The sequence below is a fragment of the Xyrauchen texanus genome, chromosome 45 (assembly GCF_025860055.1).
Source record: "Xyrauchen texanus isolate HMW12.3.18 chromosome 45, RBS_HiC_50CHRs, whole genome shotgun sequence".
In the NCBI taxonomy this organism is placed as follows: Eukaryota; Metazoa; Chordata; class Actinopteri; order Cypriniformes; family Catostomidae; genus Xyrauchen; species Xyrauchen texanus.
Genome location: NC_068320.1, coordinates 8,991,097 through 9,279,454, shown reverse-complemented (window position 1 = coordinate 9,279,454; position 288,358 = coordinate 8,991,097). Strand labels below are relative to the sequence as shown.

The 288,358-nt window shown below is 39.2% G+C and overlaps 8 protein-coding genes across 10 annotated transcripts in view; 5 read left to right on the top strand and 3 right to left on the bottom strand.

Moving 5' to 3' along the window:
- Positions 1–5,393: 5,393 nt before the first annotated feature.
- LOC127637662 (protein LLP homolog) lies at positions 5,394–7,189 on the top strand. The gene is made up of 3 exons (XM_052118845.1): positions 5,394–5,445; positions 6,209–6,415; positions 6,492–7,189. Exons 2-3 carry the CDS (start codon positions 6,220–6,222, stop codon positions 6,659–6,661), a joined length of 366 nt encoding a protein of 121 aa, XP_051974805.1. The 5' UTR covers positions 5,394–5,445; positions 6,209–6,219; the 3' UTR covers positions 6,662–7,189.
- A 13,018-nt stretch (positions 7,190–20,207) lies between these two features.
- Positions 20,208–45,363, bottom strand: LOC127637304 (golgin subfamily B member 1-like). Its single transcript, XM_052118294.1, has 20 exons — positions 45,267–45,363; positions 43,115–43,202; positions 42,831–43,004; positions 42,020–42,142; positions 39,493–39,648; positions 39,099–39,218; positions 38,012–38,125; positions 36,337–37,870; positions 36,118–36,200; positions 35,199–35,268; positions 29,770–34,837; positions 29,223–29,646; positions 28,798–29,031; positions 27,863–28,690; positions 25,671–25,852; positions 25,367–25,520; positions 25,198–25,283; positions 22,624–22,695; positions 21,559–21,649; positions 20,208–21,465 (listed from the first exon to the last, which is right to left on the bottom strand). Exons 2-20 carry the CDS (start codon positions 43,193–43,195, stop codon positions 21,328–21,330), a joined length of 9,732 nt encoding a protein of 3,243 aa, XP_051974254.1. The 5' UTR covers positions 43,196–43,202; positions 45,267–45,363; the 3' UTR covers positions 20,208–21,327.
- Positions 45,364–50,067: 4,704 nt separating this feature from the next.
- Positions 50,068–57,738, top strand: LOC127637201 (guanylyl cyclase-activating protein 1-like). 2 transcript variants are annotated; one of them, XR_007969685.1, is made up of 5 exons: positions 50,068–50,392; positions 52,905–53,054; positions 53,141–53,234; positions 54,936–55,748; positions 56,639–56,776. XR_007969685.1 is itself a non-coding variant. In XM_052118150.1 (4 exons), the coding sequence occupies exons 1-4, from the start codon at positions 50,195–50,197 to the stop codon at positions 56,764–56,766; spliced, it is 570 nt and encodes a 189-aa protein (XP_051974110.1). In that variant the 5' UTR covers positions 50,069–50,194; the 3' UTR covers positions 56,767–57,738. The 2 variants fall into 2 exon arrangements, 1 of the variants encoding a protein (XP_051974110.1); XM_052118150.1 differs by lacking the exon at positions 54,936–55,748 and having other exon boundaries at positions 50,069–50,392; positions 56,639–57,738.
- Positions 57,739–77,187: 19,449 nt separating this feature from the next.
- LOC127637156 (LHFPL tetraspan subfamily member 3 protein) lies at positions 77,188–123,439 on the top strand. Its single transcript, XM_052118074.1, has 4 exons — positions 77,188–79,049; positions 116,432–116,662; positions 119,117–119,150; positions 122,083–123,439. Exons 1-3 carry the CDS (start codon positions 78,623–78,625, stop codon positions 119,131–119,133), a joined length of 675 nt encoding a protein of 224 aa, XP_051974034.1. The 5' UTR covers positions 77,188–78,622; the 3' UTR covers positions 119,134–119,150; positions 122,083–123,439.
- Positions 123,440–125,992: 2,553 nt separating this feature from the next.
- LOC127637776 (inactive histone-lysine N-methyltransferase 2E-like) lies at positions 125,993–186,372 on the bottom strand. Its single transcript, XM_052119038.1, is given in 25 exon segments — positions 125,993–128,215; positions 128,315–128,397; positions 129,530–129,612; positions 129,958–129,994; positions 129,997–130,186; positions 130,355–130,819; positions 130,912–130,968; positions 131,329–131,555; positions 131,655–131,811; positions 131,990–132,292; positions 132,423–132,749; positions 133,324–133,503; positions 133,949–134,017; positions 137,742–137,840; positions 138,683–138,935; positions 139,203–139,430; positions 139,526–139,656; positions 139,770–139,970; positions 140,079–140,117; positions 140,693–140,871; positions 141,544–141,683; positions 145,384–145,643; positions 145,837–145,948; positions 153,425–153,609; positions 186,080–186,372. Coding segments are annotated over 24 exon segments (4,926 nt in total). The 5' UTR covers positions 153,496–153,609; positions 186,080–186,372; the 3' UTR covers positions 125,993–127,180.
- A 6,463-nt stretch (positions 186,373–192,835) lies between these two features.
- On the top strand, positions 192,836–197,076 carry LOC127637780 (NADH dehydrogenase [ubiquinone] 1 beta subcomplex subunit 2, mitochondrial-like). The gene is made up of 4 exons (XM_052119043.1): positions 192,836–193,177; positions 195,481–195,625; positions 195,834–195,924; positions 196,938–197,076. The coding sequence occupies exons 1-3, from the start codon at positions 193,092–193,094 to the stop codon at positions 195,906–195,908; spliced, it is 306 nt and encodes a 101-aa protein (XP_051975003.1). The 5' UTR covers positions 192,836–193,091; the 3' UTR covers positions 195,909–195,924; positions 196,938–197,076.
- A 158-nt stretch (positions 197,077–197,234) lies between these two features.
- On the bottom strand, positions 197,235–229,880 carry LOC127637777 (lysine-specific demethylase 7A-like). Of its 2 annotated transcripts, none has more exons than XM_052119039.1 (18): positions 229,783–229,880; positions 217,872–217,957; positions 217,666–217,783; positions 216,419–216,579; positions 214,314–214,455; positions 212,339–212,525; positions 211,902–212,064; positions 211,046–211,133; positions 210,787–210,893; positions 210,080–210,171; positions 209,736–209,822; positions 208,039–208,269; positions 207,690–207,814; positions 207,168–207,346; positions 206,916–207,010; positions 206,665–206,786; positions 204,614–204,933; positions 197,235–199,814 (listed from the first exon to the last, which is right to left on the bottom strand). In XM_052119039.1, the coding sequence occupies exons 1-18, from the start codon at positions 229,878–229,880 to the stop codon at positions 199,726–199,728; spliced, it is 2,490 nt and encodes an 829-aa protein (XP_051974999.1). In that variant the 3' UTR covers positions 197,235–199,725. The 2 variants fall into 2 exon arrangements, with proteins under 2 accessions (XP_051974999.1, XP_051975000.1); XM_052119040.1 differs by having other exon boundaries at positions 208,039–208,239.
- A 36,081-nt stretch (positions 229,881–265,961) lies between these two features.
- LOC127637779 (semaphorin-3C-like) overlaps positions 265,962–288,358 on the top strand; it is a 72,635-nt gene continuing 50,238 nt past the window's right edge. Inside the window, exons 1-2 of the mRNA XM_052119042.1 lie at positions 265,962–266,212; positions 273,599–273,762. Coding sequence (XP_051975002.1) covers positions 273,630–273,762 — 133 coding nt within the window. The 5' untranslated portion in view covers positions 265,962–266,212; positions 273,599–273,629. The remainder of the gene's footprint in view (positions 266,213–273,598; positions 273,763–288,358) is intronic.

Genomic DNA, 288,358 nt, shown 5'->3' with positions numbered 1-288,358 from the left:
TGCGGAGGAATCAACTCTTCGCTCCACCCTTTCTCAGCAGAGAGCTTTACAAGGACGTCAGCAGAATCAGAATTCCGCTTTTAACCGGGCTCTGTAGATGATGGCGTCACAGCTCGCTGAGCTCACCTCTGTCATTCAACAACTCCGCCAGCCTCCCAATGACAGTCCCACCAAGAAAGCACCCTCTCCTGCCAACTCCGGCAGTTCCCCACGTTTCTGGAAGCTCTGAGCCTCATCTCAATCCTCCAGCCCCATTCTCAGGTGAGGCAGGTACTGCACCTTCCTTTCACAATGTTTCTTGTATTTCTTGGTGCAGCCCTCTGTTTTCCCATCGGAGACAATAAAGGTGGCATGCGTCATCACGCTCCTCACCGGAAGGCCCGGTGAATGGGGAACTGCCACATGGGACAACAGATATCCCTATTGCGCTTCATTCCAAGCATTCTCCACGGAGCTCCGCCATGTGTTCGATTGCTCGGCTCAAGGTCATGAGGGAGCAAGGGTTTTATCTGGATTGTCTCAGGGAAACCAGCAGGTCGCGGACTATGCCATCGAGTTCCACACCCTCACCACATCTTGTGAGTGGAATGATCGTGCGCTGTGGGGCCAGTTTCTGCATGGGCTATCTGACAACATCCAGGATGAAATCCATGCCTTGGACCTGCCTCCCCGCTTCGAAGACCTGGTGGACCAGGCCATCCGAATGGATCAGCGCCTGACACTGCATCACCACAGTCACCATCCTACCTCCCCGGGTGGCTGTCCGCCATACCCAGTCCACTGTTCCGCCCAGGCCATCAGATCCACGGTCCGAGGCAGAGCCCATGCAGATCGGGAGGACTAGTCTTTCTCCAGAGCAGAATCAGTGATGCCGCACCCAAGGGCTCTATTTATATTGTGCCCATTCTGGCCATGTCTGTGCCTCCAGTCCAGTAAAAGCCACCACTTGTCAGTAGGCAGGGTGTTACTGGCGAGCACAACACCCCTGAGCAAAACCTCAGGACTATGTAGTATGTACTCTTCTCCCGGCCCGTCTGCAGTACAGATCAACCAGTCACGCTGTTTCTGCATTGGTGGATTCTGGAGCCGAAGGGAACTTTCTGGACATTGACTTGGCTTCCAAGGGGCAAGTTCTGGCAGCCCAGTTGGACGAACATATCACAGCCCATACCATCAGTGGCACTCCCCTGACCATCATCACCCATTCCACAAATCCAGTTACCTTTATCTCTGGCAATCATTCAGAACAGTTATCCTTCTATCTGGTCCAATCTCCATCTGCGTCGGCAGTGTTGGGGCATCCTTGGTTGGTCACGCACAACCTACACATAGACTGGTCAACGTTTTGTTCCTTTCACAGGATGACTAAGTGGATTTATCTGGAGTACCATTGGCATACCATGATGTGAGGGCGGTGTTCAGCCAGTCCCAAACCACGACCCTTCCTCCTTATTGCCCGTACAGCTGTGCTATTTATTTGCTCACTGGCACTTCTCCTCCACAAGGACGGCTGTTTGCGCTGTCACAGTCCCGGTCCCGGTAAATTTGCTGGTTTGTTCTGTTAGTTTTGTTTTTCTCTCACTCATTTGTCTCAGGTGTTGCCGAACACTGTTTCCATGGGAACGCTGGTCGTGTCACTAATTAGCGTGCTAACCGTTCTCCATTGATTCTCTGCCGACTTAAACCCTTCGTTGTGTCATGATATTTGCTAGATTGTTGATGTGTGTTCAAGTAACTCATCTCGCTCTCTCTGCCTCAGTTGGTCCTGTCTCATGTATCTGTATTGGTTGCCCATCTTTGCCTGTGTGTCTGGAGTGCGGTTACCTTGCAGTTTGCTGCTGACCTTGTCCTTCTGCCCACACATTCTTCAAAGATTCGTCACGGATCTGTTCTCTACATGACAATGACGCACACACATCTACAACCACACTCACCACCTTCCTGCTGCAGTCAGTGCAGTGTTCTCCACGCTTTGCCAGACCTGCTGTGTTCTAATTTATTGTCAATAAATCCTGTGAACTGTTCCTCTGCTCTTGGGTCTCTTGCTTTCGAACAATTATCCCATCTTTCTTCTGCTGAACACAAATGAAGATTTTTAGAATAATAGTTCAGCTCTGTATGTCCATACAATAAAAAAGTGAATTGTGGCCTGAAATTTGAAGCTCCAAATAGTATGTAAATGCAGCATAAAAGTAATCCATATGACTACAGTAGTTTAATGTCATGTCAAGCGATGTGATAGGTGTGGGTGAGAAACAGATCAATATCTAAGCCCTTTTTTTAATAAAAAAATTCCTCCCTCCTCAATAGGTGGCAATATGCCCGAAAAATGGCTGAGAATAAATTCTCCAGAGGGGCGATGTGTATTAAGAAAGTTAATAGGGTCCATTTTGATTTCATGTTGATTTTAAAGTTTCATAGAGTAGGAGACCTGTGAACTCTCTGAAAATAATATTACACTTTTTAAAACTGAAGCTTGAACATTTAGTTTTCATGTAAGGACTTTTTTTTCACCTGGGCTCATGTTGCTGTTCAAATCAATGCCTGTGGTTACAATACAGCTCATTGGTGACCACATCTCCAAGCATTGCTCTTCTGCAGTATTTACACTAGGGCTGTATGACAGTGTTTTTGGCAATTTGTATTTTTTGGTAACCAATTGTCTCCGTTAGCTCCATTCCAAAACACAGTAAGCTCCATACCTTGACAGCATTTTAAGGTGTGTTCCAGAAGAAAAGGCTGTTACAAAACGTAGGCAGCATCAGATACATCAGTTTGCTCCAAATCTAAGGCAGCATCACAGAAAAGTTGATTCCAAAATAAACTGCGATGAGCCTAGTAAAAAAATTATATCCAAGATAGCAGATGAATCGAGAGAAATTATAACATAATAAATATAATTCATAAGGGTAAATCTAATCTAAATGGACTATTCTAACAAAAAAGGACTATTCTAACTAAAAATGTTGTATCTGTTTGTGTGAGTGTATACAGTATTTTAGAAAAATAAATAAGCTGCCTATGTAGACAAGAGTCACACTAAGGCAGCTTACTAGGTTTAGAAAGAGATCGATGTGCCTTTACAGCTGTTATTTTGTCATATCTACATAAAAGTCATGCAACCTAAATGCATGTGAGAGCCACAGACGGTGTGTTTGTGTGTGCGGCTCGCATCCTGATAATTTCAGAACACAGTGTCCTGGGACTTAATTATTATACACATAGCCACATCACACTCACTGAACGTACCCTAATTGAGGGATTCAAAACACACAACAACAAAACTCCCCCTGCTACAAAGAGATTCGGCTGACTGCCAAGGGCAATGTCACTTGAGCAGTCCAGCAGATGGGACAAGAGAACTTGCTGGTCTCATGGTGCGTTGGTTGCAGTTTGTCTTCAGTTTGTTTTTTGTTTTATTTGCCATGGTCTAATTCTATTGGTTCTACAAAAAGCTACTTACATGAGTTTTGGGGCTGCAGAGGGATAATGCGACTGTGGCTCATTTTTGGATATCTGGAAGGAGTCATCTTTGCATCATGTGCATCGGTTCATGGGCAACATCAGTACTGATAAACAAAACCTGGGAAAGGAAAAGAGAGGAGATTTTTAAAGCTAAAGTTCATTGTTAAAATACTTTCTTCTTTCCCCACTTAATATGCAGAGCCTTAAGATCTGTAAAGATGGCAATTGTTTAAAATAGTTTTAAAGGTGCAGTATGTAAGATTCAGAAACCCTTGTTATTAATGACACGTTAATTAAACTACCTCACATCCTTGGTGTCTAAAAACAGTAGGAAATTCGGACAGAAATGTTCTCACAGAAGGAGGAAAACAAACACTGACATTTCAGATTCGGACAGCAATAAAATCACAGACTACACTCAGTAAATGCTGGAAATACCTCACGTCCCCCCATTTAAAATAATATCTGAATAGGGCTTTTAGCACAACTATAAGTAAGCCATTCATAGGTAAAAACAATTTGAAAACCATAAACACGGTCTCTGTGGAGCTATAAAAATTCCCGTGTTTGTTTTGAGCAACTCTCTTTGACCCACCCCAACAACATTACTCAACCAATGGCGTGAGTTGGGGGCAAGAAAGTCTGACCATTTGAACAACTGAAGGCGAGGGGCATATTCAGAAATTCAGAAAGGTGAAAGGTCACCTGAGTATCTGGATAAACTGACAGCTAGCATACCAAGGATCTGCAAAGCTGTCACTGCTGCTCATGGAGGATTTTTTATAACACTTTGAACTAATTTAAGAAGATCTGAAGATTGATGAAGAATTTTTTCAAATTGTAATAGTAATTTTTCAAGTTTTCATGTCCTGACTAAACACTGTGATCAGTTGAATGGCACTTTTGTTTAAAAAGTACCAATTTCTTTTCATAAGAGAAAAATCTGTCCATAATTGGTCACCTGTGTGTGTGTGTGTGTGTGTGTGTGTGTGTGTGTGTGTGTGTGTGTGTGTATATATATATATATATATATATATATATATATATATATATATATATATATATATATTCAAAGGTTTTTTAACTTAACTGCCATGAGAATGTAGAGCTGTAAAAGCTCAAAAGGGAATAGGGGAGACCGGGGATAGTTTTCACACTACTTACTAAAATTTCAATATCGAAATGTTAATATCAGTCTTAAAGCTTTTTTGTTTCGTTTTTAGCCTTCAGGTACACAACAATTCAGAAAATGCATTCAAGGTGCATTTAAGCAATTTTTGCCTTTCTGAAACTTCCAGAGACTGAACCATTTAATTAAACATTCCTTTCAAAAACACCGCCCTTCAAAGATAGCTTTGAGACCTTAACCAAACATTAGAACAGCGTATTCTCACAATTGTCAAACACAACAGCAGCAAAATAGCACCATCAGCTAAAATCGTTATGAATCTGTGACATTAAATTTGTTTGGTCTGCTTCAACAGCTACACATCGTGCCAAATGATTGACAGGCACATTAAAGTTGTCTTAGCGGCTAATTAAAGATTTTTATTTGCTGTTTACAGTCTAGGTGCTGTCACAGAGACCGATGAGATATCTCAGGAAATTTCAGTGACATCTTTCAGAGAGAAAGAACATATTCTGCATACCTTTCCATACATAGAGCACAGGTATATTGCATGAGAATTACAACTAATAATTATGGCAATTACTGCTAACCTGGTGCTGTATACTTCTTTGAAACATACTTTTTTGTAGCCACCTCACATTTGAAAACTAAAGAGGATTGTGAGATCACTGCATTGTAATGTTAGTAATATCGCAGTTCTGTCTCCATCTACTGAACGAATGTGTTACTGCCGCGTTACCATACCCAACCGTCAACACACCCAACTGTCGCAAAAACAGAAACCACCTGACGCAAAAGTTTATGTTTTACGGCAGCTGTGTTTAGACCCTCGTGGACTTGTGCGCTTACACGTAAGTTTTCTATTGCGAATTTAACCGCTTTGAATATACGATGAAACAATACTGTCAACAAATATGCAAATAATAGTAGATGTTAAGTATGTATATGTTAGAGAAGAGACCTTTATGAATGTATGAAGTGGCTAACAATAATCATTTTATTTACTGATTATCTTCCACCGTTCTAATGATAGAACAGTATTGATTCTGAACATATGAGATGATCGCGGCACAAATACGAATGATTATGTATATTTAATATGCAACAATATGAAATATTATTAGTGTTTACTATGTAGTGTGATGTGTTTTTTCAAATCCAGCTCCTGCCGTCTTCCCGAGCACTAGTCATCTGATTAGATATAGGCCTATATTAAATTTAGTAACCGATACAATACAATTTTGTGTCTACAAATAATTAAACAAGTTTTATTTGCATTTATACTTGTGCAGAGCCCCTCACTTAATTAGGATTTAAAGTATTTTGTGCATAACTTATGCTGATACGTTATAAGTAAACCTTTAAGCAATTAAGTGTAAGTAAATATCGGTCTATCTCTGCATCTGACTGATAAGTTGAATCAGGTGTGTTAAATGAGGGAGACATCCAGGATCAGGACTGAAACAATACTGAACAGATCAAGCAAGTTGATCAGCACATTATTTTGCGGTTACATTTTCATTGTGTATTGTTTCAATAGTTCCTGATACTCTCACGTTATCTGTGTCTGTCAAAAATGTAAGCGCTTCACAATAACACATTTTCTCACTTAAGTCTCTATTAGGATGGCGAAAAGTTTACGCAGCAAGTGGAAGAGGAAGATGAGGGCAGAGAAGAGAAAGAAAAATGCCCCTAAAGAGCTGGCGAGACTCAAAGCAGTGCTGGGCCAGGGGGAGAAAGGCGAGATCACCATGAAAGATGTAGCTGAGGTTGCCACCGTAGTGCCAGCTGAGAAAGTGAAAGAGAAGCATCAAGATGATGGTGAGCTTAATTTTTATCAACTTGATTAAGTTGTTCTGCTTTACCTGGTTAGATGATCACTGTGGTTGTTTTTCAGGGGATGCTGGAAAGATGGATTTGGACATTAAGCGTAATAAAAAGTCAATGCTGGATGATCAAGGGCGGTATCCTGTCTGGATGAGTCAAAGGCAGGCAAAGAAGGTGAAAGCCAAACGTATGACTAAAAAGGGAAAACCTAACAGTAAGAAGAAAGGGATTGCATGGTAGATGAATGGATTTCCCTGTGTATGGCCTCCATTCCTGTAATAGTTGTAAAGGAGCCTTGCTGTGCATCGTTTGGATGTGCAAATTGGAAATGTCCATGATTTCCAACTGATTTTGCAGACAAATACTTTGCAGAGTTTGCTGTTGTCAAATGTAATGACGATCTAGTAGGCACTGTTTATGGCTTATCATTGAGAACGCGAGATGTGATCAGACTGGGATTTGTTGAATGAAGAGCATATTTAAAGATCTTTAATCTGCTGGATAATATGGGGGAAGAGTGTCTATTTATATACTCTTTAAGTACACTGGATTCAGCATGCTACCTGTCTGACTCTTTCAATAAAATAAAAAGTCTGTCTCTCTAAGGCTAAACAGGCTGGAGACTTTTATTATGATTACTATTATTTTTCTTTTTCACTTATTGGGTCTGCTTAATTTTTAAATGGTAAAGTATTAAGTGTTTTTCTATGCAGACAGAATGATTATGGATGTGCATAAGTTTTTATCTTAATAAATCCAATATATGTCATGGTGAAGTTTGTCTTTTGTGATTAAAACAGTCAATAAAGGCACACTACCTTGTAAACTTTAGTTGCAAGCATACACGATCAGTCACAACATTAAAACCACCTGCTTAATATCGTGTTGGTTCCCCTCGCACCACCAAAACAACACCAACCCGCATCTCTGAGATATTATTCTTCTCACCACAATTGAACAGAGCGGTTATCTGAGTTACTGTAGCCACAGAACTGCCACTCACTAGATGTTTTTGTTTTTGGCACCATTCTGAGTAAATTCTGGAGTGTGAAAATCCCAGGGGAAAATCTGGCATCAACAATCATGTCATGGCCCAAATCCATACAATGCAAGTAAATGGTGACTAAACATTAGAAGCAACAAAAAGTACATAAAGGCAGCATTAAAGTATTCCATACAACTCCAGTAGTTTTATCTATATCTTCAGAAGCGATATGATGGGTGTGGGTGAGAAACCGATCAATACTTAAGTCCTTTTTTACTATTTCCACTTACACATTCTTTCACGTGTTGAAAGTAAAAGTGGAGGTTGATAAAAAAAAATAAATACTTAAATATTGATGTATTTCTCACCCACATCTATCATTTAGCTTCTGAAGACATGGTTTTAACCACTGGAGTATGGAGTACTTTTATGTTGCCTTTATGTGATTTGTGGAGTGTCAAAGGTCTGGTCACCATTCACTTGAATTGTAAGGACCTCAAAGAAAGTCATACACATGGGATGGCATGAGGGTCAGTAAATGTTGAGAGAATTTTCATTTTTAGGTGAACTATCCCTTTAATACAGTTCCAGTCTCAATACTTTTTGATTGATATTTGCACATTTGGAAAAACCTTGAAATTCCTTGCATAAAGCAGCGCTGTTTAAGAATATACAGTAGTGTGTTGGTACTTGACATGCCAAGCAGTTAAAGCAGTATCCTGCATTGTGACATACTATATGCCATCTAAAACTTTTAAACAGCATTTTTCAAATCCTTTTATAATGATTTTGCATACATAAGGCACTATGTGAATCATTTGCAGAAATTTGTCACTTACAAAATGACTTCTAATCCATGTTACGTTCTACATATGTCATTATACATTCACATGTTAGCCTACAATCCTAATGTATAAAACCTTTGTGTTCATGTTATTTGGCAACTACCTTCAATAGACTATTTCTATTCAGCTAATGTAAATGGTCTGCACTTATAAGCCTTTTTAACCTTAGCGATATTCAAAGCGCTTTACACTGCTTCTCATTCACACTCACATTCACACACCAATGATGGCAGGGCTGCCATGCAAGCCGCTAGCCTGCCGTTGGGAGCAAATTTGGGTTCATGGTATGTGGAGTCGTGTGGGCTGGGAATCAAACCACCAACCCTGCGATTAGTGGTGAACCTGCTCTACCACCTGAGCCACAGCTGCCCCTGTATAATGTATAATTCAGTACATGTTTGTATATTGCACTTGCATTGTCTTAGAAAAATGCAATAGAATAAAATCATTTAAAGTTGCCAGTGATCATATATGATCATTAAAATTACATGAGCTGCACAAAGTTGGCGGAAATAGTCCTGTGCACCAATGACATGTTCCTTTCCACTAACCCTCATCCATCATCTCAATGTTAGTGATGATGTCATCTAGCATGAAGAAGATGTTACCACTGTCCACTGCAAAACTATTGTATATATTTAGGAAACAATTCTGTAAAATTTAATCCAAAGTCAATGAAACAATTCTTTTTCACAGATGACGGCACATTTCTCAGGTCATCCTTTCACTGCTATATACGTTTTTCCTGCTATGTTCCAAACCCAGAAATGTAAAATGGGTCAATAAATTGCTATGACTTAAGGTTGCACTTACCTCCTTGGTGTCATAAATGGCCATAGCTGACTGTCCTCCACTTAGATCTTCATAGTCAATTTCAACAACTGTTGGAAAAGCAAAATAAAGCAATTACAGCATTCAGAAACATTTGTAACAATTATAATTAAGCAATCTATTTTCTCTCCATGCGGCCTTAATAACACTTCAATAACTGTTAAATCAAACAGCCGCAGAGAAAATCTAGTAAGTGGGAATTTAATTGTAAACCAATGACCAATCCAATTACTTTGGTAGAAGGGAAAGTGCAGCCGACCACATGTATAGTTTGTTTATGAGGTTGTCAAACTTTGAGTGCATGAGCCAACGTCCTCGTAGTCTTCATCCTGTGGTATAGGAGGAGGAGCAGCACGACTAGCATCTGGCTCCTCCTCTTCCTCTTGGTGGTCAGCAGAGTGGGAAGGCAGAGATGGTGGCTCCTTATAGTTGGGCTGCTCCTCCACCTGTAAATTAGGCCTGCTTGTCTTAAAATGAGCATGTCTCAGTCGCATTGTTACAATCATCCTGTCACCGTAAGCTGACCTTTCATTCATCCTGTTACAGTTACCATTACATGCACGTTCCTCATTTCATTTTTACTATAATTCCTTCATTGTTCTTAATTGCATTAAATTACCAATACAGTACTTGAGAAGAAACAGTGCATCACTGAAGATCTGCCGTGGGGTGTTTTGTGTGGAGAACCACTGATGTTTAAATATAATGATTCATGAAGTAATGTTTTAGTTATTGCCAGTTATAATTAACAGTTATATTTAAAGTTACAGACGTGAGTTAATGATTCATCATCAACTAAATAAAAAATCTAAGATTATTTACTTTACATAAAGTGTTATGTCAAGTCGAAAAGACAGAACACTTAAATGACATTATGCTGGATCAATTTGAAAACATTTGGAGTTTTCTCCATATTTCTCCCCAATTTGTCATGCCCAATTCCCAATGTGCTCTAGGTCTCTATTCTACAAACAATACCCCATAATGACAACGTGAAATTAGTTTGTTTGAAATCTTTGAAAATGTATTAAAAATAAAAAAAAATTAAATCACATGTACATAAGTATTCACAGCCTTTGCTCAATACATTGTTGAAGTACATTTGGCACCAATTACAGCCTCAAATCATTTGTGTATGATGCTACAATTTTGGCACACCTATTTTTGGGCAGTTTCTCCCAAACTTAGTCACTTAGCCCAACTTTTACGGCACATGGACATCGGAGAATCCGGTGTTCATGTCTACCATTGCCAGACACTGCTAAAATATAAGATTCATGCAACTACCAAGCTGCATGATGATCTGCAGGAGAAGCTTTGCGAACTCGGCTTGTTGCGGAGACCAGGCCTCCAGTCCTCGGCGTCGCCTGATGCCGGTGGCCGGGGGAGGGTACATCGTAAGCAGTGTGTGAGGTAGCGAAAGCGCGGCAAAAGGAAGGGGGTCCATGCTAGGCTAAAAACAAACCCTAGCCGGCCGGCTCTCCCGTCTATCCTGCTCTCAAATGTTTGCTCCCTGGACAATAAACTGGACTACAACCGACCACGCAGCGTGAGCTTAGAGACTGCTGCGTCTTTGTTTTCACGGAGACGTGGCTCAGTGACAGAGTTCCGGATGCCGCCATTCAGCTAGACGGGCTCGCCTTGTTTCGTGCCGACAGAAATGCAGCTCTGTGCGGTAAGACTCGCGGTGGTGGCTTGTGTGTTTACATCGACACAGAATGGTGCAATAACTCTATGCTAGTCTATAGTTACTGCTCATCGCTGGTGGAGCTTGTGACTGTTAGATGCAGATCTTTTTATTTACCACGGGAATTCACCACTGTTATTATAACCGGAGTTTACATTCCCCCCAGCCCTAATGCTAAGGAAGCACTTGGTGAACTGTATGGGGCTACTAGTGAACTGCGGAATGCTCACCCTGACGGAATGTTTATTGTCGCCGGATATTTCAACCATGCGAATCTCAAGACAGTGCCCCCTAAATTCCATCAGTATGTGAACTTTGCAACGAGAGGGGCGAACATTCTTGATCTTGTTTACACAAACATCCCAGGCGCGTATCGGGTGGAGCCCCGCCCCCACCTCGGCAACTCAGACCACATCTCTGTTATGCTAATTCCAGCATACAGACACTCGTCAGACGCACAAAACCGCTCCAGAAGCAGGTGAAAACCTGGCCAGCAGGAGCCATCTCTGCTCTTCAGGACTTTTTTGAGTGTACTTACTGGCACATGTTCAGGGAGGCTGCAACATATGGGGACTCTACCAACTTGGAGGAATACACAGCATCAGCAAGTGCATTGATGATGTCACCTTCTCCAAGACCATAGCTACACTCCAATCAGAAGCCATGGATGACTGCGGAGGTGCGTGTGCTGCTGAGGACCCGAAACTCCGCCTTCAGAGCAAGTTACAAGGCTGCCCTAAGAACAGGAGGGCCAAACTGTCCCGAATCCAGAGTCACTTCCAGGACAGTGGCGACACGCGGCGCATGTGGCAGGGCATCCGGGCCATCACCAACTACAGGACAACATCAGTTGCCTGTGACAAAGATGCCTCCCTTCCAGATGTGCTGAATGACTTCTACGCTAGGTTTGAAGCACAGAACGACGTGGTGGCGAGGAAGACCACCTCTCGTCCCAACAACCAGGTGCTCTGTCTTACCACGGCTGATGTGAGGAAAACTCTACGTAGAGTCAACCCACGGAAGGCTGCTGGACCAGACAACATTCCTGGCAGAGTGCTCAAGAGGATGTGCAGACCAGCTGGCAGATGTTCTTACCGATATCTTCAACATCTCTCTGAGCAGCGGCATCGTTCAAACGTGCTTCAAGTCCACCACCATCATCCCCATGCCAAAGAAGTTTCAAGCCTCAACGACTACCGTCCCGTCGCACTCACACCCATCATCATGAAGTGCTTCAAGAGGCTCGTTATGAGGCACATTAAGACTCAGCTGCCCCCCTCACTAGACCCACTGCAGTTTGCATATCGTCCAAACCGTTCAACAGACGACGCATTTGCCACCACCCTCCATCTGGCCCTCACCCACCTAGATAAAAAGGACTCATACGTTCGAATTCTGTTCATAAACTTCAGCTCAGCATTCAACACAATCATTCCTCAGCACCTGATTGGAAAGCTGAACCTACTGGGCCTGGACACCTCCCTCTGCAACTGGATCCTGACTGGGAGACCTCAGTCAGTCCGGATCGGGAACAGCATCTCCACCACCATACTGAGCACTGAGGCCCCCCAGGGCTGTATGCTCAGTCCACTGCTGTTCACTTTGCTGACTCATGACTGTGCAGCAATGCAAAGCTTGAACCACATCTTCAAGTTCGCCGATGACACGACCGTGGGGGGTCTCATCAGCAAGAACGACGAGTCAGGTGCAGTGGCTAATGGACTGGTGTAGAGCCAACAACCTGTCTCTGAATGTGGACAAAACAAAAGAGATGGTTGTTGACTTTAGGAGAGCACAGAGTGACTGCTCTCCGCTGAACATCAACGGCTCCTCTGTGGAGATTGTCAAGAGCACCAAATTCCTTGGTGTTCACCTGGTGGAGAACCTCACCTGGTCCCTCAATACCAGCTCTTCCAAGATTACCAAGAAACCCCAGCAGTGTCTCTACTTTCTTCGAAGGCTGAGGAAAGCACATCTCCCACCCCCCATCCTCACTACATTCTATAGTGGGACTATTGAGAGCATCCTGAGCAGCTGCATCACTGCCTGGTTTGGGACTTGGACCGTTTCGGACCACAAAGCCCTGCAGAGGATAGTGAGGACAGCTGAGAAGATCATGCTCTCTGCTCTCTTCCCTCCATCAAAGACATTTACACAAAACACTGCATCCGCAAAGCAACCAGCATTGTGGATGACCCCACACACCCCCACACAAACTCTTCACCCTCCTGCCGTCTGGCAAGAGGTACCGAAGCATTCTGGCTCTCACGGCTAGACTGTGTAACAGCTTCTTCCCACAAGCCATTAGACTCCTCAATACTCAGAGACTGGACTGACACACACACGTGTCCTGAGTTGCACTTTAATTATTGTCACTTTATACCTGGCTGCTACCTCAATAACTGCTATGTCCATAGAACACTATATCATAGTATGTTATGTTTACATTTGGCATTTTTAGAAACTGTCATCTTTTTGCACTACTGTGTACTGGTCGGCGCTGCACTGTCTCTTACTGTGCCTATTGTCCTGTTCATTTTTAGTCATTGTATTGTACTGTTCCGTACTTTTTGCACACGTTTGCACGTGCACTTTATATAGGTATGTTATTTAGTCTGTGTAGTCTCATGTGGTTCTGTGTTTGCGATATGTTGTTTGATGTAGGACCATGGTCCTGGAGGAACGTTGTCTCGTTTCACTGTATACTGTACTAACTGTATATGGTTGAACGACAATAAAAACCACTTGACTTGACTTGGAAGATGAACCTTCGCCCCAGGTCCAGAGTGCTCTGGAGCAGGTTTTCATTAAGGATGTCTCTGTATATTGCTGCATTCATCTTTCCCTCGATCCTGACTAGTCTCACAGTTCCTGCTGCTGAAAAACATCCCCACAGCATGATGTTGTTACCAACATGTTTAACTGTAGGGATGGTATTGGCCAGGTGATGAGCGGTAACTGGTTTCCTCCAGACATGACGCTTGCCATTCAAGCCAAAGAGATCAATCTTTCTTTCATCAGACCAGAGAATTTTGTTTCTCATGGTCTGAGAGTCCTTCAGGTGCCTTTTGGCAAACTCCAGGTGGGCTGTCATGTGCCTTTTACTGAGGAGTGGCGTCCGTCTGGCCACTCTACCATACAGGCCTGATTGATGGAGTGCTGCAAAGATAGTTGTTTTTCTGGAAGGTTCTCCTCTCTCCACAGAGAAACTATGGAGCTCCTTCAGTGTGACCATCAGGTTCTTGGTCACCTCCCTGACTAAGGCCCTCCTCCCCCGATTGCTCAGTTTGGCTGGGCGGCCAGCTCTAGGAAGAGTCCTGGTGCTTCCGAACTTCTTCCATTTAAGGATGATGGAGGCCACTGTGGTCATTGGGACCTTCAATGCTGCAGAATTTTTTCTGTACCCTTCCCGAGATCTGTGCCTTGATACAATCCAGTCTCGGAGGTCTACAGACAATTCCTTGGACTTCATGGCTTGGTTTGTGTTCTGACATGCACTGTTAACTGTGGGACCTTATATAGACAGGTGTGTGCCTTTCCAAATCATGTCCAATCAACTGAATTTACCACAGGTGGACTCCAATCAAGTTGTAGAAACATCTCAAGGACGATCAGTGGAAACAGGATGCACCTGAGCTCAGATTTTGAGTGTAATGGCAAAGGCTGTGAATACTTACGTACATGTGATTTTTTTTGTTTTTTATTTTCAATAAATTTGCAAAGATTTCAAACAAACTTCTTTCACATTGTCAATATGGGGTATTGTTTGTAGAATTTTTAGGAAAAGAATTAATTTAATAAATTTTGGCATAAGGCTGTTACATAACAAAATGTGGAAAAAGTAAAGCGATGTGAATACTTTCCGGATGCACTGTATGTTGTAAAAACATGATGAACTGATGATGCGCTATCAGTTTTACTGCCATGTTTGTAGTTATTGTGGGCAATATTAGCCAATAGATTTCACAGATCAACCTGGCATCTTTAGAACACTAATTTCATCATACTATGATTTGAGGCACCCTAATTCTATTCTCGGATACTATTTAGAGAGAATTGGCTGTGAATTGGTATGCAGGGTCAGGCTTGCTTGGCATTGTGACAGCACAGGACAAAGAGTCAAACACAGCTGGACAGAGCGCAAATCTGAATGCATGATCTCAAGTTTAACTTGACACGGTGATCTAAAAACTCTGTATTTTTTACATAACACAACAAATGTGAGATGCTCCAAAAGCATCCATCTGATGCAGGTTTACATTGACTAGTCCTTAGAGAAGCCCTTATCCACCTTTTTCCTGGGGGTCTTACTGGGGAAACGAATGTGGGTGAGACTTCCACTGAAAGTTGTTCTACAGCATTCCCCAACTCTGGCTGCAGTCATTTTTGACCCTGTTTACAGCTAGTAATAAGACACATTTCAGATGATCGATCACAAAGGTCAGCGCTAAATATAGTTGTAAACGGGGTGCAAAATGTTTTGTGATTGGATCACAAAAAGCACATACAGAGGTAGTCAAAACCACATTGTATTTGAGGTTTAAAATGGCATCCTGATGCGTGATGGCAGCAAAGCGCAACCTCTCACCAGTCAATCACCCGCCAAACAAATGTGTAAACTTATGTGCGGATTTAAAAGGAAATAACCATCCGATCTGAAAACTTGAAAAAACAATTACATACCCAAGTATGAGAACTTCACTGCTCTTCCTTAGTATGTCAGTCTGATTTGAACATGCAGGGTGGCAAGATGACAAGCACACACATCTGAAGCTGAACTAACACAGGTACTCCACTAAAACATCCAATAATTTTGTTCGAAATGTTGCGTTTGTGCTTAAATTAAATCTCAACTGCATCTGGGAGAAACAGCGCAACGGTTTTGTTCACTCTTTCTTTGTCTTCATGACTTTTTTGCAGTTTATTAACATTCAGTAACACACTGATATAGTGATTGATGTATGTCCATACGAATGCATACATGCTCTTACCACACCACAACGAAAGAATGAATGTAAGTATGGCGCAACAACATCTGTGTTAACTTGACAACGGAAGTAACGCCCATATTTCTCACTAAGCATCACAGGTGGATAATAAATCTGTCTTGGACAGATTGACGAATTCAATTGCAAAATGGATCGCAGTGGACTGCAGGCCAATGATATTGACTTCTAAAGACACTTTTTTTTATTGTCTTATCAATGATTCACTTGTCTGCCACAATAATGTAATGCATTTGTAATTATCTGAATTATTATATTTATCATATATATTATATTTTTAATTATTTAAATCCAAATCCAACTATTTATAATTATACATTTAATTATTGTTTGAGCACATTTCTTAGTAAATATTTAGATTTGCAATTAATTGTGAATAATTAATCTGCATATCATGGTTTGATATTTAGTGATCTAATGCAATGACATTTAAGTGTATTAATATATTTTGGAATAACACAAAATATCCTACCCCAAAACCAGTCAGATCAAATGTAATATATTGTGTTAAAGACACTCACAGCTTGAGGTTTTCATATGATGATGTTGAAGACTATGTGATTGAATGAAGCTGCGCTCTATGGGAAAAACACTCAGTGCACATTCACTGGGAAATCATCAAACATTCGCTGCAAACCATCAAATAAATAATGAATTTTCTTAAATGTACCTTATATCCATGTGACCTGCCTTGACTCCATAATGTAGTCAAAAGCCCCTTTGCATAGTCTGAGAGACATTATGAGCCCTTAATGCTGCTAGAATTATACTTACACATTATGTAAAACAGATCAAAATGAGTTGCATTTTGAGCTTTGCCTGTCGAGTTTAGCACAGCACATTTTGTGATACAAACACGATTTATGTTCTGTGCTTGACATTTTGTCTTTGTATTCTTAAACCTCTCTTTGCCCTCAACCAACAATATATTTTACACCAACGCCCTTGACATAATCTGGGCAGTGAAAGACATATACAATGAATGTCAGTTGATTTGACACTAATAATGTCATTGTAATGCATGAGAGCAGGTTTAAAAGAGTTTCTCTTTGGATAAATTACCACGAAAAACTGTGTGGTACCTTTTTGTGACTGATGTTTCTTGGTAGTCATAACCCAAGGCAGCCTTGTCAACCTTCTCTTTTTCCACTCCATATTTTCCCCCAAATCCTTTTGTATGGTCTGTGAGAGGTAAACAGAATTATACTACTCTTCTTATTAGTGAATAACATCTAACATTTCAGTCTATTCCTCAAGCAAAACATTCGTATGGCTTCAGAACTCTTGGAATATAACATACAGGCTGTATGGGCTACTTTCAAGGTGCTGTTTTGGAGCTCAACAGCCCCTGGTCACTGTATATTTTGTTGCATGTAAAAAAGCATTCTAAATATCTTTTGTGTTATATGAATAAAAGAAAGGTATATGGAACAGATGGCTGAATTATTCTTTTTACATCAGAAAATTCATATGATTTCTACTATTCCATTGAATTAATTCAATTCTTCTTCAAAATTAGGCCAACAGGTTGTTACTAAATCATCTATTAGATAGGTTTCTTATCCAGTCAGGTCTCCTAAGCAGCCAATTGGCCCAGTTGCTAGGGTGGGTAGAGTCACATGGGGTAACCTCCTTGTGGTCGCTATAATGTGGTTCTTGCTCTTGGTGGGGCATGTGGTGAGTTGTGCGTTGATGCCGCAGAGAATATCGTGAAGCCTCCACACACGCTAGGTCTGTAAAGCTAAAAATAACTTCAGGTTTCAAAAAAGCATTTCGAGACTTTCTGTTTCATTCGTTGCGTTGCATCTAGATTGTTTTTAATGCAGGCGTCGCAAAGATTTAACGTTCTGAACAAGTTCAGGCTGCAAAAAGGTGACTGTTGCCATGTTTAACATTATTGCACCAAGCAAAGTTTTAGTTTCATCATTGTATTGTTGAAAAACATGCATAAATTCTGTTTGACTAGCCCTGGGTTGGTTGGGTGTTTGGGGCAGAAGAAATCGTAAGCCCGCCACTGTCACAAGGGGCGCTACAGCGGATTTACTTTTCAATCAACAACTGTCATGGTGGACTTTTTCACCCCAGTCCATTCAAACAAACTTGTTTTTTCTCTGTGTCTCTCCCCACTCTTCTATCGACTCATCTACCACATCCAGGCTGCATCCGAAAACGTAGGCAGCTGACTTGCTGCTTAATCAGTTAATAGCTTAACTGAAAGCTGTTTTGAATTAATGAAACTTTTAAGGAAACTGGTCTCTGAACATTTTGAAAAGCACCTTATTTTCATCCTGCCTCCATATACAGCCCCCGAAGGCAGCCTTTTCCTGGTTTCGGATGCAGCACTGGTTTCGTGGTCATGCCTAAAAAATCTATTGCTCTCTTTTGCCCTATTGTCTGATGTTTGTAACCACCAGAGCAACGCAAGAGCTCACGTAATGCATGTACAATGGGACCACACAATCCAGCCACTGACAAATTCAAACTGGCCTTGGGCCGCCAGTTGAATAGGCCTGCCTTAAACAAGCACCTGAACCTAACTGATAGTGTTTTAAAAGCACATTCGACATTAAAAGCACATTTACTGAAGCATCCGCGCCATCTCATGTCATTTCTACGGTACTTTCGCTTCACTTTCACTTCTTGTTGAGTGTGCTTGACTGGTCTCAAGCCGCTGTCTTCCGAGACCAAAGTCCAACGCTCTATCAGGTTAACTAGCACGCAAGCTAATCACATTGGAATAAGTGTGTAAATGTAGGTGGGTTTGTAATACAAGTGTTGAAATGTATATTTTTTCCAATGATGCGTTACAGCAAAAGTCTTTCATTATCTTAACATACAGTAGCAGTGTGAGAGTGAAAGAGCACAAAATAAGTGTTTATAAATTCATAATCAGCCGTTGCACTATTGGTTTGTGTGAAAATGAATAAAACGCACAGTTGTTGTAGCCCCTCTTGTGTTCATTTAACCACGAAACTGTGGTAAAACGAAGAAAGCGGCACGTAAAATTCTGTTTGCAAAAATGTAGTTATAGTAACATTAATTCTATGAGACTAGGTTGGATTCAAACTTAAGTCTATCCTTGTCCATTCAGTTTTTTTCCACTCCAAATTTCCCCCATAACCGTAAGAAGCTTTAGGGCCCTTCTCTGTCTCTTTCTTTTTAACCACCCGATGTTCCTGAGACCCCTTTTGCCTGAGATCTGCAATACTGCTTTTTCACAAACATGTTTACAGCAACTGGTAAAATATTAAGTGTGGAAATGGAAATGTTCCTGTCTGCTTACCTCAAAATTTGGATCCAACTCCCAGTCATCCCCCTCTGAATCCAACTTCACACTGACATCATGTCCTACCACAGATTTCCACATCAATAGAGATACTGAGAAAGAAAACATTTCATGACTCATATAACATTCCCTTATTATGCAAGCATTGGTTTAAAAAAACATAAAAATTAGACTTAAAAATGAAAAATATCCACAAATGTCTAATATGTATATTAATTTTGGGCAGAAAGTGACTTATAAACATGGTATAAGCAGTAAAATAATTATTTAAAAGGTAAGAAAATAGACAGTAGCCTATAGCTTTAGTGGTGTCAAGATAAAAATGTCAAATCCAGGGTGTGCTGAGTGACTCCAGCCAGGACTCCTAAGCAACCAAATTGGCCCAGTTGCTAGGGAGGGTAGATTCACATGGGGTAACCTCCTTGTGGTCGCGATTAGTGGTTCTCGCTCTCAGTGGGGCGCGTGGTAAGTTGTGCGTGAATCGCGGAGAGTAGCATGAACCTCCACATGCTGCAAGTCTTTACAGAGTCATACAAAACAAGCCACGTGATAAGATGCGTGGATTGACTGTCTTAGAATCAGAGGCAACTGAGACTTGTCTTCCGCCACCCGGATTGAGTTGAGTAACCGCGCCACCACCAGAACCTACGAAGTAGTGGAAATTGGGCATTCCAAATTGGGAGAAAAGGGGATTAAAAAACAATAATAATATATATATATATATATATATATATATATATAGGTTGCATGCTTATATAGTTTCCATTGTTATATGAAAATTGTTTTAATATTGCAGCTTTACATTATTATTTAACTTTAGTTTAATGTGAATATTACGAGTTAGTGTTGCTGCACTTTGCAAGTTCCTCATTTTTTACCAGAGTATCAGTGGAAAACCTCATGTCCACAGTTTAAAAGACCACTTTAAAATCATAAACACTGTGATACATGCACAGTAGCTATAATGTAATGAGATAAACAAATGTGACTTTCCTTAAAAATGAATAAAAAAAGTTCTGGCAACTCGCATCGTAGGCCTATCACCCAGCTGCGTGCCTGTGTATTGACGCACAGCTGAGATTACCCGTCAAAAATAATGTGCGAGACTCCATTTAACAAGAAACCACACAACACACCATTTACGTCTTCCCATAAATAGACTTTATTTCCAAAAAATAGCCCCTACAACAGGGTAGCAGGAGGTGAGGAAGGATAATTTACACAGTTAAAACACTCACTGGGCTGTGCTTAAAATCTCACTGTTAATAGAGACAATATTTGAACCACAATCTACTGCAGCCCTACACAGCCCTAACAGATCAGATTGAGAATAGAAGTCTTTCGGCTCTGAAAACTGCCATGAAAGCTGAGCATTAATGACTTAAAGAGGCATACAGTATCTTATAACAGAAACAAGAGTCAAAATATTTCAAACTAATAATAAAATGATCCATGTTTAAGCTATTTCATTTAAGCCACCAAGGGCGAATAAACGGAATAGTAGTCCAGAGATGGAATAAGCATGATGTGTAGTGTATTGAAGGAAACAAATACCAAAAAAGCAAACAAATCAACCAAATGAACACCAAAACGAACATATATACATGACAGTATTGCACCAAGATGGCAAACAAGTTTGCCATAAAATGGATAAACAGTTAGGACGCTGAAACCACTGCGAAGACTTTCGACATGCCTCGCCAAGCACAGACATACAGCATCCGCATCAGTTATGTTATTCAATTTTATGAATGCAAAAATAGGAAAATTGCAATTAAACAAATTACAGGAAGTTGGAATGTGTTTGAAACAGTCTTCATTTACTCAATCGTGTATAAAGACAAAATTAAAGATTCTGTCAGAGAGAAACATGATCCTATTATGTCAAGAAAAGAAATACAGTATATATAGACTCTGTACAGTGTCAACTCCATTTACAATTTCTAAATTAAATGTAAAAGTTGTGAGATAATTCTTAAAGGGTGTATTAATGTTTTCGAGAAGTGCACCTATTGCTCTAGTGTTACTGGTCTGGACAAGCCTCGTTAAAACAGGGCAGAGCTGATTTTGGCAAAAAGCATTCTGCTCAAAACAAACAGATGTTACTTTGGTAAATAAGCAAGAAAAACAATTGTAAATGGGTTAACCCTGTGTAAATTAAGGTGTCAATTTGATTGTATAATAAACCAATGATTATGTAACTCTCTTTCTCTCAGTATTGCATGCTGGGTCTCTCTCTGACTCAGTTATGCATTCTTTGTCTCTTTCACAGATATCCCCCTATGCATAACAGCAGCAGTACATGCACAGTTAGCAGGTACAGTGACAACAGCAAGGGGGTGCGCTGGCGAGAACAGAACGCGACTCGCAGCATCCGGATCAGCCCTGGTCCACCACTTCGAGTCTAAGGGTCAGGGAAACATTTGACATATTATGTAATATCATGACTGTATGTTTTATACAAACTGGCATGGCACTGCATTCAGGGTTTGTTTACCCTTATAATGGCGCCCTCTGGTGGCTCAATAAGGACAGCCGTCTCCGACATTGTCGCTTCAGATGCTGTCTGCCACTCTCCCTGTGCATAACTATAGGATAAAGGAAATATTCACATTTCAAATTGAATGGTATTAAACATTTCATGCTTATGTTTAAGAAAGGTACATGGATTTAAATGTAAACAGATATGAATAAAAAAAACTATTTAATTTCTTAATACATGTTTTCTTCATCATTATGTTGGACTGAGGCGAGTCACTACGCCACCACGAGGATTTAGAGCGCACTGGGAATAGGGCATTTCAAATCAGTTGCAAGTATATCACTGTTACCATCATGATTTACCCGAGAAGTTTCACAAATGATGCTGGCGATGCGCTGTGAGCTGAACCAAAGAAGATTAATGGTGGTGGACATCCTATTCCTGGCACGAACAGAACATCTTTTACACTAAAGCTTCATGTCAGACTATTTTTATTGACTTTTTTAACTGGCTGATTCACAAAAGAGCCTCCGATGACAGCAAAAACATGGGATGACAGTAAGTCTTCACTTTCTTTAAGACGCTATTGTACTTGCTATATTAAAATGTTACGATGGGAACGCACTTCATTCATAAAAACTATTTAATTTCAGTTCTGCATAGATGTTAACAGAATTTACTAGCAAGTCTGGTGCTTTCCTTGTATACCATTTTTATGGGTGTGGATTATGATAATTGTGAACAACCATGCACACGCTCCCTATTTATGAATGTTTGGAAATCACTTCCATACGATTTACTAACAAATCGGGTGATTACAAAGCGTTTGTACGGACCATTTTACGCACAAATTACTCCAAATATACTCACATATTTACGAAAGTTTCATGAATGAGTCCCATTGACTAAATCTGTATATATTTGTGTAAAAACTAAATTCGGTTCCTATTTATGCTATATTTCTATGTTTCACTGTTTAAGGTGGTCAATGGTCTCATCACACTGTGAACGTCCTGTCTATGGCAGTCTGTAGCAAAAATGGCCAGAGTCAAGAAGGGTAATCTGAGATTAGGGTCAAACCGCTTGAGGCGATCCTGTGCAGAAATGAGCTGCTCCTCTACCCCAAGTCTCTGTTCGGTCTCCTCATCGAGCCTGAGAGAAACACACACAGTGCAAAACTTACTGTAGAGCAAAGACAATGAGTGTTGGCACATGGAATATCATTAAAAAAGGGATAAATTATGCACTTTTATGATGCCTATATATGATGTACAGTTAAACTGCCAAACCAAGTAGTCTATATTTCACATTACAGGCAATTTAATGTTGATATCTGGACAATAAATTTCTAGGAGAGATGTTGTGATTAGAAAATGTTATCTATATTATATCATGTTCAGTACAATAGTGACTATGGAGTAAATGTGCACAACAGTGACCTTAATTAAGATAAATGCTAGGGCATCAATGTGAAATTGCATTACTTATTTAAATCAAACACAAAGTCAAAGACCCAATCATTAAGAAAAAGTGCATTCTAATACAAACAGAAGCTGGGTTTCCAGCTAAATCTTTCACATTTCTAAAAATGTGACATCCATAATGTCATGTTTCCATCCACAATGTCATGCACATCATCTTGGGGAGCCCGCCTTGTCTTGATGGAACAGCTAGATTACTTCCTTGCTTTGGGGAATGTTGTATTTGCAGTATTGGAGCAATTGTACATCGTTTTATTAAATGCTGCCAGGCGATGCCGCTGAATGGGAGTAATATCTCATAATGAGGGCTGAAATTGCTGTTATGCACATACACCGCCAGCTTATGTATTCCTGGGAGCACCTGGGCTCCAAAATGTTCTGGTGGATTATGAGGACCCACTTTAACTTTTGAATGTCAAGGGCTACGTTCAAAGAATTGTATGCTAAGGTCGGACCTTCTTGCACAAATAGACAAAACACTTCATTGTTTCACGAATAAACCTTAATGCAAGTTTTAACATATGTAAAACTCCAGAAAATCCACCAGTGCATAAACTTTTAAGCAAAATTTGAGAGTTTATGCACATATCAAGCGTTTCCATTAAGGTTTTCATAGACACAAATTTACAAAAATTCTAATTATAGTTAGATGGAAACCCAGCAATACTCAATTCCTTTCATATACATTACAAGTTGTTTCGCAGAACACTATTTTGAACACACCCAATGTAGATGTTTGGGTTATTTTCTGTTATTAGTTATCTGTTATCAATAAATATGTTTCCATCCAAGGGCTGTTGAAAACTGAAATTATAGCTAAAATTGTGTCGACATAATATTTTTCCATCTTGATGGCATATCTGCACAGATCCGATGCTGCAAACACATCTGCGTCATGAGTGCCAACAAAAATATCTCTCATGCACCTGTCATCGACAAGTCGACTCACGGAGAACAAATTAATGGCCACTGTGCGGTAACCATTCATTTATTTATTAAAGCTTCTTTTCCACACCATTCAAAATAATAGACAGCAGTCATGGAATTAGCCCACAATACAAAAAAACATATCTTTAAAACATATGTTTTAAATTAAAAATAAATACACATTACTAGGAGAAAAACATCAGTGTGCTTTTTTGCAACACTAACATATAGCCCAATTCTATATGTTTAGTTTACATTTGAAAAATGCTGGCAAAATTCCCTGTATTCAATAAATTTAATTAGCAAATGAGTAAAATTAACGAGTAAAATTTAAAAAAAAATATTCTCCCCATTTTACAAAGAATTAGGGACATCTAGGGAGGGAAAGATACACAGTTAGCGATATACACACATTTCTGTATGGAAACAGCTTAAGGGCAGATTTATTTTGCGATAAACCAAAACTGTTTAGTGCAGTGGGAACAGTGTAATTTGTTTACGGTACGTGTCCACTGGCACGTTTTGAGCGAAGTTGAGTGAGCATTTTCAATTATTTCCTATGGAAGTTGAGGGCCACTCTCCCGAGGTGCAATGTGGGAATGACAACAGTGCGGAGAAAGCGTTGAGGGCGGTCGAGAGCATTGAATAAGTTCAAATTCCTCTGCTTTATGCAAATGAGGAAAGAAAAAGTCAGGTGCCAGCCAATCACTGTGTGATGAAAGCAGTGTCGTCTGTCATGATAGCTTCAACACCTGATGATAATGATAGACTTTCTGATGGATTGAGTGCTTAAATCACATAATTTGTTGAACTGAACTCTTTTAACAGACTTAATATTGCACACATTAATATTCTGTGTACTGAAAACAATTATAATTCTTTCTGTGTATTGAAAGCATCATAGGTCATGTTTGAAGCTGCATACTATGCATACCACTCTTACTGTTTTTGCCATAAATCGATAAGGTAGAAACAGTAAGAGTAGTATGCATAGTATACCACTGAGAAACCGTAGACAATACAAATTTGCTGTACCACAGTCCAAAGCGGAAGCGTTGTAGTGTTGCGAGTGTCGTCCGTGAAATGTGCCGAATGGGCCGCGATAAGCTAAAATGAGCCGCCGCTTTATGCATAACGGAGAACAAAACAGCGTGCGGTCAATGTAGTTTGTGACACAGGTGTTAAAGATAGTGAGAACTTGGTTAATAAGCATAATTAATGATAAGACTAAACGTGGAAGCAGTACCTTCTCTGGAGTTCAATGCACTCAGCTTTATAGCCCTCATTGTGCTCGAGAGGGCCACCAGGGGCAGCATCTACTGCAAGGTTTCCCTAAAGAACATGAACATCTCAGCACTTCAGATCATGGACTTAATTTAGAGTTCTATATCTTCATTTGGAATTATTGCTTTCACCTGTCTTTGTGTGTACTCGTGCTGTAGTTTTGATGCCCGTGCGTCCTCCAGCATGGCAGTAAGCTGGCGCACCTGTTGGTCCCGGTCTGAGAGGGAGGTCAGGTTCTGCTGCTTCAGGAGCTCGGCCTGACCCTGCCAATCCATCCTCTCTAACCTACACATGCAAACAAATTTACAGAAGTTTAATTGATGTCTATGATACTTGGACATAGATGCTAAAACTATATTTTAATCAGTTATATAGCAGACACTACATAAGGTCATGTTTATCAATACATCTAAAAAATTGCTAACAAATTCTCACCTGAGCATCTCAAGTTCTTGCTTATCTCGCTCCATCTGGGCATCTTTGTACCTTATCTCTGCTATGATCTTCTCTCTCTCCCCTGCCCTTCTCCTCTCTTCCTCCAGAACCTGAGTAAGCCGGGCCAGTTCACCTGATCCGAGCCGGTCCATTTCAGACCTTTGCAACTGTAGCTGTTCCAGCTGAGGAAAAGATAACAATGTAATTAATAATACTACAAAATATTATTAATCATTACAATTAGGCAGATAACGATCATCGAAATTTGAACACAGTTATCATCCGATACCGATCCAATCACAACATTTCTTTTAAAAACGGCCTTTGCAATTGATATGCTGCAGTTAAACGTTAATGCCTCACACTGTAAAATTACATTAAATTTGCATTAACTGTGAAATGCTAACATTTATTTGAATTGAAATGTTATGAATATTTCTGTTGTCACTCTATAAGATCATTGTGACATACTGGCAACCAGTAAACACCATGAGAGCATCACACACATAGAGATACATTCAAAAATATGAAAGATATATCCATTGCAAGCTCCAAAACTGCTGCAGTGAGAAATCATTCATATCTATGACATGTTTACCATCTTTGGCGTTTTGATGAAACACAAATCACTAATTAATAAGCAACTGCAGGGCCGTTATTGAAGGTTAAACTGTTTTTAATTGCGGTTTTTAGTGGTACTGTGACAAACAAACACAGTAAATCTGATTAAAACCTGGATTCTGATGTGGATGATGAGAGATTGAGAGCGGTCATAGAAAAGGACCATTTCTATTGAAATGAATGGGAGAAATTGGAATGCCCAACGGATGTAGAAAAGGAAGTTTCGCCTTATTTGATCAAATTGTTGTCAGATTTTGCTGCTGATTTGATATATGTTCTTTGATTGTAATCTTGAAGAACCATTTTGGAGATTTCGGTCTTTCCCTATTTAAGTAGATAGAAGCTGTAATTTTATGCCAGTTGTTTGCATAGGAAATAGCTGACCAGTCTGCCCAGCAGCATTCCAAAGATGGCCTCCGAGTGGACTGACTTACCTTGAAAGTGACTGAGTCAGATTTTACTCAGATTTGCGTTTAACGAAATTAATGAATCACCTACATCTCGTGAACGAGGATCTGCTGAATGAATGAATGAGAGGAGGCAAGTCGTTCAGTAAGGCAAGCGAGTCATTCTTAGGCTTTTCTTGAACTTGATAAAAGTGAAGCCCAGCATTCGACAAAATGTAAGAAAAATAAGACCTGCTTTCTTGTCGTTTGTGGTAAAAACGATTATGGTTAGTGTATTTGTACATTTGTAGAGATGCAAATTCCATTTGTGTTGCGTTTTCCAGCTTTTTAAGACTTGACTACAGTGTGAGCCAATAGTATTTGAGTGCAGGCTAAGGAGGAGCATATCATTGGTTTGACTCAAATACACCCTTTACTGGACTAATAGTTATTCATTTGAGTCTGAACGAGACATCTCGTTTGTCAACTAACTGAATGAATAAGGCATATCGTGCATGAACTAGGATCTACTGACTGGCCGAATGAGAGGAGACGGCAAGTCGTTCGTTCAGTTCGGCAACTCACCCTCTAGTGGCCACAATGTCATGCTTTGAGGGCTGAAGTGATGTGTGATTTTGTGCATGCTGCAATTAAAAAATGATTGGCCCTGAATCTAGGCACGATTGGCCGATTACAGATTTAAGACGAAGACTGGCTGATTGATCACTGCATCCATAATTAGAATGCAAGAATATAAGGTGTCATTCACGACAAATGTGTGTTTTTTTTTTTTCAATTGATTTTCTATGTAAACATACACTAGACTGAATTCTTGACCACTGTGCCCACCTTTTCAGAGTTTCACGCAGTGCCACATTTTTTGACGGCATATTAAAAGAAGTTTATCTTTCAAATATGTCTCGAGACACCTGAATTCTGTTCTATTCATTGTGCTGCGTTTGGTACAAACGTATCATATCAAGTGTCCCATAAGATAGGTAAATTCATGTAAAAATAGAATTATGTTCTATTCATTGTGCTGCATTTAGTACATTTGGTCTGAACAGCCCCTATAGGACCTAGCGTTTCATATCAAGTGTCCCTTCTGATAATACGTAAATTCACGATCCCTTCTATTAAGGTTTAAAAAAAAGGATAAGGAATCAAGTAAGCAAGGTTACGTACCATTCTCTCCCTATCATTCTGCAGTGCTGATAAAGCATTTTTGAGACTCCACACTTCTCCTTTAGAGCCACTTGGGGGAGATGGTGAATGGCTTGTATTGTTAATTTCATCTAAACGTAGTCGCAGTTCCTTGGCCTCATTGACAGCCTGATCTCTCGAGCCCTGCAAAGAGGCCATGGCTTGACCGAAGGACTGGTTCTGAGCTCGAAGCATTGCAGCTGCCTCCCTCTCCGCTAGAAGCTGCTGCTCCATCACCAACAGGTCTCGTGCCAGCTCCGCCACTCTCTCCTCTGCTGTTTCAGCCTCAGTTCGCAGAACACCACCCTCCCAACGCAACTCCTTCAGCTCTTTGCTGTGAGCTGCCTGGGCTTCTCTCTCTAGCTCCAAGGTCTCTTCCAAGGTGCTGAAGCGCATTCTAGCAGCCTCGAGCTGCTCTCTCAGCTTCTCCACTTCGGCCCCTGGTGCATCACGATTATCGAACCAAACACTTCCATCACTGGCCTGGCTCAAGTTCTCCTTCTCCAGTGGAGAAATCTTTCTTTGTGCAACATCTGTTTCCAGAGTCTGAATATGGATCTTGATTTCTTCATTCTCTCTTTCAAGAACACTGATGCGCTCTACTTGGGCAGCAAGAATCTGCTTGTGTTGGGAGTCCTTCATGGCAAGAACCTGGTTTAGGTCATTTCTGTAGCCATGAAGCTGGGCAGCCAGCTTGGCATTCTCAGCATTGAGGTCATCCCGCTGTGACAAAAGGGCTCGAAGCTCCTCCTTCAGCCCGTTATTCTCACCTGCAGCCTCCTGGATAAGGTTATCCTTCTCCATCATAACCTGAGAGACCATAAGAGCAAAGATGAGTCAGAATGTATAAATGCTCTGAACATAAATAATACATTCATAATAGGATATGGCTATGTTTTTTTGACAAGCAACATTACCTGGAGGTGTCGTTCCTCTAGCTGTTTGTATTGGCTGAGCACCCTGTCTCTATCATCCTGCAAGGAACCCATAGCCTTGGTAAAGGACTGCAATTGAACTCTGCTCTGGAAGGCGTTCTCTTCAGCTTTACGAAGCCTCTCCTCTAAACCACGGAACTCCTCTCTCCTATCCTCCAGCTCTTTCTCTGCCATGTCTGCCCTTCCATCTGCATCTTTCCTCGCCTCCTCTACAGCCTAAAATATGAGCACGTATACAATTTTATTTGCATTTCACAAAATGTTGCATTTCACAAAAATCGCCTCTTGCGGCAATGATGAGAATGCAATTCCTAGCTAGAAGTTTCAGCTTTTAATGTTCATGCATTTCTTTCTAAAAGCCTTGTATTCTGTATTTGTGTTGTTTTTTTATTCTGTATTGTGAGTACCTGTGTCACAGCTTGCTCTTTCTCACCAAGGAGCTCTAATTCCCTTTTCTCCTTCTCATCCAATGCTGCCTGAAGTATATCTGTAAGGTTCTTTGAAGAGCCCAGGTCTGTCTCCAGTTGCTCCAATCTCAAGCATAGTCTCCTTTCCTCTGTCTCCCTTTCCTTGATTGCTGCACGTGCTTCATTTGTCTCACTCTGAAGCTTGTCCAATGCTTCTTCTAGAACTTTAGCATGGTGACGGAGTCCCTCTGCTTCTTTCTCCAGGGAGGTCAGCTGGGAGTGATTTTGGGCCAAGTTGAGCTCTAACTGAGCTTCCTTTTGTTGCAGGTCCCCTCTTTCTTTTTCAAGAGCTGCAAGGCTTTCACTATATTTATTTTCACCTTCAGAAAGCTGTAAATGTAGGTTCTCTTCTGATTTCTGCATCCTGAGGACATGCAATATATTGTTTATCTATTATTCATGATAAAAAAAATGAACAGTTGAAACATTATTACCTGAGTGAAAGTGAAAAATGAAAAGTGAAAAACAAGAAAAAAACAAAACAAACCTTTCCAATAAACTCTGCAGTTCCTCTTTTTGAGACATCTCTCTCTGCAGTTGTTCAACAAGTTCTTTAGCACGTGTCTCAGCCTTATGAACATCAGCCTCCTTTTCCTTCAGTTCACTATGAAAGCGACTCTCCCATTGTTTTGCTTCATCCAGCACACGATCACGATCGTCCTGCAGGGAGGACATGGAGCGTGAGAAGGCAGCCAACCGAGCCAGTGATTCATCTAGACGGGCCTTAATTTCCCGAGCATGCCTGTCCGCAGTCTCAGCAACACTCCTTGCCTCCAGAGTTGCCTCTTCCTCCCTCTCCCTTCCCCTGTATGCTTTTTCTAGTCTCAGTTCCATCTGCTTAAGCTCTGCTCCAAGCCGATACCTGACTTCATCCAGGGTACGCTCTGCATCTGCTTTCAAATTGACCTCGCGTTGTTGTGCCTTTTGTTCAGTGTCGAGTTTGTCTGCCTGGGCATGCTTTGCCTCCTCCAGGGCCATGTCCAGTTTCGCTTTACATATTGAAAGCTCAGATTCAACACTTGATCTTTCTTGCATAATCTTTGCGACTTCCAAGCGTGCTGCCCCAAGTTCACCCTGCACCTCATCTATACCCAACTGCAAGGACTTTACTTCTTTACCCAGTTCGCTGATTCTTTCCTGGTACTCAATGCAGTCTTTCTGCAGCTGACGGACTTCCAGCTGCTTCTCTCTTAACAGTTCCTCGAGTTGACGTGTTCTGTTTTGACTTCCTTCTTTAAACCTCTGTGCGGATTTTAACTTTTGCTCCAACTCTCTCTGTTTGCCTGCCTCAGCCTCTGCCTCTGCTCTCTCTCGTTGGGCCTGCCTCATGTCCTCTTCCATCCTGGCTGCCCTGTCCCTCTCGCTTGCCACCTCAGCCTCCAGTTCAGCTCGATCTCGTTCCAAATTCTCCAGTTTCCACTGCATGTCTGTGAGGCGATCACGACTGTCGGCTGCTTCTTGCTGGTAGCCTGCAATGCTGCCATTGAGCTGGGCCAGTTGGTTCATCAACCGTTCCTCCAAGTCATCCCTTTCAGCCTCTAGACTGGTGCGAAGTTCCTTAAGTTGGGTTTCTTTCTTGGAGCTCTCTTCTTTCTGAATCTCCTCACTTTCTAAAGACTCCTGAATTTGCTGCTTGAGAGAAGCCAATTCTGAGTTAAACATGGATTCTTGCTTGTTTCTGGATTCCTTCTGATCCTCAAGAGCAGCTTCAAGTTCCCTTATCATCCTCTCTGCTGTTTCCAGAGAGGTCTCCAGTTCCCTGAGCCTTTTCTCTGCTTTAGAATTAATTTCAATATGTGCTTGCACTTCCGTGACTTCATGATGAAGTACAGCAGCAATGGATTCCTCTGACTGCAGTTGTAGATTAGTGTCTGGGGAACTACTATTGCCCAGGTATTGTTGGTTTTCAATTAAATCAGGACTTCGCTGCTGTGTGATGACACTAACCTCAGTAACCGTCTCTGTGGAGCTTGCATAGTCTTTTATGTCAATTTCTTTAGCCAAACGCTTTCTTAACTCTTCAGCCGTCTGTTCCAATGAGATTTTCTCATCCATAGCAATATTATAATTTGCCTTTATTGTCTCAAGCTCTTCTTTGACTTTCTCCAGCTCTTGTTTCAACTCAGTTTTGGCATGTCTGGTCCCTTTCTTCTCCTCTTGCTCCCTAAGCCTTTCATTTTCCTCCTCTAGATCCATAATTTTCTGATGCTTGACCTTAGCAAACTTCCTCATTTTCTCTTTCACAACATCTACCTCCTTCTTAGCTTCCTCTGCCAATCTCTCTGCCTCCTGTCTGGCTGCCTCATGAGCTTGTGCCTTAGCTGCTATCCCTTGCCTCTCCTGTCGAGCAGCTTCAAGCACTCTTCTCACTCGTTCAGCCTCATCACTCACATTCTCATATGATTTGAGCAGGGTCTCATACTCCTCTTTCATGTTTTTCACTTTTTCTTCCAGCTGCCTGCACATTTGTTTGGCTTCCTCTTTGGCACTCTCAGCCTGATGTTTGCAAGCATCCTTCTCATTCAAAACACCCTCCATTGCAAGCTTAAGACTCTCACAGGAGGCACTCAGACTCTGGTTTTCCAATAAAGTTCGATCCACCTCCTCAATTAACTTCTCCCTTTCTTCTTTTGATTTGTTTAATTCCAATTCCAGAAATTCAAGCTTCTGTTGTAGCTCTAATTTGACCTTCTCAGCAGCAGTCTGTTCTTCCTTGAGGGCCTGGTTCTTTTTGAGAGCCTCCTTGCGTGACACAAGAGCGGCCTGCAGTTTGCGTTGAAGCTGCTCTAGTTTGGCACTGTTACCCCTCTCTTCTTCCTCTCGTTGTGGCATTTCTGCTTCGAGTTTTTGAATCCTATCTTGCTCAGCTTTAAGTCCTTCTTGTAAGCAAGCAATATGCTGATCTTTCTCCAATACAGTTTCCTGCATTTTAAATAGAAGAGAACTTTGTTCACTTAGCTGTTGACTTAGATCAATAATCTCATCATTCTTGTTTTTCAGAAACTGTTTAAATTCCTCCACTTCTGACTGAAGAGCTCTGATGCGGGACTCGGCATCCGAAATGCTTGTTTTAGCTGCTTTCCAAGCCTCATCCACCTCTGCTTTCAGTGTTTCTGGATGAGCTTCAGCTCTCCGACACTTCTCTCTAAGAGCCTCCATCTCCTCATTGAGAGCATCAATCTGCATATCCTTTTCTCTCAAAGCTTCAAGTTCCTTGCAAAGCTCTTGGAACTTGCTATCTACATGTGACTGGGAGGCCTGGCTTTCTTGTTGCCGCACCTCTAAGTCCACATGGGCAGCTTGCTCAGCTTTAATCTCTTCCTGAAGTGTATTTATAATTTCTTCATGAACTCTCATCTGTGGAAAATGCTCATCAGATTTGTGCTGTTTTTGTGTCTCAGTCTCAGCAAAATCCACCCAATCCTCTTGAGCCCAATCATTTGTCTCTGTTTTTTCAAGATTTTGTGAGGTAGACCCAACATTTCCCTCTACATTCACACTTACCATTTTATCTCCATCATTCATTGATTTTATCAGACCCTCCAGTTCCTTAATGTGATTCAACAACCTAGCTTTCTCTCCCTCTTCAGCTTGGAAGCGCTCAAGAAGGACACTGTACTCCTCTTTCTGCTGTTTCATTTGCTCAAGATGGTGGCAATCTTTCTCTTGAGCTTTCATAACAGCATCTTCATTAGCATCGGCGGCCTCCTGAAGCTTTTTCTGCAAAGTTTGAATATTGGATTCCATGGATGCTATCTGTGAAAAAAGTTTAATTTTTTCCTCATCTGCCTGCAACATTTGTTGTTCATTCATTTTAACATACTGCTCTGTCAGATGCTGTTTTTCTGCATGTGACTCATACAATGCTTGCTCTTGGTTGTTGATTTTTTGTTCCAAATGCACCAAGGTCTCCTCTTTTGTATTCAAGACATCCCTAGTTTCTTGCAACAATGTCTCAAGCCTTTGTATTTCCTGCTCTTTTTCCTTAACCCCATCTTTGAACTGAAGAGTAAATCCCTCATTATCATCTCTTTCCTTTTCTTCCCTGCTCTCGGTCTCTTTCTTAAACTCAGCAACTTTTTTCATCAATTCCTTCCGCTGTATCAGAGCTGCCTGCAGCTTTCTCTTGACCTGCTCTCCATCTTTCTTCAAAGCATCCATCTGAGCAACCATGTCTTCATTCTCCTTTCGTAAAGCAACAAGCTCCTCACTTTCTTCTGTTTTATCCTCTTTGCTTTTCTGCTGGTCATCCCAGGCCATCTTAAGTTCAGACATTTGCTCTTTTAGCTTTTTGACTTCATTGGATATGGCAAACTTTTCCTCTCCAGCCTGGAGTAGTTTGGCAGTCATGCTATCATTAAGCTCCATCATTTCCTGATCTTTTTGTGTAAGACACTTTTGTAGGACTTCCAGCTCTGCAGTCCTGTCAATGAGAGATGCTTTGGTCATGTCAGCCTCCTGAGAGATCTGCAGTAACCTTCCCTCCATATCTAAGAGCTTCTGTTCCAGTTCAGATGAGGTGAGCTCTCTGTCCTCCAGTTGAGCAGCCAGCATTCTAGCTTGTCCTTCTTGTTCTACAAGTCTTTGCTGGGCTTCATCTAGGTCTACCTGTAAGGCTTGCATCTTCTCATCTTTGTAGAGAACCTCTTCTTGTAAGTTCTCAAACTGCTGAGCAACACTTTGTGCCTCTTCTTTTTCTTGATGGATCAATGCCTTAGCTTCCATCAGTTCTCTATCATAGATGTTTTCCCTTGACTCAGCCTCTTGTTTATAAATTGTTAGTGACTTCAATTCCTCCTCCAGCTGGTTGACTTTCCCCTGGGATTGTAAGGATGATTCTCTTAGCCGCTGAAGCTCTCCCAAAAGTTCACTGTATCTTTTCTGAATCTCTTCTGCTAAGATCTGTGCAAAAGCCTGACTGGTGCCTGAATAAGTATTTAGCAGACTTCCCTCCTGCTGGCCAAGATGCACCTGTACAGTTTCATGGATAACTAAAGATGGTGAATCAATGTCAACTATACAGCTGGTTGATGTAACCTGCCCTTCACAGGTCTCCTCCCAAGATTGAGTGGATAAGCGTAATGAGGCAAAGTCGTTAACTTGTGGAGGCCACTCTTGAGGCCCGTCTTGGTTTACAGCTTCCAAAAGAGTCCAGCTGCTATGTGCTACCTCTGAATCACTGCTAGTCACCATTTCATCTGAGGAAGTACCTTTTGATTCTCCAGGGGACTCCGGCTGTTGTGCTAAAAGCTCAGTGCTACTCTCATTGTCAGCAGACACTAACAGAACAGATGTGTCCACTGCCACAAGTGTCGTCTCTTCCTCTGGTTTGTCCTCGAAAACCTCAGCTAGAGCTGTAGGATTGTCGGCTAACCCACCAATGAGTCCTGTGCTTTCAACATCTGCACTTTCCACATCTGGCATTTTCAGAGTTTGGTCTGTGGTGAGCGATAGTTTTTCTCTGAGATCAGCAAGCTCCCTTTCTCTGTATGCAAGTTGAGTCTCCAGAAACAGAGTCCGATCTGTCTTTGATGCAGATGCATCTCCACTGCCATCTGAAAGAGTAGAAAAACAATCATGAGATACCAAGTGTAAACATCAAATAATTACAAAAAACTATTTTAATCATGCAAAATGCTTAAAAGTATTACTTAATATATGTATTATTTAAATTACATACTGTTTCAATGTTTATTTTACATACTGTTTCAATGTTTATGTCTGTTTATTTTTTTGGTATTGTGACGGAGCCCGTTGGACTGTGATAAAAGGAGGAAACCTGTCTTTCAAGTTATCCTAACTGTTGAAGGTTGTGGACTCCATACTACAGAATAAGAAGCATGATAGAAGCGTTGCTGAAAGAAGGACTACAGTTCAAAGAACATTCCACTGTACAAAAGCAAACAATAAACTCACCCTGGTGTGCCAAGTCCAAATCCCTCACAGACAGGTCAGTCACATGATCACCTATTGACTCACCAGAAACCTAGGAAAGACAAGCCCCAGTTACAACTAACAGTATGCTTAGATTATTAAGATGTCATTACAAAAATCATACAATAGCACAATAGCACATTAAAGTTAATTAAGAAAAACATACATTAGAGTATGTTGAACCAAAATACTGAGAGAAAAGATGAGGTTTTATGTGAAATTTGAATGCAGATAGGGCATCATTTTATGGAGGCTAGGGGGAATGAGCTTCAGAGGACAAACTTAAGAGAGTGTCTTGTTGAATAGCACAACTGACCATACTTTTATAAATGCTTCATAATTATGATTGTATAATTACATTATATGTGGGCTACTTGGGCCAGCAATCAAATGGGTGATAAAACGTGGCAGGATTATGATATCTCTGACTTAATAAGCTGAGAGACAATCCGTCTAGGCATTAATGTCACCTTGTGTCTGTTGCACCAGACACAGTCTGGGCTATATACAGTAAATCCCACTGAGTTCACAACAGCAGACATACAGTCATGATGGCATAGACTGGAAAGTAAATTGCATGCTGTGCAAAAGAGGTATGTCCAGTGCATTAATACAAATTATATTTCTACATTTTCAAAAAAAACAAATGTGAGTGGGGCTTTCCCATGCAAACGTCCAATCATCTCGAGAGCATAAACTGTGCTGGGAGAGTTATATGCCAAATTTGAATACTCATATTTTTAAGTATGAGCAATAGTAATAGTGATGATCTCCTTGATTAATAATTGGATCCAAAAGATGGTTGAAAATATTGAAATGTTTATTGAAATAACAAATGTCCTGTCTTGAATTCCACAAAGCACTGTTTAAAACCTTTAACAAATTTTTGCAATACACCTACCTGTAGAGTGTGAAGTTGTTGTTCCAGTTCCTGTATCCTAGCACCAGCTTCCTCTCCTTCGGCTGTGCTTTTATCCAGTTGACCTAGAGCATCAGGTGCATTGAGACAATTACTTTTTGATCACAGCGCAGACAATTTGCTCTATTGAAAAAGTGCTTTCAAGGACAGTTTACTCAAACAACAAAACTGCTTTGAACTTTGATGTCCTGTGCTGTTTACCTTGCAAAGACTGAAGAGTTAGACTGATCTGAGACATTCGCATTTGACTTTCCTGCTGTTCGGCTCTAATGTTGCCCAGTCGGGCTTCCAAAGCAGGTAACACCTCTAAGATCTGTGCAGGGTCAGCAGGGATATATATATCCACCTCTTCCTCAACAGTCATCAAAGAATGAATTCCTCTCCACAGTTTCTCCAATGCATCCTTTGCTTGGAGTCCTGCTTCTTGTTCCTCTTTGGTGGCACCCAGTCTCTCTCTTAAGAACTCAAGCTCATTTTGCATCTGTGCTAACTGATCTCGTTCACTCTTAGATCCTTCCTCCCTCTCTCTCTCCACTTCATCAAGCTTCTCCTGGAGATGATGAAGCTCTTCCACACGACTTGCAACTTCCACCTCTAGTTTCTTTGTCATCTCCTCTTTCTGTTTCTCTGCGACTTGCAAACATGTTTGCAATTTGGCCAGCTCGGTCTCAAAGCTTGTTTGTCTTTCTTGTACTGTCTCAAGCCTTTCTCTTTCCTCGGCTGCAAGTGTTTCCCTTAATTCATCTAATTCTGTCATCTTTTTTAGTAGTTCTGCATTGATGGCAGTAATGGTCTGCTCTCTCTCACTCTCAGATGCCTCCAGTCTAGCTTCCATACCTGCTTGCATGTTGACCAGCTCTGTCTCTCTCTCTTTTAATTTCTCCAGCCCTTCATTCTTCTCTCTTTCTTCAGCTTCAAGTTTAGCTCTCATTTCATCCAGCTCTGTGGTCTTTTTCAGTAATTCAGAGTTGAGAACATCGATGGTCTGCTCTCTTTCACTTTCAGATGTCTCCAGTCTGGCTTCCGAACCCGCTCGCATGTTGACCAGCTCTGTCTCTCTCTCTTTTAATTTCTCCAGCCCTTCATTCTTCTCGCTTTCTTCAGCTTCAAGTTTAGCTCTCATTTCATCCAGCTCTGTAGTCTTTTTTATTAATTCAGAGTTGAGAACATCAATGGTCTGGTGTCTTTCACTCTCAGATGTCTCCAGTCTGGCTTCCAAACATGCTTGCATGTTGGCCAGATCTGTTTTAAAGCTAGTTTCACTCTCTCTTAATTTCTCCTGGCTTTCAACCTTTGCTCTTTCTTCAGCTTCAAGTTTAGCTCTCATTTCATCCAGCTCTGTTGTCTTTTTTTGTAATTCAGAGTTGAGAACATTGATGGTCTGGTTTCTTTCACTGTCAGATGTCTCCAGTCTGGTTTCCAAAGATGCTTGCATGTTAGCCAGGTCTGTTTTAAAGCTAGTCTCGCTCTCTCTTAATTTCTCCAGGCTTTCAACCTTTGCTCTTTCTTCAGCTTCAAGCTTCGCTCTTATTTCCTCAAGCTCTGTGGTCTTTTTCAGTAATTCAGAATTGAGAGCATTGAGGGTCTGGTCTTTCTCATTATCTGATGCATCCAGTCTGGTTCTAAGAGCCAGTAATTCCTCAGTTTGCATGGTCCAATGTTGCCTTTCCTCTTCTCTCAGTCTTTGGGCTTCAACTAACTCCAGTTCCATCTGCCTGAACTGAGCAGTCAGAATCTGCATGAACAGAATAGTATTTTTTTTGCCATGACATTTTAAAGGTTATATCACTTACACAGAAAGACTAACAAATATTTAGGCTTTGTTTACATCTCACTGAATAGACTGATGATTTTTGTCTTTTTGTGTTATACTGACCTGTTTCTGCTGGTCTGCACTGTTGAGCTCCTGTTGTAACATTTCTAAGACCTCTGAACGAGAGCGCAGGGATTCCTCCAGCTCTTCTATACGTTGCTGGGCTGTATGTAGAGCCTGTGAAATGTGCCAACAAATGTGAAAAAAACGAACAAGGCTGGCAATGCTGTTGTTCCCCATCTTATGTCTTTGTCAAGTCATGCCATTTTTATTTGTGTAGTGCTTTTCCCAACACGTTTCAAAGCAGCTTCAAATCATGCATTAACAGAAAATTAAACTGTAATATCTATAAAATCTTAGAGTGATCATTCTGTAGTGTATAAAAATTAAATAATTGTATTTAGAACCCCTGTTAACAAGCTGAAGGTGACTGTGGCAAGGAACACAAAACTCCATAAGATGTTGGTTAACCTTGTGAGAAACTAGATTCACTGTGTGGGCCAGTTCCCCTCTGGCTAAATAACATTAATATAATGCCAATATTAGTTATTTATGTGCAGTGCAAGACATGGTTTAAGATTAATAAACTAAGTGTTAAGGTCCAGTTTAAAAAAAAATTAATAATAATTAATGACTAATGTCTTTGAAGTCCATCCTGGATTAACTACAGAAGTTCACATAGATCCATTTTCCTTTGTTAGTTGTCTGATGAAGGCTTTTGTTGGCAGTAAAATGATAGTATATGTTTTCCATTTCAAGAGTGTAGTCCATCAATAGACAAAGTTGATGCAGGCAGAGATCAATGAGGTACATCACAGTTCAACCGGCAGGTCATTTTGGTGAGGTTCGGTGGAGTCCATCCTAAGTCCAAGGTTCAGGCAGTAGCATATAAGTATCCGATTTTTTCCCTTTGTTTATTCTTATTGGATCATATCAACCACAGTAATTATTTGCCAATTACATAATGGTACTGATATCTTATTGATCAAATGAGCAACATAGGCCCATGATCAACACTATAATTCATGTTGACTGCTCCGTCAAACACTTGGCCAATGAAATTAACTTACCCTTGTCCTAAATAATGTGCTTTAATGTACTGCTTTAATTCAAATATTGACAGCTTAAGACTTGAAAACATGAGAGATACCTGCTGTAAGTCACTGTTGTTTGAGGCCTGTGTGAGACTGAGAAGTTCCTCTTCATGTTTGAGAATTTGCTCCTGGAATCGTACATCTTTTTCCTTCACCACAGCCTGCAAGACTAGCACCTGGACAGCATTTCAGGGTTCAAAAATAAAATAGTGGATATTTATTTCATGCTTGCTAACTTAACATAGCCAGTGCTCATTATGAAAAAATAATTTACTAATAATTTAAAGGATTCTATTAATATAATAATAATTCAAATAATTTAAAGGATTAAATAAATGGTAAACTATGTGGATCATTTATCCTTTTAATTGTGCTTTATAATGCCTAATTGATTTATATATTATCTTTTATTAAACGCTCAAAAGCAGTAGTATGAGGGGTCAGGCACACCTGCTCTGCATGATCCTCTTCTCTAACATGCTGTTCGGCATCCCAGAGCTGCTGTTGAAGGGCCTTGTTGGATGATTCTGCCTGGCTAAGCTTCTCTTTGAGCTGCTGGAGTTCCTCCACCACTCCTGGAGTCATCACAAAGGAGTTCTCTGAATTCTGAAAAACATCCAGAGTTTTTCATCAATATTATACTGCAGTGATGTGATGTTGAATTGGTTGATCCCTGTTTGCATTTAAGGTTTCCACCTTTAATTCAAACAGGGATCAACCGCTTCAACATCACATGCAGTTTTGTCAACAAAATAAAAGACGATGTCGCAATTGTGCAAATCATTGATCAGATTTGGAACTGTATATTGACATCAGAAGAAGCAGAGCAGAAAGAGATAGCACAGAGATGGCACAAGCAGTTAATAAATGACAGTACTACAGTAATACACTAAGTGAATTAAGATAAAATCACCCCCAAGTCATTCCAACTTCATATTCAGATTCCTAGATATAGCTTGGGTTCATGTAAGTGAAGTCACTGCAAATTTGTATTCTTATTTTAATACTCGGCTTAGCAAGCACAACGGTAGCACTTTATATTAGGTGTCTTTAACTACCATGTACAAACATTAAAATTAATACAATCCAATGTACTTATTTTGTAACTTCAGCCGTGGCCAAAAGTATTGGCAGTGACATAAATTTTGCATTTTGCAAAGTTTGCTGCTTCAGTATTTGTAGATTTTTCACATGTTTCTATGGTATACTGGAAAACAATGATAAGCATTTCATGAGTTTTAAAGGCTTTTATTGGCAAAAACATTCAATACATGCAAGAGTCAATATTTACAGTGTTGACCCTTGTTCTTCATAGCCTCTGCAATTCGCTCTGGCATGCTGGATATCAGCTTCTGGGCCAAATCCTGACTGATGGCGATCCATTCTTGCATTATTAGTGCTCAGAGTTGATCACAATTTGTGGGCTTCTGCTTGTCCACTCGCCTTATGAGGATTGACCACAGGTTCTTTATGGGATTAAGATCCAGGGATTTGCCTGGCCATGGATCCAAAATTTCAATGTAATGATCTCCAAGCCACTTCATTATCACCCTTGCCTTGTGACATGGTGCTCCATCATGCTGTAAAATGTACGGATCATCACCAAATTGCTGCCGGATCGTTGGGAGAAGTTGCTCTTGCAGGACGTTTTGATACCATTCTTTATTCATGGCAGTGTTTTTGGGCAGAATTGTGAGAAGGCCTACTCCTTTGGATGAAAAGCACCCACACATGGATGGTCTCAGGATGTTTCACTGTTGGCACGACACAGGATTCATGGTATCGTTCACCTTTTCTTCTCCGGACTATCGATTTTCCAGATGTCCCAAACAGTCGGAAGGGGGCTTCATCAGAGAAAATACATTTGCACCAGTTTTCTGCTGTCCAATCCTTGTACTTCCTGCAGAATTTCAGTCTGTCCTTGATGTTTTTCTTGAAGAGAAGTGGCTTCTTTGCTGCCCTTCTTGACACCAGGCCATTGTCCAAAAGTCTTCACCTCACTGTGCTTACGGATGCACTCACACCAACCTGCTGCCAATATTGAGCAAGCTCTGCACTGGTGGTGACACATTTCTGTAGCTGACTCCTCAGGAGGAGATGGTCCTGGCGCTTGCTGGACACTCTGGGATGTCCTGAAGCCTTCTTCACTGCAGTTGAACCTCTCTCCTTGAAGTTCTTGATGATCCGGTAAATGGTTCTTTCAGGTGGAATATTCTTTACAGCAATATCCTTGCATGTGTGGCCATTTTGATGCAAAACGATGATGGCTGCACGTCATTCTTTAAAGGTAACCATTGCTAACAAGAACAATGATTGGAAGCACTTCTTCCCTCCTTTTTATAGCAATCAGTCTGCTGTTATAATCCAATCAGAATGATAGAGTGATTTCACCTGACTAGTACTCGTTCACACTTTCCCAGGTGCTGCTGATATGATTAGTGAAATTATGTTTGCTGGTTATTTTGTGCCAGGACCAAAAAAACAGTGAAATGTGGGTTTTTGTGATAAAGTTAATTTTTTTGGCCAGTGAAGCTTTTTGCAATTATTTAAAATGCATCTGATCACTCTGCACAATAATCTAGAAACAATGTGAATCAACACCACAACAATTGAAGCAGATGTCAATACCAATACTTTTGGCCACATCTGTACATGTTGCTCTGCAAAATTCTCACAAGATTCACATTTGCTGCTACCGAGGTTGAGATACGGGATACCCACAGAATTATATGGAGGTACTTTAAATGTAAGTACAATGCAATGTATATAATAATTAAATTGTATCAAATGATTTAGAAGTACAAAGTAGTTAAAGACACATAATATATCAAATGGGTACAGCACAATTTATAACAACTGCTAGAATTGTAATATATTAATTATATGAAGTAAAAAATTAGGCAGTTGCACTGTATAAAAGGTATCCAAGACCACTTCATGCTTAAAATGGCATTAATATGTAGGCTTGTCTGTTTACCTGACTGCTGTTCAACACTTCTTGTCCTTTCAGCTCAGAAATTTGTTTGTTTAGGGCAGCCATCTTGGCTTTGGCCTGTAGTTTAAGCTTCGTAAACTTGACCTCTGCCTGTTCTTTTTCCTCCTGTATGAAGACCAAAACAGTTTGTTTGTGAAGTGAAAAATCAAGCTTTAGATCGGTTAACATTCACAGTGTGGTTAAAGGCACCAGGAAACTTCCTCCTTCCTTATTCAGTATGTTTACATGCACAGTCGAGCTGCGTTTTTGAGTAGACCAGCACCAGTCTTCATCTGTCAGCTGAAGATGTGACATATACATTTCCCAGTTGCCTTTTAGTCATATTAGCACACACAACAAAACAAGTCAGCAACCTAGCTTCTCAACAGCGAGACTCCCACAACCAGCACAACATGGAAAACTTTACAGCGGTGTACATTACTTATGTTCTTTATGATTTCTTATGTCATCTCCTTATCAGTTTAAAAACGTCTGTTCCTAGTGTTCGCCATGCTACCTTATTTTTTTTGTGTTCAGCTTCTGGGTTATATCTATGCTCTGTATCACTTATGTTTTTCGGGGCATGCGCACAACTCCGATTCCAATTGTGGTTTGATTAAGGTGTGTATGTGCTGGACGAAGTCGAGCTACAATCGCATTATCTAGGTCTGTTAGTCTGACTTTACAAAAAACGGACAGGAACGATTTCGGTTGAACTACAGCGTTTACATGACATTGAAAAAGATGACTGTTGTTGTCTGATGGTAGATGCAAACAAATTGACTGTTCATGTTAAATAAAGGAGCAGTGTCACCTTAAGATGTCTCTCAGTGCTGGCGAGCTGGATGTCCTTCTCTCGAATCAACTCCTTCAGTTGAACCACCAGCTGCTCTGTCTGGGCCAGTCTCTCCAGGACTTCTTCTGAGGGCTCTGGGCCCTCCAGGGATGCTTCTGCATCAGGCTGGGGTTGAGGGACCAAACTATCCTGCTACAAAGCCAATGACAATGTTTAAAATATAGCCAGGGCTCTCTAAATGGTTCATCTACAGTAATCCCCTTCTACCCACATATTAAAAAATTAACATTTTGTTTACACACCTGGGAGTCTCCATCGGAGCGTTCCTCGCCGGAGAGCTCTTGGAGGACAGAGGTCACCCCCTGGGTCAGCCGGCTAAACATAGCTGACCTACATGCAAAAATACACAATGAATTGCTGGTTCTTTAAAGTATGCATTACTCAAAATGTTTGGACAGGTTTAGGACAAAAATAAAGTATTTGGATAAAAAACTGGAACAATCTTTTCCACACATTCACACATTTAAAGTAAAAATGCGCTTCACACCACATTACGCATTCTAATAAAAAACAGTTTTGGATGACACTGCTCCTTTATTTAACATTATACTCCAATTAAAACATATATATATATATATTAATGATAATAATCAATCAAATGTTTATGATCGGACATGCACTGATTAAATAAGATCATGGCATATCATATGCATTACTAAAAATATACACCGGCGGCCAAATGTTTGGAATAATGTACAGATTTTGCTGCTCCAGAAGGAAATTGGTACTTTAATTCACCAGTGTGGCATTTAACTGATCACAAAGTATAGTCAGGACATTACTGATGTAAAAAACACCACTATCACCATTTTAAAAAAGTCATTTTTGTTCAAATCTAGACAGATCCCATTTCCAGCAGCCATCACTCAAACACCTTATCCTTGAGAAATCATGTTAAATTGTTAATTTCGTACTAGAAAATCACTTGCCATTATATCAAACACAGTGGAAAGCTATTTGGTTCGTTAAATAAAGCTTAACATTGTCTTTGTGTTTGAATTGCCACATTATTAGGTCAAAAATGGCAAAAAACAGAAACAGCTTTCTCTAGAAACTCATCAGTCAATATTAGTTTTTGAGGAATGATGGCTATACAATGATTGAAATAGCCAAAAACAGAAGATTTCATACAAAAGGTGTACACTACATTCTTCAAAGACAAAGGACAACTGGCTCTAACAAGGACAGAAAGAGATGTGGAAGGACAGATGTACAACTAAACAAGAGGATAAGTACATCAGAGTCTCTAGTTTGAGAAATAGACGCCTCACATGTCCTCAGCTGACAGCTTCATTGAATTCTACCCGCTCAACACCAGTTTCATGTACAACAGTAAAGGGAAGACTCTGGGATACAGGCATTATTGGAAGAATTGCAAAGAAAAGGACACTTTTGAAACGTTTTGGACACTCAAAGAAAGATTTGAGTGAAAAGAAACAGACATTGGACAACAGATAATTGGAAAAGAGTGTTATGGATCTTAACCCCATTGAGCTTTTTTGGGATCAGCTAGACTGTAAGGTGTGTGAGAAGTGCCCGACAAGACAGTCACATCTATGGCAAGTGCTACAGGAAGCATGAGGTGAAATATCACCTGAGTATCTGGACAAACTGACAGCTAGAATGCCAAGGATCTGCAAAGGAGTTACTGCTGCTTGTGGGGGATTTTTTGAAGTAGAATTTCAAATTGTTGAAGAAGTTCAAATTGTAATAGTAGTTTTTCACATTATTAATGTCCTGACTATACACTGTGATCAGACAAATGCCACTTTGGTGAATACAAGTACCAATGTCTTTCCATAAAAGCAAAATCTGTAAATTATTCCAAACTTTTGGCCGCCAGTGTATGCATGCATAATATATTTCATATTGCATAACACGGGTATCTGATTAGCTCAAACGTGGCTCCTTTGCTGGGAACGTAATGGGCTTTAAAGTGTCGCCTTCACTGATCAAAGGAGGCGCTAACGAATGACACAGCTATTATTGTTACGCTTATCTCTATTTTCAGAAAATAAATAACCTGGTGTGGCAGGCCAATAAAGCGAAGATAAACGAACAGAACCGGTCAATACCGAAACACACAAGATTGACGACTGCGGCTGCGTTGCTTTCATTTTGTCTACACAACAGCCAAGATTATTGAGCGACTCATGTTGTCTCCGTTTTAGAATCGAGTAATTTCAGAACAAATGATCGAGACATATAAAGGTATGGCATTATTAAAGCACAAGATATTACTTTAATGTGCGCGAGCTGTAAGTGGGCTCGTGCTGATGACTCGTAAACAACTGTAAAAACATTTATACATTTACGTGTTTTTGTATATGCAGTGAATGTCAGCGGCTGAATACATTTAGGAGACTTGTTAATGTTATTAAGCATGAAACTAACCTGTTTAATCGGCGCAGGGAAAAGCTGCGTGTTTTATTTGATCAATTTCGTCTCCAGGATTTCAGTGCAGAGCCACATCACCAAACATCCCGGAAACAGAAACGAAGCTCTGTGATTGGACCGCACTAGGGTGCGTGTACAGTTGACTCTGTGACACGCAAAACTGTAGACTAAGGGACTGTTGACAAGTAAAAAAACGTACAATCGTACAAAAAAAAATCGAAACAAGGAATGCTTGTTTGAACAAGATAATAGGAACCAAGTGCAACTATAGTTTTCTTTTAGGAGTTCCATAAATGTCCAAAAAAGGATGGGAGGACATGATTTTAACAAGCTGGTTAATTGTGGAAAGCAACTTGGACGCAGTTTCCTTCTTTTGGCACACTACATTACAGTGTTTGTAAGCTTTGTTTCTCTCTCTGTAAACTTTTTTGTGGAAGTAATCAAGTGGATATCGCTGTTTGCCAGATACACAGTGGCGGTATTTGAATCAATTCACAGGAGCCTGGATTGGTGGACCAGAAGATGAAGTAGGGTGGCCATAGAGATGCTCTCCAGCAGTGACACTGAGACAGACTGAAGGACATCAAGTTGCTAAGCTAGATTTCCATAGCAAACAAAAATCCATCATGAAGATAAATATTTTTCATGGATCTTACATTGTGTTAAACTGTAGGTTCCAAGAGGAACACTACACTTCTGCAACACAAAGAGAACATGATATTTCTTTTAAAGGGGTCATGACATTTTCCTTCTTCTTTTGAGATTGTCATTGTACTATAAAAAAATACTGTAAGTTTCAGAACTCAAAACTTCCTCCTTACTGCAAAAAGAGTATTTATTATTGTGATGTCACACTGACTGTGGTAGACATTTGCATCTGACCGCCTCCACAGCAACACCTACTTTACCTTTAATCAGTTCCGTAGCCCACCGAACAGCAGTGAGATGTCAAGAAAAGAGCATGTCAGTCAAGAGCAGGGAGCCAATCAAAACAGTGGGTGTTTACTGTCGAGTCTTAAAGGAGAAGCAGCACCAAAACCGAGCGTTTCTGACAGATGGTCAGAATGAGGGTGGAATGGTTTAGAATAATGACTTTATTTTTGTGCAAAAAAAAAATTATATTATAAGTGAACCTCAGGGAACATTAAAATCATGAACAAAGTTATGTCATGAGCCCTTTAATGCACCAAGCTCACACCTGCAGAACTAGGTAATTAGGGACATCTGGGAGGTTTAAGATACACACATTTCTGTATGGAAACTGCATAAGGGCAGATTTCTTTTGCAATAAACCAAAACTTATGCAACTTTTTTAAGCATGATGTCATCATGCACACCATTTTTATCAATAATAGGCCAATTGAATGGAAACCGGTAGAAGACGGCACATTTTGCACACACTGTTTAGTGCATTTTCACTTTGTCGCTAACAAAACAGTATGAAAAGTGGATGGAAACTTGGCTGGTGATGCTTTTGCCAAACAAATTTTCTTTATATTATTCCATATCCATTGAACAAGGTTTAACTGCTCAGTACTGTTAAAAAGAGTAACATACATTTTGATTTCATGTATTTGAAGTCACCCGAGTTGACATTACTTGCACTGAACAAGTAAATGTTTGAAGCAAAATTTAGTTTAGTCAGAGTTTGAAAATATAGCATAATTCGAGTAGGAAGGGTAACTCTGGTACTCTTAAAAGGTTATGGCTTTGATAGGATTACCTGAGCTCTTTCAGCTTCAACATGTGATAACTAGATTAAAAGTGCCCTATATACTGTATTAAATGCTATCTTTGTTTATTGTCTATATTAGTAATTAACCTAAATATCTTCCTGACTGTTAAAATGTTTATTCTTGTATTGAAAGGTATAGAAAAGTGTTTCTAGAATTATAAAAGTTTTAAATGTTTTAAATCTATGCCAATCAAGATATTATATAATTGTGTTCTTTATAAAGCACTGTCTGATTCATGTTTTGTACTAAAAATGAACTCTTAAATCTCTGTCCAGTCAGTTTCAGCAACAGTTTGACTGATTTTTTTCCTTGAAAAGACAATCTTTATGGGAAACTCTGTTTCATGTGAACATGTTTAATTTAATGTGAGGTGTCAAACTGCATCTCATACAAAAGCTAGATAAAAGATAACTTTTTATTTCCATACTGAACCATTTTAAAGGAAAATTCCCAGTTCAACACAAGTTGATTACAATCGACAGCATTTGTGGCATAATGTTGATTACCACAAAAATGTATTTCGACTTGATATTAGAAGTAAATAAGGGGTTAATTTCTTGAAGGTTTAAATGCAGAAATGTGAAGCTTATAATTTCATAAAAGCAATTACATGAACTCTTCTGTTAAAACTTGTGTATTATATAAGCTGTAAAGTTGTTTAAATCATAATTTTTAGTAATTTTAGGGTTTTACGGTGTTGCATTGTAAGGGGGTCCACCTATTTGTTCAATGGCGGCTTCCAACAGCGTGGATGAAGGTCTCCTGCGTGTTCTGTCTTATCGTGCGCGTTCAGTTTAAGTTATTTAATTCCAATTACATAACTATATTATTCATTTTAAGATCCTCGTTTATTTTATCTGACTCCAATTATAAAAGTTTCTAAGGATATATTAATGTTCTAATCTTAGTTATTATTATTAAATTTGATTTTACATTGAATCCTCCTATTTAACTCTATTTTATATTGTGCTCGTTCATTGGGATTCCTGTCGCTTAGAGAGTCTTGCGCCGGCCGAGAACGCGGATTTCACGGTCACAAATATGCCAGTTTTGGTCAACAAAACAGTAATTGACTAAATACTAATTAGATGGCTGCTCCTGCTTGCCCTTTTATCTACAAGTACTTTGTTTAGTCCCCTTAGATAATAAACACTTACTTAGAGTAACATTTCTACCCAGAGGTCATGACCACTACATTTACAAAGATAGACCAACATACCCAAGTTAAAGTAGTTTTATATGATCATACCATAGTTTCCTATGTACACTTAGCTAGAAAATATTACAATAACCAGAGGTTTAGACTTCACCCTATTTAGGCTGTACACACTAAGTACACTAGAAATAATGCCTATTAGTTAGTGGGAGCTCTAAAGTCTCAGTCGGTGTGCCCCATGCTCCACTCAAAACCGGCTTTAGTCCGCTGCTAACCTGGTCAAAGATTTGCGGAAACAAGGACTTAACGTCATCTACTAAAGACAATAGTTTCAGAGTAAATCAGAATAAACTCAAATGTAACAATTTATTGACCAGGTAACATAATAAATTAATCAATTCCAATTAGACAGTAATAAGTCAAATTTAGACCTTTTATCAAAACCAAAACCTAAAATCAAATTGCCATTACCTGATATAAACTAGACACAGTAAACTACAGAGAACCATGAACAATGTGTCACATCTCCTTAAATACCCAAACCATGATCAAAGGGAATTTTGGGAGTGGTTAGGTTTGGAAGTCCTGGGGACATACCTCATTAACATACAGGCATACAGAATGGGGACAGACCTCCAGAATTATACAGCATTTGGCAAAGACTTTATAACTTTGTTACCAATAGAAAGAGACCATATACCAGTCACACTGATACATTTTAAATGATATGCCTAGTCACATTATTTGTATACATCAGTCATGATATTTTGATGCATGTGGATCTTAGGTGAGTTTGAAGTGATTCTGAGCTGAAGGGGAAGGAGGAGTAGAGGGGGGCAGATGTTTGTGAGTTTTAGGAGAATAGGCCTAAATTGGCCTGAGGTGAGATAGAGGTCAGATGTGAGATTTGTGTTTTATTGTGTTGACTCAGGTGAAAATGTTCTTATGTGTGAGAGTTTTTCTTACTTGGTTCTCGCAGAGTTCTTTGACTTTTACGACATCTTGATGACAGCCTTACAGTGTCATCACTCATCATTGCACAGAAGTTGTAAATTTGGATATAATGTCACACAGAAAAGGCTAGTAAGTGATTTTGCCACACTAGAATCATGTTAACATGCATATAAGAAGGGAAAAGTCTAAATACATTTTGTAGTAATCAACATTGTTCCAACAATGCTGTCGATTTACTTGTTTTGAACTGAATATTCCTATATATAGCACTATGGAACACATGGGATTCATAGAGAATTTGGAACCTGTTTCCTAATGACAATCAAATATTTATTTTCCTGTTTAGGATATTGAGGGTTCAGTGTTGAAACCCCTTATTTCTGGCAATGTAATGTGTGTTTCAAATTATCATTTTTTTATGAAAAGCAAAATTGAGTCCATGTATACATCAGTATTGTACAGAAATATCAGCTGAAGCTATTGTTAACATATGCACTATATGACAATGACTCACAAATGTGATATTCAAAAATAAACATTTCAGAATATAGAATCTGCATGTCTGAACTTGTAACACATGACCTCTTGTATCATAAACACAGTCACTACTAACATTGCATTAAAAAAAGACTTATGTCTCATTTGTTCTTTAAAATAAATTCAGAAACAACTAAAACACATTTACATCATAGTTGTCCTTTCGGGCAACAGCTTTGTCACTCAAACCTCTGTGAAATTTAAAAATGCTGATGCAGTTGGATCAGTGCATCTGTTGACAAGTGTCAGCATGTCCCCAAGCTCACATGCAATTACCAATGGACATCCCCAGTTCATCCCAGCCATGCACCACTTTAAGCCCCACATACAAGATTTGAGCTGGATTAGTCATCAATAAGGTGGAGTTGCTGGGGCGTGTCTGATCCCAGGCTGGTACAAAAGCCTCCTGGTGGTGCCAGGTGTTTTGTTGTCTGTGAGAAGCGAAACTTTCGCCTGCACAGCAGACCAATTGGGCTTCTAGAAAGATTTGTTTTAACAATCTCCAGTCTATAGATCTCTTTTCCAAAACAGTCAGCTGAGCAATGGGGAATTCTACGGGCTGCACTGTGGACGACCTGCAGGCCGTTGAAATGCATCTTTGGTATAAGAAGTTCATGACCGAGTGTCCATCGGGTCAGCTCACACTGCATGAGTTTAAACAGTTTTTTGGACTCAAATGTCTGGATCCAGAAGCTAATGCTTACATTGAGCAGATGTTCCGCACCTTTGACATGAACAAGGTGAGTGAAAGATATGTAAAAACAAGGCTGGATATTAAGAGTCCCGAGAGTTTTGAAAAATAATATTTGAGGAGAGACGGATTGTTTGATCTGTCAGTTTTTATTAAAATTCTGGCTATAATATGCAGGTTTTCAGGGTCATTACATTCTGTTACATCAGTCTTAAAACCTTGTTTTCTAGGATCATGTCAGACTGATATATCCTGATGTATCCCAAAAGTTTTACTTCAGAGAGTTTATTGGAGACGTATAAGTTTGAGTGGAAAATATTTCTGTTTGTTCCAAAAGTATACCATTATTTGCCATTATTCACTCACCGAGTACTTTATTATGAACACCTGTATATCTACTTATTCATGAGAGTATCAGTGTGATGCATAAAATCATGCAGATACAGGTCAGGAGCTTCAGTAAATGTTCACATCAACCATTAGAATGGGGGAAAAAAATGTGATTTCAGTTATTTCGATCGTGGCATGAGTGTTGGTGCCAGACAGGCTGGTTTGAGTATTTCTGTAACTGCATATCTCCTGGGATTTTCAAGCAAAAAGTCTCTAGAGTTTACTCAGAATGGTGCCAATATAAAAAAAAACATCCGGAAATGCCTTGTTGATGAGAGAGGTCAATAGAGAATGGCCAGACTGGTTCGAGCTGACAGAAAGGCTATGGTAACTCAGATAACCACTCTGTACAATTGAATTGAGCAGAATAGCATCTCAAAATGCACAACTCATCGAACCTTGAGGCGGATGGACTACAAAGACCATGCCAGGTTTTGTCGACCACAATTCAAAAGTGCACAATTCGGCATCCAAAGTACATTAATTTGTAGAATCAGATGAGTGCATATCTTGGAGTTTTCATACTGTGCTGCCTGGCTTAGTATTTATAGTGCTATATGTGGCACTTCCAATCTGCTTTCATATACAATGACTCATATCAACACAACACAACAAATAATGGGCTTATCTATCGGATTAAGATTTAGAGATTGTTAAGGACTGTATTATGGAGACTGATCCACATTTGCTGAGCATGCAGTAACAGCTGTATATTTTTTTTTAAAGTCAAAACTGTTCTCATAATAAGGTCCCAATGGGATTTTAGGCAGAAAAAACTATTATAAGACCAATGGTACTTCTTGATGTTAGTTCTCGTATCTTGATACGAGCGTTTGATACAAGAATTTCTGCATGTACCAATATGATTTCAAATATACTCATATCTTAATATGGTAGATATAGCGTCTGATGCTCTGACTGTTCACTGTTTTTATTTAGTTTTTCCACCCCTTTTTAACAATCTTTGCCTTCACAGTTAATTTAAAATGGCCCTGTAGTATGCCAAATTAATTTTAAAAACTACTCTCAATTAATATAAGTTCATAAAAGTTGCATGTATAATAATAAACTAATTAGAAAAATGATGTTTAAAATAGTTTTAATTGGAGTGCAGCATATAACACAATTTAATGTTAACTACCCATCATCACTTTATTATATACTGAAGCATTAAATGCATGTCTTATGGTTTAGTGGAGCAGGTCTTGTTTAAATTATTATGAAAATATCAAATATTATAGATATTTTATCTTGGAAAATAGATACAGCTTGACAAATTGCTCTAACTAATGCCAGAAAAAGTATTCTCCAAATTCCTTATCAATAACTCCATTTGCAACTAGAGAATCCATCACAAAATGAATAAGCCCAAATACTGATATTGTCCATGACCTTCTCTCTGAGACTGCCCTAATCAGTCTGGATTTGAATTAAACAAACAGAGGTAACACTCAGGAGAGAGTGTTGACCTGAGGATTACAGCTTTGACATGTGGCTATCTGTCTCACAGACGCACACCTGGGAATTGAAAGTAATCCTCCAGAGGGCAGACTTATCATCCTAATCATGATCCATCTCACCTCCATCATCTGAATCAAGGAGCTCTTAATCTAAATATGTGAACACAGGACCTCATGGGATAGCCTTTTTGATAATGCATCATAGCAACAAAAGAAAGGGAATCTGATGTTTGATGTCCAACACCTGTTCAGCTGTTGTGAACAGCTGAACAACTGTTGTGTCGTCACAAGGATGTAACCACATATTCAGGATTGGGGGACCAAACGTAATAATTAATAATCAACCTTGGAAAAACTCCATATAAGTAGACCAATGTTATGAATATTGGGGGGAACATGCCTCCCTCAATGTCTATGGTGGTTATTGCCCTGCGTCACAACTATTAATCTTAGTTTGCATGGCAGGGATAAAATCTTCAAGCGGAAGGATGCAACTTTAGGAATTTTCTTGAGAAAAAAACATTTTCATGTCTCTTTGCACCAGTATTTGTTTTATATAGTAACAATTTTATAAAAGCAATTAAGCACTAGCTGAAGAGGTTGTGTATTGTGCCTAAAATGGCCCTTTAGCCATGGCCTCACTCAAATATAGCATGCCTCGAGTTTCTTAATGTCATAATTTTACAGTTAATAAGTTTGTCTCTTTTGCAGGATGGATATATAGATTTCATTGAGTATGTGGCAGCTCTCAGTCTAGTAATGAGAGGCAAGATGGAGCACAAACTGAGGTGGTACTTCAGACTTTATGATGTGGATGGCAATGGCTGCATAGACAGACATGAGCTCCTAAATATCATCAAGGTTAGAAATATAACACAAGGCTACAGAATTTAATACTGATGGTATGCTGTATACATATTATAAACACTCTGTTCCTCTTGGGTTAGGCCATCCGCGCCATCAATGGCAGTGAGACGCAGGAATTGAGCGCCGAGGAGTTCACAAACCGTGTATTTGATAGGATTGACATCAATGGAGATGGTAAGTGCAATAAATCTTGGGAATTCTTCTTCAGGCATCGAAATGATAAAGCCTCGACATTTTGAATACGTTGGAACTATTTTAAGAAATTGACAAATTTAGATAAAATCTAAGTATTTGATTGTTTATTTATTTAAATGTTTTATCCCCAATTTGGAATGCCCGATCCCCAATGTGCTCTAAGTCCTCATGGTGGTGTAGTGCCTCAATCCGTGTGGCGGATGACGAATCTCAGTTGCCTCCGCGTCTGAGACCGTTAATCCACGCATTTTATCATATGGCTTGTTGAGCGCGTTACCGCAGAGACGTAGCACGTGTGGAGGCTCACGCTATTCTCCACGGCATCCAAGCACAACTCACCACACGCCCCACAGAGAGCAACGCACATTATAGCGACTACGAGGAGGTTACCCCATGTGATTCTACCCTACCTAGCAACCGGGCCAATTTGGTTGCTTAGGAGACTTGACTGGAGTCACTCAGCACGCCCTGGATTCAAACTCGTTACTCCAGGGGTTGTAGTCAGCGTCTTTACTTATTATTATTCCTATTATTTTTTTATACAAATTAATGTAGTAGTTTTAACTCAACTTTATTAGGTTCATTAAACTCTATCTACTAAGGTTTGTTTAATAAATGTTCTTAAGTTGGGCCAACTTGTTATTTTTGGAATCATTAGTATATGCCAGGTAAACACGTGTTGCTCAGTCAATTTAATAACAACTGCTTATAGAGCTAAGCAGCATTCAAATCAATTATCCCTTGAAGTCAAAGTCCATCCTTAAGCTAAGCACAAGCACCAATATTCACCATAGTGGTAACCTCCACAACATCAGCATAACAGACACTCTTTTTAAATATCAATATAAAATTAAACATTAACAAATGTCCTCCTATTCTCCTTTTGCTCAAAACACATAAAATGACACTTAATTTCAATACTTTTTCTTCATATCTACTCCCATGTAAAGCATACTAAGAAATGGAAATCTCCTGCCTAGTTTCAATGATACATTAACACCAAAAAAGTATACATGTAGTTTTAACTCAAACGGATTAAGTAAACTTCCATTTTAAAATGGATAGAACACAATAAAATTAAGTTGTGACAAAATGTTCTAGAAATGTTCATTTGTATCACTTTAGTTCATTTCATTACAGTGCATCAGTGCAGCGCTTCACTTTTCCCACATTTTGTTATGTTACAGCCTTATTTCAAAATGGATTCATATTCATTATTTTCCTCAAAATTCTACAAACAATACCCCATAATGACAATGTGAAAGAATTATGTTTGAAATTTTTCACATTTTAAAAAAATCACATGTACATAAATATTCACATCCTTTGCCATGACACTCAAAATTGAGCTCAGGTGCATCCTGTTTCCACTTCTTCTTCTTCTTGTTTCCGGCAGACTAGACATATCTATGGCGTATTGCTGCCCTCCACTGTTCATTATTCACATATTAATGGTTATTGCCTATATCCTTTTGTATAATCCAGTTTCATGTAGGTACTCGATCAGTTTCTTCATTTGGTTCCAACTATCCAAATTAAGTAGAGTGCGTAGGCTAAATATAGTTTCTCCAATTGCTCCCAGATCTCTGATCAATTCCCTCCTTTGACGAGAGAACTTTCTACAATGAACTAATACATACTTCACCGTTTCCTTGTCTCCACATTCACATTTTCCATCAGGATGTTTACCAATCAGAGCCAGCCCACTCCTCAGCCCACAATGCCCAAACCTCAATCTGGATAAGACTACTGCATCTCTTATCTTACTTCTAAATGCACATTTTCCTTTCTCTACAATTCTTTGTACTGAATAGTATGCCCTCCCCTTCCTTTCATTTAAGATGAAAGGAAGAAATGTGGTTTTTGCCACATTTCTTTTACTGACCTATTTATTATTTCTGTGTAATCTGGTGACCCATACTGTAAATTGATTTGAACTCTTTCCTCCTGCACCGCCTTCTTTGCCGCCTTCTTGCCACCTCGTCTGCCACCTCATCTGCCTCCTCATTATCCTCCACACCCATGTGCGCCGGAACCCACCTCATACCCTGCTTTGTGAATTCTATATAACACCTCCTGTTTCCACTGATCATCCTTGAGATGTTTCTACAACTTGACTGGAGTCCACCTGTGGTAAATTCAGTTGATTGGACATGATTTGGAAAGGCACACACCTGTCTATATAAGGTCCCACAGTTACCAGTGCTTGTTAGAACACAAACCAAGCCATGAAGTCCAAGGAATTGTCTGTAGAAGCATGGTGGTAGCAGCAGCATCATGCTGTGGGGATGTTTTTCAGCGGCAGGAACTGGGGGACTAGTCAGGATCAAGGGAAAGATGAATGCAGCAATGTACAGAGACATCTTTTATGAAAAGCTGCTCCAGAGAGCTCTGGACCTCAGACTGGAGCGAAGGTTCATCTTCCAAAAGGATAACGACCCTAAGCACACAGCCAAGATAACAAAGGAGTGGCTAAGGGACAACTCTGTGAATGTGAGTTGTGATGGAGCTTGAGAGGTCCTGCAAAGAAGAATGGGAGGAACTGCCCCAAAATAGGTGTACCAAACTTGTAGCATCATACACAAAAAGACTTGAGGCTGTAATTGGTGCCAAAGGTCCTTCAACAAAGTATTGAGCATAGGCTGTTAATACTTATGTACATGTGATTTTATTTTATTTTTTTATCAATTTGCAAAGATTTCAAACAAACTTCTTTCACGTTGTCATTATGGGGTATTGTTTGTAGAATTTTGAGGAAAATAATGAATTTAATCCATTTTGGAATAAGGCTGTAACAACAAAATGGGGAAAAAGTGAAGCACTGTAAATTCTTTCAGGATGCACTGTAAGTAAATTGAATGAGCAGCAAAAATCCAATTTTTGAGTGTACTGAATCTGCATTCTGTTTATAAACACTAACAGTGTGAAACGTTTTAAGAACACATGGTCTCATTTCACTCCCAAAATCAAAAAGAAAAAATAAATTTTGCATATAGGAAATGTCGCTTATTTTAGGGCCATTAAGGCCATCACAATTAGGCACATTTCCCCCTAAATTCTTATTACTGGAATGCAAAATCACTTTGCCACAACTGTTTTGCCAAAAAAATTCAGAAAAAATACACATTTGTATCACATTTATTAATGTATACATTAATAAAAACCAGACACAATTACTTTAAAAGCAAATTAAAATAAATTCAGTACAACAACCAGGATACGATATCATGAGAGTTGTCATGAAAATAATGTCACAATGCCAAAAAAAGAAAATATGTATAATTTTCTTTCTCCCCTATAAATGTTGGGGTGAAATATGACAATCCTTTTTGAGACTGACCCAACAGTTGTTAGCTCCTCATTCTGTCCCTTTAATTCAACAGGTGAGCTGTCTCTGGAGGAGTTTGTAGCGGGAGCACGCAGTGATGAAGACTTTATGGAGGTGATGATGAAGAGTTTAGACCTCACGCACATAATGGCCATGATACATAACAGGAGACACAGCGTATAAGAGCCTGTCCACATTCACACATCTGAACGGCCTGGTCTTACGGACTCTTCTCAAACTACACCATCCTTATTGATTGGGTGAATGAGACTTTCTAATTATACAACACTTTCAAGAACAAGCTACAGAGGCAAAGAGATGAAAATGGTGTGGGACGTCCCACATCTAATATACTGTTTATCAGGAAAACGCCATCTTGAAAGACACAGAGAGAGGCTTCATGAGAAAAATGTCAATCTAATGTGGACAAGTCCATTTGTAGGGTTTAATTATTATTTATTACTTTTGGCAAAAAAGAGGAAAACATTGTTTTCTCCTTTTATATATATATATATATTGCTCATACTAGATTGAAAAATAGCTGATTAATATTAGGTAAATGATAATATTCCCATGAACCATAAAGATTTTGGGTTAAAATGTATAAGAATGTATACATTTATATGAATGTACAAAATATATATTAGGTGGTGTGACTAGTCACCATTTGTTTTTTACCATCACTCCACATTTTCAACATTTGAATCACTTTTTAACTTGGAAGTTCACCTCAACAGCTACTGTAAGCAATGGGTCAACAGAACATTTAGAAAAAAAAGAAAAGCTAATGAGGTCATAAACTTCATTGCAAATATTATATTGTCAATAAATAATGCAATGTCTTTGGAGTATAGCATGTCACAGCAGAGATTTCAATGCTTGAAATTTCATGACACTACCCTAATACAACCTATACTAAGTCTGGAATTCTTACTTGTGTAATAGATATGCGCATAATGTGAATGTGGCTTGTTGTGTGTTTGCAAATCTGTTAAACAGTTTCTTTGAAGCCATAGTCACTTTCTAAAGGTGCCTTCTGTTGTAGGACTACAGTATCTATTTTTGTATTGCTCATAAACTGCTTGTGCTTCTATCTGTACATTAAAATGTAATAAATAACAGGTCTAAGTTCATGCATGAAATAATTATTTGCAGTCAGTGAAATTACCCTTTGCCCTTGTCTTTGTTTCAAACTACATCAGTCTGTGAGAATAATTGAGTCACATTTTGGAGCCTTCTTAACAATGGTCCCTCAGTTTCTATGACAACCGCAATCTATTACCATGGAGACCTGGCAAGTCAGATGCAGCTCACACCAGCTGCCTCGCAAAAGCTGAGATAAGAGACCGTTATACTAAAACAACCAACATTTCAATCACTTACACCTCAGTGAACGCACAAATCCTTTCTCCTCATTTTGCAGTTGTTTTGTTTGTCTTCCACTGAGAGAGCGATTGTTATTCAAGCTTGCTTTGCCATCTTGTTTCGAAGGATAAGTAGGTCATTTCTCAAAGCAGAGCTGTCCTTGGTGTTAAGTCTACAAAGGAGAGAAATATTTCATAGAGATACATCACTCAGTTTAAAAGTGGTTGAAAAAAAGATATTTAACTGTGAAACATACAGTATGCAAATGTGAGATTACCTTGAGGTTTGGGAGAAATGTGATGTCAGCCATTGACAAGAGAAATGCTGAAAAACCAATGCATCAGCATACATGAACATTAAGAGATAAGACTAAAACCTACAGTATACATGTAAATGATTGTTATTGAATAAAATCAATTATAAACAGAGCTTGTACCTTTCAATGGCTCTTGCCATAATACACTTTGAGCAAAGCACACATCAGAGCCCATCCCGTTCTGTTTGAATCCACATCTTACGGTATGTACCAAATCACGCTTAACGCATTACAGTACATTAAACAGTAATGTATAAATCTATAATTAAACAGAGATCTGAAAAACCAATGGCAAAAAAGTACAATCAGACACATACTCTCTTTCCCAGTGTTTGTCCCACGTAGGTGCAGGGTCCACTTCGTGATAGTCTGCATACATACTGTATATATACAGGTGTTGGTCATATAATTAGAATATCATCAAAAAGTTGATTTATTTCAGTAATTCCATTCAAAAAGTGAAACTTGGATAATGTATACATTCATTCCACACAGACTGATATATTTCAAGTGTTCATTCCTTTTAATTTTGATGATTATAACTGACAACTAATGAAAAACCCTAAAATCAGTATCTCAGAAAATTAGAATATTGTGAAAAGGTTCAATATTGAAGACACCGGGTGCCACACTCTAATCAGCTAATTAACTCAAAACACCTGCAAAGGCCTTTAAAGAGCAACATGCAGGTTGGACACCCCTATATAGCATAGTGTACTAGATTTTCTGAACTGGAGTAATATATATTTAGCCATTAACGATATTTTGAGATAAATTGTGATAAAATAACTTCAGCGTCTATAAAGCACTAACCGGAAGTGACGATGGCCGAGGGAGTCTGGTCAAGTTCAAGCTCAGGTTACAATGGATGCGAATGAAGAAACAGAGTTCTCCGGTGTGGACGAACATGCCTATGATGGCCCACAGGCCTATAATTATGAGCCTCCTAGGCGAGATAGAAGCCAGGGGGAGATCAGGGGGAGGAACAATGGGCAGAGGAGAGAAGTACGGTGGGAGAACAGTTTGAATTGAAATGCGGGGAAAACGGGAGAGTTGGGCTAGCTTCCTGCCAATAGCTATAGCATTGTGCAAACTACTAAATTCATTTCAGAAAGCAGACAATTACGTTACGACAACCTGTCCTAAAGCTCAGTCTCTCTCCTCTCTCTGTATTATTATACTAAATAAATATTAAATATTTAATATTATAAAAAATATATTATATAAAAATATTATACTATTATTATTACGAAATTACACAAATTAAGAGTTAAAATAATTAAAAGTAAGACTTACTCTGCTAAGTGCTCATTTTCGTTGCACAGAATGTCTGCTAACGTTAGCACTTGGTCCTCCAGTCCCGCCAGCGCCAAAATCCGTGTAAACTTTGACGGTGGACTTGATTCCATCGAGTGCACCGAGGGAACAGCATCAGTAATCAGCCTCACGTGGTCCTTACTCCGAAATCCCATCCGAGACTCCAACAAATCTCCAGGTCGATAATTCTCCAGAGTGAAATGTGCGCCACAAACGACCGAGTGTGTGGTAACAGACGCGGCAGTGAAGTCTGCTCTCTTCACCTGCACAAAACGCACCCAAGACCGAAAAGCCTTGTATTTCCTAGAAGGAAAATGATGGACACGATGTCCTGACAGGCTGGAATTCGTGCAACCAGCACAAACACAATAATTTACCATTATGGCTTCTCTAAAACTCGATCTAAAACTTTCTGTCTCTCACTACTGCTCTAACTACATTAACACCCAAAAATGAGAGAGCTGACCGCAAGCTCTTTTATTTGCCTCGCCCTACGTCATATGACGCGTTGCTATAGCGGGAAAGGCGTATTCCAGAGCCTAGCACATTTTCATCAAAATCTCTACATCAAATGAGATTTCATTTGTAATTTCTACATATGTGTTTTTAAAAGACCTCTGCAGACAATATAAAGTATTAATTCAGTTATAAATTCAACCTGCATGTTGCTCTTTAAATGGTCTCTCAGTCTAGTTCTGTAGGCTACACAATCATGGGGAAGACTGCTGACTTGACAGCTGTCCAAAAGACGACCATTGACACCTTGCACAATGAGGGCAAGACACAAAGGTCATTGCTAAAGAGGCTGGCTGTTCACAGAGCTCTGTGTCCAAGCACATTAATAGAGAGGCGAAGGGAAGGAAAAGATGTGGTAGAAAAAAAGTGTACAAGCAATAGAGATAACCGCACACTGGAGAGGATTGTGAAACAAAACCAGTGCTTCAAGAACCACCACGCACAGACGTATGCAAGACATGGGTTTCAGCTGTCGCATTCCTTGTGTCAAGCCACTCTTGAACAAGACACAGCGTCAGAAGCATCTCGTCTGGGCTAAAGACAAAAAGGACTGGACTGTTCTCCGAAGAAAGTAAATTTTGCATTTCCTTTGGAAATCAAGGTCCCAGAGTCTGGATGAAGAGAGGAGAGGCACAGAATCCATGTTGCTTGACGTCCAGTGTAAAGTTTCCACAGTCAGAGATGGTTTGGGGTGCCATGTCATCTGCTGGTGTTGGCCCACTGTGTTTTCTGAGGTCCACGGTCAACGCAGACGTCTACCAGGACGTTTTAGAGCACTTCATGCTTCCTGCTGCTGACCAACTTTATGGAGATACAGATTTCATTTTCCAACAGGACTTGGCACCTGCACACAGTGCCAAAGCTACCAGTACCTGGTTTAAGGACCATGGTATCCCTGTTCTTAATTGGCCAGCAAACTCACCTGACCTTAACCCTATAGAAAATCTATGGGGTATTGTGAAAAGGAAGATGCGATACGCCAGACCCAACAATGCAGAAGAGCTGAAGGGCACTATCAGAGCAACCTGGGCTCTCATAACACCCGAGCAGTGCCACAGACAGATCGACTCCATGCCATGCCACATTGCTGCAGTAATTCAGGCAAAAGGAGCCCCAACTAAGTATTGAGTGCTGTACATGCTCATACTTTTCATGTTCATACTTTTCAGTTGGCCAACATTTCTAAAAATCCTTTTTTTGTATTGGTCTTAAGTAATATTCTAATTTTCAGAGATAATGAATTTGGGATTTTCATTAGTTGTCAGTTTTAATCATCACAATTAAATGAAATAAAAATTTGAAATATATCAGTCTGTGTGTAATGAATGAATATAATATCCAAGTTTCACTTTTTGAATGGATTTACTGAAATAAATCAACTTTTTTGATGATATTCTAATTATATGACCAGCACCTGTATATATATATATATATATTTGATTTGGCACGAGTTTTATGCCGGATGCCCTTCCTGACACAACCCCAGTGGCTGGGGGGGCTATCAATCACACACGGGACAATTTAGAGTCTCCAATTCACTTAGGGGCGGCTGTGGCTCAGGTGGTAGAGAGGGTCAGCTGCTTGGTTCGATTCCTGGCCCACATGACTCCACATGCCGAAATGTCCTTGGGCAAGACACTGAACCCCAAGTTGCTCCCAATGGCAGGCTATTGCCTTGCATGTGTGTGAATGGGTGAATGGGACACGGTGTAAAGTGCTTTGCTAACCTCTAAGGTTAAAAAAGGCCCTACATAAGTGCAGACCATTTTAATCTGCATGTTTTGGACTTGTGGGGTAAACCGGAGCACCCGGAGGAAACCCACGCAAACACGGGGAGAACATGCAAATTCCACACAGAAAGGCCCTAATTGAGCCAGAACCCAGGACCATCTTGCTGCGAGGCGACAGTGCTAACCTCTGAGCCACCGTGTCATTATTTTTATTGAACAACTTTAAGTTATGTGACCCATCAACAAATCAAACCCACCATTTTCCATTTAAGAAAGGAGTCTCTTTTCCATGAACTGTATTTTCCCAAAGTATCACCTGATTGGACAAAAAAATGACAGATGAGTTGATCTTTGGTGTCTGGAACCTTGTTGCTTCTGCTGTCCATCGACGTAATTGCAAGTGCTTTGTGCATTCAGAGGCCTGCTTCATGTCCACAGGAAGTCATACTTATCCTTTACCTCTTCGAAACTTTCAGTTCTAGGATGAAGAAAACCCAAATGTCACCAAGCTGGTGCAAACTCTGAGATAAAATAGCAGCAAACAACCTGAGACCATCACATACACACACCTGGATATCGAAAGAATGAAGTCCAGATTTGTATTTGGGTGTGTCCAGCTGGTCATCGTGTCCCACCAGAGTGACAAGCTGAAGAGTAACTAGACACGTGATCTGCAAGACACATCAAACTAATGACGATTTCTGTTCAGGACGGAGCCCAAACCACACCTCGACTGCAAAAATGTTTCTCACTCTTTTGACCGATAAATTTTCATGACATTCTAAGGATTTTTTGAGTTGTTCGTGATTACTTGATAAGGATTTTACACATAATTTTATAAAGACTGCACTCAAACAGAAAACAACTTCTAGCTGATTAAATCAAATTTACATTTACTACAGGAATTTCCATGACTTTTAAAGGTTGCATTAATTTGAACTTTTTCAGGCCTGGAAATCACAACATTAAAATTCCCTGATATTTTTCAGCCAATTATTACACTTCTGTCTATCATACTTCATAAACTTGGATAAGGCTGATTTATGCCCTTCATTTATCCAAGAAAACTAACTGGAGGATCTTAACTTATCTTGACTCATCTTGAAAATTAAAGATGAAACACTGCCACCAAGTGTCCAATTTGAGTGAAAGTCTTGTTTTTGTTTCCACAATGTATCCTGTACAGTATAAACCATGTTTAATTACCCCATTTGAGCTAACTGATATTAATGGAATAGCCTATTTTTACCTGAAACATAACAATTTGCCAAAACACTCATTTTAAAAGAATATTTCACCCAAAAATGAAAATTCTCTCCTCATTTACTCACATTCATGCCATCTCAGATTCCTTTTTTTCTTCTACAGGACACAAAGATATTTAGAAGATGTTTCACCATTGAAGTCTCTAGGCACGATCATGATTTCAAGCTCGATTACACTTTCTTAGTGCTTGATGCATATGCAGAGCTAGGGCTGTCGCGATTCTGAAATTTGGCTTAAAAAAAAAAGTCAAACAAATAATTGCGATTATGATGATTAATTGTCTGTTTTAGAGCTTCAGTTTTTGTCACAGGGGTATGTGTGCTTCATAAAACTTTAAGAAGTAATTTATTGATATTCATTAATATTACATCATTTTGTTTAAGGATTTAAAAACTTATGAATGACATAAAAAATAATATTTAAAATATAAATATATTTAAAAATACTTAAAATAGCGGTTCTCTTTTTTTAGTCGACGGTATCAACAACATCGACAATAAATAATTGTAGACAAAAATTGTAATGGTTGAATAGTCGTATGATCTCATTTAATGCAACATGCATTGCACTGCAGCTCGCACTTGACTTAGGAGAGGAAGAAAACACAGCTCACAGTCCAGACGCACTCGAACCTTTCCAAACAGCTTCAGGTGATGTAGATCGCAAAGTATGAGGGAATTAAACAAAAATACAAAGTAAATTAATACAGAAGCACTATCGTTCTGGAATAAGTGGAGCCGGTGCTCCACTGAAGCAAAACTTATGTTTCGAGCATCTTTAAAGGAAACACCCCGGTATTACATCTTTAATGCATTTATATTTAATGCATTATAACTTTATAGAAGTTCAAATAATACAGAAGCATCTCATGTAAATAACTACAAACTCTGAGACTGGCATTTCTCTATGCAGTCAGCGATTCTTCTATGAGTTGCGTGAAGTGTCCTGATCTAAGGGGGAGATTGAAACTGCACCCGGCTGATGCACACTCTGTCGCGGGGACACTCATCCCTCGTGCGTGCATGCTTAATGCAGCTAGATTATAACATGATGGCTCACGACTTATTGAATCATAATATATGTCACTGTACATTTCTTATCGTGAAGTAAATTGGCAATATGCAGCTTTACTAATAAGAGAGAGTTAGTTTTTTTGTGAGTTAAAGATGGACTGAAGTGAACAGAAAGGTGAGAGATGGTAGTCTTCGCCCCATTATTCACTGCAACAAAATAAGTTTTATTTGTTTTTGTTTAGGCTTGTTTTCCAAAAATAATATCAAAAACTCCTTTAAAACAGCGTACATTTATTCTAGCAATCATATTGCAGAAGAAAACATTGTTATCTGAAAATGTTGAATATAATATTACAAATACAAATATTTTAAAATCCTTTAAAAAAAGATTAATTCACCTGAGAAGCAGCATATAAGATATTTAGACTTGCTTTTAGAGAATAGATCTTGAATAGAAGTATATTTTGAAAAGAAATACACTTTTATACAAAATACACTTACTGTATATTTTAGATACATTCTCTTAAAGTAAGTCTATATATCTTATGTTGCTTCTTAATTAAATGTATCTTGTTTTAAGGATGTTTAGACCATTTTGGAAAACAAGACAAAAACACTTGATAACAAAAGGGTTTTTTACAGTGAATTTCTTTACTGAATTAAACTTCATAAAAAAATGTGTTTTCCTTTATTTCAGTGAATGTCATTTAGAGGTATTTTTAAAATATGATATTGTCCTCTTTATTGCTAGCAAACATGTTTAATACAACCTTTTAAGCCGGGACACAAGCTGAATAATCGGTTAAGAGCTAATGATTAATCGTTGCAATAATCGACCGAATAGTCAAAATAATCGTTAGTTGCAGCCCTATTCATGAAGCATCTCAGAAAGCATCACAGTAGGCAATTTTATGAGTTTGTCATGCAAGGAATCAGGAGATGTAAAGAATAAACACTGAAAAGCATTTTTAGAAAATAAAAATATTGCAATTGCTTTAATTACAGAAAGTAATAAGAGGACATATCGTTTTATTGGTGAATGTCATAAATTACTGTAGTTCTATAACTGGAGTCTCTGGATACTCGTAAACATTAAGGTTTTAGAATAATAGTAAATTCAGAAAAACTATGGAATAACAATGGGAATTATGTTGTGACCAGGGCTGGACTGGTAATCTGGCATACTGGGCATTTTCCTGTTGGGCCAATGCACTTTTTGGGCTGATCAAGGGTGGACTGGCCATCGGGAGAACTGAGTGGGCTGGTGGGTTGGCCGCTAAACAGGCCGAATTGGCCACGATAAGCTAAAATGTGCCACTGCCTTATACAGAACGGACCACAAAACAGCGCCGCAATATGCAGAAAAGGCCCGCGAACCCAAGTGTCATATCTTGTTGCTGAACTCTCAAAGACGTAACTTGTGAGGTAAAAACATGTGTGAAAAATACTGCTGTTTAAAGTTGGAGCCGGGGTTGCGCTGACGCATCACTCCATTATGTATTCGGTAGTCATATGAAAGCCTTTATTGTGTATAAACATCACTCACGTTTACACATTAATAGCTCTACTTTCGCTTTTTCTCCTTGATGAATATGGTAGATTTACAGTGCATCCGGAAAGTATTCACAGCTCTTCACTTTTTACACATTTTGTTATGTTACAGCCTTATTCCAAAATGGATTAAATTCATTATTTTCCTCAAAATTCTACAAACAATACCCCTTAATAACAATGTGAAAAATAAAAAAAAAAAAAAATCACATGTACATAAGTATTCAGAGCATTTGCTCAATACTTTGTTGAAGGACCTTTGGCACCAATTACAGCCTCAAGTCTTTTTGTGTATGATGCTACAAGCATGGCACACCTATTTTGGGGCAGTTTCTCCCATTCTTCTTTACAGGACCTCTCAAGCTCCATCAGGTTGGATGGGGAGTGTCAGTGCACAGCCATTTTCAGATTTCTCCAGAGATGTTCAATTGGGTACAAGTCTGGGCTCTGGCTGGGCCACTCAAGGACATTCACAGAGTTGTCCCATAGCCACTCCTTTGTTATCTTGGCTGTATGCTTAGGGTCGTTGTCCTGTTGGAAAATTAACCTTCACCCCAGTCTGAGGTCCAATGTGCTCTGGAGCAGGTTTTCATCAAGGATGTCTCTGTACATTGCTGCATTCATCTTTCCCTCAATCCTGACTAGTCTCCCAGTTCCCCACAGCATGATGCTGCCACCACCATGCTTCACTGTAGGGATGGTATTGGCCAGGTGATGAGCAGTGCCTGGTTTCCTCCAGACATGACGCTTGCCATTAAGGCCAAAGAGTTTAATATTTGTTTCATCAGACCAGAGAATTTTGTTTCTCATTGTCTGAGTGTCCTTCAGGTGCCTTTTGGCAAACTCCAGGTGGGCTGTCATGTGCCTTTTATTGAGGAGTGGCTTCCGTCTGGCCACTCTTCCATACAGGCCTGACTGGTGGAGTGCTGCAGAGATGGTTGTTCTTCTAGAAGTTTCTCCTCTCTCCACAGAGAAATGCTGGAGCTCTGTCAGAGTGACCATCGGGTTCTTGTTCACCTACCTGACTAAGTCCCTTCTCCCCTGATTACTCAGTTTGGTCTGGCGGCCAGCTCTAGGAAGAGTCCTGGTGGTTCCAAACTTCTTCCATTTACAGATGATGGAGGCCACTGTGCTCATTGGGAACTTCAATGCTGCAGACATTTTTCTGTACCCTTCCCCAGATCTGTGCCTCGATACAATCCTGTCTCGGAGGTCTACAGACAATTCCTTGGACATAATGGCTTGGTTTGTGCTCTAACATGCACTGTTAACTGTGGGACCTTATATAGACAGGTATGTGCCTTTCCAAATCATGTCCAATCAACTGAATTTACCACAGGTGGACTCCAATCGAGTTGTAGAAACATCTCAAGGATGATCAGAGGAAACATGATGCACCTGAGCTCAATTTTGTGTGTCATGGCAAAGGCTGTGAATACTTATGTACATGTGATTTTATAGTTTTTTATTTTTAAGATTTCAAACAAACGTCTTTCATGTTGTCATTATGGGGTATTGTTTGTAGAATTTTGAGAAAAATAATTAATTTAATCCATTTTGGAATAAGGCTGTAACATAACAAAATGTGGAAAAAGTGAAGTGCTGTGAATACTTTCCGGATGCACTGTACATGCCGATGCCGAAGTAAATTAACAACTTGCCCCTTCAGTTTGTTTTTACCTTCAATATTCGCAAGTGCCGCTTCTTCAGAGCCCTTTATGCTCCACTCCTGTCAGATGCAGAATCACTGTGCATGCGCTGCTGTAGCTGTAATCCTATTTGCCTCGGTAAGACTGCTATTGCCAAGAATGCGATTGGCCGCTGCTGGAATCAATCAAGTGGGAGAATAACATTTGCCATTACATGATCGTTAAATTAAAGTGAAACTAGAGTGCTTTGCACTAACTAAGATACTCGTTTATATTTTCGTGAGTATTTCACAGGTGTCGCGTGTTTTGGCATCTCCGCAGATGACGCTTGCATCAAAGGCTTCAAGTCTGGTTCAGAAGCAATTCATCTTGACGCATTCTTCAGAAGCTGCACTCAGTGTGGTCCACGGTTCGACACAGTGAGTTTAATTGAATAAGACACTCAAACGCACCGTTCATTCACTTATTTGGACAGTAAAATTGGATTAGAATTTAAAGTGCACAATAATCGCAGTTACCTCAAATAATTGTGGTTAGATCAAACCAAATCAGATGATTAATTAATCGCGACAGTCCAACACAGAGTGCTAGATGGCCCTGGGCAGTGTAATCGAGCTTGAAATCATGATTGAAAAGGAGACTGCTGATGTCAAGGTTTATAGTGAAAATGTAGTTACATTTCGATCTGTTCTCACCCAAAACCAACTGGATCGCTTCTGAAAATATGTATTAAACCACTGTTCAAAGTTTTGGACCCCATTCACTTGCATTGTATGGACCTACAAAGCTGAAACATTCTTCCTAAAATCTCCATTTGTGTTCTGCAGAAGTAAGAAAGTCATACATACCTGGGATGGCAGGCAGGTGAAATATTGATTTAATGAATTAACTTACCTGTGAAAAGATACTGGCTGTAGGAGCAACTCTGCTGTCAACCACACTGTAGAATATGGCCAACAATGTGTCAAGTGGAAAAGGCTTCGGTCCTAATAGATAGTTACTGGTCTGCAGGAGACAAACATAAATTTTGAAAATAGAAACCAAGAGGCACAGAGAGAAAGATGGAGAGATAATGCATGAGGTCTAAGTAGCAATCCCTCACTTTCTCTTGTTTCATTAAGAAATTTGTCTTTTTTAGTTTCCCGTGACTCTGTGACAAACCGAAAATCCATTCCTTTGTGATCAGATTAGTTCATGGTGGTGCATTCAGATCCATTGAGATAAAAAAGACATACTTTAACAGAAATATCATGTTGGAATTAAAAGATGGGATCACTTTAGTCAGACCTTGACAAAAAAGCGTTGATATGTGCGGGCGGGATTATAGGATGCCAGGTAAGCAGAGATCAGAAGAAACTTGGAGTAATAAGGCAGCTCTATGTGAACATGGGATGATAAACCTATAAAGGCAGAGAGAGACTTTAAACTGGCCAAAAAGAAAATAATTAATTTCATGGTCTAAGTGTGAAGGAACAAATAACAAATTGTTTACAAATTAGGAAATTAGATTTCATTAATACATTTTTGAATCATGCAAGAAAATTTTGCAAGAAGTCCAATTTGCTGCCAGGCATAAATACGTTCACTTAGAAAACTTAGCGCACTTCTGCTTAACAAGATACACAATTTGAGTCATCATAGCACAAATGCTGCAGGACGAATTATGCACTAAAGTTTCAAAGGACTTGTCAGGACAGCCCATCAGCTAATGAGTGTTGAGAGGGCAGTTATAAGTAGAAATCCTGAAAAAGCACTGGACCCAGTTTTTATCAGGACCTGGCAGCGTTTGGCAGGGCCAGCATATGGCCTGTGTGTGTGTGACCTAGGGCTCTGCTGTCCCGTCTGATCATGCAGACAAGCGAGTTTGTGTGCATACTTCTCAGGGTCATGGCCTCCTTTTCGTCCATCTGCTGCTGCTCCCATTGGATGTTGATGGCAGTAAATGCAAACACAAACTCAGTGATTGAGATGACACATTGCTCAAGAGACAGCTCATGCACAGCCTCAACTGAACACTTGAACACTTACTGAAGAATCACACAGCACTAACAAACCTGGACACCTCTCGGAGGTAAACCGTCTGTATGGCTTTCTGCAGATGGGGTTCAATGTTTCTCCATAACTTGTGAATATCAATCTCTTTGTCTGAAGGAAAAAAACATAATTTTAACCTGTTGTTACGCACCCCTTTTCTGAGCACAAACCATGAAAATGACATACCTGAACTTAAATGGTTGGGTGTGTAGAATCCCAACCTGGCCCCGCCCTCCGCCCTGTCACAATCGGGTCATTAGTAATAATTGATTTTTTTTTTCTATATAAATTATATAGTCTTACTTGAGCCAGCACTAATGAACACATGTCCACCCCATATCTTCCCAAATTTTTCAGTTTCCTGAGGGAAAGATGCGTTTCTTGAAGAAACACTATATCATATTTTTTACGTTTAAGAAGAGAAATAACCTTCCTTCTTTTTTGGGGTACCCCAAACCCATTCACATTCCACATCAAGAGACTGCCATACTAACATTTGGCATTAGACATATTATAAAAAATAGATTGTCTGTCAATTATAAAATTATAACCATCACATTCCAACATTAGTGCAACAATCAAACCCCGAAGCAAACAAACAGAAAAATGTGCGCATTAACCCTGTGCACGACAGCGCTAACCAGCATCCATCATTCTAAACTCAAACGGTCCATGTACACCTACGAGAGACCCTGCAACAATTTTGCCATCAGATTGCTCAAGCCTGGTGTTCTATAAAAATCTTGTTAAACAGAATTACACAACAGAATATAATCTATAAAACAAACTCCAACCAATAGGAGGCATATGCACAAAGAACATGTAGATTCATCCAAAACACTGTCCCAAAAGATTTCTGCTACACAAAACAAACTCCAGCCACTAGGCAGAACCAGCACAAAAAGAAACAAAAGGTGCTCTGCTTCCTCGGACGATCAAGTGGATTTTAAGTGAGACGGTTCACTTGGCTGCAACGTGAGTACCACAACATAACTTACTCAGTCCACTGACTTTATGAAGGACATCGCTTGCTGGGGACATGTAAATACTTGATGGCCATCCTTAGCATCTGTTCTTAATTTTGCCGAGAACATCAGTGCAAAAGCGACATTCCATTGATGTAAGGGTTTCTTGCAATGATTCTCAGCTTATGGCCTGTTATGTCGAGCAGACTTGGAAAGAGCACGTCCGGGAATTTCACCATATCCCGACCTACTTCGTCCTCAGGAATTCCAACAATTCTGCCATTATTCCACCGGTTACGATTCTCAAAGTCTTCCAACCTCTCCCATATGGATCTTTCCAGTTGATCTATGGCCATAGATGAAAATTTAAGGATAAATGATCTGGCTGTTGACAGACAAAACAGCTATAGTTACTTTTTGGATTGGATGGAATAATAGGGTTCAAAACAGTGATCAAATCAAACTTTAATACAGTGAAAAAGACACTCTATTGTCATAACTTAAATATATATAAACAAATAAAAATGTCCAACATTCTTTTGAATGTCTATGTACTAAAATATTATATTTGATGCCATGAGTGTACCTTTATTTACTATTACTATTATTTTGAATGGCCATGGAAAATGAAGCAATGTGCTAATGTTACCTGGTCGTAAAAAGTAGTATTTACCTGATGAACTTTCACCTTTTGCTGATCCTTTATGCCACAGCCATATAAAGAGAGAGTTGCGACAACTGAAGTTCTAAACGCTTGATCGTCACGTGATTCACGTAGACTTCAGATAGTTCCAGGAATGCTTTTGCGGTCATTCCAAACTGTTAGAGTAGAGTGACAGAACTGCGATTTCTGGTAATTAGTAGTCAATAAATGCATTTATTTTATATATTTATGTAACACACCGACATATGTATGCAGCATGAGTATGTTGTTACAGCGATGTTGTTTTTAAAGATCAAATCAGCTAATATTTGAGGATTAGTGTTCGCTTACCGTTATTTGCCTCAACTTATTTCAGGCTAGGGTTTCTGTTGCCTTTTTATGTTACCTCATGTTCATTGTTTTCACTAATCTCATGGTAACTAATGTCATATTTATGACTTTTCAGATAGTACAGAGACAGGTGATTTCCAGCTCGCACCGCACAATGGGTCAATGAACTATTAACTATTAGCAGCAGTTACGTAAATGTAAAATTTAGTGAAATGAAGCTTATTGTTTACAATTCTTAAAATTCTATATATAGTAATATAATTATTTATGTATTATAAATATTATATATCTAATGTATAATTCTTACAATACTTATTCATATACACAATATATTCAGCTTTAAAACAACTTAAGCATACTCGTATATAAACTGCCATTCAAAAGTAATGAGGCTGAAAATTCAGCTTGGCATCACAGGAGTAAATTACATTTTAAAATACATTAAAATAGAAAACAGTTATTTTAAATTGTAATAATAAATTACGATAATACTTCTTTTGTATTTTTATTCAAATAAATGCAATAAATATTTACAGCAATTCATGAATACATTTCTAATACATTAAATAGCATGCCAAGCATTTTGTATGTGTCCTTTCTTTCATGTTGTCGTTGCATAGTCTTCACCATGGTTTGCTGTGCTGCATGGGATGCTCCAATCAGCTCAGAGAAAGGTGTGCTGAATGTATGGCTTCCCCACTGACATGGAGGAGAAAAAAATGGTTGGCTCAAGTCAGCAGGAGCAATCTAAATATAAATAAAAATTACAACAACAAAAAAATGTGTGAGGTATTTGCAAAGATTTTACAATTAATAGGGTGTTCAGTTACTAACTTTATCCAGCTCCAATCCTTGCCTAATCTGTTAGTTATCCGATAACATCCCTTATCTCCTAATTTAATGAGTAATACTCAACTATAAGGTTTTAATTTACAAGTTATTTTTATTTAGATGTACTAATAATATACAGAATAGGATAATATTATTCTTTAAACGTCTCACCTTTTAAAAGTGCGTCGCAAACGGTTTGTTCTGATGCATCTCTACGGCGCGGCATGTGTTTGCTGCTACTTCCGGGAACTATTGAGAGGCTCCACGAGCCGCCATTGCTGTAAAAAAAAACGTTCCATTGGAGTCAATGGAGTTGTCGCAACTCTCTCTTTATATGGCTCTGCTTTATGCTTCGCAGAGCTAATGTGTGCTTCTAAATCACTAGCACATATTCTTCTAAAGATTTAATTTATTATATTTTGTATGTTCAACTTGTTCTGTTAAACCTGTTGGATTTATCTCTTATATCTTTTAACGCTAGGGGGTTGCGTAATAATATTAAAAGAAAAGCATTATTTTTATTTGTTAGACAATACAGAGCTGATTTATGTTATATACAAGAAGCTCATTCGGTTAATGATGATGTTAAATTTTGGAATGGTCAATGGGGGTCTTCACTATGGTTTTCCCATGGTTCTGAACATTCAGCAGGGGTAATAACACTTAAGAATAGATTTAATGGTGAAGTTGTGCAGTCATTTTGTGATTCAGAAGGTCACTTTGTTTGTTTGCTACTTAATTGTAATGATGTGTATATTATTACAGCTAATATCTATGGGTACAATAGGAAGTCAGAAAATGACAATCTTTTAGGGGTCATAGAGAATACATTTAAAGGTTGGTTAGATAAATATCCAAATGCTTATATTATAATTGGAGGGGATTTTAACATTGTGCAGGATTATACTGTTGATAAATGGCCATCAGGACGTCCAATATCTACAAATACTAATCTCAAAAACTTCATGAATACATTTAATCTAATAGACATTTGGAGATCTAAATGCCCTAATAATATAGTCTTTACATGGAGTAACAAATCAGGTTCCAATCGGTCCAGAATAGATTATTGGTTAGTTTCTGAAAGTCTTGACAAAGATGGGATCGATGTAGATATTTTACCTACTCCATTAACAGATCACAGAGCTATTTATATAAAAGTGAAGCTGCTTCATGAAACACAATGTAAATTCTTCATATTGGAAACTTAATAATTCCCTTCTGCTGCATAAGGAGGTCCAAAAGAAAGTTAAAGATTTAATTTCTAGTCATTGGACTAAAGCCAAGATGGAAAATGCCTTCAGTACAAATTGGCTAACTTCTAAAATTTGAAATTGGCAAATATATGAGAAAATATGGTTCATTAGTGGCCAAAAGTAAAAGATCTGAAGAAACTAAAATAATAACGAGAATAACAAATTTGTCTCAGAAACATCCAAATTCTCTTCTAGAGGACGAAAAATTAGAAATGGTTGACTTAACAAGTAAATTAGATGACATGTATAAGAAAAAAGTAGAGGGTGCCTTTATTCGTTCTAAAAGAAAGTGGCTTGAGGAAGGGGAACAAAACTCACATTATTTTTTCAGTTTAGAAAAGCGGAATTTTGTTAGTAACACCATTAATAAGTTAAACATTAATGGGGTTACAACGGATGATCATACAGTAATTTCTCGTACTGTAGTGAATTTTATAAGAATCTGTATACCTCTAGTTAGTCTCAGGTGACTGCTGATGCCTTCTTGAATTCGTTACAAATTAAACCCATTGAAAAACATGAAAAGGACTCTTGTGATAAACTTATTACAATATCTGAATTGTCGGAAGCCATTAGTCATCTGAAAAATTCCAAATCACCAGGTACTGATGGTTTGACATCTGAATTATATAAATTATTTTCCAAAGAATTGGCTCCTTTTCTTGTAGAAGTATTTGCTGAAAGCATTGAGAGACAGTATCTTCCACCAACTCTAACACAAGGTTTAATTACATTGCTCCCTAAACCAAAAAAAGACAAGCTATATGTTGATAATTGGCGCCCTATCGGTTTATTAAACAAGGATTATAAATTGCTGGCCCTAATTTTAGCTAGAAGATTAAAAAATGTTTTGGATTCTGTAATTGATGAATCACAATCTTCATGAAAAATCGACATATAACGAATAATATAAGATTAGTGTTGGATGTCCTGGACTAATCAGAATTGATTAATGATAATGGGTTTATATTATTCTTAGATTTTTATAAAGCATTCGACTCGGTAGAGCATCAGTTCATCTTTGACACGCTTAAGAAATTTGATTTTGGTATTTTTTTTCTTCCGCAATTAAAACCCTTTATAAAAAAGGCAACTGTTCTATTAAATTATTAAATGGTACTTTCCCTAAATTCGATATTACTAGAGGAATTAGGCAATGGTGCCCTGTCTCTCCATACCTCTATTAGTGAGTCAACTTCTTTCTTCTCATATTAAATCAAGTCCAATGAAAGGCATCACTATCTTTGATAGAGAGATCAAAATAACCCAATTAACAGATGACACTACGCTCTTCATTCAAAACGAAGACCAGATCTCAGTGGCTACTGAATTAATCTGTGAATTTTCAAGGGCATCTGGTGTTTACTTAAATTTGGCTAAATGTGAGCTTATGGCCATCAAGGAATGTTCTGAAGCATCTTATAATGGTATTCCCTTAAAATCTGGGGTTCAGTATTTGGGAATAAGCATTACTAAAGATCAGCACAGAAGGTGCTTATTAAATTTGAATCCTATTGTTGAAAAAACTAAAAAGAACTTAAATCACTGGCTTATGAGAGATCTTTCTTTAAGGGGCAGAGTTTTACTTACAAAGGCTGAGGGTATTTCTAGACTGACTTATGCAGCAATGGCTTTGCATCTTAATAAAAAAATATGCAAAGAAATAGATAAAATACTGTTTGACTTTATCTGGAAAAACAAAATACATTACATAAAGAAAACATTTATAACTAATTCATATGAAAATGGTGGCCTAAATGCTTTGGATTTTGAAATGTTAAATAATACATTTAAAGTTAATTGGCTTCGTCAGATTGTCAGAAATCCTTACTCAGTTTGGTACTTTATACCCTCCCATATTCTTTCTAACTTTGGTAATATACATTTTCTTCTTAGTTGTAATTATAATATTGATAAAGTACCAATGAAACTTTCGGAATTTCATCGCCAGGCCTTTTTATCATGGTCATTGATTTTCAAGCATAATTTTTCACCACATAAGTATTATATATGGAACAATAGGGATATATTATATAAGCGCAAATCGATGTTTTTGAAACATTTGATAATGGCATCATATTGGTGGATCAGTTATTTAATTCAAAGGGTTTTCTTTTCACTTACAATGAGTTTTTGGCGCATTATAAGATTCCTGTAACACCAGGGGAATATGCAAAAGTTTTTGGAGCAATTTCTCCTGAAATCTGTATGCTGTTCAAACATCAAAAAGAATTAATACTCAACAATTGTCCCCACCTACTATAGTAAGTACTTATGTAGGTAATATCTGTTTTTCCCTTAACGCGAAGAACAGATCTATAAGAGAGTTATTTCAAAGAAATTATGTGTCTTTGCCTTATATTTACTCATATTGGAATCGTTTTACAGAAGATATTGTGTGGAAAAAGGTTTGGCTTATACCTAATCAATATTTGATTACAAACAAAGTTGAGGTATCATTCAAATTGATACATAGAATATACCCTGTAAAACATTACCTAATAAAATTTAAAAGTGATATTGATGTTAATTGTACCTTTTGTGACAGTTGCCCTGAAACTGTGGTTCATTTATTTTGGCATTGCCCAGTTGTAAGACCATTTTGGCAAAATGTCTGTGATTTTATCACAAGAAACATTGATGACCAATTTATGTTGTTTTGGAAACATATTTTATTTGGTATTTGGGAGAACAGTAGAATCAAGCATTGTCAGATTTATATAATCAATTTTATTCTTTTAATGGCAAAATTTTATGTTCATAAATGTAAATTCTCCTGTGAAAAACCTTATTTTACTTCATTTAAGAAAGAAATTGAGCTTTATATTGATTCACTTCGATTTTCTATGAAGCAAAAAGCAATTAAAACATTTACACAATTTGTAATTGCTTTAATATCTTCATATAAATTAGTAATAGCCCCCTAGTGTGAAAGTCTTTTGTTATATCTATGTTGTATGTCAATGATGTATACACAAGTGTTTGTACAAACTTTGGTGATAATAATAAAAAAAATTTTTTTAAAAAATCACTAGCACCTTTATTAGCAACTGAAACATAAACTGCCAGCTTTACATGTCATACTTATACATTCTACTTCCCACGGATCTCGACCTGGACGAAAGCATGGGAATTTTTTCTGCAAATCTTTTTTAAATTTGCACTTTCGTTTGGGCATTGTTTACACTCAGATGTAATTTACTGCTACCGTCAAGCGAATGTTTGATGCCGAAGACTTTTCGCGCTGGCGAGAGATTGACAGGCAGGAATTTGGCCAATAGTTGCTGCACGCCTCTTATAATCGACCAATTGGTGTGCGAAAAGGCGGGGCTTACAAAGAGTGGCTAAAGCAATGCAAATAAGAGCGCGCACACAATGAATTATTGAAATCCTGGCCAGACGCCGGTCAGGAAAAAAGTACATGTCCGGGAAAAAGAGGACGTATGGTGACCCTACATGGCAGTCTGAAAGTAAGAGAGCGCAGTGTGTCCTCAGGATAACTATCACACTGCAGCGTTAAACGCATTATCTGACCATAACAAAACATATATTCACATTAGTACGCAACTATTTGAAAATCCCACATAAAGTGACGTTTCACCTAACTGGCTTCGCCAAACTTCACACTTCTCTACAAATAAAACCGTTTTTAAAATATCAAAACATGCAATAAACCTTATATAATGCTGAAGCATTAATATTAATAAGAGTTTCGTAGCTTTATTTAAAGTTGCAGAGTGTCCACATCCAGCACTTAACTATACACAGATCTACTTAAGTCACGCATTTGCGTCACTTCCGGATAGGGCTGTGGGATATGTAAAGCCTCTAGAATTTAATTTTAAACGTTTAAAAATTATAATATAAATCGAAGGCGCAGATATACATTGATTAATGATTATAAAGAATGAGTGTACGTGTGAAGTGATGTCGGTGTCTCTCTCTTCTGCTCTGCGGACGGGAGTGACAGGCGCATATTGTGTATATTCGGGTGTGCCAGAAATCTGCGCTGGGCGCTCGAGCGCTGCTCTCCATCCTCACGAGCGCGTCACATTGAGATTTGCAGGTGCGGTATGAATCTTATCTCAGCATTTATTCTGTCAAACAAAATCACTGTGTATTTTGTTTCACTGCTTTGAGACGCGCGAATAGGATAAAGTAGGTTGGACCGCGGGTGCGCATTTAAGACAACCGAGAGGATAGAGACATTTTCTTGTTGCAACGTTCGGTGCGCGTGAATCCGAGATGAATGGACACGCATAATATGATGCTACCCAAGTGTCGTCGTCTGAATGTGAGAGATTTCTGTTAAATTTCGACAGCAGGGGAAGATGTTTATATCTTATATCTTATCTTGGCAACAACCGTTTGGATTGCATAAAATAGATTACTGTTTTTATTGACTATTTTTGTTTACATATAACCGTACACAGTCTTTTAAGGTTGGATTATTCTCAAATCATCTTATTTTTCATCATTAAGTATTAATACGGCAAATTCCTTTGGGCGTATTGTTGCTGATACAGTGCATGCTCTTCATATCAGTGTAGTAATTTATCTTGCTGTCCCAAGTGTGATTATTCACCTTAATGAGATTGGCTGGATGCATATAGACTGAATCAGAGGAGAGCTGGAACAGAACATCACTGGAGTCACCGACAGACTTCCACATCCACGCTGAACGAATCAATGTGACATCTGGCACTAAAAGTGCTTAGTCTGTCCTGACAACTGTGTGCTGTACTGTCTGTGGCTCGAGTTTAAGCAACATCATGGAGGACTGAATCCAGATTGACCATAAAGTGCATCAACAAAAGGAATATATAAGAAATCTTAACTGAATCCAAATTGTCAGACTGAATCTAGATAGAATCTAAATCCAGAGAGTACAGAGTCCAGATTAAATTTGACGAGGATCTCTGTCCGAGACTGACTGAATCCAGATTAGACCTGAATCCAGAGAGCATCTGTGTCCTGACTGAATCCAGATTGGACCTGAATCCAGACAACATCTGAGTCTAGACTGAATCCAGATTGGACCCTGAATCCAGACAACATCTGAGTCCAGACTGAATCAAGATTGGACGTGAATCCAGAGAGCATCTGAGTCCAAATCGAATCAATATTTGACCTGAATTCAGAAAGTATTTGAGTCAAGACTGAATCCAGATTGGATCTGAATCCAGAGAGGTCCAAGTCCAAACCAAGTCCATTTCATATTGGACTGATTCTCTCTATGATCCCTGGCACATCTGCAACAATGCTCCCAGCCACGGAGGCAGCCAAGATCTATCAGACCAACTATGTGAGGAACTCTCGTGCCATCGGGGTCCTGTGGGCCATCTTCACAATCCTTTTCGCCATTGTGAACGTGGTATGTTTCGTTCAGCCCTACTGGATCGGGGACGGCATGGACACGCCGCAGGCCGGCTACTTTGGCCTCTTTCACTACTGTATAGGGAGCGGTACGTCCCGGGACCTGACGTGTCAGGGTAGCTTCACCGAGTTTAGCTCCATCCCGTCAGGCGCCTTTAAAGCAGCATCCTTCTTCATCGGGATGTCCATGGTGCTGGTGCTATCCTGCATTGGCTGCTTTGCCCTCTTCTTCTTCTGCAGTACAGCCACTGTGTATAAGATCTGCGGATGGATGCAGCTGGCAGCAGGTGAGTGACTGATTGCACATTAGTTGGAGGTTTTCCCATGTCTGCTGATGTATGAGTAGCAAAGAGAAATGTAAGAGACAAGGATGTATATGTTTAATGTATTTGTATTCTTACAGTTTTTAGTGAGTACCCTTAAAATCTTGGTTTCAGTCACATTTCATCCACAAAATTAAATAAAAAAAAATTCAAATTGTATTTGAATGCCACCAAAAATGACAAAAAATGCCCCTGAGATTCAAAATGTAGGGAGAAAAAAAAATATTTCAGAATTATTCTGTTTTTTATTTGTAAACATCTGATACAGTTTTGAATATTCTTTAATTACCCTAGAGATACATATCCATCCATCCATCCATCCATCCATCGTCAACCGCTTATCCTGTGTACAGGGTCGCGGGAGAGATACATATTATGTCACAAAATATGAATGGATTTTTATTAAATCTTTAGGCCCAAAGTACACTTCGGTTTTGAAACTAAGCCATAATCCTATAACTTTATTGTAGTTTGCTGGCAAAGTTATTATTTGCTCCTAATTATAAAGTACACTGTGAAGTTGCAATGTTGCAAATGAGTTACATTGTTATTCTCTGGATGTGCAATTACACTTCAGAGATTTCAACTACTGTGCAGTGAATTAAAAATACCGTGTTTGATAACCACCAGGTTCATCTCCCACATGGAATGCTTATAGAATAAACTTTACATAAATCTGTGGGTTATCAGATTCACGTTATGTTCAATAAATACAAAGTGGCAGAGATAAATACAGTTCATAACAAAACCATCTGCACCACTCTGTTATCCTTAAAAGAAACAGAAGCAGTAATGAGCATGTTGAGATAATGAGCTCAAACAGTGAATGTGTGCGTGACTTTTTTCTCTCTAAAGAGGCAAACACCCACAGATAGGCCTTTTCAGTTTATATAAAAAATTATAGTTATCAAACTGCCATTTATTTTATACCTGAATGAACTGTCACTAGATTGAAAAATGTTTTCACCCAAACTGGTTCAGGTGTCATGTTGTTTAATGACCTCTCAGGACTGTGCTGTTATACAGTAATTGCTTTTAAGACATGCATGTAATACGGTGGTTGATTGCATGAAATGAGCATCACTGAACTAGAGAGCACAAGATGTGTAAGCTGCATTTGTCTCCAAAATTCTCCAAATCACTTGTTTCATGCCTGTTATTATTTGCTTCACTTTTTTTTTTTGCACCTCTCTTTCGGTCATTTGTATTCTTGACAGCCCTTCTTGTATTTGGAAGTTAAAAAGCTTCAGGGTTCCATTTAGTTTGATGTATTTTCAGGATTGACTGACCACCCTCATTAAATGTGTGTGAGTGTGCTCACCTCACAGGAATCACAAGAGGAAATGTTCTAAACATACCCAGTGAAATATCGCGAAATGTCTGGTGCCTGTGAACGTTTTAAAAACATTGTCTATTTTAGTGCCTGACCTCAAATGCCTCGAGGTGAGTTTTCAAAACATTTGTGAGTTCATGGACAAATTACTTTTATATGCGACGTTTTTCGCTGTCAGAGCAAAATTACGTTTTTGCTATTCTCCACTCTGCTTCCCTTGGAGGTTTATATAGTCTCTCTCCTAATGGCTTTTTTTTTCTCCCCTTTTCTCCCCAATTTGTCATGCCCAATTCCCAATGTGCACCAAGTCCACATGGTGGTGTAGTGACTGGCCTCAATCTGGGTGGTGGAGGACGAATCTCATTTGCCTCCGCGTCTGAGACCGGCAGTCCTCACATCTTATCACGTGGCTTGTTGAGCGCGTTACCGTGGAGATCTAGCGCGTGTGGAGGCTTCACGCTATTCTCCACGGCATCCACGCACAACTCACCACACTGCCCCACTGAGAGCAAGAACCACATTATAGCGACTATGAGGAGGTTACCCTAATGTGACTCTACACACCCTAGCAACTGGGCCAATTGGTTACTTGGGAAGCCTGACTGGAATCACTCAGCACACCCTGGATTTGACCTTGTGACTCCAGGTGTGGTTGTCAGCGTCTTTAATTGCTTTAATTGAGACACCCAGGCCCCCCTTCAGGCTTTTTCAATCATTCCATGTTGTGTTAGTTAAAGGAATATTCTGGGTTCAATACAAGTTAAGCTTAATCAACATTATTTGTGGCATAATGTTGATTACCACAGAAAATAATTTTGCGTGCTTCATTTTGAGTTGGTAAAACGGATTGCTTGTATAAAGGGTGATTATTGTTGTTCGACATGTGCACCAACACCACAGATGTTGCACTTGTTTTAATAACAAGCTTCTCTTCATTTTCTTGACTGGTTTGGGAGTTCTCCTGTTCTGTGGAGATGTCTTTCTTCAGGGTTTTTGTCAGGGTAAAAAAAATTATTGAGTAGCATGAGTGACCCCTCTCTGCACTCCTGTCTCAAGAACACAAATATCGGGGAGCCAGCTGCACTCACGCGCACTTGCGTGCTCCAAAGGTAGCACCGTGCCCATGAATCACAAAATGCGTGTGTCAGATGAGAAGCATATTTAGCACTTTTGAAGAGCCAAACGTGAGCTGAATGTTATTAAATTTGCTTGGGCGACTAAAGAAAACATTTTAATGCCAAAAAAACCTGTCCATGTTTCTTTAATTCTCTCAGTCTCACGTGAAGCCCTGCCCACTGATCGATAAGCCTACGCTGTGCATATTGATATTTACATATCGCGATATAGCAAAATCTTGATTGACACTTTATATCATCGCCACAATTTATATATATTGTCATATCGCCAAGCCCTAGTGTGATAAAATCACTTAATAACCCTTTTTCTCATTTGTGTAAAATTAAATACAATTTTACAACTTTGTTGCCATAACGGTGTAACGCATACACACACAAATAGCGCAACACTCCCACTGATGCCCACTCGCACTGTGCTGGCACAAAAATTGCACTTAGAATTAGCGCTCTCATGCAAATAGGATAAGACGTAGTGCATGGACGTTGTGCGTAGTGCTGCGCTTAGCGTGGTCATGAAAATAGAGCCCATTGTTTCAATTCAAAGAATACATTTTTCCAAGCTTCTTAAAGCTTTAAAATGTTTTATTGTTGCAAGAATATGAGACGGCATATTTGAAAATGTATATAAAGTATTTGTTATTTGTGATGCATTATTTCCTAAAACCAGAAGCCTTTAGACTATGATCTGTACTGACAGATGGGTTTGGCTTAACTATGCTTGGATTCATAGAAAACATTTTTTAATCACATGTGGCTGGACAATCAAACAACTTTGAAGAAATTTTTAGTTTCAGTGTTGCCGTAATTACAGTGTTTTGTCTTTATAGGGCATATTTGTTTATTAAAGTTACCTTTACGGGTCAAATCAGGTAGAAATATCTCCTTAAGGTAATAGCTCTATGTTTTCACTTTTTACAGTGGACAAAGCAAGCATTAGCCGTTGAAGGCTATTATAAACTCCACAAGGGCACTAATGGAAGTTAGAGCAGGACAGTTGAAAACACTCTGTACTTCATACTCAATATCTGACTCAATCAGTCCACTCACTGCCTCCATTAAAACGCACACTCCTCTATCCATCTCCACACTCGTTCTGTACATTCACTTATCTGATGTATTCTGGTGCGGCATCACATGCTTTACTCAGTTGCATCTCTACAATATTTTCTGTAAAATTGCTAATGATTGCTATACAAGAAAATGTACTTGACTAACAAAAAGTACTATGGTACTACATGGCTTTTGGAAATTAACCATGATAATACCATTTATTTACTATCACATTTACAATGGTAGCACCATTGTATTTATTGACATATCTTGGAGTATCATGTAAATAGCATGCCTCATGAAAATGGTAATTATTTAGTACTATGGTATTACCATCTGACACAATTACTGTACCATGGTACTATCATAGTATTTTCTTGCTGTAAGGATTATCCCTATGGACAATACAGTATGTACAAGGAGCACAACTGCATACATTTGAATAAATATTATTTTTTAATTTTTTTAATTTTTTTATTTCCATTAGACTCAGCACTATATCAACATAAAGGGCCCCTAACCAAATAGGCCATGGTTATTTCATGGTTTCATGGAAAATGTAATCTTTATTTAGTATATATGCGAGTCATTTCTTAGCAGACAAATCTCATACTCACACAGTGGGAGTGAGAAATTATTTCTTCTATTTTTTTTGTTTTTTATGTTGAGAGATGGCTGGTAATATATGGTTAAAGTACATCAATGTGTAAATACACTGTATAAAATATAGCCAGCATTAGTTACACTTCAATGATTGACAGTTACTTTAAAATATAATGCAAAATGTAGTTCAAATCAAAGTCAGCTGAATATTGGTGTAATGGCACAAGTGGTAAATGTAATGTTTCTCAATGCACCATACAGCATATAGTAAAGTTTCAGGTGGATTCTGTTGTTTCTTTTTCGACAAACAAGCCAGAAATTTATTACAGCATAGAATCAGGGCAGAGAATTCTTATAGTTCATGAAATCTATTCTTCTCTGTGCATTATATGCAATGATTAGTTGTGCTTTGCTTAGGGTATTGCTCACACTAGGATTAAGGATTTAAATAAACCCCTAACCGTAAGCATTATACTTCAGCACAACTCATCCCACAACGTTTGCGCTACAGGCATGAATGATACCTCAAATTGTGCAGCTTATTGAGGAGAGGTGGACTCCAGCCAGCAACCACCAAAAACACCCTCGCTACCACCTAACAACGTCACAGTAACCACCTTGGACACTCTAGGAACCGCATAGTTATATGTTATTAACACTCTGAGCACCCTAGCATCATACACGTTTTGCACGGGCAAGCACCACTCGAATTGTCATAATAAAATGTAAGAATCTAGTTAATGGTTTGTAAAGTATAACAAGACTATGGTATGGAGAATGTTTGACCGCTATAATTAATAGGATGATATAATTAAAAGTGCCACTTTAGGGTTTAGTGTGCGCTAAGTTTAGCCACCTCAACCGAGGACAGAAAGAAATGGAGAAGAAATATAACTTGTATGACACCTTGCCACATTTAACTGTCATTTAAAGATTAAAGACCCCATAAAGTCAAAAGTTTTATGGCTTTTAGTCCATGTCTGGTAGCTTTTAAAGGCAATCTATATATTAGTAAAAGCATAAACGTTGACCAAATTAACTTTTAGGAAATGTACTTTTAATAGTCTTAAGCCAGATTCATACTAATATGTTTTTGTTTGAAAATGCATCTGTGGCTTCCGTTCCGAGATGGTGTTTTTGACAGCGAAAATCAAGCTTTTCATAAACGCTCTCCCAAGTGGATAATTTTAAAATGCCATGACATATTTTTTGTTGTGACAACATTGCAGTCATGTAATCTATTCAAACCAAAACATTCAAGATGGCGGCCCATGTTGTAGCACTGTTGTGCCTGTTATTCACACTGAGACCGTTGTTAAAGATAAATGCCACTTTGTACAACAACCTTCACATTTCATTCCTTCGAAGGCGATGGGAACTTAACTCAGAAATGCTGTCTGGCGATGGATAGTTGTGTCAAGCGTTCTTATACATTTTAGTGTGGACGAGAAACTTTTGGAAAGTGCTTGAAAATGAAATGGCTGTTTTCAAATGTATCCATATTAATGTGGACGTAGCCTTAGAGGCTGTTCACACCCCTTTTTTCTAGAATAAGAAAGTATCTTTTAATTTAATACCACTTGTTTCCAACTAGCAATAAGTACGACGAATTAAGGCAATCTGGGACATTGGGTAAAGTAGACACTAAAGCACAAAGCATTTCTTGCTCTACCACTATCAAATCTATGTTATAACTACCATATTTTAGCTGGACTGTCATGAAATAAAGTCTCATTTGTTGGTCTGAAGTGTTGACAATTAGTAAATTGTGGAAATTTAAAGTGCGAAAGAAATGTCCTATATTACTCCAATTTATCCTAGCAAATCATGGTTTTGCCTGGCTGTGACAAAGGCTATGAGCCTTTTAAATAAAGGACAAGCCCGTTAATATATCCCGCCATAACTTCCTGCTTTAACATCAAAACTTTAATTTGTCGAACCATTCATCGGGTCTTTAAAAGAGCAGCTAAAAGGTGCAAATGTTTTTTTTTTAAATCATAAAATATTTGAATGTAGTTCATGGCCCAGGTGCATCATTTATGGAGTTGAACTGTCTAGCAATTACATTCACTTTTGTTAAGGCATCCTTTTTCACAAAGTACATTTCATAATGAACCCTTTTAGACATAATAGTCAATAGCTTTTAAAGCTAAACCAAATGTCAATGTCAAATGTTATTGAAATGAAAATAATATAGCAGCAGGTTGAAGATAAAGACTATTGTGTGATTGGTGTCAAATTCATTCCTCTAGCCCACCACAGCTGAATCTGTAATTATGTTAATTTACTGGTTTGTGGGTTTTCTCAGATTTCAATCCCAAAGATTTCTCTTTCAGAAGCTGATGTTCCTGTCTATTGAGGGAATGAATCAAACATTCTCCATGGTTCATGTTAGCTCCATTGGGTGCAGGTGTTTCTTCTGCTAGTTGGATCGTGGGCTGCTTACCTGGATACTGAGAAATCAGTAATGATGATACCTTTCCAACAATCTCCCTCAGGGGCCCAAATATGTGCCTGTTTGCTGTTTTACCTGTGAAAGTTGTGCGCAATGACACAATCAGAAATATGATATTTGCCAATGGAAGAATATGCTGTGCTAGATTTTTCTGGGAGGTTGCAAGAGCATTGCTAGTTCTCTATAGCCGCTGTTCAACAATCAGACTGAATGGTTCTCATCACAAAACCATGCCGTTTCCGAGCCAATCCAGGCCATTTGGCATAGTTACACTTTCTTTATCCACTGTTGTGATGTGAAATCAGGATTAGAATGTATGGAACAGATCCAGCAGTTGGCGATGGCATGAGTAGTAAACATTGGAGTGTGTGCGCTATGGAGGGCAATCACATATTCCAGTTTTTAGGACTGCTTTTTTCTGTTATTTACTCTGCTAAAGCACAGAAAAGACATGGCCCATGTTACAAAGAGAAAAAGGCGAGAGGTTTACCATCTTATACTGAGGAGTTGTGCATGCAACTGGACACAAATACTCAGAAAGGTAAAAGTTCCCAGACTAGCTAAAAAATATATTATGGAGGAACATATTGATGTTTTATATGAGCTAGCTAGCATAATCTACCTCCCTGACGAAAAGGTTGTGTAGAAAAAGTATTTACTATACTAGTTGAGCAATCATAAAATAATGACAATTTTAAAACACTAAACATACACAAATTTGTGTATATCAACTTTTATTAACCTCACCCAAATAAAGGCAAACTTCGCCAGCTACCTAGAAACAACTGAGTTAAACTGCCATTGTCAAAGAAACTCTAGTGAGTTGCTAACTTGCTACGAACGAAAACCATTCCTCCAGCACGGTTGAGCATGGTTAGCTAAATGTTGAGAGAAATCCTGGCCGAGAACGATTTGTAATCGGACGGATCGATAGTAGAAAATCTGTTTACGATAATCTGGCCCCTAGATATGGTTCGTGTCTCTCCTTCAATGGGAGTCTATGGGATTTTTCACCTGTTTTATTGTCCTCCAGGTGAAAATAATAATCCTGATCGCTAAGAAAAGTAACATCACACCTGTCCTCAACAAACCACATGATTTTAGGTATCCACAGCACAAACATTGTGGGATGAGCTACACTCCAAATAGAACAAACCACTACACCTAAAGCCTAATTTATACAATGGAAGAGCTGAACGATCTAAAGCACCCTAGATGGACAATTCCTCCATTTATACCATGCCCGATGCCATTTTAAAATTGCTTTGTTGACAGCTTCAAAGTTATCAATTTTAAACATTAAGATAGTAACCTATCTTGCTACAATCTCTTTAGTTGTTACACATGATTGTAAATAAGAAATAATAAAAAAATTATCAGGTAAGCTCTGTCGAATATTCAGCAGTTCATCTCTGGTGAAATTGATCGGGAAAGAGTGACAAAAAACACGACAAACAACCAAAAGTAACAAAAAAGCTAGAGAGCTCCACACCGAAGCAGCCATCCGCTGCACCATCTTGTAATCAGTATTACCATCTAAATAAGGGAAATGTAAGCAAATACTGGAAATACCATATAATTCACCTTTCTACACATCTATTTCTGATGCAGTGGTACATAGATTTATTATATCTTACTTAGAGGTGACATCTATTGTATAAAGAATTCTGAGTAAGTAATAATATGGTCCGTTTTAATCTAAAACATTTTATTTTATTCTATCAGGCTGTTGTGTAAATTTAAATTTACCTGTGCAAAGATTTATTTGACAAGTTCTCAAATTAAAATCGATATGCTTTCAAGTTTTGTAACACTAACTTTAAAATTTGACTATTGGACAAGCTGTGTTCTCCCATTAATAATTTCAGAGATGTTCATGAACAGGAGAAATATCACCAAACAAACACCTCAGCAGAACAAAAATGTCAATTAATTTCCTCTAAAAGCTTGTTCACTCAGTATAAATTAGCCTCAAGTATGAGCAATAGAAAGCATTACTAAAAATATACACAATGCACTGCAATTATAACTCAAGGAGTAGCCATTTATAAAGACCCAAGAACAGTGCATAGTGTACTACTGTATATGTGGACACTATTGAGAATAGCAAACGTAAGGGAATAAAATTGCACAAAAGCACTGTCCTTCAGTGTTAGCCATAATGACATTAACCTAAAAAATTCAGCATGAATCAGTCCTTGGCAAGCCAAATATCAGTAATCCTGTATAAGAGATTACCACACGTTGGGTAAAAATACCTGTGCTCCATTATCACTCAACCTTTAATCCTCTCCTAACTGATCTCCACAGTTTTCTAAAGAGCACATTAGGACTACTAATTTAAAGTCAAAGTCACTTTCAAAACATATGGCACACATTAATTATGATCTTTGAAATATGTAGCCGCACACGTTAAATAAAGTTTGACGTCTGTTAATTGTTGTTGATGATCTGGTCTGGATATGAATTCCTCAGCAATCTTTACGGATTGATGAGCTTGTGTATCTGTTGTTAATGACATTAGCGCAGCAGTAGGAGAGCAGGCACTCAATCACTGCTCTGCTTTCCCTCTTCGTGATTAGCGACTATTCTAATCTTGGCTAAGACCATGCCATGCCCATGCAAACCACATTAATCATCCTAAATGGATGGTAAACGTCAGACTGATAACAAGTATTGCTTGATTCACCCAGAACACTGTGTTTGTTTTTGAGTTGACACATTATGCAGTAGACTGGCATGTCTTAAGGTCAATATTAGGACAAAAATGGCAAAAAAGAAACATCGTTCTCTAGAAACTCAGTCAGTCATTGTTTTGAGGAGTGAAGGATATACAATGCTTGAAATTGCCACAAATCTGAAGATTTCATACAAAGCTGTACACAACAGTCTTCAAAGACAAAGGACAACTGGCTCTAACAAGGACAGAAAGAGATGTGGAAGGACAGATGTACAACTAAACAAGAGGATAAGTACATCAGAGTCTCTAGTTTGAGATATAGACGCCTCACATGTCCTCAGCTGACAGCTTCATTGAATTCTACCCGCTCAACACCAGTTTCATGTACAACAGTAAAGAGAAGACTCAGGAGTGCAGCCTTATGGGAAGAATTGCAAAGAAAAAGCCACGTTTAAAAACGAAAAACAAAAAGAAAAGGTTAGAGTGGGCAAAGAAACACAGATATTGGACAACAGATAATTAGAAAAGAGTGTTATGGATCTTAACACCATTGAGCTTTTGTGGGATCAGCTAGACTTTAAGGTGCGTAAGTAGTGCCCGAAAAGACAAAACATTTTTTTTCCAAATTGTAATAGTAAAATGTGATCAGTCGAATGCCACTTTTGTGAATAAAAGTACCAATTTCTTTCCATAAGAGCAAAATCTGTACATTATTCCAAACCTTTGGCCACCAGTGTGTGTGTGTATATATATATATATATATATATATATATATATATATATATATATATATATATATATATATATATACAGTACTGTGCAAAAGTTTTAGGTACATAATGGTTATTTATATCTTCAGCTTTAGTGTGTCAATAGGAAATATAAATGTTAGACTCCCAAACATTTATTTTGTAAATAGAATAGATTAGAATAGAAGAACAGGGAGCCCTGCAACAGATGACATTGCCCTCACTGAACATTGTGTCTCTCTGAGATAAAATAAAGAGACAGAAGAAATTGAGACAGCCTAAATAAATAGAAGAACTGGAGTGACTTCTCCAAGAAGCTTGGAACATCCTATCTGCCAACAGCTAACAAAAACTGTGTCCAGGTGTACATAGGAGAATTGGTGCTGCTTTAAATGCAAAGGTGGCCACACCAAATATTGATTTATGTTTACTGGACTTTGTATCACATGGAGTGATAAAAGAAAATTATTTATTTCATTATTTTTGAAGACATCCTTGCTATGCAACATTTTTCACAAGTGCCTAAAACATATGCACAGTACGGTGTATATATATATATATATTAGCATGTTGGCACATGAACTGATGTGTGACAGACACATGACCAGTGAGACGAAGGAACGTACCAACGCGCTGGCATCACAGGAGCACTCAGGTAAATTCAGCTATTCGTCAACACCTAACTGGAAACAATCTTTTATAGTTAAAAAGTGCTTAAATATCATACTTTTCCACACACAAAGTGCTCTAGAAGACATCAATGGCACTGCTGGAGATAGGATGGATTACTCTTATGCTGAGTATCTGTGCTTTTTGGACCTACAAATTTCTAATCACCATCCTCTCACATTCTATGGGCCTGATGAGCCATGATCTTTTTCTACAAATCTTCAAAAGCGTTTTGCAGAAGAAAGAAAGTCATACACATCTCAGATGACATGAGGTTGCATTGCGTTATGAATTACGTTTCGGAATGCAACAGTTTCATCAGACTGATCGCACTATGAATTCGCCAACAGTTGGCCGAAAGTTGTGCTGTTGAAATCGGTCTGTGCTTACTAAAAACTGAAATAATGCCCCCAGTTACCGAAGCTGGAACTGTTGTTGAATAAATGGGCATGTGTCAGCTCAGCGTCTAAAAGCAGACTTCTTCTCTTCTACTTAAATGCATTTCTCTCCAAACCAACACAATGCCCTTCATTCCAGTGCCCCTGCCAATCAATATGCAATAAATGGATGGAGTTTGTCTGAGCCCGAGCAAAGGCCATTAGCAGGCGCTTCAGTACAATGTCAGAATAAATTACGAGGCTGTTGCTTTGCGGAGCTCCAAAATCTCTTGGCTGTTGGGGGTCGGAGAGCCACTGTGACTCAGATGAGAAGGATAACCTGACCTCTACTGTTAGCACGTAAAATCAAGCAGACGGCACCATGATGTATGGCTTTAAAAATAAAGTAATGTATTTACTCTGCTCTAACAGCCAATTTTTTTAAGAGCACAGAGTGATTGCTACAAACCACTTGAACTGGAGAAAATGTAAAGAAATAAAGCTCTTAAAGGAGAGTTGAACCAAAAATGAAAATTCTGTCATCATCTACTCACTCTCATGCCATCACAGATGTGTTTAACTTCCTTCTGCTGAAAACAAACAAAGATTGTTTGAAGAATATCTCTGCTCTGAAGGTTCATACAATGCAATCGAATAGTGACCAATACTTTGAAGCTCCAGAAAGCACATGAAGGCAGCATAAATCTAATCCATAAGACTCATGTGGGTTAATCCATGTCTTCTGAAGAGACCAAAATGTAATGAGTCATACGGATGACTTTTAAGCTGCATTTATGTGCTTTTTTGAACTTAAAAATATTGGTCACCATTCACTTGCATGATATGAGGGTGAGTGGATGCCACTTAATTCAGTGCAAACAAAAAAAACTACATTCAATACTGTCTTAAAGGGATAGTTCTCACAAAAATAAAAAGTATGTCATCATATAGGCAACAGTTTTTCCTAATCCCATATGGCTAACTTTCTAAATCTGTCCACATGCTTAGTGAATATTACAGAAACGGAAGAATCCCTCGAGGACTATACATCCAAAAAGCACTAACAATCGGTCGAAGTGGCCCTGACTTTTTTTTTTAAATAAAATGGTGTGAAATCCATGTGTCATTGTTTGAGGAACTTGAGACTATTAGTTGTAGACTTCTCTAAGAAAGAAATTAAAACTTTTACCAGCAGAATTGAGAAACTGAACTCCCGACAAGCTTACGACACAAAGTATTTAGATGATCTGAAAAAATGAAGAAAAACTCCACAAGTTCAGAACCGATTTCCTTAATATAATAATTCATAAATTCAAAATAGACACCATGGACTACAAAGATCACAATTTATACACTTGGATGACAGAAAGATCTAAGCAACATCAACAAGGATGTAAAACATCAAGATTTACCAGCGCTTCAGAATCGGTTGATTCTTACACTTCTTCATCTTCTATAACATCTTATACCATGGTCTGGGTGAATACTCGATTCTGATTGGCTGCAGGGTGTCCGTTAAAAAGTGATAGAGGACACCTAGTAAAGTAGTTCTGGTGAAACTGCCCGTTTACCATTCGAAATTAATAAATAAATGCGCTGCCTACAACAGCTGTGAGTAACCATAGCAACAGGCAGTCAAAGTATCCGTTAACAATTTGCTCTATCAAAACAAACATCTAACGTTAGTCAGATATTACATAGGCTACTAATACAACAATGAGCGACTTCGTTATTTCTTTTAACATTTATGGAGAATATGACAACTTTGACGACTGGGATGCTGCTGAAGAAAGAAACAATTTTAATAAAACGGAGAAACGACACAAAGAGATAACACCGGGAGAATTGAATCAAATAGAAGACGAAAAAGATGAGATCAACACGAAAAAAAATCCGAAATGGGCAGTAAATACACTCAGAGACTTTATTGTTCAAAAAGAAATGGACTCCAGCTTTGAAAATTACACCGCTGCTGCTCTGAATGAGACCCTGCGGGAGTTTTACGCAGCTGTCCAGACAACCAAGGCAGGAGGAGAGTACAGCGTTTCAAGCCTAAGGAGCCTGAGAGCCGGTATCAACCGCCATATAAGGGAATTTAATATTATAACTGACACCAGATTCATGACCTGTAATGCTGTGTTTAAAGCAATAATTAAGCGTTACAGAAAAAGCGGTAAAGATACCAGCGTTCACCAGCCACGTATTTCTGAGTCCTGAAGGGTTCTACAAGCTGAGCAGACTATAAATATCTCCGGTTGCTAAATAAACCGTCAGGCAAGTTATTATTTGTAAAAACTAGATTTAGCCTAATTAAAATATAAACTAATGTTTTAAAAATGTTTTATTTGGCAAGTGACCATGGTATAAGCGGGTTAATGCCCTCCGAGGTGGCCATTGTCAGGTTTTAATGGCCTTCGGCGGAGGCAACCGTCCTCCGCTGCGCGTCGGCCAGTTCACACCTCGCCGTTGTCCATTAAAACCTGACAATGGACACCTCGTCGGGCATTAACCCTTACTTATCAGCCCAGTATGTTGCTCCAAACGGAATCAACACGCAAGAAATCAACAAGAAGAGCACCCGAGAAAGGGATCTCGGGAGGTAATTTCATCCAATAACTATCATCCTCAAGAACAATGTTAATTTGTCTGACAAGGAATTATCAACTGAACAAATTGAAGTATTGAGTAAAGGGTTATATTTTTACCACGTACCAATCCATTTATGGTTAAAACTGAATTATTACAAATTTTCAGAAATGTTCAATTGAAGAATTATTATAATCCATTAGCCAATACAACCCCAAATATACAACAATTTAAACCAAAGAGTACTTTTACACCAGTTATCAATGATGATGTATATAAATGATTACAGGAACCTCTTGTCATTACATTTTGAAATCAAAATTGAACAAAGACACAAAGGGAAGCCCTGAAAATACTTACTAATGATCCATATCTTACAATCCAACAAGCAGATAAAGAAGGTGGGATTGTTGTTATGAATTCTAATACATATATTGATCAAATAAAAAGGATGTTACAAGATTGTTTTTTTTATTAAAAAAAACTTTTATTCAATCCAACTGATAACTACAGTATCATTAGTGAACAAGAATGGAAATATCTTTAAATAATTTTGACGTTACTGTATATGCCCTGCCTAAAATACATAAATCCTTAGAGGACCCTCCATTTAGACCCATAGTATCAAGTTCATTAATGAATCAATTTCAAAGTTCTTAGATTTCCATATTTAGCCATTTGTTAAAAAACTACAACTGAGTTTTTAAATAAATTAAAACAGATTTCTGTCACAGTCATAGTCGTTATAAGGACTCATATTTTGAAATAGTTTTAGTCTTGTCATTAGTTTCCCCCAAACTACATTTCCCAGGATGCACTGCCCTCATCACTGCCATCTGTTCCCCATCTCTCTCACCTGTTCTCCATCAGCCCCTTTTTGTATAAATACCCTCTAGGTTTGTTCCATGATTGTCAGTTCTTGTTTGTTGTTGCATGGTTAATGTTACCGCAAACGACTGTCTTGTTTTGTCGTCGTCGTCGTCGTCGTCGTCGTATTCTTGTCTTCTTTTGATTGTGGATTAAAGGATTGCTGCATTTAGATACTGCTCTCTCTAGCCTCATCTATACAAAATGTGACAATATCAAATTTGTGTACAATGGATTGGCTAGTGACACTCGATATATAGAAAAAAGAAACACCACACATATTTACACATTGTAAAATAGCTGAACTAATGATAATTAAGTAAATTGTGTGTGTTGAGTGGACACCAGAAATGTATTCCAATTATTTATTTGCTACCATCACCTGAGGGCTTTTAAGAGACCAAATTTTTACAGAACATAAACCTTGACAAATATTTATGACTGTCGCTTATGACTCTTAACCTGATTAAAATTAAACATATGAGTGAATAATTTACAGCCTCAAAGATTACAGGAGATTATATGAATAATTAGCTACACAGTATAGTGTTTGGTAGACTTGCATTTTTATGTTGTACTTCGGAAGTTTTGATTATTTTTACTGCAGGGTGGCCGATATAATGTAGATATATCCCACAGTATAATAGTAAATAACAATTACATAAATTGGCTAAATAAATTAATAAACTTTTATTTTGAATTTATTTATTTACTCAAATATTTTGAAAAAAAAGAGATGGTAATTGTATTGTTTCCCCTAGAATAGTTTTTTTTTTTCAGCAGCGGGCCTGATGGTGAATTACAATCAAATGTTCTGTTTTTTTATTTTATATAATGGCTAAGTTTTAGAGCCTTTTCTTTTAGAGTCTTACATTTGTAGTCAAGGGCAACATTGTTTGTGTAAGAGGTCATTTAAAGTGCCTTATTTATTTGGATTACAGTTCAGAAAGGACACATGGTCACATCAACAATACTTACACACTGGCAACTGACCAGGCTTAGTTCACATGCTGTATGATACTCTAATAACCATCTCTTGAGTGGTTGTCATGGAAACTGCACACATCTCAGCCCTCCCCTTGCCTCCATGAGCAGATAAAGTGCTCGATACGTACACGTGCCAAGGAGTAGGGGGGGTATGTACACGTGAATTCTTGTGCTCCGCGGGGCACAACAGAGGTGCCTGTTCTGGGATTAATCCAGCGGACCACTCTGCAGGAGGTCTCTACTGTGATCAGGGCTCCTGAAGCTTTAACACCAATTACAGCAAGGATCACAGAGTGATGGAGTCCTAACAAGAGACATGTTGGCATTCCATTGTTTTTCCCCCAACTTTATGACTACGGAGGAAATGCATGTTACTATTATTAAACCACCTAGGGGTAAAGAGGTACTATAAAGCTGTAAAGTTGCAGGCTGCTAACCAGAAGTTTGCTGGTTTGATCTCTGCAAAGAGTGAGCAAGGAACCATCGCCATTGTGCTTGGTTGTTTGGCGATAAATAGAGATTTAATTAGTGGTGTTTGCTAAGGCATGCCTCAATATTACTATTGCTCATACTTACTTTGATTTGAGATTTGAAAGAACCCCTAAACCCAAATACAGCATGTTGTGAAAATTACGTGACATGGGCATTATATTTATGTCATTGACCAAGCACAGGTGACTCTAATCAACTGGTTACTTTCAGATCAGTGTGAAATTTCTCCCTATTCCCTGTAGCATTTATGAATGAATTAATGTTTTTGTTCATAGCCAATGCTGCCCACCTATCACATTTATCTAAGCTAAGTTCTATTCATGTTTTAACTGTTTTATGAAGATATAACACATTTTCTGCAGATACAAAAGCAATATTAGGCTAAAACATAATATATCGTAATCAGTGAAGGCAGCAACAATGAACTTACTTTTGTAAAATGGATCCAAACAGTTTTGAATAATGGCATAGAAAGCCAAACTCGGCTAAGTTAAGTGCTCATGGAAAAGATGTGTTTTAAGTTGTATTTTGAAGATAGAGAGTGAGTCAGCTTCATGTATGGAGTTGGGAAGGTCATTCCACCAACGTGGTATGATGAAACTGAAAGTCCGGGAAAGTGTTTTGGTGCCTCTTTTTGCTGGTACAAGGCGACGTTCCTTTGCCGATCCGCAGGCTTCTGGTGGGCGTGTAGCTCTGCAGAAATGATTTTAGGTATGCTGGAGCAGACCCAGTGACTGTTTTGTATGCCAGCATCAGAGACTTGAATTTGATACGTGCATCAACCGGCAGCCAATGGAGAGAGAAAAGGAGTGGTGTAACATGTGCTCTCTTTGGTTCATTAAAGACAAGATGTGCTGCTGCATTCTGGGTCATTTGCAGAGGTCTAAATGCACATGCAGGGAGGCCTGCAATGAGACCATTACAGTAGTCCAGTCTAGTTATGACAAGTGACTGAACAAGCAGTTGTGTGGCATGTTCAGAGAGGAAGGGTCTTATTTTCCTGATATTGTAGAGTGTAAATCTACATGATCTTGCAGACTTTGAGATGTGGTCTATGAAATTTAGTTTGTTATCGATGGTTACCCCTAGATTTCTGACCGTTTTGGAAGGCGATACTGTAGTTGTACCCAGCTGCACAGTGATGTTGTGTTCAACAGCAGGGTTGGCTGGAAAGACAAGGAGTTCGGTCTTGGCTGGGTTGAGTTGCAGGTGGTGTTCCTTCATCCTGGCTGAGATGTCTGCCAGGTAGGCAGCGATTAGAGCAGTCACTGTGGTGTATAACCTACAAATTTTATCTTATGTAGGTTGAACTCGGCAGCATAAAGACTTCAAAGTGCACTTTCTTTCCCTTAATTCTCGCATACTTCACTCCGTGTCTGTTCCGATAAAGTTTGTGTAATGAGATGGTCACATTGGGTTTTAACATAGTAATGATAATCGATTTTTAAAGTCCATAATCGATGCATCAACATTTCTTTGAACCCCTAATTACAATTCATGTGCTATAGTAAAAGTTTTAATATTTCATGAGATAGCATTGTATGAAGTGTTGTTGTAGTGCCTCCAATGTTTATTTCACCATGAAGCAGCACTACGTACAACAAGGTACATAAAAATAATTGAGCAAATATGTAGGTATAGTAACGTGTTTCTGAGAACAGGTTGACCGAATATTAAACTTTGAGCATAACTAGCACCGTTTGTATACATGAATGACATATCATGTGGCTTGTTGAGTATAGGTATAGCATTTAGGGCTGGGCGATAGGATTATGTAATCGGATATTGATGATGTCTTACAAATATCCCAAAGCCAGCAGCGATTGGCAGCGTTCCCAATGCAAGACGACTCAGAGTGACACATAACAAGAAATACTATTAGTCACAAAGACATGAGCTTGAAGAAACACACTTTATTATATTTTTTAAAACAGACAAAAGAAAAGCCATCAATAGCTGTTTCCATCAAAGCTTTTTTATGTGCATTTTAGGATATTGCATAAAATCTGCTGGATGGAAATACCGAGATGCAAATAATATCTCCAAAATGCGTGAGGAAAACTTAAACGCTCGCTTGAGGTGAATACATTTTTTATTTGATAAGAAGAAATGCACATAAACTATGATGGAAGCACATTTACCGAATAAACTCCTATTGAATTTAATAAAAATACAAGATGTACATCAAAAAAATTATGTGACTGAATAATTAATTCATAACTGTACAAACCAGTGGACCAGTCATCACAACTGAATTGTTGCCCTGGCCTTTCTGAAAATCCAGTGTCCTAAAAATTCAAAGCTTGCATAGAGTTTGCAGAGGAATTACGTTAAACACAAACTTGCATTTTTTCCCTAAGAGCAGGTTTATTGATACATTTAAAGAATATCTTATAGATCCACAACGCAAAATCATGATGGAGGAACACACACAAACATAGTGCTCCCAAAACTGTGTGACGCACCATAATTTCCAGTCAAATGACTATTTTATTAATAATAGAGTCGCACAGTCACTACAATTTCCCCAGAAGTGACGATTTTGTTCTTTTGAATGCAAGGTATGGAAACGTGGCGATATTCTGAATTTATTGCATAAATTAAATTCACAACGTGGATGGAAACATAGCTACTTGTGTCTGATTCGCTGTTTGTTCAGAGGCGTGCTACGTGAGCTCACGGAACAAACGTTTCATTCGTCTGAAAGCTGTTTGCAAAAATAATGTCTTCTATGAGAATGCTGCAAATGATCTCTGATTATCTCAGGATGTGCTGTGACTTTAGTTCACTTATTTTCCACGTGGTTAGCATGCATTGTGAATGCAACTCTGCAGGATCAGATATATATATATATATATATATTTGTATTATATAAACAAAGGCAAAAGTGATTAAATCATAAAGTAATACAAGACACATTCATATTGAACCTGAAATTGAGATTTGGCAGCATTAACTGTATTACCAAAGCGCAATACAAACACAAATTCGATAAGAACACACATTAAGTTTTTTGGGTTTCAATAAATGAATTATTTCACAGACCCTTGGCAGGGGGGTTGACGATGTAATCGGATATCGTGATATTTTTAAGGCGATTATCGCTAAAATATTTTTTACATATTGCCCAGCCCTAATGCCATTACTTTTATAAAATGTATGATTTTTGCCTGCTGGATAACGCCCCCCCAAATTACCAAAGATTTACAGATACAGATTAGATTTAAAGGAGGGACCCGAGCCAAATCTAGAGACCAGACAGAACCCTAGCCACCACCTAGCAACCAGAATATAATAGAGAACTGGTGGTGGGTTTGACTGGAACAGTTGGCAATCACTCAGAACACTCCTTTTTATCAGTGATTATAAAAGTCCCATATATATATGGACACCCCAATCAACTATCTCCCCATAGACCATCTTATCAAAGAGCCAGAGCCAGAGCCAGCGCACACTGATTGCAGCACAGCATACTGAGGATAAAATGTTCTTAGGCTCTGCGCCACATCTGAGGAATATTAAAACAATCCCATCAGCCAACTTCAAACGCTCGGCTTGCACTGAGAATGAAAAGAGGACATCTGTAGAATTTTCAAAAGAAACTCTCCCTCCTTGCAGTGCCGTCACAAAGTGCGAGGAACCTGCAAGAGAGAGATTATCTCTGAATTTAGATAAGTTGTGCTAATACAACAGACAAAAGAAGGAGGTGCCAATTCTCTAGTGTCTGTCAAGCAGAGAAGACGAGGATGGCATTTGGCAGGACACGCTTAGCATCACACAGACACTTCAATGAGCACTTGGCAGGGCTAAATAAACTCCGGTCCTGAAGGCCCCAATTCACAATTTAGTGGTTTCCAACTGGGAGGAGGAAATGGCGATCACATAGTATTGCATACAGCCAAGTGTACCCACTGGACTGAAAAACTAAATAAAAACATTTTCTGAAAGATAAAAATATAATAAATTAGAATACATTTTCATGACTCCAAAACACAAAAAATGACCACAAATTAATGTTTTGCTTTAGCTTTAGTAGATTATAAAATGTGAAACTTTTACAATCCACCTTCATTACACATAAAAATGCCACTAGATAGTGTTGGGTTAAATTGCTCAAAAAAGTAATCCAATACAAATTACTTCTCTTAAATTGTAATCAAATTACTTTATTAATTACTTGTGCTCAAAAGTAATTACATTACCAAATACATTCATTTGAAGTTACTTTCTAAAACACTTTCCACTGAAAGGTTTTCCACTCAACGAGTTCAAAATGTCGATATTTCCTCGTCCATTATCACACGCCCTTCAGCTGTCACAGAAATGCAAACAGATGTACATATGAACATAATTCAAATTTTCTAAGTATTATACATCTTTTCAACATTTTACTCAAGTAATGTACTTAAAATGACCTTTATTGAAAATAAGTAACTTTAATCTGTTTACAAGAATTTAAAATGTAATGTGTTACACTAGTGTGAGATTACAGTAACTAATTACTTTGTAATGAGATTACACTTAACAATGGTAGCGATAACACTAAATGGCCCTTGGAAATTACATTAACAGCATTAAACATATTAAATTATATTAGTTGAAGCTAATGTTTGTAATTCCCGCGCTACTACCATCGCCAAACAGAACTGCAAAAATAACCACTGTTTTTAAACATATTCCAGAAATGTGGGTTCAGCCTGTGAACCCTATAACTCATTCTTTTTAAAGTTCACCAAGGGTCTGAAGTGGATGTTGGTCATTGAGAAGACACAAGAAAATGTAAGACTCACTTCAAAACTTCATCTAACGCTGGTTGATGCGTTTGGACTGATGCATGACAAACAAAAGTGCATTATTTCTTTTGATTAGGAAAATTAGACAAGGATACAAGTAGTACATTTGTGATTTGAGCAGAATGTGAGAAAAATTGTGTTGAGCCCTGCGTTTCGCAACATATTTTCCAGAGGAACAGATCAAAATTACATAATGTGAAAAGTTTGTTTATACTTTTAATTCTAGAGTACACTGAAGGATTTCTGGCTTGCTAATGTAACCAGTTTTGTTGTATTTTTCCAGATAGTCAAGTCAATTTATTCTAATAATCCCAAATACATATGTATCTCCAGGAAACTAATCTGTTTTGAACTTGCTCTTCGCTCTCACCCTCACTGTAGTCTGTTGTTGGAATCGGCCCCTGTCACCATCAGCTCGTGAATCACATTGAGTTTAAACACTGCCTCATCTCTGATAATCTACTCTGTATAAAATCTTGCTACACTTAATGTAGCCACACAAGAAATTTAGCAATCTAGTTGGAGCAGAAAGTGAGTGCCTCGTGAGCAGCCGGAGCGCAGCTGAGCGCAGGCTATTGAAACACTCCCGCTCCGCTTATATTCTCTGTTTCCAACTGAGTGGAGCAAACAGTAATCACATACGTTCTACCAAGTGACAACAACCCTGCTGGTCTCCATCCAAATAGTCCTGTTGTGGCAATTAGACTCCTGTGGTTGAAATAAGTGCATGAGAACGACAAAAGAGGATTTTTCTCTTAATCTGTTTGTTTATTCTTACCAACTTTATACATGTCAAATAGAGCTTATGGAAATCTCTCTCTCTCTCTCTCCTCTCAGTATATCTGTATTTTGGCACGCTGGTTTATTTTGCTCCTCTGCTTGGCGGGTGTGCTTGGCCTGGCCAGTAATTAATTGGAACACCTGTTCCCAATCACCTTTACTGTTCCGCCAGAGAGTTATGGGATATGCACAGTGAGGAGGACGTGAATGCATAGAGCAGATAATATATTCTATTTTGTAATAGCATACTACCATTCTGCTCTTAATATTGCAGTATATATTTTGTTATACAGATTTTCTGCATGCCTGCAATACCCAGATTTACTACTACATTTTCCAAAACGTGCTTTATACAAACATACACAGTGCACTAGGGATGCTGCAATCCATCTGTAATTTGGCTGATCGCATAAACCGATCGCTCATGTTGCAAAAGGAGCGCTCCTTTAAGAGTGCTTTCACACTTGGTTCGATTGCTTGGAATGAACCAAAGTTCGTTTCCTCCCTGATCTCACTGTTCACATCATATTTTTTGATTACAGTCCAATCACATCATCAACGTGAGTACAAGTGGCAGCTGTTTACTACTGTAACTAGGGAACAACTCAAGAAGACATCAGCTTTGCAGTTATTGAAGTGTTTTGGTGCCTCTGTGTTGGTACAACAAGGCGACGTTCCTTAGCCGACCGCAGGCTTCTAGTGGGCGTGTAACTCTGCAGAAATTATTTTAGGTATGCTGGAGCAGAGAGAGCCTTGAGTTTAATACATGCATCAACTGGCAGCCAGTGGAGAGAGACAAGGAGTGGTGTAACACCTTTAATGAACTCTTTGGTTCATTAAAGACCAGATGTGCTGCTGCATTCTGGGTCATTTGCAGAGGTCTAATTGCACATGCAGGGAGGCCTGCAATGTGAGCGTTACAGTAGTCCAGTCTAGTTATGACAAGTGACTGAACAAGCAGTTGTGTGGCATGTTCAGAGAGGAATTTACACTCTGATATTTTAGAGTGTAAATTTACATGATCTTGCAGTCTTTGAGATGTGGTTTGTGAAATGTAGGTTGTTATCGATGGTTACCCCTAGATTTCTGACTGTTTTGGAAGGCGATACTGTAGAGGTACTCCAGTAAGTAACTAATGTGGCTTGGATACCTCACCTCTTCATGCTACCTTGAAGGACCTACCTGAGAGATAGGAATTAAACCAGTCAAGCACAGTTCCTGTGATGCCCAGTGAGGAGAGGGTGGTTAGATCTGATGGTTGACTGTGTCAAACGCTGCAGAAAGGTCCAGCAGAATCAGGACAGATGATCTGGATTCAGCTTTCGCCTGTCTCAGTGACAGACAGCAGGGCAGTCTCGGTGGAGTGTCCACTTTTGAAGCCTGAGCAGTTAAAAAAAATGCAGTGGGAGAGGTATGGTGAATATGAACAGTTTGTGTAATGTACTGTTAATGTAGCGTTTCACACTTGACAAGGCAAAGGGAAAACAGTGCGAGCTGTGAAAAGGTCCTTATTATCATTCGTGGCGGCAGCTTCTCAGTCTTCGCCGGGCATAGGCATGTCAGAAATAATGCTTAGGAGCGTTGCAAGATGTGGTGTAATTCAAACATCTTTATTAAATAACTCCCGATTAAATGGCATTAACAATATTAGCACCTGTAGAGTCCAGAAACATGCTCCGCTTTCCTTTAATCTCATTAAGTTTAAGTGCATCTATGGGTTATCAGTTTGACACTTAGCTTAATTTTGTAATCTTAATATGGAGAGATTTTGTTGACCTATACTTGTTTTAAAGTCTTTAAAGCTGTTTTAATAAGCCTTTTAAACTATTTATTTATTTTTTTAATTATGTACAGTGATATTACTGGGAAGAGGAAAATTAAATTAATAGTGATTGTTATGGTACCAAAAAGTAGTCGGCAGGGGCGGACTGGGACTATAAAGTGGCCCTGGACTTTCTGGCCATGAGTGGCCCACCAAACCCAGCCCACTAGGACCCAGTAGAACACTGATGGCAATGCTTAATATTTCATGTCAATTACTCACATAACTATATGTAAATGTTTTTTTTTTTGTTTTGTTTTTTTAAATCAATGAAAACAAATTTGGCCAGAATATGTACATATACTGTATAAATAAATGTAAAAAATACAAAAATAAACACCTCTTAAAGTGTAGATCATTGCAGATTAATTGCTCATATTTTTACTGAGTTTGTTGCATCTTTATATCTGCAATATATTTAGAAAAAGTGAAAAGCCCAATGCTTTGACAAGTGCTGTTTCTGCTGTCCTTTAAACAAAGTAAGCCTGGAAGACTCAAGTATCTACAAAGTAATAATGACCTGTTTTCTGCATGTTTATAGTGGTGAGCATTATTCAGCAAGCCACGCTTCAGCTCCCAGAAATGGTTTGCAGTATGAATAAATTATGCAAATGACTATTTACTGCTCATAGCTTTACTGTTTACCGATTTTATTTATGCTGCTGTTATTGTATTTGTTGTAACTTGCAGTTATTTGTCATTTAGTGATTATTCAGAGCTCATCTTATACTTAATATGTTGTTTTTGGTTGTCACCATTATTGTGATTTGTATGTCAGATAATCAGGTTCACTTGAGGCACAAAGTTGATGCACTCATGCGGATATGGGCTTTGGTGGGCAAGCAATTTCAAAATAAAAGCCATTACATTTATCTAAAATAAAAGTCAATGTATTGGTTTATCTTGCAGAGTTTATTACATTTTGGCTTGTTATTAGATCTGGGCATTTTGGAGCCTAGGGTGGCCACCTATATCACCTGAAGGATGGGCCGGTACTTGTACAGCAGAAGGCTGGACCAAATTATCCAGTGGCCCACTGGGAAAACACCAGGTGCTCCCAATGGCCTGTCCACCCCAGGTAGTCGATACCGATACCAGTGCAATTTCACAGTTATCGATACCAATTTTGATACAACAGTTTAATCATTATTATTATTTCCTAAAATATTTTATTTAGGTTGAATTTAATTTCATCACAATGGTGTCTAATCATTATTACAGTGAATATTACATTTTACTATACAGTTGTAATATATTTTTATTCAATTTCTTCAATTTCAAGCATATAGATTTTATTTTGAATCGTGCTTTTATTGTGACGTGTTTTTGCCGGAAGCTTCACTTTTAGAGATAGACAGTTTGCAACATGGCCCAGTGTGATCACTGAAGACTTAAGTCACGGCTGAAATCTCATCTCTTTACACTGGCCTTTGAGTCTGAGAAATGAAATGTAGGACACAGTTTTGGAGAGTTTGTATTTTAGATTAATGGTGTTTGTGTATGTGATAATTTTATTGTATTACTGTGAAGCACTTTGGTCAACTTGTTTTAAATGAGATATAAATAAAGTTGAGCTGAGATTAAAGTGTAAATGCTGTGATTTTAATTATATAAATATATATTTCAAATGTGCTGCATGGTTCGCAGTGGCTTAGTGCTCTGCTCTGTCATCTCATACAACATGAATGATTCTCAATGCCTGTGGAGTTTCTAGTGGATGAGCGGTCGGATTTAAACAGTACACAGCTCATCCACACTAAGATCACACTAGGACATGTCACGATTTTAATTTGATTAATTGTCCATTTTTGTGTAAAAAGAATAACAGAGCATGCGTTCAAAATAAGCCTGTGAGCATTTTAAAGCAGTCGTGTGTCAGTCATACTGTGTGCTTGTACCGGATAGAGTCGATTCTGGTATAACACTGGTATTGTTACATCTTTTTTATTTTAGTATCAACTTCAACAGCACTAAGTGACAGTTTGCAGAAAGATTACCAGTTATGGTAATAGCCAGTTATGACAGAGATCTTGATAAAAGGTGAAATAATCGGTACTGGCCGATCAGGTAACAAGAAGATCGGTGATCGGTATTGGCTGTAAAAATCCTGATTGGAGCATCCCTACAGTGCACACTGCGTGTATAACTGTATTCAATAATGCAATACACTCAACCTTCTATTTCCAGAGTGATGAATAAACCAGAAGTACATGATTTTTAACATCTTTCTTGTGGGGTGTTCTGGCTGGTCTCCTATATAATCAGACAGCCAAAAGTTAATACATTTAATTTTTTTACACAAAAGTATTATTAAATTATTAATAATTAAAAATACTGAATTAAACATGTAACACAATGAGGTCACGTGACAACAATGTACTGTAGCATACTACTGTTTGAAACATCTATTGCATATTTATGCATTGTGTACTGTGCAGTATGTAGTAAGCAGTACACTTGTTTTCTATTCTGTACATAGGCAAATAGACAAGCAGGCAGGATAAGAGAACATTTTGTGTTAGTGCAATAAAAGGTTTTCCCGGGAGGATGGATCTAAGGAGTGCTGCTGTCAATAACACACCCCTAACTTATCAAACACCTCACAATTCAGAGAGCGTCTCCATGACAACACAACTCACTCCACAGAACTGGCAGACATTCAAAGCCAACTCTCATCTGCGGCGTGAATAACTCAATTTCCCTTTTTTTTTTTTTTTTTTATAAAATGTACAAAAATATATATATTCTTGTGATTATTAAAATTCAATTAAAAAATTCAAATAGCCACCTACCGACATTTTATCCTGTTTGAATTAACATTCTTTCATGCTACTCTTACTATTTCTGCTGTATAAAGAATGTATCCTGTGTATATTATGCAAATGTTGTGGTGGTGGCGTAGTGGGCTAAAGCACATAACTGGTAATCAGAAGGTCGCTGGTTCGACCCCCACAGCCACCACCATTGTGTCCTTGAGCTAGGTCCTTATTACCTTTATTATCCTTAACTCCAGGTTGCTCCGGGGGGATTGTCCCTGTAATAAGTGCAATAAGTGTAAGTCGCTTTGGATAAAAGCGTCAGCCAAATGCATAAATGTAAATGTAAATTGTTATGAATGCATGGAATAACTGAATGATCTACAGCATTTGCAAAATGTGCAGTATAAAGCCAGATCACACTGTGTGCATGATTATTAGACTGAATTGCAAAGAGTTAAGGCATTTTTACACAAAAATTAGATTTAAATGCATTTAAATAATTTTTTTGTTCCTCTTGAGATGACAACCGTATGACATGTTGATTTAAACTGGCAAATTTGTGAGGTCATGTGACGATAATGGAGCACACTTCTGTGTGATATATTTATTATTGCATAATGCACAATTTTTCCACATACTATTTTGAAATAATAGTATGCAGTATGCTGCGCACGCTACACAGTATGCAGTAAGCAGTACACTTCCATTTGTATTCCATTCCCAACAGTTTTGCTACAGTATTTTGTCAGTTTGTTTTAGACTGCTGCAGGACCCAAACCTTTTATACTGTGAGACTATATTGTGAGAAGCATGTGGAAGTCTACCAAAAATGTTTGACCCAAGTTAAACAATTTATAGGTAATGCTACCAAATACTAACAAAGTGTATGTAAACTTATGACCCACTGGGAATGTGATGAAAGAAATAAAAGCTGAAATAAATAATTCTCTCTACTATTATTCTGACATTTCACATTCTTAAAATAAATAAGTGATCCTAACTGAACTAAGACAGGGAATGTTTTCTACGATTAAATGTCAGGAATATTGAAAAACTGAGTGTAACGCTTCCCACAAGGAGGAGGACAGGGAACAGGTGTTCAGCAACAGGTAAGCTTTTAATTCTCTTTTTTACACTACACAATAGTGATCAAGCGCACTGAGTTGGCTCGTCATCTCTCCTCGACTGGAGGCTCGGTGTCTGCTTTTATGCCGCTCTCCTCGTGCTCACTGGAATTAGAGACAGGTGTTAGGCATAATTCGCTTGACCACGCCCCCGCTGCCACATACCCCCACCGCCCGACTCAGGCCGGGGCACCATCCGGCCTGCCCACCACTCTCCCCCCATTTCTGGAGAGAAAGTCGGCGACAGCCATCTGCACCCCCGGTCTGTGGACCACCTTGAATTTAAAGGGCTGGAGAGCCAGGTACCAACGGGTGATCCGGGCGTTAGTATCTTTCATGCGGTGGAGCCACTGGAGTGGGGCGTGATCCGAGCAGAGGGTGAAGGCCCGCCCCAGCAGGTAATACCGGAGGGTGAGGACCGCCCACTTGATGGCCAAACACTCCTTCTCCACGGTGCTGTACTTAGTCTCCCTCAAAGAGAGCTTCCGGCTAATGTACAGCACTGGGCTCCTCCCCTCCGCCACCTCGCGAGTACGGCCCCCAGCCCTCTGTCTGAAGCGTCCGTCTGCAAAATAAAAGGGAGAGAGAAATCAGGTGCATGAAGAAGCGGCCCCCACAAAGTGCGGCTTTAATCTGCATAAACGCCTGTTGACACTGCTCCGACCATTGAACCGGATCTGGAGCCCCTTTTTAGTGAGGTCAGTCTGCGGGCTGGTGACGTCCGAATAATTAGGCACAAACCTTCTATAATAGCCAGCCAGCCCCAGGAACTGCCTCACCCCCTTTTTGGTCTTAGGTCTAGGGCAAGTCGCAATCGCCGCGGTCTTATCAATTTGGGGACGCACCTGGCCATGACCCAAGTGGAACCCCAGATACCGTACCTCCACACGCCAATCGCAGCATTTCTTAGGGTTTGCCGTGAGCCCCGCCGCCGCAGCGATCTCAGGACGGCCCTCAGATGTTGCATGTGCCGCTGCCAATCATTGCTATAAATGATAATATCATCTAAATAGGCAGCGGCGTACGCGGTGTGAGGTCTGAGGATCCGATCCATGAGTCGCTGAAACGTGGCGGCGCCCCAAACAAACCGAAAGGAAGCGTCACAAATTGGTGTAATCCAAACGGCGTTGTGAAGGCTGTTTTCTCACGGGACATTGGTGTCAAGGGGATCTGCCAATAACCCTTTGTTAAATCCAAGGTCGAATAAAATCGAGCAGTACCTAACCGATCGAGCAGTTCATCAACACGGGGCATTGGGTACGCGTCAAATTTAGACACCGCGTTGACTTTTCTGTAATCCACACAGAATCGAACAGACCCATCACTCTTGGGAACAAGAACAACCAGGCTGGACCAATCACTGTTGGATTACTCTATTACGCCCATATCAAGCATCGCATCTAATTCCTCCCGTACTATTTTCTTTTTATGTTCGAGTAAGCGATAGAGCGACAACGCACCACCGCGCCCGGCTCGGTCTCGATGTGGTGGTGTATGATGTTTGTACGGCCCGGTAGAGGGAAAACACATCCGCGAAATTCCTTTTGTAATTCGGAAACCTCTGTGAGTTGCCGCGGTGAGAGTTGGTCTCCACAAGTAACCGGAGTGTTAAGATTGTAGTCTTTGTTTACCTCCGGTCCGAGCTCCGCCCTCTCGGAACTACCGTGGCCAACGTCACAGAGGCCGCCTCCTCCCTCCATAATTTCAGGAGGTTGAGGTGATAAATTTGACGTCGCCCCTCTATCGGTACGTTTAACTTCATAATCGAGATCCCCTACTCGTCGTGTGACCTCAAAGGGTCCTTGCCACTTGGCGAGTAATTTAGAGCTTCGATGTTGGGAGTAATACTATGAGTACCTTATCTCCACGGTGCAAATTCCTCAGTGAGTCCGAGCACCCCTGTCATACAGCCAGCGTTGGCGTTCTTGAGCTTGGAGCAAATTCTCCTGTGTTAATCGCCCCAGTGTGTGGAGTTTTGCTCTAAGATCGAGAACGAACTGAATTTCATTTTTGCTATTAGAAGGTCCCTCCTCCCACGCCATGGATGACGTCAAGGACACCACGGGGCGTCGCCCGTACAGCAGCTCAAACGGGAGAACCCTGTGGAGGCTTGTGGGACCTCTCGTACTGCAAACAACAGGGGTCTAGCCACTTATCCCAATTTCTAGCGTCATCGGTATGCAATTTACTGAATCATGTTCTTGAGCGTTTTATTAAATCGTTCCACTAGGCCATCAGTCTGCGGATGGTAAACGCTAGTGCTGAATCGATTTAATGCCCAAGAGCTCGTAAAGTTCGCGAAGTGTTCAGTGACATAAAAGTCATGCCTTGATCGGTGAGGATTTCTTTCGAATCCCCACCGGAGATTATCTTGAAGAGTGCCCCGCAACACTACGCGCGGAGATGTTGCTCAGAGGCACTGCTTCCGGATATCGCGTCGCGTAATCCACTAGGACTAACACGGCGATGTCCGCGTGCTGACCGTTCTAATGGCCCGACGAGGTCCATCCCAATTCTTCGAAGGGGACCTCGATTAATGGTAAAGGGCGCAATGGCGCTTTTGGGGTGGCGGTGGGTTTACCAGCTGACATTCACGGCACGCCGCGACACCACCTGCGGACGTCACCGCCAATGCCCGGCCAATAAAAGCGGGCTATTAGGCGGAGAAGTGTTTTCCGTTCCCCTAGGTGACCGGCCATAGGATTATAGTGAGCCGCCTGGAAAACCATTTCCGGCGGCTCCGTGGAACCAATAATTGTGTTACTTCCTCCTTTGTTTGAGTGTCCTGCGTCACTCTATATAACCGATCTCTAATCATGGCAAAATATGGGTATGAAATGGCGATGCCCGGCCGGAGCTGTTGACCATCAATTACTCTCACTTGGTCAAGAGCATGCTTAAGGGTTTCGATCCCACGACTGCTCTAGAGGGAAGTCCCCTCAGGGAATTCCCTGAGAGGAGGGGCGGCCACCTCGCCCTTTCCTCGTCATCCCGAGCAGCCGAGGGCGGCCCCGCTCCGCCTCCCTGCCAAAGCATCGCACACTGCACACCTCTTTATGCAGGACCCATCCGCACAAATACCCTCTAAAATATCTTTAAAATTCGCCAATCGGTACCCAAGATTAGCGGATGGGTGAGGCGGGGACTAACCGCTGCCTCCACACTATGTTTTTTTCCCTGAATTTAATCACCAAAGTCACCATGGGATACTTGTGAACATCCCCATGCACACACCTCACCCTCACCAGTTTAGCTAAACCCAAAGCCCGGGTTGAACCAAGCGTTGGTGGATGGTGGTCTGATTGCAGCCGGTATCCAGCAAAGCTTGGTAAATACCCCCTGATCCTTACCGAATCCGGTATGCTCCAGCCCGATAGGGGGCAGCCTGCGGGACGTCGGAGACCCGCACCACCGTCCCCACCTCCATCAGCGGACACTGATCCCGGAAGTGGTCCGGTCTCCGCACCTCCAACAGGCCGGCCCAGGCGTTGCGGCCGCACTTGTGCTGGCGGGCCCCCACCTGAGGAGGAGAGCGGCTGAAAGACGGGGAGTGGGAGGGTACATTCTCCCAAGGCCGGGAAGCTGGTCTCTGGAACCCTCCACGCCTGCACGGGCAGGAACGGGCCCTGGGGAGAGAACAGAAGAAGAGACCAAAGGGGAGGGGCGAGGGCAGTGGCAGACACAAGGGAAGGGGAGAGAGAGAGACGAAGAAGAGGGCTCGTCCGCCCTCGGGATCGCCGCCAGATGGTCCTCTGCGAGACGAACGGCTTCCTCCAGCGACGCCGGGCGGTGGCACTGGACCCACTCCGCCGTTTTCGGGGCAGCCGCTGACTAAATTGCTCCAGTACCACCTGATCGATAACACCCTCGACGTTGCGGTCCCCGCGAGCAGCCACCTCCGACAGGCGTCCCGGAGCCGTTGGGCAAATGCGAACGGGCGACCGGACTTTTCCAACTTCATGCCCGGAAGAGCTGACGATTCTCTTCTGGGCTCCGACCGACCCGTTGCAAAATGGCTCTTTTTAGGTCTGAATAGGCCAGGAGGTTAGTTGCCGGCAGTTGTTGAGCCGCGAGTTGAGCTTCCCGGACAGGAGAGGAACTAGGCGGGCTGCCCATTGTTCATGCGGCCAGCCCCAGATTTCTGCCGTTCAGCTCAAACAAATCCAGAAAGGCCTCAGGATCGTCTGCTACCCCCATCTTCTGTAACGTGGGCGGGGGCAGCGTGGAGCCGGTGTCCGGGGTCACGGCTGTGGCCGGCGCGCCTCCTGGCTGAGGAGGCTCGGATGGCGTGCCGGTCCTCTGCCTGAGCCCACATGATCTCAACAAACCGGCGATCCTGGTCCTGCCGGAGCTCAAGCAGGGTTTGTTGGTGGCTCTGGTGTAGTGCCGCGAGGGACTGGAGGATCTCCGTCAGCTGGGAGGACTCTACGGGGCGACCCATCTCCATGCTTGGATGAACAATTTCCCGGGTTTCGGCACCAGTGTAACGCTTCCCACAAGAAGGAGGACAGGGAACAGGTGTTCAGCAACAGGTAAGCTTTTAATTCTCTGTTTTACACTACACAATAGTGATCAAGCGCACTGAGTTGGCTTGTCATCTCTCCTCGACTGGAGGCTCGGTGTCTGCTTTTATGCCGCTCTCCTCGTGCTCACTGGAATTAGAGACAGGTGTTAGGCATAATTTAGCTCAGGTGTAAGCGCCCTTACCGCTTTCCTCTCCCGGACGGGCGCTTGACCACGCCCCCGCTGCCACACTGAGTTTAATTGTATTTGGCTAAGGTGTATGTAAATGTCTCACTACAACTGTATTTTACATATGCCACTGTCAGAACAGAGAGCACATCATTGTGAGTCCAGGGTTTTATTCACACAGTCACAGACAGATGTTTGTCTTCGGCACTATGAACCCAAATTTCTCTTTCATCAGTTACTGTATGCATGAAAGCACAGCTTGCATCCATATGACTGGGACACATGGTGAATGAACAGGGTAATAATAGACAGCCCAAAATTAGGGACAGAGTTTTTTTTAATAGCAAGTAATGTCAGACAGACAGATAGATAGACAGGGAAGAAAAAAAAGAGGATGAATGGATGGATGGATGAATGGGATGCACCAATGTATCGGCTGCATATATTTATCAGCCGGTTATTGAACAAATTCAAACCATCGGCATATCAGTTATAAGCCTGAATAGGTTCATATTTATAATTCATTAGTAACACACTTTGTAAAAACTTCACAACACCAAAGGTAATAATAATAATAATAATAATAGCCACAATATGCAGAGGGGTTGGCACACCTAAGAACATGTAATATTTCATTTTTATTCTTTGTCGGTCTCACATTAATGCAGAAAAACTGCCATAAAAGGATGTGACATAAACCTATAGGTTACATGATGAGGAAAACCATCCAAAACACTTTAAAACCAGCAGACTTTGACTACTGAGACCTCGGTATGATATTCATTAATGCTGCACAATTAATTAAATTAAGATTTAAATTGCAAGTTGTCCTTGCGCGATTAATAAAGCTTACAAGGCTGTGATTTAAAATATATTTTGCATTCAGCTGTTCTGTCAGCTCTATGTGAGCAAGTGGCGCCCTCTAGCGGTGTGGACAGCATTATCCATTATACCACAATAATACAGAATTTAAAAGGGGATTTTGTTCCTTTGGTTAAAACCTTTTATTTTTCCATGATGTGGTTGACATTTATGTGGAATTGCCCAACATGTGCATCGTATAAATTTGTTATGTTCTAATATATACAGTATATACACACAGTGTTTTGCAAACATTTTCAAAACGTAATTCCATTTGGTATCGGCATTGGCCTACAGTTTTTGGTTAAAATCGGTATTGGCCAAAAATGTTTTGTATGTGTGCATCCATAACAGACAGACCGACAGCGATAGATAGAACACAAAATACACAAAGAATACACAAATCACGCAGTATACAAAAATATTCAGTACAACAAATGTAACATATAAAGTGTATAATGAATGTATGCTGATTAGAAGTCAGAAGATGCATTCAGTGGATGTTTATCTTATGGCATGTGTCAAGTATTATGTTATGTAATGCTTCTGGTTTCACTGAGGCTGGATAAGTCTATTGCTTAAAGACCATTATAGCTAGTGTGCCATGGAGATAGTGGGAAATTGTTCATGATGTTCAATCATTTAGACATCATCCTCCTCTCCAGATAGTCTAAGTCAAACCCAACGACAACAAAATGCAAGGCTGTGTTCCTGAGATGAGCAAGAGATAATGCTTATAAAGATGTGTGTGTGGGATGCAGAATAAGGTACTTACTGTGTATTTATGCTTTGTTGATGATTTCATATCTCCTTGAGCTTTGATATAGCCTTCCGCTGCTAACAACGACCATTCCAGGGAGACGGGCCTGTAACTTTCATCTTCAACCATTTTTACGACCTACCCCCTTTTCCCCTTTTGCCAAAGGGAGCGTCTACAGCTCTCCCCTGATGATCGCAACAGAGAGTGGAATTGATCCTGGTGCACTTTCATTCATTTATTTTCATCAGCTGTAGGAAGGAACATTCATTGCCAAGCTATACACATTTATTGATATTAATGAATGGATTTGCTGTGTACATGTTTGTATACCAAGGTAATTTGTTTTAATGGCCAGCATGGTGCTTGTGTGAGTTTAAAGGGATATACACCTGCTTAATACTTTATTAGGAACACCTGTGCACCTACTTATTCATGCAATTATCTAATCAGCCAATCGTGTGGCAGCAGTCCAATGCATAAAATCATGCAGATACAGGTCAGGAGCTTCAGTTAATGTTCACATCAAATATTCTTTCAAGTATGCTTTAGATTTCAGCATTCCTGTCGCTTTTTTCTGTCCCTGCATCCTTCTCTTTTGTTCCTTCCCACCATTCATTCCTCACTTCTTTCACTGCATGGAAACAACAAGCCACACTTCTCAGGACGAAATGCAAACCCTAAGGCGCTGCTCTGTTCCTGCTCTGACAATACATTAACCACAAACAACAGCAGCTTAGCCAGAAAGAGGCGCAGAGAGATAATGCAAGGTCTTTCAACCTTGCATTATCTTCCACTCTCTCCATCCATCTTGTCTTCTGGCCTTATCATCCTTAGAGCTCTTTCTTCTCCTCCTGTTGGCTGGGATATAAAGACATTATCAGGCAAATACCGAGTCAAGCGATGTTAAGAGAAGACGAGCATGAGAATGCACCTTTATTACATTCATCTGCTGGCTTGCATACAAAATCAAGTTCACCCAAAAAGGAATCTTTTTTAATAATTTATTCCCCCTCATGCCAGGCCAAGCATGTATGACTTACTTTCTTCTGTGGTACACAAAAGGATATTTTTAGCAGAATGTCCAAGCTGCTCTTTTCCATACATTGAAGGTGGATGAAGACTTTAATTATTCCTCCAAGCTCTAGAAACACCTTTGACAGCCTGTATATTTCAGCACCCCTTGTTCCGGACAGCTCCTAATTCCTTGATGCAAGGCTTCATTAATAAATCGTTGGCAGAGATTACAGGATGGCATGAAATATAGATATGCGGAGAGAGGGAGACAAGGAAATAGAAGAAATAGAAGGTTAATGCAAATGTATCTTTCCGTATCTCCCATACGGAACATGTGCTCTCACACTCGGAATTCTCCTCTCCAGTCATGTTTATTTATAACCTCTATCTACAAACACATCTCAGATGTGACAGCATCTGCATTCAGAGCGCTCCCACTGACCTACATGCAGCACATGATTGTGTGCTGCCAGCTAAATCAAAAGCCTTGCAATCTATTAGAACAGAGCTAGTAGAGCCATGCGTAGTACAGTAGCATGATCTATTCCGCCGCATCTGTTAGTTTAAAATCAGAGGAGGAGGATGAAATGTACTACTTGTCTTTCGTAACACGGTTGAGATGAGGATAGCTCATAATGTGTTTCATATTAGGGTGAACTGTCTGTTTGTGTGTTAATGTTGAAAAGTTCGGCTGAAGAGTCGCTCTTTATTAGTATTTGTGTGCAATGTAGTGCTGCAGGCTTTGAGAGGATGTGAAATTAGGAAAATGCTGAATGCATTCTATTATTTATGGGCAATTCCCTGGTAGTGTAAATGTGGTAGTGAACTCAGCACATTTTCCTCTAGTGATGTCCCATAGTGACGTTAAAGGTGAAGTGTACGATTTCTGCAGCACCAAAAAATAATGACTAGGTTTGAAATGGCATACTACCAAGCTACTCTAACTATTTCTGCAGTATGCAGTATGTATACTGTACATAGAATGGACACTTGCAGCTAGGTTGGTTGCATGCCTGACAGCTCAAGTGGTAATTATTGTTATAAACAGCCTCAACATGGAGACCTGTATGTTCTCTAAAATCAATGAAGTGAAAACATGCTCTGGATGCACGGGTGAGAGCAATTGGCTCTTAACAATAATGGGATTACCATTAGTGTACTTATGGTTACGAGGACTATGACAAACTCTGATGCGATTTATCTTCCTATTAGGACCTAATCCTCTTGCTCTTTTTTTATTTATTTTGACCATGCTAGATCTGTCTTCCTTGGCTCATTCAAGCAGTTTCTGCCTTCAAGTCCTCCTGTGAAGTTCCTACTTATGAGTTCAGAAATTGAAATTATGACATGATGGGCGTTCAAGTGATTTTGGTTGAAATAAAATAGCTGCACTGGGCAATTTCATAATTGTATCTCTTTTTTCACTTCTAATTGGTGCTTTACCTTTGTGTTTTATCATGGAGCTCAATAATACATGTAGGAAGCTATCTGTTAGCCTTCCAAACTCATCTCAAATGGCAGTTGCTCAGCTGCCGCATATTATGCAATAGTCAAATATTTCTGTCCTAAATTCTTCACTTTTACACGTAATTTACGTATACGGCTCAGTGAGATGTTAATTTGTCATCGAGTTCATTTGGAGCGCCACATATTGTATTGACACTGGAAAATTAGACATTCATGGCCTTTCTATATTTATTTTGATAGTAAAATATGATTGGAATTTTTTTAAATGCACAATAATCACGGATATCTCAATCAGTCGTGGTTAAATCAAATAACCATGATCAGATGATCGTTTAATAAATCATTAATACAGCCATATTTTATTTTCAATTGTAAAGCTTCATTGCTATTCTTCATCACCATTACATAAAGTGCAAACAAAACTAAATTGTACATACATATTTATGACAAATACAGTTTAAAGAAAATCCTGTTATTTAATTACCCACTGGTAATTACGATTTTGTGGTGGCGTTCATCTCGTAAATATGATAATTCTGACATGACTTGAAGGCAGAATCAGAGTCTTCCATCGTATAACTGAGGAGAACCCCTGGTGACATTACAAATGATTACTCTTATATAACAGACTGCATCTGCAGAAAATTATCAATGCACCAGAACTGGCATATGCAGTATTCACCTCACTCAGCATGACGTCTTTCAGGATTTGCCATAGCTAGGCACTGTGATATGCATGATAAATTGTTTTCAAGTTACAATACATTAGGGATGATGGCGGTGCCAACATTCGATGATCTAAGATCAGGTCTGTTGCTTGTCTTGGGGTTTATATAGAAACGTATGTGTAATAAAACTCATGAGCCGTGAGAAACTGTGGCTGAACTACAGCTATAACATGGGTGCTTGTGTCCCTATAAGACAGTCAGAAGGGATCATTTGCACTATGGCTCTGTAAGCATATTGAGACACCTGCATTCTGTTCAATTCTAGCTTTTTTTAACGCAAGAACACATTTAGTCTAAACGGACCCTATATGAAAAGAAAAATTGGGGGCTTGTCCAGGATACCTTTCTACTCATTCATATCAGCTATCGGACACGTCACAACCAAGCAAACAACTAAACTACCATGACTGTCTCCATTTCAGCTCATTCTGTTTCCCAGCTTTTACTCTAGAACTGTCATCAATCATATTGCTTGAGCGGGGAAGGATGCTCTGCAGATGATTAAACCTATATTCATTTTGCTGAGATATCTCATACGGTCTGATTGCTCTGTGTCTCTCAGGTACGTGTCTGGTGCTGGGCTGTATGATTTATCCTGACGGCTGGGATGCGGATGAAGTGAAGAGAATGTGCGGAGAAGAAACTGATAAATACACCATCGGAGCGTGCTCAGTGCGCTGGGCATACATCCTGGCCATTATGGGCATCATGGACGCCCTCATTCTCTCCTTCCTGGCTTTTGTGTTGGGCAACAGGCAGGATGGACTCATGTCCGAGGAGCTGCTGGGAGACAGTAAGATAATTTTGCCAGAAGAATAGCTGTTCCATGTCTTTGAAATGTCATGTTTTCTTGCCATGGGAGAGATGAGATTGTCATCTCAAGTTATTGTCTTCACTTGTGCATCTTAATAATTGAAAGACAGTTGGAAAAAAAAGTGTTATGATTCAAATACTTAATACTTCCTGTTATAAACGGAATTTGGGGTGGGACATTTAAGGGCTTGTCCTTTTTTCTTTTTTAAATAGCCATTAGTCTTTAGTTTACTTTATAGCATGGTCAAAACTACACCTGCAGCAACTTCCTTAGGTGGTGTGAAATACAAGTGCAACAAAAGACACTCCAACAAACCATGATTTGCTACTTGCTATCGCTCAAAGGCAGGTGGTATTTATAATTTTAGGAAAGGGCAATATTGTTCTAGGGACAATATATATATATATAGTAATTGTGGTACATTTTCACCAATGAGAAAGTCTGTAAAGTTTAAATGAACATACCTGCTTGAATGTTGCTGTCTACACCAACATATAGATTAGCCTCAAAGCTAATGAGTGATTCACTCGAAACCTGTCAAAAGTATATCCTGGCCCTATTTTATTCCAAAATCATAAGAAACAAATAAGAAATTATATTTGCATACAGAAAATGAAGCTTGTTTTAGGGCCATAAAGATTTTTATTTACACTGGGACATTATTTTAATGACAGTTACGCACATTTAACCTCCATTTCTCATTACCTCATTTTGAAAAAAGTACTTTCTTAATACTGCCTTACATATTCACATTGTGAAAATATTACAAAAATATATATAAATAAATAGCAAGGAAAGATAAAATTAAGAGAAAGTGCATAAACTCAGATATCCTGTGTAAACGAATGCAGATATCAGAAGCATGCCGGTCAACACTCCCGTCTTTCACACCCATATCCCGCCCCCCTCCCATTTTGTTATTTCTCCCAGGAAACTTCCGTAAACTCCTGTAATCCCAAACCTTGTTATATGAATAATCACATCAATATATTATTCCAAGGTTGTCCAGTTGCCAGATCTTGTATGAAACTCATCCTACTCGCACAATCGACACATCATACACATTTCATTCAACCCATTTGTGACGTCAACCTGACAACCTAAAACCCATTTGCGCTGTTGATATCTGTACAGGTAGTACACGCGGGAAGTTGAATCAAGCATCACTGGTAGATGAGAGGAGAAAACCCAGGTGGTGCAGCAGCAAAAAAAAAAAACTAAATATACATGTAAATTTAACAACAGCTGGACGGAAGAATTTATTTTCATATCTTGTAGCCATTTCGACAATGCCCACGCCTTTTACAAAGTGTGTCGCACTGATTTTAATATCGGACACGGTGGAAAAATGTAGGTTACTCAGCACATTAAATCACAACAGCACAAATTTTATGTATTTAGCCGGTCTCTGAATACAGCCTCAACATGGAGACCTGTATGCTCTCTAAAAACACTGACGTGAAAATATGCTCTGAATGCACAGGTCGCTCAGAGGTCTCCCTGATTTTGGTACCCAAATGTTGACGGGTATGATCAGAAGAAATGCCAATTTATGCTGGCTAAATTGTGTGTATTTCACACACACACAAACATTATAATATTATAATTATAATATATGCATAATTTACCTAAATTAAAATAAACAATTACAAACTGCATTCTCCATTTCTTCACTGCACAGTTGTTGTGCCAGTCAGTCCAATTCATTCATTATAAAGACGAACCCAGACAACCATGAGAGGCCAGATCAAGCAAGGACAGACCAGCCCAAGATAAAAAGACTGAGCTATGGTCATTAAAGACAGAATCAGATGATTGGCCAAAAAAAAATGAATGAGATATATGAGAGAGAGAGAGAGAGAGAATTCACAGTGGTCTGATGTTAATTGTAGCCTGGGGCTCTGGACTAAGTCATGAATTACTAATGATTGTTTTACACAGCTTGCTTTCAGCCCCTCCATATTAATCACAGGCACAGCGTAATCTGGAACCCATGCTATTATGAAAAGCACACCTCGAACGAATCGTTATTTATTGATATAAACTACTATAAAGAGCCTTGTATGACATTTAATAAAGGGATGAACTTTGCTTCTTAGAAGTCTTGGGAATCCAGTCCTTATTTGTTATTTAATGACAATGTACATTCAGTTACATAGGTTTGTGAAGGTTTTGTATGAAATGCATTGCAAATGCTGATTAAAACTGTTTGGTAGTGATGAATGAGCAATTCGTTTCTCAGTCATTCTGCAGAGTTTGTTGTGGTGCAGTTTGTGGTGCCACTTGATGGGTGTTTTTGTGCCATCTAGTGACTGTTATTGGTTATGCAATCAAACTTATAAAAAAAGGGTCTAATTTAATGCATATTAACTGTGACTGCAGTGATTTTTGTGGTTCTTTAATTGTGATAGACTTTTCTTCTTTCTTCAACAGAGACTGGAAATGCATAGATGGAAGATACACATGGGTGAGCAAGTATGGCCAATGAAGACCTCCATATACAGAGGCCTCAAAACATAATCTGGACACTTAAATCACACTTAAAAATAAATGTTATTGCATTAGATAACAAATATCAAACCAAGTGGCATCTGCAAATAAGCTTTTACATTTTTTTAGCTATTTTTGCATCGACTTTTAAAGGCATGTTATGGGTTCAATTAAATGTCGACCGATAGTGAATTATGCCGATAACTACGGTGGTGGAAAAGGCCAATAAACGATTATTCAGCTGATAGTTTTTAAACAGATTTATAGAATGTTTAAAAGTCTTTCTCTACTATAACAGGCACATACTTGGATCTTTTTTTTTTTAAATGACATTTTTGTCCAACCAATATCAAGAAATAAAAAAAATTAAGATTGTGTGCATAACATGGAACTATTACAATGCTTTAAACTTAAGTATTTTCCAAATTAAGCATTTCATTGCCTATATATATTCACCAAAAGAACGGTTTTGTATTTATATTAGGGATGTCCATGTACTGATACTGGTAAATGAATAGGGTTCGATACCGCACTCATGTACTGTTACTCGTAAAAATGCTCAGATACCAAAAAAACGTTACCATACATACGGATATCATTACATAAACAATCGGCACAAAAATTAGTATCACGTTATGTCCTAATGAGATTATTTAACAGCAAAAGCTGCAGTTTAATGAGATAAATATATAGTTTTCTGTGCATGTGCAGCGTGCTTCAAATGTGAGCAGAGCACTAGTGAATGTATGGAGACAGTCTTGTGCCAACGCCGGCTGCACCGAACATACATTTTAAAACTTCTCCTGGGCTCATACAGGGAAAACACCGCCATGAGCAGAGCGCTTTTGTTTGTTACATATACTTTGTAGGGTGAGGCTCATACGGAGTACATACTTATTTAATTAAATAGCAGGTTTTTTGAGACTGAAAAGCTGCCGTCATCACACAGAAACACTTCAAAATAAAAGCCCCGTCAAAATAAAAGCTTGATTTAAATGAGAAAATATGACAGAAATATATATTACTATTGTAAAGTTATGGAATATTCACTGAATTACTGTCACTAATAATAATAATAATAATAAATCAATAGTAATTGTATTATATTTAAGCAATATCTCACATCTGTGATGCTGTTATGCAGCCACCAGGGCAGTGGTGGCTCAGCGGTTAAGGCTCTGGGTTACTGATCAGAAGGTCGTGGGTTCAAGCCCCAACACCACCAAGACACCACTGTTGGGCCCTTGAGCAAGGCCCTTGAACCTATCTGCTCCAGGGGCGCCGTATCATGGCTGACCCTGCACTCTGACCCCAGCTTAGCTGGGATATGTGAAAAATAAAGAATTTCACCATGTATATGCAGAAATGTATGTATAATGTGTGACAATTGGTCAAATTAAATTAAATTAAATTAAATTAAATTTATTTGATAAAATATAACTCCAATGCTGTATTTTGGATTGTGCTGTGAGGTTCTGTATAAAAGCACTTCATTTGACAAAAAAAAAAAATACAATATTATGTTGAAAATGAATTGTTCATTTTATTAAAGTTTTAATTAATGTATTTATTTAAACACAATTTTGATGATAAAATGTTAATAATCTGTTGATATGGTGTTTAATCTGTATAAAAGTGTTTTTGAATTGTTCTGCGGACAGAACATAAAAAAAAATAAAAAAAAAAAAAATTTCTTTTCAAGAACATTCAATAGACAGAAAACTCCAGACAACATGAGTTGTTGAAAGACAGATGAGATCAAGGAGCTTTTTACAGCTTTATACCATGCGTGCCATTGAAGAGACGGTAAGTCTATCCCTCACAGCCTCGTTACATTAAACGTTAAAGATGGCGCTAACATGAATAAGGTCACATTATGCCACAAATGCTGTCGATTGAGCTTAACTTGTACTTAACCTGGGACATTGCTTTAACCAACTGGTGTCAATGTGATTTTTAGTGGATGTATTTAGTCAGTTCCCTTCAGATTGGAGTAACCACAGGTGTGTAGTTCATGTATAATGTTCTCAGCCCCGCGATTGCCGTGATTCCATGTGAATGCCCCCTTTTTTCTCTGCAGCGAGCGCAAATCCACAGGAAAAAATACACTATGAATTGTCAGATGATGTGCGCTCTGGATAGCACATACAGTATATAGTTTGATAGATTGCTCTACTGACGAATGACAGAAATTCCCATTTATCCATGCAACGTGTTTTAATTTTGATGTGACCAGGGAGAGTTTTTAAAATCTTTACCTCCAGTGCAATTGTGTTGTTTTAGTTTGTGGGAGAGGTAAATATATCTCGAACTAAGATTACAATAATGAAAACACACTCGCAATTCAGACAACACCGTTTTAAAGGTCAATGTCAACATTAAATACATAGACTCATTTGTGATTCAGGCAATACCTTTTTAAATGGTCAATGTCAACATTATAATATTTATAATATTATATTCTTAAAATACATAGACTCATTTGTGATTCAGGCAATACCTTTTTAAATGTTCAATGTCATAATCATTTTCTTATATATTGTTTGCAATGTGGATTGATGACAGCAGCCATGCTTCGGATCTTTAGTGAGTCACTCTTAGTGAAATAGAAGTCCTCAGGATGACTTTTAAGCTGTTGTGGATTTAGGAGCTAGTTTTAGTTTCATTAATTTTTCTTAGATTAACATTTTACTAGAACTAAAATTAGGAGTGACACACCTCCTAATTTTTAAGAGTAACTCCTTAATTTCCACGTTAGGAGCTAATTTTAGCCTTTTTGTGAGTACGGGCCTGGATTTATAAAATGCTCTCCAATATCTTACTGTGATATCATATGATGTAGCTGTGACACTATACTATCACTCTAATGTTATATTGACAGCCAAAACATCTCCTCTGTCTGTTTTCAGGTGTTTTTGCATCGTTGAAAATAAAATTATGTAAAGTCTCAATCCAGATTTCCCAGTCATCTTGAGTGCAGGAAACCTGACTGCAGCGGTTTGGAAAATGTTAAAGCGAGGGACAAGAACGAATGAAAGAATGAATTTTGAAATACTGACTGCTTTTCTGTTCCCATTTCTTCTTTCACTTTACTTTCCTGGAAATGCTTTCGACACATCTCTAGCTTGATTTACCCCGTTCTGTGCCACTAGCATGATAGGATAGCTCATGCACCATTTAGAAACACTACTTTGCTTTGGATATCCATAAAAATATAAACCATATGTGTAATTTATTTCATGTTTTGTCCCATCTCTTCAGGCTTCCCTTGTAGTAATATAAACATTTTGTAAATTACAAAAAAAATAAAAAATAATTCTATCAGACTGTAATTTCCAAGTCAAGGCAGGTGTTCTTATGTAAAGGGAAATGTGCACAGGCTTCCAGATGGGACGGAGACTCCGACACAGAGCTGCACCACAGACATTGTTAATGTTTCTATCTGGACCCGTGTTGAAATACAAGAGCTGTGTTGAGCTACAAGAATGGACACTATCATGACTACTTCACTGAGGCTAAATTAATGCAAGTGATCATTTAATGGGGTTTCAAATGTACAATTATTCCACCACTGCATTCTCTGACATTGTTTTAAAGGGATATGTAAACCGAGGTGGAGAGAATTCACTGTTAATATAATTGAATTAAAAAACATTAAGTGTCAAAAATAGAGGTGGACATCTCTGCCATTAGTAATTGTGCACAAGCCAAGTATATACTGAAGTAGGAGAGTGTTTTAAAGTATTATGTATCAAGTGAACACGTTGAATTTATGTGTCTCTATTTCGATATTTCCTTCTCTGCAGTGTTGGTGCTGTATAGTTATGTGTGCCATATTTATGATGTTCAGAACTGGTACCGTTTGTACTCTTGGTGTAGTCATTTCTGTCCCACCAAGAAAAAAACAAAAAAACAGTCTAGAATCGCCAATCTTAAAGAAAAAGTACCTGGATGATGTGGTTTCAAATAATAAAACCTACATTAAATGGCCTCCCTGTGTACCTGTTGTAACTCCCTATGTCCGTGACTGATTTTGGAATATTTTTGACGATGCTGGAAGTTTTGAAGGGATAGAAAATGGAAGAAAAAAACAATTTGAGATGGCTTTGCTTTATTTATTGGGTTTCTGTCTTGTCAGATGGTGTTGAATGCAGGAAATGATGTAATGATGTATATACATCATAAAAAAAAAAAAAATTCATTACAAATATTATTTGAAGACAATTCACCCAGATATGAATGAATAAAGATTTTACCTCTACAAACTGAAATAAAGACAGTGTTGTTGTATTTACTCTTAGGTGTGTGTCCTGTATTTATTATAACTGTATAACAGTTGAAGTCAGAAGTTTACATACATTAAGTTAACTGTTTCTTTAAGCAGCTTGGAAAATTCCAGAAAATTATGACAAATCTCTATACAATTAGCTTCTGATAGGTGTACCTGTGAATGTATTTTAAGGCCTACCTTCAAACTCGGTGCCTCTTTGCTTGACATTGTGGGAAAATCAAAATAAATCAGCCAAGACCTCAGAAAAACAATTGTGGACCTCCACAAGTCTGGTTCATCCTTGGGTGCAATTTCCAAATGCCTGAAGGTACCACGTTCATCTGTCTCCTAGAGATAAACATAGTTTGGTGCAAAAAGTGACAATCAATCCCAGAATAACAACAAAGGACCTTGTGAAGATGCTGGAGGAAACAGGTATACAAGTATCTATATCCACAGTAAAACAAGCCCTATATTGACATAATTTGAAAGGTTGTTAAGGAAGCTGAGACTGCTCCAAAATGAGAATAAAAAAGAAAGACTACAGTGTGCAAGTGCAAATGGGGACAAAAATCTAACTATTTGGAGAAATGTCCTTTGGTCTGATGAAACCACAATTTAACTGTTTGGCCATAATGACCATCGTTATGTTTGGAGGAAAAAGGATGAGGCTTGCAAGCCGAAGAACACCATCCCAACCGTGAAGCATGGGGGTAGCAGCATCATGTTGTGGGGGTTCTTTGCTGCAGGAGGGACTGGTTCACTAAACAAAATAGATGGCATCATGAGGAAGTGTATGAAGCAACATGTCACGACATCAGCCAGGAAGTTAACGTTTGGTCATAAATGGGTCTTCCAAATGGACAATGACCCCAAACATACCTCAAAAGTTGTGGCAAAATGGCTTAAGGACAACAAAGTCAAGGTATTGGAGTAGCCATCGCAAAGCCCTGACCTCAATCCGATAGTAAATTTGCGGGCAAAACTGAAAAAGTGTGTGCGAGCAAGGAGGCATACAAACCTGACTCAGTTACACCAGTTCTGTCTGGAGGAATGGGACAATTCCAACAACTTATTGTAAGCTTGTAGAAGTCTACCCAAAACGTTTGACCCAAGTTAAACAATTTAAAGGTAATGCTATCAAATACTAACAAAGTGTACGTAAACTTCTGAACCACTGGGAATGTGATGAAAGAAATAAAAGCTGAAATAAATAATTCTCTCTACAATTATTCTGATATTTCACATTCTTAAAATATTGTGACCTTACTGACATAAGACAGGGAATGTTTTCTGCAATTAAATGTCAAGAATTGTGAGAAACTGTGTTTAAATGTATTTGGCTAAGATGTATGTAAACGTCTGACTTCAGCTGTATGTGGTATATTTTTGGTCTGCCCCATTTCTAGTACTTTAGCTGGCTGCATTAGCGGAGGATAATAAACAATATGCGTTGCTAGCATTTGTTCTACAGGTGTAAGATTATAAAGAGATTATAATTTACGGTATTTTACGCACCTGTCTCCACAGACAATTGCTAAAAGTTTTATTTTCTTGTACTGTCGGAAATTCCAAAGTTTATATCCGACTTCAATGGAACGCAGCATAAATTGAAACGATCGCGTAACATCCCTCCCTTAATTCCGATTGGTCAAATAATTTCCACATTGATTCTCATTGGTCATATCATCGTCTTGACTTGAGTCTGACTGGTCATGTACCTGTTTACCTTCATTCTGATTGGTCACAAGCAGGCCCATAGAAAACTGCAGACAGTTCCTGCATTTTTCAAGAATTTCTGAAGAATGGATTACTTTGCGTAGTGAATTATATCATGGAAACGTTTAAATTGATATTAAAGTACTACATTATAACTAGTATATAAATAGGAGTTGTTCAGCCATAATGTAAATTTGTAGGTAAACTCTGAAGGCAAATTCACCATAGGTTCTATCAGGAATTTCCTATAGGGTTTTAGAACATGGGCTTTTGAAATTACGAGCAAATAAGAGCTGTTGTGAAAATTACTTTGAAAGTTTAGTTGTAGAATGAATTAAACCGTATCATATCTTAATTGAAGCCATTGTGTCTTTTAAAAATGCATGTTGCTAACTCGGCACTAAATATCTACAATAGTTGCCCATTTCATAAAGCGTGTTTCTCCCATGCTCATGGTAGTTATAGTCCTTAATTAGTATTGAGAAAGCAACATGCATTTTCTAATAACATAATAGCTTCAAAATTGACGTTTGGGATGCTCTAAAATGCCATGGAATTAATCTAGGCACATATTCCGATGTGGGCTTGTTCATAAAAGTCTTTGAAGCTTCAATTATTTAATAAAAAGGTTAAACAAGGTAGGTTTATGTTATCAATAGCAAACATGATGGTCCTTGAAGCCCCAAGACAGGGAAGCACTTGAATAAAAGCAGGCTGGTACATAAAGCGTCATCTCTTCACCTGATAACTTCACTGTGAATGAAAACCACATTAGCAACATGCATGCACACAAACACCCAATTCCCCTTCTTAGTAAAAGACACGGATGCTTTGGTTGGTATAAAACGGTCATTACAGTGATTTATTATAATGAACCATGAAAATAGCCAACCCGTGCTGTGTATGTGAACCTCTGTCCTTCACATACGCACACACACACACACACAAACAGTAAAAAAAAAAAAAAAAAAAAAAACAGAGGAAGAAATAAAAATAGTGCTACGGTCACAGAAACATTCAGCTTTTTTTGCCATGAGCGCTTGTATTTACAACCATATTCCAAAATGGGGATGTGAGCGAATTATACAAGCATAGAAAAGAAAAGAAGCCAATATGTACAACTGTTTCTGGAGAAAGCTGGGAGTAACCACCTATACATTAAATTACACTTTCTACAAATAACCATTGATAATCAAAAATAAACCGCTTACCGCCTACAGGAAGAACCTTGCTCTCTAAAGCTGCATCAGAGAACATCGCGTAACATTCTGCACCATATTTACCTTCCGCCTCTCGTGCATACTTCAAATATGCGCATGAAAGTGGATGACATGCAAGCATACACTCTCCCTTCCGCTTAAAAACAGAACACTCTCTCAATCACACAAGTGCAGACTCCCGGGGCAGTGAAGCGGCCTATCGTAAATGTCTCTTCTGAATTCCTGCAGCGGTCCACAGATATTTTTGTTACATGGAGGAATAAAAAAAATAATAATTCTGTATTTTTGTTTCTCTATACAAAACCTTTATGCTATATAATGAGCCACTAAATAAAACAAATAACTGATGAGAGTAAAACAGAGGACAGGAAAACAAGGGAAAGGTGAGGAGAAAACTGGAATGTCCCATTGCATAGGGAGGATAGAGGAGGGATCAAACAGGAAGAGACTTGAAAAGGGGATTAAAATGAATAAAAACATTATAAGTAAAAAACAGACATCTGAAAAAGACAGAATGGCAGTACAGGGTAATGGGAAGGAGGGGAAGGGGGTGTAGGGTGTTCCAGGTAAGTGATCAGCTTCAGGAGTCATTAACCATCATCTTTTACACAGTCTTGTTTTACAGTTTCTCATTTTTCTTTTTAAAATGTACCCTTTTCCCCACCGTTTTCCGTTAGCCTTTGTGAAAAGGTACATAGAAAATATTTACAGTGGTGCTGTGTTGCCTATGTTACATGGTGTACCTCCACCCCTCTCTCTTAGCGAGTCTATCTGGGGGTGGGGTTTAGGTGGGTGTGGTCAGTGCCATCCTGTGCCCATATAGCCAGCATTGTGGAAAGGCGTGGACGAAGGGGCAGGTCCTCGGTTGCTGCCGGCGATCTGTGAGACATTTGGATTGGGCGGGGTCTGCGTGGGTGGAGTTTGTTGGGGTGGTGGAGGAGGGGGCGGGGGTAATACAGTTTGTTGATACGCGGAAGTGGTAACCGATGGGTTAGTTGGTACCGACTGGTGAATTAGAGTGGTTTGGAAGCCACCCATGTTCTGGAACGGGTGTGGCACACTACTAGAGGGGGCTGGTGGTGGAAGTGGGAGGGGTGGAGGGTGTGGTCCTGGTTTGATTGACAGAAGTGTGCCACTAGTAGGCGGGGGCTGCTGGGAACTCTGTCCCTGAGGTGGCGGAGGAGGAGGGGGAGGGGGTGGGGCAGAGCTCAGAAGCAGCTGGTGCTGCGCCATTGGAGGTTGCAGATTGACATGCAGCAAGGCAGGACCAGGTTGTGGGTGTGGCGGAGGAGGAGGGGGTGGTGGGGGAGGGGCAGCACTCCTTTGGTAATGCAAAGCATGATGCGGCTGCAGGAGAGATTGTGAGCCAGGAGGAAAAGGTGAGGCCACAGCGGGTTTGAACGCAGGAAATGGTGCAGCAGTTGCAGTAGGCTGCACGGGGAAGTAGGGAGCCGAGGTGGGTGGTGCTGGAGGAGGAGGGGGAGGAGGCGGCGGGGCGTTTTGGGGGTTGAACTGAGGGAAAGTTGCCACGCCTGATGTGGCCAGGGGTTGAGGCTGGTTCTGAGGAGGAGCCGTGTGGAAGGATCGCTGGCCACGGTAAGGTGAACCTTGGGGCTGTGTTTTGGGAGAGTGCATGAGCGAAGATCCAGCATAGTGACTCTGGGAGGCGCTGTGGAGCTTGCTGGGCGTCTGAGCAGCTGGTTTGGAGCCCGGGGTCTTAGTGCTGGACTGCTGGACGGACAGCGCTTGGGGTTGAGCAGGACCACGAGGCTGTGATTCATTGTCTTCCTCCTTTGATGGGCGAGACACAGTCTGGGGTGCTGGAGAACAGGGCTGTGTGTGAAGAAATAAATGTAGATGATGACATAAACTTGGGGGGGAGATTGAAAGATGCTTAAGCCAGAATAGTGTATTGAGAGAAGCTTTTCTTACGGCATGTGTTGAAGGACTCTTGCAGGTCTTGGGTGAAGGACATTCCTTAATCTGGACATCCCCACCCTCTGTCTCTCCACTGTCTGAAGACAAAATTGATATTTTAACTCAAAGTAATATTAGAGAGCATTGAAGTACTTTCCATGATTTAAGTAAAAAATGTATTTCAATTACAGTAATTCATTTTGCTGGGTGGATATCCATTTGTCTGGGATTAAACCTTGGATATGAATGACTGCAGTGCACTAATGTCTCCAATAAACCACAGATTTCTAATCCAGAGATTAGAAAATGATTGCTTGAGGGATGCTTTTGCCCCATAGGACATAGTTATTAGCTAGTCATATAGGCAGTCACCCTCAATGGGCACACTAAATTATATTTTAACGTGGAGCGCGCGCGCACGCACGCACGACGCACGACACACACGCACACACACACACACACACACACTTTCCTGTCAAAATGCATTTAGTTCCTTAGAAAATAAAACAAAACAATTTTATTATTTGAACTTTAAGAAGTGTCGACAGACCTACCACGAGAGAACTCCAACAAGCTGACCACCCGCAGCAGTCTTTCATCAGTGCCATGTATGTGCGTAGCTTTTAGCTGATAGTTCAGACTTGACGTGCGCTTCTGTGATAATTAAAGTCTGCCTTACAAAGCCTGTAAAGTACTCCATTTCTGTCCCAAAAAACAATCTCTTTGTTTTATATGAGGGCATTTTCCATCATGAATTCACCATGGAATTGCTGTTGTGTGTATGTTTGTGTTGTGTACTTCAGTGTAATCAATGTCCCCGGACACATCGCAAAGGTTCTGCCCTATTCCAACCAGTGTTCAGAACATGGAGCTGAATAAAATTAAATGTACATATACATTACAATTTAAATTAATGGATTCCAGGTTTTCTATCAGGGATGTAAACTCATGAACAGTGAAAAAGGTGAGAAAGTCATAAAAGGTGTTCCAGATGTATAATTTCTGTTGATTTGTTTGTTGTTTTAAAAGATTTTTGTTGTTTATAAAGCCTTTTTAAATGTTTAAACTCAAAATAACTAATTCAAGGGATTTTAATAAGAAAAAATTAGAAAATTGTACCCAATAATTTGGGCAAATTAGCTTCAGAAAAGGTAACTTTAGCTGAAAGTTGAGTAGTTTGGATCCCTGCCCATGGCTGTGAAAACCTTGACTTACGCATTTTTCTCTTACCTCCCTCCTTGTGATGATCACTCAACAATAAGGCCCGGTGGTAGCTGCGCTCCCTGGCCTGCTCCACTGATGTGGATGATGTCCTGTTACATACATCAAAATGCAATAATATTCAAGTCATATTGTGACACTGCTCATTCTGCTGCTGTGCTATCACAGATCAATAAGCCTAATCAACCATCAATTTGAGCAAAATGTCCACACAAATATTTTAAGGTAGGCATCTTTGTGTTCCAGAATGTATTTTGTAAGTCGCTTTGGATAAAAGCGTCTGCCAAATGAATAAATGTAAATGTAAAAAGTTATAAAACAGTCTAATTGATGCATAGCATTTCATCCAAACTACCAAAACAAATCTCTAGTGAAATTAAGTTTAAAGATGGCTGAGAGCATATCCTAGTGGAATTGAAGATAATTTAGGGACGTACCACTGGCCTTCTCCCTCTCTCTCTCCTGAGGTGGGGTGTCGGGTTCCTCACTAGGCTGAGGGGTCCTCGGGGTTGGCACTGTGGCAAGAGCAGGTGGCTCAGGGGCCATTTCCACAGTGACAGGAAATACATCTACTGGTGGTGCTGTGGAAATGGGTGAGCTGCATTCTCCCTTTGAGCCACTTCGCCGAGCCTCACGCTGACGTTTCCTGTACTCCAGAAGAGAGACCTAACAGCACAAGGGATGTTTATAGTCAGTTAAAAAACTCTAAGTGGCATCACATAAAATTCCCTGATATTGCCAGGTTTTCCATTAGCATGGGACATTTAATCTTCATTTACTAAATTGAAATTCAAGTAAATCTTGCACATTTTAAAATTACGAAATCAATCAGACCTTTTTCTTCTGTGGGTTCTTTGCAGCACCTCCCTCCCCTGTGCCATCTGCACTCAGTGAGCGAGTGAAGTTCACGCCACTGCTTTCCTCACTGCAGGAATACAAAGGTGCTGCCTCACTGAACGGGCCGGCTGACGTTGAATCTGGCCTGTATGCCCCCATCTCTAAAGTGTGAGAGGGCGTGAGGTCTCTCAGGTTAGAGTTCACTGTGGAAAAAGAGAGGCCACCTCGCTCTGGACTCTTCCTCCAGGGGGGATAAGAGGATGTTGGCGTCTCAGATGTTGATGCAGCTTCTGAAGCACCACCCTCGATCTCCAAACCTTCATCTCCTGCTGTGTCCTGGGGCTCAGCGAGGGATGGTGGCGGACTCTGGGACTCTACTGGTTTTGTAGCCTCCTGTGGAGCCGTATCAAGACTTGTGGTCCTCAGGTTGGGAGATGCCAACAGTGAAGGAGGCCGCTCGGCCTGAAATAAAGAAATAAATGTTAGATCTGACAATGAAGTATAATGCCATTGTATAGCAGGGTTTGGAGAACTAAAGTAGGTAGTGAACTCACGTCTTGTGTGCTGGGCCTTCGGCTACCATCTGGAGAGCTGTCCATAGATGACTCACTCTGTTTGCAAATAAATTGAAGTTAAATTAAAGTTAACACTAAAACAACAAGACACTTTTGTTGCTTTTCACCAAAACAATGCATCATATGAGAAAATGAGCCAACTTTGCAGAACTAACAGACGCTATATCAGCTAGGCCAAAAATATGGCAATTTTAACTGCAGATAACCATGCTCACTTGTACAACAGATGTGTTATCACCTCCTTGTGTCAGTTCCAAAATCTACCAACAGTATTGTCAATGGTAAAGTTATACATTTTTAAATACTTTTGAATTAAATTTGAGTAACAGTTTCAGGATTTGTTTTGTATATCTACAACAATGACGATTGAAAGTTACCACTTTTGTTTGTTCTTACCTCCTGTGGTAGAGGGTGGGTGGGAATCTGCAAAGGTGTCGAGGGTTCAGTACTGGGTTCCTCTGGGCGTGGTCTAGGAGGCGTGGCTAGCAGCAGGGGTGTGCCTGGTGCTTCTGTTGACTCTGTTCGGGTTGGGGTGGCACAGGGAGACCCATATGGGGTTGAACTCTCTGACATACAAGGATCGAGCGAACATATGCGCCGTTTCTTCAACGGCGTAGGCAACTCTAAAACACACACATTGAGGAAGATTTAATAAACTTCTAAAATAGATCTGGGAAGCTTTGGGCAACCCTAACTAACTTGCAGTTGGTCTGATGGCCTACCTGGTAGTGAGCAACTGCCGTTGTAGAAGGGTAGAGGGCTGCAGGACTCTCCGTTGATAGAGGGGCTGAGAGGGCTCTCACTGGTCATCAGCAGAGTTGGTCGTCCTCCTCCTGGGCTGGTGGAGCCCTCCTCTTCTAAAGCTTGTTTCAGCCAGCGCTGCACAGATCATATGAGTCAGAACAGAAGCCTTGCTTGCCTGAATATGAATACTTAAAACTGTGCTACTAGATACAACACTAGAATATTTTGAAAAAAGTGAAAGGTGCTTGACAATGCATAACCCGCCTTAAGTAGCAAGCACCACTTTTATAAAAAAATTGTGTTGCAATTTTACCTTCTTGCAAGAGCCAGTTGTGGGCGGTGTTTCTGGCAGTTCTCGTGAACGTCGTCGGCCCGTGGGCACTCCGGGGGTGCTGGGGCTGCGGTTGGCCAGAAATGGTGATGAGAAGCGGACGTAGTGTTTGGGCGTGCTGTAGAGATGCGAGCTGCAGGCCATGCCCGGCAGAGAGTTCAACTGCGTGGCCAAGACCTCAGGGTCACTACTGATTCTCAGTGGTCTCTCTGGGGGTGGCTCCGGCGTCCGCGTAGCTCCCCGCTCTTGTTTGTCACCACCTATCCACTCGGTCACTAAGTGCTGCTGGGATAGACAATTTGAAGTTGCAAAACATTAACCTTTATTAATTTAGCAGATGATTTTATCCAAAGCGACAAAGCAAATAAACAGTTGTATAATCAATTTTATTAGAGTCAGTGGTTAAGAATTGTACCTTTTTAGTTTTGGGGTACTTATGTCCAATTCGGTATGTTGGGGCAGGTGAGCTGCTGTGGGGTGGGCTTGTGTCTGGGGCATGGGGCGGTGGAGTATCAGTCTCGGGGGTGGCAGGTGTCTCCCCTTCATGAGTTTCAGTCATTAAAGGCTCCAAAACATCCCCAGGGGAACTGGGCGCCAAGTCCAAACAGGCACTGACTGTGCGTGCTCGCCGTCTCTGCTGTCCAATGTGCGTGCGGTTCCGTGAGAAGCTTTTCCTCTGCTTGTTACGGCTCACCTTTGCAGGCTTAAGACAGGGCTCCTCCTTCACTACCTCTACCATGGGCTACAGGTCAAAACAACAAACAATTGTTACAGTTACAATAGTAAAATTGTTCACAGTTAAGGCCAGAATCATACTTAATGCAAGTATGCAAACACAGACACATCAGCCAACTAATACAAAGTGTGCAATCCTGTTGTACATAAATTAAGTTTTTGCATTACTGTGGCGTTAACAAAACTCAATACTCAAGAGGGCAACAAAATGTCAGTCATCAAATTAGATGTGTTATTATTCAGACAAAAAGTAATTAATATGTTTAGAAGATCTAACTTAGCTATATTCTAAAAGTATTGCTCTGCTGTGACAGTAGTTTACCTGAAAGAGCAAACTACCCATAAAAAACCTTGTAGTAGTTAGTTTTATGCAATTTGACACTATATGCCCCCTTGCTAAGATACATAATTGCAATACATATGCAATACAAAATTGTGCTTCGTCATGAATAGCATAGACACATTCCGGAATGCAACAATACCCGAAATTGAGCTTGCGTAGATAGACAGATTTGCATTTGTATATATGCGTATATTTTGGGCCAAAGTCGAGCGAATGAACATCACTGAAAGACGCATACCTGTAACATAACAGGAGATTCAGCCTCTGGTGTGGAAGGGGGCTCTTCCTTAATCTCGCAGCGCCTGCCAACCTCTCCCTTAGTTCCACTTCTCTCCAATGCCTGCTCTCGCCGCTTCTCTCTCTTCTCCATCCGAGCAAATGCCTGCAGAATCGCCTCCATTTTTCTTTCTTCGCGTGTCTACAGGATTGAATGATAGACAGAAAGGATGAAAAGGAAACGTTGAAAAGGAAACATTTTCTAGTTAACAGTTGGGAAACCAGCTAGCCATTTAGCAAAATCAGCAGGCTATAGCCAGCAGCAAAAGGTGGGAAAAGAGAGAAATGGGACACTTCTCTTTGGGGCAAAATAAGACACCCCAAACTGTGATTTGACCCCCCCACCCCCCTATTCACTGTGTGTACATGTGCATGAAATTTTTTTATACTTATGTCCTACCAAAGAAAATGTCAAAATATCCCACACAAGTGTGTCTTTAAGTGGACCATGTTGAGCGACTTGCCTAGATGTCAGCCACAGCATGGGGTCAGTATGCACAGGATGATGGGGCTAGTGTGTGGGGTTCTCCTGTACAGTAAAATGCAGGGGTGGGGTTGTTTAAGGATATGAAATGGGGCAGGTTTACCTCCTTTGTCAGAGCTCTGCAGCAGGAAGCCCCCACACCTTGACGATGGGACTCCTCTGCTAGGCCGCCCTGAATGGTGCCAAGAGAGACAGCCATCAGGGTTTAAACATGCACAGGCCAACAGTTCAATCACACCACCATGCACACAGTCATATGTGTCAGCCTAGTCCTGCATCCTCCTGAGACACAAACGTGACTGCTGTGTGCATTTTTCATTTCCTTTTTTGATTTGTAAATAGTAGCCCCTAACAAACATGCAAAAAATGGATGTCCTCATATGTGGACAGCGGGACAAAGTTGTGAAACTTTACAAAATAGCACTGTAGTCTACTATAGTGGTCATTTTGTTTAACAGCGTGCAGTTTCGCAATATATCACAAATGTTTTTTAAATGGCATACTGGATGAAATTAGAGACTCATTTAAATGTAAAACTGAAGGAGGTTTCTTACCAGATGTAGTTTTGTTGGCATTTCTCCCAAAGACAAACTCCACTGAGATCGGCACCATTTTGTTTGGACACATGACATGGTGTGTCAAAACTTTAACCCTTTAATGACAGCCCAGAGTTTCCTTGACTGAGATCAGTTGGTTTAAATGCAATTAAATAATGTATTGCGAATATCGAAGACAACACTAAATGTCCACGCAAGAGGACACGGGGCCTCACAAGGGTATGGATAGTGTGGCTAGGTTTCAGAGCTTCGGTATGGGAATACTGTGAGATTAATGGAATACCCCTTTTCTACCGACAGGGTGTCAGTGATGGTGCGATAAAAATTGTTCCCACAAGAGCTAAAGTGGGTTATTTCAGGAGACAGCCGGTGTGTCATACACTTATTTCATGACTTGTATAAATGCAAAGATCGAGCTAAATGTCAATCTGTTTGAACCAATGTTGCGGAGTCTGCCACAGTGTTACCCTTTTAAATGAATCACCCTACAAACGGCTAACTTAAAGTTTATTATGCATATTAAGCTAGGATACAAGAAAGAAATTTAACAGAAAAAAATGACATCAGCTTTAAACCTGTTAATATAATTGGCCAGGGGGTGGAATATTGTCCTCAACATAAAAACAACTTGCTAGACTTACATATATTATAATTAAATTAGAGGCCTACATCGGAAGTGCTAAATGTGCCATCTCCCAATGAGATTTGCATTCAGTTAACACACCTGTTCCTAATTTTAACGTTCTACAAAGCTACTGCAGCCATTTTTCTCCCTGTCAGTCAGAAATAAAATAATTTTATTTACAAATATCATGTTAAGCTATGAATTTTATTCATTTTTGATGGTTACCCGAATGCCAGATAGTAATGGCATTAAGACGGCAAATTAAATAACTTTAAATACTAAAATGCTATGTTCTGAAAACAAATAGTCTTTGTAAACAAAGACTGATATGTGCTATGTTTTTTTGGGCAGGTTCTTTTGTAATCTAGTCAATTATGTAATTGTTTGGCTATAACGTAGATCCTCTGGTAGATCAACAGTACCATTTCGGTGTAATAAGTTTGTAAGGAAATCATCAATTGCATAGCTGGCCAGTTGAAGCAGAGCATTAAATGAGGGGAAGGATGGGGACTTTCCACAAATACCGCACCAGATTTAAACCTCAACATTAATCTTATCCAACTAATATGGCATTGTTTATAGCATTATGTTTTGCTCTGATTTTTTATGTAAATGGAAAGTCATTTAAGAATTGGTTGTCACTTTTATTTTCCTGAACATTCCAGGGGCAGCTGCCAACTTCTGAATGTATTTGAGGAAAGTTTTGGGAGTGCAATGGGTTCAGGAGACACTGCTTTAAAAAAATAATTCCATCTCCCTATAACCATTTGTGGCAAGCAAAAACACAGTGGTGGCCAAACCAAAACCATCACACAAAACAGGCAGCATATATTAAGTCAGAGTTACTACACGTAATCCAGAACAAGAGCTACATATAACAACCCATTAGCAATCTCCTGATCTGGAAAAAACAATTCACTATTAAAATCTTAAAATTCACATTAATGTGAAAGTAATTTGTATTTTAGGCCCATATGTTTTCAGGATTATTGACGCTAAATTTAGGGAGCAGTTTTGAGCAGCTGCCTGGTTGGACATGAATGCTAGTAAATGTGCTTAAGGAGAGGAATAGTTCTACTGACCAGACATTCTGGGTGTAATGAGACATGCAGACATGAAGTGTTGTGGACTTTCATTGGCAGATGGGCACGATGATCGTTTTCTTTACTTTTAAATCAAAGAAATTACAAAAGGTTGAAGGTTTAGACTGCCAACCCAATCTATAGAGGAATACCACCAAGTTTACATGCAAGAATTCAATGCTAATCGGCATGTAAATCCAAACAGCATGTTTTTTCTGGAATAGAATGAGTTTGTTCCAAAACCTAGTGAGCTGCCTACATAGTAAGCATTTACAGCCATCATAGGCACTCTCCAGCCAGGAGGGCTCTTCCAAAAGGTAAGCAGCATGATTATATTGTCTTCTAAGATATCATCTTTTGGCCAAATTCTAAGTCAGCATTGGGTGTATCATTCATGGAGAAGGAGATCCCATAGCAATTAACTTTTGATAGTTTATAGCAAACTCTATTGAAATCAATTGAGAGTCCATTCTCCTATTTGCTTTACATAAGGATTGCTATTTAAATGATGCACAGATGCTGCCTTTTTTGAATGTTCCAAATTGGACACTTGAGGCTTCATTTCAGTTAGGATACTGCCTGGTAGACCCAACTATAGGCCGTGGACTGCAAGGAAGCTTGTTAGGGTTGGAACAAAGCTACAGTCCTTCCGGTGCTCTAGACACAACATCTTCGGAAGTGCTTTCTTGCATTATTATTCACTGGTTTTATGACTTTTCTTTCATAAAACATCTTTCACTACTAACATAGTCTTGACACTTAAATCAAGATGAAACAAATTAAACAAGAGTTCCGACCTTTAACTCTTTCCCCGCCAGCGTTTTAAAAAAAAGTTGCCAGCCACTGCCAGGGTTTTTGACGATTTTTGCTAAACTTTAATGGCCCGCAGAATATTTTCTTCCATGAATATATGAAGATGCTATATATCACAATAAAGATCTGAGCCTCTGCTTTTAGGCAAAAAAAAACGATTTTATTTTATCTTCATTTGTTCTTTTTTTATTGTGACTTGAACAGAGGTCAGTTTTGTCAAAAAACAACATTTCAGACAAAAAGCTGAGAAAAAGGCATGTTTATGTCTGATATTTTGAGCTTCTCAATACTCCATTTCTTCATGTTTGAGACGATTGCAGTCTGTTTCTTTGATCAAAGAGTTGCGTACTCTTTCAAAACATGCGCAGGGATCTTCCTTACCGTATAACACCTAAAACACGGAAACCCGGAAAATTCCGTGTTTGGCGGGGAAGCGTTTTTTCATAAAACACGGAAAATTCTGTGTTTGGCGGGGAAAGGGTTAAGCATCCTACAGGAGGATCAAAGAGGCTTCGAAACAGATAAAGTGTGCAACAGAAAGAGAAAGCAGGAGGAATGAGTGCCCTCAAGCTAAGCCTCAAGGATGTTAAAGTACAATGTGACAGGAGCAGAAAAGCTGTGGCGGCAGCAGCAATATTAGCTGGAGCTTTATAGGGGGATGAAGGAGGGGGGATAGAGGAATGGTGGAGCATTCTGGGAGCTATCCAAATCACCACAAAACGAGAAGGGGAAAAAGACAAGGAGGGTGGAGTGTGGTCAGTTGCGTTTCCACGGCGACCGTGATTGCATTAGCGGTCGTTTTCACCTGGACGCACTTACCATCTTCCTCCTCTTTTCTGCAATTTGCTCCTCTGACTCCATCTCTACTTCACAGCTAATGGAGGTTTTCTCTTCTAGATCCTCTATTAACTCAGGATCCTGCAAGAGGGCAAGAGGGGCCTTTATCATAGCCTGGCAACAAACCAGGAGAGGGGAGCATTAGAGAGGGAGAAAGAGTGTGGGAGGTTTTGGGGGCATTTATCGACTCAGGCCTATGTTCGTAGGAGATATTGTGGGAATCTGTGCATCAAATGCATTTGCTGACAGATTAGGAGGGTTAGCCATTTAACTGGCTTAACTATTCAACCGACTAGTTACTTTTATTGGGATGTTCTTTAATCTTGTATGCAGCAGAGAGCAAGTTATTTTTTCACGCGTTGATCAGCATGACAAAAAAGGAAGGTTTTTACATTCTGCCATCCACCACCACCATTGAAATATAGAAAATAAAGGAGCAAAATAATGAGGAAAATATGTTTTCTGGTGAACACACTGTAATTAGGGCCAGGCAGGAGTTGTGGATGATACACAGATGAGCAAATAGATCATTAGAATGACTTGAAGTCCCAAATAAAGACAGATTCATGCAGAGAATAACAAATGTAACATTTACATGCAAACACAAAGGTCATAAATGAAGATAGATGTTTGTTTCTTTTGCCCTGGGATGAGAATGCAGGGCTTCCAAAACATTTTGACCAATGAATTTCCATGACTTTTCTAGATTATGAAAAATGGATAAGGGCTTTTAGATACTGGACTTACAAAGAGCAATTTATTGAAAAATTGTACATACACTATCTTTTCCAGGACTGGATATCACAATTGTAAAATGCCTTGATATCATCACGTTTTCCATGACCATGGGAACACCACAATGGTATTTAAGTAGGTACGAGACTGATTTTGATGTCTGTAGTGTGTTATTTATGTGAGTATACCTGATTGTTAGATATGGAGAGACGTAGAGGAGAGAGCTTCCTCTGTTTGCCGTCGTTAAGCGATTTCCCCTTAGGCCCATCACAGTCCATTGTGAGGTTCTGGTTCTGTCCGCTTTCGTCCAGTGATGGTTCTCTATCCTTGCGGCAACGCCGCCGTGTGCTGGAACCCAGATTCTCCGTGGGTTCCAGGTTATGCTTGAGAACAGGGCATTCCTGATTGCCTTTCACACACGCACAGTCCACCTTATATTTACTACAGAATAAGACAGAGATAGAAACAGAAAGAAAAAAAATTCAGAAGTACTGGGAAATATGCGTAAGGTAAAATATGGCTATTCTGATATAACTTTAACAAATATAATTTTTTATTATATTGCATCGATACAATAGATCCTTGTATCAATAGGGTAATCTAAGCAGGTCCTCTAAATCAATTAAATCTTTGAAACCAGCAATTCTCAGTGTAGTCAGAGTCACTTCATTAGGGCACAACATGATGTAGTTAGATGTGTGTACTCACCAGCTGCCATAGTCATAATCAAAGCCGATGGTGATCTCGCTGCCTTTGGAGATAGACCTCAGCGAGTAAATGTATAAATGCAGCATGCCCTCCTCGATAACATGCCGTACTTCAGCATTGGGGGTGCAGGAGCGACGAATGAATCGGGCCTCGTTTCCAAAGCTCCGTGCGTCTACGCACATCTCCAAACCGTCAAACTTGGAGTAAAACAATACAAAAGGGTACGGCCTGCAAACAAAAAAGCATTATAAACAGAAAACACAGCAGAACATAGAAAAAAAACAATTTGGAGTCCAAAAGACACTTGTCAGCCTTTTAAGTACCTCTTAAAAAAGTAACCGTTGGCCTCAAACTGTTGTCGTAGCATCACCTTTCCCCGGTACTCGATTATGAGCGAGTCGGCAGTTAAGTCCCGCACAGCCTTCAGAATTCGTTTGTTCTTCTGTATGTGACTCTGTGTGAAACGCATAACAGGAAACGGCCGGTGAGTCATACAAAACTATGAACAGCACACCAAAAATAATGACAATTCTTGGGGTTGAATTTGTGTGAGAGCTTGTCTAATACCTCTACAGGTGGTTTGAAGGCTGCAATGTGTGTGTTGTAGGCCAGCGTTTTGCCATCTCGAGCCTCTTTGACTCGGAGCAATAGTTGCACTTCTTCACTGTATTGGTTACTGCTGGCCTCCTCGTAACGCTCCATCCACGACTTCATCTTATTCTCCCATAGAGAGGGAGGATCTGATGGATCACACTCGGGAGCTGAGCCCTGAACACACATACATGTGATGGTAAATCTACACAAGCATAACACATTTGAATGGTCTTATAGGGTTTACATTTATACAACTCGTGAGTTCAGCTTCACGGTACCCACCTTCACTCTAGATGATTTTCTAGAGCCTTCGCGGAATGACTGAAAGACATAAATAAAATCAGACTTACACTTTAACGTTTCAGTTCAATTATTTTATAAGTATTTATTTGTTCATTTAAAGTCAATACGAAATGGCATTCAACCCATGTAAAACAGAATATTGAACGAGAAAATAATGTAGGTGGGACTTTACCCATTGGGAATTTATGGGATCGTAAAAAGTGGTTGTTCCAGATCAGAATGGAGCCATCATTTTTGCCATAATCTTTATTATTACATTCATTTGAACTGCCAATCTATTATTGTGTTAACTATTGGCAACCACTGGATTCTAGAAAAGCTGCTTTATCTAAAACAGTGGCCTAAAACAATGTCTAAATAGCTTTTTGACTATTATTTAACATTAACCAATATCCTGTGAGACCTAGGAGACATCAGCTAAACAGTTCATAGATTTTTATGAAAGATTATGAAGCCAAATTTCTATTTTCTCTTTGGAATAACATGCAGTGATGAATCTTGCACAATAAGACCATGAACGCAAATTATGACATTTATCAAGGCATATTTTGATTTCGTGTTGAGTTGAATGCCAAAATTGGCATTATCCTGACCTTCTTGGCCCTGGTAGTCACCGGGAGCTCCTTTTCACCACTCTTCTTGCGTTTCTTATCAGCCGGTTTGTTGCCGAGACGAGCTGTGGTGAGAGTGATGCTGGTGGGGGTGTGCTGAAATGCTGTGTACAGCTCTAACGGAACCTCATCCCCGCTCTCTGTAGCACTTGTGTCCCCATCTGTAAATAACACACACACAGTACATGAGCTTGTATACATTGACCACATTCATTAATTGGGCAAAAATCTGTGTAGTCCAAGATGAGTCAAATATTTTTGGTCTGTTTTCCCAGAAGAAAAAATACGGTAGTTTTGAAAAGTCTGATAAAAGTTAATTTTGTCAACTTTTAGCAGCACATAAATGACTTCAAAGTTAATATACATGGTCTAAAAGCCAAAAAAAACTCCTATTTGGATTTCACATTGTCTTTAAACTTCAACCATTAATATAATGCAACATGGACGTAATCAGACACCGATGTCCTCCACAAGCAGTTTGACATTGAAACTACCAGCAGTTGTAATGCCCAACCATCTCCAGCAGGTGGCAGCATCGTGAGAAATCTAGAGCTGTGGGATGTAAATACTGAATCAGCCATAGAAAAGCTCCAGTAATTATTTACAGCACTACAGGAGACCTTCTAATAGAATACCCCTTAGACATCAGCAGGGTCTGGTGTGCATTTCAAGCTATACAATAGCTCACGTGATCCTGTGTGGCATTATACTCCACCCTGTTACCAGACTCGAATGATAAATTGTGGGAAAAAGCAGTAGTGACATTGTTCTGGCTGTGGGAGGGGTTTAGTGTGTCTATAGGTGTGTTTGTGTGTGTGCATGCAAAAACTCACCAGACATGTTTTCTCTCTTCCTCGTTTGCAGTAGAATGGCGTGCTCCCGGTCCAGGGTGCGCGGCTGACAGCGCTCGCACAGGTAAGTCTCGGGAATGTGCTGCCGGTCAATCCCCATGCAGTCTATGTGCTGCCACACACTGACACATAAAACCAAAGAGAGTTACGAGTGAGAAGAAATGGGGCAATTATAACAGGAAGAAAATAGAATAAATTCCTGAAATCTTTCAAATTGTGTTCCGGTCAAAACTGACCGATTCGCTATTTTTTTCCTTTCTGATAACTGTTTAATTCATTCCGTTCCATTACATTACATTGTTCACGCAGAGCATTGGAACACACATTTTTGTGTATGATAATTTTCATAAAATTGTATTGGTTTTATTTCACTTCGTTACACCTGTGATGTTCCCGGTCTAAAATGACCCGCCATTGGAAATAAATGGATTAGACAACAAAATACAGAAATGTTAAGTGTTCAGGATCATCAAATTCTCATGAGCACATATGTGGAAGTTTATTTGCACACACAAAGTCCTCAGACATGTCACACACATACACACAACGTGTTGAGCACCCTTTTGTGCATCTACTAATCATATGTTGTGTTTGGGCTCGTTTGAATCAGGATAGTCAGCTGTAAATTACAATATGTCATTGTATATGTTATAAGCATGTTTCAGGGAGTTATAAGGAAAAATGCGACTATAAATAAAAATAAAATTCCTGTTTATTATAGTTATGTGTGACAGTGAGAATTTCATAAACTAATACTCACTGCAGTTGGGGCTGAGTGAAACAAATTTGCTCATTTGCATTTTACTAATTGAGAACTTTCTAACAATACATAACACATGGCTAACTCATCATCTCTTTTTATGTTTTACCAACTCTGAATATAATTGTTGTAAAAACAAATTAGCAAAGTATGAGAACCAAACAGTTCTAACTTGTCAGCCAATTAAAAGGGATTATTTAAGAATTGGTAGGATAGTCTATACAAACACTGTAAAGTCCAGATTCAACACTTTAAAATTACATATATTTAGTTTGGATCAAGCATGTGGTTATTAATTTATTACACTATTATTAATATTATTATTATTTTCATGTTATTTTTCTGCAGGGAGTGCCCTAAACTAGCCTGGTATAAGTTAAGTTCAATGAATCCTTCTATCAATAACAAAAATGTATTTTTTAATATGTTAAATGTATTACAAATCTTTTCATAATTACTAAAAAACAAGTTGACAAAATGATCGAATGCATTATCTTGGCATAAAATATGCAATATGAGAGATTTATTAACAATCTTAGTGAGCTGGTCGTTTAGCACAACAAATACAACACAGGGGTTAAAGAAATTATTTGACTATTCATACATTTGGTATTCTATGACCATGAACAAAAGTACTGGCAGATCTAATCATCCAAAAATGTGTTCAGTTTTGCAGATTGCTATTAATAGTATTTTCACAGTGCTGTGAATTTTGTTCACACAGCAGTAATCTGATCTTATACAAGCAAACGTTTACATTACAATGTTTAGAGAGTGGAATATAGGCAGGGCACAAAATGAACACTTGTTAAGAGCCAAAATACAAGTATAAAATGGCTTTGGTGAGTAAATAAAACGTAACTTGGCAGTTGGCCGTAACTTGATTTGGAAATGTGACAATACATGATTAAAGAATGATAGTCTGATCCTTGCTGACATAAGTGATGTGAGGGATTCAAATCAAAGACCAAAAAAGGCAACTAAAAGTATCTGTCAAAACGTGCACATCTAACAACTTTACACAATTTGTGCGGAGCAATTCCGATCTTGCAGGCCGATTCTGAGTGTTATATAGACCGTAACAGGTACCGGAAGTAAAAATCCCACACATTTTTTACAGATTTTTAACAATAACTAATAAACTTTTCAAGAAAGGCCTACCATGAGCTCCGAGGTTGTTACTCAATGATATATGCTTCTTTTGAAGCCAAAAGTCAGCTTTATTTCAACTTAATTGTTTAAAAATCACACTTAATAGTGGAATTCCTGGTGAACAACTACACTACCCATGGTACAGTAATGAAAGATCCATAAAGCAGAGATCTGAGGCCAAGCAAGCCCACGAAAAATGCCTGGAAGAGACCCCCCACTTTCATGACGCACTCTGAGTGAAACATTGGAGTTGGTCTTCCCTCACCTCAAATCCTCAAAAAATAAAACACATATTTGCATATATCGGAATATTTAATAGGTTTCTATACTTCAAATCAACAAACTAAAATCAATAGTTTTATGCATTTTCATTGGCTTTTATCCTATTACGTCACCCGCAATGCTTTATGGGATTTTAGTTCTTGCCCTTGTGAAATAAGTTAAGTACACAGTGTTGTAGCTGTCTTTTAATCTGATTTTCAAATTCTTTTTTGGTTCAAATCAAAGTTTGTAATGTTGTGATTCACATCGGTGCTGATAGGTTTGGTTCATGGTTTAAAACTCTTGTGAAGGATTTTTTGAAAAATCAAGGGAAAAATTATTGGGAAAAATACTTCAAAAACCAAAAGGGAACTGTTGCGTTCCTGAACATATGCGTTTCTCACAGAGTCACATACAAAAGAACAAACTAATTCTGAAGGCTGTGCAGGACTTATCATATCCTGAAAGTGCACTTGAATACACCGCACAGCTGGATGTATGCCATTTGATCATTTTGTATAATCATTTGCAGGGACTAAAAACAGTTCATGGAACAAAAAACGAAAAGTTTTTTTTTTTTAAATGCTGTTAACTGGTTATAACTGCTTAATTTTGTTCTGATCATTTTTTTTCTTTAAACTTAAGGCCAAAGGGTTTATCAAAGTACATTTAAAAAATGTTTTTTTTAACTACACCAAACTTGCTTTGATCCTGAAGGAAACTGCTGCATCACACATTTCTTTGCCTAATTGCCCGATATGGATGAAACATTCTCTGAATGAAGACCTTTTCAACAACTACGTATAAATGCTACATATGCATGTGAATCCAGATAAAACGAAAACATTATTAAAAAAGGTAAAAATAAATTTCTCCAAGTCTACTGAATGTGTTAGCTATGATGCATTTATACAAATTTGATGCTGCAAGGTTTTGACTCAGAAGCAGATCTGTAAATAAAATTATACTTAACTGCTAATTAACTGCTTGTTATGATCTCTATGCTGATAAATCCACCACATAGGAAAAAAAATTAATAGCTTATTTTTGGGTTGTTTTTCGAGACCAGGTTGCTTGTTTCTCTTGGGAGATCTGGCAACACAGCAATTGTAATTTCACCAACCTCTTAGATCAGAGTACTGTCATTTTAAAACGAACGTGATTAACCGTTCTTTTATTTTGTTCTAACCGGTAACCTTTTGGAAAGGAGGCTATGGAACTTTTGAACCGGAACAATGAAAAAAAAAAAATACAGTTTTTGCTAAGAATAAACCGATATGAAAAACATTTTGTTTTTAGTCCCTGATCATTTGCTAATTATTTGACTAATCAATGCTTCGATGATTTATAGAAACAAATGCGTACAAGCATCTTTTAAATAAAATTCAGTTCACTAACTTCTTTCCGCGGATGGTAATAGTCGCAATGTTTACTGGGCTGGGCAAATAGCACAGGGTTTAGTGAATAAATTGCAATGTATAAATGTAATTTGTAGGATGCACGTTTTCACAGATTACTTAATTCAAATACTCAAGACACAGTGCTATTTTAGCGTGATCAAGATGCAAGTTTTGCACCAAAACAGCACGCTCTGGCATAATGGTTTGTTTGAAAATGCTGTAAAACGGTATAGTTGCGTGTAGGCCCACCTGCACTTGTCGCAGCAGATCATGTAGCCGTCGTCATGGGTGAAGCCGCAAATGCAGCGTGTGATGTCAGCACCGTAGCTGCCGTCTTCCGAGGTGCTGAGCGTGGTGCCACGTGACGCCTCGTCCTGCCCGTCTGGCACAAACAAGCCCTCTCCAGCACGGCCCCCGGACACAAATAGACCCTCACCCGACCGGATCAGCACGGAGGGAGGTGGGGACGCTGGGGGGGTGGGTGGGGGTCGCGCCCCATAGTTATGGTCCTGTAGAAAAATTCACAGGAAGAAAGTTCATTCACAGGAAGAAAGTTGTCAAGTTTTTCAGCAGAGTTAATCAGATTACATAGAAAGTAGATATACAGGTCAATAATGAAAGGGTGTGTGAGTACAGAGGGCGTGTTTGTGGCACGTTCACAGCAAATATCAGGCTGGGTGTTTGCGAAAGGGAGATACTCACGGCGTAAGGCAGACCGATGTAGCCGTGGGAGTGGTGGGAGCTGCTGTTGTAAATCTGGTGAGGGTAGCTGGACTTCTCCACTACCACGGAGCTTGCCTCCACAGATTCTGGTCTACTCCATACATACACACATAGAGAAAAAGAATGGGGCAGGAATGAGGAACAAGTTCAAAAAGGCTTGTGTTTTTCTAGTAGTCCCCAAAAAAACTAAAAGAAACAGGTTTGACGGCAACTAAACAAAAGGGAAAGGAAGAGCAAGGATTAACAAAGCCTGCTGTGTGGTGAAGACATTTCAGCCAGTAACAAATCAACAGTTTTGTTTGTAGCAGTTAACACATTTATATGACACAGAATATGACAGACATTTACATCACCTCTGTAGTGACCTTATATCTGTGTACAAGTGTATATGTTAGTATGTGTACCGTCGTGCCCTTAGCATGTAGTTTTCACACCTCTCCGTAATCTTAAAATCAAGTCTGTTCCAAACCTAACATGTCTGCATCACACAAACACACACCAAAGCATAAGGGCCTTCACTTTCACATATTATTAGAAATGAATGGAGTTTCAGATTAAAAGGGAAATGACAAAAGCGCTTGAGTGTGTTAAACACCATGCAAAGAGATAGGGATGTAAACATGCACTCAAACAAAGGTTTGTTATCATGTATATGGAAGTAAAACTACATTTCTTTCTCATCTAACATAACTGTGTCAAGGTCATGTAACCACTCTGTTGCCATTATAGAAATGGATTACACAAATAATCTGACACCAACACACACACACACACACACACACACACACACACACACACACACACACACACACACACACACACACACACACACACACAAACACACAAACAGTTTGGATGGAGCCATTCGCAAAACACAAAGCATGTGCCGTTTTCTAAAAATTAGGATTCCCACTGTTTTTTAGGCCATTTTTAGGCCAAATTTGAGGCCAATGCATTTCCGTTGGTTCATGATTACTGGAAAAGGACCTTTAAAATCATTCCATAAAGAATTATTTATTCTTTTTAATCAAAAGAGACATTTCTAACTTATTAAATATTTTTGAGCAGAGCGTAGCTAGAAAAATATGTATTCACTATAGAAATTGTCATGTCTTTTTCAGGCCTAGAAGTCCATTTTTAAAGGTTTCCATGACCAAAGGAACCCTGTTGCTGAAAATATGCATGAGAAAATGCAACACAGACACAAACTTAAGACTTAAGCTGCTTTGAAACAATGTGTGTTGTGAAAAGCTCTATATATAAATAAAAATGACTTGACTTGGCTTACTTTAAAAGATACTTTAGTCCTTAAAAGACAGTAAGCTTTCCCAAAACACTTTGAAAACTTACCAAGAATCAAGATTTCTGCAGTGTAAACAGTCGAACAGAGAACCACTGGCACCAAACTGGACAGCAAGCAAGATAAGCATGCAGAATTCAACCTGGTTTCCTGTCTTTTTCCTGTTATTCCTTACCTCGTTCCTGCCTCAGTCACAGAGTAACTCTACCTGCGATCCTCCTCTCAACCATGTGCTTTCTATCCTTACCTCTCGCCCCTTCTCTCTCTCACACTTCCTGATTCAGTTAGTGCTTTGTAGCTCAACTGTCAATGTGAAAGTGTGTGAACCGCTGAGGGGCGGGTCCCTGTATGTGTGTATGTGTGTGTGAGCATGCATGAGTCAAACAAGAACAAAAGCTCTTATGAAGAAAGCAGCCCTTCTAAGCAGGCGATAAATGATTAGCAGGTTTTATTGATGCTTTTACGTTACAGTGTGGTTTGCAGCGATAAGATTATTGACGCGGGAAAGATGACAGGCCGGGGGATTTCCTGCACATTGGTGACAAACCCTGAAGTCTCCTTTAGTAAAAGACAGCTGCCTCTCTCAACGGGGAAGGAGGAAATTTAACAGGCGGCGAGTCAAAAGGAGACAGAGAGAGGATGTTTAAGTAGGTGGGAAGAGAGAGTGACAGAGACAAAAAGCAAGACAGAGAGAGAGAGAGAGAGAGATGCTTAAGTCCGAACATTTTTAAATATACAATGAGCCATAAACAAAGCCTTGCAAAAGTATTAGGCATTGGTCAGGATGGTCAACTAGTCACCAAACAACTAACTAGAGTTTTTTTTATTTCTTTTAATTTTATTTTAGCAGCAGTTATTTTAAGGGGATGAAATTAGAGACGCAACCTGCCATAAATTGTTTTATCACACCGACAAAATGCTTACGAGTGGTCAACTGTATTCAATATTTTTATATTTTTTATTAGATTTGCAAGCCGAGTGTGTGCCGAGAATCACCTGCTTGCTTGTGAAGGTGCTATGACTTATAAACAATAAAAATAAAATAGTTAAATGAAAAACAACATTTTTCAAATTAGTTTGTGTGAAATACGAATTTACCAATTTTATGTACATCGCATTTACTTTCACATTATAGTGTGACATGTATACATTATAATACTGTGTAAAATATGAGCATAATAGAATGCAAGGATCTTGAGATGTGTTTTTCAAAGTTTCAATCTACTTTTAACTCGACACAGTGTCTTAAAATGAGTGTTCATAGCGTCACACACTGAAATGCGACAACCAAAAAGAAACACTTTAAGAGCGTCTGTCTGATGCACGTGTACAACTTAGACAAACATTTTAAATCACACAGATAGAGCATGTCATGTGAGATATTGACAAATTTTAATTGCAAATGGATTCATGTCAAGGGATAATAGGCTTCTGGAACTAATTCTAAATAAATGGATAAGATATCAAGATATGGAAATAAAACAAACATATGTTCTAAAAGCTATAGTTAATTTAAATTATAATTATTTGGGGGATTTCTCTATATGTAAGATACATTAACACAATATATCATCCAATAATAGCTTAAGTAAATAATTTATGTCCTTTGATAATTATTTAATGGAATACTAAGCGAGTTGAGCTTCGTGGTGCTGCAAAATTTTGAGCAGCCTCTGGAGTCGAAACAAAAGTGAGTGTTGCAGGTAGGGATGAGCGATTAATCGAAATAAGATAGAAATCGCAATATGACCCAGTATGATTTACAAACCGTGAGGGCTGTGATTTAAATAAATAAACAAATAGTCAACGCGCTGCTTGCTGTGCACGGCTGTTTTATCTGTAGTGCTTTCTTAAATACATGTAAACGGGATCGTTATATTACACAAGTGGTTTAAGGGTGGTTCCGTTCTACATACACATAAACTCTACCTATCTGGTAGTCTGAGTGACAGATGTGCTCGGAGTTCAGTTAGGTGTGCTAACTTGCACTGAGTGCATTATTTAAAGCACTCCAGATTTACTTTAACTGCACATTTGCGTAATTTCACAAACCTCTATGTTTGGTTGCTACAATTTACTATACATTTTTTAAATAATCCCATGAGTGGGGTTTTTTTGACAGCAAAGCGGATGAGCATTTCACTACATTAACCGGCTTCTCCGGGTTCGGTCGCGTTACCGCACTGGACGCCTCACGGCGCCCGTCTCCGCCACTCCGGGTTCGGGGATCTGAACCAGACTCCCTTTTGATCGGCTGGGGGCGACGGAGGCCTTCGCCCCTCCCTTCCGAACGGCATTCGCCCATCCCTTAGGACCGACTGACCCATGTTCAACTGCTGTTCACATGGAACCCTTCTCTACTTCGGCCTTCAAAGCTCTCGTTTGAATATTTGCTACTACCACCAAGATCTGCACCCACGGCGGCTCCACCCAGGCCCGCGCCCTAGGCTTCTGCGCCACCGCGGCGGCTTAGGTCCGCGTCGGCTCTCTTGCCAGCAACGGCCGGGTATGTGCCCGACGCTCCAGCGCCATTCATTTTCAGGGCTAGTTGATTCGGCAGCTGAGTTGTTACACACTCCTTAGCGGATTCCGACTTCCATGGCCACCATCCTGCTGTCTATATCAACCAACACCTTTTCTGGGGTCTGATGAGCGTCGGCATCGGGTGCCTTAACCCGGCGTTCGATTCATCCCACAGCGCCAGTTCTGCTTACCAAAAGTGGCCCACTAGGTGTCTCGCATACCACGCCCGGCTCCAAGCCAGCGAGCCGGGCTTCTTACCCATTTAAAGATTGAGAATAGGTTGAGATTGTTTCGGCCCCAAGGCTTCTAGTCATTCGCTTTACCGGATAAATCTGCGAGTGAGCGGCAGCTATCCGGAGGGAAACTTCGGAGGGAACCAGCTACTAGATGGTTCGATTAGTCTTTCGCCCCATACCCAGGTCGGACGACCGATTTGCACGTCAGGACCGCTGCGGACCTCCACCAGAGTTTCCTCTGGCTTCGCCCTGCCCAGGCATAGTTCACCATCTTTCGGGTACCGTCGCACGTGCTCTTGCTCCACCTCCCCGATGCTGCGGTTCACCTTCATTGCGCCGTGGGGCTCTAGGCCGCCCTCTGACTCACACGCGCGTTAGACTCCTTCGTCCGTGTTACATACAACGTCTTAACATTATTATTACTGCAATAATATAAAATTCAAGTTGACTGGGTTTCAAAAAAATTATGATGAAAAGAGATTGTGATGCTCAACCCGGTTACATTAAAAATGTTTTGGGGTAGAATGTTATGGGATTGAAGGTCTGAGCAAAAATGGCTAATAACAGCCAAATATTGCCAATAAAACAAAAACAAAACAAAAAGAACAGAGGGAGAGAAAGAGAGAGAGATGGGAGCACAACAAAATAAAAGTGAGGACATCAGAGAATGAACAGATTACACACAAAAGGGAAAGAAAAGCAGCAGGCCGAAGGGCGCCAAACATAGAGAGATGGAAAGAAGAGAAGGAAATGAGAGTGTGATGGTAATTGAAGCTCCAATTAGATATAACGGGTATGCATGCACTAATCATAGCCCACAGCTCCAGAGACAGCTTAATATGGAATAGATACAATTCACACACACACACACACACACACACACCTGTTGAAAGCAAGCTGAGAGACAGCTACCTCTCAATGTCTCACATTTCCAATTTACTACATGCATAGAAAAGGACACACAAATTACACGTGTCTCGTGTTAATGCAAGTCACCTTAAACATGCCATATAGCTATATCTAGGGCTAGATGAGGTATAGAGGGATTAAAGCAGTCGTTTCAGGTCCAATGGCATTTTATCAGTGTCTGTTGACATCATTGTGATGCCCTATGCCTGGTAACTATGGCAACCTCTGCCTCAGGCCGGGGTGGGCTGACCCTGACTGAGGAGGAACAAGCATATTGCCGCGGAGGAGATGCGGTAGGATACGATCTGTTTAGAAGACCACCATGTGAGAACACCCATGAATTACAAATCAACTGCTTTTCTTTATGTGATATGGTGTTACTTGATAAAGGGATAGTTCACACAAAAATAAAATGCTCACCCATCTCCTTTTGTGCTCCATTGAATAAAAAAGTAATATAGGTTGGAACAATTTAAGGGATAGGCTGATAGAATTTTCATTTTTGGGTGTAATATCCCTTTAAATGGTTGGTAGAGATAGTTTCTAAAGCTTGTTAAGAGTATGTTGAAAGAAATCTGTGCATTCAGGCAGGCGTACAGATGCACAAATGTCTCTGAAACCCAGACGGACATAAACCTACGTGGCAGTACGGCCTCTTAAGCAGGCTAAAGCTCCAGGGTCCAGCTGTCACTCAGCCAGTCGCCATGACAACAGGCCCTGCGCAGTGCAGGGGAGAGCGCCATGGCAACACACAGTGACGAGGCAATGGCGCCTAGGGCAGTGAGACAGGGCTCTGCATTTAAAGAGAAAGACACTGCTTTCATTCAAGCGCATGCTGCAGAGGGGAGGGGTCTACCGTAGGGATCAACTGAAAGTGTTAGGCATTTAACAGCAGGATGTAGAAGAAATCTTGAGAATGTATCATAAATGAGGTGATAAAACAATGATACGACAAATAAATATTAAACTGCACATTCAAATTCAATTTCCATAATAAATTCCAGGATTAAAAAGGGAAAAAGCAATAGTTCACCTTAAAATTATGTTACCTACTCACTCTAGTCACTGAAAACACATATGTTTGTTTTCCTGAGCAATATAAAATTAGTTCTTTAGTAAAGGGCCAAGGCCGCTCATTTAGTCCCCATTCACTTTTCATTTTAGCTTGAAAATTCTGCTGAACAACTTTTGTGTTCGACTGGGGGAAAATACAAAAATAAATTATGTAAACAATGGCAGAACCTTTAATGTTTCCTTCAAGGAAAACAGAATGTTTCTATATGGATGCAATAAAACATGCTTTCTGATGAGATGTGATAGATATGTGTTTGTTTGTGATTTAGCCCCATGCCAGCTTCAATGTCTAATGTCACAGCAAAAATCACATTAATATTGGTGCTGTCAGTCGATTAATGACATATTATTTTGTAGATAATCGTGAATAATCACAGATTTAAAAAGTGCTAAAATTTGACTTAATTACTTATTTTCCTGTCAAAATGTATTTATTTCCATCTCAATACGTAACAATAATGTTTTATTAACATTTTCTGAAAACAAAGCTTTCCACAGTATAAAGACAGAAATGCACTAAAATAGCATCAATTCATATAACATAAAACATTTCCCAAAGTCTAAGTGGGAGTTTGACTAATTGAAATAACTAGTCACCACATAGGTTGTCTTTTTAACTCTATTATATTACTCTGCCAGTACACTGTTGCTATCCATTTTCCTACAGCAATCGTGAAGCTGCATTTCAGGACGTCAACGCCAGCATCAAGCGCTGCATTAAACACCACATGAAAAGCGCTTGCAGAAAACAAATCTCTCATTCTGCTTTTTGGAGTTAGTTAAGAATTAACGTGCTTCTGTGGTCATTAAAATGCACCTTACATAGGCTGAAAAATACTTGATTTCTATCACAAGTCCCATCTGGACTTATTTTGTACATTAAATAACGTTAAGAGGTCCTTTCTCCATTACACTGAATCACTGTTGTGTGTGTTGTGAAGTGTGCTTCAGTGTAATGACTCTGTGCAGACACATTTCAAAGGTTCCAACCAGTGTTTATGCTGTATTAACGTTAAAAGCGTTATTCGCGATTAAACTTTAATTAATCGCACGCATTAACGCGTTATTTCTGACAGCTCTATTTAAAATGTAATAAAACATGTTTAAAACCTTATATAAGGATTCAAATCTATATATTTTTTAAACAAAATCTGGTCTAATTTTAATAAGGAATGACAGTGGACTCTTACATGAGGTACATAATTGGGGGAACTTCGCCTGAGAGTAAAAACTCATGTGTAAGTGGTCTATTTGGCATCGGGTGGGAGAACCAAATGTTTCTATGTGGATGCAATACTACATGTTTTCTGGTGAGAAAGCTGCATAGAGATGATGTTAGGGAGAACGGAAGTGGGTGAGATGATGACAAGTCTACAAGCATCTTCTCTTCACTGATGCAACAAGAAAACGAACTAAATGAAACAAAAGGTAGTGAGGAGTCAATGTGAAAGGACAGACATTGAGAGAGCAAGAGAGAGAGAGAGAGAGAGAGAGAGAGAGAGAGAGAAAAAAAAAAAAAACTCACTCTGAGCCTGCAGCCATATCCAGATATGAGGTGTTGGCCGTGTCCACCCCTACTGAGATGGCTATGCTCATGACGTTCTGTGCTGGGAGTCTCTTGTCCTACTGAGTCCAGAGCACAGCAATCCAAAACACTGAGGCATGTCAGCCACAGCATTCATTGCACACATCTAAGTGCATCCACAAGGCCTGTGAGGACACAGAGAGGAAAAACAGTTTTAGTTAATCTTTCCACTAGACTCAAGGTACAACAGTACACAAAAAGGGCAATATAACATGACGGCAGGCACTACACGGAGTACATTTTCAGTTACTGTGAAACTCTGATGATTAAAGCTAGAATTGTAAACAGGAAATGACTCTTTTTCAAAGGAGCAGCAATGATTCTCAGCACAAACATGAGACATTGAAACCCCTGAGGCATAATAACACATTTGCAGGCCTCGAGGGCTCTAGCTAACATGTAAACCATATAACAATAGATTGTTTCTTTCATTTCTAAGGAATAAATATTAAAACACTAAGGCCATGTTGTTTTTAGAAATGTGTCTATGGCAAGTGTTTAACACTTATCCTTATAACTTCAAAGTGTCTCATTTTATGTAACTAGTACAAATGTATAGGTACTATTATGTATTTCAACTGCAACTAATATCTTTTTCACTTTAAAACTTACTAGTAATGAATAAATATGAAATGGCTTGCCATATGTGGTCAGCATTTCTATGATGTACAAGGTACTTTGTACTATAGAGAGGGGGGAAGAGAAGATTTTAAGGCAAAACAATGCAATAACAAACCTGGACACTTATAGAAACGATGCAACAGGCCGCAGTGACTTTGCATGGCCACAAGGGGGAGCAGTTGCATGCTCAGTCAAAGCCTCCATCAATGTGGAGGAGGAAGCGAGATAAAATACAACATGGAGGCAGATTTCTTTTTTTTATATTTTCCGCTCTCATCCATAAGTGTCCGTTCAAAACGCACACCCCAACCTGCACTAACACATGCAAGCTCACAAATACACTGCTTGGAGAGAAAATTTAATGTGTATGCTGGTAGAGAGACAAACAGAGATTAATGAATGATTAAGCACTGGATGTGTCGAGGAGAGAGTCTATGACATTGACAGACAGCTAAAGACAGCGCAAACAACCAATCAGGTGCTGCGCTTTCAAGTAATGTTTTAATACTGGTCAGAAGCGCTAAATATGTCACACTGACACACTTCCTCTGGAAAAACAAACAGGGTGGCAACAGAAGGAATTTAAGCATGTGTGTGTTTTGATGATAAACGGGATTAGAGGAGGGGTCAGATGTTGGGAAAGACAAGACTACCGATGAGACCTACATTTTGGCAAGACTGTTCGGACACATGAATCATCCAGATTCATTTGTAACCCGATTTGAGTCACTTAAAAGAATGATTTGCTTCAATCAAGTCAATATAGCCTGTGAGCGGGTTTGACACAACACGAGCAATATCTACATTATGAAATATTTTAGAGCAGAGCATAACTAGAAAAATTACATTTAGAGCAGAGCATAACTAGAAAAATTACATTTACTTTAGGACTTTCCATGACTAAAGGCTAGGGTGTACTTCGTTTTCCATGAGCATACATGTTTTGTGCAGAGTCAGGCATTCTGGCTTTTAGAAGGATATTCACTGATATATATACACACAACGATCAGCCACAACATTAAAACCACCTGCCTAATATCATGTAGATCCCCCTTGTGCTGCCAAAAGAGCTCGGACCCATCGAGGCATGGACTCCACAAGACCTCTGAAGGTGTCCTGTGGTATCTGGCACAAAGATGTTAGCATCAGATCCTTAAAATCCTGTAAGTTGAGAGGTGGGGCCTCCATGGATCGAACTTGTTGGTCCAGCATATCCCAAAGATGCTCAATCGAATTGAGATCTGAAGAATTTGGAGGCCTAGTCAACACCTTGATCTCTTCATCATGTTCCTTAAACCATTCCTGAACAATTTTTCAAGTGTGACAGGGCACATTATCCTGCTGAAAGAGGCCACTGCCATTAGGGAATACCATTGTCATGAAGGGGAGTATGTGGTCAGCAATAATCTTTAGGTAGGTGGTATGTGTCAAAGTAGCATCCACATGAATGTCAGGACCCAAGGTTTCCCAGCAGAACATTGCCCAGAGCATCACACTGCCTCTGCCGGCCTGCCTCATTCCCATGGTGCATCCTGCTGCCATCTCTTTTCCAGGTAAACGACACACACGCACCCAGCCGTCTACATGATATAAAAGAAAACGTGATTCATCACACCAGGCCACCATCTTCCATTGCTCCACATTCCAGTTCTGACACTCACGTGCCCATTGTAGGTGCTTTCGGCGGTGGACAGGGGTCAGCATAGGCAGTCCGACCGGTCTGTGTCTAGGCAGCCCCACATGCAGCAAGCTGTGATGCACTGTGTTCTGACACCTTTCTATCCTGGCCACAAATACATTTTTCAACAATTACTGCTACAGTAGCTCGACCATATAGGCTAGCCTTCGCACCCCACGTGCATCAATGAGCCTTGGGTGTCCATGACCCTGTCGCCGGTTCAACGGTTGTCCTTCCTTGGATCACTTTTAGTAGGTACTAACCACTCATTACAGGGAACACCCCACAATATCTGCCATGTGAGATGCTTTGACACAGTCGTCTCGCTATCAAAATTTGGACCCTGTCAAAGTCACTCAGATCCTTACTCTTGCTAATTTTTCCTACTTCCAACACATGAAATTCAAGAACTGACTATTCACTTGCTGCCTAATATATCCCACACCTCAACAGGTGCAATTGTAACAAGATAATAAATGTCATTCACTTCACCTGTCATTGGTTTTAATGTTGTGGCTGATCGGTGTATATAGAACTGGACTGCTCATGACACCATATCTGTGAAGCCACTGTGTCGGCATATTGCTATGCCCAAACATTCCAATGTCCTTAATGACTTAAATTAAATCATCTAATTTCAGCGAGTAAACATTAGTCATTCAATCAGAAATTTTATTTCTGAAATCTGCATGTACATCCCTTCAACATAAACATCCTACACATGTAATTATTTGTCCATTTAAATTCTGGAATTTTTCCTGTTTCTTGAAAGCTTGAGCAAGTTATGTATATCTACCCATCAAACAATATCCACCTCTAACAAACTTAATCAGCGAACAGATCAGCTAAATGTAAACAAGCTCACTGAAACTGAGGTAAGATACAGACATTTTCAGACTTAATTATTGTGATGATCAAATTGTTTGTTTAGAGTTACTTGTTTTATGTTTTTATAAAAAAAGTGCCTTGTTCTCGTAGTCACCTGACTAAGAGCGAGCGCTCTCTTTCCCGCTATCACATACGCAGCGGGCTCTGAGATTAAGGGAGACATGCAAAGCAAAGCAAAGCTGGTTAAATTAAATGGATATGGGTTCGACTGGAGGACAATTAATTAAACCGACTACAGAGAGCACTTCAATGTGAAAACAAGCAAAACCCGGGCATTTCAAGCAATTTAGAAATCGTGGTCTGACTTTAAGTCCCTTTCTGGGGTGAAGACGTATTGTCACCCTAAACTAACTGATATTACAGATTTTCCTACTTACATTAAAACTTGTGGACAGTTTTACCGCTTCCTTTGGTGATCATACATCGCGATCCACATATATCTTCTTCCTCACAATGAATATTATCCATAACAAGCAAATCAAACATTAAACATGTTTGTCACTAGAGGGCGAAAAGAAATAGTCGTATCCGCCGGTCGAAGACGGTGAAACTGGTGTTTTCTCCTGTCAGTCATTGATGCTCTATGAGAGGTTGGGCATACAAAGATGGCCGCTAACACTTCCAGTGGTTTCACCTCCTGCTGACAGTTTAACGTTCCACCAGTGATCCAGTTCTATTTATATATCAGTAAGTAACTATTTATAAGGATGCGATGGATAAATGCGCACTACGACTTTTATGCTCTGTAGTACAGTAAACACGAGGCATATGCAGCAAAGGTGGCTGCATACTTGCACAGGAAATTTGAGTCAGCGATATGCAAAAAAGCAATGTACATTTTAATTCCCTGATAATTCCAGGAGAGAGTAAATATATCAGGGTTGTAATCCAGATCCCCACCTCAGATAAATGAAACATGAACCTGCATGTCTGCACACAACAAGCTTCTAGCCTTTGACTAGCCTTAATATGCCCCCTTAACGCTTCAAAAGGAATGTGTGAAGCCGGCCGCTCACACACTGATAAACTAATAAGCATTACATGCGCTCTTGTGCATTACCCTTGAAGCAGGCAGCACAAGCAGACTATAAATGTATATAAATTAAATCTCATATTTTGGTTTTTAAAAAGCACATTAAAGCCATACACCAAGCTTTTTACCTGGTATTGTGAAGCTGCTGTCAAAAACATACAAACTTAAAAGACAAGAGCTTTACCCAGTTCCCCACCAATGTAAAAGCTCAATGTGACTAGACGAGCGAAATTGAAGAAATTGTGACAGAAATACACTACTACATGAAAAGAAAAAGGTATATTCAAAGTAGTTATTAATAGTAGTTTTAATAATAATAATAATAATAATAATAATAATAATAATAATAATAATAATGGGTGGGGGGGTTCACACTTGTAGTTCAGTTCTCTTGGTCCGGACCAAAAAAGAAAATTATACATGTAGTCCTGGTTCGCTTAGCGTTCACACTGGCATTTTTAACACAGAACCTAAAGATATGAAACAAAAGGTATCAGGAAAAAGTCACAACCTGATTGGACAGCTTTTATGATGTATATTTTGCCAATGATGGAACTTGCTGATCATCCAAAACAATGCTGGCTGCTGGGCTTAATGCGCTCATTGGATTTATATGTGGTGGTATTTTTACCAGCTGAGAACAAACAAAGAGTTAATAAAATGTGTAAAGGGAGTCAAAACAGCATTCCTCCATTGCACACACAAACAAAGATATGCTGCAAGGACGGCTGACGGCGGTTCCGATGCCAGTACCGAACTATAATGGACAAAATAGCTCCTATGATGAGAAAAACCAGGTATGTTTGAGGTCAATATTAGGCAAATTACTTCCTGTTTTGGGTCCGTTTAGATGTCTTTGGTCCATGTTGCGTTTATATATCAATCGAACCGCACCAAAGTTTGTCTGGAAGCGGGCGGAGACCCACTATTCAGGCGGTCCCAGTCCACTTGTTTGGTGCGCATCAAGGTTCGGATGGCAGCGTTCACACTTGTTCAAATGAACCGCACTAACAGAGCAATCGCACCAGAGAAACCTGACAAATGTGAACACACCCTTATGGTCTTACTAATGCCAAATAATGTCTAATTTCACCAGTACATAAACAGTATGGCATACATCATTTTAATAGATAAGCATACACTTAAAAACATATTCTTTTAAAAAAAAAAATTTCAATGCCAAAGAAATGTAGTCAGTGACAATACTTACAATATGTTATAAATATATATTACATATAAATTTCACATATATAAAATGTATGGAATCAGTGACAGTGCTCAATTTGTTTCAAACATCATTCTGTATATTCAGCGGAGCAGAATTATTATGGTGTCACCATTGCCATGTTCTGGGCTGATTTTTAGTCCCACTCCATCCCCGATGGATCTTTTTGCACTTGTCTTTTTAAGTAATTCAAAACAAAAGTTTTAACTTAACGGTTCTTGATTCAGGCTTTGTTTAAAGTATCCTGAGAGTATCAAATCATAAATTCAGTATCATGAATCTAACTGAATCGTGAATTTTTTCAATAAATACATATTAATAAAATATGGAAAAATGTATCGTAGCTGTTTTAACCGATAAATAGAAGAAATAATCAAAGATGAATAAATGATCAAAACAGTTGTTAGCAGCAGCCCTTGTGCCCAATGCACAGCGTACAGGCTAGAGAGAGGCAAATAAAGCAGGCCAGTCTCACAGAGATAACAGCTGCCAGCTTCGGGGCTAATTAATGGAATTCGACGACATGCGTTCGTGTGTGTATGTGATTGGCTCTGTAGGCACTACAATTCTCCCATTTTAGGCCATGTGAGGGCTCTTTAGAAAGTGGAATGGATTTGATTTGAGATGCTGGGGATGTGGACATATTGCTGTAAACAATTAAATGATTTGCACAGTTCTTGAAAAAGCACAGGAATTAATAAGAGTGAAAAATGTGTCATAAACAAAGAAAGAGGGCAAATGATAGACTACATTGGTTGTGTAGAAAACCATTTCCCTCCAGAAGCATAATGTTACCAGCCTTTCACACAGTGTCTGTTCTTCTTGGCAAGGCAATCCAGCCATCACGGTTTTGGAATGCGCGTATGCGCGCTGGTTTCCCAACACACACATAGATAACCACCCTTCCCCTCGCATATGTTCTCTAAAGGGCCAGACAGACTCTTTCTATCCTCCGAAACATATACACATTCACCCCCAGAAATGTACAGAGGAGGTGTGGAAAAAAACCAGTAGCATTCCTGGCTAAATCCGAGCATTCACAGTACTGCCTCAGACATGCCCACTTCCTTTAGCAAAACTGTCTGCCACTCAAGACGAACACAGCTAGATCATGAGAGAGAGAGAGAAAAAAAATGCTTTCCTGCCCTACCCGGATCTTTCCCTCCCCTCTGCACTTCCTAAATAAACCATTGACACTCGGAGGGAGAGGGAGGGGTGGAGGAGGAGAGAAAAGGGTGAGATAGAGGGAAGGTTGCGGAATACAAGCCCAATTAAATGGCCATGCGGAGAGAGAGACCATTTAAAGATCCTATGAAAAGTTAAGCAGCTTTACAAACACAATAAAAAAAATTAAAATAGATAGAAAAGAAAAATAGAAACACTAAAATAATTAATCTCACAAAGAAATGTCCAGTTCAAGTGAAAATTAGTGCTGGCAATCTATTAAAATGTGTAATTTAATTACATTTCTATGCCAATTAATTAAATTACAATTAATCACATACATAAATATTTGCTGAGAAAGCCCTTCAATTAAAAATTATTGATTATATAATGATTAAATAATTATAAATAAAATATATACACTGGTGGCCAAAAGTTTGGAATAATGTACAGATTTTGCTGTTTCGGAAGGAAATTGGTAATTTAATACACCAAAGTGGCATTCAACTGATCACAATTTATAGTCAGGACATTACTGATGTAAAAAACAACACCTTTACTATTTGGAAAAAAAGTCATTTATCATCAAATCTAGACCATCATTCCAACACCTTATCCTTGAGTAATCATGCTAAATTGCTAATTTGGTATTAGAAAATCACTTGCCATTATATCAAACACAGTTGAAAGCTATTTGGTTTGTTAACTGAAGCTTAACATTGTCTTTGTGTTTGTTTTTGAATTGCCACAGTATGCAATAGACTGGCATGTTTTAAGGTCAATATTAGATAAACAATGTCGAAAACGAAACTCATCAGTCAATCATTGTTTTGAGGAATGAAGGCTATACAATGCTTCAAAGTGCCAAAAAACAGAAGATTTCATACAAAGGTGTACACTACACAGAGACAGAGGACAACTGGCTCTAACAAGGACAGAAAGAGATGTGGAAGGACAGATGTACAACTAAACAAGAGGAAAAGTACATCAGAGTCTCTAGTTTGAGAAATAGACACCTCACATGTCCTCAGCTGACAGCTTCATTGAATTCTACCCGCTCAACACCAGTTTCATGAACAACAGTAAAGAGAAGACTCAGCGGGTGAAGGCCTTATGGGAAGAATTGCAAAGAAAAAGCCACTTTTGAAACAGAAAAACAAAAAGAAAAGGTTAGAGTGGGCAAAGAAACACAGACATTGGACAACAGATAATTGGAAAAGAGTGTTATGGATCTTAACCCCATTGAGCTTTTTTGGGATCAGCTAGACTGTAAGGTGCATGAGAAGTGCCCGACAAGACAGACACATCTATGGCAAGTTCCACAGGAAGTGTGGGGTGAAATGTCACCTGAGTATCTGGACAAACTGACAGCTAGAATGCCAAGGATCCGCAAAGCTGTCATGAGCCTAGTTTCCATCCACATTCTGCAATATGTTTTTATCCAAATGAAAATGCGTAAAACAAATTTTGCTTAATTTGCCATCTTCAGCCTGTTTCCATTCAAATGGACTTTTATCGATAAAAAATTATGTGCTTGATGACGTCATGCCTAAAAAACACTTTGTTGCATAAGTTTTGGTTTATCGCAAAATAAATCTCCCCTTAAGCCATTTCCATACAGAAATGTGTGTTTCTAATTCACCCCCCAGATGTCCCTAATTTTGTTCCTCCAAAGTTTTGGTAAAATGGGGAGACAATTCATTGAAATTAGCCAGCTTAATGTCATTTTAATTTCACAAATAAATGCAATTAAAAGGGAGCAGTTGTCATTCTGATAGGACTGTAATATTGATCCCGATGTCGCAGGTTGCCACCGGTTCTGACCCGAAAGTGAATCGTCATGGCCCTGTTCAAGCTGGTAACCTACACCAAGTAGTGGGGAAAAGTCCTTTCAGTCTTAGTATAAGGACCATCCATCCATGTATATATGCTGTGTGCACAGCTATTAAAGAAGAAAATTGTTGATGTAATATCAGGGTTTACATATGATTCATTCCTGATATTCAATACGGCATTTTGAACAATCATCCAATCTACAGCATCGCCATCACAACTGCATTATGTCCCGCATATTTGTCAAGCAACTTTTAACGACCAACTGAACTTGGTTGTCATATAAAATTAATTTAATGTCATAATGCAATTTACATTTTCCGAAGAAGCAGTAAATGCAATCCGAGGTAAAGATGGTTAGATTTTAAATATTTAAACATTTTTAAATATTCTAAGCTCGTTTTCTGAAAGTGAACTCCGCATTGGACAAATAGATCTGATAGTTTACAGTCTTTAAAAAGTGTAGAACATTCTGATAATGTAATTCAGCCAACTTTATTTGTCTACAGAACAGGGTGCGGCTAATTTAAGTTTGTGTAAAGAAAAGGCATATAGAGGTCTAAAAACATATTTTTTTATTTTTACGTTTGCCGATTTATTTAATTTAATACAGGGAATTTTTCCAAAAGTAAGCTAAACAATAATTTTATAGAATTGTGTTCCAAAAACCACACTGAATCCTTTATCCTAGTATTGTGCATTTTATTTTTAGAAATTATATGTTTTTTGTATTGTGGGCTAATTCCATGACTGCTGTCTATTATTTTGAATGGTGTGGAAAAGAAACTTTAATAAATAAACGGATGTCTACCATGATTAAATCAAAACAGTGGTCATTCATTTGTTCTCCCTGCATGTCGATGACAGGTGCATGACATAAAATATGTAAATAAACATGACAAAAAGTGTTTTGAAACCAGTTTTTTTGGCGACATTTGAAATATCAACATAGAGTTTATGTGCTAGAGTTAAATGGAAAAATCTGATGTCGACATTTGTGAATTTTTTTTTCCATCAGCTTTATTTTGATGCTCTAAAACTTTTTTCGCAAAAAATCCTTGGATGGAAACGTAGTTATGGCTGCACTTTTTTATTTTTTTTTATAACCCTTTGAAGTAGTTTAAGAAATGTAAAATTGTAATAGTAATTAAGTTATTAACGTCCTGACTATACATTGTGATCAGCTGAATGTCACTTTGGTGAATAAAAGTACCTTTACAATAAAAGTACCTCGTACAAAATCGAGCAAAATCTGTATATTATTCCAAACTTTTGGCTGCCAGTGTATTATAAAAAGTAATTAAAGTAATTAAAATGTATTACATTATTTAGGCACACAAGTTAAGCATTAAAAAATTAAATTCAAAAAGTGCCTATAGAATGAACATAAGCCTTTCAATGGCCTACAGTTCACACAATACATTTTGAAACTGAATTAGTCAATCAGTCCAAGATTTTTTTTATAAGGGCTTGTTTAAGGACACGTCAATGTACAACTGTATCAGATGGACACTTTGAGGGTCTCAGTCATGTTGCATTATAAACATAAATTTTTTAGGTATGCTGTGACAAGTTTCACAAAACTTGCAGTGTCAACAAAGTTTGAAACTTAGAAAAATCCTTTTGAGATCACTGCCTTTGGATTTGCGCTCCATCAAGGTTTAGGCCATGTACATTTTTTTAATTCATATTTTTTAAATATACCAAGATAGAAGGCTCCCTGAATGTATAATTTACAGAGAGGAAGTGTCTTTCATATGCAAGCAAAATGGACATTATAACTGAAATATACCCAAATTAATCTGAATCAAATCATATGGGAATTAAATCGAATCAAGAGCATATGAATAGGAATTAAATCAGGAAATCTGTATCAATACCCAGACCTAGTAAATATAATTATAAATAAATAATGTTATTATGCATTATGCGAGCTTAATTGTTTAGAAAATAATGTCACAATGCAACACTTTCAGGGTATAATATGTCCTTGACAATTCTTGACGTTTTTGTGAGATTTACACATGGGCATGGTTTAACATGGGTTAAACGATATCGCAAAAGCATAAAAAAACCCCTTCTTCTCTCCCCATAGTTCCTTCTAACCTCCTGTTCTCACAATTTCTACCACCTGCAGACTGTCTCCCAAATTATCCATCTATTTCTCTAAGGAATGGAGGTGAGGGACAAATTCTTGCAGAAACCGCCAACAGAATCCAACTCTCCCCTTGTTTCTCCTCCTCTCTCTACGCATTGACACAATGTCGAATGGGAAGCTCCTCCTCCTGGCTGCTCGCTACAGCAGGCAGGGAAACCCACAGACTCATGTGAGTGTCAACTCCAGTGCCTCTCACTCATTCCCACAGTTGTTTTCCTGGCATGCTGTCTGATTTTCAGCAGTTAAGAGATGGAAATAGAGAATGATTCCAAACGTTAGCTCTGTGCTCGGAGTCCTGACGATGTGACTTCACACCATTCTCGCTGGCTGAGTCATCGCAGCCTACGCTACGCTATGCTATGAGACTTTACACAGACTGTCATTGAGAAAGATGCACGAGGGACGAGGTTGTTTCACCTTGTCGGTGTCTCACCCTATGCGAAAAACAAGCCACAATCAGAGCATATAGGCCACCAGCCAGCACAATTGCTGTTGCTCATGCTTATGGTTTGGGATTTGGTGTGTAACTTGTCTCGCTTCGTTTGTGCTACAAACATGAATATCTCAAATTGTGAGGCTCTGTCAGGACCCAGTCTTGAACCCGATGCATGTCAGTATCTTCTCGAATGGCAGAAGCGTAGACTCGGGACAAGGTGTCCGGTTTCAGATTCTTCGACCCGGGCCGATAGGTGAGGATAAACTGAAATCGATTGAAAAAAGAGACCATCGAGCTTGTCTGGAGTTCAACCGCTTAGCCTGCTGGATATACTCCAGATTTTTGTGGTCCGTAAGCACTTGAAACGATTCAGAAGCCCCCTCGAGCCAGTGTTTCCATTCCTCCAATGCCATCTTAACCGCTAGGAGTTCACGATCCCCCACATCTTAGTTCCTCTCGGCCGGTGTAAGCCGGTGTGAGAAGAAAGCGCAAGGGTGGAGCTTCTTGTCTTCACCCCTCTGAGACAGGACAGCTCCAACACCAACCTCTGAGGCATCAACCTCCACCACAAAAGGTTTACCCGCTATAGGTAGTGTCAGGATGGGAGCAGAGAGGATGCGCTGCTTGAGTCCTTGGAAGGCCGTCTCAGCTTCTTTTCCCCACAGAAACCTTGCATTGCCACCCTTGGTTAAAGCTGAGAGAGGAGCTGCCACCGAGCTGAAGTTCTTGATGAACTTGCGATAAAAGTTTGTGAAGCCCAGAAAACGTTGGACTTCCTTAACGGACTTTGGGGTGGGCCAATCCGCTACCGCCTCTACCTTCCTGGAGTCCATTTGGATTTGACCGGGTTCCACTACAAATCCCAGGAATTGTACTCGGGAGGAATGGAATTCACATTTTTCCGGCTTAACGTACAAATGGCTGTCTAGGAGGCATTTGAGTACTTGTCTGACATGTTTAGTGTGTTCTTGAAGGGAGCTTGAAAAGATGAGGATATCATCCAAGTAAACAAACACGAAGATGTTAAGCATATCCCTAAGTACATCGTTTATGAGTGCTTGGAACACAGCCGGGGCGTTGGTCAGGCCGAAGGGCATCACTAAGTATTCGTAGTGACCAATAGGCGTGTTGAAAGCGGTCTTCCACTCGTCACCGTGTCTGATCCGCACAAGATGGTATGCGTTCCGCAGGTCAAGCTTAGTGAAGACGCCTGCTTCCTGGAGCAGCTCAAACGCTGTGGCCATAAGGGGTAGGGGGTAGCGGTTGCGGACGGTTATGGCATTGAGTCCCCGGTAGTCGATGCATGGACGTAATCCACCGGCTTTTTTGGCCACAAAGAAAAAACCTGCTCCCGCGGGCGACGTGGACGGACGAATGAGGCCTGCTGCCAATGCATCCTTGATGTAGGTATCCATAGCAGCTCGTTCGGGAGGAGATAGGGAAAAAAATCTGACCCCTGGGGGGGCAGGAGCCCGGAAACAGGTCGATGGGGCAATCGTACGGTCTATGGGGTGGTAGCGTGGTGGCACTCTGTTTGCTAAATACCGGCTTGAGGTCATGGTAACACTCGGGAACTCGGGACAAGTCTATGGATTCTAGAGTCTCGGGAGGAGAACTTGGGGAACTCTGGAAGATGCAAGTGGCTTGGCACGTAGGACCCCACTGCTTGACAGTGCCCATGGACCAGTCGATGTAAGGGTTATGGCTGTGCAGCCAGGGGTAGCCTAGGACGAGAGGGAACTCTGAGCAGGGGATCAAATGAAAGTTTATCACTTCCTGGTGTTGGGAAACTGAAAGTCGCAAGGGAGCAGTGACACGAGTGACAAGCCCAGATCCCAGAGGGCTTCCATCCAAAGTAGTAACCCTCATGGGGTCTGTGAGAGGTTAAGAGGGAACGCCATTCTCCTTTGCCCAGATTCCGTCCATGAAGTTTCCTGTGGCTCCAGTCTACCAAGGCTTGAAGGGGCAGCTCGTGGTTGTCCCAGGAAAGGGTGACTGGGATGAGCAGACGGGAGTTGGACGGATGGGAGGAGGTTATGTTTCCCGTTACAGTCCCCCCAGGCCTGCACGGGACAGTGCGTTTCCCTGGAGCCCGGGACACACAGAGCGGAAATGGCCCGGTTTGCCACAATATAGACAGCATCGCTCCCTCATCCGGCGGTCTCTTTCAGCCTGGGAGATGCGTCCAATCTGCATGGATTCCGGTGGAGCCAGCGGGGATAAAGGTGGGGACTCGGAGCTGGGGCCGATAGGAGCTAGGGCGAGAGGTCTTCGGTTGAGTTCTCTTTCTCTCAGGCGCTGGTCTATACGTGAGGCCAACTTGATCAGGGACTCGAGATCGTCTGGTGGTTCCCGAGTGGCCAGTTCGTCTTGGATGGCATCGGAGAGACCCTTCAGAAAGCACACCGTGAGCGCCTCGTCGTTCCAGCCACTCACTGCTGCTACCGTGCGGAACTGGATGGCATAGTCCGTCACACTGTGCTGACCTTGGCGGAGAGTCAGGAGCTGTTTGGCTGAGGCAGGACCGCTGGTAGGACCTTGGAATACTCGCTTGAATTCCTCAGTAAAGGCAGAGTAGCTGGCAGAGCAGGGACTTTGGGCATCCCACACAGCAGGGTGATGATGTATGCGATCTTGGACCGGTCGGTGGGAAATGATGAGGGTTGCAGCTCGAAGGAGAGAGAGCATTGGGTAAGCAAACCCTTACAAGCACCCGGATCACCTGAAAACCGGTGGGGAGGCGGAAGACGAGGTTCAGCCAGGGGGTTAACTGCTACGGGCACTTGAATATTAGGTACTGGGGCAGGAGCAGTTGCCGGGGGAAGTCGATCAGATATCTGCTTTATGGAAGTCAGCATCTCCGATAGGAGTTGAGAATGTCCAACGTCACGAGTCAGAGCAGCCTCGTGACGTTGGACAGTCCCCTCGTGTTGGGACAGCATGGCAAAAAGCTCCTGGGGATTGACTGCCTCTGGGTTCATCTTGGCTCTGTGTTTCTGTCAGGACCCGGTCTCGAACCCGGGTCTCCGGTGTGGGAAACAGTCACTTAGCAAACTGAGCCACTAGGGGTCAGCAGAACCCAGAAGATGAGGCAGACACAGCAGTACTGGAGACGTTGTTTTAATAATGTAAAAAGTAAAGATCTTCAGGCAAAAAATATAAATCCACAACGTCAAAAAGTCATTCCAGGGAAAAAGGGTAATACACCAAGTCAAAAGGAAAATCCAAAAAATAAACGAGTACCAAAACAGAGTACCACAAGAGAATCCAACTGGAGCCACAAATGTTCACAGCTTCACTGGGGCTGGGTGCTAACATTCAAACACAGAGCAAAGAACTAAGGAAAACTAAGGGTTTAAATACATACAAGGGAAACGAGGCACAGGTGCAAATAATAACTGGATCAGACAAAAGGCATGATGGGGGCCTCTAGTGGCCAAAACCAGAAAAACCCTGGCCGAATGCTGACAGGCTCATTGAGGAGAATTGTGCAGCTACTTTTAAAGTAATATAATTTAGCCTTTTTTGTATAGCAGAAACATAGAAATAATACAATAACATAGGAGGAGGGACACAAGTCATATCCAGGGAGCAGAATATTATATAGACTTAAAGCTGGGCTTTTTTTTACTTGAGCCAGTAAGCAATCCCTAAACAACTACACAGAACACCATAGCAACCACATATTAACACACACAAAAAAACAAACAAAAAACAATAGGACTAGGTATCATTAAAAACAAATTCTATATAGATCTCATGACTTCGATAACGGTTCCTAAACGATAATTTTTATCGATACCAATTTTATGAAATCCGTTTTAATAAGATTACAACATTTCCTAAAAAAAACTTTGGTTTTATTTTTTCAGTTTGTTGACTTTTTTTACAGATTCAAAGACACCTGAGCCTTCTGGTCTGCTCAAGCCAGGGTCAGCAGGGGCAGAGGCTATAACATTAATGTGAAGAGGAAAAAACAAGAAAGCTAAACTGTAAATTCAGCAAACCCCAAGGATAAGTACGGCTTAACAAGATAACTAGTTTAATGTGAGTTAAACTTGATCAGTTATGGGGCTTTTCCACTGCATGGTACAACTCGACTCAACTCGATTCTTTCTTTTGCGTTTTTGGGGTTTTCCACTGTGGACAGTACCTGGTATCTGATACTTTTTTAGTACCACCTCGGTCGAGGTTCCAAGCGAGCCGAGCCGATACTAAATGTGACGTCAAAATCCTGAAGATCACTGATTGGTCAGGGAGACTCGTCACTACCAGCGTCACTGGATTTCCGACACACGACATAAACCCGGTAGTTTTAAAGTTAGCAACAGCGATAAATTTATAATTTGTTCATGCGACTTTCGAATTGTGAAAAAAAAAAGGCTGAGCGTAAAACCACGCTGTGGTCAATAAACGAGGTTCAGCCAATCCACTTGTTGGCGATGAGCGAAACGAAAAGGTCTCTCAGGAAGGGTATCAGCTGTTGGCCGCACACAGCTACCACCGGACCTACCAACAGAATAGGGAAAAGTAAAAAAAAAACAACTATAGAACCATCAAGGAAAAGTGGAAGGGGTTCGACCAAATTGATGCTATTTAGACCACAGAGCAATGGGAGGGATACTCTATATGTTAACTCTATACTCTGCTTGAAAGCTTCACTTTATTTAGTTGACCAGCTACATAAAGCTTGCTTATAACACAACCAGGCCAATTTAACTGTTACACTTGTGTAATATCACCATGCAACAACTGCTTTATGCAGCACAATGAGCTAGTAGCTAACGGTCATGTTATTGTTTTGGTCAGTTTGTGTCGCGTTTAAGATGATGTCACGGTAGAAAAGGCAGCACAACTATGACGATCAGCCTATAATCACTCCCACGTTGAGGTGGCACTAAACTGCAGTGGAAATGCAAGCTCAGAAACATAAAGCGAGTAGAGTTGTGGCGAGTCAAACTGTAACGTGCAGTGGAAAAGTGCCATTACTGTCAACCTTAAAGCATTTTTAGCATCGATTTAGCTAGCTATCTATAGCCATACATCCAAACAGTATCTAACGTTATGTATGTCCCAGTTTATAGGACTATGTCACCACGCACAGAAACGTTAATTTAAAAAGTACACAATTATGTACCACTACAAGTTAGCCGATTTTGTTTGTTGGTTTGTTTGCTAAATGTTAACCTTACCTGTCGTTGTCCCAGTCATAGCGCCGTTGCATTCATCAGTAGTTTGGAGAAGGACTCGTGTGGTGGGCATGTTGAAGGAAGCTCTGTGGCAGGAGGACGCTGAGGATGACTGCACCGGCTCAGTCTTCTTGCAGTCGAAGACATAATAACTTGAGCGCATTTTATAAAAAGCCAACTTAGTCACTTATTTTGAAATCTTTCTTGTTAACTAAATATAATTTTTCATACATGTCATACTTGTAATATTTTACATTACATTTTAATTAACAAGTATCGCAATCAAATCGCAATAAAATTGGGAAATCTGTCTCAATACCCAGCTCTAAAAAAGGAGACAGGGAGAAATGCCTTAAAACATTACACATTATTACTGAACATTACACAAATATTCATTGCTACGGATATGTCCTGGGCCTGTTTTTTTATGTTGGCCTCTCTAACAAACGATAATGAGGTTAATAGCTCCTGCACTAGAGTCTGCCAAGCATTTGGCCAGAGTGCACCTCAACCATAGTCTGAGAGGAGGCACTTGACATTCTTAAATTAGATAAGGATGACTGACGACAAACAAAATCATTGATGCACAACCACTGTATATCAGAGTGTGTTCTTCGTTGTTATATGCATTCTCCAAAAGAAAAAAAAACTGAAATGCAAACCATCAAGCAGATGAAGTCAAATTTTCTTCCACCTTGTTAATTTGTTTTTGTAGTATCATTACCCACTACAAACAGTATGTTCACATGCACAGTTATAATGGAGCTACAGTGGGTTTTTGCGTAGTTGAGCTACAGTCTAAGTATACATGATAATGCATAATCATATATTTAAGGAAGGATGACAAATAAGTTAAATACACATCCCCTCTGTCTTTTTGAGTAAGCATACAATCCCAAACCCAATTGTGTCCGATTAAAGTGTATACATGCTGGACAAAGCCTAGCTACAGACACATACTGTATGCTGTTAGGCCAACTTCACAAATAATGGACTGGTACAATTTCAGTCTGATTCAACAGCTTTGATCAAATTTAAAAAGGACCATTTTTGTTTGAAGTGTCAACATGTGACACGTTTCTAGCGACAAGAAATATGTGTCCACAATGAATTGATTTGAAACAGGATTTGACAAATGAGATTTCACTGTGGGGGGAGTGGCTACCAAGCACAACACAATTGAAACAAACAATATGACCAATGATGTCACTCGCCTCAGCTGATTAGCAAACAACTACAGTTGAAGTCAGAAGTTTACGTAAACTTAGGTTAAAGTCATTAAAACAAATTTTTTACCCACTCCACAGATTTAAAATTAGTTGGGCAAATAATTCAGGACATATACTTTGCGCATGACAAGTAATTTTTCCAACAATTGTTTATAGACAGATTGTTTCACTTATAATTGACAAACACAATTCCAGAGGGTCAGAAGTTTCCATACACCAAGTTAACTGTGTCTTTAAACAGCTTGGAAAATTCCAGAAAATGATGTCAATCTTTAGACAATTAGCTTCTGATAGGAAGTTTACCTGTGGATTTAACTAATGGCCTACCTTCAAACTCGGTGCCTCTTTGCTTGACATCATGGGAAAATCAAAAGAAATCAGCCAAGACCTCAGAAACAAATTTCAGACCCCCACAAGTCTGGTTCATCCTTGGGAGAAATTTCCAAATGTCTGAAGGTACCACGTTCATCTGTACAAACAATAGTAGGCAAGCATAAACACCATGGGACCATGCAGCCATCATACCCCTCAGGAAGGAGACGCATTCTGTCTCCTTGAAATTAACGTAGTTTGGGGCTTAAAGTGCAAACCAATCCCAGAACAACAGCAAAGGACCTTGTGAAGATGCTGGAGGAAACAGGTAGACAAGCATCTATATTAAAACGAGTCCTATATCAACATAGCCTGAAAGGCTGCTCAGCAAAGATGAAGCCACTGCTCTAAAACCACCATAAAAAAGCCAGATGACAGTTTGCAACAACACATGGGGACAAAGATCTTACTTTTTGGAGAAATGTCCTCTGGTTTGATGAAACAAAAATTTAACCGTTTGGCCATAATGACCATCATTATGTTTGGAGGAAAAAGTGTGAGGATTGCAAGCTGAACAATACCATCCCAACTGTGAAGCATGGGGGTGGCAGCATCATGCTGTGGGGGTTCTTTGCTGCAGGAGGGACTGAAGCACTTCACAAAATAAATGGCATCATGAGGTAAGAAAATGATGTGGATATATTGAAGCAAAATCTCAAGACATCAGCCAGGAAGTTAAAGTTAGGTCGCAAATAGGTCTTCCAAATGGACAATGACCCCAAGCTTACCTCCAAAGTTGTGGCAAAATGGCTTAAGGACAACAAAGTCAAGGTATTGAGTGGCCATTACAAAGCCCTAACCTCAATCCGGTCCTCAATCCAAAGCGTGTGCGAACAAGGAGGCCTACAAACCTGACTCGGTTACACAAGTTCTGTCTGGAGGAATGGGCTAAAATTACAGCAACTTATTGAGAATAGCTGATAGAAGGCTACCCAAAACATTTAACTCAATTTAAAGGCATTGCTACCAAATACTAACAAAATGTATGTAAACTTCTGACCCACTGGGAACATGATGAAAGAAATAAAAGCTTAAATAAATCTCTACTTTTCTCTACTATTTTTCTGATATTTTACATTCTTAAAAAAAAAAGTAGTGATCCTAACTGTCCTAAGATAGTGAATGTTTTCTACGATTACATATCAGGAATTGTGAAAAACTGAGTTTAAAAGTATTTGGCTAAAGTGTATGTAAACTTCTGACTTCAACTGTATATGCTACTTTTTCTCCCCAATTTTGAATGCCCAATTTACACTACTTACTACGTCCTCGTGGTGGCGTTGTTACTCACCTCAATCCGGGTGGCAGAAGACAAGTCTCAGTTGCCTCCACTTCTGAGACAGTCAATCCTTACATCTTATTACGTGGCTTGTTGTGCATGACACCGCGGAGACTCCCAGCATGTGGAGGCTCATGCTACTATCTGAGATCCACGTACCACGTGCCCCACTGAAAGCGAGAACCACTAACAGCAACCACGAGGAGGTTACCCCATGTGACTCTACCCTCCCAATCAACCAGCCCAATTTGGTTGCTTAGGAGACCTGGCTGGAGTCACTCAGCAAACCCTGGATTAAAACTCATGACTGCAGGGATGTATATGATAGCTTTTTAAATGTTCAACCAAATTAAGACAGCGTGTTAGAGTATGTCTATCTAGGAATGTGTGCATTAGTATGAATCTGTCACAATAGTGCCACAGGCCAGATGAACGGTCAACACCACTAAAGGCCAAAGTACATCACCACAGCCGCATGGCTTGACCGCACGCCGCCTAGTTTTTCTTGACTCGCGCATGCAGTCCTCGTCTGTGCACGTCGTCTGCATTCCTATTCGTTTGCAGTCAGAAAAGTATACTCAGAAAGGGGACGATGTCCGCTGGGCACGTTCCTATCGAGAATGCACAAAAAGGAAGTATACCTGGCCTTAAAGGAATAATTCACCCAAAAAAATTTATTTGCTGATAATTTACTCACCCTCAGGCCATCCAAGATATATGAGTCTTTCTTCCTCAAAACAGAATTTAAGATTTTTATGATTTAATTTCAGGCCTCCTCTAAATCAAACAATTCTTTAATTTGGCTCCTTAATGGCTCGCAAGTTATTGTTTTAGTCTGGAGCGCTGTTCTTACTGTTATATCATGTTACACTTCAGAACAGTGTTGTTTATGGGTCAATGACGTGACGCCTAAATTTTCTGTCCAACTGCATTTTTTTCAGTTAAAAAAAGGTTTAAATGCATAAAACGATACCATATATATGTAGTACCTCTCTATTATATGTACTCACTTTAACTTTTCAAAAACCTTTATTTATTTGTAATTGTTCTGGTATTTAAAGTGTCAAAATATCATGTGGTGCGACCGTCCGGCCATGACTGCGGTTTTGAAAACATCTTTGAAATGACTCTAAATTTATTAAAATTTATTTTATGCCCTATTCGGCATTATTTCCAAAGTGTTTTGTAGTCCTGAACAAAATTGCAAAGCATTTGTATTTATATTTCCATCATAATATACAAACAAACTTTGTCCGATGGTGTCGGTTTTATGAAATATCATGTGGTGCGACCATCAAGAAACGACCACTTTGGGACTTTTATGTTGAAATCCATTCAAAGACTGGAAGTTGCATGATGTACCAGTTTGCCAAGGACCCATGGAAGCAGCAAGCAGGTTTGTAACTCTCTCACAAATTTGGAAAAAAAGTTCATTTTTAACGGCTGGTATGTAGTTGCCACATTTGGATATCATGTGGTATGACCTCAAAAAAACATTGAATATTATTCTTTTTCTACAAATATATACTTTGATTATAACTTTCATAATAACTTTTTGTGGGAAGCTAGCTTGTTTAATTTAGGTGGATAATTCTGTGCCTGTAAATTTGAACTGAACTTGAAAATATCATGTGGTGCGACCATTGCAGAGTGTTTTCCATGATAGATATATGTCCTAGATTGGCAGTTTTTGTGCTTTTATATTCAATTAATGATTTATATACGTAAAGTACTTTATTTTAGTATTATTTGGAATAGACATTTATGCAGTCATTTTAGTAATTTTTTCTAATATTTAAGACACAATGGTTTATGTTTTATCTTTGTACAATATCATGAGAAAAATACAAAAATATAATTTAGAGAATGTAATTTCACTTTGGTAATTATGCATTCATTGTTTATTTATGTATTTATATATTTATAACTGTTTTCATCTATTTTACCACAAGATTTGCACTGCCAAGCAAAGTAAAAAGCGCTCGCCATATTAATTCTGACCCTGAAGCAAGAGCGGAGTACCTTGCTATGATAAGAGAAAGGTATGTTAAAACATACTTAAAACTTAAAAGAGCTGTTCAACAAAAAGCTAGAAGCTTTAGAAAAACATCAATTCAACTGGATCCACCAAACAGAACAGTTTTGTGACCTAAAACAAAATCTAACTGAATTTGAAACTGTTCTTCACATTGATTTTTTGGAAAACTATGCCTGCAAGGTGAGTACAGAAATACAAGCTTATCATTTTGGAGGCAGCCGAAAGCAGGCCACAATACACACTTCTGTCCTCTACACAGTCCATGGCACCAAATGCAACACTGTCAGACAGCCTCCGCCATCATGAGCGGGCAGTGTGGGCAATCCTGTAGCCCATACTGAAAGAGTTTCGGGGAACCTGCCCACAGATTACAGTTCTACACATAATCAGTGATGGACCCGTTACACAGTACAGGAACAAAGCAAACTTTTACCTCCTTAGTACTGTGCCTTTCCTTTCTGGGTTCAAGCATGTTACATGGAATTATTCAGAAAAGTCCCATGGAAAGGGTGCCCCGGATGGCATTGGCTGTGCCGTAAAGAGGGATGCAGATCTCTGCGTTCAACGAGGAGGCGAGCTGCAGACTCCACTGGACTTGTATGAGATGCTGGCCAAAAAAATCAGGGTCAACTATTACTCACCATTGGATAAGCGAAGAGAGCATTCAAAAGTATGATGAGCTGATTCCAGGCAAATTGATGGCTGTGAGGGGCACCTTAAAGATACACCAGGTTTTGTCTTCACAAGCTGCACAAATTAGTCATAGGGAGGTGTCATGCTTCTGCAAGCATGCCGAAATGAAGACATGCCTATGTTACCAGCCAGTGAAAGTAGACCTGAGGGACACCATGTGGCACACTGAGGATCCCTCAAGCGCACCTGAGCCTCCAAGGGAACAAGCTAGTCTTCAAGACTTGAGTGGCAAGTTTGTGATCGTAACCTATGATGATCTTCCATATGCAGGCCAGGTCCTTGAGGTTGTTAGAGAGGAAGTCCAGGTTAGCTCCATGCGGCAGGTGGGTGAAAAGAACTTATTCATGTGGCCACAAACTCCAGATGTCATTTTCTACTGTAAAAAAGATGTTCATGCTGTCATCTCAGAACCTGAGCCAGCAACCTCACGCTACTCTAAGTTGAGAAGTCAAGATTGGGCAAAGTTCAGAAATAACTGGGTTTATTAAATGCTTGCAGTTAACACCATGTTCCTCACTTTCACGTGGACATTCCAAATACCCATCAGTAACATGATGATTGTCAAGTTAAATGAAATGTTCAAAACAAAGCCATGAATGTGTGCTGCACTTATAAATGTTTGTGATGAGTTTTAGAAAAAAAAAAAATGTTTATGAAATGTTTGTGTTCATGAAAATTCTGTGAAATTTTAATAAAACCGGTTTTAAATCTATTTTTTGTATGGAATTTATAATTTATTGATCTCTTTAAATATATTTGTGACTATATGAGGTCTTCGTGTCATTTGGAGCGACCACTCATCATGTGGTGCGACCAAACCTAGCAATTACTGTATTCAATTCAAAATAAAATATTTAATTTATGTGACTCAAATATTAATCACTGATACAGTATGCTTAAGTGAATGATATTTGTTAAACATTTTTATCAGTTTTATGTGATTTACAGGAAAAATAAGGCTTTATTTACATTTAAGAAGGTGACTGTGACATTGAAGAACAAAAATATGAGATCATTATTTATAAAAAAATCACAACAAATGCAAATCAATTATTTCTTAACACTTTATATTACTGAGAACTTGTTAAAAATGTTATTCAGGTTAAGGAAAATTTATGAATTTTAAGATAAATCACGGTCGCACCACATGACATTTTTCTAGGCCACGGCGAATTCATCTAGATGAAAAAACACTAAAATCACTTAATTAAATTTTTTAATATGAATTTATGTGTCCACAACATTCTTAATGTTTGAACAATTGCAATAGATATCCTTATTTTGGTCATTTTAAAACTGGCCTGTTGAAAATCCTTATACGTCATTGACCCTTATATGAAAATGTGAAGTTAAAGTGCACACATTTGGTTGCAATCAATGGAATTGTATTAAAGAATAAATGCATGAATTAAATATGCTATAACATTTCTTGTTTGTTAAGAAATTTGGTTTATAGAAATTTCTGATGATTCCCAAACACACAAACACTAACGCATTCAGATGAGTAGGATATGCTGCTGCACCCTTTGCCTGTCTACTGTATTCTACAGGACACCTGTTGTGTTGGTAAGACCCATTGAGAGAGCTCGGTTACAGCCAGCAGAACAAAAACAGGTTACCTGAGCCTCCTCCCTGCACATCCCTCACGTGACGTTATGGCATTAACAGGCCTCCCGGTGGAACTGGCTAGTCACTGAGAACAACCAACATACATAAAGGGATATTTCACTCAAAATGGGAAATTCTGTAATTTACTTAATTTCATTGTATGGAAAAAAAAATGCAGTGAAAGGTGATTGGCTAACAGTCTTCCTGACATCTCTGGAGCAATACAAAGCAATCAGAATATTTTACTGATGACTATTGCTCTGAATAGACCATGTTTGTTAATGTTTTTGCTGCATATGTGTATCCTCAGTGTATGTGTGCGCAATGCGATGACAGATCACCTAAGACTGCTATTCAGTGCCACCTGCCTGTCTCTCTCTTTCTAACCTCTGTCTCTCTTGAAGGGGACTGCACTTCTCCATCCCTCTGTCAACACAGAGAGCAAACAGACACTGGCCATAGCCTCACAAACACCGCTCCAAGTCACCAATGCGCAGTGAGGCACACACACAGCATTGGCAAGGATGCAAGTGTGACATGACAACCTAACGGTGAAAATACTGGATGATACTGTGGCTGCCAAACTGTTAATGCATGTTGCATGTCTGAAATGGAGTAGAAAATATTAAATTCAGTTACGTCTAATTTTTAGTAAGGTTAGGCAAGTGAAAGTAATTGAGGAAGTGTATTTTGTAAGGCTAATTTTTATATGATACTACATTATATAAAATCAAAGCACAGGTCTTCCCTTTTTCATTAAGCATTTGTTTGCAACATTGTGTTGCATTTAAGGGAATGTTCCATATTCAATATTACGTTAAGCGCAATCAACAGCATTTGTGGCATAATGCTGTTTACCACAAAAATATATTTTGACTGTCCCTTGTTTACGAACATAAAAAAAAAATAATGTTCCCATAAGGCACTTAATATAAGTCAATAGACTCGTTTCCACTATCGGGACAAACAAGGGAGTGATAGTACTACTCTTTATCGTTTTCAACCCATTCACTTCCACTGCAAGTGCCTTATGGTTACTGCATTTTTTATAGGCCTATATATATAAATGAGTAACAATTCAAATGTGTTTATGTTGTAATCAACATTATGCAACAAATGCTGTCAATTGAGCTTAACTTGTATTGAATCTGGAACATTCTCTAAACCCTGTTAAAACCAGGTTTTTGCAACAGAACAGCAAACCACGATTTTCTGGCACATTCAAGCTCCATTCTTTGCATGGATCACTGCTCTCTAATGTTGCTGTCGGAGGTGTACCCCGTGTTGAAGCGTGTAGGCTGATGTTCCATCTACCTCATACAGCTGCTCAGCCTCTAAGTGATGTCACACCACTAAATGCCAACGATTGGACCCTTACCTACAGGAAACGCCTGTCAGAAATCCACAGCTTGCAATGTACATGGTCTGCTTTTCTCAATATCTGCATGCAAGCTCAGCCACAAATTGTTTCAACAAGGGAGAGCTTTTTCCCCCACACATAGTTGGTGTGATACAAACTTAAAATGATTTGATAAACGATCAGCGATGAGAAAAAATCTGTCTTTATGTTGCCATCTTGAGGCTTAGCCGAACTGTCAGGTTCCACAGAAACATGGTGTCAAAAGGGAAAAGGGGGTCGAAGCATGTGGTTGGCAAATGTCTCAGACCATTAATTCAGCCGTGGCTGCCAAAGTTTGCACCACAGACAGCCGGTCTTACAATACAAGATGGCCCTGTTGAAAAGCACAGCCAAGAAAAAACAAAACTACCAAAAATCAGCTTGTTCTCTCATCATGATGTCTACTGCAGAGTTTCCGCTAGAAAAAAATGGTGCCGGTCAAAGTGACCGGCAGAGGTTTCGTTTTACGGACATTTTGATGATATGCCGGTCAAATATATCGCCTCTTAATTAGTCAAGTTGAGGAAAACTGGAGGCAGTCTATGTAACTTAAAAAATGACATAATCAGGCCGTATAGAATGCAACATATTATTATTAGCTTAACTTTCAAATAGACGAAAAAAAACATGAACGTCCGATGTCGGCGTTTTTTACTGTGGTTTCACACACATTCACTTTTTGAAACATTGAGGCACGGATGTACCTAATACAAATAAATAAAACATCTCCAGTTAACTAGCAGATCATTCATTTAGTCCGTTATTAAATAAGAGATCTAGCGCTAAAATCTGTTGTTTTTGAAATCAAGCTGAGCGCTCGTGTCCGCTGCTATCAGTTGCATGGACGATGCGCTGCGCGAAGTTGCGCAATCTTCACTAGGACGCTGCGTTTCAATCTATCGCCGTTGCGGAGACTCTCTATTAATTCCGTGAAATCACAAAATAAAATGCACACAAACGTGTCCCTGCTTGATATGTAACCATGCACTGATGAACATAGGCTATTCAGTTTTGATGATAGAGAAAAAAACTGCACGAATGCGCGGATTAGAAGCACTGATCTATCTATAATGAGATGTTCCTGATTCACCATCATCTGGCCTCTGAAAAAAGCTTTTAAAGCTAGTCTGCCTGGGCCTGGCCATATTTGAAACGTCTCACTCAATCGTTCGTTGTTTAGGTCTATATTGCAGCCGTTTTAGGCGTGCGCATGCGATGTTGTTTCATAACTTTCAAACGATAGAGCCTGTTCCTTTATAACATAGCAAGAGATCGGTGTATTTTTGCTTTATACATTTTAGGCTTATTCTCAAATTCAGATTGTGTTAGGGGGACGGGATTATTAGGCAATTTTAATCGGACAATTTGACCGGAGAGATTTAATTTTGTCGGACATTTAATTTTTTTACCGGCCAATGTCCGGTAATTACCGGACAACGGAAACCCTGGTCTACTGATGTCAAAATGTAACCAGAACGTGCAGAATCCTATCAATATTTAACTCCTTTTTACCATAAATTTCAAATTTCACATTCTTTTGTTTTTGGAAAATCATCTTATTTGTGTAGATCACCACCTACTGGGCAGGAAGGAGAATTTTCAATAAAAAAGGACTGAAATATTGATCTGTTTCACACCCACACCTATCACATCCCTTCTGAAGATATGAATTTGAACCACTATAGTCATATTAATTACTTTTATGCTGCCTTTATGTGCTTTTTGGACCTTCAACTTTCTGGCCACCATTCACTTGTATTGTATGGACCAACAGAACTGAGATATTCTTTTAAAAATATTTGTTTGTGTTCAGCAGAAGAAAGTCATACACATCTGGGATGGCATGCGGGTGAGTAAATTATTAGAATTTTCATTTTTTGGAGACTATCCTTTTAAGAAAACCCTGCAAGATTATCCATTTAAACATGCTCTATGGCTACTACATGATATATGCAGATTTGGAATTTTAAAAAAGCCATTGGAGTGACACCTTTGGTTTTATTATGGAAAAAAATTCTCAAACATGATCCTAATGCCAAAATTATGGAAACATGCTCTTTGGTTAACAAAGTGAGCGAGTGAGCAATTTCTCTTGATGAAAGACCATGTATACAAATCTGATGAGGTCTTGTACCACCCCTTTCTCCCACACATACACTTCAAATAATTTGTTTCCTCAGTTACATGGGTGGACCGCAGGAAACTTTCCACAAAGTCATGAATCAACACAGGCAGGCCTCTGCCACAGCCTGTGGATGTGAGGAGAACTTGGGAAGGGAGGTCTTTGTCAAAGTCAAAGGGGAAATAAGCAAATCAAAGCTTTTATCTGACAGTTTGACCCTTCAAGTTTCAAAGCATTTAATCTGCCACCAAAAAAACCCAATTCAACATGTGCACAAGGCCACAGGGCAGGGTTCAAATTTCTACCAGACTAAATTTTAACGGAATGTTACAACAGCATATGTTGGTGACCATAAACATTTTTTTCATTCATTTAAAAAAAAAAAAAAAAAAAAAAACAGCTATTGTGGTTACAATGATAGTGAATGGGAGAATAAACATAAAAAAACACTGTTTCATTTTAGTGTGATAAAATCGCTTACCAACCATATCAGTGTAAAGTTAGATCCAATATTACAACTTTGTTGTCATTACGACAAAGCCGGTAAACAATTTTATCACACTAAAATCAAGTTAACATGTCTATATGGCTAAACTTTTTAAATGGTGTATTATTAACTAGGGCAGTCAATCAATTACATTTTAACCAAAGTAAATACATGTGCCGATTCATTAATCACAATTAATCGCATATAAGCCTACCAATAATTAATGAGAAAGGGCCCTAAATAAAGAATTTAATATGTTATAATAAAATTTATAAATATTATAAATATTATAATCAGATTATTCAGAGTTCCACACATGAGGTATCAAGGACATGCTTATTAATATTATGCCCTTATCCAAACCCTTTATCTAAACCTAACCAATCAGTAAAGTGTGTAAACATGATAGGAAGCTGTTGTGTGAAGCAAAGCAAGTAATAGAGATTGCTAATGTGACGTCATCGTGACGTATTACCAGTGGTGAACGCAAAGCATTTTGGGAATCCGCGGCACAAACAGAAGGCGCCAGACTTGATTGCATGGAGGGAAGAACGCAGTGTTCAAGGTGCTGTGTTATAAACTGCAATAGTCGTTCTCACGATAGAAGTGGCATAAAGCTTAATAACGGAAAATCCTTTTATCGTTTTCCAGCGTGGAAAAATAATAGTACAAGCCATGTTTCAGAGGTGACAAAAAGTGCGACGAATGGCATGGATAGTAGCAGTAAGGTGGCCCAAGATTACCTTCGATAACAGTCCACCACACATGATGGTGTGTTCAAAGCATTTTCACAAAGTTAAATTACAGAGAGTAATTGTAAATGTTATGTTGTGGGCAAATAACCAGCATGTTTTGTTTGATTTAACCAGACCATTAGATTTGACGTTAGGCCAATGTTAACCGTTAACTAGCATGAAATGGCTAGAAAATGAGCTTAAGTTACCAATGTACTAAAGCGTAACGTTAATCAGTTTTAAATGTTGTACATCTAGGCTACATAGCTATTTATTTGGTGACTGTGTTTGCAGGCAAACCTGCCTATGAAATGTTGGAGTGTGATCCTGACTGGGCCTGGGATATGTGGTGCCTTGTGAGGGGGAGGATAAGATTTTGCTGGATAAAATTGTGATTGTGTGCTGTGTTTTGACCAATATGTGTCCAAGTATTGTTGTGAAGCCGTCGTGTTAGAATTATACACCATGCTCACATCTAATATGTAAATTATTATTTTTTATTTTTTTTCAAAAGATTTTGTAATGTCACTTCTCACATGTAATGATGTTTAGCCATCTCTGTAAATAAAATACACAAAGACTGAACGAAATTCTGCCTCCTTTATCTGTATTAAGGAAGAATTGTGCAAAATCAGTTTGGATTGCAATACACAATTACATAACTTAAATGGTAGTAACAACCAACTTAATTTCAGTTTCTTTACATATTTAACATGCAAATACATTTAGATGAAGACATTTATAAAGAGTCCATAGAAAAGATAACTGGAAATGTATGAGGTAGGTTGTGGGTGATAAGTCACAGACATGTACAAGCATCGCATTGCCATAACTCTTCTCTGGCTGGTGCGCTGCTGAATCCCACGCAACCTAAATGGAACCACTGTATAGGACAGTTCTGATTATCGCAAGCAACCATGTCTGCAAACATTCAGGCTGTCTGCAAAAGCACCACAACACAGCCTTTTCAGGTTGACCTCCCCTGACCAGTCACTATGCTCGTAAGAATCCAGTCCTTTGATTCCCTTTATTTTCTCGTCATATCTCGTCTTTGCATTAGGATATAGTTTTAGGCGGTATGGTCCGACAATGTTTTCTTTAGCCCGCTGCATTTTGTAGGATTATATTATGTTTTTCACGCTAATTTTTTTATTATTTTCATGCTACTAGCCTGCTATGCGATGCCAGCCTATGTAAATGGGCCAAAGTACCCATAATTCTTTGCGTTCTGATGACGTTGCCGCCCAGTTGGTCACATGTCTTAGCAATCTCTATTGTCACGTATTCTATGGAAACTATGTCCATTGGCTGTAGTGAAACAGCCAAATTTAGAAAAGTCTTACGAATCCTTTCGATTTTACTGTGAGAGTGTGTTGTCCAAATACAAAAGTAATGAAAAAATGTGTATACATATTAGCACTGAAATCCAGCATGATGTCTTGGCTGATCTGCTAAAAATAACTGAAGCCCCTGAAGATGTGCGATCTGTTCATGCATGAGCGGTCATTCGCTTACTTCTCATACAAGCTCAAGATGACCTTTTTTCCTCATCATACCTTATTCATTACCCATGTTTATTCCATCAAACTGCTCTGATGAATAACCACATTCTTCTGAACCTGTAAACTCCCTGCAGACCAGAGAGAGGGAGCAGTAATCATAAGAGAAACATGACACAGCCATATCGTTTGCAATACTGCAATACACTCAAAGGCATCTTCAAATAAAGTGTGCATCTAAGTGCGCTGGTTAAACCAAAACGGTTACTGTTGAGTGGTTCAGTACTGAAACCATTAGAAACAGTTAGTGAGGTTGAGTTTACAAAACATTCATTTCCTGTTATATTCTTTAGGTGATGCAAACAAGAGCGATGCCTGTACACTTCAAAGTCATACAGTGTTTCTCAATGCTTTCGAGAGCAGGTTCTCGCCCTTAAGTTCTTGTGAAAATAAGTTTCGTCTAACTACCTTGAAAGAGCAAACTCTGAAGACTTGAGGACACAAAACGCATGATGTGCTAAGATATGTAGATTAACAGTTTTCTTTTTTGGAAGTGGGTGAAGATGTCAAACGATTCCACAAGAACGTAAGAATACCAAAAGTACGGACATTGAGAAACAGACATTGTTTTTTGAGGGAGTGGGGGTTATGCCAAAATGAAAAAGTCGCAAAAAAGCATGCAACGATGTGAACTGATTGGGGGGTGCGCAATGGCTTTTGTTTAATTGGACAAGTGATAAAGTTGTAAGTCTAGAGAGAAACCAGATTAGTTATTTCTGCCGATTGAGTTTGTGTTACTATGAAACACAAAAGACTATGGGGGGAGGGGGTTCATCTCCTAATGTTATTTTCAAATTGCAGCATGTTTCTTCTTTAATGTAACTCCAATATATCGTCTCGCCAATGTCAGTCTCCTTTTTAGTGCGCTAAAAGCACTTTTGTTCCAATGACACCCAGTGAAAACCCTGATCTGAGGGGGGAATCCTTCCATGGCATTCCACGTTGATTTGTGTTGCTTATCCCATGCTTGGCATCCACATGCAGTTATTTTTGTGTTAAGTTCACTGGAAAGCAATGGACACAGACTGGTAAAAGCCTGATTTTTTTTCTGGTGAATGTTGTGCACTTGCCTGTGGGTGAGTGTGTTGGCGCTGCAGTGTGTGAGAGCTGATCTAGGGGTGTGGAGGCTTTCATTACCACAACATCAACGATTCGCCATTTTCACAAAGCACCAGAGAGGACATACAGCGCTCGAAGACTCGCTGAAATTTGACAGGAAACGTCCCAGATAACAAGAAACCGACTTTTCCCGCATACTTAAGTATTCACTTGTCAAATGCGATGTGTTTTTTATCGCGAGGGAAAGCGTTTTCGTCGTTTCTGCGTAGCTAGCAATTCTGACAGTCGACGACTAGCCAAACCTCGCGTCATCTCGAAATTAACGAGGTTATCTGAGAGGAAACGGGCGTTTTAACTGCTCTATTCGCCCTTGAAAAACCAAATACCTCCTACGCGAGTGCCTAAAGTGGAAATAATCGCGTCGGCTCGAGTTCTCCAACGACATCCTGCCTAACATCAAGTCAGTGAAGCTAACGCCTTAGCCTTACATGCTAATGCGCATCGATGTGAAAGCCTCGTCGCTTAAAGTAAACTTGCGCATTCAATTTACAGCGATAAATATCACTCCTGCGTCTCTCTACACGTAACGCGTCGAGTGAGGGCTTATTCTCGGTGAATGAAGGAACTGCGCAGCTCCCTCGTGAAGCAGCGCGGTTCTGGTCCAGATTGAGCAGCAGCTCTGGTCTGACTACAGCACGAACCGAACCCCTCCCCCACACCTGCAGCACTCATGATCAACACACAACCGCACAAAACACACGCTTTAGCGATCAGACGGGAACTAAGAAAGAGCTCACGTTCACGTACTGTGTGCCAAATCAACAAATTAGCAGCCCTTCATATTCTGATCCACGATTAACTCCCGTTCAAATACACTAGATTAAAATCTATCGTACTGCAGTGGGTCATAAATAACTATTAATGCCAACCAAGAGGCATTAAAAAGTGTATAACTGTGGGCTGGAATTGGGATAAGAGTGAACATAGCGAATGGTTAGCAAGAGTTTAGGTGTGTAAACAAAAGCCCTGTTGTTAGTGTCGGCCAGACGCTCTGTCAGTGCACAACGTGTCATTTCAAACATTTAACACGTCTATTTTCGAAAGAATGCATATCAAAGACATGTGTAAATAGTCGTAAACATTCTTATATCTTCAACGCTGTAGATAAAAGCTGGGAGTCAATATGTCGTGGGATATAACCACCACTTCCCCAAAATAAAGCATTACAAGCCCTGCTGGATTGGTTGGAACACTCATTCAGCCACATTCCCAGACTTTAATTAGATTGTTCTTGATTCGTTTCTTTCTTAGTTGGCTAACTTGCTAGCATTTGCTCTTGGAGCTAGCAGCTTTACAACGACAGAGAAACGACAACTCGTTTCCGTTAGCCCCAACACGGTGCTGTGTGCCATCTTTCTGATTGTTAGCATGGTAAAACTGCGTTATAACTTCAGGTCAGTGCTTTTGTTTAGCATTAAATGGTGGGTGTGAGCCAGTTAGCCACCTTAGCTGCTAAATTAAGTCATAACACACACACTGCTCGGATTTCCCTTCTTTGCTACCAGACAGATGGGATTTAAACAGCAAAAGGCGGACTGCTAGATGCACTTACAACCTTGTAATTACATCTCGTTTTCAAAGGAACCAACACCAGTCCATAAGAGCCACAGTTTGAGCATCCACATAAGGATGGGACCAGCAAGTCAGTTAGCCAAACACATGAACCGCTGGCATTAAACAAGCCCGTGTGATCAACAAACGGATAGCTGTAGGATTTCAACAGGTACTTACCGTAGATGGTCACTGTAATAACTGTGAATAAAGACACAGGGGACTCGGATGAGACCCCGCCGCCTGATCTACCACACAACCAAAACAATACTACGCTCTCCACTGCGGATGTGTAGCAACGCTTTTCAAATCGCGGCACAGTTTTGCACTTGAATTGCGCCTCGCGTGCCCCGTGCTCCTCTAATTCAAACGTATAGTTTTGGTCTGTTTAGACCCGATAATGTTGTCCCTGTCTGTGCCGACAGTTAGAAACTGGATCCCTTCGCTCCTGTCTCTTTTCCCTGTGAAAAATGGCGGCCCTGGCAGAACTGCCGTGACTCCGCCTCCCCCCACTCACCCCGCCCGTTTCTCTGTCACTGCGCGCTCCGCCTCTCCATTCCGCGGGGTTTCCCGGAGCAAAACCTCAGGGGCGCGCGGGGAGGAGAGAGAGAGAGAGAGTTCATGCGCGTCTATCGGTTGCGCGCATTCTTCTCATCACATCACAAACATGAGTCTGCAGCTCACTGTGGAGTAGTTAGCTTAAAGGCTTGGTCGAGTGAACGGGACAAATTAATTGATAAATAGATAAATTACACTTGGATGAACAATTATAGTGTCTTATTTTAAGAGAAACTCAAGAGTAAAGGAGCATTCCAAAGTGAACTAGGATATTATTTTTTCTAAAGAGAATATGAGTGCTGCTTGCCTATGTAAAACGTGCTATGATGGTTGCTATTTGTTTATTCACTAGTCCAAGTTAAAACCCCAATTCTGTGATGTCCCAAATGATGGACCATGTACTTACAATATACAGTCACTGAGAACTTTATTATGAATACTGTGGTCCTAATAAAGTACCCGACATGGTATTCTGCTGTTGTAGCCCATCCACCTGAAGGGTTGACGTGTTGTGCATTTTGAGATGCTAATCTGCTCACTACAATTGTACAGAGTGATTATCTGAGTTACCGTAGCCTTTCTGTCAGCTTGAACCAGTCTGGCCATTCTCTGTTGACCTCTCTCATCAATAAGGCATTTCCATGCACAGAACTGCCACTCACTGGATGTTTTATGTTTTTGACACTATTCTGAGTAAATTCTATTGACTGTTGTGCGTGAAAATCCCAGAAGATCAGCAGTTACAGAAATACTCAAACCAGCCCGTCTGGCACCAACAATTATGGCATAGTTGAAATCACTGAGATCACATTTTTCCACATTCTGATGGTTGATGTGAACATTAAGTGAAGCATTGCACTGCTGCCACACAATTGGCTGATAAGATTATCGCATAAATAAGTAGGTGTACAGGTTTATCTCATAAAGTGATAAGTGAGTATGGCTATACACTGCACTTTGAATTTTAGTAGTATGAATTGAAGTGTAGTATAATCTCAAATGGAACACTTAACATTTATTTATTTTTTACACGGAAGCATTTGCCATTTAACAGCTGATGGAAGTGGCGTTTCAATCTCACATGACGTGTTGCCACTCAGATCAACACTTATATCTAAAATAATGAACATATTCACACAGCATGGGGTGATGGTAAATCATTCAACTCACGATCGGTGTGAGTTTGGTGCTGTCTTCACTGAAGTTTCATCAGTTGCTACATTCTCCATTATTTACAATTGTTTTGACAGACCAGCAAGGCAGCCAGGTAAATCCGCCTTTTCCACTATGTTCACCAAGCCATGAGCGCTGAATGCATGAAGTGTCCATCATTCCTGGGTGAATCATCCGGGTACTTGTAGTACACTTCTTTTTGTTGCATTTTCAGTGTAAACATACCACTCACACTACTTAAACTACAAAATGGCATAGAAGTGTGCGGTTTGGGTTGCACCTCTGGTCATTTGATATGAATCAACTCTCCTTAAAAAGTCACAAAATTTGAGGCTTAAGGCATCATTCATGTCTGGGGCACAAATGATGTGGGATGAGTTACATGGTAAATTTTTTTATAGTGTTCCCCTAACCCTAAATATGAGCAATAGTAAAAGTGATGTTTTTACTATGCAAGCACCACTATGCATTTACATCTTCTATGAAAAACAAATGTTTAGTAGGGCTGGGAGTCGATTCCAGAAAGAATAGTTTCTTTGATTCAGAGGTGTTGGGATTCGATTCCGCTCATGGGAATCAGTTTTCACTCAGGATGTGAGATCAGAGACTATTTAGCCTAAGATGGAGCACTTGTATTAAAATGAATGGGAGAAATTGAAATACTCAATATGGCGGATTTAGAAATGGAAGTCCCGCCTTACAGGTAAAGGAGACAATCGCCTTTTTAGATGGAGACATCGGCGGTCAGTTACCTTGAGAACGCATGTGCTCGTTAGCTGGACCGACCTGAAAAATAGCTGCACTCTCAAGCTGCACTTTTATTCCACTTGTATCCATAGAAAATAGCTGCCTGGGAGCATTCCCAAGATGGCTGCTGAGTGGCTGACTTGCCTTGAAATTGACTTTGGTAAAATGTTCAGATTGTGTTTATTTCCTCAACCTCCAAACTACTACATAATCAAATCAAATCACTTTATTGTCACACTACTGTGTACACAAGTGCAACAGTAGGTGAAAGTCTTGTGTGCAGTTCCGAATAACATAGCAGTACCAATTACAATAAACAACATATTTACACAACAATTTACATAACAAATGTATACATACTTACACAACACAATATACAATGTACAGTAAACAATACACACAATATAGAATACACATACAATAAGGGTAAGGGTATATAAAAATATATACACAGTAGTAGAATGCAATGAACTACCACAGATCCAGAGAAGCCAATGAGTGGTGACATTGAATTTAAATATTTAGGCAGAATACTGCTTTTAACATTATCTGTGGTAGTTCATTGCAATACAGGCTCAGCCAACCTTCCCATATATTCGTAATATGGGATTGAAGCATTGCATTGGGATGTGCATACAAATACAAATGTATTAGAATTACCCTATATTATTAATAGAAAATTAAATTGCAATTCATTCAATCAATCACAAATAGTTATCAAGCACACTCAATATTGCAAGGTTTTTTTAAAGCTTTCACACTGCTTCCCCCTTTTCGTTTTAAAGAATCAATAAAATTAGTCTTAAGTCGGAATCGATTCCAAAATTCATGGTTTATAACTTTTGTACTCTTGCATAGAAATTCTCAACCTTAGAAATACTGGTTTTATGAAAACCATTTTAACCCACATACTTTAAATGATCAAATTAAACATTGACACTGAAATCTATGTGTGTAGGAGGAAAAATAATGTTCTCATTATAGGATGCTGAAGTGGAAGTTATCCCTATATGTTTCCTTTTTAATGCAACCCTTTAGCCAGTGTAGGTAACAAAATGTCAAACAAATTTAAAATCATAAAAAAAAAGAGTTGCAAGAATTGTAAGAAAACAAATCAGGAAGCAGCCTACGCCAGTCAATGTCTACTATAGTTGAATATGAACACCTACTTGTAAGGACCCAAAACAGTAAGCTGCATATCTGTTATGTAACCCTTTATACAAGCAGTGTGTTTTTTTTGTTAAAATATGCTCAAGGTAACTGTTTGAGATGACCAGCAGTTTAAACACAAACATCTGCTGAGAGTAATAAAAAAGTTGGCTGCAGACAACCCAATTTTTTATTTGTGATTTGTGCATACGTCTCTGTATTTTTGCATTGTTTAGTTTTCATTCGTCTCTCAAGTTCTTGTTGAGACAAAATAAAAATATTTACAAATATAAAACAGTTAAGAATTGACTGCTGCCCATTATTATATGTAATAAACAAGTATCACACAGTTGAACGGGTACAGTACTGTTTCTTTTCGACCAGACGTCTTCATCCAATATAGAGAAACACCCTCCCCCATACTGAACGGCCTCAACGCCGCATCCTCCTGCGCATGCGCAGTCTGTGCTATATAACTAACGACTAGCAGTTGAAGACCATGGCAACGCAGAGCGGAGAAACGGGGCAAGACAAAGCAGTAAACCGCGATGTAACGCGCCGATGAACGAATTTGCACAGTTATAGTTGAAAATTAAATCGAGCTGATTTGAAGCACAGGATTGCCAACGCCAAGTTTAACCATCTTCAGGTTGTAACTTGCGGGACGTTAAGGTTATAGTAGATGGATATAAAGACGAGCTACATTCGACCAATTCAGGAGCTAGGGTGTTATTTTGAATGTCGGTATGGCTCGTTCTTTCCTTCGAGCTATCAAAATGGCAATTGTATCTGCTCTTTCCCCTCCCTGGCCTTCTGAATTGAATGAATGACATTGCCCTTGACCAATAATAAGCTCATTGTCCTAACTTCTCGGCGTTGATTGGCTGTCGATGACATCATTTGAATTCCATATGTGGGCGGACATTGAGCTGTGAGGGGATAGCGGCGCACCCGGAGATCCGCGTTTGAGGACGACAACAGGAAACCATTTACTCAGTCTTTTTAACCATTTGCAATACTTAAAATATAAATACACCGATATGGGAAACATTGCGTTTTAGAGGAGTATACGCACAATGCCCGTCCTTTCGCATCGCAAAAAGCGCAGGAAAATGGCGTCGATGTTTGACGCGGGCAGCACTACACAAAGCGCGCACTGTCTGGGCGGGGTCAGATTCGTGCCAGAAAATATCATTGACGAAAAACTGAATTGAGCTCCTTGAAAAGTACGTCATCAACCGTTGATTTGAAAATGCATACCGACGACTGAATACCCATAATTGCCTAAGTCGCCTCAAACTCAGGAATATTGGAAATAATCTCACGAGGGTTGTGCGTTTTCTTTCTTAATTATTCATTATAAAACACTCAATCTAAACTTTTTCTTTTGCAATCTTGTCTTTTTACGAGTTAGCGTAAAAAGTACATGCACCTGATGTCATACAATTGTTATATAATAATAATAATGATGATGAAGCAAGAGCAGCGTATATGACGTCACAATAGCGGCCGTATATCCATATATGTGTTTGTGTTGCAACAAAAGATTTCGGCTGAGGGAAGGCAGTTCCTGTTTTGCTGCCGCGCAGGAAACGGCTTGTGGTCTGAAAACATCTACCATGAGGTTTTGTGCGATGTCATTCGCGAAAGTAATCTTTTTTTAATCGTTAATTTTGGCTGACTCGAAATAAGTCATAGCACGAAACGCAACTCATCTTCCTCATCGCTTGTGTTTCCATAGCCGCCATGTTGTCGATCCGCCCGCTCTGCTCTAGGGATGATGATTAGTAAATGGCGTATTGGATCACTTTCTATGATGGCGCACTGCTTGGTGTGGTGCTGTTGTTTTCATATTGTTTGCCACAAGAAATTGTGCAAAACTAAAACGAAGAAACGTTGCTTTTCAAACACAGAGAAATTGATAACATCATGACGTTGTTTATGCCCCAGAGAAATTGATAACATCATGACGTTGTTTATGCCCCTTATGTAACCTATACATGAGAGGGACGAAAATGACACACAGCATCCTCAGGGCACATAAATGTGTAATAAGTTTTTCCCAGATTCATCACAGTACGCTACAGTACTGTAACTTAAATTGTGGTGTAGTAAGTACACTAACCCACTCTAGGCAAGTGCAAACTTGTCAAAACACTGATTTTGTATCACCTTACAGTTTTCAAGTGAAATACTGAAGATAACTGAAGATTTTGTATGGAAACTGCAAAGAAAATGATCCTGGTTTTGTGTTTAATAATGTGCCTATGGTGTCTTATATTCATATTCTGTGTTTAGATCATTTTCCTAACCGTCTCTCCTCACTACAGTTATACAATAAAGAGATGTTTCTGTATTTATCAAATGACAATCATTTAAAGGCCTAAACAAGAAGTAGAGAATATTATTATTACACATTTTGCATGGAGGATTTTGTGGAGAATTATTATTGCTATTCTGAAATGATAAGTACATTTTTATATTAAAGGAATTTGCCTGGATCAATACTAGTCAGGCTTCGTCGACACCATTTGTGGCTTAATGTTGATTAACAAAAAAATATTTTAGACTCGTCCTTCCTGCAAAAAAAAGCAGAAATTGAGGTTAAAGTGGGGCACTTACAATAGAAGTGAATGGGGGACAATTTTTGGATGGTTTAAAGAAAATGTGACACTTATAATTTAATAATATAAAAAACACTTAGATTAATTCTTCTGTTAAAACAAATGTATTATTTGAGCTTTACTGTCATAATTTGTTGTAATTTTAGGGTTTGTTGACATTGCATCGTCATGACAACGAAGTTGTAAAATTGTCTCTAACTTTACACACAAAAGGATAGTAAGTGATTTTATCACACTAAAATCATGTTAACTTGCATATTGTTTATGTCTTCTGGCAATACATTTGAAACAGTGAGTGTTTCAACATTTACAGTTTGGCCCCTTTCACTTCCACTGCAAGTGCCTCACTGTAACCTCGATTTTTAACCTCTAATCAATATTATGCTGCAAATGCTGTTAACTTAAATTTAACCAAAAATATTCCTTTAAATTACTCCTTTATTCCTTAATAAATTATTTAAAGATTAACTCCTAAATACATGAATTGTAATTTTGCAATATATGTAAGAAATCATGAGCAATGGTATTTGAAACTGAAAACTTGATTTTAAATTATGCTGCATCCAAGGTGTCAGTGTAAGTCCAAGATGACACAAAAACATTTGTGTACATTTAATTTAAAATTTTCTTTTTTTACTATTACATTTAATTGAGTTTTAGTTCACTTTATTCTTCATTCATTCACGAATTTAATTATTTATTTGTTTACATCTGGGTTTTTTTTAAACTATGCACGAATTATGCTTATTTGGCGCCCTCTAGCGAATGGACACTGAATAGCATTACAGCGCTTTAGTTCAACCGACCAATCACAGCGCTCGTTATTGGCACGTCAGAGAAACAGCCGCTGCTGTAAAGGTGACATTTGTCTTTCTGCTTTCAGGTCACCGCAGTCTAAAACAAATTAGAAAAACCCGAAGAGTGGTGCCACAAATATCAGCATGTCGTCGCTAAGGAGAACGGCAGGTGTCCTCCGAAACGGCCTGCAGATTTTCAGGCGTGGAACTCAGCAGATGACCGTTAGAAAGTGAGTGTTTATTTGCAGAAGGCTAGCAGGCTAAATTGTTGTACTGAAAGATTAACATTCATATAATAGGGTATCTACAAGATACATCTAGGGCCTAGATTCTAGGCATTTTAAAGATTGTAATGGTATTACCATGATACATGTCCAAATAAATAAATAAATCGTCATACATTGTACATTTCTATAAAAACCAAGTTATTGCCGTGATCCTATGTCCATAAACATGTTAACTTTGTTAGTGTAAATTGAGTAAACTCCAAAAAGTGTCTAATGATCCAGCTAATTCTAAATTATAAAGCATATTATATAATGTCCTAATATATGATCTTAGGAATTGTTTATTAATCAATGTAATTATATACATTAAAAACTTGTTTGCATCATGGTGATACATTGTTAGTATACATGTATGTAACTGCATTAAGTTCTAATAATAATAAACTAGATATAAACACCTTAACTTTGACAAATTTTGTCTGCTTGACAAAAGCTGGTCTGATAGTTTAAACAAATTTTAAGATAATGCAGTTTTATGGTAACCAGACATTACAGTAAGAAAAAAAAGCTAACTATTTATTGTAGCTAGATCTTCTAAATACTATCACATAGGTAGTCAGATAGATAGAGAGAGAATTAAAAGCCTTGTGTGGGGTCATTTATTTCTAAAATGTTTGTATTTTTCAAACTTAAAACTGATTAAAGCGTAGTCTCTCTAGCAAGTCAGTCCACTGTCGGACATTTTTGGAATGCTTTCGGGAGGTTATTTCCAGTCATGGAAGTGCAGCTCCTATCTACTTGAATGGGAAAGACCGAAGTCTCAAATACGGTTGGTCAAGATTATGATCAAAGATCATATTTCAAATCAGCAATACAATCTGACAACACTGGAATCCTAAATTGTGATTCTTTACCTCATATTAAGCTAAAAAACAAAATTTCCCTGGATTTTGTTAATGCACAGGTATGCGCGTAGTACAGGTGATGCCTGTATCTAAAAGGTGATTGGCTCTTTTATCTGTAAGGCGGGACTTCCTTTCTACATCCATTGACTGTTGGGCGCTCCAATTTCTCCCATTCGTTTTAATAGAAGTGGTCCATCTTTGCTAAATAATCTCTGTTTAAAGGCCTTGTGTGGATTTGTTTACTTTTGAAAAAAAAATAAAGTTGGAATTTGAATTGACAAGCATTCCATTGACTTGTTTGAACATTCTGTCAATGTAAATCAATGGGATTTTTCAGATGTCTGATCGTCTGCTGTGCGAAAACCAAACGTCTGATTAGATAAATCACACTATTCCAGAACAGCCTGAAGGTCTGTACCAAGATGGGCTTTGTATAAGGCATGGTCACATTTACCTTTACAAGGTAAAATTCAGTGGGAGGAGGTGTGGCAGACATTGAGGGTGTGTGAAACAAGCAAAAAAATTAATTGCCAGTTAGCCTCTTTTTAATGGGGTACTTCACACTCTGAGAAGTAAACCATAATCTTGTCGTTAAAATTATATTATTAGCCATTCCATTGTAATTATTTCGTGTAGCCGTGCACGAAGCACCGCCCACACATAGGTCACTGCCAAATCGAACAACTTTATATTGTTCAACGAGGCGAATTCCCCTGACAAAGATTCACCAAACTTGAATTCAACACGAAATCGATGAGGGGAAATTATTCGCCACCAGAAGCCCATCCATCCATCCATCCATTGTCAACCGCTTATCCTGTGTACAGGGTCGCGGGGGGCTGGAGCCTATCCCAGCTAACATTGGGCGAAAGGCGGGGGACACCCTGGACAGGTCGCCAGTCCATCGCAGGGCCACCAGAAGCCCATTGAGCGAAATTCACAATCGCATTGATTCCCGTTGATATAAATGTATTTCACTAATGGAAGTTCACAGTGCAAAGGTAAATTTGACCGTGCCATTCAAGAAGGATATTGCTGCTGACAAAGCTCCAAAAAGGGTGGAAGCTCCAAACCACCATTAAAGATATAGGGAGCCCATTACTTAACACTTTCCCTTACCGTGAATGGAAGTGACACCCCTTTTTGTAGTTGGAGAAACCCTACATTTTTTTGGAGATTCCGCCCCAATTTGGAGGTGTCCTGCCTGTAGCTATACCTTCTTGCGTCTTTTAGGACTTTGAAAAAAATAAAACCTATTTTATCATTAGCATTAATCATAAGGAAACTTTTTTTTAATAATTATTTATTATTATACAACTTATGGTTTTGTGCTAGAAAGTGTCACAAGCCATTATTGGTGTTACAAATTGACTGGTGTCTGGCCTGTCTGTTGTGTTTCAGGGCTGGAGGAGGTACACATATTGAGCCTCAGTACAGACAGCCGCCCCAGACCACCAAGAGCCAGAAGTTTCAGGCAGAGCTGCTCAGTGGTGCCATGTGGTTCTGGATACTCTGGCACACCTGGCATGACCCGGATGCCATACTGGTGAGATAAAACCGAATTGGGATAGCCTTTTAGATGAAATGCTATTGTTTTTAGGGCTGTGTTGGGAGTAAAATACTAGCTAACCGAGTACAGTGCAGGATACACTGTATTCTGCATAACAAAGCAAAGACCTATATTACATTTATTTTGATTAAAGAATATCTTTTCAGGGTGCATTAAGCTTGCCACTTAACTATGTCACATTCAGGGTCATTTCCCATGGCCAGACACCTCAGCATGGACAGACGAGGAGCTGGGAATCCCACCTGACGATGAAGAGTAGATTGGCCCACAACAATGTACATATACATTTAATCACAGTCCCTACAAGTTATTTTATATACAGGGGTATTACATGCAGGGGTATTACATCTGTGTAACTTAACCTATGGCACTTTTCCACTGCATGTTACGGTTCGACTCGCCTGAACTCTACTCGCTTTACTTTTCTGTTCTTGCATTTCCATTGCAGTTTAGTGGCACCTCAACGTGGGTGTGATTATAGGCTGATCGTCATAGATGCGCCGCCTCTACTGCCGTGACATCATCTTAAACGCGACACAAATTGACTAAAACAATAACACGACCGCTAGCTGTTAGCTACTTGCTACTAGTTAAATTGGCATGGTTGTTTTAGAAGCAAGCTTCCAGTAGCTGGTCACCTAAATAAAGTGAAGCTTTCAAGCAGAGTATAGAGTTAACATAACATACCATCCTCCATCATGGATCAACGCCAGTCCAGGGCGCACTCCCTCCCATTGCTCGCCTGTTTAGATAGCATCCATTTGGTCGAACCCCTTCCACTTTTCCTTGATGGTTCTGTAGTCACAAGTTTTTTTTTTTTTTTTACTTTTCCCTACACTGCTGGTAGGTCCAGTGGTAGCCGTGTGCAGCCAACAGCTGATACACATACTGAGAGACTTATGTTTCGCTCATCGCTAACGAGTGGGCCGTCTGCACCTCGTTTATTTACCACGGCGTGGTTTTGCGCACATCCATTTTTTTCACAATTCTAAAGTCGCGTGAACAAATTATACTTTTATCGCTGTTGCTAACTTTAAAACTAGCGGGTTGATGTCGCGTGTCAATATCCAGTGACGCTGGTAGTGACGTCTGTATTTTGACGTCACATTTAGTATCGGCTCGGCTCGCTTGGAACCTCGACCGAGGTGGTACTAAAAAAAAGTACCAGGTACTATCCACAGTGAAAAACCCCAAAAAAGCATGCAGAGTCGAGTTGTACCCTGCAGTGGAAAAGCCCCACTGGTGTGTTGCTAAAGCATGTATGCAATGATTTATTTTTCTGTTGCAGATGTGCACCAGATACGTGATCACAAACCCACACTTTCTGCATGGGAAACTGGTTGTTCCTGTTAAGTATATGGACTTATTATCAAGTCTAATTGTAAACAGCTGCATTATATAATAAAAATAATGAATAGCCAAACAAAGTCAATGACTCTTGAATTTTTGCCAATAGAACATTGTTTTTGTTTATCACTAAACATCTGGTAAAGGAGAATGGAAAACAGTGTGATCTACAAAACATTTTTCCTCATATTTACATTGCATTGGAGAAAATAAGTTGCATTCAAAACTTTCAAAGAGAACTTGGGGAGGAACAGAACACAGTATTTGAAAACACAGTGACATTAAGCCTCTATCATAGTTAAAAATGGACATTAACTGGAACTTAAATACTGTACAATTAATTGCATCAACACAAAGAAAACCTGTCTGAAGACCAACTCCTTCAATCAAACATGACTGAGATGAGCTGTTTTCCTTAAGAGATGTTGTATAAGGGTGTCTGTCTGCATTAACGTTCATGAGTGGGACCAGATAAAGGAACATTTTAAAGCAATACAACAAACACATGCAGATGGCAAACTCAAACTGTATCAAAGCCTGAGTGTCTGTAGTTATCAAACTCAAGTCCTGCACAAAATAGTGCATTTCCTTTTTAAACCAACACACTTATAAAACTGTTGGTGCTGTTCAAAGTCTCACACTCTCAAGATTACTTTTGATAAACTGTACATTGGGAGAAATGTTTTTTTTTTTGTGTGTGTGTTTTCTGATTTCAGGATTTAAAACCAACAGACAAAATAAATAAATTGGAGTATATGTACTTGGTTGGCATATTCGTGAAAATAAATACATTGAGTCATTGAGAGATTGTATGACAGTGCTGGTGATGAATTTAAAGATGTCACTTATCAGATGTTCCCTGAGAAAACGAATCGTAGCCTCTCCAAGAAATTCCCACACAACACCACAAAATGTTTTGTTCCTACTGGAATTATTTTCTCCCGTTTCCAAAAATCATAAAGACAACACTGTAAAGAAACACATTTTTCACTAACATTGTAGAGGTAAATTTGACAGGAAATCAAATAGCATTAATTGTGTTTCTACAAAACTTGTAATGCTGAACCTAATCTAACCTCATTCCTCTTGAATTGATAGCATTCAAAATTTAACTCCATTTACAGAAATAAATCAATGCAAAGAAAAAACAGGAACCTCGGAATGCAATAGAACTCCTTATATCTTAGAAATCAATAAATAAGTTATCCAGTAAACAAAAATATGACATCTGCAAAAAACTAAATAGAACAATATAAATTATGCAGGCTGAACACATAGCAAGCCTATTCAGTCCTTGCAAACTACATCACATACAGTATTATTTCACAGGCAGCTCTTTAAGATGCAACAGACAAGCAAGTTTTTCACCATGTTTGGGACATTTTCTACAATTTTCCCTTGATGAAAAGGAATATATTCCGGGTTAATGTTCTTAAGGTTCTTCGACAGCATCTTTGGCATGCTGTCGATAAACTCACTTGCAATACCATACAATAGTTGGTCCATAGACTGCCATTGTAAGTGCGTCAACGTCTGTCAACATGTTTTTTGTTCTTACAATGTAAGGAGCGAGTCAGAAGTATTTTCTGTAATATACGAGATGCCAACAGTAGACAAAGCAACTTTCCAAAACATGAGTTGTGATCTTAAGCATTACACGGCTTTATACAGAGAGTGCCATTGAAGAGACTGTAGGTATAAGTATATCAAATACGGTGCTATAATTCACTATAACGTCTATATAGCTTAATTTGAACCCAGTACATTATGTTAAAATAGTCCATTTAAGACCACTAAGGAATAAAGTTGATAAACGCCGTCAAATCAAGGGAAAATTGTATAGCAATACAAGAAAATGTACACTCTTATTTTGTTTGTTTTATGGCTGTCTGGTTGTGGCCAATGCTTTTCAGTACACATCTAGAAAGGATTTTGCATCCTAAAAGTGCAGCCCACTCAATCATCAATTTAATATCGACACATCAATGATCATAGCAGTACAATTATTGCTTAAAGGGGCAGGGGGGTTAGAGAAAGACATAAAATGTCCAGCACCTTTTCAAAACCTCTTACACCAGCCTGAGACAATCAAAGGGGAAAGAAACAGGTGGATATGGTAATGCCTAAAAGGGATAGTTCACCAAAATAAGAAAATGGTGTCATTCCAAACCCCATGATTTTCTTTCGAGGAACACCACGTGGGTGAATAAATGACAGAATTTTCATTATTGGATCCTTTTAAGGGGAATCAAGAATCCAAATATTAATGGAACAGTCCAAGCGTCAGGTCTTAGAGGACTAAGAAGACATCCTTAGCCTGCGAGCACCTGTACACTCATGCTACAGATGGGATTGGAGGTAGGGGAGAAAAAGGCCCCGCTGGTGGGACACATGTGTAGATCAATTTCCTGGCGGTAGAAACACAAACAAACTCTAGCAAGCGTCTCTTATGGTGATAAAAATCAGTGTATGAGATATCCTGTGCTTCCTCTTCAAATTTTAGGCCGTTCGTGTTTTCCAAGGAAAACAGTCTTCCTGCATTGATGGACAATGTGTTGTGTTCCATGTGATTGGTGGAAAAAGTGAGTTTGAGCCATTAAACATACCCTGTCACCTAAACATGCACAGTAAGAGAATGTGTGTGTTTGAGTGTGATAATAATCCCAGCCTATAAAGAAAAGCAGCTGTGTTGATTTATTACACATGGCCTCATTCTTTCCTCCATCATGCTACAGGAATAGGCCTTTATGGCAACTCATTTTCAGTATCTTCCCAAGCCTCTGTTTAGCAGTCACCTGTCCTTTCTTAGGACGCTTTCCTGTAAAATAGTAACAAAACACTTTGTAAGCAAAGGCTTTGAAATCAATACAATGATTCATGCACTAGCATAAAACTATCACAAACATAATTGTTCTCTTTAAAATATGTCAAGAAGAAATCTTTAAATTCCCAAATGTGCCATTTATGTTCATGACGTTTTCATTTTGATGCACATTTCAGCGAATAAAGCTTTCATGGTACCATTAAAAGGAATGTTCTGGGTTCAGTCTAACTTAAGTTTAACGGACAGCATGTGTGACATGATTTCATATTTTGGACTCGCCCCTCAGATTGAGGAAACAAGCAATGTTTTCATTAATGCATTTACAAAGGTCGTCTATTGGGCAAGACCAGTGTTGGATGTAATTGGATTGCAAAGCAAGTTACGGTAATCTTTTTGCATCTTAATGTACATCAAAAAGTAGTGTTAACATTATATTTGAAATTATTGTAATAAGATCACAGTTATTTACTTTCAATTAAGTTAACTACTTTAGTCTTCAATATTAAGGCTAGGACAAATTTCTAAATAATGTTTATGCAGAATGCTTTCAAAACATGAATTATGTCAATACGTACATCTGTTTGCATTTCTGTGAAAGCTTGAGGGCGTGCCCTATAACGAGTCATTCCCTGTGCCCGAATATCCATATTTCCCTACTATATAGTATGCCAGTGCAGTAGTATGTCGAATCCATAGTATTCATAAGTGGAGAAATTCGTAAGCGAGAAATGCCTGGATGACCTACTACTTTTGGCGATAATCCAAAGTGTGGATCGGTTGGACACTTTCCTATCCCACAATGCATTGGGAGCTGAGTAGATGTCACGTTCAAATGCTGGATTTAAAACAAATGGTGGAGAACCATGGGATGGAAAGCTGTTTTCATCAGTAAGTGCTGTATACACAATGAACGTTGCTCATTGTGCTTGAATGGCGCTTGTTTAACCGAATTTGAGTGGATTATTTTCATGTCATATATTGTGGTCATGGGACCATGTGTATGTTCCCAGATGTATGTCCGAATTCTATTCATACTGCCTCTCACATACATAAAGAGCGTACAGTTTTACTGGCCGAGAAGTGCGTTTCTCATCAAATACAGAACATACTGTGACGGTAGGCGATTTCAGACGCAGGGATGGTAAGGGAGAATCACACAGTGCCGAGTGTATGACTTTTGCACAACAATAAACGAGGAGAAAATATATAGACATTATTTTGAAATTGTTGAGTGGAAAAACAAAATCATTTTATGTGAAAAGTGTTTTAGAAAGAAACTTCAAAGTAATTAGTAGTTATCGCAGAACCATTTTAAAGTAGTAATAGTCATTTGTAGTGGATTAATTTTTCTGAGTAACAACACTTGGCAAAACATTCCAGAGTCTTTAAAAGAAGAAATGTGTAACAAACATTTTGGTGAAAGTGCTCATGTATATTGATTCCTTTGTTGAAATGTGTTTGAGCTGTAACGTTATAACGCTAAATTGTCCTTTGTTCAGTGGAAATACTTTTCTATGTGGATACATTTCTGGTTACGACGTCAATACAATGTAAATAGTCCCTTTCATGCATGGTTGCACCTTGTGAATTTAGGGAAGCACCTAGGCATAAAGGCTTCTCCATGCCTGGGAAAAAGTTTGTGCATGAGGAATGAATTTACTGCATGCAGATCACGGTCACCAGGAGCATAGCTGTAAGACAACAACTTTAAAGAAAATTTCTCCAATAGCTCAAAAGGCTTCTGTGACATGGCTTACAGCACCATGGAGAGGTCCCAGTCAGGAATAAACTTACTAGTATCTGACAAGGAATGGCTAGAACTCTTAATTTATCTATGAATGAAAGGGTGCTGCCCCACTGCTGAGTCATTGAAGCCAATGTGGCATGCAGAAATGGCTGCCTTGATAGTAGAAAAGGATTTTCCCTTATCCAAAAAGTCCTGTAGAAAGCATTGTATATCAGTGACTGAACACTGATATGACACCAGTTACACTGTTGCACAATTTCTTAAAAACTTGCCACTTTCACTCATATAATGAATCTTGGCATTCTGTATTCAGGTTAGACATTTCATGGGCCAAGCCCAGAGTGCCACTAAGAGATCCATGCCATAGTTCAAATTACCCAGTATGTGGGTTGCAAGTTACAACAGGAAGTGCTGTCTGCTCCATACCAAAGGCTTGAGGGCAAGGCAGTGAAGCTGACGGGAGCACATCTGTTATTACCACTTTCTGGAACATAACCGCCCTTAAGAGTCCCGTGTGCATACAACTCTGTGCTCTGTGGCTCAATGCTGCTGTGCATATGTGGGATAATCTAACGTTGCAACTGAGATCACGCAGGGGGCTGAGATGAAGAGACAAAATCCACTCCATGAAAGCTCTCATCCTTAAACTCCAATAGTAAGACCTGGATGGCTGATGCCATAAGGCACCGTAGTCCAAGACAAGTGCGATAGTGTACTCTAATTTTTTATTGTGAGGCAATTCACAAGGGACAGAATGTGCTCTTCTGACAGACGAGCGTGCATCGCTTTTGAATTCAGCTCCAGTCCCAGAAACGTAACCATCTTGGATGGGGTGAATCTGCTTCGCTCAGATTCACTCTGAACTCAAGAGATGTAAGGTGCGAGAGTACAAGTGGTGTGTCTTGCACTACTTTCTCACTTGAATTGGCTATTATTAACCAATCGTCTATAAATGTCAGGATTTGCAGTCCTGCTAGACATAACAAGGCTAAACCTGCTTCAACACAGACAAAATAGGGCCCAGTGAACCTCCCTTTTTTGGAACTAGGAACTAATGGGAATAAAACCCCTGTTGACATTGGTCCGGGGGAACTACCAAATTGCTCTTCTCTCCAAGAGAGAGGAAATTTCCTCTTCCAGAAAATGAGAAAAGCTCTCATTTGTCAGAGAGAATATTACTCCGCTGAAACATGGGGGTTTCATGGCAAATTGAAGCCTGTAGCCATGTGTCATTGTCTGAATTACCCACTCGGAATCTGACACAGCGTAACTGGCATATATGTGATTTGTGAGCGTTCCCACCAGTGCTGGGGCATTGCATTGGGCTGCAATAGCAGGCAGCACACTCGTTTGTGATACAATGGCACATTCTAGTGGACAATTTAGGGGTGACATGTGGGACTACTGAGATTTGTTCATTCTCAGCAGCTGATTTATTTGATTCTTTAGTTTTTTTTTTTTTTACATTTTCAAACACACTGGCCAAAGCCTTTATTGGGAGTGTAAAATTGTGTTGTGCATACGGTGTAGTGACACTGCTTGTGCACATGACATCAAATCTCTCTCCAGCTTGAAAAGTCTCAGAACAGCCATGTCCATAACCTCCATGCCAGCGAGCTGTTCTTAAGGTCAAGCGAGTCTCCCCAGTAGTGTTTCATGTACTCTGCACACGCAGGGAGGATAGGCAAGAGCAGATTCCCTGGGCTGGGCGGTGGCACCAACAGTTTTCCAATGTAAACATCCATCTACTGATCGCTGCGTTTTGGAGCACCAGCCATTCAATGTTTAGCGGAGTCGTGCTTGCTCACACACTTCAAAGTGACTAGCATTCAGTAACAGCTGAACCACTGACTGGGGTGACAGGATGGCCTCCTTGTTGTCTGAGCCTTCAAGCACAGCGTCATCATCCTCACCAGAGCCGGGCAGCTCATATAATCAATTGAGGAAACACCTTAAAGATTAATATCCTCAAAATTGCCACGAGTCGGTTTGGTCAGCTCAACTAAGTGAAGGCAAGTCTGGGAGGCCCTCAGAGTTGCAGAGTCATCGCCATTTCCCCTGTCCGAGTCATCATGCTCAAGTTCGCAGCTCTGAGTAGCAGCAGCCTTGAGCCTAAGGTGCAGGAGCTTCCTTAGCAAGGCAAAGCAATAGTTACAGTTCTCAGGCAGTGAAAGAGCTTCCTCCATTTGTTTACACATATACATAATGCAGAAGGGATGGTAATCCCTTGCTGCAATTAGGGCTCCACAGGCGACCGTGCATGCCCATGACTGCCGATTCCCAGAGCTCACAGATGTCGTGGGTTTCATCTGAGCCTTGCCCTGGAAAACTGAAACTGTTTTTCAGCAGGCTTTTTGGCCTAGATGCAGGGAAAACTGGTAACGAAGAAAGGCTGACAGCCGTAAAAACATTAAAGGCCAGCAAGTGTGGGTGGCTTGCAGGGTGGATTCAACAGCAACTAAACAGTATTTCCTTGGCAGTCACGCCTAATGGAGGCTGATCCGAAGAGGTGTCCTCCTGCAGACCGTTTAGTGAAAGCCAACAAGTGAAATCCAGTTGAGCTGTGAGTTCTATGTGTAGAGGTTGCGAGAATCGAATGCCTGAGGAAAAGTAGCGTGTACAGGTCCTTTATGCCCTCATGTTAGGGCAGGGCCTTACAGTGGCACTGGACATGTGCTCTTGTCTGTCAAACCTGACTTGGTGCAATGGGATGATTCGGCAGAGGTCCCTCTGAGTGTCCCTCCCATAGGTGGATCTCGAACATGGGATGATCAAAGAGAACAGTATTTCTTTGCAACGTGTACAGTAGTGTGCAGGATTTTTCTTTCCCTTATGTATTTGTTTATTCTGATGCAATGCCTTGCTCCATAGACTTGCACTGAAAGTGCATTACTGTGCACGTGATTTGTTTTTTCAGACTGAGGGACGAGTAGAAATTATTCAACTCAACTTGATTTGAGCCCAGTGTATTCCTTTCATTGTAGACATTTAACGACCCAAATTCATTTTTCATAAACACGATCTACATTTTTACATCTGGCCTCACCTTTAGTGGCCTGGTTGCTGATGGGCGTGGGGTTGGGTGCATGTCTTTTGGAGGGGTGAAGTGAAGGAGACAGTGAACTTTCCCTGTACGAGTATACCTCTTCAATACTCTCCTCCCCTCCCTCTGGGCTGCGGGGTGTTGAGCAGGGCTCGCTGCTGTCCCAGGCATCACTGCTGCTGTTGCTATTACTGTTACCCTGACTGGACCACCAAGGCTGCCGTAGAACAGCGCTCTCTTCTGATGCCTGCTGATACAGCAAGCCCGCCATTGACAACATGCCCTGAATGGCCTCTTCTGTGCTCGGTGAGGTAGGACGTTCTCTGTGGACAAAAAAGTTGGCAATTTCAGCAGAAAAAAAATTAATCAAAATAAACACAAGTACAATCATACAATACAAGTGAAAAATTTGAACACACCTAACTCAATTACCATTTTCCACATTTTACAAAAACTTTGAAAAAAATCACAAATGGAAGTAAAGGAATTATGTGTTGACCAAAAATCCAAATAAATCAAAACCATATTTTATATTAGAGGTAGACTATATATATATATATATATATATATATATATATATATATATATATATATATATATATATATATATATATATATACATATACACACACACATACACACACACACACACACACACACACACACACACAGTCAAAACCTTTGAAACACTTGACTGAAATGTTTCTCATGATATTAAAAATCTTTTGATCTGAAGGCGTATGCGTAAATGTTTGAAATTAGTTTTGAAGACAAAAATATAATTGTGCCACCATATTCATAGATTTAATATTGAATCAATAATTATACACACACACACGGTTGGGGAGTAACGGAACACATGCAACAGAATTACGTATTTAAAATACAAAATATAAGTAACTGTATTCCACTACAGTTACAATTTAAATCATTGTATTTAGAATACAGTTACATTCAAAAAGTCTTTTGATTACAGAAGAGATTACTTTGCATTTTATCATCATTTGTTTAATTTAATATTTAGTCCTTTCAGATGGAAAACATTTAAACATAAATGATGTGATCCAAAGTACATTTGAACAGCGGTGAAACACTTTCTTATGATGTGTTACATTCATACCAGCAGACAGAGAAGTAAGTTTGAAGTAAGTTTGGAGCAGAAGAAATATAAATAAACCTTATGTAAATTATCAGCTTTACGCTAAGCTAAAATGTTATTTCTAGCCATTTTACATGTACGTTACCAGACATGATCATATATTTTTATCAAGATAATTCACGATGGATCATAATATTTTTTTTTTTCTAGTAAGACCTTTGATATTAGGGCAAAAATCATATTCTTGATTTTTTGTGTATTGTTTTCCTGTAAAAATATCTCAAAATCCTTAAAAGAAGACCAATTTGATTTATCTTGTTTTAGAATCAACACTGCATAAGATATTTCAGAGAATGTATTTTTAACATGTGTATTTTATCTTACTGTACTGGCAGAGTTTTTACAGTCAAAAAAGTAAAAAAAAATAAATAAATCTACCAGTGCTGAAGTAGTAATCCAAAAGTATTTAGAATACATTACTGACCTTGAGTAATCTAACGGAATATGTTACAAATGAAATTTTACAGCATGTATTCTGTAATCTGTAGTGGAATACATTTCAAAAGTAACCCTCTCATCCCTGTGTGTGTGTGTGTGTGTGTGTGTGTGTGTGTGTGTGTGTGTGTGTGTGTGTGTGTATATATGTATATATATAGGATCATTATAGCAGTGATTAATATGTTTCAGCTGGCAACAATTCTTTTAACCCTAACTGATGCGGTGTGAAGCTTATTTCTATGCAATATAAGTAGTCTTACACTTTGTCTACACTACAAAACTAACTTATGCATTTAAGAATTTAGCTATAGATTAAAAGATTTTTAATATCATTAAAAAAAATTTAGGCCGGTATGTCCAACAAAGACTAGTAGTGTACACGTTTAATTTATTTTGTATTTTTAGTCAAAATTGCAATGTAACGCTTTAAAATTGTGTAAAATGCAGAAAGTTGTACCGTTTTAGAGGCTGCTTATGGTGGTCATGCCGTTTGCCGCTCAAATGCTCTACAAAACTCCCTGAATCTCTCGGTCTTCCTCGATCCTCTTCCTCAGAACTCTCGGAATCCGAGGAGCGCTTCTGTTGAGGGAAAACAATGAAGAATCAATCGTAGAAAAAAGGAAGCTTGTTAGCTATTGAACCGTGAGAAACAAATATATTTAGGTTTATGGAGAGCTGATTTTAAAGCCCATTTTACTTCCTCAGTACCTCAGCAGAATCCTCTGCTTCTGATTCAGAGTCAGTGTCTAATGATGATGCATGTTGTGATGACTCTGTCCTGAGAACTGTCTGCACAGTTTCACCTGAAAAAAACAAGAGAACAGTCCAAATGTTTTATTTCCGTTTAAAACACAATATACTTACAACATAACAAAATGTATGTGCTGTTATATAGACTGTATTCAGTTAGACACACTCTTTAGAGCACCTACAGAAGTCCCACAGCTACAAGTGACTCACTGTGATTGATTGGTTTCTTGATAGTCCAGTGTACTCCAAACTCCTCCTCTGACTTTTCTTTCTTTACTTCTTGTTGTGGGCACATTAACAGTCTTTCCATCTTCACCTCACGTTGATGGCATTGAGACATTTCCACTCCGTTGAGTTTGGCTGCTCCATTACTGATGGTCATCCTCTCTCTTTAAAGAGGAAACACTTCAGTCGTTCAGAACATTTGAAAATTATCTATATTAAATTTAAATCTAACTACTCATTCTATATTATTACCATTTTCTACTTTTTACATCAAAACTATGGAATAACTAGGGCTGTCATTCTATTAAAACACAAATCACATTAATTACATGGTACACAGACTAATTAATCATATTAAATAAAAAAACAATGCAAAAGCATATTAATATTTACGTCTGACTGGTAGTGTATGTTTTATTATTATACCAAACCATATCATATCGATAAACACAACCTAAAAGACAAAAACATTTAAATAAGTGTGTGTGAAGCTACCAGAACCCTCACCGCATGATTTTGCCATTACACATCACCAGGCGCAGGGCGTTGTCATTACTACCGTCAGCAGCTACTGCAGATGCTAAAGAAACCTTCTTAAATTTGCCGTTCACTTTTGAGCTGAAAGCTGGATCCTGTTTCAAGAAATGTAATTCTTACTGGAAATGAAAAATGAAAACTGCTTCCCAGTAAATCAGTGAAAAGATCAGATATCAAGGTGAACCTGCCATCTAAAACACAACTCAATTCACAACTCATTATATTACAATCCTAAGAAAAGAATAGATCCTGATAAGCACAAATGACAGATAACAGAGTATAAAACATTTGAGCTCAATTCTGTTAAAACAGATCTCACCTCCTCCACCAGTCCGACCTCGAGTCTCTTTAGCACCTCCATTGTGTGCAGCTCCAGGATGTCCAGATTGGACGGCAGTTTACGGCTGTGATGGTGAAGATGATGGTGGTGGTGTCGATGACGATGATGTTCTCGCTGCCGTCGCCGTGCCCGACATCCTTTCGCCATCGAAGAGCGTGATAAAGGGCACTCTGCACTACACTGAGATTTTAAACATTTAGTCAGATCCTCCTGTTTAAGAAATCAATACAGTGAAACAGTCACATGTATTACACAGATGGTTAGGTACTGAAAAACTGATTAAAATTGTAAACACTGGAACAATCGAGAAGCATTGCAGGCAAAAAAAACGAAACACCAAACCAAGCCCAAACAAGAAACAAAACACAAATCCGAACAAAACAAAAAAACAGAAACGTTTGGTTGCCGTTTCTGGATAGTTCGAAGCACTTTTTTTATTTAGTTAAAAAAATAAACAAACCTACGGACAAATACTTTGACAGTTTAATTTGTCAGACAAGGGGCCTGGTGGCTAGTGCAAGTGCTTCGATAGCGTGGTGGTGCTTATTTATGGGGATCGGAGTCAGGATTGATTAATTTTCCGATCCCACCTCTTTGCTTCCTAACACTTCAATTTCCTATTTAATTAAAAGCAAAAAACGTTGCCTGAAATTTGGTTTGGGGAATTCATTTGTACACATAAAATAATTGCAAAATAACAGGAGTCAAAAAACACCAACTATATCTTTGTGACCACCTAAACACTAGGGATGTGCACGGTAACCCTTCGTAATATTCGGTTAACCACGAGGGTTCCCGACAAATAACCAAATAACTGTTCGTGAATGGGGTCTTGGTATAAAGAATATTTATTGCAAGTGATATGCATCAAACACTACTCAAAATAGCAGGGAATTAAGTGCACACTGTGCTATGAGCCTCAATATCTCAATTCATAGATCTTCAAAGGATAAATCTACTTGCATTAAAGTCAAACAAAAGTAATCAAACGGTCACTGCCTGCAACATAGCGGTGCTTGGAGATGTTTTGATTACTAAATGGCTTAGCATATAACTTGTGGATTTATTGTATGCACAACAGAGCAGAAGGGAAAAAACACTGGCTTACTGTAGATCAAGAGCCGAAACGTTATCAGGTGAAAAACAATCTGGAATCATGCGCAACAGTCATGCAACAGTCACATGAAGTCCTCTTTAGAATGTAAAATGTTTTTGATACCTGCCCTAAACATGCTAGATGCACCGCATCCAATCATAAAAAAATGTCTCGAAATGAGTTTATAAAAATTCAAGAATTTGGCGAGCTGAAGCAAGACACTGAAAAGAATTGAGATGGGTGCAATGGTCAAAGACGTTCATCCAGTGTGTGTTTACATAGAAAAAACACTTTAAAACAGTGCAGACATGCAAAAAAACATGTGTAAACAGCCCCATAATTCACCCTATATTTGAAAAACGGACCCGAATCCGACCCCGGTCGGTTTATGGGGTATTGTCGGGCTCAGATTGGGTTGAAGACATTTTTTGCACGTGTAGAATAACTGAATAGCGATTTTGGTATTTGAATATATTGCGGGTCAAACAGTTAACCGAATGCCTACTATCCATGCACATCCCTACTACATTCTCTCCAATTATCCATTCAAAGTCATTGCACTTTCTCAAGCTTCCCTTACCTCCAAGTGGCGGATCTCCTTGGTCAGAGCTTTAATGAGATGGGTTGGTCTGATATGATCTGGAACCTCACTGTTAGGTTGAGTCAACTGTACAGGAAACACACATACCCACACAAAGAGAGAAAATGAATGTGTGTAGAAGAACCACAGGAAGTTTGTTACAAAACGAATGACACAGCGATAATAGATCTTCTCTTCTGAGAGCATATGCATCTCTTTGAAACCCTTCTTACTACCCAGGAGTTCGTCACTCAAAACGCCACCAGCCATCATCCAATACAGTGTGTTTTAGTTAGCGGTCCATTACAATCTTCTGTGTTGTGTTTCTGAGATGAATCACTCACCTCTCTCCTCAGCCATGTCCTCAGTGATGAGATTAAAGCTTTCACCCCATCCACCAGAAAACCTTGAGGTGGACATTTATGTTCCCGCAGCTCTGAAAATACAGACACACCTTAAACTAAAAAATCTCATGGTTTCTCATGAACGTGCAAAGGAAAGCCATGGCAGAAATCAAGATTTTCAGTTAAATTACACCAAAACCTATAGATGCCTTTGGAAGACTTGGAATATGATGCATGAATTGCATGGGGTCACTATCAAATGCTGTTGTATTGAAATCCTAAACTTTGTGTTCCGCATTAGAAAGAAAGTAATTTGGGGTTTAAAATGGCAAGAAAGCTTTTAAATGACAGAATTTAAATTTTGCTTAAATCATTCCTTTATTTGTACTTGATGAAACTATTTGGATTGGACATTACTGATTTATAAAGACGTAGGTAGGTGTCCAAGTGAGACATTGTGGCATTGATCTATTGCATCTGTTAGTATTATTATGTCTATGACAGCCCATAAAACCGTGCGTGGTAAAATGGTGAAATTTGGCACACTGATAGGGGTTGTCATGAATTGCCCCCATACCAAATTTGGGTTCTCTAAGACACACTATATGGCGCCACCACCAGTTCAAAAATGATGGTGTTTCCTTATCTTAAAACTCCACCCATTACAGTGGCCACCATCTTGGATTAAGTTGATATGTTTCACTTACCTTTAAGGGTCTCTAGAAGGTTTTTGCCCACATACCAGCAAATGGCCTCAAAATACGGGAACTTAAAGAGATCTGGAGTTTTCAGTCTGCGTTCCATCTCATAACACCTGAAATGAGCATAGAGTGATATCCTTTTTAATAGGAATGGTAACATTTAAAATATTTAATTTGATACAGCATTTTTAATTGACATTAATATTAATTTTAAACAATCTTCTCTGTAGCAAAACAAATAAAGACAAATTGTCAGGAGCATCACCTGAGCTGCATTGCTATGTTTAAGTTATGCAAAAAGTTCCCTCCAAACGCCATGGAGTCCTGAGAGGTGAGCACTGCATGGATCCAACCTGTAGAGAGTGACAGAGAGCTACATTCACAAACGACTGCAAATATAGTTTACACAATCCACAACAGAAACCCATGTGCATTTACACCTACAATTACATATCAACAACAAACTATTTATAGTGTAAACTCACACATACTATCACAACCAGTCAGTAAAAGAATGATCATTTTATCTCTGTGTCTGATTACATGTGTATTGGCCACTGAATGCAGACAGACGGCTAAAGAGGAGGATTTCTGCTTTGTAATACGCTACATTCACACTAAATAAAGAACGTTTAGATCACTCTAAAGGAGTGGCAAGTTAACAAAATGCTTTAGACAGGCAACAGAAAAAAAAAATACAGTGGAAATGCTTTTCATTCCAGATTCTTTCCATTCAGTCAGATGCACGTGAATTGCATCAGAGCTCTTCAGATTGTTTTCACTCTGTTTACCATGTTGCTCAGCAAAGACTGTTGCCAAACACTCCCAACTGTATCAAGGGTCATCAGTGTTGAATGCTGATCTACAATTTTCCTAGCAGGAATTGGAAATTGCCATACCATGCATGTACATGTTTTATTATGAAAGCACACATCCTATTTTGTGCCCTGGGGTCAATAAAGGGTTAAATAAAAAAAAGGGGTATGTTGCATGATCAACAGAAACCACAGAGGCAACTGAAATAATACTGTAAATGAGTGGATGGGACTGTTGAACGTAGGCATGTTCATTTAATGCACACCAAAAATGATTGACATGTTTGGGGGATCCTGAATTCTCACCAGTGGGAAGGAGGACGGTAGATCCTTGCTTCACCACACATTTGTAACACTTGTCGACTTTATCCCCGAAGAATACTTCGCTCTGATTTGGCGATGAGCTCCATGACTCATATAGTGCAAGGTTAGCCTTTGTCGGCTTGATCAAGTAAAAAATCTTCTCTCCCTAAAAAAAAAAAAAAAAAAAAAGAGGAATTGTATGATTTTCTGAATTAAGAGGCTGTATGATTAAGATGATGATATAAACATGGATATTTTATGGAACTATGCAAACAGTAGAGAATTTCTTTCTAAAACAACATAGCAGATCAGACCAAACACAACACATTTACCAGCCTTTTATTTAAGCTGCTTATCTTGACTAATAAAACAGCAACATCATTTACTACAGTACACTTCACCGAGCAGATTCATGTCATACTACTGGTCTTTGTTCTTACCCACAGAACATGATACCACACTGAGGTTCCTCCAAAGTCGATATGGAAGTCTGTGTAACTGTTTTTAACCCCCATGAGACAGTACTTCTGCACAAACGGTTTGGGGAAGAAAGAGTCATCAGGCCAGTAGTTCTCCACCCAAGACATCTTCTGCGCTATCTCAGGAACCACAACCAAATCAGACATTCTGAAAGAGACCATAAAATAAAAATTAGGGATGCAACGATGTATCGGCCAAACATCGGCATCGGCCGATATTCGCCTTGTTGACCGACATCGGCCTATTGGCAAATACGATGTCATTCGCCGATGTTTATCTGTCTTGTTTATTTGCGGTCGACTTGGACAACAGTTGCCTACACAGCTGCAGTTTCGGAGAAGATCCAACAGGTGGAACTATAATACCACCCACAGCCACTGGCTGGACACGACTCTGGCATGATGTAAGATGGCAACGGATGCCGTGTGCATGTGTGGTTTGTTTTCAAATAAGTGCTAGAAAATGTCGGTGGTGTAGGAGTATTTTACTGTCTGTTCTGTGATTTAGTGAAAAACTCTGCTGTATAGCAGGCTAAAAAGGCGAATGTTTCACTTTTTTTATTTGTTATTTTAAAGAAGGTTATAATAAACGTTGTTTCATAAATTTGTATGATTTAATTTGTGCTGATTGAAAGATAGTGGATGCGGGGCTGAAAGACTTAAAACAGCTAATTTATTATAAGATTTATTTGTTTCACCTGCACAAAAGGAAAAAAATTATTGGCATAGGCCAAATTGCTATTTTAAACATCGGTATCCGTATCAGCCCAAACTTTCAAAATCGTTGCATAACTAATAAAAATACTGTTTCTACATGCAAAACTTTTATTGGGTTTAAAACAGTTAAGTTCAGTTATTTATAATGATACACAGTGGCCCAAAAAAGTATTTGGACACTTTAGTAATACACTTAAAAATATATGAATGCCATTGCATTAGATACAATTTAAAACTAAATGGCATCTGCCAACGAATGATGCAAGAGCTTGTCTCAAAACTAACTTTTTTCTAAGCCATTGTTGCATTTGACTTTTAAAGGGGTCTTGACATGTCTTTACCAATATCATAAGTGAACCTTAAGGAACATTTTAAAATGCTAAAGTTTTTTTTGTACAAAAAAAACAGTCGTAGGTAAAACATTATAATTTTTCACGCCAATTCTCACCCTCTGTCAGAAATACTCTTTTGGTGCTGCTTCTCCTTTAAGACTTTTAAGTCACCGTTTTGACTGTCTCTCTGCTCTTGATTGACCTGCTCTCTCAACTTGCCATCTCACTACTCACAACGGAAACGATTAAAGGTAAAGTAGGCACTGATGTGTTGCTGTGAAGGTGGTCAGATTCAAATGTCTACCACAGTCAGTGTGACATCACAATGTGGAGGAAGTAGACAATGAGCCATTTTGGCAGATTGGTTTCAACAAATGCACTTTTTGCAGTTTTGAAATTTACAGTATGTTTTCATAGTACAATGACCTCTTATATGTCAAAAGATCAAGGAAAATGTTTTTCTTCATGTCATAAACCCTTTAACCAACTATGAAGTCAGTTCCCAGGGTGTCCTAGCAGATTAACCATCATATTGCATCAGAGTTCATCATATTAACTATGGACATGTCCCACCAGCATTTGACAAACAGAAAGTGTCCAAATATCTACTGTAGTAAAATATTAGTATATTCCTATAATATATCGTATTTTTTCCGCGTGTGTGTATGTGCGAAATGTTTTCCTTGGAGATTGTAACTGTGCTAATTTTCTTCCAAACAAAATGCTACATATTTTGTTATCTAATGCATTGACATTCACATATCCAAAGTATCCAAATACTGGTTAAGGCCACTGTATGATATTTTAACTAGTAGTAAGTTTGTTTACAGTGAATGCATGTATTGTAATATTACAAGTTAGACTGGTTGCTTCTTAAACAGACATACTTTGTATCTGAGAACTCCAGGCTGATCAAGTTCAACACTTTGGGCCGTTTGGGTAGATGGAAATACTTCACAAACTCTCCCAGATTCAGCTTGCTGTCGGCTTGTCTTGCGACATCAATCACATCAATAACTTTGTCTGAACCTGGAAAAAGAGAGGGAGATATTTTCAGATTACGTGCATCTCTGAGACAACAAACTGGCCAAGGTAAAGGAACAATGTGAAGACAAACTTAGTTTGAAAGTTTACAGAGCATTACGTTTTTGATATACAACTGTCCTGAAATATGATTTTCTATTTGTGGGTTTCATGAACAGTCTGTAATCAGGCTTTAAGGGACACAGCTGCAGAACCGCAAATCAAAATTGACAGCTGAAGACCGGAACACACATACACACGACAGGGAACAGCTGGTGGAAAAACAAAAATTGTGAAAGGGTTCTCAAGCCCAGAATATCCAAATTTGGTAACTGGAAAAATCAGCAAAACTCTACAGTGCTTTTACAGTTATATTCATGTTCTTTGTCCATTCATTTCCGGTAATATGGATATGTTTGAAAGTAACTAAAACTCCCTGCCAACAGTTTCAAAGACATACACAACATTTAGTAGTGTACACAACATTTAGTAGTGTACACAAGTTAGCATAGTTCACCCAAACAATTAAAATACTGTCGTCATTTACTCACCATCATGTCCTTCTAAATCACGGTGACTTTCTTTTTTCAGGTAGCACAAGAGATGTTTAGAAGAATGTCCAGGCAACTTTTTACCATACAAAATTGACTTGGGAAGTTATCAAGCTCCAAAAATGACAAAAGTGAACCATAAAAGTAGTCCATATGACTAGTGTACTATATGCAAAGACTAATAAAGCCATACGATAGCTTTGTGCAGGGAACAGATCAAAATGCAAGTCATTATTCACTTATCTGCACTTTAATCAATTAAATGTATTTTAATGTATTTTTCACAACGAAAGAAAAAAAAAAAAACTTTCATATGGCTTCAGAACACTTATAGCACATGAGTCAAATAAGCTACTTTAATGGTGCTTTTTTTTTTTTTTTTTTTTGGAGATCGCCAGCCCCAAACTCCATTCACTTTCACTGTGTGGAAATTGGCAGCATGAACATTCTTAAAACATATCCTTTTGTGTTTCATATGGGTAAGCACACATTTGTGTTAGTCTGGCGAAACACAGTAGTTCGCCTCTCTAAATTCACCCAGACAGGGTAGAATGTTTCTTGTAGGTGTGTGTGTGTGTGGGAGATAAATGACAGACAGAGAAGGTCAGTGGCCTTTTGTCTGTGCCCAACTGGCTGGGTAACATGAACTGTGGAGTGGCCCACTCTCCCCCTCTCTATCTCCTACACACCTCTACCCCTCGACACCTGTTACTATTTAAATACTTCCAGCTTAAAGATCAGCGGCCTGCGAAAGAGGGAGCTGTGTAACATAAACGTTCAGATAAACAGACCTATTGAGAACCTGAGCTCAGGCTGGCTGTTCTGTACAACAGCTTTGTAACTGGAGATGAAATGTTCTGGGTATAATATAGACGAAAGAAGCAATAACCTCCACAGCTGTAGAGGAGCCTGGTCCAAACCCATTCACTACCGGCACGGACGGATAACCACACTCACAAAGGCACTGGGTAACCTAAAGCTTTCCAGTCCAATAAGTGAATTAAGTCTTTAAAGTTGTTCAAAAAAATCAATGTTTATCATGTATCTCATGGAATAGAATGTTCGTTCAACTTTATAAATTGTAGACTTACATACAATGTTATCAAAAAGGCTGCATAACCAACCTTTGTGACTCTAAGAAGAAAACAAAAACTATCCTGGAAATTATATGTGATTAGGAGGCAAAATTTAAAAGTAGAGCCTGGGTATGACATTTAAACAAATCATCAGTCATAGAACTATAACAATTTTCTACACAGACTTATAGTTGGCAGATAAGTGGAAAAAAGTGCACAGATTTCATTGAGTGTAAATGTGTTATTGATCTAAATGTGTCTCTCTTGCTCCACTGACCCATTTGCCAAACAACCTCCTGATATGCATTGTAATTGCAGTAGGTGCACACTCTAAACTCTTACCCACATAGCGTTCCACATCTCTGACAGAGAAAGAAGGGGGAGGGAGTTTAAGCCCCAGTCCATCCAGTTCAGGCACCACTATGGGGTAATGGAAGCCATGGCTCTCCAGGTAATCCTGGGTCACCTGACTGCCCTGCATCCGCACCACAACCTCATCGCCACTTTGAAAAAGCAAATACAGAAAATTCAGTCGCCAATCTTAATGGGGGTATGCAAATTACAAAGACATAAATCTTTTAATGATTATGTCCTAAACACAAGAAATCGACAGATATATACTTTATTGATCTCACATGAACAAGAATTAAACAACAGCAACATAACACTACAGGAAAAAAAAAATCTAATAAAACTACATTTATATTTTAATGTGCAATTTGCATAAATTATTTGACTTATGTTTACAGAAATGCTTGACATTTTAAGCTAAAATTATTATAATTATAAAAAATATTTTAATGCATACGTTTATATAGTTTTTTTAATGATTATTTAGTTATGTTATTGTAGCAGAAATAAAACTATTAAACATGTGTTCTACATATAGCTTATCGGTTGCATAATTCTTTTAATTTGAACTCTTATTTATTTGGTACCGCTTAATATTAGGTGTCTTTAACTACTATGTACTAACATTTTACAATACAATCTATTATTGTGTAACTACATGTTGTTCTGCACAATTCTCACAAGATTCACATTTGCTGCTACTGAGTTTTAGGTACTGTACAAGTAGGTTTATGAGTAGGTGGTAGGGTTAGGGTAAGAGTTGGGGTAGAGTTAGGTTTAGGGGTAAGGTTAACAGTGTAATCACAGATGTAATTAAATGCAGGTACTTTAAATAGAAGTACAATGCAACAAGACACATGTACATAATAAGTACACTGTATCAAATGCTTAAGTACATAGTAGTTAAAGACACATAATATGGGGGGCCTGGGTAGCTCAGCGAGTATCGACACTGACAACCACACCTGGAGTCGTGAGTTCGAATCCAGGGCTTGCTGAGTGACTCCAGCCAGGTCTCCTAAGCAACCAAATTGGCTACTGGTTGCTAGGGAGTGTATAGTCATGGGTTAACCTTCACCTGGTCGCTATAATGTGTGGTTATCACTCCAAGATTAAGGCGAGTCTCTACGCCACCACGAGGACTTAGAGCACATTGGGAATTGGGGAGAAAAATGGAGAACCCCCCATCCCCAAATGAACATATTTAGAAGTGAAAGTAACAGAGGATGCATTTATACCTGGCAAAGCTCCTGGCCTGGAGTTCCTGTACAAACACAGCAGTACCTGCTTGCACTGGTCGCATGCCATCATCTGGCTCTGTGTAGTCATGCCTGTGCCAGTTATTACGCTTTTTCACTGAGAAAGAGAAAAAACAGATTCACAATACTCATCCAGAAACAGAACAACTGCATTTGAGAAGCACACGTTTTAAGGACAATCTTACTCAGGGAGGGTCCATGGATGGGCTCACAGTTGGGACAGTGATAAACATCAATATCAGCAGCATAGTGCTCCACTATCCGAACACAACTGAAACAGAAAGATAAGATGAGCAACCAATATCCATAACCATTCCACAATCAAGCCTTTAACCTTATTGACTGTTTAAATGCTTATATTTAGACTACATTTGGTAGTAGCAGCCTACAATAAAAATGTGTCCAAATCATAAAGGTGAAATTTGTCATTTCTGCACAACTACCATCACAAAACGGAATTGTGTTTGAAATCCAATTTCAAACAGGTTTCACCAATCTGTATTTAACACAATATCAAAGGCTAGCACTGTATGGTATACTGTAATAGGATAATAATCTAAATTGTCTAGAAAACACAATGACGTCAGCAAGAACCCATGTGGGTGGCATAAGTTTTGCATAGTGTACCACTGAATATGTCAAGCATTGTGTGGCTGGACAGTGAAACACTCAGAGCGTTGCATCACAGCTGTGGGATTTCCTCCACCATCCATGTCACTAAAACCGCAGACCAAGCTCTCCAAACTGCCAAACCACAACCAAAACTATAACACTTACCCACCCACACAAACACACATTGTAGGTTCATTTTAGAGCTGTAATGTCAATCTTGTGAGATCAGCAAGCAGAGTTTTGACAGTCCAGTGTCAAGAGGTCACTCACAGACGAGTTTACTGATGCCTAGTCTGATCATTGCTTGTCCTCCCCAACAGCATACATCTTATACTTCAAGAAATCTAGAAAAGAATAATGAACTAATATAGAAATGTTGGTCTTATTTCAAGTCCTTTAGCTTCTAATGTGTACCCTCTAAAAGACAGAAAAGTTGGCACTTCAATGCAAACTGATCACACAGTAGGTTCAAAGGTTTTAAATCAGACGGTTGCAAATTTCTAACCACTGCCTCCAGTTAAAGCTAAAAGTGTTGTCGACAAGTTTCCGGGTGAAATGACCAGAGTGACCAAACATTTAAATATCAGTATTGCACTTAGAATTATTTTTGTGAATGTGATTATGATTTCCAAAGAACAACAGGGAAAGGTGACCACATTTGAATTGATGCAAAAATGTCTAATGGGGGATGGCAATAGTCAGTAATTTGGCAGAATGGGGTCGATTTAAGGGTACATGAACATTCAGAAGCAACATATTCATTTCCTGTATGATCATGATTTTCTATGATTATTGGCAAAGGCCTCTTTAAGAAAGCTGATCTACTCTGCTGCTTTCTTTGTAACGCTTCCGAAGAGCCATTTACAGTCATGCAAGTATAGCTCCAAGGACCAAAATTGCAATTTCTCCTATACATTTTTCAATTAGTAGCCTCTCTTCTCCTTAAGGGGTCACACACCAGATGCAGCAGGTGGACGACATTTAGCTTCCTAAAATTCTAAAGCATTGTTTTCTATGAATGTATGAACACCGCCACTGCCGTTCACCATCGGCCGGCTACGACTTTGGGGGCTTTCTCTTCCACTCTCACACATTTTTCCATTAAAGTGGTCATGTCATGAGAAATCTAATTTTCCTTGATATTTTGACATATAAGAGGTCATTGTACTATAAAAACATTCTGCAAGTTTCAGAACTCAAAACTTCTCTTCAGCCAAAATAGAACATTTCCTGTTTCCACTCTGCCAAAAAATACTCGTTTTGAAATCGGTCACATTGTGTGGTGTTAATTTAAATAGCCCTGCCTCCACATTGAATGTGGTAATATTTTACTGTAGTTTGCTTTTAACCAGATAAAATATTAAGATTGATTTAGAGGAAGTCGATTAAGGTTAGGGTTAGTTAAATGGGGGTCCTCAGGCTGAGGCCCGCAGTGGCGTGATTGATATGCAAAATTGATATTAATAGAAAAATAGTGCTTGAACGTGTGCCAAATCATAATTATATACAATTGCAATCAAAATTATTCAACCCCCATTGCAAATCAGGTTTATTGTCAAAAAATACAGACTTTCAGCTGTTTGCAATAAACAAAAGCAATTGAAATAGCTCAACACAACGAATGCTTCAAGTGGTTTCCCCAAATTAAACAGAAAATGCAACTTATAATGACTTGTCCAGTCTCAAAAATATTCAACCCCTTCATGGCAAGCATCTTTAGTACTTAGTTGAGCACCCATTTGCTGTTATGACCTTCTGCAAATGAGATGCATAGCCAGAAACCAGCTTCTGTCAGCATTCCTGAGGAATCTTAGCTCATTACTCATGAGCAATTGCCTCCAGTTCAGTAATATTATTGGGTTTACGTGCTGCAACCACCTTCTTCAAATCCCACCAGAGATTTTATATGGGGTTCAAGTCAGGTGACTGATGGCCACTGTAGAATCTTCCGGGACTTCTTTTGCAACCAAGCCTTGGTGGAATTTGAGGTATGCTTGGGATCATTTTCCTGTTGGAGGGTCCAATTACGCCTAAGCTTGAAGCATGAAGTTTTCTCCTAGGATTTCATGATGCATCAATTAATCCATTTGCCTTCCACACGCTGCAGGCTTCCAGTGCCAGAGGATGCAAAGCAGCCCCAGAGCATCACCGAGCCACCACCATGCTTGACTGTGGGCAGAGTATTCTTTTCAGCTTATGCTTAGTGTGGTGGTGGCATAGTGGCTAAAGCACAGGGCTGTCAATCAGAAAGGTTGCTGGTTCGGCGTACGTCTTGGAGTTCTGGCATGGAAACCTTGTGCGTTTAGTACGCGCTTTACTGTGCTCACTGAAACCTCAGTGCCTGTTGCCACCTAGTCTTGCTGCAGGTCTTTTGCAGTCACTCGAGGGTTTTCCACAACCTGCCCTCTCAGAAATCTGTTTGCAGCCGTTGATAGCTTCCTTTTTCTACCCTGTCCAGGTAGTGTTACCACGGTTTCCTTAACTTTGAACTTGTGAACTATGCTTCCAATGGTGTCTCTAGGAACATTCAGTGCCTTCGTTATCTTTTTGTATCCTGTTTCTTGTTTGTGAAGGGTGATGATCTCTTCTCTTAACTTTATGGACCATTCTTTTGACTTAGCCATATTTCTAACATGCAGTCAAACGTGACACTTAAACACCTAGCCAGATATTTCATGTGTTCCAGCTCAAGAACACCTGGTGCAACTAATGATGCCCTTGATTAGTTGCATCAGGTGTGCTTGAGACAACACCTGTTTTGCATATTTGTGCTGTTGTGAGGGATTCTATACAGGGGTTGAATAATTGTGAGACTGGAGAAGTCATTACAAGTTGCATTTTCAGTTGAATTTGGGGAAACCACATGAAGCATTTGTTGTGTTAAGCTTTTTCATTTGCTTTCATTTGATATGTTCATTGCAAACAGCTGAAAGTCAAAGACAAACAATTATGCATTTTAGCACATCTGCACCTGGCTACCTTACATGCAAAAGTATGTGCATGGGTGTCTAACTCTGGCATTTCTCGGTGCGGTCAGCGACTCTTCTATGAGTTGAACGAATGTCCCGGTCTAAGGGGGAGGGATGTAAACTGAACCCGGCTGATGCACACTCTGTCGCGGGGCTGCTCATCCCTCAAGCATGCATGCTTAACGGAGCTAGATTATAACGCAATGGCCCTTGATAATATATGCGTCACTGTGCATTTCTGATCATGAAGTAAATTGGCAATATGCAGCTTTATTAATAAGAGTTTGTTTTTTTGTGAGTTAAAGATGGATTGAAGTGAACAGAAAGGTAAGAGAGGGTAGTCTTCGCCCAATTATACACTGAAACAAAATAAGTTTGATTTGTTTTGGCTTGTTTTCCAGTAAAAATATCTAAAACTCATTTAAAACAAAATGTACATTTACTTTAGGAACTATACTGCAGAAGAAGAAATATTATCAGAGAATGTTGAATACGTTATTAAAAATACAAATATTTTTAAATATCTAAAGCTCCTTTAAAAAAAGATGGATTCTATAAGATAATTAGACTTGCTTTTAGAGAATAGATCTTGAATAGAAGTATATTTTGTCTTTACTGCACTGGCAGAAGTATAACCAAGTGAAAAAATGCACTGATATACAAAATACACTTATATTTAAAGATACATCATCTTAAAGCAAGTCTAAATATCTTATATGTTGCTTATCAATTAAATGTATCTTGTTTTAAGGATTTTTAGACAACTTTAAATAAATGGAAAACCAGACAAAAAGAGTTAAGATATTTTTTGCAGAGAATTTCTTTACTGAAAAAGTATTTATCCTGTTAATTCAGTGAATGTCATTTACAGGTATTTTTAAAATAGGATTTTGTCCTCTTTATTGTTAGTAAGCACGTTTAATACAACCTTTTAATTCGAGCCACAAGCTGAATAATCGGTTAAGAGCTAATGATTAATCGTTGCAATAATCGCCAAAGTCGAATAATCATTCTAATAATTGTTAGTTGCAGTCCTACTCTGAAGGAGACTGTGGAACAGATCCTTATAGGGTCTCTACTGTCTCTAAGTGATGAAGCAGCTGTACATAACCGAAGCATCGCGTTCTATAGATTACTGGGTGCTGGTGCATACATGCCTGAAGGAAAAGTGTAAAGAAAATTCACGAAGAAGTTCAATTTCAGCAGTTTTAATGATGCTGCCACGAATGCTTTGCCTCTTTCCTCTTTTTCCACTGTCAGAATTGAGGGATAACAAAGCGTGGATTCTCTGATTTGGGGCTGTTAAAATCAGCAGGGGACTTCAGCAGAAAGGTGATTCTCCTCAAAGACAGAACAGCCTTTGAACACAGCCAGAGGACTCAGAGAGCTGCTGTCTTAGCTTTGATCTCCTCATTATTGCAGGAAACTTCAAGAAAGACAAAGCAGAATCAGGAAGCAGATAGCTCTTGTTGTCCCTGAAGAGGTCTAGCTAGAGCAATTCCCTCTAAAAAATGCAGACATCTAACCGTTCCTTGAAAGAAATTCCTTCATAAACAGGTCAATGCAGTCAACACTGGGCAGGTACAGATGGAAGGAACTTCTACAGCTTTTCAAGCATGTAATGTCAGAGCCATTTTTATGTCCATGTGAAGTGGTTTCAGTGCCAATCTCACCAGGATCTTGCATAATTTCTTCTGATTACTTAAACCCAGTCTAAACTCTCCCCTTTTCTAATATGTTCATATTAGGTGTCTTTTTTGGGGGGGATTTTCTTCCTTTTTCTCCCCAATTTGGAATGCCTAATTCCCAATGTGGTCCAAGTCCTCATGGTGGTATAGTGACTCGCCTCAATCTGGGTGGCGGAGGACGAATCACAGTTGCCTCCATGTCTGAGAACGTCAATCCACGCATCATGTGGCTTGTTGAGCGAGTTACCGTTGAGACGCTGTGTGTGTGTGTGTGGAGGCCCACGCTATTCTCCATGGCATCCACAGAACCACACATAAGTTACCAGGAGGAGGTTACCCCATATGACTCTACCCTCCCTAGCAACCGGGCCAATTTAGTTGCTTAGGAGATCTGGCTGGAGTCACTCAACATGCCCTGGATTCAAACTTGCAACTCCAGGGGTGGTAGTCAGCATCAATACTCGCTGAGCTACCCAGGCCCCCACACAAGTGCTATTTTTGGAAACATTCTGTAACGTTCCATTTAAAAGTATACAAACACATTGGGCATCCATAGATGCTTTCTCATTAGAAAACTGTTTGAGACAAAATGACAGACGGTAACAGATGCCGAGGTAGGTTTGGTCAGTTTAGAAGGCCAAAAATAGAGAGGTGTCAATCTGATTAGCCTGGGACATTTAAACCTTGACTGTCTGATATTGCTTTCCATCACGTTTATGCACAAATAAGTCAAAATTGGAAGCTTTTACATGTAATGTTGGGATTTTCTGAATTTGCATTAAGTAGCCTATTGCATTTTCATCAGAGCTGTGGTGAATTAGGCTGTGCAGGTGCTCAGGACATTTAAGATCTTTCAACCTTATTTCATCAGTCCACAAAACATTTTCCCAATAGCATTGTGGTGTGTCAACATGGTCTTCGCCAAACTTCAGGCACGCGGCAATGTTTTTGTTGGAAAGCAGCAGCTTCCTTTGTGGTGTCCTGCCATGGACACCATGCCTGTTTAATGTTTTCCATATAGTGGACTCATGAACAGATATGTTAACTAGTTTCAATGGTTCCTTCAAGTCTTTAGCTGTAACTATAGAGTTCTTGTTTACTTCATTGAACATTCTACAGTGTGCCCTTTGCGTCATATTGGCTGGATGGCCACTTTTACGGAGCGTAGCCACAGTACTAAATTTAGTACATTTATAGACATTTTGTCTAACTGTGGACAGATAAAGATCAACAACTTTGCAACCCTTTCCAGTTTCATGCAAAGCAACAATTCTTGATCATAGGTCTTCTGCGAGGCATTGTTCACATCAGCGGATGCTTGTGAATAGAAAATGTTTGAGTGCTTTTTATAAGTCAAAGTAGCTCTAACCCACACCTCCAATCTCATTTCATTAATTGGAGGCCAGGTTTGCAAACTCCTGACTCCAAACAGGGGCTGGATTGTATGGTGCCGTGACTCCATCTCGGTCTGTGATCCAGTCACCTGGGTATCACAGAAAGACATGTGATGACACAGAACAGTTGGGGGAGGAGGCTTTAAGGATGAATAACATTACACCCACACTACTCCGCCGAAGAGAAGAATAGACAGCTCAAATCCCACCCCTCTGTTAGAGAATGCACTGATGTTCTTAGCAGTTTACCACATAGCAAACTTTGAGGATAATATACAGACACACATAAATCTCGTGGCCAAAAAGCACTTCAACATCACAATGCCATAACAACCAATGGGATCTCTGTGTTTTAATTGAGCTCTGACTTTCTCAGATGAGGCATGTCAATTAAAGAATAATTGAGAACATGAATGAGAATTTTTTTTTTAAGTGAGCTCCATTTTCTTGAATCAGACTGTTAATTATATGCTATAGGCTACATTTTTATTCATCCATGAGGTGTATCTTCCTTTCTGAATTGCTTCGGTCTTCTTTCTGTCTGTCTCTGTTTCATAACACAATGTGAACCAGGTCAGTGTGCCACATGTCTAGAGTTGAGTCAGCCATTCTGTCACCTGAGTAACTGATTAACTACCCACCAGAGAACCACACTGAGAAAAAAAAAAAAAGAAAAAGGAAGCGAGAAACAAGAGTGTAAAAATGAACCCTCTGAAGACATTTACAGGGAACACGTTATATCAGTATGCTCTAGATAATTACTGTAATCCATTCTAAATGTTTAGAAAACATTACTTACTATACTTTAAGCAATCATGAACAAAATTCATGTTAAAATGGTCATGGCTAAATGGTCAGGTATTAGACATGACTAAACATGCAGCCAAATGCCTGCAACCCCTTCAGCCATGGCTATTTACATAATATAGCTTGGCATTTAACGCCTTTTTAAAGGTTAAAATTAAGGACATCAATTTACAATAAAACTATTTTATTAGAACAATTTATTGAGTGCCATCCTTATGCTACTAAATATAGCGCAGTCACATTCGTTCAAACTAGTCACAGCAGTTTGGGCTGTTTCCAAGCGAGAAAGATACCCTAATTGTTGGTGCGAGGTAGTAGTTAAGGCTAGGGTATACTTTGTTTGTCCACATCATGCCCTTGCAAAAGGTCAAACAATTTTAGTGCTCTATTGATGGTGAGCCCTCTACGACTGCTTTTTGATACTCTTTAGTACAGTCAATGTTATGTGCATGTGCAAATGACGCACAAAGCCGGCGACCATCTGCGTCTAGAAAAATTGGCCTGCACACAGTCAGTCCATGCATACTGTGCAGACTACAAATTTGCATCATGCACACTGTGCGCGAGACATAGCGGCATGCAGAACACCATAGCGTATTTGGGCCTTAATACACACAACAGCATTTTGGTGACAAAACGTGACAAATATCTTGAGATAAACACAAGTATGCGAATCATGGTAAGCAGAACAATTGACTCCAGAGCACTTTGTGCCATAACATTTTCAATTGCTCAACTTTCTTTCTTTAATAATAATACAAAATAAATATGACAGAATTTACCATTTATAGACAGTATTCTTTAACAATGATCAAACAGAAGAGCAGTCAACTAAACTCTAGAAATTCACAGAGCAGACAGGGGTCAGAAAACCAGGCCCAGATGACTGAATGTCAATCTTCAGGGTGTCTCAGGTCTGCAGCTGTCTAAGCTTTTGTTGAGACTCAGAAGCACATTTAGGACTTAATGAGACTTAATGACTTAAGTTGCCACATACTAATGAACGGAGTACCAAAAAGAGGGAATGTTTTGAGCCTCCACCTTGGCTAAAAAATGTAGCATGTCCTTAAGTGATTAAAAATCCCCTTTTTGTCTTCATGTTCTTGTTAAAAGTGCAGAGTCTTCGTTAGGCAATCTTTGACAGATCCATTGTTGTAAATGATCTGTAAACACACAGAGGCAATGACAAGTCAGAGTCAAGCTTAATGAACAATCGGAAGGCCCAGTGACAAGCCATGCATAGTATAATGCGTTTGGACTCAAAACTATGAGTAATCCATGGTCAGACAAGTCTGTTTTGTGGGAGGGTGGGACTGCAAGTTGGGGTGTGTGTGTGCACACATCTGCTGACTCCATGTGACCCCAAGACTTTCTTGATTTAGGCTAGTGTATACTTCCTTTTTCCACGTGCCATTGCGTCTTGCACGTGGTTGAGCACACACAGCCTGTCAAAGTAAACTCTTAACAGCGAGCCCATACTGATGCGTTCAATGTATGTGCTCGATGATATTATTTTACAAAGACTCGGACTGTCCGCATGTCTACGAAAACTAGGCAGAGAGCGCAGCGAGCGTGGACTGATGCCGAAATTTGCATGATGCAGAAAACCGAAGTATACTTTGGTATTTAGGGTTCCTCCCTGCCAGGCTCAAACACAATAGGCCTACATCCCAAATATTTAACCTAGTTCTTGCTAAAACTGCTTGGGGCACAGTGCAGGTCCTGCCTGCTATCCCAACAATGGCAGACAAGGGGAGAGTTTAAGAAACCTGCTTGGAAACAATCACTATTTTTGCAGTTCCATTTGGTGCCACTAGTGATGCAGAAATTACACGTCACCTTTAAGATGAATAGTTTTGGGTGCCAAGAAAGGTTCAAATCAATTGATTTCAATGGAAACGGTGTGTCACTAGGACATAAGATAAAAAAAACTCAACGTGTGGCAGGGCGGAGGGCGGGGCCAGGTTGTGATGCTACATACCCTGCCCCCAATCAGGCTAATTAAGCCTCCGAGAGGGATAAAGACTGATCGGATATGGCAGTGCAACAGAGAGAGAGAGAGAGAGATTTACTGGCAGCTGCCCGACACCTGTGTGCGTGTCTTTTGGTTAAGTTTTAAACTATTATATATATATATTATCAAGCCAGTTCTTGCCTCCTCTTTCCCTTTAATCCCTTTACACAAGGGTTTGCAAAGGTCTGACAAGCATTGACCAATGAGAATCTTAGAGAGCAGTGTCTGATTGTACTTTCGTGAATCCAATTTGCTGTATTCCTGCTTGAGTACAAACTGATTCCGCTGTTTCTACATTCTCAAAATGCATCTTAGGCATTCCTAATGGTAAAATGCTCCACGAGTGGTTTTTCTAATATTTAGGCACCCTAAAGATCACCTGAACCAAGGGTGAAAGGAGAAATTGAGTAAAAAATGCTTTATATACACAACACAAGGGCTGTTAAAGAAACCCCCTCAATTAGTTTGAAACATCGCTATAAACCAATGCACTTTCCAACTGGCACTGCAGCATAAAACCATAAGTAAAGATGATTAACTGCTGATTGAACATTTTACCATTTAACACATATTAATGTGTTGTGGCCTATTCAAAATGCTCAAGTCCATACGATGCGTTTATTTTTTCTGAAAAGGACAAAAGATGGTTGAGTCCCAAGATCTTTACAGACCGTTTAATGAACTTGAAGGTCTTCCATCAATCAGCAGATCTATGGCCACATAAACTCACCTGTCAGCCTCAAAAAACACAGCTTTTAAGAGCTAAAAGTGATGTATCATTATACAAATAAGAACCTGCAATAACTCTCCAGCTTAAATGGGTTCTGAGGAGAACTAAACGTAGTATTAGACTCCTTCCCTCAGGGTTAGATTAACTTTCATCTTTTAGCCTATATTGATTGATTCACAGGTTCAGGCAAGTTCCGGCAAAAATCTACATTCAGCAACACTTTCTGCTATACACTAAAAATACTCACTAGAGTTTCACATCTCTGATTTCTTAGTAATGCTGCGGAGAAAATTGTGACATGTCAAGTGAAGAGTGAAGTGAGACTGAGCCTGTGTCATAACACTTTGTGCGTCACTGACACTCCAACACTACGTTGTTCCCCTACTACTGTTTGGAGGGGTTTGGAGAAACTGGCAACACCGCTAAGTTATGCAAGATAATTCTCAACTCCTGCCCAACTTTACTACAGTAGTTAGTTCGCAAGACAGGAAGGGAAGTTGAGACAATGGTCATTAATAGAGAAGACTCTGTTACGAAGCTTAATTGCTTTTAAGTTTGCCAATATACCAACACATAGTGTGCGAAGATAGCTTTTGTTTATTTGTGCATCTAGTTTTCACAAATTGAACTAGGCCTAGAAATGCTTACAACGTACCAATTTGGATCCTTCTTGACACATGGCACATTGTGATAGAGAATGGGTTAAACACGACAGGATCAGGTCTGATTATCATATTCCTCTGCGGAAAGACATGTGCGCACCGATTCGTTTGCATACAGGCTACTTGTCAAGGCAATCAATTGACGTCTACTGTTTTTTAATTATGCCCATTATTACAGCTGAACCCTAAAGCTTTAAGAAGTGAAATAAGATTCATCCTCATTAGTATCCCAAGTTCAAAGAGTTACTATATTTGTGAGGACAGTTTAAGAAATGTGACCCTCTCTTGTGTAGCAAAACAAGCATGCACACACCCACATCAATCCAATTCAAAATGATAAGGCTCTTTGTTTCTGATTAGATAAACTGGACTGAATTAAATGGAATCAAGGTCAAATTACACAATATGTGATAACATTAATAAAGCTTTGAGGAAAAACAGTAAAGAAATGCTATCACTTATCCCATGGTAACCATAGTTTCCATAAAAATACCACTGGTATTGTGATATTGCCATAGTGTTTTGAACATACGTACAATGTTCCATAGCATTATTTGAAGCATCATGTAAAGTCTAAATGGCTTATGGAACATTAATATACATGAATAATCAGTCAGTCCCAATTCAAGTACCATGGTAATACCATCTGACACTGTCACTGCTCTATGGAACCGCCAAAGCAAAAATACAAATGTACCAGTTTTACTGTCATTATAATAATGGCATTCGCCAGAAACTATGGTTACCATGGTAAATATTAGTAAGAAACAAGTACATCCAGCAAACAAGCATGACTAAATAAAAAAATTAAGCCAATTTCCATACTAAAAACAAAAACAAAACACACAAGTTAAAACAAGCAGAGAAAGTGAGAAAATCTGATAACTCCAGGTATTGTCCAGATTCATATAACACATTGAGATGAGCCATGTGGCTTTTTGCAGCTTACTACCAAAGTAAAGGAGCATAACCTAATAAAGAGGGACGGATATAGTTTGAAAATAAATGATTACCGATATTTCTGACATAAATCGATCAATACCGCTCATAACACATGAGAGCCAAGCGTGCTCGCGCACCGTCATATTTAAATACCCTCAACGCGCGTCACCCGCACTTTCACATGACACCCTACATTTACACCAAAAATAACGATATGGCAAGGCTGCCTATACAGAACAACCGTCATACATCTGTTGGTGAGACCATAATTTCCATACCTGCCGTGGAACCAATCCTTACAAATGTCGCATTCGATCATAAACAGGCTAAAATCGTAGGGCTGCCGGCAGACACAGTAGAGCTGGGCAGCCGCCATCTTCCTAATGTCCCTAAACAACGCTGAGCACGGTATGGGCGGAGTTTATGTCGGCGGAAACTACCGAAAGGGGAAATATGGGCGGCCTTAGCGTCACCGGAAAGGGACGAAGGAAAATCCAACTAGAGCATGGGCTAAAAACACCAAACACTAGTAACGTTTCGATAAATGAAGATAAACTGTAAGCGTACATCGTCTCATTAAGTTGAAATTATACACGGTATTACTGTTAAAATCTTAAAACACCATTTTAGGGTCTTGAGTTTTAGTTCTACGCCGAAACCGATATATAGTGACAGTGCAAGTTCGTTGACCTACTAACATAATGTCGAATGACACTGTGGGATTGCCTGAGGCTTGACACTAAAAGGGCAGATGTATGATATGAACTTTAATTCAGGTTTATCACCACACAACGCTACTACAACAAAACTACTACATTTTGCCTAACAATATTACCTTTTTTAAATAACATATTTAATATTTCTATGTGATATGATTATTTATTATATTAGATTGACACGATATAAAAATATATCACTTCAAAATATGTACTGGTAATTTGAACATTCGAAAAGAATATACAAAATCTAAATCAGAAAAAGCGTGCTGCACGTGCCCTACGTGATCAGATGCTCTGACATGCGCAGACTGTCACTGGGTGAAAGGAGGACAAATGCGCACGTCATACAGCAGACAGACAAGCTGTCATGTCATTGCACAACGATTTCAATGATTGCAATTTCAGAGTGCTTTTTTGGCATGACTGTTTCACATACTGTATTTCCAAAGTATCAATACAGCTATCAGTAACAATAAATAAAAAGTACTGCTATAAAATAAAATAGCGTCATAAGATTAACAAAAAATAGACCAACTTTTCATGAAGTGCCTGTGCAGATTTACAACGAGAACTGTTTTTCAGTTTTCATTTAACTGAAAAAAATAAAAATAAAAAATCAAATCAAATATATATACATGCAAAACATTTTGTTGTCTTGTGCGACCTCTAGCGTTAAATTAGATCATAAACATTAATGGGATATTCCGGGTTTTAAACAAGTTCAACCGACAGAATGTGTGGCAAAATGTTGATTATAACCAAACTAATTTAGACTCGTACCTTACATTTTCTAAAAAATAATAATAAAAAAACAAGACAAAAATCAAGGTTACAGTTAGGCACTTACCTAAATTCTTCTGAGCTGTAAAAATTGTTTTTACGTCTTTTAAGGGTTTTAGGCTGTTACGTCGTCATGGCAACAAAAGTAAAATTGATTTTAACTTCACACAGAAAATGTAAGCGATTTTATCACACTACAATCATGTTAACATGCATATTGTTTTGTATTGTGGCTATACCTTTGAAACAGTGAGTATTTGAACGTTTACAGATTCACTTCCATTATTTATTAAGAAAAGGGGGGACTTAATTTCAAAAGTCAAAATTAATTTTGTGGTAATTAACATTATGCCACAAATGCTGTTGATTGCGCTTAACTTGTAGTGAACCCAGAATATTCCTTTAATAACATCTAAATATGTATACATTTGATGGATGATGTTATGTAGCCTACTGATAGACTTCATACACAAACATATTAAGATTTCTACAGAGCAACAGTAATCAAATGTTTATGTATTATAAATGTATCAATGGCGCAGCCATTATACTGTAGATAGATATTCGAATTTTATGGCATTTTATGTGCTGTATCTATATTTACCCCTAGTGCTTATATGGTATTCAAAATTTGGTAGTACACATTTGATTAACTGTACTCAGGGGCGTAGATTCCATGGGGGATTGTTTTCCTGCTTGTTTACATGCAAGAATGTTCAAGCCAAATCTACGCCATTGACTGTACTGTTGCAGATATCACATTGTCCAAACAACTATTTAACTTTTATCAACCTAAATATTATTCGTTGGCAAAACCATAATCCTATAAAAAGAGATCTTAAACATCATGAAGCCACAAATTAAGATATTTAAAATCCTTCCAGTTAAATTTCTACATTTTTCCAAGTTCTGAATAGGAAATGGCAAGACATTCAGTGCAATTCAACGACTTCTCTCAAGAGGTCACTATTGTGCTTTTATGCTGTGTATTGTGAGAGATCAACAGGACTTTTTTTTCAAGAGTTTTTCTGTATTGATCATCTCCAGAGATTATTTAGCAGAAAATGGGCCACTTCTATTAAAATGAATGGGAGAAATTGGAGCGCCCAACGGATGTAGTAAGGAAGTACCGCCTTACAGGTAAAAGAACCAATCACCATTTAGATACAGGCATCACCTGTCAATCAACTCGAGAAGACGCATGCGCATTAGCTATACAAGCCAGGCTTGCATAAATGCGTTTTTCAGCATGACCTGAGATAAAGAAGCACAATTTATGATACCGGTGTTGTCAGATTTCACTGCTGATTTGAAATATGATCTTTGATTGTAATCTTGGCCAACCATTTTGGAGATTTCGGTCTTTCCCCATTCAAGTAGATAGGAGCTGCACTTTCATGACTGGAAATTGTTTCCTGGGAGCGTTCCAAATATGTCACCAGTGAACTGACTTACTAGAAAGGCTTTGTTATCCCACATTGTATCACATACACAGTTATGTAATATTTTTTCATCATTCACCAAATAATGCATTCCATCATACATCATGGCACTTTTCTGTATTGCACGTTTGTTTGTAACTGCTCTCTCTCTCTCTCTCTCTCTCTCTCTCTCTCTCTCTCTCTCTCTCTCTCTCTCTCACCATTGCTGGGTTGCCAGGGTGTTGCTATTGAGTTCCTAGGGTCATTTAGGTGGCTGCTAGGGTCGTTGCTAAGTGCTAGGCTCTTTATGATATTCGGGTCCCTAGATATGGCTTTGGTCCCTTCTTCAATGTCAATTTGAGATTTTCTTTCACCTCTCCTCAACAAACCACACGATTTGAGGTATCAAAGGATCATGTCCTTTGCACAACCAGTGCAGGATGAGTTATGAACCATCCATCCATCTTCAACCGCTTATCCAAAGTCGGGTCGCAGGGGCAGCTGCTCCCGAGCCACATTAACCAGCTCTGACTGGTGGACCCCGAGGCATTCCCAGGCCAGTGTGGAGATGTAATCTCTCCACCTAATCCTGGGTCTTCCCCGAGGCCTCCTCCCAGCTGGACATGCCTGAAACACCTCCCTAGGGAGGCGGCCAGGGGGCATCCTTACCAGCCTTCATGACCATAGGTGAGGATAGGAACAAAAATTGACCAGTAGATGGAGAGCTTTGCCTTCCGGCTCAGCTCTCTTTTCGTGACAACGGTGTGCAATACCACCCCCGCTGCCCCGATTCTCTGAACAACCTCCTGCTCCATTGTCCCCTCACTTGTGAACAAGACCTCGAGGTACTTGGGGCAATACCTCCTTCCCTACCTGGAGTACGCACTCCATCGGTTTCCTGCTGAGAACCATGGAGTTATGAACCATAGGTCAATAATTAGGAGTAGGTGTTTTTTAGATCCCCAAACCTATGTCTGAAAGAAATAATTACATATTGTACATTACAGTAAAACACTTAACACAGTCTATTATAATGTTACATGCACACACTTTGAAACCACACACTCTCTATTACCTCACAGGAATATTCTATCTATAGATGTGCTGACAGGCAATATCCAGTGACTCCATCTTGAAGTGGTTTCGTTGACCAGATAGACTCCTTAATGCTTGGAAAGTCTGGAGGACTGTCAAAACTGTAATCAGTAAAAACATGTGTATTGTTTTGCTGAGATTGTATTAATTTCATTTTTTTGTCTCCAGTACACTTGATACAGTGTATCTGACCTTATTTCCTCTACTGACTTATCCAAACGGCTGGCAAAGCTAAGCCATGCTAGCTACACATAACTGCAGATAAGTGAATTGTATCTGCACATTACTTGGAGATAGCGTGTATATTTCTCCTCTCCCATGCCTGTCTATCTGTGCTGTGGGTCTCTGCGGACCAGATGCATGTTGGTCACTGAGAGCACAACATGTTGAGGCTATAGCTTGATATAAGCTAATCTCATAGAAAGTGTCTGGTGCCTTCCTGTGAGAGCTCCCTGTTCTCAGTATATATGTATACTACTGATGTATTTTTATGTTTATTACTTTTTAGTTTGATGTGTTCTTTTATAGCATGTTTTACTCATGTGGTGCTACTAAAAGAGAGTGGCAATAGTAGGCCGAAAGTTCTTCAACTGAAATCGGTCTGTGCTTACTGAAATTTTAACCACTGCCCCAAGTGGCTGAAGCTGGAAGTGTTGTTGAGGTGAAATATCTACAGAGTGGCCCCCAAATCAAGTTTTATCTTTAGTTGTAAATTATGAAATCGAGTCAACAGGAATGCATATTTTATTAAGGTGATAGTTCACCCAAAAATGAAAATTCTGTCATGATTGACAGGAGTGGTGGTGGCGTAGTGGGCTAAAGCACATAACCGTTAATCAGAAGGTCGCTGGTTCAATCCCCACAAACACCACCATTGTGTCCTTGAGCAAGGCACTTAACTCCAGGTTGCTCCGGGGGATTGTCCCTGTAATATGTGCACTGTAAGTCGCTTTGGATAAAATGTCTGCCAAATGCATAAATGTAAATGTAATTACTCAAGGCGAGCAATCAATTTAATGCGTGACACTTGACAGACTGGAATCACTATTCACTTTCCTTGAATGGCAAATAAACCCAGTGAAGACTTTTTAAAAATGTGCCTTTTGTGTTCCATTGAAGAAAGAAAGTCATACAGGAGTGACATTAGGGTGAGTTTTTGGTGCACCATTCCTTAAAAGGGACAATAATGTCACTGCTGGAGATAGGATGGATTACTCTTATGCTGTCTATCTGTGCTTTTTGGACCTACAAATATCTAATCACATCCTCTCACATTCTATGGGCCTGCTGAGCCTGGATCTTTTTCTAAACATTTTCAAAAGTGTTTTGCAGAAGAAAGAAAGTCATACACATCTCAAATGGCACGAGGTTGAGTAAATATCACAACTATGTATCACAGTTCTGACACATAGGGATGTGTTTGCCTTTGGCAATGGTTCAGACCTGCAGCCCTGCAGCCCACCGCTCTCTCTGTTATAATTCCACTGCTGACACTGTTGTTATCTTTGTTAATTTTGCGGTGCGATGCTTGACTTTTTCCATCCTGAACTCAGATCTTGGTGTATCACTTATACAACGACAACAAGAGGGTGGGGCCAGTGAGCGCAATAAAAAATATGTAAAGACTTAAGTATTGCAATGCATTCCAGATGAGACTACTCAGCGGCGGGTGTGTGTTCATAGAGTGTGCTATGCCTGGGGGCTGTAAAGTGAGGTCTTGGGTGAGTCTTGGTTGACTCAGTGAAATGGTTGTTGTTGTAAACCCTTGGCCTGCTGATTATATGAGTTAAGCAGCATACAAAAAGGTCTTCATTCCTGCAATCAGTAAGGCCCAGGGTTGAATAGGCATCACAACCAATCACTAGAGCGGCAAAAATCACAGCTGTCCCTGCCCCCTTGCTTACCACACATATTGGCAAATATGTTGTTTTGAGGACTGTTTCACTCAATTTATAATGTTAGCTGTAAATGATGACAGAATTAAAATTTTTGGGTGAACTGTTCCAGCCTGTTTCAGCATTTATACAGTAAGTAGAGAGGAAATCTTGTAGGTCTTGTAGGTCTATACAATGCAAGTGAATGGTGGCCGGAACGTTGCAGGTCCAAAAAGCATATAGGCAGAATAAAAGGAATCCATATGGCTCCAGTGGTTATATCTATACCTTCAGAAGTGATATAATAAGTTTGGGTGGGAAACAGATCAATATTTAAGTCCTTTTTTACTATAAATTCTCCTCCCTGCCCAGTAGGTGGCAATATGTAAGAAGAATATGAATTGCAAAAAACAAAAACAAATGAAGAATGTGGAAGTGAAAATGGAGATTTAATTCTAATACAAATTACTTAAATATTGATTCTCACCCACACCTATCATATCACTTCTGAAGATATGAACCACTGGAGTCTTAGGGATTACTTTTATGCTGCCTTTATATGCATTTTGGACCTTCATTCAATTTAATTTTATGGACCTACAGAGCTGAGATATTCTTCTAAAAATCTTTTTTCGTGTTCTGCAAAATAAAGACCTTTCCCTTTAAATGTCAATGAACTTATTGTAAGAAATCAATCAACAAATTAGAAAGCTCATGATAACTCGCAAAAAAGCACTTACCAATGATTATGAAAATCTTGGATAGGCCTAACCTACCTTTGTCAATCGGCATATGTAACTAATTGAAATCTAATCTGGGACGCTTACCATTCAAATGAAGGACTTCGCTATGCTATCTAATTGCTTGAAATAAGAGAGGGGGACAGCTACAGGGAGAGATTGTTGCAGGTAGTTACATTTTGGAATACACTTCATTTTAATAACATTAACCTTCCCAATCATAGATAAATGTAATGAAGCCCACCTGCCCACTCAAAAACCTTTTTATTAAAGGGTCAAACTTAACTCAAAATTAAATGCCAAAATACTTAATGCCCTGTTTGGGCCACTGGATGGTGCCTGGGTGAATAGCTGGTACTGGGCAGTAAGCTGTCAGAGCCAAAACTTCGGATATAGACCAATTGATTCTGTATCCTGAGATGTATTCTGTGTAGGCAAGACATATATCTAACGGGGTTTCGGAAACGAATAATAAAATAAAGCTCCCCTAGGAATTTCACCATATCTCGACCTTCTTTGTCCTCAGGAATTCCAACAATTCGGACATTGTTTCGCCAGTTATGATTCTCAAGGTCTTCCAACTTTTCCCAAACACACTCCAAAAGTCCATCAGACATTATTTTCCTCATAAGATCAAATACCCCCTTATAATAACCCATAGGAATATCCAGAGGGAACCCATGGCAAATTCCCTTCTGGGTTTTTGGACTACAAGTTGAACAGCTCTATCCATTTTTTCCTGCCGATCTTACAAATGTGGGTGGGACTTCCACCAGAAGTTGTTCTAGAGCATTCCTTAGCTCTGGCTGCAGTCATTTTAAGACCCTGTTTACAACTGGTAATAAGACACATTTCAGATGATCCGATCGCAAAGGTCTGCGCTAAATATAGTTGTAAACAGGGTGCAAAATGTTTTGTGATTGGATCACAAAAAACACATGCAGAGGTAGTCAAAAACCACATCGCATTTGAGGCTTAAATCAGCATCCTGATGCATCCCTGACAGCAGCAAAGCAACTCCTCTCACCAGTCAATCACCTGCCAAACAAATATTTAAACTTACGTGATGATTTTATAGAAAATTACGTCCGATGGGAAAACTTGAAAAAGCGACATACTGCGACATACTGCGACATACTGCGACGAGGAGGGAAGTGTGGCTGGGCCGAGACGATGCATGCCTGGTGCTGAATTATAATAATCAGCTGGGAGGGGAATAAAGATGAGCCAGGAGCACCAGTTCGAGAGAGAGAGACGTTTGTGTGTGTTTATGTTTCTTTAAGTTCTTTTATGTCATTAAAGTTATGTCGACTGTTCTGCTGGTTCCCGCCTCCTCCTTGCCCATCCTTTACCCATTGCATTGGGATGCCCTGTCGGAGAGCCCTCGACACTGTTGGAGGGTCACAACTCTAAGGATGTATGGTATGGTGCTAATGGAGCGGTTTGCCAGGAGGAGCTCGCTGCCGTTTGCCAGGAGACGGAGAAGCTGCTGCCAGGGGCGGAGGAGCTCGCTGCAGGCCACCTGGAGTGGAGGAGCTGCTGCCAGGGGCGGAGGAGCTCGCTGCAGGCCACCAGGAGGCAGAGGAGCCGCTGACGTCTGCCAGGAGGAAGAGGAGCCGGCTGATGTCCGCTAGGAGACGATGTCCAGTGTCTGTGTGTCCGGGGACCAGCGAACCACTTTTTCCCTCTCTATATCCTCTCTCTCTGTCTCTCCCCCTTGATAATTTACTCTCCCTTCTCCCTCCCCTCATCTCACCTAGGGCAGGGAAGACCTGCCAGCAGATGGATGGCTGGAAGGGAAACACCTCCCCTCCAGGAAGGGAGGGGAGGGAAGTATGTCATGCAAGAATTCTCCCCGGCCTGAATCGGGCGGGGGAGGAGTGTGAAAAGGAGAAGAACCGGCAGGGCCATGACTACGCACACCCTGAACTAAATTGTCATACTCAGCTGATAAAGATGAGCCAGGAGCACCAGTTCGAGAGAGCGAGAGAGAGAGACACGTGTGTGTGTTTGTTTCTTTAAGTTAATTTATGTAATTAGTTATGTTTACTGTTCTCTCTGTTCCCTCCTCCTCCTTGCCCATATTTTACCTGTTACACATACCCAAGTATGAAAACTTCACAGCTCTTCCTCAGTATGTCTGTCTTTTTTGCTCTAAATGTTGCGTTTTAGTTTAGATTAAATCTGGGAGAAACAGCAATCCGGTTTTGTTCACGCTTTCTTTGTCTTTACAACATTTTTGCAGTTTATTAACGTTCAGTAACACACTGATATAGCGATTGATGTATGTCCTCTCCTCAAAATCTCAACAACACTCGCTCGCTAAGCATCATGGGATGTAGGAAAAAGGTGCCAATTATAGGTTCTTATAGCGCTAATTTGTGACAGCAACAGCTCAAATGTGAGTGCTGCCACCTTGTGGACACACTAATTATTGCAAATAATTCCAGGCGCATGTTGATACTATGCATTCAGAGTATGCGTGGTTAGGAAAATTGGGCTGCAAGCATTCAGCACTCAAGCACTCAGCTGATGACAACATTTGTGTTATGCATCCTGTACGTAGATGCCTAGTGTTCGCATCAGACTGGAATATACTTAGGGCTTAATTGTCCAATCAATATAATTGATCTCATAAATATGTTAATAAGAACCTAATTAATAGAAATAATGTTTACAAATGTGCACTGTGAAATCTCAAAACCTGATTATTCAGAATTACTTAACAGGATAAAGTATAACAGTGTGAAACATATATCAAGATAAACCAGGGTAATGTTAATCCAGGCTAAAATGACCCTGGTTTAACAATTTCAAGTCTTAAAAGTCCAAGAAAATGTAACATAACAAAAGATAAAGAAGAGTTTAACTCTTCCAATGGTATTCCCAAGCTGCTTAAACAGACCTAGTGTATAATTTCTTTGTGTGCACTACTATCCAACAGAATTGCAAGCAAGTAAAAATTTTTCTATATGAATTCATTAAGCACTGACAGCTTTATAAATCATTCAGGGTGCATTTGGAAACGCAATATCCACTAACATGCTACAGTCTACTGTACATAAAGGGTTATAAGTCACCTAGTGCAGAAAAATGCTGAGGCTGAGTAAGATCTACCTTGCACGTGTTGACAGGTCAATCTGCTTTTGCAGTACACAAACTGTTTTGTTTTTGCATGAGCTATGTTTACTGGAATACTATGTGTGTGTTTGTGTGTACAGTAGTCTTTCAGACAGAGCAGCAACTTGCAGCCTTAATGAATGCAGGATCATGGATAGATTTAAAGAGCAATAATAGACAACTGCCGAAGAATACGGCAAACACTTAAGAAGCATTATGTTAACATGGTCTTTCAGTTAATGAGACACTGTGCAGCTGCATTTTGGTGAAAGGTACCATAAAACAGATGGGATTCGGTCAATTACATGCGTGCGATCTTGGTCACAGACTCAAACTCACATACACAAATAGAGATAGCAAGAGAGAGTGAGAATGATGGCTATGCATACTACGTGTTCTATTTGTGTAGTATATAGTGTGTATACTGTGACATGCCTTTTTTATTATTTGAATATGTTCCATGAGAGAGTCACGTGAAGCCATGCGAGGTTTGGACGTGTGAATTGCAAGCTCTGTGCACTTTGCTAGTTTTGATACTTTTGGACGTTATTCTGCCGGTTACGATTTTCCATATCCTCCAACATTTCCCAGACGTGCTCCAAATCCACCTTGGTCACTTGCAGATTAGCAGCTAATTCCCTGTCTGATGACTCCAGATAATCAGTACATTTCTCGACATCTGCCACTCTTGTAATCCTCTCAGTAAAGTCACTTTTGCACTTATGTTCCCAGCCAAATTGAGAATCGATACTAAGGATGGCCTGTAACAAGGTAAGATTGGGAATGGAGGGGGTGGGAACCAGCTGAGAGTCAAAATAATATTTAATTAAACAAAAAGACACACATGGTAGCTGCATGTGGCTCTCTTTCTCTCGAACTGCCATGTCACGCTGCACTTATCCCTCTCCTAGGCTTATTAGCCCGATTCCGCCCTCCTCCTCGTCACACTCCTCCCTCTTTTGCCTCAGGCCGGGGAACCCCAAAAAAAAGTGAGAGAGAGAGAGGAATAACCTGGTTCATCGGCACCCAGAAACGACAGCTCGATCCTCCCCCGGTGAGAGGTAGTAGGTCCTCCAGCCCCGGGCAGACAGTCACATCCTCCCCCTCTTTTCTCTATTCTTTTTTTTCTGGCGGGGAAATGGCAGCGTGCCTCAGATGCTCGGTGGCCAGCAGTGATGTCTCTGTCCTCAGGCAGATGGCCACGGCTGCTCCTTGGTTGGATGGTAGTGGCGAGGAGTCCACAACAGCACATCCCTCGGCACCAGTTTGGCACCAGTGTAACAAGGTAAGGTTGGGAAAGGACAAGGCGCAAACCGGCTGAACAGTCAAAATGATATTTCATTAAACAAAAAGTCACAAAACACACACATGGCAGCTGCATGTGGCTCTCTCTCTCTCTCTAACTGCTGTGTCCCGTACAACTTATTCCTCTCCTCAGCTGATTATCCCCCACCACCCTCCTCGTCACAGGCCGTAAAGTATTTGCTTGTCCCCAGCAAGCAATCTTCTGCATAAAGTCATTGACTTAGTAAGTTATTTGTGGTTCTCATGTTACAACCAATTGAGCCTGACTCACTGAACATCCACTCAATCATCCGAGGAAGCTGAGCACCTTTTTGTTTCTTTTTGTATTGATTCCACCTAGCGGCTGTAGTTTGTTTTGTGTATCAGCACTCCTTCGGTACCGTGTTGCAGAACCATTTGAAATTCCCAGATCTCAGTTTTTTAGGTATTTATAGCTGTGCCACCTGATCTGTAATATTTTTGGGAGTAGCATACACCCCACTAAAGCAGCAGACACTCTGGGAGGGGTGATTAATGCTTTTGGAAAAAGTCATGAGGCATCAGTGTATTACTAACTACTAATTCAGAGTCTGGGGGACAGAGCTCAATTCAATCATTAAGTTAGATTTGAGAAAGATTTAAACTTGGTATTGGAGGAGGGAGAGTGGGCTAGGATTCTAAAAAACATCAAGTATGCATCTAGAGATGCAAGGATGCGCCTTGTGCAATTCAAGATTTTTCATCGGTTCAAATTGACCCCCCTCTAGATTGTATAGGCTTGGTTTTCAAGACACACCCACCTGCTGGCGATGCCAATCAGAGGATGAAAACATAACCCATGTCTTTTGGTGGTCTGTTAAAGAATTTTGGTTGAAGTTTCAGAGTTTTGCATGTGACATATTGGGCTCTCGGGTTTCATTTTGCCCCAGACTCTGTATTTTGGGCGATGGGGCGGTCATCGATGTAGAGAATAGGCACATAAAGAGTCGGGTGCTAACCAGTGTCATGATCGCCAGACAGATTTTTTTTAAGGGGATGGAGGTCAGCTGTAGCATCCTCATTTCAGGAGTGGTGTTCGGAGATGGGGAAGTGGTGCCCTTTGAAGAAGGGTAATTTAGAAGACATGTTTGTGGGGAAATGGGGCAGATATCTGTAGTTCCTGAAGGGCTCTCGTGGAGGGGCAGTGGTGTGACATTCTCAGTTGACTTTTAGTTTGTGTACTCTTATTTTGACATTTCCTGTTTAGTTCCTGTTTCCTAGTCTTGTCTATTCCTGTTTTACCTTGTTCATGTGTCTGGTTTTCATTGGTTTATTGTTTGATTACTTTGATTCAGTTCTAGTTTGTCATTGGTTTTAGTTATTTGTCTTGTTATCTTGTTTTAGAGTTCTGTTTGTTTATTGGCCTTTGTCACCCATGCCTTGTGCATTTAAACCCTCATGTTTTCCTTTGTAGTTGTCAGGTATTGCACTTGTAACCTTGTTGTTCTGCCATAGTCTAGTCTAGTCTAGTCTAGTCTAGTCTAGTCTAGTCTAGTCTAGTCTAGTCTAGTCTTGTCTTAGTCTTGTCTTGTCTTGGTGTAACCCTGTTCTTCCATAGTTTAGTCTAGCCTGTATTTGTGTAACCTTGTTCACCCATAGTTTAGTCTCGCCTGTGTACATGTAACCTTGTTGTCTAGCCTAAGTTTAGTCCAGTCTGTATACATGTACCTTGTAGTTTTGTTCCAGTCCTGTCCAGCCTTAGCCCTAGCCTTAGTTATTTCATGTCGTGTCTAGTTTTGTCACTATTAGTTTGGTGCTTGGTTTCTTGTTTTGTTTCCTTTCACATTTATAGTTCGGGATCCTGGTTTCATGTTCTCAGAATAAACTGCACTTGGGTTCATCTCCACTTCATCATCGTCTCTGCCTGTTTTGTGTCAACATCGTTACAAGTGGAGAGAGAGGTGTAGTTGTCAATATGTGTGATAATTTTGTTGGGGGCCAGGTTGGGAATTGAGAGGCGGAGTGGTAATAGTGGGTGTTAATTGTTGATTCTGTGTATATGTTTTGTTTTTCTGTATTTAATATGTTAATAAATAAAAAATTGTTAATCAGAATATGTTCCTTGAGATTCATTTATAATATTAGTAAAGTTTTTTTGGACAAAAAACTTATATAAGTCATATATTTGGACTGACCACTATTTTGACTGGCTCTTTGCTCTTGACTGACCTACTCCTCTGCTTGCCATCTCACTGCCCACCATTACTGGGTGAGCTACAGAAGTGATTAAAGGTAAAGGCTATAACAAGACTAAGTATGGAGGGTTCCAATAAAAATAAGTTATCAATATAATTTTATAAAAAAAGATTGGTAATCAATTTGAAAGACTCTTTTAGAAGATCCATTTCTGATAGCCAAGGCTTTCCTTACTGTTTACTGATGTAATTTCCTCTGTTCTTGTGCTGCTCAATAATAGAGGTTACTCTAGAGACAGTTATATTGCTCAAATCCTTTTAAGTAATTAAAACAGGGAAATGCCTAGGGTAACATAATTATTGTGCCTTTAGTAAATTAGCATGGAATAATTTTGTAGCCAGAGCACATTTAAAGAGTTGCAAACAATTATGAAAAGGAGCTGCATCACTATGCTTATGAGGTTAGTTAGTCTGCAACTTTGCGTTGTATTAAGAAACAAATATATAAAGGTGCAGTGTGTAATTTCTGTACCATTTGAAATGCAATTCCAAACGAAATGCAAAAATTACAAAAATGATGATTGTTTCCCAAACAGGTCCAGAATCAGCCTGCAAATCACTTACTAATAATTAAGTATTTGTTTCACCCTTAAATTAAGATTAGTAGCTTCACTGAAAATAAGCTTAGTTTGGGAATAAGAGAAGCAGAGAGGGTGTACTTATTTGTCCATGTCCATAGTCTGTGACAACATATGGGCCACATATGTTTGTAATCACATGTGGTTGATTGGCTGGCCTGTTTTGCAGTAATAAACCCATTTCCCAGGATTCTTAAAGAGGCTTGAACAATGCCTGAATCTTTCATCGGTAAATGAGGTAATGGCAAAATTAGTTTTTTTAGTAAATTACCAAAGTCTTGTGTAAATGAATACATGATCCAATCCATATGTTTGCCGCAGTCTTATCTTTGCCAGGTCCACACCTGCTGATGTGGGTGGTTACCAGAGACTTATTAATGGTTATTGATGTGTTTTCATGTGCTTTCTTAGAAGCTCTGTGTTAGGGTGTTGTTAGGTGGTTGCTAGAGTGTTCTGGGTGGTTGCTGGAAGTAAGAGCCAAATTTATGATATACCTTAAATGCAAGTCTATAGTAGGGGTTGGACCACTACTGATATTTTTAATAGTCGACTAATCGAGCCAACCCCCTTTCCCCCTACACTTGCAGCTACTCGTACAGATGATTACGTGCAGACATGGAATCTAGTGTGCAGGATGGGGATGCTTTCCGTCATGTCAACGTACTCAAACTTGAAGTGCTTTTCTAACTCGCCGATTCATGTTCTCGAAGGAGCAAAATATGTGTGGATGAGAAACAGATAAATATTTAATCAATTTTGTATTATCAATCTCCACTTTCACTTTCTTCTTTTGCTTGTGGTTATTTGCATTCTTCATGCATATTGCCACCTACTGGGCAGGGAGAAGAATTTATAGTAAAAAAGGACTGAAATATTGATCTGTATCTCATCCACACCTATCATATCACTTCTGAAGATAAGAATGAACAACTGGAGTCTTGTGGATTAATTTGAAGTTTCCTTAATGTGCTTTAGGAGCATTAAAGATTTGGTCACCATTCACTTGCATTGTAAGGACCTACAGAGCTGAGATATTCTTCTAAAAATCTTTGCAGAAAGTCATACACATCTGGGATGGCATGAGTGTGAATAAACGATGAGAGAATTTTCATATCCCTATAATATGATTGAGTCTTTCCTTGCAATCCTACATTTCCTACAATCCAGATTGTAAATCATGTAGAAAGTGACTAGTCGACTTCAGGCTGACAGTGTCGACTACATAAGTTACAGTCAACAATTCTAATCAACCCCTTGTCTATAGGATGTTTTGCTATTTTACTGTCTGCCAGGCAAAAAAAAAAAAAAAAAAAGCTTCCAATAGCATTGAAAATTGATAGTTTAAATAATGGATATTGGGATATTAAACTAAATAAGGATAATTGATTGTTTAAATCCATAATCCTAAGTATGTGCAATAGCAATAGTGATACTTGCTTTAAACTCCACAAATCTTTAATGGAAAATAACGTGTCCTAAAATTGGTACATTTTAAATCAAGATTACTATATGTGAAGAATGAAAGACAAAAATGTACCCTTTTTTTACAGCTCAGTTCATTTAAATGCATATTTGTAATCAGGAATGTCCGCGTAAACCCCATGCATTTAAAATTCAATCCATCACTAGAATTCTGCATGTATCCGTCTTCAACTCCTCATTGTAAATTTAATGTAATTAATTTGCAAAGTGTGGATGACAGGCCGTGCTCAGATCAAGATTTACATGATGATTGGTCATGCCTTGTCTGAAATGACCTCTGGCCCCAGGAAGCATATAAAACAGCAGGATGTTTGAACAGGGTGGATTCATAATGTCTCCCTGAATATTTTGCCAATACTCTCTCAAGCTGCAAACCAGACTAATCAGAGAAATGTGGCTTTGTCCCACATTAATTTATTCAGTATGTTGGAGAATAATGCATGCTGCCCTATTCTTATGAAAACAAAGTCACAAGTGAGTGCGTTGTTATTGATTCCACAATCTTAATATACATTATCTTATTCCAAGGGAACCAGATTTATAGCTGTAATACAATTCAATTTGTTCAACTGAGGCCCAGCGTCCATTATAGTATTAGTTATACGTTAGAGCACTTTTCATCTGGACTCACTTCCTGAAGGGCTGACTTTCTTAAATCAGTATTGCTAATTATTCATGTGATAATCTAATCAGCCAATCATGTGGCAGCAGTGCAATGCATAAAATCATGCAGATATGGGTCAGGAGCTTCAGTTAATGTTCACATCAACCATTAGAATGGGGAGAAAATGTGATCTCATTGATTTTGACAGTGGCATGATTGTTGGTGCCAGACGGGCTGGTTTGAGTATTTCTGTAACTGCTGATCTCCTGGGATTTTCATGCTCAACATTCTCTAGAGTTTACACAGAATGGTGCCAAAAACCAGAGAGGTGAAAGGAGAATGGCCAGGGCTGCATTTCCCAAAGCCCTGGTAGAGCCTAAGTAGATCGTAGAAACCATTAGCGCAAATGGTCTATATGATGCACTTAAGCTTGCAATGCTTTTGGGAAACACAGGCTATGAAAGGCTACGGTAACTCAGTAACTGCTCTGTACAATTGAAGTGAGCAGAATAGCATCTCAGAATGCACAACATATTGAACCTTGAGGCGGATAGAAGACCAAATCAGGTACTTTTATTACATTTACATTTACATTTATGCATTTGGGAGACGCTTTTATCCAAAGCGACTTACAGAGCCCTTATTACAGGGACAATCCCCCCGGAGCAACCTGGAGTTAAGTGCCTTGCTCAAGGACACAATGGTGGTGGCTGTGGGGATCGAACCAGCAACTTTCTGATTACCAGATTACCAGTTATGTGCTTTAGACCACTACACCACCACCACTCCTATTAGGTCCATAGTGTTCATAATAAAGTGCTCAGTTAGAGTATATTGAATAGTGATACTGAAAACTGAAGCCATAATGTTTATTTTAACCTTAAGGTGGAAATAAGATTATTGGAAATTAGAGCATTTGACAACATTGTTCAAAGACAACATTTGCTGTCCTACTAGTAAAACTGGCACAGTAGACCCCTGATAATCAAATAATGTTCTACATCATCAGGAAGCTGTAACGAACCCCGCTCCTCTAGTTCGCTCCGCTTCCTCGAGCTCACACGCTCGCTCCCAATCACCCCCCTCGGGCTCTCACGCTCGCTCCCAATCACCAGAGTATTAGTTTCACCCGCACTCGTCCCAATCACTAGGTTATTCGTGTCACCTGCACCGCTCGTTTTTTCCCCTATATATATATCACAACCCTTTCGTTTCACTCTTGTTGGTTATTGTTTAGTTTACCCCTTCGCTTTGCCAGCTGTAGTGTTCCCCTAGCTCCCCTGTTTATTCAACTAGCTTGTCTTATTCTACTTACCTGTTATACTGATTCTGATTTCCCCGGCTTCGACCTTACGCTTTCCTCGACCACTCTTCTGTAGATTCGCCCCTTTGCCATATCCTGATTCCCCGGCTTCGACCTATCGCCCCCCATTACTACTCTTCTCTGGATTTGCCCTTTTGTACTTTTGCCTGCTCTTTAATAAAAGCAGTTTTCTTTTACATTGTGACTCTCTCTTCTTGTGCGGGTTACAGAAGCATACAAATCTGGAATAACACAGTGTAAAAGGAATGATTTTTGATCTGTGAATGGATGAGCTGTGTGTTCAAAAACAAAGGGAGCTTTTCTCTAATCGTGTTTCCCTCCAAGGTATAAATTTAATTTATGCGTAAAATAGAAATGAAAATGGAAGTTGAAGCCACTGTGGATCTTTTATTAAAAATGTAATCAATTACTTGAGGTTAATAATGCATTTATATGCTACCTTGGTCTGCACCTCGCTTGGTTTTGGAACAAAGAACATTTCTATTACTTTGCATTATGTTTAATATAAATGGATATCTAAGAAGGACTACATTTTCCTTTCATCCATCTGTCTCTCTGTGTGTTTCCCAGAGAAATAATACACAGCTGGGCTGGGTGAACTGCAGGCCACCATACAATGCAGCCTTCACCTGGTCCTCCCTTAGGAGCACCAGAAGCAGCAGACTTCCTGCATCAGGTTCTCAGCCACAGGTGAGTGAGCTTGGTAGGTGTCAAGGGGACAGTGGTACAAATTTTAGTAGCTATCCAGGGGATTGTTTGGGTTTCATTAAGGCCATAGGGTTGCTGTACAAATACAGAATATAGGTTGATTGAATAATTGCACAACATGCATCAGTGGCTGGAGAGGTAACTGATATCCTTTGTCCTTTGACCCCCACAGAAAGGCCAACATTCGTCATGCAGGACTAGGCTTCTGGTACATCTGTCATTAGGCAGGTAGTCAACAGGGCAGGACTGGGTCGACGCTCCCGCCCATGATGAATGGATGCTAATGGAAACTGACTCTACTGCTATGAGAGGGCTTGACCTTCAGTCAGCCTGCATATCTGGATTTGCCATGATTTCCAAGGAGTCTTTCAACTGTAGTGCATTCTGGGTGTAACAGAAGCTTTTAAGGCTGTATTAACTGACACAATATTTTGACTTTCAGTTAGGTTTGGTTACCCTTAAGTGATTTACCTCAAAAAAGTTACTGTAGAGGAAAAATGATATGGTAAAATAATGACATTTTGATTAAGGCTGTCAAATTAACGTGTTAATTCAGTGCGATTAATTATATAAAAAAATATGCATTCAAAAAATGTACAAAATGAATGATACCCCATGTCAATTTCATAACAGGTCAGCAGGGGGCTGTCAGCACAGCTCCAGCTGTATAGGCAACAAACCGAGAACTGTTCAAGCTGAGTGCAGACTCAAGACGTGTTTTTTAAGTTCCACACTTAATCATCTGCCACAACAATTAAACATCTTTGAATTTTCAGAATATTTATATAAATATAATTTTTTATAATTATGTTGCTTATTATATGTTGAATTCTCTTTATTTGATGGCCTATTTCAGGAAATATTAATATATTCAATTAAATGCATATGATTATAGCTATATACTGTAGTATTATAGTTATATATATATAATAATTTTTAATTCATTGACAGCCCTAATTTTTATATTTACCATAGTACAGAATGATTACCATGTTCATGCTGTATACAATGGTATTTGCATGGTACTCCAAGGAATATCAAAGAATATCATGGCATTACGCCCTGCGATGGACTGGCGACCTGTCCAGGGTGTCCCCCGCCTTTCGCCCAATGTTAGCTGGGATAGGCTCCAGCCCCCCGCGACCCTGTACACAGGATAAGCGGTTGACGATGGATGGATGGATGGATCATGGCATTACGCCCTGCGATGGACTGGCGACCTGTCCAGGGTGTCTCCCGCCTTTCGCCCAATGTTAGCTGGGATAGGCTCCAGCCCCCCGCGACCCTGTACACAGGATAAGCGGTTGACGATGGATGGATGGATGGATCATGGCATTACCATTTGGATTCCATGTTCAAAATATATTTTGTGTTAGTGTAAAAAGTTTAAACTTTCAAACAGCAAATGAAGGTTCTTAAATTGATGTCTCACCCAACAGCACATTGGGAAGTTACCCAAATAAACATTTATTTCATGAGTATAATGAAATATTTTAAGAACCTTCAAAAACACCATAGATTTAACATGGTATATGTCCACAAAAATAAAAAAACACTAATAAATATAACAATACCATTAATTTTCTTTAAGTATACGTATCTTGTCGTATTTTGGCATCTATCACAATTAAATGATTTGTAATGCCCTTTTAAGTTCATTTTCAATTTTGAAAATGTCTCTTTGGCCCTTAAGTGTTATCAACAGATTTGCATAAATAAAATCATACCGTATCTGTTCCTGTCACAGGCCATTTTAAACTATTTGTTACCCTGAACAACAGTGCGATAGTACCATATGAGTATCCTTCATTACCTTATTTCCCCTGAGGTCGAGAAGGTCACCCTTGAGACTGCCACTCCAATTGTGACGGACAGTTGACCTGTGGCCTTTCCAAGGTTTCAATAGCAGAATCATGACCATTCATTAGAGCTAACGCCATTGGGATCTCCTAAGAGACAATGACCACAGGACAACATGTTTTGACACTAGCTACCTAGACGTGAAATTGAAAATCGAGAAACTCTTGTTCAAGAAGGAGGCCACAATTGCAGTCAATAAGATTAACAATAAGGAATTAAAATTCCCCTGGAGTCTCACTTTGTATGATGAACAAACCACAACTAAGTCGCCATTCACTCTCAAATCAAATCGTTGTTAACAGAGCACAAATCCAATACAGCGACACGTCAATAACATAAAATATCATTGGTTCTTGTGTCATGATATTATGACGTTTGGTCACGAAATGCACAAGAACCAATGATGTTTGATATTATTGACGTGTCCCCCAACCCTTACCATAACCTTCCCCTAAAATCACAGGGAAATGTTGTTAATAAGAATGTAATTGTAGCCCCAATTTATCCCTAACCCTAATTCTAAAATCGCATTGGTTGATAAACATTTTCCAGGACAAAAAACGATGCTAATCCATGAACATGTCCTACTTAACCAGTTAACTGACTGGAATAAGAGGAGAAATTTTGATGGAGGGATCTTTGAATGGAATGTTGAACCTCGGTACTCCATGTTGTTAACAGGTCTAATCTGGAACGCTTATTTGGGCGTTACCCACATTGAGGGAGGTCTGTAACGTTCATCAGAGCATACAGAATCTAAGCTGTGACCCTTTCATGGAAGGTCAAGCAGGTTGTTGAAAAAACTAGTCTGCGCAAAGGCCTCAACAGCTCTCATTTTGTTTTCACTAGCAAAACACGTTCTGTTTCTCACCATGTATGCATGTGTGTGTATATGTGTGTATATATATGCATATATATATATATACACAGTCTTATTGTGTATTCTATATATAGTTTATTTTCTATTACATTTTCATTTTTATTTTATTCAATTTGTAATTATTTTTTATTATTATCTATGTTTTGTTGTTGTTTTGTTTTGTTGTGCACTGGAAGCTCCTGTCATCAAGACAAATTTATCGTATCTGTAAGCATACTTGGCAATTAAGCAGATTCTGATTCATACTCTTTGTTCACATCGCCACCTACTGGGTAGGGAGTAGAATTTACAGTAAAAATGGACCTGTTTCTCACCTACACCTTCATATCGCTTCTGAAGACATGGATTTAACCACTGGAGTCATATGGATTGCTTTTATGCTGTCTTTATGTGCTTTTTGACCTTCACATTTCTGGTCACCATTCACTTGCATTGTATGGACCGACAGAGCTGAGATATCCTTCTAAAAATCTTTGTTTGTGTTCAGCAGAAGAAAGAAAGTAAAACACATCTGTAATGGCATGAGTGTGAGTAAGAGATGAGAGATCTTTCATTTGGGTGAACTAACAATTTAAAGGAATTGTGTAACTATGGGCTGTCAAGCTCCAACAAATAAAAAAGCAAATAATGTACCATTTTAAGTGGTACAGAAAGTCATACAGGGTTGGAATGACATGAGGACTGATTTTTCATTTATGGGTTAATTATTCCTTTAAATGACAGAAAGCAAATGGATCTGTTTACATGAAATATCTAATTGTATATGAGAAGTGTAATGATGCATGGCAGCATAAATTAAAATTCAGATCACCATAATTTGTTGACAGGAAGAGAGAGACTCGCCATCTTTCTTCACTGTCACTCACTGCAATGGTTCTCCATGTTCTAAATTTGCATAAGTCTTTTAGGAAATAATTACATCTATTGAGTAATGTCCTGCAGATGTGTGTCTGCTGTGAATGGAGCTTCTTGAGTACTAGAGAGAGAGAGAGAGAGAGAGAGAGGAAGAGGGAAACTGCCAAAGACAATTACAAAATGAAGGGAAACTATTGTGCTCCAGATGCCAATATGTTGTTGAATATGTTGTGTTGTGTTGTGTAGGCCTTCAGCATCTGTCTCGTTCTTGTCCCTCTTTTTAAATGACGCAGAGCAGCTCTGCTAAATGTGAAACATTTCACAAATACCGAAAGGTATAAGATGTTATTCTGGAGATAAAATATTTTTCAAATAAAACGTTTTCAAAATAAAAGTTCCAAAATGGGCTTAATATACTTAATATACTATACTAAGGTGAACCTAAAAATATGTTCTTCACATGATAACATCTAAATTAACTGGTTTTAGTCAAGTAAAAAATATGATATAACATACACTAGCGGCCAAATGTTTGAAATAATGTACAGATTTAGCTGTTTTGGAAGGAAATTGGAACTTTAATTTACCAAAGTGGCATTCAGCTGTTCACAATGTAAAGTCAAGACATTACTGATGTAAAAAACAACACCTTCACTATTTGAATAAATTCATTTTTGATCAAATCTAGACAGACCCCATTTCCAGCAGCCATCACTCCAACACCTTATCCTTGAGAAATCATGTTAAATTGTTAATTTGGTACTAGAAAATCACTTGCCATTATATCAAACACAGTTGAAAGCTATTTGGTTCATTAAATGAAGCTTAACATTGTCTTTGTGTTTGTTTTTGAGTTGCCACAGTATGCAACAGACTGGCATGTCTTAAGGTCAATATTAGGTCAAAAATGGCAAAAAAGAAACTCATCAACCAATCATTGTTTTGAGGAATGAAGTTGTAACAGGGTAACAGGGAAAGGAGGAGGCACGAACCGGACGAATCATCAAAGTAATATTTAATTAAACAAAAACACACAAACATAAACACATACAGGGCAGATGCCTGTAGGGCCTTTATCCCTCTCGTCAGCTTGATTAGCCTGATTAGTGGCAGGACCGGGCGTACGTCATCACGGCCTGGCCCAGCCCTCCTCCTTGCTACAGAAGGCTGAACAATGCTTGAAATTCCCCCCCAAAAAGGAAGATTTCATACAAAAGGTCTACACTACAGTCTTCAAAGACAAAGGACAATTGGCTCTAACAAGGACAGAAAGAGATGTGGAAGAACAGATGTACAACTAAACAAGAGGATAAGTACATCAGAGTCTCTAGTTTGAGAAATAGACACCTCACATGTCCTCAGCTGACAGCTTCATTGAATTCTACCCACTCAACACCAGTTTCATGTACAACAGTAAAGAGAAGACTAAAGCACGTATTATGGGAAGAATTGCAAAGAAAAAGCCACTTTTGAAACAGAAAAAAGAGAAAAGGTTAGAGTGGGAATAGAAACACAGACATTGGACAACAGATAATTGGAAAAGAGTGTTATGGATCTTAACCCCTTTGAGCTTTTTTGTGCCCGACAAGACAGCCACATCTATGACAAGTGCTACAGGAAGTGTGGGGTGAAAGATCACCTGAGTATCTGGACAAACTGACAGCTAGAATGCCAAGAATCTGCAAAGCTGTCATTGCTGCATATTTAGGATGAATTAAAAATTGTAATAGTAGTTTTTCACGTTATTAATTTCCTGACTATACATTGTGATCTGTTGAATACCACTTTAGTGAATAAAAGTACCAATTTCTTTCCATAAGACAAAATCTGTACATTATTCCAAACGTTTTGCTGCCAGTGTACATCACTTAATCAGGTTACACCAACAAATCTCAAAACAGAAGAAAACACACTCACACACACACACACACACACACACACACACACACACACACACACACATACGCTCACACACACACACACACACACACACACACACACACACACACACACACACACGTTGTGTTTCCATGTTTTATGGGGACTTTCCATAGACATAATGGTTTTTATACTGTACAAACTTTATATTCTATCCCCTAAACCTAACCCTACCCCTAAACCTAACCCTCACAGAAAATATTCTGCATTTTTAAATTTTCAAAAAACATAATTTAGTATGATTTATAAGCTGTTTTCCTCATGGGGACTGACAAAATGTCCCCACAAGGTCAAAAATTTCGGGTTTTACTATCCTTATGGGGACATTTGGTCCCCACAAAGTGATAAATACACGCTCACACACACACACACACACACACACACACACACACACACACACACACACACACACACACACACACACATACACACAGTAGTCACTATGCCAAATTCAAAATGCTGGAAATGTGATCTGACCAGGGCATATTCTTCCATAAGCATATTCTTTATTAGGGTAAAGAGCTGAAAAGAAAAGGATACAAGCTCTAATGCAAGCCTGAATTGATTTCAAATCCACCCGTTGTTCAATCATGAGAGCATATCTTTGGTTGTCAACTTGAAATATGCAGTGGGGGCCAAAATTAAATTATCCATATTTTGGGCAAATATTTGCTGCCACTGAGCATCAGGAAGTTGTGAAATATGATGTGATTATTACAAATCTTATGGAAATGGATGCTATTTGTATTTTAGATCTCAAACTTTGGGGAAAAAGTAGACTTCACAGGACATTACAGACATTATAATGACTGCAATGCTCAATACAGCATAATTGCATTCCAGACATACTGTAAGTTTAACGACACATAGGCAGCATGAAAAACAATATGCAACAGTTAGCCAATTTACAGATTTTACAGATTTATTCAATTTTCAATATGGTCTGCTGTGGAAATCTCACATTAAGCCACTAAATGTGACATAATATTGTTCAATCCTAATATGTCATTAGTTTATAAATACCACCTGACTCATGAGGGTGTATGTCTTAAGATGATTCACACAGCGAATAATCACTTGAGATCGTTTCGGTACTATTAGTTGCTAGTAGGCATTCCTACTTGACTGCTGTATCCAATTATATATGATGAGGCAGATCAGATGACCTCCACTGTCAACACTCCTATTGCTAGTCAACACATCGGTCTCTATTTTAAGAGTGTTAGCACTAATCTCAGCAATATGCCATAAGTCATACACGCAAAGGCAATGGCCAGGAAGTTTTGGTATTTTCATGCAAGACTAACCGGTCCTACTTGAACTGCTCTGAAAGGGACTCAAACCGGCATCTCTGGCATGGGAGGCGGGCGCACTAACAAAGAGGCTAAAGGCTACAGCATCTAGTGTCAGTCGCTAGTGCACCACTTGAGGCCAGGGGAGTGAGGTTTACACACTGCACAGCTACCTAACAGATGGCTACCGTTACACTCACCCCCCTAAACCTCACTCCCATCTGGGTCACTGCACCATTGTAACTGGTCCTACTCGACCCACTCCGAATAGCTAACGAGGAGGCTAAAGGCTACAGTCTCTAGCGCCAGTTGCTAGTGTGCCTCTTGAGGCCAGGGGAGTGAGGTTTACACAATGTACGGCTACCTACCATCTAGCTACCATTACAAAAGCATGTGGTAAGTCTAGACGCAAGAGGGTTTGGCAAAATTGCACACACAAAGCGCTAATGGGCTGGGACAGAAATGTCTGCATCCTGTTATATAGTCCATTCTCTGTCAAGCACCAGTGATATAAACAAAGACAGCACATTCATAAGAAGCTGGCATTGTAAATGGACTGTATGCAATGAACTAGAAGAATTTAAATATGGACTTACATTCTTTTGTGCATTAACAATCTATTGATCATCAGGAATATGACAGCGAAATTTGCATGGAAAATGTGGTTCTCATCAGGATTTGGATTTAAATGATAGAGAATGTATGTATTATTAATCATCTACTGACACACAAATCATGGCTAGTATTAACAGTGATTGTATCGGCATGCACTTCACTTGTACCAGTCGATTTTGATTTTGAAAAATGTAAAAACACGAAAAAATGTAACCCAAAATATTTCTAAATTCAAATGACATCAACCCCCATCTCCTTGCCCAGGCAGGTTTCTTGTCACATTGTATTATTTGGGTATCTCATCAATACCACCGATTCACTTACTCAAATTAGGGCAGTCAGCTTTTATGCTAATTGCTATTTGTACTGGCGTTAATATAATCACACCCCAGACCATCTTCTCAACCACATCCAAACCAAGCAAATACTGATATCAAACAGACTTGGATCCCCACCAAAAGCTCTAGTGTGGGGCGGCTGTGGCTTAGGTGGTAGAGCGGGTCGGCTGCTAATCGCAGGGTTGGAGGTTTGATTCCCGGCCCACACGACTTTGCATGCCGAAGTGTCCTTGAGCAAGACACTGAACCCCATGTTGCTCCCAATGGCAGGCTAGTGCCTTGCATGGCATCTCTGCCACCATTGGTGTGTGAGTGTGATTGGGACACAGTCTAAAGTGCTTTGGTAACCTCTAAGGTTAAAACAAAAGCACTATATAAGTGCAGACCATTTTACCATTTGAAAGCTTCTTCGAAGAACACACAAGAGCATTTTAAAACTGAACGTCTAATTTCATTCTTTTCAAAGTGAAATCTCACTCTATCACTTTTAACATCAGTCAATTGCATGGCTGAGTTCTACAAGTTTGCACTTTTCCCGTTCTGGTTTTAGCAGCTACTTGACTTAGCGTGACTCAGAAAACAGGAGCTCTCAGTGCTCGAAGCATTCTGCCATTTCTCTGGAGCCCAGCCGTGAATACCACCATTGTCTTGGTGGTCGACCAAAGCCTGATGTTGTTATTTCTTTGACAGTGATCCAGATTTGAGGTCTATTGACTTCTTTCAGTGGCTTAGCACATTATACTGTCTTCTGCAACTTATTAGCTTTCTCATTATTCACCTTTTTCGCTTGTTTATCCAGCTTTTTCTTCCCAAGTTCTAGAGCCAGTTGCAGCTACGCTAGCAGATGGGGGAGATATGCTTAAGCTACATCCCCGGCCCTTTCAGGGAACAATGTGTTTCTATTCAGAGTCATCGGCTAACATGCAAGGCTATCAATCAGTGGATCAGGCGCTTAGAAGTCACTTGGTCATCAAAGAACCTCATTAGAACTGAAGAACTTGTTACAAAGGGGATGCTGTGTGAATGGAGGTGGAGCCGGTGAATAGGGAACAAGCTGGGAGAAAAAGCAGGAGTATTTGATGTGTTTCACCAAAGCTTTGTAAAGAGGGGTAAAATAAAGGGTAGATAAAGCCAGACAGGATGATACAGTATTTGATGGGATATTCCATGCGGGATAGGATTACAGGAATGTTCCAATTTCAACAAAGTTAAGCTCTATGGACATCACCTGTGACATGCTGTTGATTTCATGGATTATAATTTTTACAAACTCAGTATGTAAAAACAAGCAAAAATAACTGTTATGCACTTACAATGGAAGGCTATGGGGCAAAGCATTGAGGAGGGTTTAAAGGCAAATATTTGAAACTTACACACTGTACACCTACTTATTCATGCGATTATCTAATCAGCCAATTGTGTGACACCAGTGCAATGCATAAAATCATGCAGATAGGGGTAAGGAGCTTCAGTTAATGTTCATATCAACCATCAGAATGGGGAAAAATGCTGTTGATTGAAAGGGCTGGCCCGTGGGTTTGTTGGGCCCCAGGCAAAATCATAAAAATGGGCCCCCGATGTGAAAATTGTTACAACTTTATTACATCAATAAAACTACTGCAAATGTGATGAGCAGATTTTTTTTCATTGAAAGCACTAAAAAAGAAGCACTATACTGTATAGCTCGGTAGATAAAAAAATAAAGTGTCCAAAAGCTTTTTTTCCCCAAGATGAAGATGTTAGGTTAAAATGTACATGCATGAATAAAGGAATATGTGTATTTTAGATGCTGTGACAAGTCACCATTTTATCGCCTTATATTTATCGCCTTACAACTTTTTTTTAGGAGTACAAATGTCACAATTAATATGAGGTCATGTGAACTGCAAGTTTGATAATTACTGGGCAACATTTTATCATAAGGTTTGCATGAGGTATCATTAACAATGCATAATCCAATTTTCCAGCATGTATTAATTTAGGCTAATGTCAATTTATAAAAATACAATTGTTTATTATTTGTATGTGTTAATTCATATTGTATTAACTTATGTTAACTTATACAATTTTAATGTTAAAAATTGACTAGCATATGTAGAAATTAACATTAACCAAGATTATTAAGTATTGCTTATTGTTAGTTCATGTTAACCAATGTAGTTAAGTAATGTTAACAAATACAACCAAAAGTGTTACTCGTCAAAGTAACACAAAATGAGAAATGCTGTATAAAATAGTTTTAGAAGTATAGGACACTGCTGACAATGCTTGAAATTTGTTTTCAATTACCCACATCACTATGTGTAAATGTTTATTTAGAGCAACAAAATCAATGAAAACAAAAAGTTGGCCAGAATGTGTGCAAAAGTGAATACAAGTTAAAACATCAGAGAAAAAAAGGTACTGCAATGGGGGTGGGGGGTTAGTTATGTATAAATAAAATTATATATTTGTGGGGCCTATAATCGCAACAGGAAATATATAATTGTAAACAAATGTAAAGAATAAACACATACCTCTTAGAGAGCAGAGATCTTTGCAGATAGGATGGTTTGGTTATTTTCCAGAAGAACTGTATTAAATTAATTTGAATTAATTTAATCATATGTTCACTCTGTGAGTTTTTTTGTCTCTGTATTTCGACAGTGTCTGAATTCCTTCCTCAGCAGATTTTTCTTGAGAAAACGTGAAAAGCCCTAATGATTTAATGAATAAATTATGCAGATTAGTGTGTACTACTTAACTTTACTTCTTACCGATTTCAGATATTCTGCTGTTATTTTATTTGTTGTAACTTTCAGTTATTTGTCTTTTTGTGATTATTTAGAGCTCATTTTATTCTTAATATGTTGTTTTTAGTTTGATGTGTAAGTTAAATAATCAGGTTAGCGCATTGCACATTCTTCTGAGTATGTGCGCAACAGAATTTCAAAATAAAAGTCATTAATGTTTCTTAACCTTATGACTTTTCCGATTACTTTACAAGTGTTCGTGGGGCCCCTCCGGCATGTCAGGGCCCTAGGCAGCCGCCTGTCTCGCCTGTAGGACGGGCCGGCCCTGTCGATTAAATTGTATTGAACCAGGAATATTTCTTGAAATAATTGTGCAACCAATCGCATTGGTAGAGGGGGGGTGGTTGATACAGCATGTGTGTGTGAGTCTTTGCCTAGGTATGAGTTTGTGCCTGCAACTCTGTTAGTGATGACCATTACTAATGAAGAGTTTAAGTCACTTTTGACCCCAGATTATGTGGGAGGCACTTAACGGCCTGACGAATACTAAACATCTGTATGGGCACACACACATGCATTTGTACGAATGGAATCATACATGCACATCTTCAAGTTTGGGCAAATGCAACACTGCTGTGTTGTGACTGTTATATTTCTTAGCACCATTTATAAAGTATTATTTTCCTTTCATGAATGTAATCACCATGATATTTCAGGAACATTTCAGTCATTCCTCTGTCAGCCAAAATGGTGTTTTGGCAGCCATGTCCAAACTCCTTTTAGGCAAACTTATAGTTTTCCATCATCACAGATATCTCTGAGTAATGCATCCCAAAGCAGACTGAGCTATCACAGTGAACAGAGTATTATTTGGCTTCTCCTCCAGATCACAAGTCTTTATTATGAAGCATTTCAGCAAGTCACATGTGAATGTGTGTGTGTGTGTAGGTGTGCTGTGGATTTAGAACTGTAATGGTACTTTCCATGAATATGGTTCCAAAATAGGGCCTGAAACTATTGCAAATGAATCATTTTTCTTTTTATTTCAGCAAATGGCTTGTTTAAGACAATATTGTTGTTTTTATAGTAATTGATAAACTTATATTTCCCATGAACTTTCTTGCAATAAGTGGGGAACAGGATTGAAATGGATAAATACAGTTGACAAACACTACTCAACATCTACAATTTTAGATAATGGAATGAGATTATTCATTTGTCTTCCAGACATGCTACAGAAAGGGTTTTTGAGAGTCACAAATTTTAGATTTTTTTGTAATGGAGGGAAATGCAATAACATGGTATAAACGAAACATGGGACACAGCTAAATATTATGTTTTTGGTCATTAAAAATAGTTAAAGGTGCACCCAGCGGGAGTGTGGGTAGCTCAGTGAGCAAAGACGCTGACTTCCACCCCTGGAGTCAGGTGTTTGAGTGACTCCAGCCAGGTCTCCTAGCACCAGGTGTCATCTATGCCTCTAGGTGTCAGTGTTAGTCCAAGACAACATACTTTTTTCCTTCTCCCCTTTTCTCCCCAATTTGGCATGCTGAATTCCCAATGCGTTCTAAGTCCTCATGGTGGCGTAGTGACTCACCTCAATCAGGGTGGCAGAGGATGAATCTCAGTTGCCTCCGCGTCTGATACAGTCAAACCAGGCATCTTATAACGTGGCTTGTTGAGCACATTACCATGGAGACCAAGCATGCATGGAGGTTTCATGCTATTCTCAGCATCATCCATGTACAACTCACCACGAGCCCCAACGCGAGCGAGAACCACATAATAGTGACCACAAGGAGGTTAACCCAACGTGACTCTACCCACCCTAGTAACCGGGCCAATTGGTTGCTTAGGAAGCCTGACTGGATTCACTCAGCACGCCCTGAATTCGAACTTGCGACTCCAGGGGTGGTAGCAAGACAACATCCTTAAAACATTACTGAGTGCACCTTTAACAACTGAAAATACTTTTTACAAATATGAATAAAATATCAACAGTGTATGTGAAAATTATGATTATTTTAACTGTTGGATACAGTCAATAAGGACCTGACCTAAGACCTGAGGTTGGTCAGACCAAAATCAAAATTTTTAGGGTGATACAGGGATACATTTGGTTTGTTAAAAACTAGCTAACTCTCCGGCTAGGTTCATTTGATGTTAGAAAATAGTTATATAACATATCTAATAGTTCTTCCAATAAACCAAGGAATTTGTGCCTTTTATGCCTAAAAAAATTCTACCCTATTCGTGGAAATTGCAAATACTCCCAAAAACACATTGGGTATTAATGTAACACTTCACAGAGGTACTTTGGTAATAATGTGGTATTTGTTTATGTGGTTTTACAACCCAGTGAAAGACCCTACACTCTACCGCTCTTACCATTTCACTGAAAAGATTTAAATCACTTCAAGTGTCAGGGAGGAGCTAATTATTTTCTGCTGTCCCCACAAGCGCACACACACAAATACACACTTATACACTTACACACCAAAACATTTTGGCTAGTCTAATTGTCGAGGTACTGCAAGTAATGCTGACTGCTTATTTAAGCTCAAGCTGTAAAATGCCAGCAACCTGAGACTCTAAACTTCAGGAAACCCCTTCACATATAAGTGACCACACATCTCTACTGTACAATGCAGATATTTAAAATAGAATTTTGCTGGGACTGGCCACGGGTGATTTTGACAGTACTGCAAATTGTAATCAAATTAAACTACTCTACATTAAATTAAAAACCAAAGTACTATAATTAATTAAAATTTGGAAGGCATTCGTTTCAAAGACAGAGAAATTGGAAGAAAAATGGAGAGGCTTTCATTTTGGGATTGATCTAAATATTCCTCATTGTTCCCAAAGGGGCAATTCATGATCTTTAAGGTTAAAGGATTACAAGATCTGACCCCATTCTGGAAGATCTCTTAGGTCATGTCACATCCTCTGTGACCTCTAACAAGATTTAAAGATGATGTCTTCACCAAGAGGTCAAGAATTTCTTTAAATATCATTAATTTACTGTATATCAACTTAAGCCTAAAGTATACTTCAGTTTTGAAGTGAACACTTAGCGTCTGTGTACAGTCAAACTTAATTTTACTGTGCACGCATACACAGGCGGTTGCCGAATGCATGCTACGACTGCTATGATATTATTGCTAGATTGCTTGAGACTATATCTCCTCAGGAATCAAGTTTGGAATCAAGTCATACAAATGCATCTCCTGACGTCCTCACACATGCGTTCTTGACGTGCACATCCACCTTTGATGTTTCCACATTCATCTCCTATTGTTTATCGGCGATTACATCTTTTCCTGAATGAACTAAATCACCCTGGACAAACGAATGCTTGTTTATACTATACACAGAGTCATTTTGTTTGTTGAGGAAAATAAAGAAAGGAAATTATGTCCAAACCACACCCATAATATATTTTTGGGTGCTTTCACACTTGCACTTTTGGTGTGCACCTAGGGTCGAATGACGTCAAAGTTCAGTTAATTTGGATAATGTGAACGCTGCTTTCCAAACTCCGGTTTGCACCCGTGAACCACACCTGGTTCCACATGAAAATGTTGTCTTGGGTATGATTCATGTGAACTCCAGCACGGTTCGCTGCAACATAATCGTACCAAATCGCGGAAGTGAACCGCTTGTGAGGACATATAATTAGCATCTATACAGGCTCACAATTATTATGGTATAATTCATTTCTCCTACCTACTTTTGTCCTAATACACCACCTTCAGAGATCTACAACATTATTTACATCTTTTCCAATGCATCTGCAGGCTCGCAGTAGACAAACGCAAGTGTTGTTCTGTACATAGCAAGGTTTCTTGGTAAATCCAAAGAGACAAACTTTAATACTCCACTTAACACAGTGATGTCTTCTCGAGTTTTCTAGTTACAGTGGCCAACAGCTGCCAACAGCTGTCGCTTGTACTCATTGATGATGTAATTGTACCATGGTTCGGATCCAAATAATATTATGCGAACAGAGACCAGTGCAGGTAGTGGGATGGTGATGAAACGAACTCGGGTTCGGTCTAAGCAATCAAACTAAGCGTGAAAGCACCCTTAACCAATCAACAATGCTCTTCGACTTGCCAAGTTCTCCTAGGTCAAGCAGTTCAGGGATGTGAGCGACGGAAAAAATAAATCTCCAAACGATCACCTAAGCAGAACAAAAATGTCAGTACATTTTGTCATAAATTTAAGATTAACTAAAAGAAATCATTTTGCCTAGTAAGTATAAATTAGCCTTATTTAGCCCAAAGTATAGTTCGGTCAGACATGACGCGTGATGCAAATTTCGTCATCAGCAGAGTGCTCAAGCACTGAATGTGTGAAGCCCAATTTTTTGAGTTGCGTGTCTTCGCGCCAGAAATATTTGCACTAATAAGTGGGTCCACAAGGTGGCAACAATCACATTTGAGCTGTTGCGATCACAAAAAAGTGCCAGAAGAAGATGTAATCATACCTTCATTTGTATAACTCGAGTTTGAATAATATAAAGGCATCTTTATTAGTCTAAACTCCTGAGGAGACATAGTCCAGTATCTCTCAACCGCCTGTGTATGCATGCACGGTCAAAAGAATTATACTTTGACAGGCTCGCATTCGACTGTACGCAGACTATAAGTGTTTGCGTTAAAAACAAAGTGTACTTTGGGTTTAGTCAACAAGGCTCTTGCCTGTAGTAACTCTGTGTGTAGTTGGAGTCCTGATCTTGTGGTCTTGGTCTTCAGAAATGTTGCCTTTTCTGGGTCTCATTCCTCAGTGTCTTAGTTTAGGTCTCTTGGTCTTAGTTTTAAATTGGATCTGGGTCTTGACTTACAGTCTAAGATGTCTAAGCATGTAAAGGTCATAATTATCTCAACAAAAGATTGGTAGGGTATCTTCCCAAGAATTTGTTATAATTTCATGGCTTTGAATGGCTACATTACGACTCCACGAAGTGGTCAGTGTCTAAATCCTGCAAATAATTTAGCATTTGACATATTTTAGCTTATTAAAATGGACAATCGGGTTCTTGCTGTTTTTGGTCTGGATCCGTCCCTCTAGGGGTCTAGTCATAGGATGTTTGGTATTGTTTGTGTCTTATGGGGTGATTCTGTTATTGGTCTTGGTTTGAGTCTTAACTACAGCTACAACTGATTCTGCAGAGTCAAGACTCTTGGTTTCAAACCTACATGTTATATTCACCTTACGACTGAAATTCTTGTGGTCACTCTGTCGAGTCCAATCAATCGGTCCTTTGCACTAGTGTTTGTGCTATATTTTAATACACGTAGAATTTTCTTGTTTGTTTGCCTGACATATGCTCCATATCTGTTCTCACATCTGCTAAAGCTGTCTGAAAGAATTTAATAGAGCATATTTTTTTCAGTTATTATGGCTACATTAACGACCATGTACAGTTCATTGTCACACATTCTATTCATAGGTGTCTGCATGGACTTTCAAATAATTCTTTCACACAGTTTTACATATTTTGCCAACTGATGCAGATCTAGCTTTCACCATCTGCAATTAATATCTTAGCAGTGGAACTGCAGTGGCAAGGGCAATTCTGACTTTCTATGCTGAAGTCTGCACATTGTGGTTTGGAATCTGGCTCCAGAGCTTTCAGCTCCTAGCACTCCTTTGTCAACTGGAATCTTGGACAGGAATTTTACTAAATCTCTGCTGTGGACGTGCATATGGAGACATTTTTCTTGATTTATTCTGGCTTTCATTAATGGCATGATGATAGTTTAATTCAATGGTTCTGAACTGATAAAAATGGGAAAATAAGTAGGCTTATCAACATATAAGAGGGAGGTTAAACGCTTCCCATATCTTTTGTTGTTGACATCAAAGGCAATGCTGTCTGCCCAATCAATTGGTACAGTATTTTGGCATAAACACTCAGACTCTATGAGACCAGATTAAAACCTCTGTGCCCATCAGCAAAGATGGCAGCAAGTAGGACGCATACTTCCGGGCTTGCATACGCCAGCTGAGCAACTGCCATTGAGATTAATGGGAATGAAAACGGATAGCTTTTTCCAGCCACTGAAGACCTCATTTGTAAAAACTAGCCAAATTAGGCAAATGCAAACATGGACAAAATTACGTAAGGTGAAAGAAAATACGACCCAGACTACCTTAAATACAGGTTCACTTGCAATGAGGATAAACACGGCTTGTGCGATGAGTTATTGGCTGCCGTTAATACGAAACCATAAAGTCAGACATTCAGAGGTACTTAGAAAGCCACATTTTCCTATTCAGTCTAAGTCGTGTTTTTAATTTAGCTTATTTTTGGGCCTGTGCAGTTCATGGTAATACAAATACATTTCAATGTTCAATATTAATTTATGGTACTTTGTCAGATCACTCATTTTTCATGCATTGATAATCAACATTTTCCTGATGATTATCTATATGTATCTGGATTTTTGTTGCACAATTGTTTTTGTCTCTTCAAACAAATTAAGGGTAAATTAAAGTCACATACCAGACGCATTCTAAAATTTGAAACAGTTACTTTCTACGAAGATATGTACACACAGCCAAAACTCAGCATCAAAATTCTGCAGTGCCGTGGTGCGCAACTCTAAATTTAAATAATTATTAAAGGATAACAATTATTTAGCCATCGCTGGATGATATATTGTGTATATGTATATTTCATATAGCCTACACAATATGTTTTCAGTTACATGTGTGTTGATTTGTGGTTTGACAGCTTAAACGAAAGAACTATTCAAGGCGACATACAGAGAAATTGCATAATAAACGTCGCAATTTATAATCGTTCAGTTTGCACAGTTAGGCCAGTTTCATACACTAACCTGCAAACTCATCAACATCACTTTGTTCATTCTTTTTTTGTTGTTGTTAATTTTCTCCCCTTTTCTCCCCAATTTGGAATGCCCAATTCCCAAAGTCCTTGTGGTGGAGTAGTTACTCACCTCATTCCGAATGGCGGAGGACGAATCTCAGTTACCGCCATGTCTGAGACAGTCAGTCTGTGCATCTTATCTTGTGGCTTGTTGAGCGCATTACCACTGAGACATAGCACGTGTGGAGGCTTCACGCCACCCTCCGTGGCATCCACACACAGCTCACCACCTGCCCCACCGAGAGCGAGAACCACACATAATAGCGACCATGAGGAGGTTACCCCATGTGACTCTACCCACCCTAGTAACCTGGGCCAATTTGGTTGCTTAGGAGACCTGGCTGGAGTCACTCAGCATGCCCTGGATTCGAACTCGCAACTCCAGGTGTGGTAGTCGCCGTCAATACTCTCTGAGCTAGCCCACTTTGTTAATTCTTGAAGAAGTACAAAAACCTTTATAACTTTGGACTGCCATATGCTGCACTGCATCAGCTTGTCCTGTGTGTGCAAAGGAGCTCTTAAAAATGGTGTGTGATACCTGTGCCTTTCCTACCCTCGACAGTAAAAGTCATATCAGCCTCTTGTGGTCTCCCAACACTATTACGACCGACTGTTAAACTGAAGGCCAACTGAGTGATTGGAAAGCATGCAAATTAGGCTTCAAATGTAAATATAATCAAATTTGCAAATCAATACCTAAAAAAAAATATAATGACAAAATAACGTGTTGATCAATAATCAATATTTTATGACATTGAAATCCACTGGTCTAATCTGTGAGGTGGCACAGTGATGACTAATAAGGGACTTTAATACTCAGAATCTGATTCCTGGAGCCAAAGCACACTCCCCTAGACTACTGCTCTCTGTGCGGGCAAAGAGAGACTCAGAGGGCTGAAGTATCTGTTTGGTTACTTGTTAGAGAGAGAGAGAGAGAGAGAGAGAGAGAGAGAGAGAGAGTTACTCGTTAGAGAGAGAGCGAGAGAGAGAGAGAGAGAGAGAGAGAGAGAGAGAGAGAGAGAGAGAGGGGCTCAAAAGGAGAGGAGTGTAATAGGAAACCAGTCCACTTCTCACTTGATCTCTCTCTCCCTCTCTTTCCCTCTCTCACTTGATTCACTTTACCTCTCTCTCTCAGTCTTCTCAATCTCTCTCTCTCTCTCTCTCTCTCTCTTCCCTGTCCCGCGGTCAGCTGGTTGGAATAACACCTCTCTTAACTCTCGCTGGGGAAGTCAATGCTGTATTTCTTCACTTTGACTGTAAGACTACAGTACTGACCCACTCTGTCAGGACATATACTGGTCTGGGAGGAAAGTACAGAAAGGAAGCCTCAGAAGGTGAGTCCAGCCCAGAGCAGATGGGCTCATGAGTGGGCAGAAGGGGGCAGATTTGGGAGGGGGATCTCCAGGCTTGGGCTAACAGGTGCAGACTCCCACCAGAGACAAGAGCAGGAAATCATAAGACCTACTGTAATACATGCGTCAACCGCTGACAGAAGTGTCTATATTAAAAAGATGTTTATTTTTGAAATGGACACTAATATATTTCAGATCTTTGTTGATAGATTGCTATACGCTAATTATTGTACTCATGTACCAGTGATTTTTGAAATGGATACTAATGTATATTTGTTATACCTGATGATATGGGAGGAAAAATACTTTAAAAAGATACCATTGCTTAATTTTTAGAAGGATTTCTGTCTAGTTTTAAGATATGTTACTTGTTTTGTTGCTAGATATTTATGCTAGTTTAAAGAATTCATACACTGTAAATAGTGGAAACCTGGGAGCTATTCCACTTCATCTAACCTTTAAAATGTTTTTTGCTTGTATCAAATGGGACATTGTTTTACAGTGAACTATATTTTATGGTGATGACCATAGCCATATTACATTTATTAAACTAATTTTTTGAGCTTTTGAAAAAAATCTAATTTTCTATGTATAAATGCTACTGCATTAGTGATATTCTTAGTCATAAGGCATGGAGGTTTGTGAACAGGAATAATTTTTCCATAGTCTTTCCATAGTTTTCTTCCATTGTCTCAATTTGACCACACAGCTGGACAGTTGATCTTTATTATTTAGTGCGTACAGAGCAATTCATGCTGGTAGAGGCATTGGGGAATGTGTGATGTGTGTCTCTGGGACAGGACAGCAGTGAGTGTGAATGAGTCTTGGGAGTTTGAGACAGAGATGTTATTATTTTATAACTCTACCCTAAAGATAGTCTTTTGGATTTGGTCCAATGTAAAATTTAATATTAAAAAGGGTCTTTTATTTTTGTCACATTGTGGTAATATATGTGCTTGCCTGGCATTGTGCATGTGTGTGTACATGCTGGTGAATGACAGGGTGTGGTATAGTCATTACTGGTACAGGCATTTATTCAGAAAAAATTCCAGAATAGGCTTCCTTTCACTTTGTGTTACTTTAGTGCCACATACAGTATATTATAAAAACAGTTTTTGCTTTAATATGTCTAATTGAGGTTCATTGTGGCATTTTCTATTCTATTAAAGATGCATCTTAGAGAAATCAATGTGAAACAACAAAACAAATCTTAGTCCAGCTGTGTGACACATTTCTACATCGCAAAAATCTGATTTTCTCTTTAAAGTTTGAAAACATCACCAAAGAAACATAATTTCCCCCCATCTGTTTAATCTATCTCAGATGAGCCAGTCCTCAGTTGGAGTTATATTTCAAGTGAGAGGCAATAATTGCTTTTGACTGACACTTATGTTAAATTCATAAAGCAGATAGCCTTGACATACACAAGACAATTAGCTTGAAGATCTTAATCTTCATGATATGATTGTAAAACATGTCCAGGCTGCTGTGCTGTCGTTTCAAGCAGTGGGAATGAGCATTATGACAGATCTGATAGATGTTTGAGTTCTAGAGATGACACACTAAATGAATGAGCTTTCGGTTCAAGAAAGGCAGTCAGAAAGTAGGTGATGACAGAATTCCTCAAGAATTTAGGGAATGTGGAATGTGCTTTGAGGAAGTCTCAAAAAACATTTTTAATAGTTTAGCCAGAGGTCTGATAGATGGCATAATAATATGTATGCTACCTGTTTAAATCTCTAAAAAGTAAAAAATAAAAATAAATAAATAAGAGGAACTATATGTGGAATCTATTACGGCTACAAAGATTAATAAACATATTATTCCAACTCTAAATTGTGACTGGATGAACCATTTTTAAAGCCATTGTAAAATAGCTGATAGATGCACACTTGTGATTCAATATCAATTGATTTGTATATTAAAGAAATAGTTCACCCAAAAATGTTCTAATCATTTACTCACCCTCATGCCATCCCAGATGTATGTGACTTTCTGAACACAAATGAAGAATTTTAGAAGAATATTTCAGCTCTGCAGGTCCATACAATGCAAGTGAATGGTGACCAGATCTTTGAAGGTCCAAAAAGCATTTAAAGGCAGCATGAAAGTAATCCATAAGACTCAAGAGGTTAAACCCATATCTTGAGAAGCGATACGATAGGTGTGGGTGAGAAACAGATCATTATTTAAATATTTGTTACTATAAATCTCCACATTCACTTTCACATATGTCTTCATTTATTTTTGGCAATTCACGATCTTTGAGCACATCACCACCTACTGGACAGAGAGGAGAATTTATAGTGCTTTTATGCTGCCTTTATATGTTTTTAGACCTTCAAAGTTCTGGTCACCATTCACTTGCATTGAATGGACCAACAGAGCTGAGATATTCATATTTGAACTATCCCTTTAATGCACTCTACTATCCCTTTATGGTTGCTTGGCAATAGTAAACAGCCCGTAACTAGGCTAATGAACTATATTACTTGGCGGAAGGATTGTTCATTGTGATTATTATTATTATTAATTAATAAACTATTAATTTAACATCAGTGTTTAGGCAATCTACTTCACATGGTTAGGTGTATATTTTGGCATTAATTCAATCTTGTCATCAGATAAATCTTGTATAAGATCCAAATCACTTAACTGATGATGCCTTGTGTCTCGTTTAAGGGTTGTGATTTTAAGAGCTTGAACAAAATCGAATCACTGCATGCTCAGTGTCGGCTCTATGATGGATCTATGATGGCCTGATGATGACTTTAGCAGCTGTTTGAATGTCTGGCAGGTCCAGGCCAGTTGTAGAGAGCAGTTATTGTCCAGAGAGCGGTAGCCTCCACCCAGTTTAAGAGCTTCTCTATCTGCTGAACTCCATGCCAAAGACATTTCAGCAGGCTGCAGTTTATCATATGTTCGGGCACACACACACACACACACACGCACACACACACACAGGGCTGCCCATAAGGGGGGGGACAGCTTCTTAGGGGGGCCAAAAGAGATAGATTGACACCCCAATGGTGCTACGACGTCCAGAGATCGCCCACCACTCTTCACACTTTTAAACGTGTGTTCTACTTCTACAAAACAATCTGGGCACTTTAAAACACTTTCTCTCCATCCTGCTACAAACATTTAGGAAAATACACTTCACCTATAAACACTAAGGCCTGAAACACTCTATACAAGTGTACAAATGCATACGTGAATGCTTGGTCATACAGTGGGGTCTAAAAGTCTGGAATGAAAATGCTCCTTTTTTTTTTGGTATATTTGGACTCCACCTGATGATTCATGTTATCAAAGCATGATCAGAGAATGTTCCAAAGAGCATCTTGTATGATTCAGTGGATACAAGGAAATGTCCTTTTGTACAAAATAATTAGCATGGTCAGTGTCCCAAATTTGCTAATTTGATTAATTACAAATATGTAATTAATGTATGCAGTTTCTAATAGTTCTGAATCTTCTATTTGTTTCCAGGTTTAAATTAGATTTTGAATCCCAGATTTACAAAGGTTTTTTTCAGACTTTTGGACCCCATTGTGCTTTTGGGCCTTCAAAGTTCTGGCCACCAATCACTTGCATTATATGGACCCACAAAGCTGAGATTTTCATTTGTGTTCTGCAGAAAAATTAAAGTCATACACATCTGGGATGGCATTTTGGTGAACTATTCCTTTAAAGTGCATTATTTTATTTCTGGGGTGTTAACAAACCTCAGTACTCAAGGGGACGATAGAGTTAGTGTAACCAGTCCTGCTTGACCTGCTCCGGCCTGTAACGGCAGTTGCTAGCGTGCCCCTTGAGGCTTGGGGAGTGAGGTTTAGACACTACACAGCTACCTACCACCTGGCTACCATTACACTCACCCTCCTAAACCTCACTCCCATCTCGGTCACGGCACCACTGTACCTGGTCCTGCTCAATCTGCTCCAAGCGGGATTTGAACCGGGGTCTCTGGCATGGGAGGTGTGCACACTAACGAGGAGGCTAAATGCTACAGCCTTTAGCATCAGTCACAAATGTGCCTCTTGAGGCCAGGGGAGTGAGTGTCATACACTGCACAGCTACCTATAAGCTGGCTACCATTACATTAGCATCAAATGTATGTGCCGTTAAAAACTGGATGTGTTATTATTCAGGTGGCAAAAATCATTTTAACTAGCTTTAACTAACTCTCTATTGCTCTACCATGACAGTTGATCTGAAAGAGAAAATTAGCAGTAGTAGAAGACTGAAGTTTGCGCTAATGTCTGCTCAAGCGGCCCTTGTGGCAATGCTGAGAATGCAATATGTGCATATCAAATTGCGTTCTGACACATTTCAAAACGTAGTGTCAATTCAAATTGTGCTTGTGGAGCTAGAAGCATTTGCATTCACCTATTTGCATTGACTAAGGACAGAAACATACTTAACCCAATTATGTGAACATAGATGTGAGCGGTTGGCTAATGTATTGGTTGAACATTCAGATCTTAATGCGCATTCTTGCATTACTGTGGCAGTAACAATCCTAAATAAAAAGTGGTCGATGAAGTTATATTCAAAAGCCTGTTCCAACTTTTGAATCGATTACATACGAGTCGGGGGCATGATTAATTACGTAATTTATTCCATAAAATAAATCACACTAAATTAACACATTCTATCGACAGCGCTAACTTCAACTTATTTTCTCAGCAAGATTCTCATCAAACTGTTCCACTGCCATGACAGTAGTTGACCGTAGAAGTGGACAATTCACACTATTGTCCGCTATAGCACCCCTTGTGGAAATGCTGAGAATGCAAATCATACTTGCATAGCGTTTAGAAGTGCGGTATGACACATTTTTGAACGCAAAGACTCCAAAAATCCAGCTTGCTGAGCTAGAAGCTTCTGCATTCACAAACTTGCATCAAATATATTTCGGACCAAACTTGGAACAACAATGTCAGTGGTGTTTTATGGTATTTGTGCATCTCTGCTGAGTGTGAACACACACTTTATGAAGCCTGCTCATGCTTAACTGAATCAGACATCCTTTGTAGAGGTCTTCTACAAAGTTCCTATCAATCTTTTACATGGATCATGTATAAGACATGATCAGAGAGACTTCTATTCTTACACATGCATCATCACTTTGTTCTTTGTCCTTCTGCGCTCTCTCTCCAACAAAACAAACATATTATTAATATATAATTATGAACTGCATGTATTGTTGTTTTCCAAGAGTGTACTGGTTGGAGAATGCTCTCTTATCTCCCTGGAGCATGGAACAAGAGTTCTACCACAGGAAATCAAACTTGTCTCCATGTATTATTGAAATTCTGTTGTCTCATAATTGAACAGAGAGGAGAGAAAGACAGGAGAGAGCCAATTCATTCTTTTGTTAGAAGTGAAAGCATCCATTTCTTTGAATGTGTTAAGTGGTGCCCCTTCCGTATTTCTATTACATGCTACAAGACTTCCTTTTTAAAGGTAAAATAATGACTCAGGCTGGTCACGGGCCAAAGCTTTGTTTGATGTAGCTGAGTGAATCAATCTTGTGGCACTTTCTCAATACTAATTAACTTAAAGACTTACAGGAAGTCTTTAAGGAAAAATGCCTTCAAGGACAACTCATAGCTGTTATGATATAAGAGTTCAAATATGTATTTTAACTGGCCTACTTTTGAAACCGTTTTGATTTGACACTATATCAAATACATTACTTCTCCTGGAATGTTGCTCACATATGCGCAAAATGTAATCATACCTTTAAACTTGTGATCTTAAAGGGATAGTTCACCAAAAAATTTAGATAATAAATATCCCAGCTCTATAGGTCCTTACAGTGCAAGTGAATGGTTACCAAAATTTTAAAGTTCCAAAAGGACATAAAGTCATCATAAAAGTCATAAGACTCCAGTGGTCTCCATATCTTCAGAAGAGATATGATAGCTTTGGGTAAGAAACTGATCAATATTTAAGTCCTTTTTCAAAATAAATCTCCACCCTCACTTTAACCTTCACATTCTTCTTCTTTTGTTTCGGCAAATTTGCATTCTTTGTTCATATCGCCACCAACTGGGCAGGGAGGAGAATTTATAGTAAAAAACGACTTAAATATTGATCTGTTTCACAGCCACACCCATAATATCACGTTTTGGTCACCAGGCTACTCTCCGCGATCCATGCACAACTTACCACATGCCCCATTGAGAGCAAGAACCCCTAATCGCGACCACGAGGAGGCTACCCCATTTGACTCTACCCTCCCTAGCAACCGGGCCAATTTGGTTGCTAAGGAGACCTGGCTGGACTCACTCAGCATGCCCTGGATTCTAACTCATGATTCCAGGGGTGGTAGTCAGCATCAATACTCTCTGAGCTACCCAGGCCCCACGATATTTGGTTTAAGGAAATGTTCTTTGCTCAATATAAGTTAAGCTCCATTGACAATATCAGTAACATGCTGTTGATTACCACTGGCAATAATTTTGACTCATCCCTTTCTTTATTAAAAGCAAAAACAAAAAAATGGTGTTAAGTAATGCAGTTTTAATGGAAGTCTATAGGGTAAGTGTACCAAAGTAAAGAAAAGAACGAATGTGAAGCTTGTATTGTTTCACAGCATTTCTTATAGATTCTTCCATTCAAAACTGGATGATTATTTTTTACCTACGTAATTCCTGTGGATTGAGTTTGCACCATGTAAACAGTACTTTGCAAATAGTAATGTCGTGTGTCTGGTATTCTTGTGAGTATTGTAAATGACTGCATTTCCCAGGTCTACCGACTTGAAAAATGTAAATATACATTTTCACAGACTAGGTTAGTATGTGATTTTATTACACTAGTCTCAAATTAACACTTGATGGTGTCTTGTTTTGTCTCTACTTTTGAAACAGTGTGTAATTTCATCCCAGTGTGTGGCAGACCATTAGTTCTCTACTGAAGGAGGAAGTGAGGGTTGGGGTAAAATGTCCAACGTAAAATCTTTATTTCACAATCTTTTCAGTCTAACACAAACATTCTGCTTTTCAGCACAACACATAAACACATAAATCAACTCTGCTGCGTGCGTCTCTCTCCTCCAGCGGTCTGGATTGGCCTTTTCTCACTCTCCAGCTCTCATTGCAACACAAAACAGCTGTTAGAGATAATTTCCCACAGGTGTCAATCCTTATCACTCTACCTCTCCCAGCCTCGCTCTCCACAGATGTTGCTCGGCCACGCCCACATCACCACATAGTGCAAATTCTGTTACTGTTACTGACTTTTTAGAAACATATAGTTCAGTCTTTCTCTGTACTATACCATATCAAAGTGGAGATTAAATAATTTTACAAGTTTTCTAGGTAGTACTTAACCATTTCGTTCTCATCTCTGCAGGTGGGCTTGTGTGAGTGTCTTCTCAGCAGTCATGGGGAGGTTAGGAGCTCTCTGGGTTTGTACACTGGGGACGGCCGGGAAGTTGCTTCTTCCCCTCCTGCTCTTTGTCACCTGCATCTATGGTCTTTCTCCACCACAGCCACGAGTCTTTCTGTCATTTCAAGGTAAGAACGGTTAATGTCATACTCCAGTCAAGGCATTTCCTTTTAGATAGTGTTTCACACTTTAATTACAAGAGTGCTTCCTAATGTTAAGGAGATATGGCAAAGATGCATTTAAAATTATTTTGTACTTGCATCATGTGCTCTTTTAATGAGGTAATTTCCCTTGCTAAAATCATTGTTTTTAATCAGAGTACTCATTACATCCCTGTGAATCTGTCACGAGTTAGCTTTTGACTAGTTTATGTTAATGTCAAACAAATACAGCAATTGATTGAATGTAAGTACGTGACCCCTTTGGAATTACCTCCATTTATTTATAAATTTGTTTTAATATCTGGTTTGATCTTAATTTAAGTTACAATAATGAACAAACACAACCTGTTTTAACTAGTAACACACACACATTATTGAATTGTTTTTGTGGATATTGAATACATCATTCAAATATTTACAATGTAGCTTGGAAAAAATATGTCTCTAGGCTAATGACGTCAACAAAAGCTAACAAGAGTCAGGAGTTGGTACAACTGGCATCCAATTAATAAAACAAGATTGGAGGTGTGGGTTAGGGCTACTTTGACTTATAAAAAGCACCCAAGAATTTTGAGTTTGCTATTAACAAGGAATATCTGCTGACATGAACCAATCCTTGCAAAAATAGATCTCAGAAGACCTATGATCAAGAATTGTTGCATGTATAAAGCTGGAAAGGGTTACAATTTTATCTCGATGAGCTTAGACATTCATCTGTCCACAGATAGACAAAAGGTCTATGAATGGAGATGATTTAGTACTGTGGGTACTCTCCCTTAGAAGTGGACATCCAGCCAAGATGACTCAAAGGGCACACCGCAGAATGCTCAATGAAGTAAAAAAAAAGAACCCTAGAGTGACAGCTAAAGAACTGAATGAATCATTGGAACTGGTTAACATCTTTGTTTATGAGTCAACTATATGGAAAACATTAAACAGACATGGTGTCCATGGCAGGAAGAAAGCAGCTGCTTTTCAACTAAAACATTGCTGCATGCCTGAAGTTTGCCAAGGACCACCTTGACATCCCACAATGCTACTAGGATAATGTTTTTTGAACTGATGAAACTAAGGTTGAATTGTTTGGGATGAACACGCAGCAAAATGTAAGGCGTAAGAAGAGCACCGCATACAAACATGAAAACATCATCCCAATGGTGAAGTATGGTTAAGGGAGCATCATGATTTAGGGCTGATTTGCAATCATCGAGGGAAAAATGAATTCACAAGTTTATCAAGATATCCTACAGAATAATGTCAGGTTGACTGTGCACCAGCTGGAGCTCAGTAGAATTTGTGTGATGCAGCAGGACAATGACCCTAAACATTGAAGTAAATACAATACAGAATGGCTTCAAAATAGAAAATCCACCTTTTGGAGTGGCCCAGTCAGAGCCTTGCAAATAAAGACATGAAATATTATAATTGTTTGTGTTGTTAGCTTCAGCACACTGTGTTTGTCTATACTTGTGACTTTTATGAAGATGAGATTACATTTTAAAATCAGCTAATTCCAAACAGTTCACATTCTTTTTCTTACCACTGTAAAATGAATCAGCATTTACTATAATACATTGAGGTATGCTTTTTATTGATGGATTTGCACCTGGTATTTTTGTTGATTGACTGGCAAAGACAGGCTTTCAAATTCAAACCCATTCACATCATCACTTTAAAAGATGATTAAATAATGTCTCGAATCTGGATTAGATCCTTTGTTGTAAAGTGACAAATAATTTAAAACTCTCCAGTAAAGCCCTCTAATCTGTTTAAAATTAAATGTGATTAGGGGAGGAGTAGGTCATTTTGGATGCATGTTCAACTGTGTTTTAATAGATTGCATTTGGCAATACAAGATGAATTACAAATGCTTGAGCCAAAATGGATTTCGAGATATGAGGTCAGTATAAGACCGTGGAGCAGTCCTGGATTTGGACTGTTTAAATTTATGTTTGAACTGTGGAGCTAGAGTGGCCTAAATCAGTTGGAGTTAAGAAGTGGACCTAACACATGAGCCCAGATGGTTGTGGTATGGCTATGGAGCAAGCTGACGACTGTGACATTGCTTGGAGTTATTTTAACCCGAATGCATTGGATATGCAAGTTTTAATGCACATATGTATCAACATATCCTATTGAAAATGCTTTATTTCCATATAAATTAAAAGTTGCAAACATTTTCATGAATTAAGTAATCCATCAACAGAAACAATTTATGAGCTCCAGGTTTGCCCTTAGACTGCTCTTTGTCCCACAATGATCTGAGAAGTTTGAAAGAAGTGAGATGCGTTTGTGAAAAATCAGAGTACTATAGCGTACAGGGTCTAGTTTTGTCAGCTGGATCTGACTTGTAATGCTTCAGATGTTCTGGGGTGTTTAGGTGCTCCAATAAAACCACTTCTTGAAGCATCTTTATAGAGAGAGCTTGGAGCTTTGGGTGTATCTCATTCTCCACTTCCTTGACTGGAGAAGGAAAAAGAGAAAGATTCCTTCTGAGGAAAAACTGATGCTCCTTGATTTTCCATCTTAAAAGATGCTTTGGAATTGCTTCATAAATGATGGATACAATAAACGGAAGATTGATGCCATGATGTGATAAACTGGAGGAGCTGTTGGTAGGTTAACACCTGTGGAGGAAGCTCTGATGACCCAATTACTGTAGATAATTCCAACAAAGAAAGATCTCTTTATTATTACAGTCCCAGTCTAACCAAACCAACAACTTGTGAGAAAATAAATGAAGCGAGGTCAGAGCATTTGAAACTTGATTCTGAGGGCTCACAGGATATCTCAGGTTCACAGCGTTAGGTATAACATCGAGAGGAGAATTGCTGTGTTTGAAATTCTTCGTCTCTGCCTACTCACTTATTCATCCAGTGAAGTGGCTTGGCAATTCAAACGCAACAGAGGGGGAGATTTTCAGTAAATTTCAACTTAAAACTTCAATTTCAGTCTGTTCCTCATTGTTGTATAGCTTCAGAAGACTTGGTCTATAGTGCATGAGTCATACAGACTACTTACATGGTGCTTTAGCCCTTTTTTGAGCTTGATGAAAGTGGTCACTACACTAAAAAAGGTAACAGTACCTGCAATACCTATTTCTACTTGATTTAAACCATAAAAACACTTTCATTGGTGTAACCCAATTTGTCCTGTTGATTTAGTCAAATGAACCTCCTGAGATCCGAGTGTGACTGCTGTTTGCATTTTCCCTTTTGATTTATGGCTAGTAACACCTAGTAAACATGCAAAAATAATAGTAACCCTTTTCCATTCAACAACAGTTCGAACACTAAAAAAGTCTTGCCAGGTAACCTAAAAATGTCTTTCACGTGGTTACATCTAAATAAAAAAATATATGACTTTCTATAGCTTGGTATTATTAAAATTTTCACAACTTAGTCCCGCTGTCCACATATGTGGACATCACTTTTTAGGAAAACTATTTGCTATAGAATTATTATGATTATTAAAAAAATTCTGGTCCCACTTTATATTAGGTGTCTTTTACATGATGTGTATATTAGGTGCACTACTATGTATTAACATTAAAACACATATAATACAATGTATTTATAGTGTAACTACATGTTGTTTTGGAAAGTTCTTACAAGATTGACATTTACTGCTACTGAGGTTGAGGATGAGGTTCAATTACGTTTAGTTGTAGGGTTAATGTTAGGGGTTAGGGTTAGGTTTAGGGTAAACAGTGTAACTACAGATGTAATTAAATGCAGGTATTTTAAATGTAAGTGCATTACAACAACCCGTACAGTATGTACATAATAACAGGTCCGTACTAATACATGGATTGTGGCATACGGCATACGAACAACTGGCAGGGCCCAGCAAAACGGTGAGTCCCGGGAACCCAGAGTATCTTAATACAGCCCTGTATAATAAGTACATTGTTTCAAATGCTTAAGTACATAGTAGTTAAATACAACTAATATAAAATGGGTAAAAAAATTCAGATTTTGTGTTCCATAGGAAAACATCAGCATACAAGTTTGGAACATTATATGATGAAAAAATAATGACACAATTTCTAACCCAAACTAAAACCACCCTATCCATAATTAATCTGGTTTAAGCCACATGTGTGAACTTGAGCCAGGTAACACAAGGCAACACCCTTTGCAAATAGAGAAGTGTTTTTTTTACAGGTCAGGCAGGGTTTCATTGATGCCCCTGTTGATGTGTCCATGGGTGGGTTATTTTGGTTTTCAGTTAAGCATCAGATATGTAAGCTATTTCAAGAATACTTCATAAGGTATTCTTTCCAATTATGAAACACAAGGATGTTTTCAGCATCTTCAGTTTGCCCTTTGATGCAGCTATTTCACATAAGTTGCGTCGATGAAATGGTGGAGTCAAAGAAGACTGTTGTATTGGTTGTCAAAGCTGTGTGTTTCCATGTTGCAATGAAAAGTCACCTATGAAAAATATGGATCCCAGTTTGTGTGCATGCACAAATGTTGTTCTCAGACTGGTCTAGTCGCACTGCAAGTATGCCTCATTAAAACTCACATGTACCCTCTAGCATACCACTAGTCAATGTGTGTCCATATAACAGCACTAATGCCATTTTGGAGTGTTAGGCCTTCAAACATTTGTGGAAATATGTGTGTCTTAAATCAGGAACTTCAGACCTCATCTATGAAGGCCTGATTTTTATCTTAATTACAGTCCTATTACAGCAGAAAAACAAGGCTAACATTTGCTCAAATTCAGCCATGGTCAGAGTAAAGCATTCTCTACATACATCAGTTTAAGGATGAAACAGTTTTGACCTCAGACAACATCACATTCATCTGCTATAAGGTAACGTCTTAGGCATAAATCACTTCTAAATCATGGCTGAAGCCCAACAATTTGATGTTGTACGATATTCCAAAGAGGGGAAAATATTTTGGTTTGATCATAAAGTGTTTTTTATGGCTTTGCCCTAATACTTGTAATATCTTAACCTCAGACTTTAAAAATCAAATAGCAGACTTGAGGGTAAATCAGACCACTGGCAAACAAGGATGTAACCAAATATTCAAGATTAACAAGGGGCCAAATGTAAAAGATTAAGTCAACATGAAATGGCATTTACAACCCATTTTACTTCTGCATTGTGACATATTTGATTGAAATTAAATATTCAAGGAGAAAATGCATTTTTGTTTGTTGAATCAATGCCTAAATAAATGGCTATTTGTTTATTAGTCAATGTTATCCAAAATCACTGCATAGCTTTGGAGATCTCAGCAAAAGGAAAGTCATTTGAGAGATGGAGCAACTTATTGCACTTGAAAGACAAAATTTATTTTTCTTAGGAATAACAGGCACTGATTAATTGTCCACAAAAAAACAGGAATGAAAACATAGTGAGTTTTGATTTCATGTTGTCTTTTAGAGTCAGTCATGGAAAACACCCATATTAATCAACCACTTTTCGGAATATTGTAGTCTATAGTGGTTTTAGCCTTGCTGGTAACATTTTCCTTAGATGTTGAGTCTGAGTTTGGAGGTCATGGTTAGGTCAGGTTAGGATAAGGGTGAAGTCTCAAATTGAGACCTAAAGACTGAACGTCTTTGGCATCATACCAAAGATTTTCTGGCTAAGGATGCTCGTTTTGGACTTTGAACACGTGTAAAATATTAAGTAATCAAATTAAGAACCAACAAACATAGTGCAAATTGGTCAGGCGAATTTCAGCTCCACACAAAACATGGCTTGTCAGAACTGTCAGCATCGACATATTAAGGCCAACAAATGTATTTATCTGCAGGCTAGGTTCAGAGGTGAACTGTAAGTGATTGAGTTCATTCTTGAACATTCTCCGACGATGAGAAGACAGGCCTGAAGCAAACAGTGTAGGCACACAATAGTCTTTGCCTGAAGGTCTCTTGCCTTTTGACCTTGTTAAATATCACTGGTTTACTCTGTCATCCATCAGTACTGAAAACAAACCATCATAATGGTGCAGTTAACTTGAATGTTTAGTCTTGTTTGGTATCTGTGTTAGTCTCATTGATTCATGCTAATTAAGAATTGTTCCATGTTTTCAGACCCAAAGATTTTTATTGAAATATTTGTTTTTTTAAAGATTTTAGTTAAGCCTGTAAGCTGTGTATTTGCTCAAACTGCAGCTTTGAAAAGAGCATTTCAAGCCAAAAATAGTTTATGGTTTGAAGATTCTTAGTTCTTTCCATTTCAGTGGCCAAAGCTTAAAATTGTAAAAGGAAAGGGACTTCACTAAATCTGTTGAAATAAAACTGATGGGAAACATTGTCGCAATGGAATAGATAAAGACACACAAATGTAAATATAAACTATCAAAAGGTACCAAAAGTACCATATATTATGTTTTTTTTTGACATTGCACCATTGTAAATATTTCCATTAAGACCTTTACCTTGGTAGTAATATAGTACAGAGGCAAGAATAAGTATGTGAACCCTTGGAATTAGCTGGAATGAATTCGTCATAAAATGTGATCTCATCTTCATCAAAGTCACAATATAGACAAACACAATGTGCATAAACTAACAACCCACAAGCAATTATAAACTTTCATGTCTTTATTGAATACATCCCATTAAACATTCACAGTGCTGTGGAAAAAGTAAGTGAACCCTTGGATTTAATAACTGGTTCATTCTACTTTGGCAGCAATAACCACAGCCAGTTTCCAGTAACAGCACATTAAACCTGCATAATGTTCAGAAAGAATTTGGGACTATTATTCCTTACAGAACTTCAGATCAGCTATATTATTAGGATGTTGGGTGTAAACAGCTCTCTTGAGGTCATTCCACAGCATCTCTTTTGGGTTAAGGTCTGGGCTCTGACTGGGTCACTTCAAAAGAAGCTTTTTTTAAAGCATTCTATAGTGAATTTTCTGTTTTGGTTCATTGTCGTGCTGCATCACCAAACTTCTACTGAGCTTCAGCTGGTGCACAGCCACCCTGACATTGTCCTGTAAGATATCTTGATAAACTTGGGAATTAATTTTTCACTCAACGATGATAAGCGGTCCAGGCCCTGAAGCAGCCCCAAATCAAGATGCTTCATCCACTGTACTTCACCCATTGGAATGATGTTTTCATGCTGGTATGCAGTACTCTTTTTACACCTTATGCAGTGCTGTGTGTTCTTTCCAAAGAATTCAACCTTAGTTTAATCCATCAACAAAATGTTTTTGAAGTAGCATTGTGGAGTGTCAAGGTGGTCTTTGGCAAACTTTAGGCATGCAGTAATGATTTTGTTGGAAAGCAGCAGCTTCCTTTGTGGTGTCTTGCCATGGACACCATGCCTATTTAATGTTTTCCATATAGTAAACTCATGAACAGAGATGTTTAACCAGTTCCAATGTTTCATTCAAGTCTTTAGCTGTCACTCCAGGGTTCTTTTTTACCACATTGAGCATTCTGTGGCATGCTCTTTCAGTCATCTTGGCTGGACGGCCACTTCTAGGGAGAGTAACCACAGTACTAAATCGTCTCAATTTATAGACAATTTGTCTAACTGTAGACAGATTAATATCTAAGCTCTTCAAGATAACTTTGTAACCTTTTCCATCTTTATGCAAAGCAACAATTCGCACGTCAGCAGATGCTTCTTGTGAATAGTAAACTCATAATATTTGGGTGCATTTTATAAGTAAAAGTAGCACTAACCCACACCTCCAATCTTCATTAATTAGATGCCAGGTTTGCCAACTCCTGACTCCAGCCAGCTTTTGCTGACATCATTAGCCTAGGGGTTCACATACATTTTACAACCTACACTGTGAATGTTTGTATGATGTATTCAATATGTAAAAGAACAATACAATAATTTGTGTACAGATTGTTTTTCTTTTTCTTCATTATTGTAACTTCGATGAAGATCAAACCAGATTTTAAGACAAATTTAAACATACAGTAAATGCAGATAATTCCAAAATGTTCACATACTTGCCATTGTATTCTTTGAAGTTTCTTGAACTACCTTATAAATAACATAGTATATGAATATGGTAATTAATCAGTACCATGATATACTGTATATATATATATATATATATATACAGTATCTGATACCATCACTGTACCATGGTACCACAGTTGTAATGGATATGAATGTTAATGTACATTGTTTGCTATGTCTAGTTTAAGTCAAGTATATGTTCATGTTAATTGTTCATGTTTATGTTTAGTTTAGTTCATGTCTATAGTTTGGGTTTTGAATTTCACGTATGTAAATAAACTGCACATGGGTTCTTCGTCTTCGTCTGCCGTTTACTTCATCACTGTTAGCGCATCGTTACAACAGTACTTTTTTGTAAGGCTTTTTGTAGTCTGCATGTGTTTCTTATATCCCGTGAAACTCCAAAATGAAGTTTACTAGGGTAGCATTAAATTTACATTTCTTTGACCCTTAATGTCTTTTTTTATCTCTGTGGTTATGGAAGAAAGGCTTCCAAAATCGAATATACATGATTCAAAAAACAATAAAGTGTAATTTTAAACATATTTTTCTGTTAAATTTCATAAGACCTTCTATTGTCACATTTTTTAAGTTAGTCATTGTTCTGCACCTTGCATGTGTGTGTTTGTGTATAAGCGAGGGGTGCCTTGTGTTAAGGTAAAAGGTCACGGGGGGCCCTAGGAGATCTGTGACAGGTGAAGATGAGGTTGCGTGCTAATTGGGGCATGGGAGCTATTAGCATGATGGGTAGCTTAACGTGTAAAATTTCAGCTCCTGTGGGGATCCCTGTAGAGTGCCAGAGAAACACAGCACTGTAACTGAACCAGTTCCAAAGTTCTGAGAGTGCTGATCAATTTCATTGCCGCTAAAGGTTCTACTGCTGTGACCTCTCTGCTAGTATTTTGTTGTGGAATCCAACTTAAGTATAAATAATATTACCATTAAATGTGAATTAAAGTGCATTTCTGCACTTATTGCATGCTTGCTGTCTGCTGAACACAACAATCTCATATGGGAAATTAAAGTAAAGAGCTCGTACACGATCAAGCGCTCAGCCTTTCAAAGTGTAGTCTTTTGACCGTGAGCGTATATGGACGCATTCGATGCATGCATCTGTGGGTGTCACGGGCCAATATGCCTGCCATTTCAAACAAATTGGTTGCATGCAGCACTGTCTATGTGAAAGGGGTACAATTAAGAAATGTAAAACTTGCATGCAAATGAACTGACTGAACTGAAAATGAATGACTTTCCCACTACTAGTGAAGTACATATTTTTAGTGCATAGTATAGATATTATTGGGACACAACCATAGAAATAATCCTGGAGCACTAAAAATGTTTTTCTTCCAACATGTTCAAGACAACCATATTTGGAAACAGTGTAGCAGAAAAAGCTAGCCCCAGAGGACAGGTCATGAAAAGGAATTTGGAGGCAAAACGGAAGGACCGCTAATGCTAATTGACACATTCAGTTACTAACAGTGATGTCAGTTTGAAATGTGATGTATTCAGGTTTTTATCTCCTCAGTATCAGTATTTATAAATGCTTTTAGAATAAGTGTGCATGTGTATTTGTGTGTGTATTCTAGAGACCAGAGGAATGTGTATAATGTCAAGAGGACGGACTGTCTGATGACTGTGTCGCATGTTACCCTGCAGCCTGGGTTGTCAGGACTTATTCTCCACAACCAAACCTGCTTTCTGTGTTCACCTGATCCCCATAAATCTAACCTCATCACACAGGAAGCTGGCATACTGCTTCCGAAAGTTCTGTTACCCTAGGATCGGCAACAGTATGCCAACTCACTCAACGACTCACTCAACGATTGGTTCAATAACAATTACTTTCCCTCATGGCTTGACTGGTAGTGCATTGCATCAGTTGCATGGGAGGCCACAGTTCAATCCCCAATCGCTCAAGGAAGTAATCACATTTGTATAAACAATCACGAGCATGATAAGAAGGTTGCATTTTTGTCCCTAACATTGCTTTTTGTCTCTACTAATGGTTAGGGTTACATTTGGGTTTTGGCTGGGGGGTAGATTAAATAAAATAAATATTTCTCTTCACAGTTTTTCAATTATTTTTACAACTGGCTTCTGGCGACCTCTCTTGGTCACACTTGTTTATATGCTCTGAAACACTTACCACTTAAGCCTCTGGAGGCAGTGTTTTCAAATTCGGTCATACTGATTTCGGCTAAAGTAAAATCAGCACAAACTTGCCGATTTTTATGTGAGCTCAGGCTGAAAATCAAACTGGATTTTATCATTTCTGAATAAAAATGTTTTTTTGTCCCTGCAACACTTGCCATGGTTCTGGGATGTTCTGGGTGATTGCTAGGGTGTTGCTATGCAGCTGCTAAGGTTTTCTGAGTGGTTGTTAGTGCCTTGCTAGGTGTTTTGGGTGGTTACTAAAGGACTGGTCAAATAGCCCCACCTCCAAGTCTTTTTGACAGTGGCTCTCAACTGGTTTTGCCTCAGGACCCATATTTTACATGGCACATAAAGTCCAAATACAGTTCAAGCAATGTTTAATTTACAAAAGTGACCAAAATTTCCTTATAATCAAACATTGAAATGGATTAATATAACCATGAACTACATTATACCCAACAATATGCAAAATTTGTAATATGTCATTGGCTGAATAGTAAAATTTGGAAAATACATAAAGAACAGCAAATAAGTGGTTAACCAGCCTAACACATGGGCAACCGCCTTCTATATATTATTATATTAGTATTAGCCATATTATTATAAAGTTTTTAATGCATAGTTATGTTGGCTTGACAAAGCCGAAATACTGTTATTGTACAGACTTATTTCACTAGACAAATACCAAAAATATCAATTGTAACTCTGCCTATATCTTTCAAGCTTATCCTCCATACTTGGCACATATTTTCAGACTGTCCTGACTATGTGTGCTTTTCTTTTCTAACTGATTGGATTACAGTTTTCCTGTGGAGGGCGATCAAAAATGGGAAAATTACCCACAACTTACATTGATGGAATGTTCAAACGAGCAAACGGAATGTTCTTAAATTTAAACTCCAACTGTCAAAAATTCAAATGTAAACAAACCCACACAAAGCCTCTAAATTTGCTTTTAAAGTTGCTCTCTCTCACTTGTTTTAACATCTATCCATCCATCCAGCCATCCGGCTGTATGTCTCACTGTAATGTCAAGCCAACATCAAAGGTTTTCTTGACAAACTTCATTTTGCCTTATTTTAATGATATTCTGGTCCTTCATTCAATGTATGCCTATGGGATTTTTAAACTTGTTTATTGTCCTTCCGGTCCAGTATAGCACACCACTCTTCAGCAAGTCGCGTAATACTTCATAAGACTAATAGTAATAGTGCTTTAGCGAGCACCAATCACTGGCAGCCTCCATCTTGGATCATGATAGATTGTCTCAATGAACCAGGGCCCAAGATATTGTGAACGTTAATGAGGATGACGCATTAGGTTGCCTGGACAGAGGCTTTGAGGCTAGCAGTATGTGTGAAATCACTTACACATTGCATTATGTGTGTGTAACCATGCAGAACAAAACCAAAGAACTGTGTTATTTTCTAAACAAAAGAGACTGGGGGTTTGAAGTTGGGTCTTAAAGGCAGAGAGCACTCTATCTTCATAAGAGTGGGAATTCTCTGTGTCTTAAGCTCCTTCTTAAATATTTATTGAAATGGACTCCACCCACTCGTTTCCCTGAGCAACACTGGCATCAATAGCATTCTGGATGAACGGGATATGGCCATATATTTGCATACAGTTAATTTATTCACACAAGCTATTGGTGTTTAGGCAATGAGGGACATGTAAACAAAAGCTGGGCTGTAATTGGAGCTTAGGCCAAATTTAATGGGCCTAGAAAACTTTTGCTCGAGTTTTAAACTGCAATTAGTAACTCTTAGCTGGTCTAAGCTTTCAGCTGGCCACATGGTGTTGTTTGTGTTATAGTCCTGACATTCTTTGTGACACAATTAGTCAACAAGTCAAGATCATGAATGGCAGGCCAGTTGATGAGCAATGCAAATAACATTTATTAAGGTGTGCTATCACTTTTGAAATTGATCCAATTTACATTGAAGGAGGGTCCCAAGACATATCTAGAGACCAAAATGAGATTTAGGGCCTTGGGCAACCACCCAACAATGCCCTAGCAACAACTTAGCAACCACCTAGAACACCATAGCAACCACAGAGCAACGTGTTGAAAACCATCCCAAAACACCTTAACATCAAGGCTGCAAGTTTTGCAGAGGCGCGGCATACACTTTTTTATTTAGAAACTGTTAGTTTGTCCTTTAGTTGCAGTGCATAAACATGGGTAGTGTTCCCAATTGATACAATCTCTTTAATTGACTTTCCAATTACATAGCGAAACTGAGCTCAGTTCTGGAATCAGTTGTAACGATCCTTATCTGAAACAAAGCTGATACCATATCCGTTGTCGATTTCAAGCTCTGGTTAAAGCGTTGGCAGCCATGACAGTGGAGCATGCAACACTTAAGAAGGACATTAGAGAGCAACCAACAACAGACTTCTGGAATCATGACTCCCTTATCAATCCAGCTTCACTCATTGCTCTTGTAAAAAAGCACAGCTGAGTCTGTTTTTATGACCACACCAATAGCTAACATGTTCTAAACAAATTTGATAAATGGGCTTCCATCGTAGTTTAGATAATAAAAAAGTCGGAGAATAAAAATGTATCCACCTCAAGCGTGCATATTAATTTGTTATGCATATTTTGGAAATATTATTGGCATCTTGGTGTTTCCATTCATTTTTATTCTCTATCCCAAAATTTGCAGTAAATGATTATTTTGACTGTACTCTGTACTACTGATAATGTTTATTTTAAAATTGACTTGGTACCTTAGTACTGGTACTTTTTAAATCCCAAATAAAGTCATCAGAAATGTGTTTCCCCCTATTCCACAGAACCAGTCATCATCATATCCTTTTATTTGAGTAAAATGTTTATAGTTTAAGTACAGTAAATGTACCACAGATCGCTCTGTGGCTGTCTTTAATCAATCTAATAAATCTTTTCTGCATGTTATTCACAGAATGGCACAACAGACAAGGCCCATTTCCAATGACGAAACCACTTATTTGCCTCCGTTTGAACATCCATCCATTTCTCTCATTGAAGAAGCACAGCTTTCCAAAGCTAATATGGACAAAGCAAATCCATTATTGACATCTCTCAGCTGGTAGCTGAGTGAAAAATATGGATTATTTGATCCGTGTCAGGGTGAACGTGTTCTCAATAAACTCTTAAACCCTACTAGCACTTTCCTAATCTCATAATAACCTTGTGCCACAAAAGTATAGTATGGATTTTCATCTTTTGTGTTAAAACAGATGTGCGGTTTTGCATGTCTTGGTGGTCTCCTCTGAACAGATTGAGACCCGTAACCTTCTATTTCTGTTTAATAATGGATGTTTTAGAAGTTTCTTGCCAACACAAAAGAGCCTTGTTCCAGTTCTGCTCCACTGCTCTGTATAAGTGAAAACAAAAATGGCATGAGTGGAATGAGAGAAAGGACGAGAGAGAGAAATGCTGCTGACTCCTCTTAAACCAGCTAGCACGGATAACGTTAGTTCATCGCATGGATGGATGCTCAAAGCTTGCTCATGTAAAGTAATCTCAAAATCCTGCCAAAAGATCAACTGTGAAGCACACTTTACTAGTTACAAATGGAATAGCCTTTCTCAGTTACTGTACTGTGTTAAAGGAATGCTTCCGGGTTTAAGACAAGTTCAGCTCTAGTGACAATAACGGTGGCATGCTGTCAATTACAACAGAAAATAATTTTGATTGATGCAAAAACAAACTATTGCACTTATAATGGAAGGCAATTGGGCAATGCATTTTCCAAGGGTTTAAAAGCAGAATTGGTCAAATGTTTATTGTTAAAGTGCTTGTGTTAATTCTTCTGTTCAAAAATAAATCATTCATTTTGTGGTGGGACTACTTTTCTAAGCGAATTCACTTCTGGTTATGTGTTACCCAAGGATGTAACCAAATATTGAGGATTCGTGGGCCAAATGTAAAACTGCCAAAGATACATACTGTAGTTTACATGGTCATGACAGAAGAAAATTGCATATAAATTTGACACAAAATTCTAACAGCTGTACACTTTGAAACTGTATTTTAACATTTATCTTTATAATGCAATACTTTACCTTCCACACCATCCATAAGTGTATTCCCAGCGAACACAAAATGTTTAGCAAACAATAATATATGGTGTCCATTTCGTTATTTTTATGTTCTAGGCACTTTCTTTTTTTGGGTTTTAGTTTTTATAACCATAAACTTGGAGAATGATGCAGGAGATATTTGTGTGACAACCTATAAAAACGTATCAATAATGTATCATAGATCAATACAAGACATGGCTTGTAGATGTAAATGTTGCAGTTTGATTGCAGAAAGTATCGTGGAATTTAGAGGGTAAAGGCGCAGTCACATTTACATTTGCTAGGCGAAATTCTGCGGGCAAAGAAAGCGTAGGCGGACATTGAGCTTCACTTTATATCTTACTAAGGAAAGTGAAGTAAAAAAGA

Bases quoted from the DNA above. Each gene is read 5' to 3' on its own strand.
- LOC127637304 (XM_052118294.1), bottom strand. From the start codon at position 43,195: ATGTTTAGCCGGCTGACCCAGGGGGTGACCTCTGTCCTCCAAGAGCTC. The intron at 38,126-39,098 runs GTATCTCTCATG...CACATTTCACAG, and splicing joins ACAACAGTGACTTACAGCAG to GCTCTACATACAGCCCAGCA. The intron at 25,284-25,366 runs GTGAAAGCAATA...CATGTTCTTTAG, and splicing joins ACGAGTACACACAAAGACAG to GGAAACCTTGCAGTAGATGC.
- LOC127637662 (XM_052118845.1), top strand. From the start codon at position 6,220: ATGGCGAAAAGTTTACGCAGCAAGTGGAAGAGGAAGATGAGGGCAGAG. The intron at 6,416-6,491 runs GTGAGCTTAATT...GTTGTTTTTCAG, and splicing joins AGAGAAGCATCAAGATGATG to GGGATGCTGGAAAGATGGAT.
- LOC127637201 (XM_052118150.1), top strand. From the start codon at position 50,195: ATGGGGAATTCTACGGGCTGCACTGTGGACGACCTGCAGGCCGTTGAA. The intron at 53,055-53,140 runs GTTAGAAATATA...CTCTTGGGTTAG, and splicing joins AGCTCCTAAATATCATCAAG to GCCATCCGCGCCATCAATGG. The intron at 53,235-56,638 runs GTAAGTGCAATA...TTAATTCAACAG, and splicing joins GATTGACATCAATGGAGATG to GTGAGCTGTCTCTGGAGGAG.
- LOC127637777 (XM_052119039.1), bottom strand. From the start codon at position 229,880: ATGGCGGCTGCCCAGCTCTACTGTGTCTGCCGGCAGCCCTACGATTTT. The intron at 216,580-217,665 runs GTATAAATGCAT...GCTTTTTCAAAG, and splicing joins CAGGCCAGGAGCTTTGCCAG to TGGCGATGAGGTTGTGGTGC. The intron at 214,456-216,418 runs GTAAGAGTTTAG...CTCTTTTTCCAG, and splicing joins AGATGTGGAACGCTATGTGG to GTTCAGACAAAGTTATTGAT.
- LOC127637156 (XM_052118074.1), top strand. From the start codon at position 78,623: ATGATCCCTGGCACATCTGCAACAATGCTCCCAGCCACGGAGGCAGCC. The intron at 79,050-116,431 runs GTGAGTGACTGA...TGTGTCTCTCAG, and splicing joins ATGGATGCAGCTGGCAGCAG to GTACGTGTCTGGTGCTGGGC.
- LOC127637780 (XM_052119043.1), top strand. From the start codon at position 193,092: ATGTCGTCGCTAAGGAGAACGGCAGGTGTCCTCCGAAACGGCCTGCAG. The intron at 193,178-195,480 runs GTGAGTGTTTAT...GTTGTGTTTCAG, and splicing joins CAGCAGATGACCGTTAGAAA to GGCTGGAGGAGGTACACATA. The intron at 195,626-195,833 runs GTGAGATAAAAC...TGTCACATTCAG, and splicing joins ATGACCCGGATGCCATACTG to GGTCATTTCCCATGGCCAGA.